The sequence below is a fragment of the Ornithorhynchus anatinus genome, chromosome 15 (genome assembly GCF_004115215.2).
Source record: "Ornithorhynchus anatinus isolate Pmale09 chromosome 15, mOrnAna1.pri.v4, whole genome shotgun sequence".
In the NCBI taxonomy this organism is placed as follows: Eukaryota; Metazoa; Chordata; class Mammalia; order Monotremata; family Ornithorhynchidae; genus Ornithorhynchus; species Ornithorhynchus anatinus.
Window position 1 is genome coordinate 22,713,583 of NC_041742.1, and position 245,609 is coordinate 22,959,191.

At 44.8% G+C, this 245,609-nt stretch overlaps 6 protein-coding genes, 3 long non-coding RNA genes and 3 other non-coding genes across 27 annotated transcripts; 5 read left to right on the top strand and 7 right to left on the bottom strand.

Annotated features, from left to right (window-relative positions):
* Nucleotides 1-1,125: 1,125 nt before the first annotated feature.
* Nucleotides 1,126-34,137, top strand: EGFL6 (EGF like domain multiple 6). Its single transcript, XM_001515219.5, has 12 exons — nt 1,126-1,386; nt 10,869-10,981; nt 12,633-12,725; nt 14,730-14,849; nt 15,374-15,493; nt 16,909-17,043; nt 18,198-18,320; nt 22,640-22,963; nt 25,068-25,148; nt 27,509-27,610; nt 29,174-29,439; nt 31,204-34,137. The coding sequence occupies exons 1-12, from the start codon at nt 1,181-1,183 to the stop codon at nt 31,312-31,314; spliced, it is 1,794 nt and encodes a 597-aa protein (XP_001515269.3). The 5' UTR covers nt 1,126-1,180; the 3' UTR covers nt 31,315-34,137.
* Nucleotides 12,180-39,384, bottom strand: LOC103170851. Its single transcript, XR_005660842.1, has 4 exons — nt 39,344-39,384; nt 36,351-36,480; nt 13,275-13,394; nt 12,180-13,018 (listed from the first exon to the last, which is right to left on the bottom strand). It is a non-coding gene; the product is annotated as an uncharacterized LOC103170851 (long non-coding RNA).
* Nucleotides 39,385-40,125: 741 nt separating this feature from the next.
* Nucleotides 40,126-49,571, top strand: TCEANC (transcription elongation factor A N-terminal and central domain containing). The gene is made up of 2 exons (XM_001515251.4): nt 40,126-40,212; nt 48,329-49,571. Exon 2 carries the CDS (start codon nt 48,331-48,333, stop codon nt 49,408-49,410), a length of 1,080 nt encoding a protein of 359 aa, XP_001515301.1. The 5' UTR covers nt 40,126-40,212; nt 48,329-48,330; the 3' UTR covers nt 49,411-49,571.
* LOC107547947 lies at nt 48,723-61,106 on the bottom strand. The gene is made up of 3 exons (XR_001604380.3): nt 60,998-61,106; nt 54,069-54,164; nt 48,723-48,868 (listed from the first exon to the last, which is right to left on the bottom strand). It is a non-coding gene; the product is annotated as an uncharacterized LOC107547947 (long non-coding RNA).
* On the top strand, nt 60,564-81,566 carry RAB9A (RAB9A, member RAS oncogene family). Of its 2 annotated transcripts, none has more exons than XM_029079866.2 (3): nt 60,564-60,717; nt 79,318-79,345; nt 80,471-81,566. In XM_029079866.2, exon 3 carries the CDS (start codon nt 80,500-80,502, stop codon nt 81,103-81,105), a length of 606 nt encoding a protein of 201 aa, XP_028935699.1. In that variant the 5' UTR covers nt 60,564-60,717; nt 79,318-79,345; nt 80,471-80,499; the 3' UTR covers nt 81,106-81,566. The 2 variants fall into 2 exon arrangements, with proteins under 2 accessions (XP_028935699.1, XP_003431118.1); XM_003431070.4 differs by lacking the exon at nt 60,564-60,717 and adding an exon at nt 66,729-66,810.
* TRAPPC2 (trafficking protein particle complex subunit 2) lies at nt 70,114-89,705 on the bottom strand. Of its 6 annotated transcripts, none has more exons than XM_007670403.4 (6): nt 89,627-89,705; nt 89,518-89,595; nt 87,412-87,523; nt 86,405-86,549; nt 85,501-85,586; nt 84,132-84,613 (listed from the first exon to the last, which is right to left on the bottom strand). In XM_007670403.4, the coding sequence occupies exons 3-6, from the start codon at nt 87,502-87,504 to the stop codon at nt 84,515-84,517; spliced, it is 423 nt and encodes a 140-aa protein (XP_007668593.1). In that variant the 5' UTR covers nt 87,505-87,523; nt 89,518-89,595; nt 89,627-89,705; the 3' UTR covers nt 84,132-84,514. The 6 variants fall into 6 exon arrangements, with proteins under 6 accessions (XP_039770101.1, XP_007668593.1, XP_028935698.1 ...); XM_029079865.2 differs by lacking the exon at nt 89,627-89,705 and adding an exon at nt 89,123-89,173 and having other exon boundaries at nt 89,518-89,589; XM_029079864.2 differs by lacking the exon at nt 89,627-89,705 and adding an exon at nt 89,123-89,173 and having other exon boundaries at nt 89,356-89,519.
* A 1,330-nt stretch (nt 89,706-91,035) lies between these two features.
* On the top strand, nt 91,036-137,702 carry OFD1 (OFD1 centriole and centriolar satellite protein). 5 transcript variants are annotated; one of them, XR_486435.2, is made up of 25 exons: nt 91,036-91,094; nt 98,796-98,894; nt 100,989-101,189; nt 102,164-102,232; nt 102,322-102,352; nt 104,903-105,010; nt 106,823-106,959; nt 107,259-107,432; nt 109,261-109,367; nt 112,413-112,532; nt 113,213-113,286; nt 115,199-115,290; nt 117,212-117,401; nt 118,744-118,874; nt 119,060-119,171; nt 120,863-121,474; nt 122,254-122,401; nt 123,370-123,423; nt 126,273-126,370; nt 128,603-128,740; nt 129,172-129,326; nt 130,197-130,358; nt 130,852-130,937; nt 131,224-131,328; nt 137,397-137,702. XR_486435.2 is itself a non-coding variant. In XM_007670410.3 (24 exons), the coding sequence occupies exons 2-24, from the start codon at nt 98,802-98,804 to the stop codon at nt 131,264-131,266; spliced, it is 3,135 nt and encodes a 1,044-aa protein (XP_007668600.2). In that variant the 5' UTR covers nt 91,036-91,094; nt 98,796-98,801; the 3' UTR covers nt 131,267-131,380. The 5 variants fall into 5 exon arrangements, 4 of the variants coding, with proteins under 4 accessions (XP_007668600.2, XP_007668598.2, XP_007668599.2 ...); XM_007670410.3 differs by lacking the exon at nt 137,397-137,702 and having other exon boundaries at nt 131,224-131,380; XM_007670408.2 differs by lacking the exons at nt 130,852-130,937; nt 131,224-131,328; nt 137,397-137,702 and having other exon boundaries at nt 130,197-130,750.
* LOC114816969 lies at nt 111,510-118,267 on the bottom strand. The gene is made up of 3 exons (XR_003764786.1): nt 118,230-118,267; nt 112,096-112,272; nt 111,510-111,592 (listed from the first exon to the last, which is right to left on the bottom strand). It is a non-coding gene; the product is annotated as an uncharacterized LOC114816969 (long non-coding RNA).
* Nucleotides 120,593-120,730, bottom strand: LOC114817119. The gene has a single exon (XR_003764970.1). It is a non-coding gene; the product is annotated as a small nucleolar RNA SNORA7 (small nucleolar RNA).
* LOC114817121 lies at nt 123,434-123,571 on the bottom strand. Its single transcript, XR_003764971.1, has one exon. It is a non-coding gene; the product is annotated as a small nucleolar RNA SNORA7 (small nucleolar RNA).
* Nucleotides 133,464-233,617, bottom strand: GPM6B (glycoprotein M6B). Of its 6 annotated transcripts, none has more exons than XM_029079778.2 (8): nt 233,457-233,544; nt 154,935-155,054; nt 146,211-146,397; nt 142,833-142,989; nt 140,822-140,993; nt 138,455-138,528; nt 137,937-138,002; nt 133,464-135,348 (listed from the first exon to the last, which is right to left on the bottom strand). In XM_029079778.2, exons 1-8 carry the CDS (start codon nt 233,458-233,460, stop codon nt 135,199-135,201), a joined length of 930 nt encoding a protein of 309 aa, XP_028935611.1. In that variant the 5' UTR covers nt 233,461-233,544; the 3' UTR covers nt 133,464-135,198. The 6 variants fall into 6 exon arrangements, with proteins under 6 accessions (XP_028935611.1, XP_007668596.2, XP_028935614.1 ...); XM_007670406.3 differs by lacking the exon at nt 233,457-233,544 and adding an exon at nt 162,773-163,170; XM_029079779.2 differs by lacking the exons at nt 133,464-135,348; nt 233,457-233,544 and adding exons at nt 135,796-136,976; nt 162,773-163,168.
* Nucleotides 187,915-188,052, top strand: LOC114817103. The gene has a single exon (XR_003764953.1). It is a non-coding gene; the product is annotated as a small nucleolar RNA SNORA7 (small nucleolar RNA).
* Nucleotides 233,618-245,609: the final 11,992 nt, after the last annotated feature.

Consider the following 245,609-nt stretch of genomic DNA (forward strand, 5'->3'; position numbering starts at 1 on the left):
TATTTTGACTGTATTGATGCCTGCCTACTTGTTTTGTTGTCTGTCTCCCCCTTCTAGACTGTGAGCCCGTTGTTGGGGAGGGATTGTCTCTATCTGTTGCCCAATTGTACTTTCCAAGCGCTTAGTTCAATTCTCTGCACCCAGTAAGCACTCAATAAATACGACTGAATGAGTGAATAAGCACTCATCATTACCATTATTATTGCTATTATTATTATTTAGCTGCACTTAGTCCAATGCTCTGCACCCAGTAAGCGCTCAATAAATACGATTGAGTGAATAAGCGCTCACCAAATACCATTATTATTGTTATTATTATTTAGCTGCACTTAATTCAGTGCTCTGCACCCAGTAAGCGCTCAATACATACGACTGAATGAGTGAATAAGCTTGCACCAAATACCATTATTATTGCTATTATTATTATTTAGCTGCACTTAGTCCAATGCACTGCTCCCAGTAAGCCCTCAATACATACGATTGAATGAGTGAATAAGCTTGCACCAAATACCGTTATTACTGTTATTATCATTATTTAGCTGCACATAGTCCAATGCTCTGCACCCAGTAAGCGCTCAATAAATACGATCGAATGAGTGAATAAGCGCTCACCAAATACCATTATTATGGTTATGATTATTATTTAGCTGCACTTAGTCCAATGCACTGCACCCAATAAAGGCTCAAGCAGCGTGGCTCAGTGGAAAGAGCATGGGCTTTGGAGTCAGGGCTCATGAGTTGGAACCCCAGCTCTGCCACGTGTCGGCTGTGTGACTGTGGGCGAGTCACTTCACTTCTCTGTGCCTCAGTTCCCTCATCTGTAAAATGGGGATGAAGACGGTGAGCCCCACGTGGGACAACCTGATTCCCCTGTGTCTACCCCAGCGCTTGGAACAGTGCTCGGCACATAGTAAGCGCTTAACAAATACCAACATTATTATTAGGAGTGAATGAGCTTGCACCAAATACCGTTATTATTGTTATCATTATCATTTAGCTCCTCGTGGGAAGGGACTGCTCCCTGGCAGGGCTTAGTGCAGCGCTCTGCCCAGGGGTTAGCGCTCCCAAACTACGGTGGATGCATATTTAACCCGTTCCTAGGGGGAAGGAAAGGAGAGAGGCCTGAAAGAAGAGGCACTGGAAGGTCCAGCAGGAGGCGGATCCTCGCCCTCCCCCGCCTATGTCACCGGAGCCGGGGGGCGGGCTGGGGGCTGCGGGGGCCTCAGTCTCCACCAAGGACCGGTCCCCAGTGCCAGGCCGCAGCCCCGGGGAGATCCCAGTCGGCCCCGCAGGATCCGCACCCCGCTCCGCCATGGGGCTGGGCCCCCACGCCTCCAGCCTGCGCCTCTGGCTGGGTCTCTGGCTGGCCTTGGGGGCGGCCAGCAGGTGAGTGCCCGGCCGGGGGTCGGGGGGGCAAGACGGGGCTGCCCCACTTGGAGAGACCTCGGGCTGCTGGAGAAGAGCTGGGGCTGCAGGAGTATTATTATTACGCTCGTCCTTACTATGTGCCAAGCCCTCTGACGAGCGCTGGGCTGGACTGATGCCTCTTTACTTGTCCGTCTGGACTCGAAGCCCGGTGTGGGAAGGGATTGTCTCTCTTTTTTTGCCGTACTGTGCTTTCCTAGGGTTTGGTCCCGGGCTCTGCACAGAGTAAAAGCTCAATAAATACATCCAGTAAATTCAGTAGTCTTTATTGAGCGCTTACTATGTGCAGAGCGCTGGACTAAGCGCTTGGAATGGACAGTTCGGCAATAGAGGCAATCCCTAACCATCGACGGGTTTACGGTCTAATCGGGGGAGACAGACCGGCAAACACAAGGCAAGTTAATCACAATAAATAGAATCAAGGGGATGGACACCTCAATTAACAAAATAAATGGGGGAATGAAATAAGTAGGGTAATAATAATAGTAATAATGTTGGTATTTGTTAAGCGCTTACTATGTGCCGAGCACTGTTCTAAGCGCTGGGGTAGACATAGGGGAATCAGGTTGTCCCACGTGGGGCTCACAGTCTTCATCCCCATTTTACAGATGAGGGAACTGAGGCCCAGAGAAGTGAAGTGACTTGCCCCCACAGTCACACAGCCGACAAGTGGCAGAGCTGGGATTCGAACTCATGAGCCCTGACTCCAAAGCCCGTGCTCTTTCCACTGAGCCATGCTGCTCATGTAATAGTGAATGCATGAATGAATACAAGGTAATCTGCTTGGGCACAGTCCCTGTCCCACATGGGGTTCACACCCTTAATCCCCGTTTCATAAGATGAGGTAACGGAGGCACAGAGAAGTTAAGTGACTTGTCCAACGTCACACAGCAAACAAGTGGCAGAGGCTGGATTAGAATCTGCGCCCTCCGAGTCTCAGGGCCATGCTTTTGTCACTAGGCCACGCTGCATCTTGGGTGGTGGTGGTGGGGTATTGTGCAGCAAGCACCCGGCTAAGCGCTAGGAAAGGTACGGTACCATCAGATAGGACCCAATTCATTCATTCAATAGTATTTATTGAGCGCTTACTATGTGCAGAGCACTGTATTGAGGCTCACGGTCAAAGTTGGAAGCAGAACAGATATGGAAATCTGTCCGTTTTGCCATTCAGGAAAACCGAGGACCAGAGAAGTTAAACCACTTGCCCAAGGTCGCACAGCAGGCAAGCCGAGGAGCCGGATTCTATCCCAGGCTTCCTGATTCCTAGTCCCCTGTCTTTCCAGAAACCACACTGCTTCTCTGAATCAATTAATTGTATCTGGGTGCTTACTGTATACAGGGCACGGTCCTAGGCACTTGGAAGAGTAAGATAGAGCAGACGCGTTCCCGGCCCAAGGGAAGTGGACCATCACTGAATTTTCAAAGCAAAAACCAGCATCTGCCTAAGGGTGAATGACTATGGAAGCTTTTCCTAGCTGACTTGGTAAGGATGCTCGGGGTGGGCTCACAGGATAGACAATATACTCACTATTGTTGTAGAAATCCACTTCTGTATGCGTTTGCCCACGACCTCCTGAAACAACCCACCTCCTCCTCCCCCCAACCCCAAAACTGCCTAGGGCTTCAGTTGAATCAATCAGTCAAGACTATTTATTGAGCATCTACTGCATGTGGAGCCCTCTATTAAGCTTGGGAGAGTGCATGAAAGTAAAATCAGGAGTTCCAGTATTAAAGTTCAAATTTAAAATCCATTTCCACATACCTATAAACTTCCATTTGGCTTTTTTTCCCTGCCTTTTTTTTAAAAAAAAGGAGCCGGGGGAGGGTCGGGGGTAAGAATCTGATCCCTTAGGGAAACATCTTGGTCCTAAGAGGGTTTATTTCTTTTTCCTTTTCTGCTTCTGGTTTCCTTATGTTAAACATGCTGCTTGTTGTGTGGGGGAAAGACTTATCCTTCCATTTGTTAAGGTTTTCCAAAGAATGAAAACCAAAAATCAAAAGATTCTTGAATTGTGTGACTGCAGGTCTTGGTTTCCTTTATCTGTTAAAAAGCATTAGCAGAAGCAATTCATCTTTATCTTAAAAACTGGAATTACTTTCATCGAACCAGCAACAAAACCAGGGAGATGCAGAGTGGGTCTCTCAGACGAGATTAACGGAATAACGGAATTATGCAAGACCGAGCCAAGAGAGTTCCAGGGTTTCATTTTCAAAGTGCCTTAAAATTAAGTTAAGAGCCATAAAACCCCCAAATAAACTAGGGAATCCATGGCAAAATCTGCACTGTATTCTCTTCAAGATGTAAAGTGGTTTATTTGTTTAGTATCAGGTTCATGAACTGGTATGTTTATTGTCAGTAAATGGAAATACCCTGTTCCAACACGTTCAGAACTGCCAAGGTTCAGCTTTTCAGGAACTGCACAGGGACAAGGCTTAATAAACTCCAAGCTGGCAGTTACAGAAAGCACATTTGAGTGAAGGCCAGGTGATCTTAGCAGAGTTTTGGTGCGTGTTGGTTATTTCTTGAGGTTTCACGCATTATATTAAAAACTCTTTCCGTGTTCAAGCAGCATCTTATTTCAGAGAAATCCATCCCTACGAATTAGGCAGACTGAAGCAGTGAATTGCTATCATTATAACAAGAGAAGTTGTGTGGTAGTAAGCAAAGGAATTCAAAGTTAACACCAGCTCCTGTCCCAACTTCTGTTGCGTTCTGTTCCAGTTTCGGGAACGGCTAAATTTTAACACAATCTCAAATTCTATGACCTCAAACTTCCATGTAAAAGTCAACACTGAAGGAAAACTTTCTTCATTTTGAAGAAACATATGGAATATATATTAGTAATGGAATTTGAGTGCCCAGTGGGTGTCATCCATTCAATCGTATTTATTGAGCGCTTACTGTGTGCAGAGCACTGTACTAAGCGCTTGTCAGCATGGCTCAGTAGAAAGAGCACAGGCCTGGGAGTCAGAGGACTTAGGTTCTAATCTAAACTCCAGCACTTGCCTGCTGTGTAATCTTGGGCAAGTCCCTTAACTTCTATGTGCCTCTGTTTCCTCCTCCCTAAACTGGGGGTCTGTTACCTTTTCTCCCTCTTACAGTGCAAGCCCCACGTGGGATGGGGACTGTATCTGACCTGCCTGTTGTGTATGTACCCCAGTGCTTAATACAGTGTTTGGCACGTAGTGGGCTTTAATAAATACCATTATTATTACTAAGTTCTTACGAAGATATAACAGAAAGAAGATATATTCTCCACCCACAAGTTGCTTAGGCTATGTTGGGGAAGAGGTTTTTGTTTATGTGTTTTTTTTGTATCTTAAGATCCTTACTGAAGTACCTAAATACTGCCAGATGCATAAGACAACCAATTAGAGACTTGGAAGATGGGGTGGAAACTTGGGGAATCATTCATTCCTCCAAGCGGCACAAGGAAACCCCAAACCTTGGGAACCAGCACTCTATATAAGCCTTGTAACAGATCCCCAGCTTGCAGTCATCCACAAAACCTTTCACAACCTGAGCCCAGATATTTTAATGTATACTTTTTCTGCTTAGTTCTCTGTTGGCCCCGAAGTTTGGCACTATTTAAAAGCTAGCAAAAATTTTCCAACTTCTAAAAACTTTCTTGGCGATTCTAAATATTTTTCTGGGAACTCTACCATAAATTAGCATATTAGGAATCTGAGTAGGATGACCTTTGCAGAAAAGCAAGATAATAAATATACACTGCACCATTTACATAATCCCCGGAATTCACTTTTGTTTCTGTAGTTTCAGAACATTTAGAACCAGCACAGAGGTTTAAGAAGGGTGAGAAGACAATTGATGTTTATTGTCTGTCAGTTGATGGTAAAACTGGGTATTTGTCTAAACTCATAGAAACATTCTATAAGTGTGAAGACAGATTATATTTCTCTGGTGAACTGAGAGCATGGACAACTAATATCAGGGTCATGGGCTTCAAATGGATTCTTTCTCATTCCACCCTCCCTGTTGCACAGTTTCAGTTGAATGTAATCCTTGCAAATACTCAATTCTCCCATAATCTAGGGCTCCATCCCTAACAAATCCTTTGTTAAGGAAAACATGAGTTGTAGTATTTATAAGCGTTACCTCCGTGGCCCAAAGTATAATTGTTCTCTGAACTAATTTTAGAATCACTCTTGACCTTAGACTTTGGCTATCAGCATCATCCTTTCTTGTACATTCAACTTTTACTTATCCTAGCATTGGGCTGGATAGAGTCCCAATTTTTCCTTAGTTTAGCTTCTGCTCTGTGGTGGATTTTCCTGTCACCATCATCCAGGCTTCATGAGCTTGAATCCCATTGATATCCCATATATATCCCATGCCGCTCATCTCCTAGCACTAATTGTCTTTCCCTTTATTCCAGAGTCAAATGGAAATATTCACTCCCACTTACCGTGCTCTTCTTGAACTAAATCAATGGTATTTAGTGAATGCTTTCTAATAATGTTAATATTTTTTAAGCGCTTACTATGTGCCGAGCACTGTTCTAAGCGCTGTGGTAGATATAGGGGAATCAGGTTGTCCCACGTGGGGCTCACAGTCTTAATCCCCATTTTACAGATGAGGGAACTGAGGCACAGAGAAGTTAAGTGACTTGCCCACAGTCACACAGCCAACAAGTGGCAGAGCTGGGATTCGAACTCATGAGCCGACTCCAAAGCCAGTGCTCTTTCCACTGAGCCACGCTGCTTCTGTGTGCTGAGCACTGTATTAAACACTTGGAGAGTATAACGCAAAAGACATGTTTCCCGCCCACAATGAGTTTACATGATCTTTCTTTCTCAGGACCCCTGTACTCCTTTCTCAACCTTTTTTGTATCACTTACTGTGATTTGCCCAGTTGAAAATCAGAGTTTCATTTAAGTGAACTAACTACTTCCTCAAATGCCGTCGGTATGCCATCGAATCGTTTCCAATCCATAGCGATTCCATGGACAAACCCTCTCCAGAACATCCCATCTTCTACCGTAAAATCATTCTGGTAATGAGTATCCATAGAGTTTTCTTGGTAAAGATGTGGAAGTGGTTTACCATTGCCTTCTTCCACAGTGAATTAACTATCCTTCTCAAATACTGTGTAACCAGTTAATTGTCACCCTCCTACTTAAGTTTTTCTTCTCCTCTTTCCATATGACTCTATGTCATCTTTTAGTATATAATGGAATTGCCAGGAGTTCCAAACTAAGGTATTAATTGGGGGAATTGCCGAGGTTGAATAAGTTCCTAAGACACAGCCTGAAACCTTATCTCACGGTTTTAGGAATTAACACTTAAAGCAAACTTCCAGATAGATTTTAGAATTAAGGGAGCTGTTCCAACTGATGAAAGAATCATTGAAACTTTCGAGGGCCCTTTTAATAAATTCATAGCTTTTTTTCAGCATAATATACTGAGATAAAATAGCACTTTCCTGAGCTGAAACCCTACTCTTACCCGCTTCTGGAGGGAGAAGAAACACTTCCCCAAGTGGTAAAATGGAAGCTTAATGAATGAACTAAGATATTGCCTGTCCATGCTTGCTCTGACATAGGAGACCAAGGGCCAGATTGAGGCCCTGGAATTTTGGCTCAAACCAAGTCCAGTGGGAATCCAAGTCAAAATGCATCCATTCATGACCTAGTTAGTGTAGGCATGCAGGTCCTAACCCAACAATGCCCCACAGTGGCTATCGTGGAGTTAAAAGTCAGGGTAGAGCAGGATCGTCAGGATGGCTGTACAGGGCTCCCAGGGGGAGTGGCCCCCAGGCAGCTACCCCCAGTGGTCACTAGTTCAGGCGCTCCTACCCAAAGAATATGCATGAATAATTATGGCATTTTAAGTGCATACGATGTGCAAAGTACTGTACTAAGCGCTACAGTAGATGGAAGGTAGTCAAACTGGACACAGTCACCGTCCCTCAACGGGCTCACAGTCTAAGTAAGGAGGAAGAAAAGGTACTGAATCTGTATTTCGTAGATGAGGAAACTGACATAGAAGAACACGTTCTACTCACCTACCTTGAGGGCATCTTCATAGACTCTATTCCTTGCCCATCATCTTGTCCCAGATGAAATACAATGAACCGGTCACAGACTTTCTCCACCCTCAGAAGGCCGTATGAAGGAAGGCTTTAACTTAGATACTACTGCCTGGAGGAGATGGGACAGAGGGAAGGAGAAGGACAAGACCTCTACTTATGCCTTCGGCAATCCCGGTGACCATCTCAGGGTGAAGGATGAGGAGACTGCGGAATGGAGTTTTTCCCATTCTGCAGTGCCAAAGAACTCATGGTGGAACACTGGGAGCCAGTCGTTTTCTCACTCTTACGAACTGGGGGTGGAAATCTCTAAAATGTAAAGAAGAGGAACTTCTTCCCTTCCTCCCATCCATCTTCTCCTCAGCAGGGCCTTGAGATTGCCCCCGTCAGTCTCTTCCTTCTAGTCAGTCCCACTCCCCAAGAACAGGTTCCCACATTCTTGCTGGGCTTCAGGGGACAGCTCTTTCATCTGTTTTCCCCTCCTTCCCTGCCACCCTGCTCCCAATTCCCAGGCTCGTCACAGGGGAGACTACACCCTGCAAGAATCCATCTCTTTCATGAGGTCTTTTGTGGAGAATGCAAATAGGCTCAGTGGAAATTTAAACAGGGTCAAAAAACAAAAGAATTTTCCAGGCAACAAAAACAATTCAGAATATAGCATTTCCTTGTAATTATTTGTTCCATCCATAATTTTTAAATAATCCAAAAATCAGCCTGAGTGAAAATGAGTGTCTATGTGTGTATATACAGCATCAAAGTATTTTTGTCTTTTTGCAAGTGGACAGTTAGAAATGCGATTTTTTTTCCTCAGTGTGATTTTAATTACCAGGTGATTTTTTGCAGTTCTCTAGCCATTAATGATTTTATTTTAATACTGTGCAAAGTAAATTATGTTCAGGTTCAGTTAAATAAATGTCCAGTTATGGCATTCTGAAGTTAAATCAGTAAAACTCCATCTGCATTTTGCCATTTGAAGCTGTTTCTGAAAACTGGCTGAACCCCTTTAAATAGAAAACATGTTATTTATATGAGAATTCCTATGACTTTCACTCAAGCATGGATTTAATAGACAGCTATCCTTAAGAATATTGTTAGGGAAATGTACTGCACCTGCCTAGCAGGTGGATTTGTACCACCACAGATTTTCCCTTTGCTCTTGCTAGTTTGTAAAGTGGATGAAGTATCCAAAGCAATCCATCATTATTAATGAACTGATTCCCAAGAAACTTTTTTTTTAGTTTTAGTTTTCATTAGCTTGAATTATATGTGAGCAAACTGATTTTGATAGCCACTGTTACGATGTCTTTCATGCCAAAAGAACCCCACGACAGCGTGTGGGGTTTTCTGCTCTCTGGTATAGGGTGCCCATCCTCTTCATTGGGGGGGACAAGGGCCCCCTTACTAAGATTATAGTCATGGATCCTGCTTTTTAAACCACCTTGGATTTCTCAAGTGGTTGCATTTAACTTTTGGGGGGGTTTTGAGTTTGGCACCTTTTATAACTTTTCATAAAAAAAAGCCCTTGGAGAAGCAAATACGATTTCAGATTTACACACTTCACCTCTCCCCTGAAGTATGCCTTTGAAAACCATAAAGCATGGAGGAAAACTATATTTTTTGATGGATGTTTTCCATTGGAGAATAGGGGATTTTCAAAAGATGGTGGTTTTAGTATCTAGTTTCTTTCACTTTGAGTAGCCTCTATACAGAAGTTATTCAATGCCTGTCATAACCATTTATATGAGAAAGACCTGTGCTAAAGTAGTAGGTTTGGCCATCTGCTTAATGGAGCCTGGATACTATCAACCAAGTCTTTACTATAAACATGCAATTACTTTTTTTATCATATTTCAATGGGTTACAATTAGCTTCCTGTGTAATTTCAACTACTCAAAATTTCAAGAGTCCTGTGGGAATCGTTGAATTGCCTCTCTGCATCCGCCAGCTTTCGTTCTGCTGGCATTCAGGCTGCCACTGCAGGATGAAGAATGAAACAATTATCTGCCCTCAGCCATCAGTGAAATTGTTTTCAAACAAAGGTCACATCGGTGGTCAGCTTTCTGTCTAACTGCTTGTAAGAAATTCATTAATACTTGGGGAAATGGTGGGTCTGATTATTTTTCCCCGCTTCTTTGAAGTGCGTTGCATTGTTCACCCGAAGCATAAAGGAACTTCAGAGAAAATAACTAGTCCCTAGAATGGTTATATTCAATGGGTCTTCAGTCCTCTGCTTTCAAAGACCACCCAATTTCAGCAGTTCCCTGCTTCTGATGTCTTAATTAATGACAACATGGATTTTAGATTAAACAAAGTACCAGAGAAAGTTCAAGTATTGGCCCCTGTGATAATTTAAGCAGAACTATTTCATGACTACAAGTTTTTGTTCTTTCTAGGTTAGTATATAATATCATTGTCAATAACTACAGATAATAATGGGAAATTTTCCTTTCCCCTTGCACAAGCAGCATTAGAACCTAGCGGAAAGAGCGTGGTCTTGGGAATTAGAGGACCTGGGTTCTAATTCTGACCCATAGACCGCTGGACTGCTATGTAACCTTGGGAAAGTCACTTCACTTCTCTGTGCCACAATTCCCTGATCTGTAAAATGGTGTTAAGATCCCTGTCCTCCCTCCCCCTTAGACTGTGAACCCAAAATGGGAATTAAGTATCTGTTCTTCCCCTGCTTATACTATGAGCTCCAACCCTCTAGACTGTGAGCTCGTTGTGAGCCGGGATTATCATTCATTGCTGCTGTATTGTACTTTCCCAAGTGCTTAGTACAGTGCTCGGCACACAGTAAGCGCTCAGTAAATACGACTGAATGAATGAATGTGGGACAAGGACTATGTCCGTGATTGTCTTGTATCTATTCCAAGGCTTAGTAAATTACTTGGCATATAATAAGCGCTTAATACATACTAATGTTGTTTCACTAGATGCACAAAGATCTGAATGCTATCAGATGGGGGTGATGATATTATTATAATGATTTACATTAATGCCTGTCTCCCCATCTAGACAGTATCCTCGCTGTGGGCAGGGAATGTGTCTACCAACTCTTGTTATATCGGACTCTCCCAAATGCTTAGTATAGTGCTCTGTACACAGTAAGTGCTCCATAAATACCACTGGTGATGAAGAAAGTCCATGGGATTAGAAAAAAAGGTTAATTTAGGCCACAATCGCAGTACCATTAACTATTAATCTAGAAGTCACTGCATTCAGTGGTACCCTGTCAGCTTCTAAGAGTTGATGCGCTCCCCACAGTGCCCATTGCCAATCAACGACTTACACGCTGAGACATTCTGGCTCATTGAATATGGGCTGGGCATAAACCCTGGATTTGATACATTCCCAGACTTGCTTAGGCTGACTTGGTATTTTGTCCTACAGCTCCAGAGGCCACAGACCACTGACTTTTACAAATCAGCCTGGAGTCTGTCACTACGGTACTACGCTGGAGTGCTGTTTTGGCTGGAGAAAAAACAACAAAGGATACTGTGAAGGTAATCTTGCATAGTCATCACTGATTAGCTTTGGAGATTTTAAAAAATTTAACAGCCCAATAGAACAGAACTTTGCCACTTGTTTTTCCAGCTCTGGGTTCTAACTAAAAATCACTGGAGTCCAGACTTGTAGTTGATGAAATGTATTTAAATATTATCTCCTCCAAAATTTGGCAAACATAGTGAGTCTGGAAATAATGTTACAGAGAGGTCTGTCTTTTTCTAAATTTATCTGTATTCATCTTAATATAAATTAATACTTGGAAAATTTTCAAATGAAGAATGCTTACTAATCATTTTTGATGATTTTCATATCCTAAACTTTTTCTTAAAGAACTGTAGAATTGATAGTATTAATTAAGCACTCTCTATATGCAAAGCACTGTAATAAGCCCGGGAGGAAAATGTACAGAGACAGAAAATTAGACACATTTCCTGGCCCTCAAGGGGCTCACAATCTATGAATATTTAGAGTAAAGATCAAAGTATGTGTAATAAGTGGCAAGAGTAATTAACACATCCAATTATTTCTATTTGAGATTTTTACAACAGTTTATACTTTTGCATCTGCTAAACTCTCTTCCCTGGCCTACCAAACCTGACTTTTATTTCACTCAATGTATGTAGCTACTTTTGCTGTTGGATAGTTCAGTTCTCAGTTATGCCCTAGAACATGTATTAAAAACACTGGGACCCAATTACAGAGTCAGGTAGCGTTCTGCTAATAACTCAAGCTGGTTTGGACTCAGCATACTGCATTATCCATGAAATTATACAGTCCTTATTGGCAGATGACTGATCAAATCAACCCTCCTCCCCTCCCCCCCACCAAACCCTCCAACACACACAAGGACACTTCTCCAAATTTTATTACTTTCTCACCGATTGAAGATGACTAATTCCTCATTATAACACTATTCACCACCCTTACCTGCTAGCGGTGGAGCTGGGAATACGACCCTGCTCTCCCGACTCCCGGGCTTGTGATCTTTCTTGGCGTTCCCGTTGGTAGAGATGATCAGCTGTTCTGGCATCCAGAGTCACTACTTTTGTATATTATGAAGAGGGATGGTGTCTTGAAGCTTAACGTTTGGAAACAATTATAGCAGGTAGGTGGGACAGTTGTCCTGGAATGGCCCAAAAGGGGATGGAGGCTCAAGCCCAGCAACCATCCCAAATGCCCAAAGAAACACAGTGCGATAATACTAAAATGATCATTTTATTTTACTTTAGTACATATTTGGGGTTTAAAGCATAGGCTGACTGCATTTTCTCTTAAATTTAGTACTCTGGCCAAACTAAAGTAAGAGTGAGCACCTAAGAGAGATAATGTGGTAAAAAAAGAGCCCAAATGTTAGCTTTGTGTTCCTGAACAGGTGATACGGACATCAGGCACACGATAAGTTCGTTTTGGCCAGGAAATGTGTCTGCTTATTATTATTGTACTCTCCCAAGTGCTTAGTACAGTGTTTTGCACACAGTAAGCAGTCGGTATATACGACTGAATGATTGAATGGAAACGAACGTGCCTTTTGAGTCATGGGATCAAAGGTTTTGTTGTGCCCTGAGAATATGTTTCATAGTTTTGTCTTAAGACCCACACATTTTCTCCAATTTCACAGAATCTCCATCACGTTTCTTCTCTCAACAGCCATTTGTGAACCTGCGTGTAAGCATGGTGAATGTGTGGGACCCAACAAATGCAAGTGTTTTCCGGGATTTACAGGGAAGGCTTGCCACCAAGGTGTGTATACCCTAGCAAAGGAGAACTTCACTTACAGGACTTGGGGTTCCTGAGATGCTTTGCAAACTGGTTATATACCTGGACTTAGGAACTGAGATCTCTTTTCACCTAGACATCTCCAGCAGAAATGTTCTGAGGGTCAGAGGTAAAATTGAAATGTCTTCTCCATTATCCTTTTCCTTCCCAGATTCCCTCATGAAGCACAGACTCCCAAAGGTCAGGCAGCATTCTGGTTGTCTTGTGTCATAATGTCCTCGCAGGCACTGAAGATGTTAGACTATTTGCTTAAAAATCTGAAAAGAGATTAGGCAGTGATGTAAAAAGCATTTTATGGGGTGGGACCTCTTTGGTTAAAATTTGTGTTCTCTGGCCCAGGATATTTTCTCTAACCTAGAGGCCTTGCTGCGAGTGTTGATAGCATTAAAACAGAAACTGACTCAGATATTCCAGGAAAATAAATATTCAATTCCCTGCCACAGACCCAAGGCATCGTGAAGGGAGGTGAGTAGAGTGTCATTGTATTCACAAGCAAGAACAAAGAGCTGATACCTTGCCAAAGCTGTGTTTTACTGGACTAAAACAGGCTTCTCAGCTTAGGATGGAAAGTCGTGAAAAGTTGTCCTCGGAGAATGTGAAAAAGCAGATTCCTTCATTGCCATTTCTGTGGTCCTAGAAAGATTTTGATATATGGGGGGTTTTTAAGCCTAGGAAAGAGAGATTGCACCGACTTCCTTGAATCAGCAGATTATCTTGTTCCACATGGCCCCTCTGGTTCTTGTGCAGTCAAAATGCAGCTTTAATGGCCATTAATTATGACCAGTTGCAGCTTTCCACAAAAATCCATCCAAAAGTTCCAGGCAGCTCCATGGAACACGGCTCCATTTCCGATGGATGGGACATGTGGGAGGGGTGCTTGGTGCTGGGGATAAAGGGGAGGAGAAAGCTGTTCTGAGGCGCAACCAGCCATGAAATCCCATTCTATAAATCAATTTTATTTATTGAGTGCTCATTCTGTGCAGAGCAGTGTGCTAAACAGTTGTGAGAGCACAGTGAGTTAAACGTGATCCCTGCCCTCCTGGGGCTTGTAATCGAGCAGGGCAGACAGACATGAAAATTAATTACAGATAGGGGGAGTTTAATGACATGTACATAAGTGGGATGGTGGTGGGTGGGTGGGAAGGGTGGGGGGTGGCATGGAATACCTAAGTGCTTAAGGAGTGAGAACTCAAGTGCATAGGTGATGCAGTAGGAAGGGAGCGAGGGTGAAGATCAATCCGTGGTATTTATTGAACACTAGCGTGGCCTAGTGGATAGAGCACGGGCCTGGGAGTCGGAAGGACCTGGGTTCTAATCCCGGTCCTGCCATTTGTCTGCTGTGTGACCTTGGGCAAGTCACTTAACTTCTCTGTGTCTCAGTTACCTCATCTATAAAATGGGGATTCAGACCGTGAGTCCAGTGTGGGACAGGGACCGTGTCCAACCCGATTTGCTTGTACCCACCCCGTCGCTTAGGACAGTGCCTGGCACATAAGTGCTTAACAAATGCCACAATTACTATTAGTGAAGGATGTTGTACTAAGCGCTTGGGAAAGTACAATAACAAAGTACAATACAATGGAGTTGGTAGGCAGGATCCTTGTCCATAAGTCTACGGTGAGGAGAGATGTCAGAGAAAGCTTCCTGAAGATGTGATTTTACTAGGGTTTTGAAAATGGGGAGACCGGTGTTCTGTAGCATATGAAAGAGCAGCAAGTTCCACCATTTTGGCCTCCCGGAAGAAGAGACAAGAGATTTCAGCTCACTGGGGCAAAGATAGACATTTTCTGTGCTCCTTTTCCAGGTTCACCAAGCCAGGTGGCACACTGAATTCCTGACAAGGAGTTTACTTGTTTTCTACCTTCGGGAATGTTATCAGGCAACCTATCACTACATTGTCAAAAAAGAAAAGATATTTCCAGGTTTCCTTCCTTTTTTTTTTTTAAATACCCCAAATGATTTCTGCAGACATGAACGAATGCGGATTGAAGCCACGTCCCTGCGAGCACAGATGTATGAACACCCACGGCAGCTACAAATGCTACTGCCTCAATGGCTACATGCTCCTGCCAGATGGCACTTGTGCAAGTAAGTACATGCAAGAAGTGCAATTCCCTGCTTGGTTGATGCTTTGGCTCTTCCAAGTCAGGAGCTACACCTAGAAGGCATAGGCCAGAGATGGCCAAATGGCTCCTCCAGTTCAGTTGCTGAGTGACTCTTGGGGAAAAGCTAGAAAATGTGCTTTATGATTGATTATTTTGTTGTAGTGGGCCGTGGTGTGTCGCTGGTCTAAACCTGTCGGTGGCATCTCCATCCACGTGGGCTCTCCTGATGCATTTGAGGTTTTGCATAAATACCTTAGCCCGTGCTGGGATGGCAAGTACTTATTACAATGAATTTCACTTAGTGGGTACAATTTCCACTACCAAGCACAGATTTCCTGTGTGAGCTGCCTTTCACGGGCTTATCCGAGTCTCTCGGTTTGGCAGTAATTAAGCTGAGCCGGTCTAAGAGGCGGTACATCAGCCAATTCTTCACAGAGTGGAGCTATTTCTGGAAATATTTTCCAGTGGGAAAATTTTTATGAACCAAATCTGTAATGGCTTTCTCAGACTCTAGAAGCTGTGCCATGTCCAACTGCCAGTATGGCTGTGAAGTCACCAAAGAGGAAGTGCGATGTCTCTGCCCATCAACTGGCCTTCAGCTGGGACCAAATGGAAGGACCTGCCTAGGTAACGGGTGTGCATTCTCCGCCCCTGCATTTCTTTTTCCTTCTCAGTCAATCATTTATTGAGCACTTACTCTGTACAGAGCACCGTACTGAGCTCTTAGAAGAGTACAATATAACACAGTGCTTAGAACAGTCCCTGGCATATAGTAAGCATTTGACAAATACCTTATTATTTTTATTATTAAAGGGGAGGCAGACATCAATATAAATAACAAATTGTGAATCCACGGCCAACAGCACAATCCAAGCATCCTGTTATCCACCTTCCCTGCCCCGTGGGTCCAGCCGTCCAAGGTTCTCAGGCCCCGAAACCTGAACAATCAAAGGGGAAAGGTGACCCTAGCCAGATTCCACCCCACCATGGCCGAGACCCAAATACGGCACCTAGAAATATAAAGGTTCGGTCTGCATAGGGTTATTCTATCTTGTAAAAAAGAATAGAAATGGCTTTTTGGCTTGAAGGTATTTGGGACAAACGTAAATACTCTACTGCACAACCACCTTAAATACACTTCCCGAAATAGCTAGCCCATAGAGATAGAATCTCCTGTGGTCTAGCAAAGCTAAGCAAGCATCCAAAGAGATGGAAGCAGAGGCAGGTTAAGACTGGATATTATGAAATAAGTGATTATGCAAACATAGAGAATTTGCCAGAATCCTCGTAGAGTATCTGTCAAGAGAGGCTTGTTAAATTCATCTGTTAATTTTGAAAGAGCCAGGAACAAGCCTGGGTTGTGAATCTCCCATCCACCTCTAAAGAGTGTGGGAAAATTAATATAATTTACTGAGTGCTTAATGAGTGCAGGCCACTGTAGTGAGCACTTGTGGGGGGATGCTTGAGGTGTAAGAACTATGATTCCTGCACACAAGGAGTTTATAATATAGCAGATCAATCTTAGGATCCATTAATTCTGACATTTTTATTGGTCACATAGATCCTGTGCTCAGGAAGGAACTTCAAGGGACTAAATTGGTTATTTTGGCAGGGAGATTTGAATTCCAGTTCCAGCCCCACCCGAAAGCCAGGTGCAGGATTGTAGAGAACCTCTAATTGTGCCTTCACATCCTATGACTCTGGGATTCAGTAAATTACTATTCCGGGATGCCAAGTGGCATTCAAGAATGAATGCCACCCTCCAGAGTGACCTTACGGAAACCTAGGTCATAACATATTTAGGGTTTGGATGTATCTTAAGAGATAAAATAAGTGCTTAGAACAGTGCCCTGCACACAGTAGGTGCTCAGTAAATACCATTAATTGATAAAATCATCCAGAGACTAAAATAAGGGAGAAAATATTCCAAGGAAACTGCTGACTTGAGTTGCAGGTGGATGAGAGTTGACTTCTACTTGTATTGAGTAGATGTTCCTCAAACAAACCTTTTGATGTCTTTCCTTTATGTTTCCATGAAACAGATATTGATGAGTGCTCCACCGGCAAGGCCATGTGCCCCTTCAACCGAAGATGTGTCAACACATTTGGGAGTTATTACTGCAAATGCCAGATTGGCTATGAATTGAAATACACCAACAGGCGATATGACTGTGTAGGTAAGACTTAGCCTGTAACATTCCTTCCTCCCTTAAATATGAGATTTGTCCATGAGTGCTTTTCTGACAAGCTTCAATAATTTTAGGAGGCAACTGAAGCTATAGTGTAAGATCCTTGCTCCTCAACAGGGAGAAGACTCTATTTAGAAGACAGATAAAAGGTGAGGGAGACAAAATCCTCAGCATATCCTAATGAAAGGTGAGCTTCCTCAAGCAGGTCAAGGAACATATAACCTAAAAGCAATTTCCAGGAATTGACCCTACTTTTTAAAAAGGATGGTTCTAGGTCTTCTGGAGCCCCAAGTGAACCACCAGTTGGCTTGAAAAAGACAACTTCATTAAGCCCAGATAGATCCAGAGACCGACAAAAATACATGAAAATCCACATCATACTCATATGCGAAGACTTCTTTTCCCTTTTCCCTCCACTTCCTTGAAATCAGAAAGCCCTGAAATGATGCAGACCTGAGTTGGAAAGGCTATGCCTTATTTTGTTCATGGTGCTGGCACTGAAAAAATGTAGCTTTAATAATACAGTAGAGGAGGGCTCTGGGGTATGCACCTTCAAAGGGGGAATCTTTCCCTTTTAAGAGCTGATTAGGAAGAGGGAGAACTAGGCCTCCTTTGTAATTAAACCCCAAAGGCTTCAACACTGAAAACAATAGATTATTTAGTATGTGTGGAATTGTAGATGTAAAAACAGATGTGGCTTAGTGGACCTGCAGATAGGCAGAATTCAGGAAGCCTGAGTGTCTTGGAGTTTTTGGCAAGTTGAAACCAGCCTGAGCTCACGTTTAGACTGCTGAGTTCTCCACCATCTGGTATCTCCCGAACAAAGAGCTGTTTAACTTTGAATTCTTCTTGGGTGTAGTAGGACAAGGCCCCTTATTCCTCATTTTGAGTATGCACATACATTGGTGTATACATATCAAAATTAGTATCGAAATTACTATGTGTGAAGCACTGTTCTAAACGCTAGGAGAGGTACTCGATAGTCAGGTCAGACAAAACCTCTGTCCCACACTAGACTCACAGTCTTCAGGGGAGGGAGAATTGGTAATTTAATCCCAGGATCAAATGTTCACGAGGGCAAGGGAGATGCTAAGAGCAGACCTGGTTTCCAATCATTTTCACTGCAATGTTTCTCCTTCTAGACATAAATGAATGTAGTGTGACTACCCAGGAGTGTAGCCTCCATGCTGAGTGTTTGAACACCCAAGGGTCCTTCAAGTGCAAATGTAAACAGGGATACCGAGGCAATGGATTTGAATGTTCTGGTAAGTGACATTTCCTCAGGTCTCTTTAATCTGTGTCTGAAATGAACAGTTATATATTACAGTTGGGACATGGACTCTGTCCAACCTAATTAGCTTGTATCTAGCCCAGCGCTTAGTTCAGTTGCCTGGCACACAGTAAACACCTAACAAATACCATTTAAAAAAACACAAACCTCCAAACATTCTTTCCATCTATCTTTGAGTTGAATTATATCCTCGGTCTTCTAATAGTTCAGAAATACTGTTGCTGGAAAAACCTTATCTTTTGATCACCGGCTTTACTGCTTACACAGCTTTTTGGTTTTAATACCCTCTGAATTAAAGTCAAGATAATTTGGGAAAGCTGATCTCTTCGCTAACGGGGTCATACACTCAAGGTTTGAAAGAATGACTGGCAGAAGTCCACACTTGAGGTGCATATAAGAGTCATAAAAACAAAGATAGGAAAAAATTGGATCAAGTTGTCTTTCAGTCCTGTAATAATTTCTCTTCCAAGAACCTAGAGTTGGTTGGCTATCTTGTTTTTTTAGCCTTAGTCTCTCTTCAATAATATAATGATTCTTCTGCCTGCACTCTGGCAAATGATCCTTCTCTCTTCCAACTTGTGTACGTATCTCTCTGTCTCTCATAAAAATAAATCAGTATTCCAAAGGAAGAACTGAGGTGTAGGGAAATCATGGAGTTTCTCAGGGCACTGAACAGCCAATTTTTCTATGTCTGTCTCCATTACAGTGTAAGCCCTTTGTGGTCAGGCAACATGTCTTATGCTTTTGTTGCACTTCTCAAGTGCTCAGCACAGTGTAATACATTCAGGAGTGTTCAATAAATACCACCACTAATATTACTACCCCCAGTTGTCTCCTTTGTAAATACAGAATAGGGATGTTGAGGAAGAATAGAGGAAGTGTATATGTGGTCAAATTTATGTGGGGCTTTTTACCATTAACCTGTTCAGCTATATTTGCAAGTGGTCCTAGTTGGGGGAGTAGTTAAGGAAGGTCTCTGAGGTGAAATTCTAAGGGAACAATATGGTAGGGGCAGGTTTTCAAAACAGGAATAATATCAAAATACAAATACACTGAGGCTAGAGGTGGGCCGGGGAGAGGTGCCGCAGGAGATCTCCAGCTCGGCCACTTTCCCTACTTTCTGCAGAAGAGCTGGATTTGGGGCCCGGCGGGCACCGTTACTGGGACCACTTCACACGCTCATGGCTCTGAGGCTTCCGACCATTTAAAAGAGACGAGCACCATACCCTGCTCTTCAACATTCCCCCAGATAAAGCCCTATTTTCCTGAGGAAGGGTAGATATAAAAGGGTAGAGAAGCAGCGTGGCTCAGTGGAAAGAGCCTGGGCTTCGGAGTCAGAGGTCATGGGTTCGACTCCCGGCTCTGCCACTTGTCAGCTGTGTGACTGTGGGGAAGTCACTTAACTTCTCTGTGCCTCAGATACCTCATCTGTAAAATGGGGATTAACTGTGAGCCTCACATGAGACAACCTGATGACCTTGTATCTACCCCAGCGTTTAGAACAGTGCTCTGCACATAGTAAGCGCTTAACAAATACCATCATTATTATTATTAAAATCTTCTTAGGAGTCTTAATGCCAAAGTGTTTCCGTGGTTCTCCAAGGGAGAATGGTTCAACGGTACTATTAACTAGTAATGGTATTTACTGAACACCTATGGAGTGAAATGCACTGACCTAAGCACTTGGGAAAGTGCAACTGATACACTCCCTGCCGTACGTTGCTTTCGATCTAATGCGACAACCTGGACAAGCCATATTCTGGCTTGTTCAAGACATTGGGGGGCAACCCTGGACCTGATGCTTTATTTGCATATAGGTTTATCATGCTCCATTTTTCTGTTACCCTAAACCTATCCAGAGGGAAACACGTGCCCCAGGAAACCCAGTTGGGAGTTGGCCAGGCAGAAAATCTAGTAATTCATTCATATTCATGCACACCTTCATCTCCTATTTTGACCACAGCATTCTCTGTGGTCTTTCGGAAGGAGTGAGGCTTCTGACACCAGAGAACAAAGACTAAAAACTAAAAACAGATGTTTACATTACTGAGCTTTCATATCTTTCACTCTCCAGTTATTAAACCCCCTCCTTAAAGTCTGTAGAAAGGAAATTAGTAGGGACTGGTATTCTGCTGTTCATTTGTCTTCCTGTATTCCGAGAGAGGGTCACTGTGAACCATATAGGCCTAATTTTACAGTGGGTCCTTTGTAGCCCGCTCCCTGGAAGAAAGATCTTGAAAACAGTGTATTATATCAAAATTCAAACCTGAAAACTGATTGGCATTCTACCGTAAACACATTATCTCTAGACTATAAACTCATTATGGTCAGGGAAGGTCTCTGCTAATTCTCTGTACACTCCCAAGTGCTTATTACAGTGCTCTGCACATAGTAGGCACTTATTAAATAGGACTGATTGAAAGCAAATGGAAATTTTCTAATTTGTCTTTACTGATTTGTTTCTATCTATAACAAAATTTTAACACAGTGGAATTCAGTGGGACTTCTTCAAGGGTAAATATCTGGAGTATTAAGTGAAGGAAATGCAGATCATTTGTTAATATAGATGGAGACTTCAAAAAGAAAACAACACATTAAACAGGTCCGGCTGCATTTCTCTCTTTGCATAACCAAGAAACATTTGTCATTTTGAAACATTAATCGCTACCCTTTGTAATGTTCCTTTTATGTTCCAAATGTGTGCATCTCATGTGTCTAAATGATATTCTAGACCATAGAGTAGTAAGCTGAGGTCAATAAAAACCTACCCCTGGCTTCTCCAATTTTTAGCCAAGCATGCACAGCTCTTGGTTTAATTTTGAGGGGTTTTTTTTGTTTTTACATTTATGCTTCTTGGTACCTTTTGTAGCTTTAACTGGAAATGTAAATGCTCAAAAATCATGTAAGCAGCCATGAAAATTAGCACTGTCCAAGGCCCAAAGCCTAAAAGAAATCAACGCAGCCCAAACCAACTCTTTGGGTAATTTAATTTGCACTCCTCCACCAATTCCTCAAACTAGCTTCTCCCTGCCTTGCCCCCGCCAAATAAAATAAAATAAACTGCCTTAGTAAAGGTAACTTCATGAGGTTTTGGCTAGGTTGTCAATGTGGGCAGAGGAAGCGCCATCTCTTTGTTTTGTTCTCCCCAAGCATTTAGTTCAGTGCACCGCACTCACTGGATGCTCAGTCAGTACTATTTTTATCACTCCTAAACTTGTGGTTGGTGAGAGCTGTTAGCAACCACAAGTATCCCCATAGCCTAACTGATATAGGGAGGAATAGATGCTCGTGGGAATGACCAGGAGGGAGAGAATGAGGCTGTGGTAGTCATTTGTAGGTGAAACCAAGGACACTTTTTCAGGCAGAAGAGACTGTGCTGTGGAAATATTTCCCAGATCGGAAGCAGAGTTCGCAGGCTCTCTTCTTGTCTGTCCGTCTCCCCCGATTAGACTGTAAGCCCGTCAAACGGCAGGGACTGTCTCTATCTGTTGCCGACTTGTTCATCCCAAGCGCTTAGTACAGTGCTCCGCACATAGTAAGCGCTCAATAAATACTATTGAATGAATACAAAGCTCATCCATGTGAAATCTGCAGGACAATTTTGTAGATATAAGTGGATTCACTAGAATCCTCTTGAGCTAGAAAGACCCTAAATTGTAAGAGTAGAACTTCACCATAACTCCTGAAAACTACTTTTTAATTGCTGTGAATATAATTACTCTGCTCTTTCTATAGAATCAAACAATATTGGAGAGTTTCATTATTTAAAATTTGCAGTAGCTTTCCCCCCAGCCCCAAACTAAGAGCGCAGAACTGTTGAGTTCCGGGGTTTAGCTTACCTATGAACCTAGAGCAAGGACTGTAAAACCACTCAATATTGGTTCCAGAGACCAGATCAGGGAGACATTAAACAGCCATTTGGTTTCAGCTGCGACAGGGCTGACAACAAAACAGAAAAACCTCATTATTTCTCTTGACTTTTTCCTAATCGAGACACATTTGCCCTTCTGGTCAATCAATTGTATGATGAGAATACTCTCCCCAGGACTTAATATAGTGCACCACATAGAGTAAGCACTCAATATTTAATATTTTTGATTGATTGACTGTTGATAGTCACTTCAGTCATTAGCAAGGGTACCAAAACTTGGTTTGGATGTATTTCTGCAGGGAAAAAAATCCTAACATCTTGACAGATCATTATAAAAAAAAGGTTGTGGGTTTTGGTGATTGAAGAAAAGAGGCATCTACTAACTTGGTCATTTTCTTTTTTTTAATAATTGGTTGTTTTAGTTATCCCTGAAAATTCTGTGAAGGAAGTCCTCAGGGTGCCTGGAGTTGTCAAAGATACAATCAAGAAGTTGTTGGCTCACAAGAACAGTGAGAAAAAGAATGAAGAGATCAAGAATGCGATTCCAGAACCACCTAATACACCTGCCCCTAAGGTTCACTTGCAACCATTTGATGATGAAGAGGGACCATTCGTTGATGGGAGTTTTGATGGAAAGGACAAAGAGTCTGAGGAACCTAGAAGAAGAGAAGAGGAGGAAGAAAAAGACCAAGAAGACTTGGAGAACCAAGTAGATCATGAACAGACCCTCAGAGGAGATGTGTTTTGTAAGTACCCTGAGGAGTTTTTTAATTTGGAAAGGCTTTACAGGTACCCACCCTTGCAAGAGAAGCAGAGGGGCAAGAATGGGTACACATAAGAAAGGCAGCCAGTGATTAAACTCCAAAAGAGAAAATCCCTAAAACACTTCTCCCTGCTAAGGGACAGAGTGGCTGCTGTAAAAAAGAGCAAGTTCCCTCCAGTTTCTTCCTTAATGACTGAATTCCTGTGATCCTTCTCCTCCCACAAAGTGAGAAACATTACTTTAGGCTGCTTCTTGCTGCAATAAGTCATTTGGTGAGTAAATAGTTTCAACTGTTGCTTTTCAAGTGTTACTGTTCTGGAGTCATTTTTCAGCATTTTAACCACAGTTGTTCACTGGGGGTCTGTGGTATCTGTGAGAGCAGCCCACTCCAAGCTAGTTCCTAACATTGCCCGTGATACGTTCTTACCGGTTTGTGGCTCGTTCTCTGTGTTCTGCACAAATGCAACAGAAATACAACTTATTTTAAAATCTTAGCCAGCGGAGGGGTTGGGGCTGATTATCCCTAAAGATTGAGCAATGGTTTCAACAGGTTGAAGGCAGTCACAGCAACAAGAGGTAACAAGCCCGTGGCAATTCATCAAAACACACTGCACTTGTCCAGGGGTCCCTTGTACTCTAGCTCAGAAACTGTTCTTGCCTCCAGGGCTCTGGGCACGCGTGCGTGCGTGTTCACGTGCGTGATTTGAAAAAGACATGGATTTGAGAGGCCTTTTCTTTGGACAGCCTCCAACTGAGGATGGAGGTGCACTTAGCTGAGAAAGGAAGGCTTTACAGTAACTGAAGATCCAGAACTACTTGGGTCATTGAGGTACAGGTGGCTTAGACTTCAGAAGAAATGTATGTCCATGGGGATTACGGTGTGAAAGGATTTAGAATGAAGATGAGTTGATATTAGCATCTTGCAAAATAAAGGGCAATAGGGGTGAGGTTTGGGTAGGACTGGAAGAAGGACAAAGGTAAGAGACAGAGGATAGAAATAAAATTCCCAACATTCAGCTCAGTTTATTCTCTTTCAGTCAATAATAATAATTGTAATGACTGTGGTATCTGTTAAGCGCTTACTATCTTCCAGGCACTTTACTAAGCACTGGGGTGGACACAAGCAAATCAGGTTGGACACAGTCCCTGTCCCACAGAGGGCTCACAGTCTTAATCCCCATTTTAGAGATGAGGCAACTGAGGCACAGGAAGTGACGTGACTTGCCCAAGTTCACACAACAGACAAGTGGTGGAGCCGGGATTAGCACCTAGGTCCTTCTGACTCCCCGTCCCTTGCTCTAACCTGTATCTGCCCCAGTGCTTACAGCAGTGCTTGACACATAGTAAGTGCTTAAAAAGGTCCATTCTTATTACTAGGCCATGAGTACTTTTTGCAAAGAGCACTGTGTAAGCTTTTACTAAGCACAAGCACCCTACCCTGCTTGCCTCATCAGCTCTACCCAAATGCAGCCCCACAGGGGACCACACACCTTCCATCGCCATGACAACCATGAACCCGCCACAGCTCCAGAACCCTAATAACTGCCCCAGTTGTCAGGGGTCAAGAGGTAGCACAGCTGGCTCTTTCTGATACCCTTCCTGCTGGCAAAACTCAGTCTGGAAGCCCCACACGTGGGACGGGGACTATGTCCAACCTGATTACCTTGTTAGGTCAGTGCTTGGCACACATATCATTTAGAAAATACTGTTGCCAAACCCATAGGGGCCATAGCACCCGTGGAATAGCTACTTCTGCATCCTATTTAAATTCATGCTACACTCAGTGCTTTGCCTACAGATGATAGATTCTGCTGTTGGTTAGTGAATGGCAGGCAACCCATTTAAAAGCCAGATTCATGCATTACAATTTGTGCTGTTTGGAAGGGAAGTGATGGAAAACACTGACTTTCATTTGATCATCCTATATGATTAGGGAGTGATATTGGTTTATTTTTAAGTTGTTCAGTAAGGAAAACTCATTATGTAATTAGGTGGACAAAATATGAAGTCCATAAAACATGCATCCTCTTTGCAATACATTAAGGAGGGGGTCGGTCTAATCACATGTTTAATTTGACCCGATTTAGTTCCTAAAGTTGAGGAAGCAGCTGCCTTTGGTCCTCTCCTCGTCCAGAGAAAAGAATCGGCATCAAAATCAGTGCCAAGAGGTAACGGATCATTATTTTGCCAACATGCTTTGGTTTTGTCTTTTCATCACACACTAGAATGAGATCATTGTCTGTGGGATACTTAATAGAATGGGGATAATATTTAAATATCAAAGGCGGACTCAGTTAATGCCAAGGATTACAACACATTGAACATATTCTTTCCCCTTCACATCTGAAAAGACCTGCACATTCCTCACTCCCGGGCACAACAGTCCCCTCCAGTTTTTCTCCCTTTCATCAAAGCACGGACCTGTCGGATGGATAGACGAGCTTCCAGATGTGTGGCAGCTGGGCGGTGAGCTGACCACGAATGGAAGCCGCCCGGAACAGGTGGGGCCTGAAAAGCCGAGGAGCACTAGGATAGAGCACGGGCCTGGGAGTCGGAAGGACCTGAGTTCTAATCCTGGCTCCACCTCTTGTCTATGTGACTGGACAAGTCCTCTGACTCCCAAGCTTATGCCCTTTCCACTAGTCTTCTCTAACACTGATCTAGCATTAGTCAGCTACAGGCAAGAACCGAAACCAGATAGATCATGATTCTCTACCTGACCAAAGGCTGGACCCTATTATTTCTTGGAGAAGCAGCGTGGCTCAGTGGAAAGAGCGTGGGCTTTGGAGTCAGGGCTCATGAGTTCGAATCCCAGCTCTGCCACTTGTCGGCTGTGTGACTGTGGGCAAGTCACTTAACTTCTCTGTGCCTCAGTTCCCTCATCTGTAAAATGGGGATGAAGACTGTGAGCCCCACGTGGGACAACCTGATTCCCCTATGTCTACCCCAGCGCTTAGAACAGTGCTCGGCACATAGTAAGTGCTTAACAAATACCAACATTATTATTATTATTATTATTATTATTATTATTCTAAGGCAGTTGATTGTGTCCTACATGGATACAGACTTTTCTTGAGTCCCTCCTAACTTCATGGCATTACAGAAACAATGTTTTCAAGTTCATCCATTTCTTCCTACAAGGTTCTCCAGCATTCACTGTGCTTTCTTACCTCCCTGTCTGCCCTTGCTTCCCACAAGAGCCTTTCTCTTCTCCTGTTCCCCAGCCTGCCTATTCTTCATTGTAACCTCAGTGCTTGGATCACTTTCCCAAACCCATCTAACACACCTTCCCTCTATCTTGGCCAGGTAATTCCTCCAAACTTCTTCTGAGATGCTCGTCTGGAAGATCTGAGGCCACCTGAAGGCCAGCGTTACACTAACGTTTCCAGATCTTGGCAATCTACTTCAACTTTCTTTGCCTTCATGGTGTTTTCCTTTCCTTTTCTTTTGTGTCTTACTTTGGGGCTTTGGCTGAATCAGTAGGGTGGAGTTAATAGGCCAGGGACCTGGTCAGTTAATGAGAAGTTCCAAAAATCAGGTCACACACATGAATTCACACACACCAACTCCTGGAAAACTGGGACCATACCTTTTTGCATTTGAATGCTCAGTGGCCGAATTTCCGTACATAGAATTGCATGGACTGGGGTGCTATTCCAGACCATAATTTTGAGTCAGTTTTACAGTAGGGTGTAGTTATGTGGTTGTAATAATAATAGTAAAATTAGTATTTATTAAGGGCCAAATACAGTGCTTAATGGGGTAGATACAAGATAATCATATCAGGCAACATCTGTGTTCTATACAGGTCTCACCATGTAGGAAGGAGGAAGGATGGGTATTTTTTTTCCCACTTTACAGATGTGAAAACTGAGGTCAGAAAGATGGATGGGTGGAAATCCATAGGCTTTGATGGACAATACAGGGAATGATAGGGAGATAAGGGAGCAAGGGGAGAGTCGGAAGACGAGCAGAACTTCTGGTTCGGCAGAAGGATTAAGCCGGGAAAAGGGACCAAATTTAACTCAGATTGGGAATTGTTTCCCCCCGCCTCATCTCCTCTCACACCACACTCGGAAGACCTTTCTCCATACACCACGTAGAACATCTGGGTTACATCTCCACTACAATATTTTCTCTAGACGTCCAAAAAACGGACTCAGTTCTCAGCGGTGCTTTCAATCAATCACTGGTAGTGAGTGCCTACTGTGTGCAGAGCACTGTACTAAGCGCTTGGGAAAATACCATACAGTGGTAAACAGATGATCCCTCCCCTCAAGGAGCTTACAATCTAATCGGGGAGACAGACATTAAAATATATTACAGATAAGAGAAGCCAGTATAAGGATATGTACCTAAGTGCTGTGAAGGTGATTTGATGCTTCACATGTTGAACATTGGAATCTGTCACGTGGGACCGCGTTACACTCCTGGTATTTTCATTTCAATTACCTACAATTTTTTCGGTGGAAAGCATATTCCTGTTGACTCATCGAATGGAAGTAAAATGCCATTTTCTTCTTAACAGACTTCAACATTTCACTTGACTGCACCTTTGAGCAAGGCATCTGTGACTGGAAACAGGACACAGAAGATGATTTTGACTGGACCCTTGCAGATCGAGATAATGGTAGGTCAGAACAGTCGTAACTGTGGTATTTAATAGCTTACTCTGTGCCAAGCACTGTGCTAAGCAATGAGGTAGATACCAAATAATGAGATCAGACACAGTCTCTATCCCCTCTAGGGCTCACAGTCTAAGGGTGAGACAACAGAAAGCTAAACTTCATTTTATACCTCAGGACAGCGAGACAGAGAGAGTCAAACCTATTGAGTCTTACTGTGTGCAAAGCACTGTACTAAGCGCTTGGGAGAGAAAGTAACAATAAATGGACACATTCCCTGCCCACAATGAGTTTTCAGTCTAGAGGTTACCCAAGGCCCTCGGTGAGATTGGGAGGCTTTTTTGGAATGTAGTTTCCTTAGAACCTTGCTCTGTCTCCTCACCACCAGATGCAAACAAGACACCCAGGGGCTTTACAGTGTCCAGCCAAATTGCGGGATAGATGAAAAGGCTGTGCTTGACTGGAATTGGAGTAACCAAGTGCTTAAGACAGTGCTCTGCACACAGAAAAGGCTCAATAAATACCATCAATTGATTGATTGAGGGGTTGTGCTTGGTTGGCCATCTGGGGCTTTGGCATTTTTCCTTTGTCAGGTGGCAGTGGAAGCGTAAAGTCCTGGGTGTCCTGATAAATCGTAATAAAGTATAATAAAGCGATTATAACCTCTTCTTTCAGGTGGCCAGACGCGGGGCCGGGCGGGTGGAGCCTCTTATTCCCTGCATTTATAGTCTGTGAAATGCTCAGTTCATCCATAGTGTATATTTTCATTACACATTTTGCTTAGAACTCTGGTAGGGAATTTAGGGACATTAGTCCAGCAACACAAATCTATCTGGATAGAATGCCAATGTCAGATGAAACAGTATAGAGAAGCAGCGTGGCTTAGTGGCAAGAGCCCAGCCTTGGGAGTCAGAAGATGTGGGTTCTAATCCCTGCTCTGACACTTGTCTGCTGGTGACCATGAGCAAGCCACTTAACTCCTCTGTGCCTCACTTACTTCATCTGTAAAATGGGGATTAAGACTGTGAGACCCATGTGGGTCAACCCGATTACCTTTCTTCTACCCCAGCACTTAGAACAGTGCTTGGCACATAGCGCTGGACAAATATCCTAATTACTATTATTACTTTTTTGGGTTTTTTAATGGCAATTGTTAAGTATTTGCAATGTGTCAGACTCTATACCAAGCACTGAGCTAGATGCAGGTTAATCTAATTGGACATAGTCTGTGTCCCAAGTGTGCTCACAGTCTTAATCCTCATTTTTCTGATGAGGTAACTGAGGCACAGGCCAGTTAGATGGCTTATCCAAGGTCACACAGCAGACAAGTGGCAGAACTGGAATTCGAACCCATGGCATTCTAAAACTTGAATTTTCCCTATTGTGAAGTTCATCAAGAACACGGTGCCTGCGTTATAGGATAGATGAATGTGCACATCCCCCAGCGTAGCACTGAACGACTCACAGGATGGTCCTTGAGACCTTCCTTGACGGAGACCGTCGGTCCGAGGGTTTTAAAATAATAACAGTTACAGTTAAATACGAAATGAGGTTTTCTTTCCCTCCAGCCAACGGCTATTACATGGCAGTACCGGCGACTGTGGGACACAAGAATGATGTTGGCCGGCTGAAACTTCTCCTTACCAACCTCCAGCCCAAGAGTAGCTTCTGTTTGCTTTTTGACTACCTGCTCGCTGGGGACAGGGTGGGCAGCCTCCGGGTGTTCCTGGAAAGCAGCAACAATGTTCCTGCCTGGGAACAGACGGGCAGCCAAGATGGAAGATGGAGAACTGGAGCAGTGGAACTGCCGCAAGGAATCGATAAAACCCAGAGGGTGAGTGGCACCCCAATAGCATCACCTTCGCGGTCAGTGCCTCAGCTCTGCCTTCAGACCTTTTTCAAACAGTATTTTCTATGTAAATCTGCTTTAGGCCTGTCTCCTCGCTATGGTGCTGCTCGGAAGACACTTTCACATTTGTGTTTCTTAGTCCTTATTTCATCACTACTGAGCTCTCCCTCACCGCACTTCACCCACCTCAAATTTCACACTTTAGAGAATGCTATTCCTCCCCAGCCCCATATGTCTTTTTGGAAAAGAGTAGGTGCTTTCAGCAAATTAAGTTTCTTAGAGCCTTAATTCAAAATAGTTCACATGCTTTTACCATAACTTGTGTTTTCTCTATGTATTTTGTACACATGCAATCTGTAAGTTCCCTTGTAGGCAAGACTCGTGTCCACTAACTCTACTGTGGTATATTCTCCCAAGAGCTTAGTGTAGTGCTGGGCACCCAGGAGTACTGATTTTTTGGGGGGGGGGGATAAAACTCGATTACTATTAGAGAAGCAGCATGGCCTAACGGAAAGAACATTGGCCTGAGAGTCACAGGACTTGGATTCTAATCCTGGCTCCGCCACATACCTGCTGTACACCTAAAGTCATATAACTTCTCCGGGCTTCACTTCCCTCATCTGCAAAATGGGGGGATCAATACCAGTTTTCCCTTCTACTTAAACTGTGAGCCCCATGTGGAACATGATTAACTTGCATCTACCCCAGTGCTTACTGCAGTGCTTAGCACAAAGTGCTTAACAAATAGTATAATTATTATTACTATGACTATTATTTTTTGTCAAGTAAAACCCAGAAGGTCATGGGTTCTAATCCCGGATCCGTCCCTTGTCTATGTGACCTTGGGTAAGTCGTTACCTCATCTGGAAAATGGGGATTAAGGCTGTGAACCCCACTTGGGACAATCTGACTACCTTGTACCTACCCCAGCGTTTAGAACAGTGCTTAGCACTTAACAATTACCATAATTGTTATTATTATTATTAAATATTACTTTTAACTCATAATAATAATAGTAGTTGTATTCATTAAGCTCATAGTACGGGCCAAGCGCTGTGGTAAGCGCTGGTGCAGATGGAAGATAATCGGATGAAAAGGGGTCCCGTCCCACATGAGGCTCAGTCTAAAAGGGAGGGAGAGCATTTTAAGGAATTAAGGCAACATCCTTCTAACAAAAGGAGCCTGTAAGGGTTTAGGATGCTGAATTATCAGATTATCTACATTTGCAAGATGTGGCAATGGGTGAGTAGTATAGCACCAGTTTTCCTTAACTCCATTTCACTCACACACAGCCCTTATGTTATAGAAGAACTGAGTTTGCCAAATGTCCCACATCTCCAAATTTTGATCATTTATAATGGTTCTTGAGCGCTTAGTGTGTGCAGAGGACTCGACTAAGTGCTTGGGAAAGTACATTATAACACAACTGGTAGGCACGTTCCCTGCCCAAAAGGAGCTTACAGGTCTATCCTTTCCTCAGAATGGGATTGTCACCGTTCAGGGTCGTATTGTTCATTCCCAAGCACTTAGTACACTACTCTGCACACGCTAAATGCTTAATAAATAAAATTGAATGGTTGAATGCAGTTTGTCTGGCAGTCAAATAATTAACACGCCCGCCCCACTTTAAAAACCTCCAAATTACCCTGGATCGTGATCTTGATATTCTCTTTGGTAAGTGAATCATGTGGCTTTTTGGCTTGTTTTGAATCTTTTGTTCTAAATGATTTTCCCCTCTCTGTTTGTCAGATCATTTTTGAATCAGAACGTGGCAAGAGCAAAACTGGAGAAATTGGAATAGGTGCTGTCTTTCTCATTTCAGGCTTCTGCCCTGAAGATCTGTTATCCGCGGACATCTGAAATGGATATTTTACTTTTTTGAATGTCTGACTTTATGATAGTACTGTACTGTTTCATTGTGACCTAGACAGCTAGTCACCTTAGAAAATCTTGAACCTAAGACGAATGGAAAAATCAGCATGTTCTAAGGGCATGAACTTACCCTGGTTGAACTTATCCTTTGATACACTCTGTTTTAATTCTTGCTTGTAATATAGTACTATTGCATTTTATCATTCGCATCTCTTTCAACTAGAATGGAAATGACTGTGCTGCTTTCATTATAGGTGATTTATTTTTATAAGCTGTTGCATTTCCATGTTAGAATTTTCCAGTTTACACAGGAACACTAATAAGGATTACTTAAGTGAACTGTTTCAACCCGACGGCTCGTCTTGATATTAGATACTAGATTTTAACTTCCGTGGCTTGTGCTGATTTTGACAGTATGTTTTTACCTTGAAAATCCATCTAAATAATCATTTTGCTGTACCATGATTTAATATTTTTATGTTGTGACTTTACAGTCAGTTATGTCTATGACTGTTTACTCTTAATGGAAAACTTTTTTGAATTCATGGGAATACATCTAATTTCTAGCAAACAAGAGCATAACTGTTTTATCCTCATATAACCCTTATCAAATTAACGCAGGCCTATGTATCTCCAGGTTACGAGAAATCGGAGCAGACTTTAAGGAAATTAAGAAGAAAGCTTCTTAATTGGTTTCTTGCCTGTAAAGGTGATTAACACTCATAATGATTGAAAGGGTACACTCTGAAACATCCAGCTGTAAAGGCCTTCAAAAATGTCCAACTCTCCTGGACATATACGATGTTCCTAGGCCTGGAGGCAGGAGATTGAATCAGTTGACCTTTTGAGGTCCCTTTTTACACTTTGATTCTATGATCTTCTGTAGTTGCCCTTTCTAACTCTCCGGTTAAATTCTGTTCCAGTGAGACCAGCTCTATCCTTTTATTTCTGCAATAACCTTGGCCCAAATGTGTTTATTGTTTTCAACCGTAAAACTACAAGTCCTGAGTTGTTCTGAGTGGTATTACTGAGGTTTTAGTGCGCGCTTAGTGCGCTATTCTACAGAAGTGGTTATTTGCCTGTCAAATTCTCTTGCTGTCAAGTAGTCTGCAGTTTAAAACAACACTTGAAACAAGATGACTGCTTTCATAAGTCATTTTACTCAAGGAATCTGACAAATGGAATTGGATAAGAACTAGAATCATTTCAAACTCAATGCCTTGCCAGTGAAAGATATTAGATTATCAGCCCTGGGGACTGAAGTTTGCTACTCAAAACAAGGTATGACACGGGCAGTGGGAAGAGTGAGACGGTTTATGGGTCTGGAGTGAAAATGTCATGCTTGCAATGGGCCCTGAACTTCAACAAGTCCTAGACAACTACTTCTTTTGCATGTTTACCTCCAACATAGGGAAGCACAGGTGGATGGCCACAAAGATGACTGTGAGTCTCAAGCGGGGACAGGGACTGTGTCCAAAATGATAACTTTCATCTCCCCCAATGCATAGAACAGTGCTTGGCACATAGTATGCCCTTAAAATACCTAATTATCATCATCTATGGACTGGTCCATAGCACGCTTCGCTGAGGGTGAACCTTGGACAGTAAGTTATTAGATCTAGAGATCTCCAATGCTCAACCACTAATCGTAACCTAGGTCCGTCTAAAACAAGAGAGCTGCCGTGTGAACGCAGATATACAGAAAGGGAAGAATAAAACTCTCTGAGAGCAGGACCCAGCTTGACTGTCTTCCTTGAAAATGAGGAGCTGCACGGCTTCAAATGCATTAACAAGGGGTAGGGAAGTGCTCTATCAACACTTTAGTTTAATAATAACAGTTTTTCCTCCTATTCATATACTCTCCATCTTTATCCCTCCATCTGCTCCATGTCCAAATGGAAACAACCTAAGGCCACAAAATGCAACTGTCAAAGAGAATTGCTTTATTCTGGATTTATTATCTGAGCTCTTCTTAATAAATGGCTGACTCCCCATATTCTGTTAGCTCTTCCCTGTGAAAGATGCAAGAGCATAATAATGAAAACAACTGTCAGGTTGCCTGTGGGTCAAAAATCCCTTGCTGATTACAATGGATGTTTTTTAAGTTGTGCTTCACTTTCTCCTTAAAGGACTAATGAGCACTGACCACACTTCAAACAGATCACCCTCCTGGAGAAAACATGAAAGAAGCATTTAAAAAGCAAAAACAGAGGCCCGGTTTCAGTTTCTTATTAGCACACATTTCCCCTGACCTCCTTACAGAGCACAGGGTGCACTCTGACTTGCCATTCAGAATTGTTACCTCTTCTGGCTCCCCCCAAACCACTTTCTTCTAAACTCTTAACTTCATTTATCATTGTTTTAGAGAAAGAGAACAAATGAGGCTTTCATCCTGGTGTTTAAATCCAAAAGTGAATAAATCAAACTGTAAAAATGTTATTGTATATTGTACAAGAATGTGTTCTGGCAGGACTCTATCTCCAGATTATCATCTGTGCCCATAAACCAGGCATTTGTAGGTGACCACGGGTACTGAGGCAGCAAGCTGTTGGATTTTTCCACCGCGAATGACCATTTGCAATACAACAGATGCTTATGTTTTATTAGTGTAATGAAGAAAAAGTAGAAAATTTTACCCAAACTGTTACTGAAAATCATATAGCCATAAGTTTGATTCTCCAATCAGGCACATGCTTTTATAAGTTCGAAAACTCATGACACAATCTTAGACTTTGATTCTTTCTTTTTTTCTTTACCAACCTGCATTGTTCAGCCTCAGTTACCTCATACTTGTTCTCCCTCCTACTTAGATTATGAGCCCTGTGTGGGACAAGAACAGTCTCAACCTGATCGTCTTGCATCTTCTCCAGTGCTTGACAAAGAATAATAATGATGGCATTTGTTAAGCTCTTACTATGGGCCAAGCACTGTTCTAAATGCCGGGGGGAGATATAAGGTTCTACAAGGTTATTAGGCTGTCCCAGGTGGGGTTCACCGTCTTAATCTCCGTTTTCCAGATGAGGCAACTGAGGCACAGAGAACTGAAGTGACTTGCCCAACGTCACATAGCTGACAAGTGGCGAAGCTGGGATTAGAACCCATGACCTTTGACTCCCAAGCCCGGACTCTATCCACTAAGCCACGCTGCTTCTCTAATAGCAACTTAAATACCACAATTATTAAGGCATAAGAGTGAAATGCTATTGTTTTAATGAGATGTTCATCCATCCCCTTGATTCTATTTATTGCTATTGTTTTTGTCCGTCTGTCTCCCCCCGATTAGACCGTGAGCCCGTCAAAGGGCAGGGACTGTCTCTGTTACCGATTTGTCCATTCCAAGCGCTCAGTACAGTGCTCTGGACATAGTCAGCGCTCAATAAATACTATTGAATGAATGAATTTATTGCTATTGTTTTCGTCCGTCTGTCTCCCCCGATTAGACCGTGAGCCCGTCAAAGGGCAGGGACTGTCTCTGTTACCGATTTGTCCATTCCAAGCGCTCAGTACAGTGCTCTGCACATAGTCAGCGCTCAATAAATACTATTGAATGAATGAATTTATTGCTATTGTTCTTGTCTGTCTCCCCCGATTAGACTGGGAGCCCATCAAAGGGCAGGGACTGTCTCTATCTGTTACCCATTTGTCCATTCCAAGCGCTCAGTACAGTGCTCTGCACATAGTCAGCGCTCAATAAATACTATTGAATGAATGAATTTATTGCTATTGTTCTCGTCTGTCTCCCCCGATTAGACTGGGAGCCCATCAAAGGGCAGGGACTGTCTCTATCTGTCACCCATTTGTCCATTCCAAGCGCTCAGTACAGTGCTCTGCACATAGTCAGCGCTCAATAAATACTACTGAATGAATGAATGAAATATGAGAGCATGAGCAGCCCCAGCAGGGATGACGGAGGAGGGCAGAAGCGGCCAGAGTGATAATAATAATAATAATAATGTTGGTATTTGTTAAGCGCTTACTATGTGCAGAGCACCATTCTAAGCGCTGGGGTAATAATAATAATAATAATAATAATAATAATGTTGGTATTTGTTAAGCGCTTACTCTGTGCCGAGCACTGTTCTAAGCGCTGGGGTAGACACAGGGGAATCAGGTTGTCCCAGTGGGGCTCACAGTTTTAATCCCCATTTTACAGCTGAGGTAACTGAGGCACCGAGAAGTTAAGTGACTTGCCCAAAGTCACACAGCTGACCAGCGGCCGAGTCGGGATTCGAACCCATAGACCCAGGGGAATCAGGTTGTCCCACGTGGGGCTCACAGTCTTCATCCCCATTTTACAGCTGAGGGAACGGAGGCCCCAGTGAAGTGACTCGCCCACAGTCCCCCAGCTGACAGGTGGCGGAGCTGGGATTCGAACTCCGGACCGCGGACTCCCAAGCCCGGGCTCTTTCCACTGAGCCACGCTGCTTCTCCGTGTGTTACCGCGGGGGACAAATTGTGGCCGGGTGGAGGGAGCTGCAGGGGGAAGAGCCAGTCAGAGAGGTGGAGGGGAAAGGAGAGGCCCGGGGGGGGAAGAGAAGGGAAAAAGAGAGAGACCAGCTGTCGGAAGCCTGTCTCTACGGCCTCAGCTCCAACCCAAAGGTTCCCACGGACAAGCTTACAACCTAACCCTTCTCTCGCCATATTTATTCAGAAACTCTTGGGACGTGTTCAGGGCAATCTAAAAAAACAACAACCAACCCCCACCACCCCCCCCCACCATCTCTGTTGGCTAAATTCAGAGTCGCATCCACTGCCGATCACCTAATAATAATGTTGGTATTTGTTAAGCGCTTACTATGTGCGGGGCACTGTTCTAAGCGCTGGGGGAGATCCGGGGTCAGCGGGTCGTCCCACGTGAGGCTCGCAGGTAATCCCCATTGGACAGATGAGGTAGCTGAGGCCCGGAGAAGTGAAGCGACCGGCCCGCAGTCCCCCAGCTGACAAGCGGCAGAGCCGGGAGTCGAACCCGTGACCTCGGGCGGGGAAGCCCGGGCTCTTGCCGCTGAGCCACGCGGCGGTCTCACCTGCACAGACCCAAGTCGCTCTTTCTAAAATCTTCCCTCTCAGGCTTTTCCCGCGGGTCTCTTCCCTCTTGGGGCGCGAGGGGAAGGATTCATTGGGCTTCGACAGGCTCTGCGGCCTTATCGGTGCTACCTACAGATAAAGAGTGTAGAATGTCCATGAAGAAATCGAGGGTTTGGGGGGGAAAACCAACCTGCGGTTGCCAGCGGGCCACTGCACCTAGAAAATCGGCCGGGGCCGTCGGAAGGGAAGGGCTGGGAGCCACCTTGCACTCGCCCGCCGGGGTTTCCTCGGCCCAAGCTGGGCCGCTCGCATCTGAGATCGAGGAACGATTAAAAAGGCAAAAATTCCGTTTATTGCTCTGCCCAGAGCAAGCGCTCAGTCAGTGTGGCTCGGCGGCAAGGGCCCGGGCTTGGGAGCCAGAAGTCATGGATTCAAATCCCGGCTCCGCCGCTTGTCGGCCGTGTGACTCTGGGCAAGTCACTTCACTTCTCGGTGCCTCAGTTCCCTCACCTGGAAAATGGGGATGAAGACTATGAGCCCCACGTGGGACAACCTGTTCACCTTGCATCCTCCCCAGCGCTTAGAACAGTGCTTGGCACATAGTAAGCGCTTAACCAATGCCACGTTTTAGAGAAGCAGCGTGGCTCGGTGGAAGGAGCCCGGGCTTGGGAGTCCGAGGTCATGGGTTCGAATCCAGGCTCCCGCCATTTGTCAGCTGGGTGACTTTGGTCAAGTCACTTCATTTCTCTGGGCCTTGTCTGTAAAATGGGGGTGAAGATTGTGAGCCCCACGGGGGACAACCTGATCACCTTGTATCCTTCCCTCCCCCCGCAGGGCTTGGAACAGTGTTTTGCACATAGTGAGCGCTTAACAAATACAAATCCGTTTAGACTGTGAGCCTGTCATTGGGCAGGGATTGTCTCTATGTGTTGCCGAACTGCCGACTCCAAGCGCTTAGTACAGTGCTCTGCACATAGTAATAATAATGTTGGTATTTGTTAAGCGCTTAGTATGTGCTGAGCACCGTTCTGAGCGCTGGAGTAGATCCAGGCTCATCAGCTTGTCCCACCTGAGGCTCACAGTCTTAATCCCCATTTTACAGATGAGGTAACTGAGGCACCGAGAAGTGACTTGCCCAAAGTTACCCAGGTGACAGGTGGCGGGGCCGGGATTAGAACCCGTGACCCCTGACTCCTAAGCCTGTGCTCTTTCCACGGAGCCACGCTGCTTCTCTAAATACTATTGAATGAATGGTCTGCACAGAGTAAGCGCTCAATAAATACGACTGAAGGAATGAATGCTTTGCACAGAGTAAGCGCTCAATAAATACGACTGAAGGAATGACTGGTCTGCACATAGTAAGCGCTCAATAAATACGACTGAAGGAATGAATGCTCTGCCCAGAGTAGGCGCTCAATAAATACGACTGAAGGAATGAATGGTCTGCACAGAGTAAGCGCTCAATAAATACGACTGAAGGAATGAATGCTCTGCACAGAGTAAGCGCTCAATAAATACAATTGAAGGAATGAATGTTCTGTGCAGAGTAAGCGCTCAAATAAATACGATTGAATGAAGGAATGAATGCTCTGCACAGAATAAGTGCTCAATAAATACGACTGAATGAATGCTTTGCACAGGAAAGTGCTCAATAAATACGACTGAATGAATGAATGCTTTGCACAGAGAAAGTGCTCAATAAATATGATTGAAAGAATGCTCTGACATAGTAAGTGCTCAATAAATACGATTGAATGAATGAATGCTCTGCACAAAGTAAGTGCTCAATAAATACGACTGAATGAACGCTCTGCACAAAGTAAGTGCTCAATCAATACAACTGAATGAATGAATGCTCTGCACAGAATAAGTGCTCAAGAAATAGGATTGAAGGAATGCTCTGCACAGAGTATGTGCTCAAGAAATAGGATTGAAGGAATGCTCTGCACAGAGTATGTGCTCAAGAAATACGATTGAAGGAATGCTCTGCACAGAGTAAGTGCTCAAGAAATACGAATGAAGGAATGCTCTGCACAGGGCGAGTGCTCAATCAATACGACTGAATGAATGAATGCTCGGCACAAAGTGCTCAATCAATACAACTGAATGAATGAATGCTCTGCACAGAATAAGTGCTCAATACATAGGATTGAAGGAATGCTCTGCACAGAGTAAGTGCTCAATACATAGGATTGAAGGAATGCTCTGCACAGAGTAAGTGCTCAACAAATATGATTGAAGGAGTGCACGCTCTGCACAAAGTGCTCAATCAATTCAACTGAATGAATGAATGCCCTGCACAGAATAAGTGCTCAATAAATAGGATTGAAGGAATGCTCTGCACAGAGTAAGTGCTCAATAAATATGATTGAAGGAGTGCACGCACTGCACAAAGTGCTCAATCAATTCAACTGAATGAATGAATGCTCTGCACAGAATAAGTGCTCAAGAAATAGGATTGAAGGAATGCTCTGCACAGAGTATGTGCTCAAGAAATACGATTGAAGGAATGCTCTGCACAGAGTAAGTGCTCAAGAAATACGAATGAAGGAATGCTCTGCACAGGGCGAGTGCTCAATCAATACGACTGAATGAATGAATGCTCGGCACAAAGTGCTCAATCAATACAACTGAATGAATGAATGCTCTGCACAGAATAAGTGCTCAATAAATAGGATTGAAGGAATGCTCTGCACAGAGTAAGTGCTCAATAAATATGATTGAAGGAGTGCACGCTCTGCACAAAGTGCTCAATCAATACAACTGAATGAATGAATGCCCTGCACAGAATAAGTGCTCAATAAATAGGATTGAAGGAATGCTCTGCACAGAGCGCGCGTGCTCAATAAATACGACTGAGTGAATTAATGCTCTGCACAGAGTAAGGGCTCAATAAATACGATTGGATGAATGAATGAACAAGTGAATGATTGACAGGCGCAGACCGAGCTCGCAGCGCCCCCTTCTGCCGCTCCTCCGCCATGACACCTACCTATAGCCGTTGGCGGCCCCCGGGGGGGGGGGGGGGGGGGGGAAAGGGGAGGTCACACCACGGGCAGGGCAGTCGTGGGTTGCATCGGGCGCTCCTTACGTTCCCCGCACGGTGCTAAACCCTGAGCTAGACGCTAAGCAACGTTGCACGATGCGCCAGGACCGGCCCGCGGGGCCGAGGGGAGGAGGGCTGAGCAAGGGGAGGAGGGACGTGCCGAGCCGCCATTGCGCCTGCGTGCGGCCGCCCCCGCGCGCCTGCGTGCGGCCGCCCCCGCGCGCCTGCGTGCGGCCGCCCCCGCGCGCCTGCGTGCGGCCGCCACCGGTGCGCCTGCGTGCGGCCGCCATTGCGCCTGCGTGCGGCCGCCATTGCGCCTGCGTGCGGCCGCCATTGCGCCTGCGTGCGGCCGCCCCGCGCGCCTGCGTGCGGCCGCCATTGCGCCTGCGTGCGCCGCCATTGCGCCTGCGTGCGGCCGCCATTGCGCCTGCGTGCGGCCGCCATTGCGCCTGCGTGCGGCCGCCATTGCGCCTGCGTGCGGCCGCCATTGCGCCTGCGTGCGGCCGCCATTGCGCCTGCGTGCGGCCGCCATTGCGCCTGCGTGCGGCCGCCATTGCGCCTGCGTGCGGCCACCGGTGCGCCTGCGTGCGGCCGCCATTGCGCCTGCGTGCGGCCGCCATTGCGCCTGCGTGCGGCCGCCATTGCGCCTGCGTGCGGCCGCCCCCGCGCGCCTGCGTGCGGCCGCCATTGCGCCTGCGTGCGGCCGCCATTGCGCCTGCGTGCGGCCGCCCCCGCGCAGGCGCGTTGGAGGGGGGAGGGCGCCGCCCCTGATTGACTGGGCCGCCGTGACCTTTGACCCCCCCCCCAAGGTCCAGGTGAGAGGGCCTGGTTGGGGGGGCGGGGGCCTTCGGGGGAGCGTACTGGACGCCTCCGCCCGGATGGGAGACCTTGCACCAGTCACTGCCCTGTTGGGGGGGAAATGGGGATGAGAAAAATAATCGTAATGTTTGAGCGCTGACTATGTGCAGAGCGCTGTTCTAAGCGCAATCATAATAATAATAATGTTGGTATTTAAGCGCGGACTGTGCGCAGAACACTGTTCTAAGCGCAATAATAATAATAATAATAATGTTGGTATTTAAGGACTATGTGCAGAGCGCTGCTCTAAGCGCAATAATAATAATAATAATAATGTTGGTATTTAAGGACTATGTGCAGAGCGCTGCTCTAAGCGCAATAATAATAATAATAATAATGTTGGTATTTAAGGACTATGTGCACAGCGCTGCTCTAAGCGCAATAATAATAATAATAATAATGTTGGTATTTAAGGACTATGTGCACAGCGCTGCTCTAAGCGCAATAATAATAATAATAATAATGTTGGTATTTAAGGACTATGTGCACAGCGCTGCTCTAAGCGCAATAATAATAATAATAATAATGTTGGTATTTAAGGACTATGTGCACAGCGCTGCTCTAAGCGCAATAATAATAATAATAATAATGTTGGTATTTAAGGACTATGTGCAGAGCGCTGCTCTAAGCGCAATAATAATAATAATAATAATGTTGGTATTTAAGGACTATGTGCACAGCGCTGCTCTAAGCGCAATAATAATAATAATAATAATGTTGGTATTTAAGGACTATGTGCAGAGCGCTGCTCTAAGCGCAATAATAATAATAATAATAATGTTGGTATTTAAGGACTATGTGCACAGCGCTGCTCTAAGCGCAATAATAATAATAATAATAATGTTGGTATTTAAGGACTATGTGCACAGCGCTGTTCTAAGCGCAATAATAATAATAATAATAATGTTGGTATTTAAGGACTATGTGCACAGCGCTGTTCTAAGCGCAATAATAATAATAATAATGGCATTTGTTAAGCGCTGACTATGCGCAGAACACTGGTCTAAGCGCAATAATAATAATAATGGCATTTGTTAAGCGCTGACTATGTGCAGAGCGCTGTTCTAAGCGCAATAATAATAATAATAATGTTGGGATTTAAGCGCTTACTATGTGCAGAGCGCTGTTCTAAGCGCAATAATAATAATAATGTCGGTATTTAAGCGCTTACTATGTGCAGAGCACTGTTCTAAGCACAATAATAATAATAATGGTATTTGTTAAGCGCTATGTGCAGAGGGCTGTTCTAAGCGCAATAATAATAATAATAATAATAATGGTATTTGTTAAGCGCTATGTGCAGAGCGCTGTTCTAAGCGCAATAATAATAATAATGTTGGTATTTAAGCGCTTACTATGTGCAGATTGCTGTTCTAAGCGCAATAATAATAATAATAATGGTATTTGTTAAGCACTGACTATGTGCAGAGCGCTGTTCGAAGCGCAATAATAATAATAATAATGTTGGTATTTAAGCGCTGACTATGTGCAGAGCACTGTTCTAAGCGCAATAATAATAATGGTATTTGTTAAGCACACACTATGTGCAGAGCACTGTTCTAAGCGCAATAATAATAATAATGTTGGTATTTGTTAAGCGCACACTATGTGCAGAGCACTGTACTAAGCGCAATAATAATAATAATGTTGGTATTTGTTAAGCGCACACTATGTGCAGAGCACTGTACTAAGCGCAATAATAATAATAATGTTGGTATTTGTTAAGCGCACACTATGTGCAGAGCACTGTAGTAAGCATAACAATAATAATACTAATAATAATGGTATTTGTTAAGCGCTATGTGCAGAGCACTGTTCTAAGCACAATAATAATAATATTCATTAATTTAGCAGTGTTTATTGAGCGCTGACTATGTGCAGAGCACTGTCCTAAGCGCTTGGAATGGACAATTCGGCCACAGATAGAGACCATCCCCGCCCCATGACGGGCTCACAGTCTAATCGGGGGAGACAGACGGACAAAAACAATAGCGATAAATAGAATCAAGGGGATGTACATCTCATTAACAAAATACATAGGGTAATAAAAATATATACAAATGCTAATAATGTTGGTATTTGTAAAGCGCTTACTGTGTGCAGAGCACTGTACTAAGCGCTTGGAATGGACAATTCTGAGACAATCTCTGCCCAACAGCGGAGTCACAGTCTATATGGGGGTCTAGATGGTACTAAATAGTCCTCTCCCAAGCACTTAAATGCTGTGTTCAGGACCCAGTGAGCACTCAATAAATACCACTGATTGATATTGGAGGGGACAGGGCCATGGGGGAGTGTCTACGTAATCTATTGTGCTCTCCCAGGTGCTTAATACAGTGCTCTGCACACAGTAAGTGTTCAGTAAATACCACTGATTGAGTAATCCACGGTGTACTTTATAATTTCTTAGAAGGTCTCGGTGTTATGACTGTGTTGGCTCAGGATGAGCAAACCAACAGTTGACATTTAAGTTACCGGGAAAACATTCCACATTCACAAACCACACACACTTTCAAGGAAACGTTCAACAATTGAGCCCTTAACTCTGCGCAGTGCACTGTACTAAGCACTTAGAACATATATACAAATCTTGCAGGACCCCCCGTTTCCTTACCCAAATTCTTGTCCTACCCAAATGCAAGAAAATTATTTTAGCCTTTAAGAGTAAATGACGCGGCCCTAAGAATTTAAATCCACAGTAGCTTCAAATTCTTAAACATTTTTCTTTCATGGACTCCCTTTGCTACAAATTCTGGATTTTTTGTTTTTGGTAAAATCCACTAGGTTGCAGTCTAGAGGGGGTGATAATACATGTGGAAATGAACATATGTGCTTTAGGGCTGAGAGTGGGGTGCATACCAAGTGTTTTTCTTTTCTTTTCTTTCTTTTCACTAGAAGTTTATTGTGCCATGCGGGTGTACTACTTTGCAGGACACTGGCCTTTGCTTTTTACATTACATATCTGTTTTCTTTAGGCTGATACATTTTCAGTGATGTCAGTGGAGCTTGAGCCTAAACTGCTCAGCTGAAAAGCTAGGAATCTGTATTAAGCAGTGGTTTAGGTACGAGAAAAAGACAGGCACCAAAATTAAGATTCTGGAGCCAACAATAGAATACATACAATATCAATTTTTTTTTTAATTATGGGGTTTTTTTTGTTTGTTTCCTGACGCCCTCTTGTGGCACACTGTTAACCAGTTCTTATTAAAATCAGTTTAATCCTCTGCATTGATATTCATTAATATATCAATTGTATTTAATGAGCGCTTACCATGTGCAGAACACTGTACTAAGTGCTTGGAAAGTACAGTTAGGCAACAGATTAGACTGTAAGCCCATCATTGGGCTGGGTTTGTCTCTATCTGTTGCCGAATTGTACATTCCAAGCGCTTAGTACAGTGCTCTGCACATAGTAAGCGCTCAATAAATACTATTGAATGAATGAACAGAGACAATCTCTACCCAACAACAGGAATATGCAAAAAGTCCATTCATCAATCAGTCATATTTATTGAGCATTTACTGTGTGCAAAGCACTTAACTAAGTACCTGGAACAGTACCTGGCACATAATAAGCGCTCAACAAATCCCATAATTATTCCAATATAACAGAGTTGGTAGATATGTCCCCTGCTCAAAATGAGCTTATAGTCTTGTGTTTCTCACATGCTATCTACTCACCCTACTTGCATCTTTTTTTGTCTTCTAAATACTCAGAGAAATAAACTTTACTTAAGGTAGGCAGCAAAACTAATCAATAAATCCCTATAGAGGAAAATGGAGAAAAAACTAAATGGCCAGCTGAGGAATTGATCTTTTTTGGTTCACTGCAGAGAGAAGGCACACACACCTTAGGCAGGGAAAATGGCATCCAATATTGACTCTCCAATTAATATTTCTTTAGTCGTTACAATTTGAGAGCCGTGTTGATAGTTTGATAGCCCAGAAAGGGAAGAAATAAATTAAAAAGTTGGTTGAGGGAGAGCACCGTGAGGGGTTATGAGGCCTCCTGGCATCCTGAACTGGCTGTGTAACTATGGGTGAGGGTGGTGGTCAGAAGCAGAACGGCCTCAGGCTTCCTCACTTCCCTGAAAGAGAGTGACTTGCCTTTGGGCTGTGAGACATTTGCCTGACTTCCCACTGAGAAACTCTGACTCTTCTCAAGGCCTTAGAAGAGTCACAAATCCAGAAAATTAACATTTAAGTGTCAGGAAAGACATTCCTTAAAAACTGGAACAGTTGGCAAGGCAAGCAGAGTAGATTAAGAATGCCTGGATTTTATGTTAGGGAATTTAAAAAAACTAAGATGTTGGGAATTGAACCCAGGAAATCCTCTGAAACGAATCATTCTTAATTCGGAAAGTATTTTGGTTTCTTCTACTGACGTGATGGGGAATGATTTCTCAATAAGTTACTCACAGTAAGATGTCAAGTGGTTAAACGATGACACCCTGAAGTGATTTTTAGAAGGTAACTTGTTTAATCATTTTTTCTTCAGTAAGAACCTATTTCTTCCCAAGCATACCTGGCCTTCAGCGTTAACCGTATCCTCCTCCCGGTGGCCCCAACCCGATCATGGTAGAAGCAGCGTGGCTCAGTGGAAAGAACATGGGCTTTGGAGTCAGGGCTCATGAGTTCGAATCCCAGCTCTGCCACTTGTCAGCTGTGTGACTGTGGGCAAGTCACTTCACTTCTCTGCGCCTCAGTTCCCTCATCTGTAAAATGGGGATTAAGACTGTGAGCCCCACGTGGGACAACCTGATTCCCCTATGTCTACCCCAGCGCTTAGAACAGTGCTTGGCACATAGTAAGCGCTTAACAAATACCAACATTATTATTATTATTATTATTATGGTAAACACGAGCTCATTTCCAAGTCTCAGCAGCAAGAACCAAACTCTTGTCCTACCATTCGTTTTAGAGCATGTACTCTGTAACTGCGTACCTCTCTTAGCCAATAGCCCTAGGCTCAGGTGAGCAAGAAGTTTTCGAGGCCTGCTCACTTTTGAGGTGGGGATGTCCAGCTGGAGCACCACCTCAGGTAGGGACGACCTTGGGGCTCCGTGCTTGTGCACCCCTAGATTATCCTGTTTGTTGCCTCCATCTTCTGCCTTTTTGATTTGGGACCCGCTAAGGGTTGGGGAAGCACTCAGGATTCGGCTAGCCATTCCCACACCCTAAGGGCTGCTTGCTATAAAGAAGAATGCTAAATGCCCCACTTTCTGTGACAGTCAGTCTCCAGCTCAGTCAGTCTGTGGTATTTATTGAGCACTTACCATGTGCAGAGCAATGGAGTCCACACATAGAGATCACTCTGGCACACTCTGGTTATAAACAGGTGACCAATACTTCGTTAAAGGTCTCAGAAGCAACAGTTGTCGTACAGTAAAATCTTCAGTGAGATCCACCCTGTCCCTGATCCGAACTTATTCCTAATTAAAACCCAGCGGCCACCGTACCTTGAGTCCACCGCACTACACTTTTCTTAGTTCCCATGTGGGGATAATAATAATAATAATAATAATGTTGGTATTTGTTAAGCGCTTACTATGTGCAGAGCACTGTTCTAAGCGCTGGGGGAGATACAGGGTCATCAGGTCGTCCCACGTGAGGCTCACAGTTAATCCCCATTTTACAGATGAGGTAACTGAAGCACAGAGAAGTTAAGTGACTCACCCACCGTCACACAGCTGACAAGTGGCAGAGCCGGGAGTCGAACCCATGACCTCTGACTCCGAAGCCCAGCCTCTTTCCACTGAGCCACGCTGCTTCCCCACCCACCCACGGGCCCTTTCCCCGTAGTTAACCTTCCTGACCAAACACCATATCTGATCCCTTTAGATGCAAAACAGGAACTCCACTTCCCACCTAGTTCCCAGGAACTTCCTTCTCTTCTAACACCGACGCTTCCATGTTCTTGTGGCCCTGGGCTTTTCTTGTCTGTTTCCCCCTCCTCCTCGTCCAGGTCGTCCCCTTTAGTTGGTTATGCTCCTGCTGATTTTTTCTGGTGCCTGATAAACATCCCGTGTAAAAGAGCCTCTGGGAGCGGCCATGAAGAGTGAGTTGTTCCTCTGTTCTAGAAACCTTTGGGCCTTTCCCCCTTATCTTTTTGGGTGGCTAGCCAGTTAGATAGGTGGTCAGTGCCAGAACTGGCAGATAAAGGATTCCCAGGTACACTTGATGATACGAGCCTTATGCCGGGCATGCAACATAACACAATGATGTCACCTACAACATTTTGCAGAAGTCCCTCTGCATTTAGAGCTTTTGTCCAAAAGTCCCCTTCACGTTCCTCACCCACTCCCACTCCAGAACCATCGCTTTCCTCCCTCAGGTCCCTCAAGGTGCTGCTTCCGAACCCCGGAACTCGGCTCTTCGGCTTTTTCAGTCTAATTTGGAGCATCGTACATGATTTCATAAAGTAATATTGCACTTACATCTTTCCTGTTAAGATGGAAATCCCGTGTTATAATGGCCTAGCTTAGAACTGGTGTGAAACTCGGAGCTGCCCTAAACCGGTAACCCAGTTTCATTAGAGTATTTGAGCTTAAAACTGCCATGCTTGCAAAGCATTGACCTCATTTTGCATCCTCAAAGTCCAGCTTAACCCTTCCCTCGAGGCTGCAGGGCCATAAATAACCCAGCCACTGCCTGAACAGCTGGCAGGCAGGAAAGGGGAAGTCTTTCTTCAGTCAGACTCTGCTGTTTTCAAACCCAGCCTTGTCATCCTCATCAATCTCTTCCCCAGTGAGCACTTATCAAATACCATAATAATAATAATAATATGTTGCCTCCAGCCAGGTTCTTTAAACAGCTCTGGGTGCAGAGAGCCTAGCAGCCCGTGTTAAAGAAACATGTTGGAAGTCCACCTGGTTTTCTGAGCCCAGAAGCACAAACTGGCTGTTTAGTTTCCCCAGACTGATGATGTGGTGTTACTGTGACAATCCTTCTCCCTATGAGAGGAGTCCCCAGTTCACACCTTAGGCATTAGTGTTTGCCTGACGAGCCAGTGGAGCCAAGCTACCAGAGACTGAACACCTTGTGTCAGAATCTACCTCAGTTTCCCTCCCGGCCCTGCTCAATATAATAACGTTACAGCTCCGAGGAGCCCTGGTTAAATCTCTCCCCACCACCCTCGGCCCCAAATAAACAAGAATGGACACTTCCGAGTGCTAAATTCGGCTACATTTGGTTTGATGCCGCTCTAGCCTCGGCCCAGTTTGGCACAATTTGGGACCCAACCTATTCAAGGCTCTACTAGGAATGAGCCAACCAGAGCCCTGGCCAAGACAGATGGGTTCAGAGCCTATTGGGTCAGTACCAACAATCGCCATTTTGGGAGATTTCAAACAGACTTTTCAATTCTCTCCCACTTTCCGTTTTGGGGGTTTCACCCTCAGGGGCCGCAGCATGGCAGCTGGAGTTCCAACATGCCATTCCTGGTTGTGCTCTCGGCCCGTTGATACCACATCTCTCGAGAACCCCGGGAGCAACTGTATACCCCAAAAGAGAGCCCGAGACTCACTTTGCTTGGTGCTCGGATCTTGAAAGCCAGTGTAGGTATCAGACCAGGACAACTCTTTCCAGGCCCAGATAAAGCCAACTCTGTCCAGTTGTCAGTCAACATCTTGAGACACGTGTCACCATATTGATGCCAACACCATGTGCTTCCTCTTTCCAGACCTACCCTGTGATTGAATGAAAGACGTATCCTTGACCCAGTCCACAGATGTGTAGGAATCAGAGTGGGAAAAAATATCCTTCAAGAGTTAATGCTAAAGTTCTCTCTAATGTCGCTGTGCTCCTGTGAATGAGATCCTATTGAAACTCGAGAACTTGGTTTCAGATCTCTTTTGTTGCAGTTAATCATGTTATGTAACACTTTTTTTTAATAGAAAACACCCTAACTGATTGTGGTTTGTACATAATTGAACAGCGCTAACAACTGGCAAAAAAATAAACAACTAAAAAACCCAAAAAACTTCGGCTCTCACTGTTTTAAAAGAAGTTGTTGACTAACTAGCAGACCTGAGAAAGTGCTAACTATTGTTTTTCCTTTCCTTGGAGCTGCAGAGATGTCTGGCAAGAAGGAAGTGGTAACCAGAGCTTCTCTCCTTGAACAGCTCCTGGCCAGAAAGAAATTTCAAGATCTCGGGGACCACCTTGCTGAACTAGAAACTATGCACATGACCACAGAAATTCTCCAGGAAACCAACGTTATCAAAGTTTTGTATGAGGTTCTCAGAAAGTGCCCTTTAGTGGCTTTTAAGAAGAAAGCCAAATGTTTATTAGCAAAGTGGAAAGCACTTCATAAGAATACCCACCTTCCAACAACAAGCATTTCAAAGTTATTTCCAGAAAGCGGTGATGACGGCACTGCACATTTTGATGTGGTTCAGGAAGAAACTCTGGGGTCCTCACAACAGCGAAGTAAGGATGAAGTGTTAGGCACTGAGAGTTTGAATAATTTGCTGCCTTCCCAAAATGTTCCGGCAGATGTTGAAGGGGTCGTGTCAAAAGTCGGTGAGATTCGAGTTGAAGCTCTGGAACCTCCTAGCGATGATCCTTTCCCCACTGCTGGTGAATCGAGCTGGAGTCAGGATCCTGTGATATCTGTAAGACATAAAGCTGTGGGGCTTCTTCATGGAGCCTTAACTGATTCTTCCTCTGACCAATCAAAAGTTGATCAGGGGCAAAAACTGGCCAGAGAAATTGAAGAACACATTTATGCTTTGTATTCTAAAACTATCAAGAAGTATAAAAATTGCATCAGAAGCAAAGTTTCCAATTTGAGGAACCCAAAAAACGTGCATTTGCAACAAAACCTCTTCTCCGGGAGCCTGACTCCAGAGGCATTTGCTGAAATGACAGTCATGGATATGGCAAGTGACGAACTGAAGCGGCTGAGGGCTTCGTACACAGAAACCTGTGTGCAAGAACATCATCTCCCTCAAGTACCTGAAGGCACCCAGACAAACAAAGTCAAGTGTAGGCGCTGTGAGAAATCTGATTGCAAGGTCACCATGATTTCCAGAGGGACACTCTTCCTTCCAAGTTGGGTGCGAAGGGCAAACCCAGATGAGCAAATGATGACGTACGTCATTTGTAATGAATGTGGGGAACAGTGGTACCACAGCAAATGGGTTTGTTTGTGATAGTGAGCAGATGTTTGGTTAATCGAGTAGAAACACCATTAGTGACCAGCCTGCCGGGTAAAAGAATACAATCTTTACATCATTGCTGAAATCTGCCTTTTCCTCACCATCCAAACTGCTACCAGGTTAATCCAAGCACTTATCCTATCCCACCTTGATAATCAGCCTCCTGTCTCTCCCTACTCCAGTCCATACTTCAGACTGCTGCCCGGATCATTTTTCTACACAAACTGTCAGCCCATGTTTCTCCACTCCTCAAGAACCTCCAGTGGTTGACCTTCCACCTCTGCATCGAACAGAAACTCCTCACTATCGGCTTCAAAGCACTCAATCATCTTGCCCCCACCTACCTCAACTCGCTACTCTCCTAAAACAGCCCAGCCCACGCACTTCGCTCCTCTAAAGCTAACCTACTGCTGAACCTCCATCTCGTCTAACTCGCTGCCGACCACTCACCCACGTCCGGCCTCTGGCCTGGAACGCCCTCCCTCCTCACATCCAACCGACAATTACTCTCCCCACCCCGTCTTCAAAGTCTTATTGAAGGCACAACTCCTCCAAGAGGCCTTCCCTGACTAAGTTCTCTTCCTTTTCTTCCACTCCCTTTTGCGTTGTCCTGACTTGCTCTCTTTATTCATCCCCCTTCCATTCCCACAGCCCTTACGTACTTATCAATAGTGTATTTATTTATACTAACGTCTGTCTCCATCTTTAGACTATAATAGTGAGCAAGGAATGTGTCCGTTATATTGTACTCTCCCAAGTGCTTAATACAGTGCTCTGCACACAGTAAACGTTCAGTACATATGATTGAATCTCAAAAAGAAGCTTTTCCCAGAGCCAGAATCCTTTTTTTGTTTATTGTTTTCTCTGTAAACTTCTTGAAGTCAGGGATCATGTATACTGAATTTTTAGTATCAACCGATAGTATTTACTGAACGCTTACTGTGTGCAGAGCACTTTACTAAGTGTTTGGGAGACAACAGTTCAGTTAGTAGTCATGATTCCTGCCCTCGGGTCTCTTACAGTGTTGTACTCCCCCACATGCTCATTACAGTAGATGTTCAATAAATGATATTATTGATTGATTGATTGCTTGATTTAGGATGTGGCCTAAAACACATTTGCTTAATGCCTCAAATATGTCCTCATCAGCTCCCTTCATCTCTCTTCCCTTTTATAAATCCCCTTTATGGATTCTTCTTATAGAAAAATGCTATTGATTCTTGGCCCGGCTCCTTACCCCCTCATTCTAAGCTCTGATTGAAATGACAGAAGGGTTCAAAAATCAATGTGCACCCTTATAAACTTGCACTAGAATTACTTTACCAGATTAGCAGAGCCCCTTCAGGGATATGAACTACAAAACAACAGGGCTTGAGTTGGTGGCCTAGAAGAATGAAAAGTTAACTGTTCAGACACCAAAGTCCTCTATAAAAAAGAAACCACGGAGGAAGCCTTGAGGGCTCTTGTGTAAGAGAGCAGGGTGTAGTGAGGTGAGAAATACAACCCCAGTTTTTACTGGTCCTCCACTAAAGCCAGTAAAATCAAGTCAGTGCCTGATAAATGTGTGCCTCTATTAATGATCAGTCAGATACGATGCCACTTTTACCCACGCAGAATTCAAGGGACCTACCATTGAATCGGGCATAAGCGCTACTTCTGAACAAAAACGCAGGTCAAGGCTGAAACATAATATTGCCACAACAGTGATCTTCTTTAGATTTTATGTTTCCATCGGATTGTAAACTCCTTCAGAGCCAGTAATGTTGTCTCGCTTCTGTCTAACTCTCCCAGGCACTTAGCTCAGTGCTTCACATTCAAGAATCACTCAATAAATAACTTCGGTTGACTGAGTTCAACTCTGAAGAATAGAGTCACGCTTCTTCCACTGTACTGTGAGCGGGTTGTTGGGGTGGATCAAATCAGTACTTCCTGCAGTTATTCAAAATTACTACCACAAAATCTAAATTATCATAATAATTTAGACTTCCTTTTTGAGAAAAAATATTCTTTCTCTTTGGAGTTGAGTGATATGGGAAATGGTTCGCGATAGATGTGAACAGTGCCGTATTTATACATTTTTAACTTTTGAAAGAAACGCTTTGTTCTTATATAACAGTTAGGGAGCTGGAAATGGAACAGAGGAGAGCTAGTAGTGAGGGCAAGGTCAGTGAGCCAGTGCTTGGGGTTGTGAAAGTCATGTCTAACTCGATTCAAATCTCAGCTTCTCTGTCCACCCTGCCAACAAATGGTATATTGTTCTGGTAACTTGCTGGCCGGGGCAAGAGGGGGAAGGGGGAATGTAAGCAAATGAGGCAATATAGTTAGGCCTAATCAATGTTTCCCCACTGATTCTGAGTGAAGAAGCAGCGTGGCTCAGTGGAAAGAGGCCGGGCTTGGGAATCAGAGGTCATGGGTTCGAATCCCTGCTCTGCCACTTGTCAGCTGTGTGACTGTGGGGAAGTCACTTCACTTCTCTGTGCCTCAGTGACCTCATCTGTAAAATGGGGATTAACTGTGAGCCTCCTGTGGGACAACCTGATTACTCTGTATCTACCCCAGTGCTTAGAACAGTGCTCTGCACATAATAAGCGCTTAATAAATACCAACATTATTAACTTTGACCTGGATACTGCCATCTTTGATATGCCCCATGTGCGGGCTGGCATGCTCCAAAACTTGGGGCTGTACCCATAAATGTACCGTGACATCTGAGATGGCAGAGCCCTTCCCACCACCCTCAAATCTTACAAAATTTCAAAAGTTTCATGTCCCCTTTCACTACAAACTTCTAACTTCCTCTAAAAATGATTTGGGAGTAAAGCTTTTCAGGGTTAATAATAATAATTGTAGTATTTGTTAAGCGTTTACTATGTGCCAAGCACTGCACTAAGCCCTGGGATGGATATAAGCAGCATGTCAGCTGTGTGACTTGGGGCAAGTCACTTAATTTCTCTGTGCCTCATTCACCTCATCTATAAAATGGGGATTAAGACTGTGAGCCCCACGTGGGACAACCTAAAAAACTTGTATCCATCCCAGTGCTTAGAACAGTGCTTGGCACATAGTAAGCGCTTAACAAATACCATCATTATTATTATCATTATTACAAGCACATTAGGTCGGACACAAGGGAATCAGGTTGTCCCACATGGGGCTCACAGTCTCAATCCCCATTTTAAAGATGAGGTAACTGAGGCCCAGAGAAATAAAGTGACTAGCCCAAGGTCACACAGCTGACGTGGTAGAGCTAGGATTAGAACCCATGACCTCTGACTCCCAGGCCTGTGCACTATCTAATATGCCAAGCTGATCTCTTTCTAGAGTTGGAGCCTTTGAAATCACAGAGACTTTTCCCGGTCAGCTATGTGTTGAGAACCCAGGGGAAAAATCCCTACCTCTCCATTTTCTGAAAAAAATAAATAAATAAATGAAGATAAAAATTTTGTGACCTTTTAAGTATGTGCTGGTAAATAAAAAGTGTGTTACTTCTAAAATGTCAAATTTAATATGTGGCTAATCAAAGGGAATTATTGACAGGAAAGCTTGAAGAAGTGCTTTTTTAACATTAGACTTAAATGTTAAATTGTTCACATTCACAGAGGCATTTTTAAATAAAGGTCACTAGGGTGTTCTGACTGGATTAAGCACAAAGGGATTTCTAACTTTAGATATATGATAAAGTTACATTATTGGTGGTAAACCACAAAAGCAACAATATAGCCCAAAGTGAAGTTTGGAAAGCGAGACACTAAAACCAGGCTGTAAGCCCGTCAATGGGCAGGGATTGTCTCTATCTGTTGCCGAATTGTCCATTCCAAGCGCTTAGTACAGTGCTCTGCACGTAGTAAGTGCTCAATAAATACGATTGAATGAATGAATAAAACTGAGTTTAACACTCTCTTAAGTGGTCACCTGTGCAGCAGGAACCCACGACTGAGAATGTAAGTGGGGCTGACTTCTGATGGGAAGGCAACCGCCTCAGGACACTATCCCAGTGGGAGGAGACAACTAAAACTTCACTAAAAGTGCTCAGCCCAAAGAGAAAAGAGGAAACGGCCCCTCTGTGAACAGAATGCTGGGAAGAAGAGAATCATGGTGTTGGGGCAAGGTGGGGTGGGATGCCTAAGAATAGTTGACAATTGTTCTTGGATTTGTACTGTTCATGAATGGAGGCAGAATAACTTCACAGGGGACCTGCACCTTTAAGATCGCCGACTTCTCTTAGATTGGGTCAGGAACTGTGTCTATTCTGATTGGATATGAATTTGCACAATGTTTGGCCCATAATAAAGACTTAACAAGCACTTTTTTATCATCATTATCTCAAGGTCTCACAAAAGTCCGTTGGTTGACTTTCAAGGTGAAATGCGATGTCCATTTCTTTGGGCGCGTTTTTGCCAATTATTCCTATTCTATTTTGCAAGTATTCTTAACATATTATTTTCCCAAGACCTCTGCAGTAAGAAAGCAAATATATAAGAAAAGAAATATGGGGGGAATTTCAAGGATATTGTAAAAGTAGTTACAGAATATCTATGAAATGCCAGATAATAGGTTTGGGAGTTTCCAAAACAGGTCAGAGTATGAATCCAAGTTATCTCTTTGCTACCCACAAAAGTCAAATGTTATAAATAGGAAAGTACCATAAATACCTTTCTGACCCCTCCGGTATTGTCACGTAAACTCTAAGTCATAGGATCGCTTCCCTCTTACAAGTGTGAGCCCGGTACTCATAGAGTTCATTTTTCCTGTGAATATAATGGAAAAGGAGATGTGAGAGAAATGTACTTTTCCCCCACAACAAAATTGGGCTTCTCCCATTGTCTAGACAGGTCCTTCTAGAGAAAACTGTGCCGTTATTTCAAAGGGAAATTACCCTTAATAGAGAGGTTTTATCCTCTCCAGAGGTTTACAGTTCCACTCCACGTCCTTCAGAAAACGAACGACAAAGCCCAGGACTTAAAAGGGCCCGGGAGAGGCAGACTTCAGTGTCCCACCAGAAACTCTCATCTTTGGCAGAGGTGCCACGTTGCCCAGTATCCTACTTCAGCTCCCTGGTTCCCCTTGCAGCTGTCTCGGGTCTCAGAACTCCGAGTCAGGACCTCTGGGAAGATCTCCCTGGCCAGGGAAAAATGGGAATGAGAGCTGAGATCAATTAATCGATTATGTATGGAGTGCCTACTGCGGGCAGAGTACTGTTTGAAGCGCTCAGACAGTTCCGTATAGGTAAAAGATCTCGTCCCTGCCTTCAAATAACTACTCGGGGAGGCAAACAAACCACAGATATGATTGATCCACTGATTATCCTGGTGGATTTGAAGGGGAAGGGAATTCCAGGCATGGACAAGGAGCCAGAACCAAGAGAGGTGAGACCAAGGGACGGTGACCAGATTCACTTAGGCAGAATGTAGAGCGTAGGCTGGCAGGGGAGTGGGTGAAGGGAGCTGATAAATAAATAGGAGGGTGAGAATATTAGAGCAGTAGCTCTAATACTGCTCTTATGAAGCTCATTCTTTTGAATAAAAGAGAAGCAAGAGGATTACTGAAGTGGCAGCAACAGTCTGAAAGGAGATTCTTGGGTTCTGGTGAACCCCTGCACCAGCACAGAAAGGACAAAACCTGGCTCTTTCCCACAGCTTTTTAGGGTTCCTGCTGGCCCAACCTCAGTCCTATCTTCCCTCCCAGTTTTCTGACTCCCCTCTATCTCCACTCCAGAAACCTAGGCCCACTGCGGTAGCGGCTTAGTGGAAACAGCTTCGGTAGTGTTGGCTCAAGGGAAACAGGGACTACTGAGCTTGGGGTTAAAGGACGGAGAGAAAGTCATGCCCTGTACTTTTAGCTCTACACCTCTGAAACCTCAGCCTGAGCACAGGGTCTTAAAAAATCTGTCCCGCTCCGAGGAAACGGTCTTAGCCTGCAAACGAAATGGTGGAGGTGACATCAGAGGAGAGACTCGAAGGAGAAGTTCTGGCCACAGTTACATCCTGCAAAGAAACTCCAACGGGATCTGAGCTCTGACCAGAAGTGAAATTTGGGTGTGTTAGATTTGAAGAGAATGCTGCCCCTTTGCGTTTGTAATGTTGGAATTTCCAGAGCTGGACAGTACCCAAGTCAGCTGCCTGGCTAGTGTCCAAACCAATCTGCTGTTTCAGTGCAATAAAAGTTTCCATGCATGACTTCAGACATAGGGTAGGAGCTTTGTTTCAATCCAGCAGGAAACATACTCCGTTTTAACAGCTTTCTTGGTGGTGGCGGGGATTAGCAGATTGAAAAAGTAACAGTTTGGGCCAAAGCAAACATTTGAAACTCAAAATGGAAATAAACTACAAGGCTCAGTAGCTAGCCTTCCCACATTCTCGGGGCTCGCTCCAGGTTACGTTCTTAGCAACGTCACAGCAAAAATTGTTCGGTCTCGGACCTGGCAACTAGTTTGCAGGTTTCACTTATTTTTCCTCTCCTGTGTGAATTACTTTTCGTTTCTACAGTTAATGATAAAATGAAATAGCTTCTCATATCTCTAGAAAGTGTTCAAAATTAAGCTGCACCTTTGGCCAAATAATAATAATAATAATAATGTTGGTATTTGTTTAGCGCTTACTATGTGCAGAGCACTGTTCTAAGCGCTGGGGTAGATACAGGGTAATCAGGTTGTCCCACGTGAGGCTTACAGTTAAACCCCATTTTACAGATGAGGTAACTGAGGCACAGAGAAGTTAAGTGACTTGCCCACAGTCACACAGCTGACAAGTGACAGAGCCGGGAGTCGAACCCATGACCTCTGAGTCTGAAGCCCAGGCTCTTTCCACGGAGCCACGCTGCTTCCCCAAATTCAATGCTTAGTGCAGTGCTCTGCACACAGTCAATGCTCACCAAATATGATTACTACTCCAAGACAGTATCAGGCCTGGGAGTGGCAACGCAGAGATGGTGGGGGGCTATCACCCCCTTGAGATTAGGATTGAGGGGGGTGAGGCTGCTTGCCCTTTCTTACTGTAAAATAGGTGTTTCCTGTAAACCTGAGCTGCAGCAGTCCTCCAGGACCTGGCTTTCTCCTACCCCGGCTCAATCATCAATGGTATTTACTGAGTGCTTACTATGTGCAGAACGCTGTAAGAAGCACTTGGGAGAGTACAACAGAATTAGCAGACACACTCCCCGCCCACACTAAGCCCCCCTTTTCCTCAGATCCCCCTCCCCATCACCCCGACTCGCTCCCTTTGCTCTACCCCCCGACCCCACAGCACTTGTATGTATATATGTACAGACCTATAATTCTATTATATTAATGCCTATTTACTTGTTTTGATGTGTATATATCAATAATTCTATTTATTTACACTGATGCTTTCGATGCCTGTTTACTTGTTTTGACGTCTGTCTCACCTGTTCTAGACTGTAAGCCCGTTGTGAGCAGGGATTGTCTCTATTGCTGAACTGTACCTCCCAAACTCTGCACACAGTAAGCGCTCAATAAATACGACTGAATGAACGAGTTTACAGTACATCAGGGAACAGACAGTCCGGATCCTGCCCAGTTCCAGCCCCAAGAAGAAATAGATGCTTTGCTAAACCCTAACATTGTGTGTGGCTCCATGTCTCCCTCTCTAGTCCTTGTCTGTCTGCATTCCCCCTCACCCCTGCCCTGCGGGAGTATCTGTGTGTCTGCCTGGCCTTGACAGAGAGAGAGAAACAGAGAGAGTGTCTTTTGTGACAAGTTTCCACCCCTATTCTAACCATCCAACTCCTCCGGTATAAATCAGTAAGGTCTCACATCATATACTGCTTTCCTTTCTTTTCCTGAAAAAGTCCAGTTAATTTGTCCCCGTCCAACTACCCGCACAGTTTGTGTGACACAATCCTCTGAGCTGTCAGAGGCAATCTCTCCATGGCTCTGAGGATGATGCCTGTAAATAATAATTAAAAAGCAGTTCTTCTTGAACATGAGTCATTGATACGGAACCAACATTTTGATTAACCTTAAATTCATTAATGAAAGCATGTCAGGGATGACTATAAGTTCATTAAAGTTGTCCAGGGTGGTCATCAGTCATCTTGGAAATGCTAGGACAGAGGAGTAGCAGAAGTTGAGAGTAGTGGATGAATTCCTATCTTCACGGGCCTTGGACGACAGCACTGTCTCATATTTAGTCGTCCCACTAGCCTTTCTGTACTACTCAGCTATATCCTTGTAATAATATCTGTAGACTTTTCTCTGTTTCAGTTTTAGCTAGCAATGTTTTGAAAATTCACAACCAGATCTATTTTTAAAGTTTAAAGTTTCATTCGGTGGTTATTCATTTTTATCCATTTATGTGCTTTCAAGGTCCAGCTTAACTCGCCTGTGGCCAAGCAATGCGGTAATCAGAATCAGATTATTTAATAGGGTAAAATGTAGCACAAAGCCCATATTGGCCCATCAGGGGCAAGGCTAGCAAGGAATGGTGACTTCAAGTTTCACCTAATTTCCCAGACCTCCAAAACAAAACCTACATGTTCACGTTTAGTACAAAACCCTGATTACACTGTAAGCCCCCGATTAGACCGTAAGCCTGTCAGTGGGCAGGGATTGTCTCTATATGTTGCCGAATTGTCCATTCCAAGCGCTTAGTACAGTGCTCTGCACATAGTAAGTGCTCAATAAATACTATTGAATGAATGAATGAATTCACGTTTTCTCCCGACAACTCTGGATTGGGTTGCTGGGATTTGGGGGTTTGTTTTTTTAAGTATTTGCTAAATATTTCAGAATTCGCTATGTGTTTATTATGTTCCAGACACTGTACTAAGTACTGGTGAAAGGTTCAGAGTCTTAATCCCCATTTTACAGAGGAGATAACTGAGACACAAGGAAGTTACATGACTTGCCCAAGGTCACACGGTAGACGAGTGTCAGAGCCCGGATTAGAACCCAGGTCCTTCTGATTTCCAGGCCTGTGATCTATCCAGACCTTTAGGGAAGTTTTTATCCCCTACAAGTCTATTGCTACTCATTCTGCTCTGGAAATCTAGAACCCTGGGTTCGAGTCCCGGTTCAGGCCTCAGTGGTGAAGGTGGAAGGATCACCAAGGGCCTTCTGTGAAATAGACTCAAAAGAAATACTGCGAAACAGTCAGCCAACGAGGTGGCAAAGCCCTCAGCAGTTACCAAGGAAGCAGCCTCCTGGGTGGTGGCATTTTGGCAGAGCATCGGCTCTATGTTGCCATCACTATGGCTGTAAATGGGTCGCGCTCTTAAACACACACACTCGGAAATGTGGGGTACCCCTGCCCGCTTGCTCTTGCTTATTTCCTCCGTGCTCCAGGACTGAGAGCAAGTGAGTAGTGCTGTGCAGACTATATTCCATTTTTTGATGGTATTTGCTAAGCACTTACTATGTGCCAGGCCCTATACCAGATACTATACCAGCACTTACTATGCGCCAGGTTTAGTCAGGAAAGGCTTCTTTGGAGGAGATGATAATAATAATAACGTTGGTATTTGTTAAGCGCTTACTCTGCGCAGAGCACTGTTTTAAACGCTGGGGTAGACACAGGGTCATCAGGTTGTCCCATGTGAGGCTCACAGTTAATCCCCATTTTACAGATGAGGTCACTGAGGCACAGGGAAGTGAAGTGACTTGCCCACAGTCACACAGCTGACAAGGGGCAGAGCCGGGATTCGAACCCATGACCGCTGACTCCAAAGCCCGTGCTCTTTCCACTGACCCACGCTGCTACTCCAGGGATGTAATTGTAGGAGGGCTTGGAAGGGCAAATTTGTGGTCTACTGGATAAGGGGGAGGGAGCTCTAGGACAAAGGGAAGACGTGGGCGGTGCGAGAGTGGACTGGTATTAGGGGAGCAAAGTCTGCCGGTTAGGCAATTGTAGATCAATGAAGTAAAGTAGGAGGAGATCTGCTTGAGTGCCTTAAAGCTGATGGTAAGGAGTTTCTGTTGGATGCGGAGGTGGATGGGCATCCTTTGGAGGTTTATGAGAAGTGGGGAGATCTGGATAAATGGTTTGTCAGAAAAACGACCTGGGCAATAGAGTGAAGAATGGGCTGGAAAGGAGGGAGACCAGAGGCCCCCTCCTTGGAGAAGCAGCGTGGCTCAGTGGAAAGAGCACGGGCTTTGGAGTCAGGGCTCATGAGTTCGAATCCCAGCTCTGCCACTTGTCGGCTGGGTGACTGTGGGCAAGTCACTTAACTTCTCTGGGCCTCAGTTCCCTCATCTGTAAAATGGGGATGAAAACTGTGAGCCCCACGTGGGACAACCTGATTCCCCTATGTCTACCCCAGCGCTTAGAACAGTGCTCGGCACATAGTAAGCGCTTAACAAATACCAACATTATTATTATTAGAGGCAGGGAGGTCAGGGAGGAGACTGATGGAGTAGTCAAGGGGGGGGGGGGATGTTATAAGTGCTTGGTAGTGGTTTGGAGGAGAGATAAGGGGACGTCCTAGAGAGATCAACACCCAGAAAAGTCCCTGCTGGCACCAGGGTAGCCCTCACAGGCCAGTTCTGAATACTGTGAGGAGCCCTTTTGAGACCCTTCCCCTGAACTCTGGCCTGGGGGAAAATGCAGGACCATTCATCTCCGAGTGGATAAACTGGGCTTAAAAGGACTGGTGAGTTGAGAGGCCTTGTGATGTCAATTTGGGCCAATGAGGCGCAAATGCTCTCAAGTCATTAAGACCCTACCTGCAAAAAGAAGACGGGAGAGCCCGGATAGGCAGAGATACAGGCTGTGAACGTGAAGGGTGTGTGCCTAACAATGAGTGTTATTTATCTTTGACTCCATCATAGCTATCAGCGCTATTTGGTACTCTGGCTCTCTTCCTCTTCCCATATCTTGCTAACTTCTGCCTCCACAAGTGGCTGGAAGGAGGGGTTTTTTGTGGTTTTTTTTTTGGTGTACGTGTAGGAGGATGATTCGGGAAAGCCACCTAAAAGAGGGGCTGGGCTAGGGATAGCTGGGCAGGGATAATTTGCTGAAACTTAATCAGCCTGAGAAGAAGTGACTTCTGGGCTGATGAAGAGCCGGTTTAAGAGGCAGCAAGAGCCCCATAGGTCTTGTGGATCCAGGAAGGGAGGCTTCCAGGTTCACCAGTGACTTCTGCGGCCTGGAGAGGAAAAGGGACCCTTTTAGGAGCCTCACCTTCTTCTCTCCTCGTCTCCGTTTCACAGAGAGTATAACGTCAGCGCCCCTCGGTCAGTCAGTAGTATTTGTTGATGTTTACTGACTGCAAAGGACTATATGAGTCGCTTGGATGAGCTAAACAGCAGAGAGACGTTCATTTTTTCTGCGGGACCAAGTGCTGGGGGTAAGTAGTCAATCGGAGAGAGAATATTCCAGAACATCTACCATGTGTGGTGGTCCCCTGTCTTCTGTGTATATAGCTTAATTATTTTCTCCTCTTTGTAATTTATTTTAAACTCTTGGCTTCTCTGCCAGACTGCCAGTTACTCCCCAAGGGTTTAATATAGTGCTCAACAAACTGAAATGAGAAGCAGCCTGGCCAAACAGAAAGCGACCGAGAACTTGGGCTCTAGAGCCGGTTCTGCCGCTTGCCCGCCGTGTGTGGCCTTAGACAAGTCACTTACCTTCTCCGTGCCTCAGTTTCTTCCACTGCAAATGGTCATTCGGTGACCCCCGACCGCCTTCCTCCTTAGACTCCGAGTCCCACAGGGGGTGTGACTGTGGGCAAGTCACTTCACTTCTCTGGGCCTCAGTTACCTCATCTGTAAAATGGGGATTAACTATGAGCCTCACGTGGGACAACCTGATTACCCTGTATCTCCCCCAGCGCTTAGAACAGTGCTCGGCACATAGTAAGCGCTTAACAAATGCCAACATAATTATTATTATAAGGATTGGGTCTGACCTGACTCGCTTGTATGTCTTAGTCCCGTGCCTGGCATAATGTGAACTTTCACTGGGCCTCGATCTGGCCTGTCTGGCCCCGGACCCCTGGCCCACGTCCTACCCTTTCTCCTCGAATCCTCCAAACAATCACTCTTTCTCCCCTTCCGAAGCCCTACCGTGGAAAGAGCACAGGCTTGGGAGTCAGAGGTCATGGGTTCTAATCCCGGCTCCGCCACTTGTCAGCCGTGTGACTTTGGGCAAGTCACTTCACTGGGCCTCTGTGACCTCATCTGTAAAATGGGGATGAAGACTGTGAGCCCCATGAGGGACAACCTGATCACCTTGTAACCCCCTCAGCGCTTAGAACAGTGCTTTGCACATAGTAAGGTCTTAACAAATACCAACATTAATATTAGAGAAGCAGCGTGGCTCAGTGGAAAGAGCACAGGCTATGGAGCCAGAGGTCATGGGTTCGAATTCCCGCTCTGCCACTTGTCAGCTGTGTGACTGTGGGAGAGTCATTTCACTTCTCTGGGCCTCAGTGACCTCAACTGTAAAATGGGGATTAAGACTGTGAGCCCCATGTGGGACAACCTGATGGCCCCGTATCTCCTCCAGCGCTTAGAACAGTGCTCTGCACATAGTAAGTGCAGCGCTTAGAATGTGCTCTGCACATAGTAAGCGCTTGACAAATACCAACGTTATTATTCTTCTTATTACTTCACTTCTCTGGGCCTCAGTTCCCTCATCTGTAAAATGGGGATTAATAATAATGTTGGTATTTGTTAAGCCCTTAATATGTGCAGAGCACTGTCCTAAGCGCTGGGGGAGATACAGGGTCATCAGGTTAACTGTGAGCCTCACGTGGGACAACTTGATGACTCTGTGTCTCCCTCAGCGCTTAGAAGAGTGCTCTGCACATAGTAAATGCTTGACAAATACCAACATTATTATTTACTTCACTTCTCTGGGCCTCAGTTCCCTCATCTGTAAAATGGGGATTATCTGGGAGCCTCACGTGGGACAACCTGATGACCCTGGACTCATTCATTCAATAGTATTTATTGAGCGCTTACTATGTGCAGAGCACTGTACTAAGCGCTTGGAATGTACAATTCGACAACAGATAGAGACAATCCCTGCCCCATGACGGGCTCATAGTCTAATCGGGGGAGACAGACGACAGAGCAAAACCGAACGAAGCAAAAACAAGACAACATTATCACGATAAATAGAATCAAGGGGATGTACACCTCATTAAGAAAATAAATAGCGTCTCCCTCAGCGCTTAGAACGGTGCTCTGCACATAATCATAATATTGGTATTTGTTATGCACTTACTATAGGCAGAGCATTGTTCTAAGCACTGGGCAGATACAGGGAGATCAGGTTGTCCCATGTGGGGCTCACAGTTTTAATCCCCATTTTCCAGATGAGGTTACTGAGGCCCAGAGAATATTCAATAGTATTTATTGAGCACTTACTATGTGCAGAGCACTGTACTAAGCGCTTGGAATGTACAAATCGGTAACCGATAGAGACGGTCCCTGCCTTCGGATGGGCTTACAGTCTAATCGGGGGAGACGGACAGACAAGAACAATAGCAATAAAGAGAATCAAGGGGATGAACACCTCATTAAAACAATAGCAAATAAATAGAATCAAGGGGATGAACGTCTGATTAAAATAATAGCAATTAATAGAATCAAGGGGTTGAACATCTCATTCAAACAATAGCAATCAATAGAATCAAGGGGATGAACATCCCATTAAAATAATAGCAATCAACAGAATCAAGGGGATGAACATCCCATTAAAATAATAGCAAATAAATAGAATCAAGGGGATGAACATCTCATTCAAACAAAAGCACTCAACAGAATCAAGGGGATGAACATCTCATTCAAACAATAGCAATCAATAGAATCAAGGGGATGAACACCTCATTCAAACAATAGCAATCAATAGAATCAAGGGGATGAACATCTCATTCAAACAACAGCAAATAAATAGAATCAAGGGGATGAACCCCTCATTCAAACAATAGCAATAAATACAATCAAGGGAATGAACATCTCATTCAAACAATAGCAATCAATAGAATCAAGGGGATGAACGTCTGATGAAAATAACAGCAATTAATAGAATCAAGGGGATGAACATCCCATTAAAACAATAGCAATCAATAGAATCAAGGGGATGGACATCTCATTCAAACAATAGCAATCAATAGAATCAAGGGGATGAATATCTCATTAAAACAATATCAAATAAATAGAATCAAGGGGATGTACATCTGATTAAAATAAAAGCCATCAATAGAATCAAGGGGATGGACGTCTCATTAATAAAACCAACAGGGTCCGGAATGACTAAGGTCAGGGAGGAATCCCCATTTCCCAGACGAGGTCACTGAGGCCCGGAGAAGTTCAGTGACTCGGCCAATAATAATAATCATGTTGGTATTTGTTGAGTGCTTACTATGTGCAGAGCACTGTTGCAAGCGCTGAAGTAATAATAATAATAATATTGGTAATAATAATAATGTTGGTATTTGTTAAGTGCTTACCATGTGCAGAGCACTGTTCTAAGCGCTGGGGGAGACACAGGGGAATTTGTGAAGCGCTTACTATGTGCAGAGCACTGTTCCAAGCGCTGAGGTAATAATAATAATATTGGTAATAATAATAATATTGGTACTTGTTAAGCGCTTACCATGTGCAGAGCACTGTTCTAAGCGCTGGGGGAGACACAGGGTTATCAGGTGGTCCCACGTGAGGCTCACATTTAATCCCCATTTTCCAGAGGAGCTCAGTGAGGCCCACAGCTGCCAAGGGGCGGATGTGGGATTCGAACCCAGGACTTTCATCCATCCATTCAATCGTATTTATTGAGCGCTTACTTTGTGCAGAGCACTGTACTGAGCACTTGGAATGGACAAATGGGTAACAGATAAAGTCCCTGCCCTTTGATGGACTTCCAGTCTAATTGGGGGAGACGGACAAGAACAATAGCAATAAATTCATTCATTCAATAGTATCTCTTGAGCGCTTACTATGTGCAGAGCACTGTAGAGAAGCAGCGTGGCTCAGTGGAAAGATCCCGGGCTTGGGAGTCAGAGGTCATGAGTTCAAATCCCGGCTCTGCCACTTGTCAGCTGTGTGACTGTGGGCAAGTCACTTCACTTCTCTGTGCCTCAGTTACCCCATCTGTAAAATGGGGATTAACTGTGAGCCTCACGTGGGACAACCTGATTCCCCTGTATCTACCCCAGCGCTTAGAACAGTGCTCGGCACATAGTAAGCACTTAACAAATACCAACATTATTATTACTGAGCGCTTGGAATGGCCAAATGGGTGACAGATAAAGTCCCTGCCCTTTGATGGGCTTCCAGTCTAATCGGGAAGCAGCGTGGCTCAGTGGAAAGAGCATGGGCTTTGGAGTCAGAGGTCATGAGTTCGAATCCCAGCTCTGCCACTTGTCAGCTTTGTGACTGTGGGCAAATCACTTAACTTCTCTGGGCCTCAGTTCCCTCAACTGTAAAATGGGGATGAAGACTGTGAGCCCCACGTGGGACGACCTGATTCCCCTGTGTCTACCCCAGCGTTTAGAACAGGGCTTGGCACATAGTAAGCGCTTAACAAATACCAACATTATTATTAGCCCGGGTTCTTGGCCCTGAGGCGCTTTGGCCAAGGTCACCGGGCCGAGGGCAGGGGTCGGGCCCGTCCCCGGGGGAGGGGAGGGTTCATTCATTCATTCAATAGTATTTATTGAGCGCTTACTAGGTGCAGAGCACTGTACTGAGCGCTTGGGATGAACAAGTGGGCAACAGATAGAGACAGTCCCTGCCCTTGGACGGGTTTACAGTCTAATCGGGGGGACAGACGAGAACGATGGCAATAAATACAGTCGAGGGGAAGAACATCTCGTAAAAACAGTGGCACCTAAATAGAATCAAGGCGATGTACGTTTCATTAACAAAATCAATAGGGTGATGAAAATATATATATAGTTGAGCAGACGAGTACAGTGCTGAGGGGATGGGAAGGGAGAGGGGGAGGAGCAGAGGGAAAGGGGGAAAAGAGTCGAGGGGGAAGAACATCTCGTAAGAAGCGGTGGCGACTAGATAGAATCGAGGCGATGTACGTTTCATTAACAAAATCAATAGGGTGATGAAAATATATACAGTTGAGCAGACGAGTACAGTGCCGAGGGGATGGGAAGGGAGAGGGGGAGGAGCAGAGGGAAAGGGGGGAAAAGAGTCGAGGGGGAAGAACATCTCGTAAAAGCAATGGCGACTAAATAGAAACAAGGCGATGTACGTTTCATTAACAAAATCAATAGGGTGATGAAAATATATACAGTTGAGCAGACGAGTACAGTGCCGAGGGGATGGGAAGGGAGAGGGGGAGGAGCAGAGGGAAAGGGGGAAAAGAGTCGAGGGGGAAGAACATCTCGCAAGAAGCAGTGGCGACTAGATAGAATCGAGGCGATGTACATTTCATTAACAAAATCAATAGGGTGATGAAAATATATACAGTTGAGCAGACGAGTACAGTGCCGAGGGGATGGGAAGGGAGAGGGGGAGGAGCAGAGGGAAAGGGGGAAAAGAGTCGAGGGGGAAGAACATCTCGTAAGAAGCGGTGGCGACTAGATAGAATCGAGGCGATGTACGTTTCATTAACAAAATCAATAGGGTGATGAAAATATATACAGTTGAGCAGACGAGTACAGTGCCGAGGGGATGGGAAGGGAGAGGGGGAGGAGCAGAGGGAAAGGGGGGAAAAGAGTCGAGGGGGAAGAACATCTCGTAAGAAGCGGTGGCGACTAGATAGAATCGAGGCGATGTACGTTTCATTAACAAAATCAATAGGGTGATGAAAATATATATAGTTGAGCAGACGAGTACAGTGCCGAGGGGATGGGAAGGGAGAGGGGGAGGAGCAGAGGGAAAGGGGGGAAAAGAGTCGAGGGGGAAGAACATCTCGTAAAAGCAATGGCGACTAAATAGAAACAAGGCGATGTACGTTTCATTAACAAAATCAATAGGGTGATGAAAATATATACAGTTGAGCAGACGAGTACAGTGCCGAGGGGATGGGAAGGGAGAGGGGGAGGAGCAGAGGGAAAGGGGGAAAAGAGTCGAGGGGGAAGAACATCTCGCAAGAAGCAGTGGCGACTAGATAGAATCGAGGCGATGTACATTTCATTAACAAAATCAATAGGGTGATGAAAATATATACAGTTGAGCAGACGAGTACAGTGCCGAGGGGATGGGAAGGGAGAGGGGGAGGAGCAGAGGGAAAGGGGGAAAAGAGTCGAGGGGGAAGAACATCTCGCAAGAAGCAGTGGCGACTAGATAGAATCGAGGCGATGTACGTTTCATTAACAAAATCAATAGGGTTGGGCCTGAGCGCTTGGCGCAGGGTTGGGGGGGCCGGTCCTGCCCAGGCCCGGGGTCACATGCGCCTCTCCCTCCCCGCCCCCGCCGCCATGTTGTCTCCTCCTCCTCCTCCGTCGGGACCGGCCGTGGGGCCCCGGGTCGAGGTGAGCGGACGAGGGAGGCGTCATGCCAATCCTCCCCCCTAGGCCGAAGCGCTCACTACGTGCCAGGCGCCGGCCCGGGCCCTGGGGAGGCGGGGGCCACCTGGTCGGGGGGACGGGGGGGGGGGGGTCCCCTCGTCTTCAGGCCCCCTGGACTGAGCCGCGGGGAAGTGGGTTAGGATGCTGGGGTTTCCTACGCTTACTAGGGGCCGAGCACTGGCCTAAGCGCTGCGAGAGAGAGCGGGTCATCAGGTGGGCCCACGCGGGGCTGCCAGGCCTTGGACCGAGGGGGAAACTGAGGCCCGGGGAAGCCCCAGGCAATCAGGTTGCCCCACGCGGGCTGCCAGTCCTCAGCCCCCTTTGACAGAGGGGGAAACTGAGGCCCGGGGAAGCCCCAGGCAATCAGGTTGTCCCACGGGGGGCTGCCAGTCCTCAGCCCCCTTTGACAGAGGGGGAAACTGAGGCCCGGGGAAGCCCCAGGCAATCAGATTGTCCCCCGGGGGGGGGGGTGCCAGTCCTCAGCCCCCTTTGACAGAGGGGGAAACTGAGGCCCGGGGAAGCCCCAGGCAATCAGGTTGTCCCACGCGGGGCTGCCCGTCCTCAGCCCCCTTTGACAGAGGGGGAAACTGAGGCCCGGGGAAGCCCCAGGCAATCAGGTTGCCCCACGCGGGCTGCCAGTCCTCAGCCCCCTTTGACAGAGGGGGAAACTGAGGCCCGGGGAAGCCCCAGGCAATCAGGTTGTCCCACGGGGGGCTGCCAGTCCTCAGCCCCCTTTGACAGAGGGGGAAACTGAGGCCCGGGGAAGCCCCAGGCAATCAGATTGTCCCACGGGGGGGGGGGTGCCAGTCCTCAGCCCCCTTTGACAGAGGGGGAAACTGAGGCCCGGGGAAGCCCCAGGCAATCAGGTTGTCCCACGGGGGGCTGCCCGTCCTCATCCCCCTTTGACAGAGGGGGGAACTGAGGCCCGGGGAAGCCCCAGGCAATCAGGTTGTCCCACGGGGGGCTGCCAGTCCTCATTTCCCTTTGACAGAGGGGAACTGAGGCCCGGGGAAGTGCATTATAATGCTGGGATTTCTTAAGCGCTTACTATGTGCCAAGTACTGTTCTAAGTGCTGGTGGAGATCCAAGGCAATCAGGTTGTCCCACACGGGGCTGCCAGTCCTCAACCCCTTTGACAGAGGGGAAACTGAGTTCCGGGGAAGCCCAAGGCAATCAGGTTGTCCCACGGGGGGCTGCCAGTCCTCATCCCCCTTTGACAGAGGGGGAAACTGAGGCCCGGGGAAGCCCAAGGCAATCAGGTTGTCCCACGCGGGGCTGCCCGTCCTCATCCCCCTTTGACAGAGGGGGAACTGAGGCCCGGGGAAGTGCATTATAATGCTGGGGTTTCTTATGCGCTTACTATGGGCCGAGCACTGTCCTAAGCGCTGCGAGAGATAGCACGTCATCAGGTTGTCCCACGCGGGGCTGCCATTCTTCAGCCCCCTTTGACAGAGGGGGAACTGAGGCCCGGGGAAGTGCATTATAATGATGGGCTTTCTTATGCGCTTACTATGGGCCGAGAGCTGTAATAAGCGCTGGTGGAGATCCAAGGCAATCAGGTTGTCCCACGTGGGGCTGCCAGTCCTTTGACAGAGGGGGAAACTGAGGCCCGGGAAGCCCAAGGCAATCAGGTTGTCCCACCGGGGGCTGCCAGTCCTCATTTCCCTTTGACAGAGGGGGAAACTGAGGCCCGGGGAAGCCCAGGGCAATCAGGTTGTCCCACGGGGGGCTGCCAGTCCTCATTTCCCTTTGACAGAGGGGAACTGAGGCCCGGGGAAGTGCATTATAATGCTGGGATTTCTTAAGTGCTTACTATGTGCCAAGAACTGTTCTAACTGCTGGCGGAGATCCAAGGCAATCAGGTTGTCCCACGCGGGGCTGCCAGTCCTCATCCCCCTTGACCGAGGGGGAAACTGAGGCCTGGGGAAGCCCAAGGCAATCAGGTTGTCCCACGTGGGACTGCCAGTCGGGGCTGCCAGTCCTCATCACCCTTTGACAGGGGGGAACTGAGGCCCGGGGAACTGCATTATAATGCTGGGATTTCTTAAGCGCGTACCATGGGCCAAGCACTGTCCTAAGCGCTGGGGGAGATCCAAGGCAATCACGTCCCACGCGGGGCTCCCAATCTTCATCCCCCTTTGACAGAGGGGGCAACTGAGGCCTGGGGAAGTGCATTATAATGCTGGGATTTCTTAAGCGCTTACTATGTGCCGAGCACTGTTCTAAGCGCTGGGGGAGATCCAAAGCAATCACGTTGTCCAGAGAAGTGCATAATAATGCTGGTACTTCTTAAGCACTTACTATGTGCCAAGCACTGTACTAAGCGCTGGGGGAGATCGCAGGCAATCACACGTTGTCCCTAAGGGCTCCCAGTCTTCATCCCCCTTTGACAGATGGGGGAACTGAGGCCCAGAGATGTGCATAATAATGCTGGTACTTCTCAAGCGCTTACCATGGGCCGAGGACTGTCCTAAGCACTGCGACAGATAGTCATCAGGTTGTCTCACGCGGGGCTGCCAGAGTTCGAATCCCAGCTCTGCCACTTGTCGGCTGTGTGACTGTGGGCAAGTCACTTAACTTCTCTGTGCCTCAGTTCCCTCATCTGTAAAATGGGGATTAAGACTGTGAGCCCCACGTGGGACAACCCGATTCCCCTGTGTCTACCCCAGCGCTTAGAACAGTGCTCGGCACATAGTAAGCGCTTAATAAATACCAACATTATTATTATTATTCATCCCCCTCTGACAGATGGGGGAACTGAGTCCCAGAGAAGTGCATAAAAATTCTAGTATTTCTTAAGCGCTTACCATGGCCCGAGCACTGTCCTAAGCGCTGCGATAGGTCATCAGGTTGTCTCACGTGGGGCTCCCAGTCTTCATCCCCCTTTGACAGATGGGGGAATTGAGGTCCAGAGAAGTGAAGTGACTTGCCATGGTCACACAAGTGGCGGAGGCGGGATTAGAACCCATGACCTCTGACTCCCCAGCCCGGGCTCTTTCCAGTGAGCCACGCAGCGGGGTGGACCTGCTCGGAGGGGGCTCCCATTTTACCGCCCCCATTTTTATATTTGGGGGGGAGACCCCGATTGTCCCCCCAGGGCTGTCTGGGGTCGGTCGGGGCAGGAAGCCACCTCTAAGCTTCGGAGCAAGCGCTTCGTCCAGTGCTCTGCACACAGTAAGCGCTCCATAAATACGATTGGGTGAACCTACCTCTAGCATAGTTAACCATCTGGGCAGGGAGGCCTCTTAACTTTTTAAAATCATGTTGGGGGGCAGGGGGTGGAATGGTCGACAGGCGATTTAAATCCCTCCCCAGCAGCGGAAAAAGGAAAAACAAAAAGCAAACAGTGTGGCGACAGATCCCGTGATCACGACAGACCATGTTTCTTTTAGGGAGCAACTTCTTCACCGAGTTTCCTCTTTGGCATGTGATCGCCGCTTCCCGGGGCTCTGGATGAATCCTGATAAGAAAAATCCCTAGATTAATCCCTAATCCTCGCATTTGCCATCTCCTTAGAGGACCTCCCGGGAAATCCGGGTGCCTCTAAGAGGAGGAGGGGTCACCAAACGCAGAACGTGTTTCTTAGCCGAGGTGGTTTATCATCGCCCTGTGCTGTACCGGGCATTTCCACTTGGTAAGGTTAAGTTGTGGGTGAGACAATTCCTGCTTGGGCGAACTCGATGCCTTTTAGGTTGTTTTCTTTTTAAATGGCCTTTAGATGGTGTTCTCGAAATCGGAACCTTTCCTTTCATTCTCCCCAAATTTCAAAGTCCAAGAATATTGGCCCCACTGGGCTTTGTATTTATTTTTTCTGGGTACACCTGCTCCAGTCCAAGAAACCCTCTCTTGCCCTTGCCTTGCCTCTGTTATAAAACGTAAGCCTTTGATGACCTGTTCACCTTAAAAAGCCTTGTGATTTGGGAACACAGCAGTGGGATTTGAGGTGGTTTTTTTTTTTAAAAAGTAATTTCTTGAGTTTCACAGTACTTCAGGGAAGAAAAAGGTTTGGATGAGAATAGTTTCTTTTTCTATCTGCCTGCATACTGCGAATCTCTCCTTCTGCACACTAAGCTTCCACTCCCAAAATTATTGGTTTAGCACCCTTTGACGTGGCGCTGACGTGGTGCAATCAGTGGTATTGACTGAGCATTGACTGTGTGCAGAGGAGTGTACTGAGCGCTTGGGAGAGGGCATTCCCTGCTCATAAGACAGCCTAGAAGAGCAGAGGGGTAGAAATTTAGTAACCTTGGAGCGGTCGCAGTGAAATTTTAGAGGCGGTGTTGGCAGTTGATAGGTGGGCCAAAGCTGCTGAAAAGTCGCTCCAGCAAGATGCGAAGTCGTGAGAACAAATTTAGCTACCGGAGATGGGGAGGAAAAGATGGTCTAAGTGATGTGGAATGTGGCAATCGAGGAGATAGTGAAAGAAGTTAAACATAACTTGCAGATTGTGAGAGGGAGATATCCATTAAGATTTGAGGAAGTTGGTGACTTTACGGAAGAGCAGCTTTGAGAAGCAGCGTGGCCTGGTGGATGGAGCACGGGCCTGGGAGGCAGAAGGACCTGGGTTCCAGTTTCTGCTCTGCCACTTGTCTGCTGTGTGACCTTAGGCAAGTCACTTAACTTCTCTGTCTCAGCTACCTCATCTGTAAAGTGGGGATTAAGACTGTGAGGCCCATTTGGGATAGGGATTCTGTCCACCGTCATTAATTTGTATCTGCCCCAGTGCTTAGTTCAGTGTCTGACATGGAGTAAGCATTTAACAAGTACCATTAAAAAAAACTGTGTTGTCAGAGAGCTCAACCTAAGGCATCCACAGTAAAGTAAGCAATAACCCTAAAATTAGAGAAGCAGCGTGGCTAGAGAAGCAGCGTGGCTCAGTGGAAAGAGCCCAGACGTGGGAATCAGAGGTCATGGGTTCGAGTCCCTGCTCTGCCACTTGTCAGCTGTGTGACGGTAGGCAAGTCACTTAACTTCTCTGTGCCTCAGTTCCCTCATCTGTAAAATGGGGATTAACTGAGAGCCTCCTGTGGGACAACCTGATTCCCCTGTGTCTACCCCAGCGCTTAGAACAGTGCTCTGCACATAGTAAGCGCTTAACAAATACCAACATTATTACTATTATTAACATCCCTCTCATTTCTCCTCTCCCTGTAGAGGCTTGGTTATGTAAAATATTTTGTGGTTGTTAGGGTGTCTTTTCGAAATGTTAACGAACAGCACTCTTAGCAAGCAACTTCTAGAGTTTCTGGGCCCAGTAGGGAATTAGTAGATGGGGCTGTTGGAGAAAGAGGAAGAGGTAAAATTGACCAGGGTTGGGGGTCTCAAGAGGAAGGAGAATGCTTATCTGGTACCTGTAGGACACTTTTTTAAAAAATTGAATCAACCCTAACTCACCACATCATATAACATATCTAGCCACTCAAAGACTGTGGAAAGGAAGAGATTGAGTATCTGCTGAAAGCACCGACTGTTGCTTACAAATCCCTAATTTAGATTTAATGATAATAGTAAGGATCGGTTTACTCAAGTGAAGGCTGCCTACTGATCATGGACTTCTTTATTGCAGTTTTGGTTTTAGCTGGTCATGCCCTCTGTAAACAAGTAGGATAGGTCCCCTTACTGTTTCTTGATTTTATTTTAGTTTTTAAACTGCAGATAAATTTAGTCTAATGATTTTGCAGAGGCAGTGGTGGAAAGCCAGGATGTGCTGGCAGAGGGTGGCAGTGATGACCCCATGGGGGTGGCAGGTGTCGGGTTGGGAATTCAAGGTGAGAGGTGGAGGTGAAGTTGCCTTACCAGGATTTCCACTCGAGCAGTAACATATCATTTTAAATTATGAGGGACATTTGGGCGGTACCTAAGGTTGAGATAGATAGGAGATCAAAGCAGACATCCTAGAGAGTCCAAATGGGTCTGTTTGTTGGCAGTCTCATACATGGGGCAATTTGTTTCCAGTTTGTTTACCTGTTGGGCAATGGCTAGGGTATTGCAGGGAGTTGGTGTTTAGCTGTGACACCATTAAAAAAACAAAAAACCACACGTGACATACTGAAAAACATGGCTTGATTACAAAGCTGGAGTTTAAATTGGATATTTACTTGGAATCACCTATTAAGGGTGAATTGCAAAGCTAAAAAAAAATGAACAACACTTTTTTCTTGAAATTCCAAAGGACAAAAAATAGTGATGTCAATTTAATCAGGTTTCTTTGGTTAAAGTATTCATTAAAAAGATTATTTTATGGGGGGGAATAGGGACGGGCCATTAACTATCCCAAAGAACATGCTTGTTTGTTTAGTTCTACTCTGTAAAATAAAACAGATTTTTTCTCTTTTGCTAGTTAATGGGTTGCTTTTGAAGTCTGAGCAATTAAGGGTTGGCAGTGTGTGTACGGAGTCTGCGATGAAAATTCCAAATAAAAATGTCCAGGATCTCCCGAAATGCCCTCTAGAAGATAACAGAGCTCTGCCGAAAATAATGTGGGTTAACCTGGGGTGCTTGAGAAATCCATCTGGGCAGCAGGCAGGTGGCTTGGTGTCCAAATGGTAGCAAATGGCTTTTGGCGTTCTCCCCAGGAAGAAGCAGGGTGTGGGTAGGGGACTGTGACTCAAAACTGTGGCATGTCTCCTGGGGACATTGGTGGGCAGGGTGGATCCCAGAAAACAAGCTGGATAAATACATAGGTGTTTACTGTCAGAGGTTCTAGCGGCAAACACCTTGTGGGCAGGCGACATGCCTACCAATTCTGCTGCATTGTACTCACTCCAACTCTCGCGTGCTTACCATAGTGCTCTGCACACTGTAAACACTCAGTAAATACCACTGACTGATCACTGTAAACGAAACACCCAGTGCATTTTTTATGTGCATTGTAGGAGCTCAGATTGTTTTATCATAAAATCTGCTCCTTCATTTTTTCTACCTCACGTCAACTGGGGTGTCTGATCGCCATTCCCCAGTTGTGCAATGAGAGTGAAGAAAGAAACCAACGTGTTAGCTAGACTCTGACCCTGGAGAGGACTACATTTTTAGACCTTCTTCAGAACTATCCATCCTTTTAAAAATCTCCAGGGAAGGAAAGTCCACACCCTCCGTGGATACTCTATTATTGCAGTGGCAAGCCTTGTAGTCATTTGTTTTAGAAGGTCTTGGCTCTACTAAATTCCTCCTAGTACAGATTTTGTTCTTTTCCTTTTATCCTGGTCCGAGTAGATGCAGAAAAACCACCACCATTCATTCAATCTCAGGAACCTCTGCTCCAAACTAAACCTTAGCCTTTTCGCCTGGAATTTTTTTTCCTCTGTCTTTTTTTTTTTTAATGTTTTGGGGGCCATTTTTGTGATTCTTCATGTTATCATTTCGTTATAGTGCTCAAAACTGAACATGATAGGCTTGAGCTGTTTATCAAAACCATGATCAAATATATTAGATGAAAAGGGAAGACAAAGCTAAATTTGAAACAATTCCACCAAATCTCCGAAATCCCAAGATGCAAGGGTGTAACACAATTCCAAGAGGCGAGAATTGCTCACTCTAAAGAGTGTTCATTATATCTGGAGATATCCACATGGTGATGGGGAATGAGGGAGACTCAATTTCTTTTCTTTTTAAGGATTTACCATTTATACAGTACTCTGAATTCTATCATATGGTTTTACAGATGAGGCAGCTGAGGAACAGAGACCTTAAGAGACAGAGAGCAGAATTTAAGAGACAGAGAGCAGAACTGATTCTAGAAAAATTCCAGATCCATACACTTTCCAAGAGGCATACTAATTTTCAGAATTCTGCCAGTTATCTGAATTTGTATTACTCTGCCCATGTCACTTAAACTTTAAAGTTTGTGCTTGCCCAATTTATCCTTTTTTAAAATCTTTTCAGCACTGTATCTTCCCAATATGATGACTTTGACAAGTTTGGTGAATACACTCATTCATCACTTAAAGACTAGTAGAATGTTTAGTACCAATTAAAAACATGTCCTACCTCTCCCCTAATTGGGCCTCCCAGTTTTCCAAATAGTGTAGTTTCCTTACAAATCTATTCGCTTCTCCATTAATGCCTTTAGTGGGGTATCTCAGAATTGTGTCCTACACTGCTTAGTTTGGGGTTTTTGGTCACCTCTCTTTTGCAGAATACTCCCTTGAATACTTCTGCATGCTTTTATGTAGCATTAGTGTTTAGATTAAGCTTCACAAGTTGTATCTAGAGTAGGAGAAATAATGATGTTTATTATGGCATTTGTTAAGCACTTACTATGGGCCAAGCACTCTTTTAAGTGCTGGAGTAAATGCAAGTTAATCAGATTGGATACAGTCCATGTCCTACCTAGGGCTCACAGTTTAAGTAGGAGGAAGAACAGGCATTGAATTCTCATTTTATAGATGGGGAATCTGAGGCACAGAGAAGTGACTGACTTGCCCAGGGTCACACAGCAGGCAAATGGCAGAGCAGAGATTAGAACCCAGGTCCTCTGACTTCCAGGCCCATGCCTTTTCCATGAGGCCAAACTGCTCCTGGTGGAAAAAAGGTCATTCTGGACCAGTGTTCTACCTCCTACTTTTTTAGGTTCATATGGAACTACACTGTTATAAATGTATGCATGTATATATTACTACCATTAAAATATTTATGAACTAAAACGATGGGGATTAAAGTTTTTCACAGGCATAATGCCTCTTTATTGCAGACACTTGCTGATTGGATTTGACAGGTCAGCCGGACTGCGACTCTCTTGGCAGATTTCATTGACCTTTTCCTTGAGCAGCCACTTCCTCTCTTCCCAGTCCCTTTTATTGAAAGACATTTTGAAGAATGAAAGCAGGACACAGAGGGACCAGAGATTGCCAGAACAGGGAAAGGCAAGAGAGGAACTTTGAGGGCCAAATAAAAGAAGGAAAGGGGAGGAAGTGAGAGGCAATAATAATAATGTTGGTATTTGTTAAGCGCTTACTATGTGCAGAGCACTGTTGTAAGCGCTGGGGGAGATACAGGGTAGTCAGGTTGTTCCTGGGAGGAGACTAGGGGGAAAGGAGTAAGAGAGACAGAAAGAGGGGTAAATAAGGCAGGTAAACAAGGAATACAAGAGGCAGAGGGGAATAAGGGACAAAGTATAGGAGGAGGAGAATGACATAGCAACACTGGAACAGCGAGGAGTAGAGAAGTACAGGAAGAGACCAAGAAGAAGAGGTCCCGAACAAAGACTAGGTACATACACTAATCTAGAATTTTATCAGTGCACCATTTTAGGATTAGTTTTTCTGGACTTTTTTCCCCCCTCCCTCAGTGAAAAAAGCTCTGGATGGGGAGTTGAGAAACTTGTTTTGGTTTTTTTTACTGCTGATTGACGTACCAAGGTAATTAATTGCCCTTGGGTCTGCCTCCTCAATCTGTTAAGTGGAAATAGTAATAACTGATGTCCAACTCATGGGGAGGCTGATAATTAATGATGATGTGTAAAAAAGATGCTAATTCATTGGAAGAGAGTATCAGGTGCAGAATTTAATTGGAAATGTTAGTCCCAGTATAAGTTTCAGAAACTGCCATGCTGAGGGGGTCACAGAAGGCTGCTTCAGATCGGTGGTGCCTATAGGGATATTTTACAAAATACACACATCCTGGCAGCTATTGAGCTTGCTGGAGCAATTGAGGATTTTGCTGCAATTCCTCTTTGCCAGCAGGTTGGATCTTGCAAGCCAAGCTAATTTCCCTTGCAATCAGCGCTGTTTTAAAAATGGTATCTGGGCACCAGACGTTGCATGGATAAAGAGCTTTGCGAGCACCAATTTTGCTGCCTTTAGGAAAAACAAGTTGGGTACAAAAAACAGCCTTAAATACCTGAGGCGAGGAAAAGAAGTGAAATACTAGGGAAGGAGAAAAGCAGTTTAAAATCACGGCAGGAAAGAGTACAGTTGGGAAGAGAAAAGTGAGTTGTGGAACGGAAAAAAAGTAGGGTGGGGAAAGAGAATGCTACATGTGGAAAAACAGAAAATACTGGTTCTGATAGTTATGGTTCTGAGGTAGTCTAAAGTAGTCACAAATCTCTTGGCTTGAAAGGGAAATTACTAGGCTTTGAAGTTTGGATTCGGCCCTACCTTGGGATTTTTATTTTAAGGCTTTATTTAAAGTGTAATTTGGCTTTCAGGAGTGAAAAAGACTTCGGGATGGAGAACCTTCCTGAATTGACTTCAGTGTCAGTGGTTAGCACAGAGCCACCTGCACACTCGGGTTTTGCTGAGGCCGAGGGCGTGAAGATCAAGTAGGTGGGCAGGGGTCCAGCTCACTGCAAAATGCACATAAGAATTTTTTAATTTATCAAGACGCTATCTCTGCCCACAAGGAGGTTAGATTTTAGAGAGGGAGACACGCATAGAGGCTTTCACCTGCTGCTTGTTTCACACACTCCCTGTTTGTTGCACTGAGGTTTGGGGATCCTATTTGTGGTGGGGAGGTAGAAATGGGAATAATAATAGTTCGTCTGAACCATTCAAATCACTTTGCCAAGTACTAGAGGTGGAAAAGGTACCACATGGAAAGTGAGGAACCTGGTCTGGTCTATATGTTCACCACTGATAGTACTGGTAATATTTTGGCAATGTTGTGCCTCCTAACTGGGGAGGAGCTTGAGGGAGGTGGACAAGCATATAAATACCGATGATTGAGGTCACTGCTGTCCGGTCCCATGTCCTTCGTAATACCCCTGGAGCCAAGACCCAGGCAGACGGGGGAGAATAGCACAAGAAGCAGCAGCCCGGCCGATGCTTATGCCTTGCTAGGTTGGCATGCCTAGCGGAGGAGTTCCCTCTGTCACCTTGGTGCACGTAATTAGGCCGGGGCTGCCAAGACCCGGCTCTACACAGGATGAAACCCTGGAGTGACCCGCTGCTTTCCAGTCTGGAAGAGTGGGGCTTTGAAGAGTTCCTAGACCAGGAAGCCACCATTTGAGGATTTTTCAGCCCTGATTGGATCTTGGCAGAGGTCTGCATCGGGCCCTTGTTTGCAGTAAGAAATCACCACATATTATGTTTGGAAAGTGCTGCTTAGCCACTTTCCTGGCCAGAAGATAAAACAGCTGCCTCCCCCTCCTGCTGACTTCGCTCAGATTTTCGGAAGCACTTGAGTATCTTTCCATTTTCCTGTAAATTACATCCTGATCTGCCATGTGGAAGCATGGCAGCTGTAATGTCCGGCGGCTGCCTGAAGTATAATAGAGCACTGTCCTGTACAGCCACACTTCTGATTCATTTCTGTCCATGACTGTGTAGGTGTGTCCCAGGTCACAGGGTGCAGCTCTGCATCCATCGGTCTTTAATAACGTCAGGAAATGGGCAGAGTCAGGTACTCCAGGTTGTTGGTTTTTTTTTTGGTTTTGGGGTTTTTTTTGGGTGGACTAATACTGAGAACTTGGAAGATGAATCACCTGTTTTCAGATCAAATATGATTCGTATGATGTATATAAATCAAGTAAGTAAATTCCTATGATTTGTGAGCCCGTTATTGGGCAGGGATTGTCTCTGTTGCCAAACTGTACGTTCCAAGCGCTTAGTACAGTGCTCTGCACATAGTGCTCAATAAATACTATTGAATGAGTATAACTCCTTTATTCTCAAGGAAAAATAATGGAGTCTTTAGATTACCCTTCAGGTAATTTCGACATTACTTCTGCATTTAAGGGATGGAAAAAATTCACTTTAGGGATAAAAAGGATGAAAAAAACATTCCAGTTAAAATTCTATTCTTCAGGATCATTTGAGAGAAGCCTTATGAAAAAAACAACCAGGACTAGAACAGTCTGGTGGCTCACCCAGATGTAACCTAAATTACAGGAAGGAATTTAATGAGGATGCTGATGAAGTATGCTTAAATGAAAAGTGATGGTAATTGAACATCAAGGGAATGATTTATCAGAGAGATAAAACACTGGAATAGGTTACCAAGGGAAGTTTGCAGTCTCCATTCATGGTAAATTTTTAAGGTAAGAAGAGACACTTGTCTGGCTTGGATGTTTCTTTATCCTGCTAAGGGGCAGGGAACTTTTTTAGGATTCATCCAGGTCCAGTGTCTTTTGGGAATGATTTTCTTAGGGCATGACTCCTAGTCTTCAGAAACAGAAAGTCGATTATCAATAGTGGACAAGCCACTGAACAATTAATCAGTGGTATTTACTGAGCTCAGAGCACTGAACTCGGGAAGCATCAACCAAAGTCATACTTTCTTTTAAGCCAGCATGCCTTTAGCTGGTGTTGGGGAAGCTGGCCTGGGGGTCTGGCGGACATGGAATATCAGGGAAAGGGTTTAAGATTCAGATTTGTAGCCGCAAGGGCAGGAAGGCACATGAATGATCGCAGAAAGCTGAATGAGATGTCGGTGTTTCACTTACTCTTAATAAATGTGGCTACTGTATATTTTGGTATATCACACTGTAAAACACTGTTTAAAAAAATCACATTTTGTCTGTTTTCCCCTCTGTAGATGGTCGTGTTTATCCTGAACAATTAAGGTAAGATTTCTGGTTGTATATTTTTCTTTACATTTCCTGCTCATGTCATTTATGAAAATCTTTTATCGTTCAAATTGTGAGGCAGGGAGAAATACTGCCCAAAGCTTTTTTTTATATAAGAAAGAGATATAACAATGCACTTGTTCTAAGAAAGGGTAAACGTAAATGTGATTGTAGAACACCAAAACTTTAGGCCAAACATCTTTACTGATGTCTGGTTCAGTTTGCATTGAGAGCCAGTTAGCAGGACTATGAAGTCGCAGTTGAAATCATGGTTCTTTCTTAGGGACTTATCAGAAGAATTAAATACCTCAATACACACATTTGGATAGATTTAAACAATTAAGAATTTGATAATAGAATGTGAGTTCATTCCCGGTTAGAATAGATGGGAAATCAGTACATGTTTTTGTGAACAGCGGCCAAAGGCCTGTCTTAAATTTTATGCGGCAAGTCTTATGCTTTTGTTGCGACATTCATGCAGTAACTTATTTCTAGTAAATTCTGTAATATATTTAGCTGATTATTACCTAGTAACTTATTAATTTGGGAATAGAATGTCCTTTGGGGTTGAGTGCCATAAATTAATAATAGGTGGAAAATAGATCCTAGGAGAAAAGGCTGGAAGGGATTGGAGTTGCTTTAACTCAAAGAGATGGTTTAGGCGACGTATAACTTAAGTTAAAGGAAGGAATTTAAGGAGGAGGATGCTGATGAAGTATGATTAAATGAAAAATGATGGTAATTGAACCTAAAGAGAATTATCAGAGAGATAAAACACCGGAATAGGTCACCAAGGGAAGTGTGCAGTCTCCACCCATGGTAATTTTTAAGGTAAGAAGAGACACTAGTCTGGCTTGGATGGTTCTTTTTCCTGCTTAGAGGCAGGGAACTTTTTAAGGATTCATCCAGGTCCAATGTCTTTTGGGGATGATTTTATAGTGTGTGACTCCTAGTCTTCAGAAGCAGAAGGTCGGTTATTAATTGTGGCTAAGAAGTAACAATACTCACCGTAAACAGTCGGGCTATCTTCTTCAGAGTTCTGAATACAGAGGTATAGAAAGATTTAAGTTGTTCATTTAAGAAAAGATTGGAACCTGACTTGCATTTTCTTTTTTTAAACAGGAGCCTTCAAAGTCAAGCGGAAATCAGCAATGGCTGGAAAATCATCACTCTTTAAAGTGATACTCCTAGGAGATGGTGGAGTTGGGAAGAGTTCTCTTATGAACAGATATGTCACTAACAAATTCGATACCCAGCTGTTCCACACAATAGGTGTGGAATTTTTAAATAAAGACTTGGAAGTGGATGGACATTTCGTAACCATGCAGATATGGGACACGGCAGGTCAGGAACGATTCAGGAGCCTGCGGACACCCTTTTATAGAGGATCTGACTGTTGCCTCCTTACTTTCAGTGTGGATGACTCTCAGAGCTTCCAAAACCTGGGCAACTGGAAGAAAGAATTCATTTACTATGCTGATGTCAAAGAACCTGACAGCTTTCCCTTTGTGATTTTGGGTAACAAGATCGACATCAATGAAAGGCAAGTGTCAACGGAAGAAGCTCAGGCCTGGTGCAGGGACAATGGCAATTATCCTTACTTCGAAACCAGTGCCAAGGATGCCACTAACGTGGCGGCAGCCTTTGAAGAAGCCGTTCGAAGAGTGCTCGCTACTGAAGACCGATCGGATCACTTTATTCAAACAGATACGGTCAATCTTCACCGAAAGCCCAAGCCTAGTTCATCCTGTTGTTGACCGTCCAAACTTTTGTCCAAACAATTCTAACCGACTCATCCAAAAAACTGAAAAGTGAGGCAGGAAGAAATACCTGGCATGAAGGAGGCACAGCAAATCCCCTTCTAATAATAGTAAAACTAATATATTGCTGCTTCCTTTAGGGAAGAAAAGCATCCATTCACTGAGTATGAGTAACCTAAGGTGCATTTTACACTTAGAAAAGTGTCTAACAGCGCATCTTTAATTTAAATGTGTAACTTGCAGAGATAACGAATCACAAATAAAATACTTTAGTGGTAATTAAAAGGAAAACTTGAATGTTCTAGAAGCACTACTTTGGGTTGTCTTTTTCTTGGAATTTAAATGGAGAACAAATTTTTATATGTATATATATTTTTATGAAAATAGCATTCCATCTCTTCACTGAACGTCCACTTCATTAAGCACTAGTGATAGGAATTAAAAATTTAAATCTAACAGTCTCTTGTATTGAGTGATGCTTCATGATACAGAACATGGTTTTACCGTTCCTACTGCTTGCTCTTCATTCTACAGGCTGCTGGGTTTGGGGTGATTTAGGTTGAAAAACAATCAATATTTGAAAAGACTCTTTAGATTTGCTGCATTGTGGAATGGGCTTTTTAAGGCTAACAAAGTACAATGTGTAGTCTTAAATTTGGGGAAGTTTTTAATGCACCTTATCAGTGCACGTTTACCACAGCTATACTTTTAGTTGCCCTTATGGATTCTTACAGAAAACTTCATCTCTGGAGAAAATCCAAGTGACATTACAGTCTCCATTCTTCACAAAAGAGTTTACCAAATCTTGGAATAGAGTAACAGTTCTTCTACACGTTTTTACTTAAATTTCACTTGCCTTCTCTAGTTTCACTTACACAGCCTACCATCTGGCAGTCACACTACTAACAGCCTTCAAGAGGATCAAATTGAATGATCTGTTATGCTTGGCACTCACAGAATAGAGGCAGTGTTTCACCAGGTGGTGTCTGATGTCTTTGGGGGATAATTAGGTGCAAACTTCAGTTGTAAGTAACCTCAAATGACCATGGCCCTCACACACTGCCTTTTCTTATTTTACCTGGATTAAATTATGTGGATCTTAGATCTAATGAAAGCAGGGTCACATCTTAAGGGAACCGGTGGCCCGAGGGATTTAGTATGTTTTAAATTCATCTTTAAAACCCTAGGCAGGGGAAGGCTGGTGGAATATAGCAGCACATTCAGTATAGTCTCTCATCTACCTGCATGGCTGTAGCAGGGCAAGTTTAAGGCAAACAAATAGAAAATATTATAGCCACTTCTTGACTTTTTTTTGACTTAGATTTGACTATCGAGATGCTGATACTGAGATTTAAACATCCTAGAACTTATTTATAATTTTTGAAAACTGAACAGAATTCTCCTGTTAGTCTTCCTTCTGAAAGACTCAGCAATAGCTGTCACCCATACTTCAGTGATATTACAGTATCAAAATTGGGCTTTTGTCAGCAATTTATATTCTACAGTCATTACTGTTATATATTTATTGTACAGTCATTAATGTTTATGAAAACTACAGTGTTTCTCTTCTGGAAGCCTGGGCAATTTGTGTAGTTGACTTGGTTAATATGAACCCAACCTTTAAAACTACAGATTAGCATAAATCTCCACTCGACTGAACTGCATAGGGTTAGTGTCAAAGTAGTGGTACTCACTGCAGCTGGGGAGTTTGTAAAATGCAAAGTCAAAACCTTGAAACCCAAACTAATTGGACAAAATCAGACTGCAATTTCCCTCTGAGTAGTAGGAACTCATCTCTCCTTCTCCTCCTCTTCTGTCCTCAAAGCCTATTCAATTCACTGTAGAAACGTTAAAAATATCCTTTGGGCATCTTTTAAGAGTAGCTATCCTAGAGGAGAAGACCCCCTGGAGCAGTCAGTGAAGTGGTCTTCAAAGGCAGCCTCCTTAACCCACTATTTGCTCAGTCTAGTTACAACTGGGCCAAAAAGCTAAGGCACTGATGAAAAAGGTATAGGGAAAATAACAAAGGACAAAGAATGCAGCCCAAGTGGTCCAAAGGAAGACTACTGTGCCATCCTTGTTTCATTCATCGTAAGTTATCCAAGGTGGAAATGAAAAGTTGTTATTCTTTCACAAGGTATTTTTAACCACAGAATAGCAGTTTTTACAACCCCTTATTTTTCGATTTCTAGCACAAGTGAAATGGTTTTACAGTTTATTGGGCTATGAATTGCACCACAGTACGATCTTTGAGATTAAATTTCTTGACTTGCTTGGATAAACATGCTGTTTATAAGCCCTGTTTAGAAAACAATCCCAAATCAATTTAAGGTTGTATGGCCAACAATATCCTCATTAGCTTTTGCTCTCTATTATTGTGTAAAACACCAATTGTATCAGTTCCAAGTTTGTTTTTGATCACAATAACCACCCCAGACTTCTGGCATGTTAGACTTAGTTAAGACATTACGGAACCCACCTTAGAACAATGAACCCCTTAAGTTTTAAAACAAGAAATATGATCTTCTTGTACAATAACGCAGCTCTACCCACCTATTCCATAAGTCACTTAACTACCAAAAGTGAATGCAATTACACTGAAACTCCTGATTGTTTTCTGACTAATGGAATAAATCCCACCATAGAGGCTCAAACCAAGAAACCTTTAGTTTCTTGTGGAAACTAAAGAGACAAGCATCAAAGACCCAGAAATGTAATACATCTTTTTGAACTTAATGATCATCACAAACCAAAATATGCTTAAGGCCCAACAGCTCATTCTTAACATAAGTGTTCTATGTGGAACACGTATGTCACATTAGAAAGGGAGATAATGGAATTTAGGAATCTCGAGTCGAAGTTAAAAAACAAAGGTGATAGACAATTGATCTCCCACTCCCTGGTCTCAGCAATAATTTTTTCTTGTAAAGTTGTTGGCCAAGCTTTTCCTGCATTAAGTAATCTATCTTTTCCCAATGGCTTCACCTTCTGGGCTAGGCAACATATTTAAAAAAAACCAAACAAAATGTTAACTACATTTTATTTTTCATTAGAGAAACAATATTTTCAATTGTCCTATACATTTCTCTCAATCCAATTTATCAAACTGGGTCCCACATCAAAAACCCCAAACCTGAAAATCTGGGGTCAAACTAGACAGATACACGACAATCTGTACAATAAAAGAAACACTCAATGGTACTCGATAAATATAGGCCTTTAGAAATATATTCTTCACAAGCAGGAGTTGATGTGACTTTTCTGCCAGCAGAAAAAAAAAACGACAGCCCACTTTTTAAAGAGATAGAAAGCTCTTTTTTTTCCTAGAATGTATTTACTGTGATAGTGGAACAGATACGAGGCTATTGAGTCAATTACAATGCACACATCAAGAAGTCTTCTGGAATCAGCTTAAAAGATGTTTCTTCCCAAGAAACTGGACTTTTCTATCAAATGCACTTGATCGAATTGGAGAATTCGGTTCATAGAATGGATTCATTGCAAACTGAAGGAGGAAGACAGACCAGAAGCATTACCAAGAATATCCTCACTAAAGATCACAGATCTTATATAAATGAATAAAACCACAGACTACCAGGCAAGGCCTCAGTTCAGGCAGTGATAACTCTTCAGTGTGTTATCAGAAACATTCTGAAGTCTAACTAGATGCTTTCCTTTCAGTACGCGTGTTCCTATGGCTCCCTTCTTGTGGAAACTAAAGAGACAAGCATCAAAGACCCAGAAATGTAATACATCTTTTTGAACTTAATGATCATCACAAAAGCAATTCTGAAGCTGTTGACCAAAATGCCTGCAACCCACCAACAATCCTAAGGTTAATACTTAAAGGCAAAGATATAATCAACCAGTTTCCTAGGCAAAAGAGATTTAAATATTATATAGTAGCACACAATTGGAAGAAAGCGATAGTACTGAGTAGAACAGTTTAAATGCTACAAATTTTTTACTTTCTAGTAGCCTAATGATTTCATTCTACCTCTGTACTTACAAACTAAAGATATTCCTGCCTCACAGGAACCTAACGAGACGCTGATTCATGTTTAAGATTATAAACTCCTCTCCCCAGAAGCTACAAAAATAGCCAGTGTTATTTTTAAAAATGGTCTAAATTTCTGCCCATACAATGTTTTCAACCTATATGACCCTTAAGGTGTTGTGTTCCGTCTACTAACTACTCAGGAATTCAACTACTATTATTTTCCTCAAAAGTCAATGACAAAATGTGCTTCTTGGAAATATGGATCAAATACTTCTTTCGCATTTACAACTTTTCACTTTGCATGATCCCTGCCCCAGTCATGCTTGCATTCTTCCTCCCTTTACACAAAATATGTCGACATCCCAAACTTATGTTGTAAAAAAACAACATACCTTGATATATAAATCATAAACATCACTGAAGAAGTTTTTTATTCCATCTTCTTGCCTTACATCATGAAGCATAATGAATCTCATATGTGAAACAAATTAAGGAAACCATTTTTTAACCTAGCTAATCAAAGTATATTGATGATATGAAGCCAACTCTTGAAATCAATTTCCTGAATCTTAAAAACCATTAGATATTTTCAGACTACCATCTTTGTAAAATGTTCACTGTTAGAAACTTTCAGTTAAACAATTTGATACGTTTTCTGTAAGTAGTCCTATAATTTGAAAATAAGGAAAACGGAAATGTACCCTCTACAATTTATGTAATCTTTTGTGTCCAGAAGTGACCCATGCCATTTCTGACATTTAAATAAATATTCCCATAGCAAACCTTAAAACTAAACACAATTTTTTATTGTGTTTACATTTTTATTGTGTTGTTACTACCATTACTTTCTGAACCCACTAGTCAGTGAGCCGAACTAAAACTTACATTTCCTAACTCTGTTTCTAGATCTTCAAGAGTTTAACAAATCTGTATTTTTAAAGCTGTATTTTATTCGGAAAGTTAGAGAGAATTTCTTCAGTTTACAAGAACAACTTTGTACAATCCTGAACAAGTGTCCTAGCATTATGATCTCCAACTAAATATCACCCCTCTCTGAAAATGCTGTATTACCTACTACTTAAGCTGCTGTTTCAGAATAATGCTGGGTAAACTTCAGGGATCTGCTATTTCTTCTTTACTACTACTTTTCCTAAAACTATGATTTAACTGTGCTCTGGCCTCCATTCTGGCAAGTGAGGTTGAAAGTAGAGAAGCCCTCCTTTTCAACCTTTTTTTTTAAAAAAAAAAAAAAATCACTAAAATGGGAGGAGAGGGGGGAAGGCGCGAAAAGGATATGACCTGCAGTAACAAAAGCGGAAACAAACCACTCGTTGAATTTGTCCACCGTTTTCAGGTACATGTTGTTAGACAACCACATATTTTCATCTACAAGGTCAAGGGCAGCATGTGCTATGAACTGATTCAAATGACGGTGATCATCCTGGTTAAAAAAAATACAAAAGACAGTAGGCTGAATAAAAAAATGCGTATTGTGCTCTTTGGCCCTAAGTATGCACAAAAATGCTATAGAGAGCTCTAGTTTCTTAATTTTAGAACGACTTGTCTCTGCCGAAAAAAGGAATAATAGAGACAGAGAAATATCTGTAGCGATGCTTTTAAATAAGAAGAGATGCTGAGGGAAGGATGGAGGGAAAAGAAAAGGGCAGGGCTCTGCTTATGTTTGTTTCCTGCTGCTTTCTATTTGTGCTCAGTTCCCAGGACAGTGTTGTTATTGGGAGGGCTGGAGAGTTACCTTCTTCCAAATGAAAATTTAAAACTAGGATATTAGACCTACGGAGTAATGAATAAGTAACTCCCAGATTATCTCTAGTCATGCCTCAGTGGGTGAAGGTAAATACCCAACTCATTTCCCTTTGCGAACCCATTTTGACCTGAAATGTGGCCTAGTGGGCTTTCATTATATTTGCCAAGGCAGCCGATGACACCCCTCAAATAGTAAACTACAAGGTTTAGGACAACGTGATGGCATTTGAAAGCTATAGAGAAGCTTTCTGAGAAGCAGCGTGGCTCGGTGGAAAGAGGCCGGGCTTGGGAGTCAGAGGTCATGGGTTCGAATCCCCGCTCTGCCACTTGGCAGCTGGGTGACTGTGGGCGAGTCACTTCACTTCTCTGGGCCTCAGTTCCCTCATCTGTAAAATGGGGATTAAATGTGAGCCTTCTGTGGGACAACCTGATTACCCTGTATCTACCCCAGTGCTTAGAACAGTGCTCTGCACATCGTAAGGGCTTAATACCAACATTATTATTATTATTGAAAATAATCTGTATGCACACATACACACCTTGGATTCCACTTTCCCAGCAGGCAAAAATTCCATTTCAAAAACTGGATTATCATGGTGACCAACAATCACAAAATAGAAACTTCCCGACATGCTCTGCAAAATATGGCTCCTAATTAAATGAGAGAACATTTCCAGAAATATATTTTAGAGATGGAAAAACAAAATTTGACACTATCCCTTGATGAAAACTAAGCCATTTGGGGGGGGGGGGGGGCGGGGGAGATTTTAAATTCCATTCCTTGAATGGACTGTGTCCTGGGCTGAAAAACATCTATTTAACAGAAACATCAGCTCCTGGGGGGTAAGGAGAGAGGCAGCGTGGCTCAGTGGAAAGAGCCCGGGCTTGGGAGTCAGAGGTCATAGGTTCGAATCCTGACTCTAATAATGTTGGTATTTGTTAAGCGCTTACTATGTGCCGAGCACTGTTCTAAGCGCTGGGGTAGACATAGGGAATCAGGTTGTCCCACGTGGGGCTCACAGTCTTAATCCCCATTTTACAGATGAGGGAACTGAGGCCCAGAGAAGTGAAGTGACTTGCCCACAGTCACACAGCCGACAAGTGGCAGAGCTGGGATTCGAACTCATGAGCCCTGACTCCAAAGCCCGTGCTCTTTCCACTGAGCCACGCTGCCTCTCTCCTTACCCCCCAGGAGCTGATGTTTCTGTTAAATAGATGTTTTTCAGCCCAGGACACAGTCCATTCAAGGAAGCTGCTTGTCAGCTGGGTGACTGTGGGCAAGTCACTTCACTTCTCTGGGGCTTAGTGACCTCATCTGTAAAATGGGGGTGAAGACTGTGAGCCCCACCTGGGACAACCTGATGACCCTGTATCTCCCCCAGCGCTTAGAACAGTGCTCTGCACATAGGAAGCGCTTAACAAATACCAACATTATTATTATTATTTCTTGTTTGGCTTTGCTGTCCCCCCGTTTAGAGTGTGAGCCCGTTGTTGGGCAAGAACTGTCTGCTGCAGAATTGCCCATTCCCAGTGCTTAGACCAGTGCTCTGCACATAGTAAGCACTCAATAAATACGATTGAATGAATGAATACTCAGCACTCCATAAATAGGACTGAATGAATGACTAACCTGAGTGCTGAATGATGACGCTGTCTCTCCCCCAGCGCTTAGTACAGTGCTCTGCACACAGTAAGCACTCAATAAATACGATTGAATGAATGAATACTTAGTACTCCATAAATAGGACTGAATGAATGACTAACCTGAGTGCTGAATGATGACGCTGTCTCTCCCCCAGCGCTTAGTACAGTGCTCTGCACATAGTAAGCACTTAATATTGAATTAATTCATTCACTATTAATTCATTCACTATTGAATGAATACTCAGCACTCCATAAATAGGACTGAATGAATGACTAACCTGAATGCTGAATGATGACCCTGTCTCTCCCCCAGCGCTTAGTACAGTGCTCTGCACATGGTAAGCACTTAATATTGAATTAAATCATTCACTATTAATTAATTCATTCACTATTGAATGAATACTCAGCACTCCATAAGTAGGACTGAATGAATGACTAAACTGAATGCTGAATGATGACCCTGTCTCTCCCCCAGCGCTGAGTACAGTGCTCTGCACATAGTAAGCACTTAATATTGAATTAATTCATTCACTATTAATTAATTCTTTCATTCACTATTGAATGAATGCTCAGTACTCCATAAATAGGACTGAATGAATGACTAACCTGAATGCTGAATGATGACGCTGTCTCTCCCCCAGCGCTTAGTACAGTGCTCTGCAGACAGTAAGCACTCAATAAATACGATTGAATGAATGAATACTTAGTACTCCATAAATAGGACTGAATGAATGACTAACCTGAATGCTGATGACCCTGCCTCTCCCCCAGCGCTTAGTACAGTGCTCTGCACATAGTAAGCGCTTAACAAATAACAACATTATTATAATTAACCTTACCCTGGGCAGGGGGGTGGCCCAGATGAACTGTCCACGTCCCTTTCTTCTTTAGGACGGGGGAAGGGCCTGCTTTACCTCCTCCAAGCGCTTAGCACAGTGCCCTGCACGTAGTAAGCGCTTAATAAATAAAGGGGCGGGGTGATGGAGGCCGCTGTCACTCACCCGGCCGAACGGACGCCGCTCTCGCGAGAACACGACGGCCTCCTCTCGCGAGAACACGACGGCTTCCTCTCGCGAGACCTGTGTGGAGGAGGAGGTGGCTGGCACTCACCCGGCCGGACACCACTCTCGCGAGACTAGGACGGCTTTTTCTCGCGAGACGTGTGGGAGGGGGGCAGAAAGGAGACCGTGGTCTCCCGGCCAAACGGACACTGCTCTCGCGAGAACAGGACGGCTTTTTCTCGCGAGACGTGGGGGGGGGAAGGGGAGACAGCTGTCACCCAGCCGAACGGCCACCTCTCTCGCGAGAACAGGATGGCTTTTTCTCGCGAGATGTGTTGGGGGGGAAAAGGGAAAAGAGGAGAATGCTGTCACCCGATCGAACGGCCACCGCTCTCGCGAGAACAGGGCGGCTGTTTCTCGCGAGACGGGGGGGAGAGGAGACGGCTGTCACCCAGCCAAACAGCCACCAATCTCGCGAGAATAGGACGGCCTTTTCTCACGAGACGTGTTGAGGGGGGTAACGAGGAGCCCGCTGTCACCCGACCGAACGGCCATCGCTCTCGCGAGAACAGGGCGGCTTTTTCTCGCGAGATGTGGGGGGGGGGAGAGAAGAAAGTCTCTATCATCCGACCGCTCTCGCGAGCATGGGACGGCTTTTTCTCGCGAGCTGTGGAGGAGAGGGGGAGAACGTCTGTCACCCGACCGCTCTCGCGAGAATAGGACGGCTTTTTCTCGCGAGATGGGGGAGGGGGGAGAAAGTCCGTCACCCGATTGCTCTCGCGAGAACAGGACGGCTTTTTCTCGCGAAACTCGTGTGGAGGAGGAGGTGGCTGTCACTCACCCGGCCGGACACCACTCTCGCGAGACTAGGACGGCTTTTTCTCGCGAGACGTGCTGGGGGGGAAAAGAGGAGAGCGCTGTCACCCGATCGAACGGCCACCGCTCTCGCGAGAACAGGGCGGCTTTTTCTCGCGAGATGTGGGGGGGGGGGAGAAAGTCTCTATCATCCGACCGCTCTCGCGAGCATAGGACGGCTTTTTCTCGCGAGCTGTGGAGGGGAGGGGGAGAAAGTCTGTCACCCGACCGCTCTCGCGAGAATAGGACGGCTTTTTCTCGCGAGATGGGGAGGGGAGGGGGAGAAAGTCCGTCACCCGATTGCTCTCGCGAGAATAGGACGGCTTTTTCTCGCGAGATGGGGGGGGGAGAAAGTCCATCACCCGATTGCTCTCGCGAGAACAGGGCGGCTTTTTCTCGCGAGCTGTGGGGGGGGGGGGAGAAAGTCCGTCACCCGATTGCTCTCGCGAGAACAGGGCGGCTTTTTCTCGCGAGATGGGGGGAGAGAAAGTCCGTCACCCGATTGCTCTCGCGAGAACAGGACGGCTTTTTCTCGCGAGACCGGATGGGGGGCGGAGAGAAGGAGACTGCAGTCACCCGGCCGCAAGGCCACCGCTCTCGCGAGACCAGGCCGGCTTTCCCTCGCGAGACTGGGGGGGGGGGCGACGTGCGCCTGCGCGCGGGGGGCTTAACGGCCGTCGGAAGGGTCGCGAGGAGGGCGGAAGTGAAGCCGGGGCCGCGAGGTACCGATCTGCCTCCATCTTTTCTCTCCTCATCGTCCGTCCGTCCGTCGGTCCGTCGGTGGGCGGGCCTCAGGGGCCGGGGGAGGGAGCCGCGGGGGAGGCCGGGGTCGTGGGTTCGAATCCCGCCCCTTGGCAGCTGGGCCACCGTGGGCGAGTCACTGCCCGGGGCCTCAGTGAGCCCGTCTGGGAAATGGGGATGAAGCCTGGGAGCCCCACGGGGGCACCACCTGATGACCTTCCATCTCTCCCAGCGCTTAGCCCAGTGTTGTGCCCATAGTAAGCGCTCAGCACACGCCATCATTATTATTATATTATTATTCTTTGGGCCTCAGTGACCTCATCTGTGCAATGGGGGTGAAAATTGGGAGCCCCACGGGGGACCATCACATCACCTTCGATCTCTCCCAGCGCTTAGCACAGTGTTGTGCCCATAGTAAGCGCTCAGCACACGCCATCATTATTATTATATTATTATTCTTTGGGCCTCAGTGACCTCATCTGTGCAATGGGGGTGAAAATTGGGAGCCCCACGGGGGACCATCACATCACCTATCTCTCCCAGCGCCTGGCACAGTGTTGTGCACATAGTAAGCGCTCCGCCCACGCCATCATTTTTATTATTATTCTTTGGGCCTCAGTGACCTCATCTGTGCAATGGGGGTGAAAATGGGGAACCCCCACGGGCGACCGCCTCATCGCCTTCTATCTCTCCCAGGGCTTAGCACAGTGTTGTGCCCATAGTAAGCGCTCCACACACGCCATCATGATTTTGATTATTCTCTGGGCCTCAGTGACCTCATCTGGAAAATGGGGGTGAAAATTGGGAGCCCCACGGGGGACCATCACATCACCTTCGATCTCTCCCAGCGCTTAGCACAGTGTTGTGCACATAGTAAGCGCTCCGCCCACGCCATCATTTTTATTATTCTTTGGGCCTCAGTGACCTCATCTGTGCAATGGGGGTGAAAATGGGGAACCCCCACGGGCGACCGCCTCATCGCCTTCTATCTCTCCCAGCGCTTAGCACAATGTTGTGCACATAGTAAGCGCTCCACACACGCCATCATTTTTATTATATTATTATTCTTTGGGCCTCAGTGACCCCATCTGGAAAATGGGGATTAAAATGGGGAGCCCCGCGGGGGACCGCCTCATCGCCTTCTATCTATCCCAGCGCTTAGCACAGTGCTTAGCACATAGTAAGCACTCAACACATGCCATCATGATTACTATTTGATTATTCTCAGGACCTCAGTGACCCCATCTGGAAAATGGGGATGAAGACTGGGAGCCCCACGGGGGACCGCCTCATCACCGTCTATCTCTCCCAGCACTTAGCACAGTGTTGTGCACATAGTAAGCGCTCAATACATGCCATCATTATTACTATTATTCTCTGGGCCTCAGTGACCCCATCTGGATAATGGGGATGAAGACTGGGAGCCCCACGGGGGAACAACATGATGACCTTCTATCCCAGCGCTTAATAATAATAATGTTGGTATTTGTTAAGCGCTTACACTGTTCTAAGCGCTGGGGTAGACAGAGGGGAATCAGGTTGTCCCACGTGGGGCTCACAGTCTTAATCCCCATTTTACAGATGAGGGAACTGAGGCACAGAGAAGTGAAGTGACTTGCCCAAAGTCGCACAGCTGACAAGTGGCAAAGCCGGGATGAAAATCCATGACCTCTGACTATTCCACCACTGCAACTATAATAATAATGTTGGTATTTGTTAAGCGCTTACTATGTGCCGAGCACTGTTCTAAGCGCTGGGGTAGACACAGGGGAATCAGGTTGTCCCTCGTGGGGCTCACAGTCTTCATCCCCATTTTACAGATGAGGGAACTGAGGCACAGAGAAGTGAAGTGACTTGCCCACAGTCACCCAGCCGACCAGTGGCAGAGCTGGGATTCGAACTCATGAGCCCTGACTCCAAAGCCCGTGCTCTTTCCACTGAGCCAAGCGCTTAGGACAGTGTTGTGCACATAGTCAGCGCTCAACACATGCCATCATTATTATTATTATTATATTATTATTCTTTGGGCCTCAGTGACCCCATCTGGAAAATGGGGATGAAAACTGGGAGCCCCACGGGGGACCGCCTCATCGCCTTCTATCTATCCCAGCGTTTAGCACAGTGCTTTGCACATAGTAAGCGCTCAACACATGCCATCATGATTACTATTTGATTATTCTCAGGGCCTCAGTGACCCCATCTGGAAAATGGGGATGAAGCCTGGGAGCCCCACGGGGGACCGCCTCATCGCCTTCTATCTCTCCCAGCGCCTCGCACAGTGCTGTACACATAGTAAGCGCTCAACACCCGCCATCGTCCTGATGATTTGATGATTCTCTGGGCCTCAGTGACCCCCATCTGGAAAATGGGGCTGAAAACTGGGAGCCCCACGGGCGACCGCCTCATCGCCTTCTATCTCTCCCAGCGCTTAGGACAGTGTTGTGCACATAGCGTTCAACACATGCCATCACTATTACGTTATTCTCTGGGCCTCAGTGACCCCATCTGGATAATGGGGGTGAAGACCGGGTGCCCCACGGGGGGACAACATGATGACCTTCTATCTATCCCAGGGCGGAGCCCAGTGCTTTGCACATAGTAAGCGCTCAACACACGCCATCACCCTGATGATTTGATGATTCTCCGGGCCTCAGTGACCTCATCTGTGAAATGGGGCTGAAGACCGGGAGCCCCACGGGGGGGGGGGGGGGGGGGCCGCCTCCGCCTTGTGTCCTCCCCAGCGCTTAGCACAGTGCTTCGCGCATAGCACTCAACACATGCCATCATCATTCTTCTTCTTCTTCTTCTTTGGGCCTCAGTGACCTCATCTGTGAAATGGGGATGAAAAGCGGGAGCCCCACGGGGGACCGTCACATCACCTTGTATCCATCCCAGGGCGTAGCACAGTGCTTTGCACATAGTAAGCGTTCAGCACATGCCATCGTGATTATTATTTTATTATTCTCTGGACCTCAGTGACCCCATCTGGAAAATGGGGCTGAAGACTGGGAGCCCCAGGGGGGGACCACCTGATGACCCCGAATCTCCCCCAGCGCTTGGAACAGTGCTTCGCACATAGTAGGCGCTGAACAAATACCACCATCATTATTATTAAGAGAAGCGGCAGAAAGAGCCGGGGCTTGGGAGTCAAGAGGTCATGGGTTCGAATCCCGGCGCTGCCCCTAGTCAGCTGGGTGACTGTGGGCAAGTGACTTCTCTGGGCCTCAGTTCCCTCATCTGTAAAATGGGGATGAAGACTGGGAGCCCCACGGGGGACCACCTGATGACCCGGTATCTCCCCCAGCGCTTAGAACAGTGCACGTAGTAAGCGCTTAACAAATACCAACATTAATTAACAATGCGTGGCACATAGTAAGTGCTTAACTTCTCGGGGCCTCAGTGACCTCAGCTGTAAAATGGGGATGAAGACTGGGAGCCCCACGTGGGACAACCTGATTCCCCTGGGTCTCCCGCAGCGCTTAGAACAGGGCTCGGCCCATAGTAAGCGCTTAACAAATACCAACATTATTATTATTATTATTATCTTTATTACATAGCACGCTAGGGCGGATCCAAGCAAATGGGGTTGGACACCGTCCCCCGCCCCCCGCAGCCCCACAGGGGGCTCACGGTCTTAACCCCCATTTTACAGAGGAGGGAACTGAGGCCCAGAGACTCGCCCGAGGTCACACAGCAGACAAGGGGCGGAGCCCGGGATTAGGACCCTCAACCTCCGACTCCGAAGCCCCTGCTCTTGTCATTAATAATAATAATAATAATGATGATGATGCTATCTGTTAAGCGCCATGTGCCAAACACTGTTCTAAGCACTGGGGTAGATAGAAGCAGCGAGCCTCAGTGGAAAGAGCAAGGGCTTTGGAGTCAGAGGTCATGGGTTCGAATCCCAGCTCTGCCACCTGTCGGCTGGGTGACTGTGGGCAAGTCACTTCACTGGGCCTCAGTGACCTCAGCTGTAAAATGGGGATTAAGACTGGGAGCCCCACGTGGGACAACCTGATTCCCCTGTGTCTACCCCAGCGCTTAGAACGGCGCTCTGCCCATAGTAAGCGCTTAACAAATACCAACATTATTAGAAGGCAATCAGGGTGTCCCACGTAGGGCTCATAGTCTCCATCCCCATATTACAGATGGAGTAACTGAGGCACAGAATAATAATAATGGCATATGTTAAGCGCTTACTATGGGCCGAGCACTGTTCTAAGCGCTGGGGAAGATAGAAGGTCATCAGGTTGTCCCACGTAGGGCTCATAGTCTCCATCCCCATATTACAGATGGAGTAACTGAGGCACAGAGTAACAACAATAATGGTATGTGTTAAGCGCTTACTATGTGCCAAGTGCTGGGGAAGATAGAAGGTCATGAGGTTGTGCCACGTAGGACTCATAGTCTCCATCCCCATATTACAGATGGAGTAACTGAGGCACGGAATAATAATAATAATGGTATGTGTTAAGCGCTTACTATGTGCCGAGCACTGTTCTAAGCGCTGGGGAAGATAGAAGGTCATCAGGTTGTCCCACGTAGGCCTCGTAGTCTCCATCCCCATATTACAGATGGAGTAACTGAGGCACAGAATAACAATAATAATGGCATGTGTTAAGCGCTTACTATGTGCCAAGCATTGTTCTAAGCGCTGGGGTAGATACCTGGTAATCAGGTTGTCCCGCGGGGGGCTCGCAGTTGATCCCCATTTGACAGATGAGGTCACTGAGGCCCAGAGAAGTGAAGTGACGTGCCCACGGTCACACAGCTGACAGGTGGCGGAGCCGGGATTCGAACCCATGAGCTCTGACTCCCCAGCCCGGGCTCTTGCCACTGAGCCACGCTGCTTCTCAGAGAAGTGAAGTGACTTGCCCAAGGTCACGCAGCCTACAAGTAATAATAATGTTGGTATTTGTTAAGCGCTTACTTTGCGCCGAGCACTGTTCGAAGCGCCGGGGTAGACACGGGAATCAGGTTGTCCCACGTGGGGCTCGCAGTCTTCACCCCCATTTTACAGATGAGGTAACTGAGGCACCGAGAAGTTAAGTGACTTGCCCAAAGTCTCACAGCTGACAACTGGCCGAGCTTGGAGTCAGAATTAGAACCCACCACCTCTGACTCCCAAGCCCGGGCTCTTGTCACTAGGCCATGCTGGGCCTGATTTTTCGAGGCTGTGGTTCACTTCGCTTCTCTGTGCCTCAGTGGCCTCATCTGTAAAATGGGGATGAAGATTGTGAGCCTCACGTGGGACAACCTGATGACCCTGGATCTACCCCAGCGCTTAAAACAGTGCTCTGCACATAGTAAGCGCTTAACAAATACCAACGTTATTATTATTATTATTATTATTATTAATATAACAATAGCAATTGTGGTATTTAAGTGCTTACTAAGCTCCGGGGTGGATACAAGCAAATCGGTTTGGACACAGTCTCCGTCCCAGATGGGGCTCACACTTTCAATCCCCATTTTACAGATGAGGGAACTGAGGCCCAGATAATGCTAATGCTATTTGTTAAGCGCTTACCATGTGCCAAGCACTCGTCTAAGCGCTGGGGTAGATACAAGGTCCATCGGGTTGTCCCAGGCGGGGGCTCACAGTCAAAATCCCCATTTTCCCGATGAGGTAACTGAAGGCACAGACAAGTTCGGCGACTTATCCAAGGTCACACCGCAGAGAGGTGGCGGAGCGGCGTTTAGAACCCATCACAGTCAAAATCCCCATTTTCCAGATGAGGTAACTGAAGGCACAGACAAGTTCGGTGACTTTCCCAAGGTGGCGGAGCGGCGACTAGAACCCATCACAGTCAAAATCCCCATTTTCCAGATGAGGTAACTGAAGGCACAGACAAGTTAAGTGACTTTCCCGAGGTCACGGAGCGGCGATTAGAACCCATCAAAGTCAATATCCCCATTTTCCAGATGCGGTAACTGAAGGCACAGACAAGTTCGGTGACTTACCCGAGGTCACGGAGCGGCGATTAGAACCCATCAAAGTCAATATCCCCATTTTCCAGATGAGGTAACTGAAGGCACAGACAAGTTCGGTGACTTACCCAAGGTGGCGGAGCGGCGATTAGAACCCATCACAGGCAAAATCCCCATTTTCCAGATGAGGCAACTGAAGGCACAGACAAGTTCGGTGACTTACCCAAGGTCACACAGCAGAGAGGTGGCGAAGCGGCGATTAGAACCCATCACAGTCAAAATCCCCATTTTCCAGATGAGGTAACTGAAGGCACAGACAAGTTAAGTGACTTTCCCGAGGTCACGGAGCGGCGATTAGAACCCATCAAAGTCAATATCCCCATTTTCCAGATGAGGTAACTGAAGGCACAGACAGGTTCGGTGACTTACCCAAGGTGGCGGAGCGGCGATTAGAACCCATCACAGGCAAAATCCCCATTTTCCAGATGAGACAACTGAAGGCACAGACAAGTTCGGTGACTTACCCAAGGTCACACAGCAGAGAGGTGGCGAAGCGGCGATTAGAACCCATCACAGTCAAAATCCCCATTTTCCAGATGAGGTAACTGAAGGCACAGACAAGTTCGGTGACTTACCCAAGGTGGCGGAGCGGCGATTAGAACCCATCACAGGCAAAATCCCCATTTTCCAGATGAGGTAACTGAAGGCACAGACAAGTTCGGTGACTTTCCCAAGGTCACGGAGCGGCGATTAGAACCCATCAAAGTCAATATCCCCATTTTCCAGATGAGGTAACTGAAGGCACAGACAAGTTCGGTGACTTACCCAAGGTCGCGGAGCGGCGATTAGAACCCATCAAAGTCAATATCCCCATTTTCCAGATGAGGTAACTGAAGGCACAGACAAGCGACTTATCCAAGGTCACACAGCAGAGAGGTGGCGGAGCGGCGATTAGAACCCATCACCGTCAAAATCCGCATTTTCCAGATGAGGCAACTGAAGGCACAGACAAGTTCGGGGGGTGGAGCGGCGATTAGAACCCACAACCTTCTGCCCCCCGGGCCCCCGCGAAGCGCCAAGTGATGGGTGGAACCGTTGCTGCTGTGGCGAGGAGCCGCCGTGACCCCTCCAAGACCTGGGAAACGCCTCGGCCCCCGCGGGTCGGGGAGTTGGTTGTGAAAGCCCGTCAACGGGCGGGGACTCTGGCCAATTTGTAAAAAATAATACTAATGTTGGTATTTGTTAAGCGCTGACTGTGTGCCGAGCACTGTTCTAAGCGCTGGGGGAGATACGGGGTCATCACATTGTCCCACGTGGGGCTCACCGTCTTCATCCCCGTTTTACAGATGCGGTCACTGAGGCCCAGAGCAGGGAAGTGACTTGCCCACCGTCACCCAGCTGGCAAGGGGCAGAGCCGGGATTCGAACCCACGAGCTCCGACGCCCAAGCCCGGGCTCTTGCCACTGAGCCCCGCTGCTTCTTTTAGCACAGTGCTCCGCACCCAGTAAGCGCTCAGTAAATACTACTGAATGAAATCCTGGCGGTAGCGTGATGGCTTTTAATGATGTGGGTATTCGTTAGGCGCCTAACTCTGTGCAGAGCACTGTTCTGAGCGCTGGGGGAGACCCGGGCTCATCAGGTTGTCCCACATGGGGCTCGCGGTTAACCCCCATTTTACAGATGAGGTCACTGAGGCCCAGAGAAGTGACTCGCCCACGGTTTTTCATTAACCGCCGCGTCTCCCGTTTCAGGCGACGATGTCCTCGGAATCGGAAGCCATGTCTCCGGATGAGCTGCGCAAAAGGCTTTACCGGACTTTTAAGGATCGCGGTATTTTGGACACCCTCAAGGTACCTCTGCCGAAACATCCGTTCACCGCAATGAGCGTGATAATAGTAATTAATAATAATAATGGTGGTATCTCTCGGGCTCTGACTGTGGCCCAAGCACTGTGGTGCAAGATGGCCGGTACTGATAATGATAATGTTGGAATTGGTTAAGCGCTTACTATGTGCAGAGCACTGTCGTAAGCGCTGGGGGAGATACAGGGTCATCAGCTTGTCCCACTTGAGGCTCACAGTTAAAGCCCCATTTTACAGATGAGGGAAGTGAGAAAAGTGACTTGCCCACCGTCAGCTGACGAGTGGCAGAGCGGGGATTCGAGCCCAGGACCTCTGGCTCCCAAGCCCGGGCTCTGTCCGTTGAGAAGCAGCGTGGCTCAGTGGAAAGAGCCCGGGCTTGGGAGCCAGAGGTCAGGGGTTCGAATCCCCGCTCTGCCACCTGTCAGCTGGGTGACGGTGGGCAAGTCACTTCTCTGTGCCTCAGTTCCCTCATCTGTAAAATGGGGATTAACTGCGAGCCTCACGTGGGACAACCCGATGACCCTGTATCTCCCCCAGCGCTCAGAACGGTGCTCGGCACATAGTAAGCGCTTAACAAATGCCAACATTATTATTATTATTATTATTATTATAGCGTAAGTAGAGATATAACACGTACCACCGTGTTTTAAAAACGACGCAAAAAATCGGCCTTTTAAATTGGTACTGTAGAAGGGAGGAATTGGAATATTATAAATGCGGTTCCGTTCGTGGGGGTCGTATGTGATTTGGGGGTACACCGTGGGTGAAAGCTTTAACGCAGATTCCTAGCTTCGGGGGGGAGCTTTTAACTTTTGACAGCTGTCAACTGCTTCGGCTATCCACGGACATTCCTTCGGCCGTATTTATCGAGCCCGTGCTGTGTGCCGGGCACTGTCCTGAGCGCTCGGGAGAGCACAATCCAACAATAAAGAGACACGTTCCCTCCCCACAACGAGCTTCCAGTATATCGGAATACTCTACTTTGCCGCTGCCCTGGATCCAGCACCCAAATCCCCCCATTTTCAATCTTTTACCGCGAGAGTAGGTCATGGCGGACCCCCCCCGGGGAGAGCCCCACCGCGGAAGGAAATAATCATAGAATAATGATTAGTGGAAGCCACAGAAAAGATGCAAACAATCATACGCGGTCCCAGATAAAAAAACAATGATAGAATTTATGGGTGCTCTAAAATAAATAGAGCCAATAGAGAGTTTTCCGGTATTTCCCTCCAGCAAGAGGACTCGCCGAATAGCAAGGAGTCTCGGGATATGGAAAAAGCTTATTCATTTTTGTTTTGCACTCTTTTGAGCCGTTTGAAAATTCTGACGTGTTGAGTTTTTCCGCAGCGTTGTTTATCTTTACCTCTGGAGAAGCAGCGTGGCTCCGGGGAAAGAGCACGGGCTTAGGACTCAGAGGTCATGGGTTCTAATCCCGGCTCCGTCAGCTGTGTGACTTTGGGCAAGTCACTTAACTTCTCGGTGCCTCAGTTCCCTCATCTGTAAAATGGGGATTAAAACCGTGAGCCTCACGTGGGACAACCTGATGACCCTGTATCTACCCCAGCGCTTAGAACAGGGCTTGGCACATAGTAAGCGCTTAACAAATACTAACATTATTATTATTATTATTATTATCTTTCCTTTCTGAACAGCCTGAGGCCAGGGACCTTGGCATTTTCTTCACCTATCAAATCTCTTTTGTGCTTTGCTCAGGATCGATGAGACTGTGAGCCCGTCATTGGGCAGGGATTGTCTCTATCTGTTGCCGAATTGGACATTCCAAGTGCTCTGCACATAGTAAGCGCTCAATAAATACTAATGAATGAATGATTGGGGCCCAATAGGTGCCTCTAATGATTATGGTGATGGTATAATAATAAAAATAATAATGTTGGCATCTGTTAAGCGCTTACTACGTGCAGGCATGAGACAGAGGGAAGGTCTGTTCCCTCTTCTTTCAGGAGGGTGCACGTGTTGCACGGAGAGAGCGGAGCTAACTTAGCCTACTTAAAATGAAGTATTTCTTTCCAAAGAAAACCCTTTTTCCTACGCCTTTTCTTAGGCCAGTCTCTTTTGACCTAGACCCAGCTCCGAAACCAGCTGATACATGAATTGATGCATCCTGTTTTAAATGGAGAGCTTCAACCCAAGTCCATTCCAGTCGAAGGGAGCTCACTGCTAATCGGAGCCTCCAACAGCTTGGTGGCAGATCACCTCCGCAGATGCGGCTATGAATATTCCCTGTCGGTTTTCTTCCCTGAGAGTGGTTTGGAGAAGGAAAAGGTAAGCTGATTTAGCCGCTTGTCCCTAAAACAGGGCTGCTTCATTCCTCGCCTCACCCTTCCGTCAACCCCGAGAGATGTCTTACGGAGTGATCTAATTTAGATGAGGGAATAATAGAAAGTTGCTCATCTGAACTGATTCGATCAGAACACCAAATTAGTTTGGTGCAGATACCTGAACTTTGGGCTATCTGTAGCACAGTTTTGTTTATTCAAGATTTTTTTTTTATCCAATCACCTCCAGGTACCTCAGGTAATAATAATAATAATGTTGGTATCTGTTAAACGCTTACTATGTGCAGAGCACTGTTCTAAGCTCTGGGGTAGATACAGGGTCATCGGGTTGTCCCACATGGGGCTCACAGGCTTCATCCCCATTTTACAGATGAGGTCACTGAGGCCCAGAGAAGTTAAATGACTTGCCCACAGTCACCCAGCTGACAAGTGGCAGAGCCGGCATTCGAACCCATGACCTCTAACTCCCAAGCCCGGGCTCTTTCCACTGAGTTGCGGTCATAGGAGTTCGTATGATTGATAGTTCAAGGTCATTTAATGGACAGCTCTCCTGTTATTTGTATCCCTACCTAATACCAATAAACATGCTATTTATTGGTATTTTGTGAAAATAAGAACTAAGTAGAAACCGTAAAATTGCCTTCAGAAATTTCTATCTATACCACTTTTACATATGAATACTATTTTTCTAGGGTTCATCTATTTGCTCACCATTTTTCATAGTTGATCTCTTGAAAAAATATTGGACAACTGTAAGCACCATTATTAGGGAAAAGTTACGCCCATTTAAACTTTGGCCTTGGTCAAGTCTACATCTTTCTGTTTAATACTGAATGAAAGGTTTTCAACTTGACAGTGGTTCATTAGCATCGTATATGCAGTTAAAATCTTTTTTTTTTTTCCTAATTGGACTCAAATACTGTAAAATTGTAATTTGTTTTCCAATGGTTGTTCTTAAAGGTATTCACTATGCAAGATCTTCTGCAGTTGATTAAAATCAACCCCAAATCCAGTCTCTACAAATCACTGGTATAGTTGTTTTAGATTTTAAAAGTCTTAATTCGCTTACCCCTCAAGTTTGAATTATTGAATGATGCAAAATTTCTTTCTCTTTTCAGACTTCGGGTGTTCAAAAAGAGAACCACAAAGGTAGGTCTCCCCTCTTCCCTTAACGCTTGCAAGCATGATGTCTGCATGATTCCTTTTCTGGAAGCATTAAGGTACCAGATTTGCTGGTTTGTTGTTGTTTTTTTCTGATGATCTGAATCCCTGTTTTCATTTTTTATGAACAATCCACTGAGCATTTATTCTGTTTTACACAGTTCGTATTTTCAGTGGTTCTGAAGAGCTTATAGCTTTTTTCCCAAGTTTTAGGTTTTTCGATATCTTTTTGGTACCACTGCACAAGAAGGTTAAAAACTTACTAATAGGGCAGACAGGAAAAATTCAAGAACAAGACGTATTAAATTGAACAGTTCAGGCGTGAACAGATTAAAACGTTATGAGTTGATTGAGCGCTTATGGCACGTAGAGCATTGTACTAAGCACTTGGAAGAGTCCAGTACAGTAGTTGTGGAGAACTTGCCTGTCTAAAGCAGCGTGACTCAGTGGAAAGAGCCCGGGCTTGGGAGTCAGAGGTCATGGGTTCGAATCCCGGCTCTGCCACCTGTCAGCTGTGTGACTGTGGGCAAGTCACTTCACTTCTCTGGGCCTCAGTTCCCTCATCTGTAAAATGGGGATGAAGACTGGGAGCCTCTCGTGGGACAACCTGATTCCCCTGTGTCTCCCCCAGCGCTTAGAACAGTGCTCTGCACATAGGAAGCGCTTAACAAATACCAACATTATTATTATTAAAGGAGGTGATAGGCTACCGGGGGAAACATTCATTGAAATAAATTCCAGATAGGTAAGTGGCAGGTCACTTAACTTCTCTGTGCCTCAGTTACCTCATCTGTAAAATGGGGATTAACTGTGAGCCTCACGTGGGACGACCTGATGACCCTGTATCTACCCCAGCGCTTAGAACAGTGCTCTGCACACAGCAAGCGCTTAACAAATGCCAAAACTATTATTAAAAGGATAAGTGCTGTGGGCTGAGATTATGTTATGAATGGTGCTTTGCTCCATATTACTGCGATAAACTGTCCGTTTTCCCAACTTTGGGAAGAAGGCCTTCTTCCCAGCTTCCGTTCCTGCAGGCAAGATGACGGGGTGACTTGCTCTCGAGCCGTCCTGCCGTGGACCATGAAACATGAATCCACCGTTCACGCTCACATGTTTGCCTCTGGCTCCTAGCCTCCTCTCCAGGCTGACCAACTTTGCAGCCTCTGAGCACCTCGGCAAGGGATCTCACTAACATCTCTCCACCTCCCCTCCCGTCTTGCACCCAAACTGTTTTCCTCTCCCTGTCCTAAAGCTCCCGGCACCTCGGAAGGCTTGGGAACAAAGCGGGCCCGACAAGGACGCCTCTTACTGTTACTTCTGGTCTTGTTCTTTAAGGGCAAGAGCCTTTGCGTGCGACCCTGGAGTCGGGGAGAATAGCTTTGAATGCCACTGTGCTTTAAATCCTGATTCTAGAAAGAATTTTTGGTGTGGTTTTTTTTGGATCATATAGACCAAAAAACCCCTCCACTTATTCACAGAACAGCGGGATTGAGTCCTGGGAATTGTGCCCAGTGAAACTTCAGAGACAGACCCTTTTTAAAGTGGTAAACTTCCTCTCCAGTTTTAAGACGTAGATATTTCCAGTGCTTGGGATTTTGAACAACACGTCTAGGTTTCTCTAATGGTGACTCAGGGCCCATGAAGGTCAAAACCCTTACTTGGGCCCCTAAAAGCCAGGGTCACGGCTGCTGTAACGACTAGGATTTGAATGCCCACTTAAATGACTGTCCGGTAAATATTCCTAATTTAAGGTCTGTCTCGATTTTGTACTCCATAGCCAGATTTTGTACTCCGTAGTCACCCCTATACTGCTGATCTTATCACTTGATCTCAGCTCCCTTTTTGCTGCCTCCATGATGCCAGAGAGTTTCCTTACAGGAGGTTGTAACAGAAAGCAGGGGCGGGCGAGTTGGTTAGCAACAGAGAAATGAGTCGCACTCAGCAGATATCCCTGCCGTAAGGTTCTTGTCTGTTGTACCTATTGTTGCTTCCCGGGAAACCAAAGAGTTGGACTGGAAGGGACCGAGAGTGATCAGGATCAGGACTTTGATCACAGCACAAAGTCGGTTTTGGCGAAAAAAAGTTTGCTCCCCGGCATCTCCTGATGACTTGGTGAAGACTTCCTTATGTTTTCCTTAATATGAGGTTTTGCAACTTCAATATCTAGATTTGGGTATTGTTAAATTTTGGATTGGCACTGGGAGTCCAGGATCCTACATTAATGATTCGACTACCAACTAGATGCGCCTTGGATAACCGGGGCATGACCACGTTTGATTTTCAAAGACCACGCCCAAAAGAAGTCCTGCAGGTTTTCAAAGACCACACCCAAAAGAAGTCCTGGAGGTTCACTGTGAACCCAGGGCAGTTTAAAATTCCAGTTCTGTTCATGAAGATATGAGGAGGGGTCAGTAAGCACCATCCTCTATGCTGTGGAACCAGTGCAAATTATCTGAAAATGTTTTTCTTTTTGTGTACCAAAGAGGTTTTAATTCTTGATAATGGTTATAATAATATGTACGTTGTATCTTTCAGGGTTTCTCATGCAGATTTTAATGGAGTTGGCCGAATACCACCTGTCCAAGGAAAGTTGCAGTACTGGGACCCAAACAAACGCAACCTCACTTTATGGGGAATCTCTTGGTAGGATTTCCCTTTATAATAATGTTGGTATTTGTTAAGCGCTTACTATGCGCAGAGCACTGTTCTAAGCGCTGGGGTAGATACAGGGGAAATCAGGTTGTCCCACGTGAGACTCACAGTTGATCCCCATTTTACAGATGAGGGAACTGAGGCCCAGAGAAGTGAAGTGACTCGCCCACAGTCACACAGCTGACAAGTGGCAGAGCCGGGCTTCGAACCCATGAACTCTGACTCCCAAGCCCGGGCTCTTTCCACTGAGCCACGCTGCTTCTCTATGTAAGCTAGCGTTTGTGAAGGTGCCTTTTTCAGATGGCTGTGGGGAAATGAGATCTTCCTGAGAGAGGAATCAATCAAAAAATCAACGGTATATATTGAGTGCTTACTGTGGGCAGAGCACTGTACTAGGTGCTTGGGAGGGAACAATACAACAGAATTAGCAGATAAGTTCCCTGCCTGGAAGAGCTTAAAGATTTGCATTTTAATTCACCCTGATTGTGTTGACCTCCTGACCTAAGGGGACTCTGCACAATTTGAATGGATATGGTTTCTATAAGATCCCAGCTCTGGAAGGAATCTCAAGAGGGTGTTTAATCCAGCTTTCTATCTTTAGGCATGACTAGCAGTGTGGATACACAGAGCTTTAGGAACGTTCTGTGAAGCAGCTGTAAGCCCGTCAAACGGCAGGGACTGTCTCTATCTGTTGCCGACTTGTTCATTCCAAGCGCTTAGTACAGTGCTCTGCACATAGTAAGCGCTCAATAAATACTTTTGAATGAATGAATGAATGAAAGTATAGCTCCCCGTGGGAATAAATTTCATTATTGTATTTCCAAGATCAAAAACGTTGATGATAGCACTATAGGTAATTTTTTAAGTGATTTATATATCCACGATTGCCAAAATGTGTTTTCACCATGAATTGGGGCTAAAACGCAGGTAAGGAATTAGGGAACATTCATCTGACAATGCACGCTTTTTTGATGACAGCACAAAATTGATTTTGGTGAAAAATGTTTGCCCCTGTTCCTGAGCTGGTGACATGGTGAAGGCTTCTGTGTGTTTTCCTTAATGCAAGGTTTTGCAATTTCAAGATCCAGATTTGGATACTGTTAAATTTTGGACTGGCACTGGGAGTCCAGTATCCTAAATACAAGTTATGTATTGCCAAGAGTTCCAACAGGTAGCTGTGATGGATCAAATGCTCATTTGCATTATATGCCTATACCAGAAAGGAATGATGTTATCAAAAAATGTGCTGTGCAAATCTTGTTCTGTGTATACCATGTAAATAAAAGATAGAATCTGAAAGGTTTTAAATTTTTGAAATTTAAACCTGACTTTTACTGAAATTTTAAGAAGAAAAAGCTTGATTTTATAGTTTGATTTAACTTGATTTCATAGTTGCTCCCTGAATTATGAATTTTTATTCAGAAAAATCCTTATTTAGTCATATTCGGCTCTAGGGGACTCCAATTACTATTATTTTTTCATCATTCTTTAGTCAGCAGTTATTTTTCTATTGGTGCAATTCACTTTTTGTTCTTAAATATACTACTTTACAACCATCCCACTTGAATGTCATTTCATCCCACTCCCTCCTATTTAGATTGTGAGCCCCAAATGAGACAGGGACTGTGTCTGCTTTAATGATCTTATATCTATTCCAGTGCTTTCCACATAGGAACTTAACAAATACTACCATTATTATTATTAATCTTACCGGAGCTTGTTCAGATGGTAGCTGTTTGGGTGGAGAGGAAGGGGTGTATCCAGAAGATGTTTGTAGGATGATGATATAACCTTTCTTCATAGCTGAGAAGCTCCAGCTCATTGATGAACAATTTGCAGATATTTATCCCCAGCGTCATAAAGCAGAATCTTTGGAAGCAAAGCTCGCTGAATACAAGAAAGGAATAGAAGAGCAACTTCAAACAGAAATGTCTCAAAAGGTCAGGTCTTGGTGTTCAGTAAAAATAAGAAATGTTTTTGCCTATGTTTGACTCTAAAGTATCCAGAAGTTTTAATTGACATTTTGAACCTGTCCTGTGAAATAATTTCTGTTCAGTTGATCATAATTACCCATTGTTAATATAATTGGCAGTTTCCTGTATAGTGGCCTCTTGAAAAGTAAAATACCTGAAGAGTGTTCTAAAAAAATATGAAATCTAACCACTGAAAAAGGACTTGTTAATGTTCCTAGGGTGTTTTAGTGCAATATATATTAAAAATTTAATTTTGTATATGACAGTTGAATCATTTTAAAGAAGTTGAAATAGCTAAAATTAGAATGGAAGAAAAGAGGAGGTCTCAGAAAGAAATATCCCAATTGCGTCACGAATTCGAGAAGACACACCAAGCAAAATCAGAAGCCCTACTGTCTCGGGAAAAGAATGCTATTGAAAGACTTCAAAAACATCAAGAGGTGATGTTGAAATTTTAAAGCAGATGAAATAATTGAATTATTAGCCAAAATATATGAGCTCTTAGATACTTTTTGAGCTTCAAGGTCACTTACTGAAATCCCACTTGGGTCATTATTATTCCTGATATTTAATGATTACCGTGTTTAAAGCACTGTTGTCAGTCCCGGGTTGGTTTCAAGAAAGTCAGCGAGACCCAATTCCGGGCCCCCAGGTGCCCTCAGATCCATTTGGGACAGGATAGATCCACAGAGCAAAAGAACAGTCTAGCAAACAGAGTGAAAAACGAGGTAAAACTCAATGTTGGAGAGTCAGGCTTGGCCCCAGTTTGGGGCAGGAGAGGAAAGCCTGGTCCAGGGAGCAAGTGACGTATTCAGTACAACTTCCATTGTCCCGGTGGAATGAAGAAAACAGAAAATGCAACACATTTTGTGCAGTTCCTAATAGTATACTCAGAGGAGACTCAAAAAGCCTTGTCAGCGTGGCTCAGTGGAAAGAGTCAGATATCATGGGTTCAAATTCCGGCTCTGCCACTTGTCAGCTGTCTGACTCTGGGCAAGTCACTTAGCTTCTCTGTGCCTCAGTTCCCTCATCTGTAAAATGGGGATTAAGACTGTGAGCCTCACGTGGGACAACGTGATTAGCCTGTATCTCGCCCAGCGCTTAGAACAGTGGTCTCCACATAGTAAGCGCTTAACAAATACCAACATTATTATTATTATTATTATTGTCGTAATAGAAAGTTTGTCATGGAGCCATCTGGCTTGATCCTAAAGCCTGGAGGCCAATCTGGGTGTAGTTCAGCTTAGGAGGAGTGATGATCCAAACGAAGGTTTCCCCACACTGACTAAATACTTTCCATGCTTTTGGAAGGCTCTTGAAAACTCTTTGAGATTGCTCCCAGGTTAAAATAAATGACTTGTAAAAATGAAGTTTAAAAATTAGGTTGCATGTTCTTACGAGGATCTTGTATTTAATCTGTGCCATTATGTATGTTTAGATCTTGAGGCCTAGTATAGAAGGGAAGATATTTTGTACGTTGTTTACTCTGCAACATAGAGAGTAATCTTGTGTCAATCGAAAAAATGTTGTGAGTAAACAGTTCTTTTGTGGGTTTCCTAACCGATTGTAAGACTCCCTTGAACAAAAGAAACATCAAGATAAGGCAAAGGGAATAAATTTAAGCCCCCCTCCTAGAATGTAAGCTCACTTATTACCCTGTCACCCTATTTATTTTGTTAATGAGATGTACAGCACCTTGATTCTATTTATTGCTATTGTTTTAATGAGATGTTCATCCCCTTCATTCTATTTATTGCTCTTGTTTTTGTCTGTCCGTCTCCCCCGATTAGACTGTGAACCCGTCAATGGGCAGGGACTGTCTCGATCTGTTGCTGATTTGTACATTCCAAGTGCTTAGTACAGTGCTCTGCACATAGTAAGCGCTCAATAAATACTACTGAATGAATGAATGTCTGTGTGCAGGGAACCTGTTGATAATTCTGTTGTTTTGTACTAGCACAGTGCTCTGCACATAGTAAGCACTTAATAAATATTATTGATTGATGGGACCAACTGCTGTGCAGTTCAGATAGTTCAGTAAAACCGCTGGTAGGAAAGACTGACTGTTCAGGTTGTACAAACAATTTCTATCAAGCTCATCCCAGGGAAACAGAGTCCAGATATTTGGAATGAGGTCTCTTTGACACAACAATTTGTAAACTTACAGTTTTTGAAAAGTTGCCGGTTATATATATTCTGAGTCTTGGAAATAATCTGTCCCACTCTGATTCATGTCAAATTGACGAGAATGCACTTTTTCTCATGCAGATTGAAGCGAAAGAAGTTTATGCACAAAGGCAGGATCTTCTGAAAGATATTGAAATAGTTAGAGGCAGAGAAGCAGAACTGAAGCAAAGAATCGAAGCTTTTGAATTGTGAGTAATGAGTATGAATCACTGCATTTTGGGAATTCAGAAATATTACTTGTGAGATTTTTCAAGTGACTGAGAATGTAAAAATGTTTTTATTAATGATGAGGTGTTTTATATATCTTTTAAGAGTTATCATGCAAGATGTATTTTATTCTTTTTTCTGGTACCAGTTAAAAGAACAAAAAAGGGATTTCTGCTTAGAATATTAGGACTCAGAACTGAACAGTATAATTATTTCAAGCTTTATAAACCATCTAATAAGAGTTCTCCAGCACTATATGAAAAACCATATTTATAAATTTAATGTGAGTTGTGCATTATATATTTTTAAACTTAAACATTTTAAAATTTAGTACAGGTTAATCTTGTGACTCGGGGCAGACTTGTTTCTCGTGGCCTATAGAAGAATATTAGGTATTTTACATGCGAAGAACAGTTCAATTCAGTGTGAATCTGTATATTTAGCAGTTTCCACAGGGCAATGCAGAAGGGAGTGGGAGAAGAGGAAAGTGGGGTTTAGTCAGGGAAGGCTTCCTGGAGGAGATGTGCCTTCAACGAGGATTTGAAGAGGCGGCAGAGCGTAACTGTCTGTCGGATTTGAGGACGGACATCCTCAAAGAGTCACGTTGTCAGAAGACCGTTACCCTAGCAGTGTTTTAGCCAAATCCACAAGTTAAAACAGACCCTATGGCAGAACTGAGTGTAGTTAAAAAATAACTAGATGAAATTTTCATTCAACTTCTAATTTAACTGAGATGTACAAACCCAGTTAAAATGAAATTCCCCTAAAACGATTAAATCCATCAAATATTTTTCCTCCTTTTCAAGCCCGTTTTCATTTCTCAAAAGTAGAGAAGGAAGGTGAGGAGTTGGGTGGGAGGGGAAGATTAGTCCTTTTCGGCTCAAATTCATGTTTAAAATCAATCTATTTATTAAGCAATTTACTGTGTGCAGAGAACACTAAACACTTGGATTTTGTTTTGAATTCTTTCAGGGTTTTGAGTCACAGGGATAATACAGAAGTATGGATATTTAAAAAAGTAATTTTATTCAGTAGCTTCCAACTTTTTCCCCTCAAAATATTCTTTTCTTTTTTTTAATTTTTACCAGAACTGATATTAAATAGCAAGATGAGTTTTTGAATTTATCTTTTCTGGCCCCTCCCTGGTACAAGTCTTATAAAAGACCAGCAGTTATGGTCAACAGCAGAGAGAAGGAGGGGAAAGGAGAAGCATGGGTACAGATTTCAGGGTTTTGAGTCACAGGGATAATACAGAAGTATGGATATTTAAAAAAGTAATTTTATTCAGTAGCTTCCAACTCTTTCCCCTCAAAATATTCTTTTCTTTTTTTTAATTTTTACCAGAACTGATATTAAATAGCAAGATGAGTTTTTGAATTTATCTTTTCTGGTCCCTCCCTGGTACAAGTCTTATAAAAGACCAGCAGTTATGGTCAACAGCAGAGAGAAGGAGGGGAAAGGAGAAGCATGGGGTACAGATAAGTTGCCCCCAGATATTTGAGAGTTGGCTGTATCATCAGCAACTTCACTGGGCTTTTTAATTTGCAGAAGAGCAATTTATCATTTATAATATCTGCAGATTTGCCACGAGAGGGCGCTTAATAAGAAAAAGCTTTAAATTTTATGTTGCCTGAAACTCTGAAAATAACTTCTGTTTTACACTACTTTTCACTGTGAAGTGGTTCAAGGCTGCAGGCCTAATTCTTCACGTGCAGGGATAACGTAGTTAATTTAATCCTTCTATTCTAATAATTAGCCTGCTTTGTAATTATTGGTATGAGTGTTTTTCAGGGTTTTTTTTGTTTCATGAGGCTGGAATAGATTTTAAATATAATTCTCATAATGTCAAATGGAATCTTCTTTCTTAATACCCTTCCAAGGGTTTTCTTTTCATTTTCCTTAGCTTCCCTCCTTTCTTTCCTCATTTTTCCTCAATGTTTTTCTACCCTTTAATTTTTTCCCCCCTCCCATTCAATCCTCCCTCTATCCCCGCTCCTCTCTCTCTCATTCTTCCCCCACCTTTTCTCTCTCTTCCCCTATATCAGCCCCTCTCTCCTCTCTAACTAGACTTCTGTAGTCCATGGGAGGCATAGTAAAGGTAAGAGAAAAGATCCTACCTGTTGCCGTACCTTCAGGGAGAGGAAGGGAGACAGTGACGGCTTTTCCCTGCCCCTATCTTCCAGAGTGGTGGGCTCCTGAGTAACTTCTGTAGCAAAAGCAATTTGTCTCTGTTGAACCTTGTCAGAACTGACATCAGAGGTAACAACATTTCCCTTCCACGTATATAAAAGTACAGATGTATATTTTAGGTGGCGCTCCAAGATTATCGGAGCTGAGGAAAAAAGAACAGGAGCAGGACACGTCCCACACATGGGACTAGGGAAATGGAGACAAATACACGTTTGTGGCCAGGAGGTGGACTCACAGTTGGTGCAAATGCATACAAAGGAGGCCAGGGAGATGGGTGCACACAGGAATAAAAGGCCATCCGAGGAAAATGATCAGGGCACGGCAGATATCACGTTCCTGGTTCGAGACTGGGACCAGATGGGGGTCCAGAGAACCCGTTCCCCACTGAACCTCAGGCTGGCCCAGAGTCCCGTCATGGCCCCAGCTTCTGGTTGGCCCTCTTCGAAGGGGAGGACCCTCAGCCCACAGAGACACCGACTGCCTCTGAGGCAGCAACTAGATTAAAAGAGCACAACTCACCTGCCAGTATTCCTCATGGCTTGACTCAGACATAAACGGGGCTAAGTTGGAGCTGCTTTCCCATCTTCTGCGTTCCTTCTGTCTTCCAGTTGGTGGGACCAAGTGATCTTCTACGTGTGCTAGGCTGGGCAGCATCATTAAACCAGTTTTCCCTTTCCTATTGCCAGGATGGACTGCCTGGTGGGCAAAAATGAATAATTATATAGTTATATTCTCAAGCTTAAATTCTCACTTTTTCGCTCGCCTTAACTTTTTCATATAAAATGAAAAAAAGCATTATTTTTCTTATGTATTTCTTGCATTTTTCATTATTTCAGGGCCCAAAGACTGCAAGAAGAGAAAAATAAAAGTGTGGATGATGCCCTTCGGCGACGGGAGCTGAGTGTAAAGAACATTGAGGACACGTATGAGCAAAAGCTCAAAAATGAACTCCTGAAGTAATTTCTGTTTTTCATAATTTCACATAAGGAAATCAGTTTGTCCACATCAAATGAAGTGGAGTTTGAGGAACTAGGTAGAGCCTTTGGTTTTTGACAGGACTCATAACTTCAGTCTTTTTGACCTCTTCCTATATTTGGTCAATGGATTGAAATGGCTTTCAGTACTTTGGGCATCAAAGAAAATAGACTGGGGCAATCATTTGAAGAGCGAAAGATTGCAGTGTGAGCAGTGACATCTAGCATTCATGCAGATGAAGTATTTTAAAAGTTTTTGAAATGGTGGCAATTTGGGATTTCCCCAGCGATACCTGATTGCAAGGCCAGTCACTGTGGTCCACAGCCTTTGGCAGTTACTGGGTAGTGGGAGGAGGGAAGTGGGTTAAACATGCATCATTCTCCTCCCCCTTCCTTGTCACCCCACATACACACATCGTATAATGAAGACCATCTTGTAGGCAGAGAACTACGGGCGAGTGCGTCTTTCCTGTTCTGGAATCTTTCAAGATCCAGGTAGCCAGCAATAAATCCAACACCCCAAATGCTCTTAATACCAGCCTTGGGGCATTTCACGGACCTCAGACAAATGCTGTCATGCTGTTATCTGAGATCTAATGCCCTCTTACGTAGAGAAATGATAAAAGTGGTTACATTTGTGGGGTGTGTGTTTTTTTTTTCAGATATCAACTTGAACTGAAAGAGGAGTATACGATCAGATCTAATAGGATTACTGAAGAAGAGAGAAAGAATAAAGGTGACCTTTTTATTCTGCTCCAAAGTACTTTGGTTATTTGAATAGATTTATTTAATCCTCTGGGCAGGGATCAGGTTAATTCTGATTTTGTGCAGTGGGAGTGGAACCTATGAAATATTCATAAGTTTTTGTACTCTCCCTCATATATTTTAATGTCTGTCTCTCTCTTTATAAGGTAAATTCTTTGTGGGCAAGGATCATACCAACCAACTCTATGGTAGAGAAGCAGCGTGGCTCAGTGGAAAGAGCCCGGGCTTGGGAGTCACAGGTCTTGGGTTCGAATCCCGGCTCTGCCGCTTGCCAGCTGTGTGACTTTGGGCAAGTCACTTAACTTCTCTGTGCCTCAGTTCCCTCATCTGTAAAATGGGGATTAAAACTGTGAGCCCCAAGTGGGACAACCTGATGACCTTGTATCCCTCCAGCGCTTAGAACAGTGCTTTGCACATAGTAAGCGCTTAACAAATACCAACATTATTAATGGTACTTTTCCAAGCACTTAGTAGAGTGCTGAACACAGTATAGTCACAGTAAATATCTCTGACTGATTCTCAGCTTCCTGCCGACTCTTTCATTCATTCAGTGGTATTTACTGAACGCTTAATGTGGGCAGAGCACTGTACTAAGCGCTTGACTCTTGATCCTCCATCTGGAGGGGAAAGAATGAGATTACCTACTGCTTCCAGCAGGAATCTGCTCTTTGTCCTATTCCTGATTTGTGATCCCAGTTGCTAACCTCCACCGATTAGACTGTAAACTCGTCAATGGGCAGGGATTGTGTCTCTATCTGTTGCCAAATTGTTCATTCCAAGCGCTTAGTACAGTGCTCTGCACATAGTAAGGGCTCAATAAATACTATTGAGTGAATGAATGAATAATCTGCAGTCATTGGCCCTGTAACAATCCCCTCCTTTCTTGTGGGTGATGGATATGAGTGTCTTCATGGGTGACTGGTGACATTTTTTGTTGAGAATGCTGACTGATTGGTCTCCTATGTGGACGTGTTAACCTGCCCTACACTCAGTCCCCCTCCCCGTCTTTCCTTTCCGTCTTTTCTTCCTCTTTCCTTCTTTCTTTCCTTTCTCTCCTCTCCTCTCTTGCTCCCCTACCCTGTTACCTAGCCATACAGTAGATAAATGAAATAGACAAAGCCATTTTCCATCTGATAGTTTATACAAGGGCTCAGAGGAACAACAGGTTTGATCCTTGGTATAAATAGCATATTGTCTAGTTTATATTCAGGCATTTAGTCTAAACGTAAAGGCCATGTTTGCTTTCAGGAAATTGCTGTTGATCAGAATTTGAAATTTCTGGGGAGGAACTGAGAAAATCCACAATGACTGCAGGGAATGATTCAGGTCTGAGTGTTTTCAGGAACTCCTCTCTTACCACTAGATCCTTGACTTTCTAGTCTCCTGAGAGAGCTGAAAGCTTAGGTTTTCTTGATCTTGTGACTAGAGAGCCAGGGATCCAATCAGAAGTACCAACTTTTCATTGAGTGTGGGGGCCCCAAAAAGGATTTTAGGGGAATAGGAGAACTGAGAAGGAGAAGTTTTCAAAGACCTAAATGACCAGAAAGCCACAATTTGGGTCTTGGGTTTAATCCCTATTTGGAAACTCAGTCTTATCGGAGATCTGGGATGAGTAAGGCTCAGTTTGAAAGCTGGCAGGCCAAAAATGTCACTAGGTTTCAGGGAGGTATAGATAAATTCATGGACAAAAAAAAATCCTTCTGGGATTCTAGAAAAAGGTACCATGATCCAGTTCTAAATCTAAGGTGACAACTTTCCCACTTTCTCTAAGCATCCCGTTGGCAGTGTCAAACAGAGAAAACCGATGCGATGCGGGAAATCACTGGCTTGACTCAGAAATGGCTTACTTCACTGAATGTGGTGTTTTTTTGTCTTCCTTCTAGAAAGAGCCATGCATTTGCATGAGGAGACTCTTGCTTTCAATTCCAAGAAGGAAGATCTCAGGCAAGCTATTGCTCATGCCAGTGAGCTCAAGGTAATTTTGAAGCTAAAAATGAAGTGAGAAAATTTTGAAGACCCGCAATTCTTTGTAGTTTTCCTAAGAGATGGAGGGAAAAGGGAACCATAAAAGAGAGTAGTTATATATCAGACCCCCAGAAGGGGTTGACCCAACTCAGCCATGTTCGGAATCCTACTCTCTAAACCAGCAGGGTCAACCTGGGAAGACAGCACTTTGGCTACGGCTTCCTCTTGGAGCCTGATCTGAGTCACGGCTACACCTTCCCTCACTTCCCTCTAGACTCCAAACTCCTTGAGGGCAGTGAACCTGTCTGCCAACTCTGTTGTATTATAATGTTAATCACATTAAGCCCTTACTGTGTTCTGAGTCGCTAGGGGAGCCACTTCACAGGTGGGAATTAGATAGAGTCTCTGTCCCTCAGGGAGCTCACGGTCTGAGTGCTACTCCCCCAAGTGCTTAGTCCAGTGCTGTGCACATATTACATAGTAAGTACCATTGAATGACTGACGGATCGAGTGTGCATTTGGATCGCTGCCCTTGTAAGCCTGTACCACCGATCCGGGTCTTCCGTAATGTCCCTGAACAGACGGTGATGAGAGGGCAGTGGATCCCCGGGTTGCTTCGGAGCATCAGTGAGTCAGATTGGATGAGGTGAAAGTAGGTCATAAAGGGTTGTGTAAGGGGGCAGTCCACTGGCCTGGACAGTAGTGTGGCAGTTGAAGCCAGAAGGAGGTACGCTCGCCAGGATGCACTGGCCTGCTGCCCTGTAGGTTTGCCAATAATAACTGCAGTATTTGTTGAGCACTTTTTTTTTATGGTATGCGTTAAGCGTGTAAAATGTGGCAGGCACTGTTCTAAGCGCTGGGGTAGATACGTGCTGGTCAGGTTGGACACAGTCCCTATCTCGCATAGGACTCACAGTCTTAATCCTCATTTTACAGATGAGGTATCTGAAGCACAGAGAAGTTGTGACTTGCCCAAGGTCACACAGCAGACAAGTAGCGCAGCCGGGATTAGAACCCAGGTCCTTCTGACCCCCAGGCCCGTGGTCCATCCACTGGGCCACGCTGCTTCTCTAAGCACTTACTATGGGCTAAACACTGTACTAAGCATGAAAGTAGATAAAATGAAATAAAATATCAGACACCGGTCTCTGTCCCACACAGGAAGGGAGAACGGGTATTTAATCCTTCTTTTACAGATGAGGCAACTGAGGAGCAGACACATTCAGGTCACACAACAGGGTAGGGTGGAGCTGGGATTAGAATCCAGGTCCTGACTCCTGGGCCTGAGTTCTTTCCACTAGGCCATGCCAGTACAGTTTAAAACTTCACTCAGCTAACGGATCAAATTTCCCAGTATTTGATTAAGTTGGGGTGTAGATAAAAGAGAAAGCAATGCCTCCTCACTCTTATCTCCCATGTCAGCCAGAAACCGCTGGTGTAAAATTATTGTGGAGTATTTGTCTTGTTCCCCTGAAGTGATCTTGAGATCTGACCAGTGCATTATAGCTCATTATACATGTGCCATGTTTGCCAGTTGGGGGGTTTTCTTCTGTGAAATTTCAACTTGAAGGCAGTGGGATCCTTCAGTTGAGGTCTTTCATTAGAAATCCTTTTCCTTCTGCTGCAACTCATTCTCTGAAATATATCAGCAGGTAATACTCTCATCCAGGTCTCGAAATTCAGACGGGACCCATTTAAGCCTAAAAGGGTGAAACTAGGGAACCGAGGCTGGTAAGGGTAATTTCTCCCTCCTCATTTGGTAAGAATGAGTTTTCCCTTCTTCACACTATCAGATTTGCCCCGGATCATTTTGATGCTTGTTGATATTGAGATGACCTTATTAATCAGGAGGAGCTACTGTCTAAGTTTATGATAAATACCCGGCCACAACTTTATGGTACCTATTATCTAACGTGCTTATTTGTCTTCAGCTGGAATTGGATTCTGTTAAGGCCCAAGTTTTGGTGTTGACAAAGCAGAATCACTTACTAACTGAAAAACTAAGGGAGACTACTGACTATCCACTTTTAAAAGAGGAGAAACTGGAGTTTCAGATGCAAAATAAATTACTTAAACAACAACTTGAAGAGATTCGAAATGAAAATCTGCATCTTCAAAACAGTTAGTATGAAACAATCTCGTACCGTTCTTTTGGATGCCCAGCACAGGGTTCCCATTTAATCTCTATCTTTTAAAAAGGATTTTGTAACAGTTAAAGTGCAAAGTACATATTTTCAGTGTAATTTTTCAATGCAGGGTTCTGCTGCTGCTTTCTGTTTGCCTTTGACCGTGGTTTTAAAATACATAATGTATAAATATTCATAGAGAGCTGCAAATTGAAATGAGTCGGGAAGTATTGCTCTGGGGACTCGTGAAGATAGGTGACTTCTCAGTACCTCAGTTACTTCATCTATAAAATGGGGATTTAATCCTTCCCTCTCTGACTTCAATTGTGAGCTCTGTGTGGGGCTGGGAATGTGCCCAACTTGATTATCTTGTATCTATCCCATTGCTTAGAACAGTGCTTGACGTACACAAAATGCATAAGAAATTCCATAGAAGAAAAGTTTCTTTGTGTCGGTGCACTGTCAATCTTTAATGGTCAGTGTGAAACCAGTAATAATAATAATAATAATAATGTTGGTATTTGTTAAGCACTTATTATGTGCAGAGCACTGTTCTAAGTGCTGGGGTAGATACAGAGTAATCAGTTTGTCCCACGTGAGGCTCACAGTTAATCCCCATTTTACAGATGAGGTAATTGAGGCACAGAGAAGTGAAGTGACTTGCCCACAGTCACACAGCTGACAAGTGGCAGAGCTGGGAGTCTCTGACTCCGAAGCCCAGGCTCTTTCCACTGAGCCACGCTGCTTCCCCCTATGTGAGGAGATGGTAAAGGAAATTTTCTACTTAAGTCCCTAATAATAATAATGATATTTAAGTACTTACTGTGTGCCACACTGTAATAAGTGCCGGGGCGGATTCAAGCGAAGTTGGACACAGTCCCTGTCGCACGTGGGGCTCATGTCTGGTCTTATGCTGTCGAGTCGTCTCCGACCTAGAGTGACACCAAGGACACATCTCTCCCAGAACGCCCCACCTCCACCTGCCATCGTTTTGGTAGTGTATCCATGGAGTTTTCTTGGTAAAAATACGGAAGTGGTTTACCATCGCCTCCTTCCGCACAGTAAAATTGAGTCTCCGCCCTCGACTCTCTCCCGTGCTGCTGCTGCCCAGCACAGGGGAGTCTTGACTTGTAGCAGGTTGCCTTCCGCTTGCTAGCCACTGGCCAAGCTAGGAATGGAGTGGGTAGGCTCTGCTTGACTCTGCCTCCCGTAGTCAAGACTGGTAGAGAACTGGAAACTCTCCAGGTGTGACCCGGAGAGGGTCATGTGGGGCTCACAGGTCTAAAATAAGAAAATTCCAATACCGTTAGTATTGATGAAAATTCTTTTTGTGGTAGGATTAACTCAGCCATCAGCTGAGCATGTGGCCTTACAAGCAGAATTAAAGAGAGCAGAAAATGCTAGAAAACTTGAACAGAAGGAATTTGAAACCCGAAAACAAGTTCTGGAAAAACAGCTACAAAATGAGGTGACTTAGCCTTTCTTTTCTTAATTAGTGACAGATCTTTGGAGGCGCGCAAACCTCTCGATCAAGTGATTTCACTTGTTTTAAAACGATAGAGAAGAATTACTCAGTGACTGGGGATGTGGTGTATGTGTGGCAGTACACACACAAACTTATACCTACATAATATTATGCTAACCTTTTTTCAGGTTGAGCATTGTGCACAGCTGAAGATCGAATTATTAGACTCTGAAACATCTTTACGGAGGATAAATATGCAGGTTGAAGACTTGAAAATGCAACTGAGGCAAACACAAACAGGTTTGAAGAAGTTTTAAAGATTTCTAAAGGTTATCATTGTGGTCTTAAGTGTATTTAATTGAAATATTGCCTAATCTTTACTGGGCCAAATTCTGGAAGGAGCCAAGTAAAACTTGTTTCCTAGACGAAATGCCCTACCGTATTTGGGGAATGCCCAATTATGTGTATTAATGTTTTCTTTTTAAACCCAGGAACGAGTATATTCTCTTGTAGAGGGGGCTCAAATTTGGTATTATGGGAGTTGGAAATCAATTTGATAATTTAAAGATTGTTTAATTATAAATCAGTGGATTTTTATTAAGCGCCTACTGTATGCAGAATGCTGTTCTAAGAACTTGGGACAATACAGTTCAATAGATCTGGAATACATGATCCCTATCCCCCAGGTGCTTACAATAGAAAAGCCTAGAATTTTACCACAAGATCCACCAGAAAATGTTGGTTTTTTTAGTATATATGTTAGCTGCTAATCCTCATGCTAGATCTAATCTCATCTGGAGAAGATTTTCAGTTCTGTGTTTTATTTCAATATATTTGTGTCTAGGTAAATTCGTGCCTTTGTTCTTTTATTAAACTGAATGAGCAATGCATACTTGACTAAAACTTCTGACAGCCTGCGAGTTCCTTTTGATTCTTTCAATTGCTGTCTTTTGATTCTGTTGTACTCTTCCAAATGCGTAGCACAGTGCCCTATCCACATGAGGAATTCAATAAATATCGATTGATTGATGGTTTCAGAGTTACTCTGCTCAAAAAGTAAGGAGTGAAGCTGGTGATGGTGACATGTTGAAAAGAAGGCACAAAATGTGTGCTGGCAAAGAAAATTGGGATAGTGCTTTTATCACGCTGCTCTCCCCTTTCTTCAAAGGAGCATTTAGTGATTGAGAAGTCAGGTGCCCTTGGGTGGGATGTATGTATTCCTTATGTTTTTGTGTTTGTTCAGAGCCATATCTGCAGCTATAATCAGTACTCAGATGTTACTTGATAATGATAAACAGCTCATAGGTGCAGGGCAGAGGACTTGGATGACTTACCTGTAGCTCAGGCTTAGGTTTCCTACATACTTTGTCAGTAGATGAACAATGGCTTTACCAAAGTGGTCAATATGTTGTCTAATATTCTGACTTAACCGAATGAGAAAAATACCGATTGAACTTTTTTCAAGTCACTTACCACTGGCTACAGATGTCCTATTCAGTCTTGTCTCACGCTGTCGAGTCGTCTCCGACCCCTAGCGACGCCACGGACCCATCTCTCCCAGAACGCCCCACCTCCATCTGCCGTCGTTCTGGGTAGTGGTTCCATAGAGTTCTCTCGGTAAAAATACGGAAGTGGTTTACCATCGCCTCCTTCCGCGCAGTAAAACTGACCTCTGCCCTCGACTCTCCTATGCCACTGTGGCCCAGCACGGGGGAGTCTTGACTTGTAGCAGGTTGCTTTCCACTCGCTAGCCACTGCCCAAGCTAGGAATGGAATGGGAATGTCTCCGCTTGACTCTGCCTCTCCTAGTCAAGACTGGTAGAGTACTGGAAACTCACCAGGTGAGACCCTGAGAGGGTCCCTATTCAGTACTATTCACGTTTTCAAATTGCGTAAATATGGATTCTCAGAAAAGGACACGTTTTTGCCCTTAACAGGTTTCGTGTCATTTTTTTTTTCTTGTATTCATTCTTTTTCTCTTTGTTCCACAGCTCTAGAGAATGAAGTATATCGCAACCCAAAGCCCTCTGTGGTCGATCGCTCGGTAACTGACTTTACACGTGACAAGATCGTACCTCATGATATTTATACAGATGGCGACGATCTCTTGAAGAATCGACTTCTGTCTGGTCCTGTTGTTCAGGAAGATGGTGTTCCCAGAACCAGGTATTTCTCCCGTACCAGGACTGAAAGCAGTTCCCCCGATTCTGACCTTGAGTTTGTGGCTAATACCAAGGCCCGGGTAAAGGAACTAGAGAAAGAGGCAGCGTTTTTGGAAGAAGCCTATAGAAATTACCAACAAAGAGTTACTCAGGCTTCAGTTGTCAGCATTCTACCAGCTAAGACTCAAGTCCCTTCACTTTTACCAGAGTCACTCAGGAGTGTGCCCTTGAACTTTCAAGAAAGAACTGTGTTCGTCGACAATAAATTTGTCTCAGAGCAGCTGGCTCACAGCGGCTTGAATGATATTGGAAGTGCCAAACATGCTTCACTGACAGGAAACCTAACTCCTCAACAAAGGAGAGTTTCTTCTCCCAGACGCCTTTCTTCCACTCCACTCCCAAAAGCAAGGAGAAGCCTCGCTAACCAGATGTTTTTAGAAGGTAAGCCCCTTTCTCACTATAATCTTCTGTGCCTGTAAGATACTAGGTAATAGGGAAGTCTACATAACCTCTCTTCTCTCTAGAAATGACGGCAAACCTGGCAGCACTTGATAGCCACAGCCTTTTGAAAGAGTAGGTCTTGGTTGGAGTCTGTTTTACTGTCCTCAACTTAAGCCATTTGGCTTAATTCGAGTGAGAGCAAAATGGAACACTGCACTGTAACACCGGTACAGAAATGATTTCAGTAGGGTTAAAACTGCAGTTCTGCTTCTGCTCTTTGTAGAAATGGATGTGTGGTTTGCAGTTAATATCCCTAGCTTGAAAAAATATCATTTTAGCTCAATTCCTCTTCTGCGATCTGTTAATCAGTTTTGTTGTTTGTTCCTAGAAGAAACAACTTAACAGCCCATGCTACGTTCCAAGTTGGTCAGGGGCCGGGACAGCTTTTTACAAGGTTACCCTGAGCATGAGGTCGCCTCTCTTGGAGTCAGAATTTTGGATAGGATGGCCCATAAATCATACTCAGTATTGGCTTTTCTAATGTACATGTGATACAAGTTTCTGGGTGTTTTATTCCCTTTTTACTCTTTCTAAAATATAAAAAAAACCTTCAGCCTAAGGTTCACTCTAGTAGGATCTGAAAAAATTTCAAAATGTTTCTCCCCTAGGGATGTGCAGTGTTTTAGTCCTATGTTCCTAAGTATCCTTCTGAGGCAATAGATGATCTCAAAGTGAAAGAGAGAGAGTGTTTGAGCTTACATTGTGTTATCCTCTTGCAGGTAACGGCGGATCCTATGTTGCCACTCCTCATCCCAGCCCTGGCCAACCCCCCTCTCCCATTCCAAGAGCAGCTCATCTTTCTTCTGCCACTTCAGCTCCCAGTCTCTCGCTGCCTTCTGGACCAGTCAGCCAGGAGCAGAAATTGGGGTAAAGTAATATCATTTTGTTTTCCCTTTTGGCTTCACTTAAATCTCATTTTACTTAAAAAATTTTGAGCCTTGAGTTAGGTTTTTCAGTGCATAGCGGTCGAGCAGTAATTGCTTTCAACCTTCTATAAATTGATTTGCATTATGAGTAGATCTTGGTAAAACTTGTAAATTAGTTCCCATCTTATTTTTTTGAACTTAAGCTTTTTGAGTCAGGAAAATATACTGAACATATTAATAGGCATTACCAAAAATGGCACCTTTCTCAAAGACAAAAGCCATTAGCAGGAATTTGAAGTTAGCTGAGGAAAAAAAAAACCTTTTCAAAGTAATTTTCTCCCACTGTCTCCATATTTCATTTATTATGAGCACATTTGTGGGAGTGATATTTTTTCCCCAAAGAGCTATAGTTAAGGACTAGGATTGATTTTTTTTTTTTTTTAAGATTCATCCAATTTCTTCTCTCCCCAAGTCAGTTTTTTAAAAACTTGTATTCGTAGAATTTTCACTACCAAAATGGACTTGGAGTTTAAATCAATTCTAATTATGTCACAGGCCACTAGGCTTGATTCTTTTTAATGAGTGTTCTTCATTGCTATTAATAACTTAGACACATTATTAAACACTGTGGTAAATACTACATAATAAGATCAGGCTCAGTCCTGTTCAATACCACTCCATTTGTAACTTTTTTTTTTCTTTCAAGTCCATCAGTCAATTGTATACATCCAGTACCTGTGTGCAGAGCACAGCTCTTGGGAGAGTACAATGTAGTAGACAGAATTCTTGCCTTGAAGATAATTGTTGTTGTCTTATGCTGTCTAGTTGTGTCCTACCCATAGCAACGCTATGGACACATCTCTTGTCCAACGCCCCACCTTCATCTGCAGTCCCTCTGGTAGCGTATCCATAGAGTTTTCTTGATAAAAAAAATACCCAGGTGGTTTACCATTGCCTCTTTCTGCGCAGTAAACCTGAGTCTCCACCCTCGACTGTCTCCCGTGCCGCTGCTGCCCAGCACAGGTGAGTTTTGACTTGTAGCAGATCGCCCGCCACTCTCTAGCCACAGACCAAGCTAGGAATGGAATGGGTTGGCCTCTGCTTGACTCTTCCTCCCGCAGTGGAGACTGGTAGAGTAATGGAAACTCTCCAGGTGCGACCCTGAGAAGTGAACAGTTATTACAATAAGAAAATAAAACAGTTGGAAGGCAGTATCCTGTGAGTCCTCACTGGTCCACGCCAGAGTCTTAGCTGCAACTGCTGCCTCCATGGCAGTAGCATAAGCTGGTGGGGGCACAGGGTGCCCTCCGAGGGCCAGCCCCAGAGCATCCTCTTGTCCAAGGTAGCTCTGAAAGGCTTTCTTAAATCTGCATCCACCTCTCAGTGTAATTACGGCTGTCATTATTTCCACCGATTTGAAAACAAGAGTCTTCTTTCTGCTATTAAACTCCAAAGTCATTCATTTTTATTTTGACCTTTATCCACATAAGCACAGTTTATGTAGGAAGCCGCAGATATCTCTGATTCGACCTAGGGATCCAAATCCCATTGATATCCATGCAAATTCAATACACAGAGGTTACAGGAGTTGGTCTTTAATCAACCAGTCATATTTATTGAGCACTTACTATGTGCAGAGCACAGTACTAAGCGCTTGGGAGAGTACAGTACAACAATTAGCAGACACATTCCCTGCCCATAACAAGCTTACAGTCTAGAGGGAGAGAAAGACATTAATATGAAAAAATAAATTAACTTCGTGCTTTGCTTATTCCATAATTGTACATCATTTATTTCAAAATTTTACTAACCTCTGTGCTACTAGCTTTTACTGGAGTTATGCTTAGTTGTTCACATAGTTAATTAGGATCACAGAACATAAATTTAGTCTGTCCAGATTCCTTTCTTAGCAAGCTGAATACCTAGTGATTTTAATCTTTTTGCAACAATTACTATTTTATGGACCCATACTTAATGAAAATTCTCATTTGAACATTGCTTTTGAGAATCATTTGAATGTCCAAAAAATGTCTCCCCGTGGAGGAAGCTGTCATCACTTGTTTACCCTACAGTTCCCCTTGGAATGTGAGATTGAAAACATTAATCTTATTAGTACTGGTATTTGCTACTGCAAAGCTTAGGACCAAGCACTTGGGGCGATTACATCAATTCAATGAAGACACAGTCTCAGGCCTCGAGTCTAAGCGGAGGAGGCTAGAAACATGGAACGATAATAGTATGATCGCAACAAGAAAAAAAATCGGCTAAAATTCAAAAAACTAAAAATATCAACCGTTCCAAATGTGCCGATGTTCAGCACGAGGTTGTTAAGGAACACCTAACCACAGGGGGAGAAGTCTGTCATGGGCAGCTGCCTGCCACAATCTCTGTTGGCAGAGATTCTGCCCGTTGGCTTCTTCTGCCTGCTGTTCTGTGTGGCAACAGATCTTTCTAGTTTGGGGCAAGGAATCAAATCCCTCCAGAGAACTCTGGGTCCCAGGCTTCGGGGGCCTTGCCCCTTCCAGAGAGCTGGGGGGAAGAGGGAAGCAAAAAGGTGCAAAGAGGGACTGGGCCCAGTGTACTTCGAAGGGTGGTGAAGCAGCTGCAGCAGTCCACTCAAGTCCCACTCTGGAGAGTGGAGATTGCGGGTAGCGGGGAGGGAGGGGTTAATGGCAGAGCTCCCTCTTAAACACCGCCCCCCCCCCCCCCCCCAGATCTTCAGAAAGCTAAGCAGGTAGTAAATACCACCAGGTAATATTTGGAAATAGATCACAGTTTCATTTTAGTTGAGGCTTTAAATGGTAAAATGTTATAATTGATGCTCTTTCGTAGATGTAAAAATCACATTTTCTTCTTCATTAAGTCATTTGTAAATTATTTAACCTGACTTATAAAAATGACTTAATGATCAAAACTTCATGGTAGCTGAATGGATTTTGGGGGGGCCGGGTATTTTATTTCTTAACTTTATGCCATTAATGCCTGACTTAGGGTGGTAACAGACATTTTTGTCATTAGAGGCGAAAGAGTAGATTGTACAGATTTGTGCTAAAATTTTCTTACAGTGCTCCTTAATTCCATGGTATATCTTCAATGGGCCTAGTATCAGACTTTTTCATCTGATAATCCAAAAGAAGTCCTTTCTGGGGAAGAAAAAAAATCTGCCACAAAGCAGGTCGACTACAGTGTTACATTACCAGACCGACCGCAGAACCAATAAAAAGAATTACCAGACCTCCCTCCTGCCTTGTAGCCATTGCACTTCTTGCCTCATTTTCAAGACAAAGGGGGCTTGGCGACACGTCTCCCCGATGGTCTTGACAGCGGTCGGTTGAACTGGTGACGTCAAGGCTGGTGGTCCATTGTGTGTGCTTTCTCTTGGAGGCTTCTTGCCTGGCCAGGAAGTCCACACTACTGCTTGCTGTCCAGGGGAACTGGTAGCGTGGCTCTTCCTTCTAGAGCCAGTCTGGACGTCGGAGGCTTCCTGAGGCAACAGTGGGTTGGGGACAGGTGGGAAAGGGCCAAGAGGCTGTCCATCGGAGCAACGTATTGATGCGAGAATTCTTGGGGCAGGCTCAGAGAAGGGAAAGTTGTGGGGACCCAACCGACATTAATTTGACATTGGATTTCAGTTCTGAATGGCAGTGAAGCATCCACACACATTTTTATTGGAAATTCCCATTGGCTAGCGGAGACTTGAAAATTTAATGGGCTTGTAAAGCATTATCACCAGCTCAGAGGATCCTGCATCATATCGTGCCTTTTTAGGTATTAAACGATACAGCGCTTTGCATATTGTGAATCCTGTATAAATATCACTAATACTACTCTGATTCAACTTTTTATCATGGACCCGTATTCCTTCTTTCCAGTCTCTCTCGAAAGCCAGTCGAGCAAGACACAACTGAATTTTCCAAACCAGAGATGCTAGGATTTGAAGACCTTAAGGACCCTGAATCTTCTCTTGAATGTAAGTGTTTAACGTAACTTTTCTAAGAGTAATTGGTAATTATTTTAATAATAGAAAATTTAGATCACCTGATGTTTGTTTAGCCAGATCTCCTACAGTAAAGCATGGAACAAATACCTTCTAAGACATCTCTATCTGGGGACAAAATTAAGGCTTTATTGTGTGTAAGGCACATAATCACCTATTCCCTACACTGCTTACCCACTCTCTGCTCCTGCTCTACTCCAGCTCACATGCTTTGTTTCGGACAAGCTCACCGTGCCCTGTTCTTGCCTCTCCTGCCACTAACTCTTGCTCCCCCTCCCCGTCTGGCTGGAGCTCACTTGCTCCATGTTCAGGAATCACACCTCCTCCAGGAGGCCTTCCTTAATTCATCTCTCATCTCCCCCGATCTTATTCACTGCATCTGCCACTTCAGAACTTTTTGCCACCTAAGAACCTGGGCAATCATGTATTAATTTCTCTTGAGGGCAGGGATCCTATCTACTAACTCTGTTGCCCTCTCCCAAGTGCTTAGTACAGTGCTCTGTACACAGCATGCCCAATAAATACTCTAGATTGAGGAACATTCTCTTATCTTTTTCTTCTGAAGCTGTCTGATCAGATGGTAAAATATGTTCCAACCCTTACCGTTTAGTCTGGTTTCTCACCTTCTAAAAAGATTTCTGCATTTTAGCACTAGATCAGAAAACCGGTGGTAAAATAGACAGTAGCTAAAGCAAAGAAGGAAGATTATCAGTGTTCAATAAAATGTACGTGCTTCTACATGCCATTTCCAAGTTCTGGGCTGGGCATACCGTAACTTTTCATTCATGTCTGTCTCCCCCTCTAGACTGTAAGCTCGTTTTAGTCCGGGAACGCATCTGCTACTTCTGTTGTATTGTGGTTTCTCAAGTGCTTAGTACAGTGCTCTGCCCATAGTAAATGCTCAATAAGTAAGCTTGAATTTAAGTTTAATTAAGCAGTTAATGTTATGAAGAAAAAAACCTGATTTAGGAGATCCACTGTTTTACCTCTGCAGCTTTCAAGTGTGATCAGATTCATTTCCTTAATCTACAGAAATGACTAATTAAACCTCCATTTTCCTTCTTGGCCGGTGCCATAGCCCTTAAAAGACTTACTTCCCTTCTGCAGCTTATAAATTGCATTTTCCAATCCAGGCAAGAAAAAGGGAGGGCAAAAAGAGCATATCACAATCTGTCAACGGTAGAGAAATATCAGGAAAGCATATAGATGGCAAGAGAGAAAAAGAATCTCTCGTTAAGTGTTTTCAGAAGTAAACCAGCGCACTTATCACCTTAACAGTTGAAACATTTCGGTCAGTTTAGACCAGGCCTCTTGACCCCGAGTCACATCCTCCTGAGCATAGTAGCTCTGATTGGTGGAGGTGGTACCATCCGAGAAGGGGGTGAGATCCTAGGGATGAAATGTGACAACCGGATTGACTCTTCGGGCTGCTGCCTTCCCTTACCTCTATTAATGACTCTCAATGGCCTACCTGCCACCCTGATTTTTGGGGTGCTGTCATCTGCATATGGGACTGTGGCCTGTACATCTTTCCTCCACTTCTTCCTTGTGCCGATTGGTCTGATGAGTGACAAAATTGCATTGATTAGTTTGTCAGTGTTTAAACAGCGTCACTTTAGGCCAACTTTTTCCTACTGTCTGCTGTACAACTTCCAGTGTTGGTCTTCCTAGTAGTGATAGTATTTACTAAGTGCAGAGTACTGTATGAAGCGCTGGGAAAGAATATACAGGTGGGAATTAGACACGGTTATTTTGCTTCTAGTAAAGAAAACACATACAGAAAGTATGAAAAAGTAATTGACATGTTGAAACTTTTCTTACTCCCTGTAGAGGAGCATATTTAAATATTGCATTGTGTTAAATTCGTGGTTTCTTCCATCAGCGCGTTGATGGAGAATCCGTGTAAATTTGCGTTTTAAGTGTGTCTTATGGTGGACATGTCGGATGTTTGTGAAGAGAATTCATTTCTCAATGATGAGAAGATCTTGAGAAATAAATATGTGGGCAAAAAAATTGCATTCAAAGGCAGCCAACCTTGTAATTATGAGTGAAGTGGAGTGTTGTCTTTATGAATGTGCATTTTAGGGGTGGGGGGGCAGAGAGAGGCTGCTTAATGAATATGCTGGCTTCAGTTTAATGAAGACTGGCTATTCCCACACTGTTATAATTAGGGAATAGTGAAGCAATTGTTCACACTTCTTCTAGTTGAAGGGAATATTCCAAAGCAACTAGAAATGGATGTGTTAGATCCAGATGGAGATACCGCCAGTGGGAACCATGTCACAGCAGCAACCCCAGTGCAGCAAGGCATAATGGAACGCTTCCTTCACCAACAAGACCCAGGTATTGGGGGGGAAAAATAAGTTTTATGTTGATTCTGGATGGAAAATGATCTAGAATCTTTTGAGACAGCCATTACTTTATTCTGCACGATTTTATTTTCAGAGACCTACTTTAAGGCTTGAGTAATGTCAGTTTTCACACCGTTACTGACTGTACCACTGGGGTAATTTTTGTTTTTTGATTTAAATTCTGCCCATATTAGTTGGGGACCAATTATCCGAGACCTTTGTTGCTTCTTTTTCCTCCTTTCTGCTCCCTATTCTCTAATGTTCTTTCTACAGAGGAGCAGGAAAGGATCATAGAAATGAAACTCAAATGTAGCTATTGGCTACCTGGCAGCAGTTCTGGGGAGAGTTTTTTGAGATGTTGTTCATCATTAGTTCACTTCCCAGGAACTGACTACTGATTATTTTTTTCTCCTTTTTATTAAGAAGTGATCCATCAGAACCAGTTGGAAGAACAGAATGAAGAGAAGGAAAAGAAGTGGGAAATGGAACGGAGAGAAAGAGAAGAAAGAAGGCAGCGAGAAAGGCAGGAAGCTTTTGAGAGGGAACAAAGAGAACTAGAAAAGCTGGAGCAAGAAATGGTATTTGATGCCTTATTCTAGTAGAATGAACTCCCTCTTAGAGGGTAATTTCAGTAGCGAGACAGGTCGGGGTCACTTGCCCCTTCCGCCCTGGTGCTAGCCATAATGTTCCGTCCCTCCCTGGCAGCTGAGGGTCTGTTTCCAGGAAGGAGCTGAGGTGCCAGTGACACGGCCCCGGCCTTTTGCCGCTTCACCTTTCTGCCTCCTGCCACGCTGGTCTGAACAGCAGGCAAACGATGTGAAGTCAGCCAGTGCGGTAGACCCTTAGAGAAGAATCTGTAAGAACACATAGCTGAGGCCAAACCTCGTACAGAGCCCAGAGAAAAATCACTACCCGATCTCTCTGGGTTTGTGGCAAATAAACTCTTACCCTGTGATGGCTCGGGTCACGTGATGGGCTCCTCCATCGTTGTGGATGGGGGATTCCAGCCTTTGTCCGTACTAGTGCTGTCCCTGTCAATCACAGAAATCAGATGGGAGGGCCACCCCAGTCCATTTCCACTCACAGTTTAAATGAACACTGCCTGCGTTTTCTCTCCGTTGATCTTTCGTATATTTAGTACTGGAGTTGGTTGCAGCCTTGATTGGCATTACCACCCCCACTGTGGGATTAAAAAAAATTCATAGCCCAAGTCCAGAGATAGGCAGGAGGCAACAAGAAATCACTCATTTTACCCAAGTTGTTTTACCTTGTCTGAATCTCTCCTTGATCCCAAAGCTTACAACTGAGTTATTTCTCAAGTCATCTCTTGAAAATCCGTCATAACACGGGCTACTCTTCTGCCTGATTTCCAGCTTTTATGGTTTCAGACAGTTCTGAATGGCGGGGGGTAGTGCTTGATCCTATGTTTCGGCTTGTCTGTTTTACAGAAGTTAAATGAAGAAGCATTACAGGTCGAAGAGCAAAAGGAAAGAGAGGGGGAAGAGTTAGTCGACATCACTGAAACTGAAGGGAGACCAGCAGAAGTAAATCCTTTAGAAAAATACATGAAAATAATCCAGCAGAGCAGAGAAAGAGGTTTAGCAGAGAAGGTGAGGACGATTTTTAGGGGAGTAACTGAATATGCTGGCAGAACACGCGGTGCAGAGTTGCACTCGGGCCTGTTAGAAAATAATGGGGAGGAGGAAGTAAGGGTATCTCGTGATCAAGGTGCGACTGGTCAGACTTTTTTATATTTAAGATGGCCTTACTTATTCCTCAGTTATTTACCGGTAGCTTCCTAAGGCGTCATTTTCCAGCATAAGTTTTAGTGACAACCTGTTCAGTCGCTGGCTTATTCAGTGAGCTCACCAAGGAAATAATTAATTATGAGCAGATTTCTTACTGGAAGCATTCTACAGTCACAAGGGCTTCATTTAAGTGCTTGCGATTGATTGAAATCAGAAAATACTGCACAACCTCACTCTGCATTGGCACATTCCAAAGGGGTAAACCTTTCAAATATTTAAATTTGTTATGGTAAGAGTCAATCTGCCATTTAGTAATATTTGAAAAATCTCAACTGCAAAATTTTTCTTGGTGCAGGTCTCGCACACACCCCAGAACTCAAAAAAGGAAGTGGAAGAAACATCCATCATGGAGACTTTGTTGTCTAATGAAAATGATGCAAGGTAAGGCCTCAAGACAAGCACTGCATTTTATTTAACCAATACCAGTATTAAATGAAAAGCTTTCCCTTTGGATGTCCAATAGAGCATCTGTTTCAGGTACCTGATGTTTAAAAATGTTCATAAAGTGTGGGGTTTTGGGGGGGATTAGGGGTTCCTTTTCCTATTGCCTGGAGGTCGTTGAAAAGAAAAACACCCCCTAAAATGTAAACTTAATTCCCTGGCCTAATTAGTTGCTTTTTCTGAAATAACCCCTGCCTGGGTTTAATCCCCATCTCTCTCCATCTAGCATTGCCGGCTTTTCTCACGAAGAACCCGATGATTTCTGGTGATGGGACTTGCTCCTGCCCAGGCTCCTGCTGCCTTGAAAACCACTTCATATCGATTGACCCGAGTAAGTCAGACTATTTAATAAAGATGTTTTCGTGCAGTTTCTGCGTCACTTATGTATTGGTTTGCAACTTCAATATTAGGAGACCTCCCTTCTGTAAATATAGCAGTGCTAGCACAAAATCTTTAGGGACCTCAGCCTCCCAAACTGTAATTTCGAAGCTATTATTCAGTCTTTTCAGGGGTACTGTTTGCTTTCATTTGAAAATCAGTGAACTTCCATCCCCGTTGTACATTTACCCCATCTAGCAAAAAAGTAAGCAGTCCTAAACAGTGTCCTTCTTAACACAGACTTCTCCGCTGGGCTGCCTGCTCTGCTCCCTAACCATCTGCTGTGCTCAACACTGCCATATACCATCTGCCTGGCTTGACATTAATTGCAAGTCCAAAGACTGGCTCAGACCTGTCACTGGCCCCAATTCATACTGCGATACAAGCAAAAGTGTGAGACTTTTTTTTTTCTTTAAACAATATCACCGAAAGTTGGATGCTTCATACCATAATTTGGCCAGGCCTCCCTCCCCCAGCAATGTAATAGTGAAACATTTCATTATTATAAGCCATGAGAGCAGGTGAGACTATCTAGCTCTGACCAGCCGCCTTCCCGGCCCTTTCAAATGCCGATTCGGATTAACCTCAGTGGGTTTTTTGAGGGCGGTGGGAGGGATTTTTTGAAGAGACTTCCAATTCATTGCACCCCTTTCCAGATAGGAATAGGTAATAATTAATAATAAAAAGTATAGTACTTGTTAAGCGCTGTGTGCCAAGCAGTGTTCTAAGCACCAGAGGAGATACATACAAGTTCATCAGGTTGGACACAGTCCTGGTCCCACATGGGACTCACGCTCTTAATCCCCATTTTACGGATGAGGTAACTGAGGCTCAGAGAAATTAAGTGACTTGCCCAAGGTCACACAGCAGACGTAGCAGAGCCAGCATTAGAACTCGGGTCCTTCTAAATCCCAGGCCCGTGCTCTGCCCACTACGCCACGCTGCTTGCAATCATCATCTTGATATGAAGAAATCCAAATATTTACCTGGAACTTCAAGAGGACAAGTTAATCCTTTCTCCCAGAGCATGTCAGAACACTAGGAAAAGGGATTTTCTTTTTCCTGTTTGACTTGCATGAAGGTGAAGACTGCGTGAAATCATCGTGCCCTTCCTGTCTTAACCATCTCTGAATTTGGCAATATTATCTCTGCCCATCATTTAAGATGGCAATGGCAGTTATTTGATTTAGTATTTTTAAATCAGTCTTCCTTGATAAATGTCATACTTATTTTAAAAAGGTAACTGGTTTTTTTTTTTTTTTTTTAAAAAAAGACAGATCTAAGCTATCTCCTACACTAAATTTTAGAAATTTGCACTACAAACTGAAGGTGGGAATATGGTCAAGAATGGATTAAAAATTTGTTCTGGAGGGTTAGGAATTAGCAGAGACCCTCTAGACACTAAGCTTGTTGTGGGCAGGGAATGTGACTGCCAACTCTGTTGTACTGTCGTCTCCCAAGCGCTTAGTAAAGTGCTCTGCACATAGTAAGTGCTCAATAAATACCACTGATGGATTGATTTTTAAAAAAGGCCTCACAAGTAATTTAGCCTCGTCCCCCCCATCATCAGTAAAAGTTTCCCAAGTAATCAGTAAGAGTAAAAATTGTAAAAAGGTACTGTCCTGGATGAAGTTGCCATTGCATCTATGGCTACAAATTATCACCAGTTAAAAGTGGGAGGTGTGTAGCCCTAAAGGAGACACAGAAGGAAGTGTTCAGGCAGGAACTTTAGTTCAAATAACTCACCAAATCTGTGGCGGTCCTTGGAATAAAGCAGCCCTGCTGCCAATTTAGCTCTTTTGCCTGGTTTGGGTGACCTAGGCTGCTCTGCATGACAAAATGTCAGTTTAAAAAAAAAAATAAACTATAATAGTTCACTTCCCAACTGGGAAGAAGCCAGAGGAATATGGCTCCAGCAGAACTTCTCTAATTCCCAACCACCCTCCTATTGATTATAGCACTGTTACTTTAAAATAGCCGGCCAAAGGCAAAACTAAAGAAGCTCTGCTTCTGTGTGCTCAGAAGCCAAGTGAACACAAACCAGCACTCTAGCCACTAGACATTTTTCAAGTAAGCATACGCAAAATGTTGGCTCTTATCTACAAATATTTATTGTAACACTTGAAGAGAACTACAGGAAGCCCTTGGCACTCATAGAAAATATTGATTCACTGTTAGGTTACAAAAATTTGTACATAGCAAAATTTTTAATGCTCTTTACATAAAAAATATTAAGACTAAAACAAAACTTGAAAACTCCCAGAAACAGCTACATAGAATTAGAAAAGAATTAGGCTTTAAGACACTGCCTCCCAAACCCTCGTCGGAGAACACTGGACTATGTAACAGCACCTGCACTGCTGTAAAAAATATGGAATATCTAAATCTCCTTCATGCAACAGGAAAACAAACACTAGGCTATTCCATCACACCTGTTTTCCCCCTCCCCCTCCCCCTATTTAAAAATAGTCAAATTAGGTATTTTAGGCATTTAATCGGAAAAAAGGATTCAAACGGAACGCGATACCTGAAACGTATGCTTCTAAGTACATTTTTGCTTCGTTTCATTTGAATGCATTTCCACACGTACGCGTCTCAATATCCAGGAAACAGTCAAACCACAAGTCTTCAACTCTTAACATGGATATACACGGCTAACTTTATATTAGGTAGAGTCTTTTCGAAAGCACTGATGAGGTACCCAAACGGTGAGATCATTTTTTAAAGAACAACACAAAGTTTACCATCACTAATACCAAATAGATATAATCACTTAATGTTTCTGGAAAACAATGATTCAGAAGGGGGGGGGGGGGGGTTTTGATGGAAACGGCTTCCGCCGTAGTAACTTCTTGTCAAAAAAAAACAACCCTTACATTTCAGGGAATAACTGATAATCGTCTACGTGAAAATAAATACTGCTTCAATTTCGATATCATGTTCTAAACTGGCCGGAGGTCTGTGGGCTAGTGACCGATAGTTTGTGGGGAAACTGCAAGTTCGCTATCCAGACCCTTTCATAAGGATTGGATTGTGATCATTTTAACAAGGTAACACGTTTTAAGGTAGGAATGAAATACCGTGGAGTCATGGTCTTCTGCTGCTATAGAAATGCTGAGACACTGAAAGGAAATAAAACTTAAGGCAAAGCTGACACCGTTTCCCGCCCCGCCCCCCAAGAAAGAAGACCATGACCAGTGGCACCATTTCATTACATCTGCTGATTTAGAAAATAGATTCTGCGGGGCTCAGCTTATTCCAATAGTAAGTACGGTAGAATAATGGCTCACCTCGGCATTAGCTTAGAGCTGCCTCTGATTGATCCAGAGAATTCACCTGGCCCAGGCTGGGGCCGGTTGGGACATCAGACGGCTCTTGACACACTGAAACTCACTATCAGCTGTTAGAAATCGGACTTGCCCGACACCCCTTGCTTGTGGATTTGTATTCAGAGCTTTTGTTAAAAGGACAGGTGGGAATAGCTACCACACAACCGCCGCTTCGCTGGAGGGACTTCCGTCCCAACGGGATCAGAGGCCATCCAGGTCGAACGCGGTCAATCCCCCGCTCTCAAAGGATAAGAGATCATTTGGACAAAGTGTTGCCTTTTTAAAATGGCTACGGTTTCCCTCTGTTATCTGGTCTAAAGGATAAAAGATTTACCCACGGGAAGGTTTTCCTAGAAACACGTCCCAGGAGTCGGAGAGGGAAGCTCTTCTACTCCTGGGTTAGTTGGGTGAACAGACATCCGTACTGCAGAGCAGCCGTTTGATGATCGGTCAGAGCTACGGATTCTCTTGTTGCGAATGGCTCTGGCCCACATTTATGTGTAAGAATTGAGTTGCTCTTTTGACCGAGTCTGGATATCCTGAAGTTCCTGTTCTTCTTTTGCTTTGATCTCCTGGTAGGCCTGCATTTTGCTGGCATCCTTTAAGTAAGCCCAGTTAGAAGACAGTATCATGAGGAAGTGGATCTGCAAGAGAAGGGTGAGCATGATGGCGAGTGAGCATGTCAAGAGGAAAAGCAAGCTGCTAGTCAGGTTAATAGCTGTCTTAAAAAAAGAAAAAAAGAGCCGGAAAGTTATTCTACGTTAATAAGCCGCCTGCAGCTAAGAATCAGAGGAGCAGTTCCTAGAATTTCAAGCATGCTTTTCTTTTAGTTTCCTTAATGTTAAAAAGCTGAAGAGAGAGTTAGTATGCAAAAATAATTCAGGAAAAGCATCCGGCAGAACAATTAGCAAAAAAGCCCCTCCCCCAAAGTGTCTAGATTTCTGTAATTTTTTTTTTTTTGGTAATTCGTTGGTTAATTTAAATCACTGCAGAAGGTCATGGATGATTCATTTAGTTTGTGTCTGACTTTTAAAACAGGTGTAGTGCAAAAACATTTCTCACAGGCAGATAACAAATCCCCCCAAAAAGCCTAAAGTTGTAAATGATGTTTATTTTGTGAAAATAATGAAAAAAGCTACAGTTTAACATGAAAAAATTAAATAATGAAATGTGAAAATCAAAATTAAGAACTATAAGCAAAGCATGCAGTCTCTGGGTTAACATTTTAGCGACAACTTTTGTAACTATATTTCTAACTTCCATTCTCTCATCTGAGAGCAAATGCTTGAGCCCAGAGTAGTACAGTTGATGGAGGAAAGAACAATTCTGCCTCCGGTTCCTTTTCATCGTATTTCGTTCAAAAAGTCTCCGTCTGAACACTTACTTCCCTGGGTTTGATTTTCAACATCTTTTAGCTGTTCAGGCCTATCTGCTCAATTTCTCCTCCTGGCAAAGTAATCGGTACATTCTGAGAAACTGGCTACTGAGAAATCAGTTACTACCGCACCAGAAAAAAAAAAATACAATTCTTAAATGCTTGAGTTATCAAAGTGGGGAGTCCCAAAAGGAAAATGATTGTTTTGCACAAAAGAGTAGAAATATAAATTCCTTGTTCCAGGGCATATTTTTGGCAAGTATTCGGGAAACTTTTTATTAGTCACGGACCATAGGATCTAAATGTCTGCAAAGGAACCGTAAAATTGATTTTAAGTTTTTTAAAATGTATCTGTAAAAATCTCGAGAGGATATAAAGAATACGTTTTGGGATTGAGGCCGTTCTCTTCCGTCCCATTTTTAAGCCATTGTGTTCAACTGGCTTTGCTATCAGTTAACAAGCAAAGAAAAAAAAGGGGATGATGCCAAACATTCAGATATTCCAGTCCTTAGTTTACAGATTATTCTTAGGAAATAACAGGTGTTAAAAGGAAGAAAATCTAATCTTCCAAGGCAGCTGACCTAATATTAGTAAATAACTGAATCCTCACGGAAAGATAGCCAGATCTCACCACTTGTAGTTCATATACAGTAAGTCACTTGATTACTCTGCTACGCTAAAGGAGGCTTACTGAAGCTATTTACAGATTACTATAACGAGACTCCAAAAAGCTAGACTCCGCTTTAGTCTAGGGTGTCAGTGGTAATTCAAGGTACACAGTGCAGCTCTCTAAAGCCTGTACTGGGCTAATGCGTTTTAGAATTTAGTGCAGCAATCTTCCCGACTCTTAAACTTCAAAACGGCATAGTTATATGTAGTAGCCATCATGTAGATCAGCTGGTGGAAGAGAACAAAATACAGGACGGTAAGATCAGAGGCGGCTGACAGCTGAAGCCTTTGACATTTCTTTCAAGCTCATTTACTCTTCCCCTTCTTCCCCTATGTGACCGAAGCCCAGATCCTTCCTAGTAAAATAAGGAGCGGGATCTGTGGTGGTCCAAGAACCTACGGTCTATTTCAAATCAGATACCACTGCCCGTTCCAATCCATCAAGCGACACCGCCGTCGGGGCCTCGGTCAAAGCCCCGCGTTACGGTCCTGGCCCCGCTGGGGCCGTAAAAATACCGAGAGGAGCCTCGGGTGTTTCTTAACAAGGGTGTTGCAACTTTGAGTTAGGAAAGGCTGGACCGGCAATGCCCTGAAAAAGGACGTGGCCCATTTACTGTCTTCTCTCTCTCTCTCTCCCTAATCTTCTAGAAACAGCCCATTTCACAGCAACCGGCCCCTCTCCACCTCCGCTGCCTGAGCTTTTCCCAGCCGGGAGCAGCAGCCACCTACCCAGAAGACCCCAAGACTGCGGGCCGGGACCCTTCGAGGGGGCAGGGCCCAAGGGTGAAATCTGGGGCCCGGCTCGTTTCCGATACTCAGCGGCGGCCCTTCTCCCCATTCGTCGTCCCTGCCGAAAAGTGAACCAACTCGAGTCCCTCCTCCTTACTGGCCGCAGAAACCTAAAATTGAGTGAGCCCGTTTAGAGCTGCAAATATAAAGGCCACAGCACTTGAAGCATATGTTTGCCTGTTTCCTCCCAGATTGTCCTCATCAGGAAACCCACACACAGAGCCAAGATGGGCGATTAATACTCCAAGCCACAGCGTGGAGCAACTTCCCACAGTGGAAGCTTTCCTTTTTTTTTTTTTTCTCTTTTCCCACGAGATGCTATAAGCTGAGAAGAAAACGTGGTGGTTTTTTCTTGGCGGTGGGGTAAGCAAGGTGGGGGAGTCAGAGACCACTACTCACCAGTGCAATGACAGTGGCCCCCGCTCCGGCACAGGCCACGATGAACAGGTGATAGGACATGTAGAACTAGAAGAGAACAGCACAGGGAGATACCAGGTGTGATCCAGGACTTGACATGCTGGGGAAAAGGCCCCCAGGGAAGGCAAGGCTTATTTTCCTTCCAAGTTCCCGTTTCCTGGTTCCCACGGGATGCATCCACCGGCCGTTGTCCTGAGACCCGTCGTCAACATCTGTCTCCCCCTCCAGACTCAAGCTCGTGGGACGTGTCTACCAACGCCATTGAACTGTACTTTCCCAAGTGCTTGGAACAGTGCTCTGCACACAGTAAGCGCTCAGTAAATACCACTGATTGAGTAGTTCCATTCTCTCTGGCGAGCTTGGACATGAGACTCAACTGCCTCCAACCGCTCCTGGGAGAAGTTCTACCAACACCTAGTCCTTTTATCTGGCTCATTTTCTCCCTCTCTGGCTCCCGCCCCACCCCTGCCGAAGCCCACAGTTGGAAAGAGCAGATGTACCTCATTAGTGTTGCAGATGCTCTCTAGAGTTGAGCCACAAGCCCTTCCCGGGGAAGCGTTCCAAGGAATGATACCTGCAACAATAGAGCCCAGCCGTAGGACATTTAGAGCAAACCGCAAAACCTAATCATTTCTATATCCTCCTCCAGCCGGAGAACGACAACAACAGTGTCCCTGCCATTTTGAATATATATATATATATATATATATATATATATATAATGCCTTCTTTCAAGGAAAGCCACATTTTGGAGGTATATTTTGACTCTTCTTCCAGCTGCCTTCTGGACAACCTTTACGCTAAGGTCAGCCCTTTACCGTAAGCCATCGATCGCCTACTGGAGCCGAGGGGCCTTTTTAATAAGGCATTGGCAATGACATTCCTTTCCCACGTCTATTAATTACTTCTGAAAAGCAAAATCTTCAAACAGAAGTAATTTGGCAGTAGAGACTGCAGCTCAAACATTTGCCTTAAAATACACAGAAAACCCTAAACCAATGGAGGGCTACGATCTCGAAGCTTTTAGGGCAGACCCTGTACCCAGTACTGAAAAAGCAAAGAAAGACCGCAACTGGGACTATTAAATTGATCTGCCATAACTCTCCTCTTGGTACAGGTTTTTACACCCTACGCAGGCTTTTATTTTTAAGCGTGCTTGAAACCTCCCCACCCACTCCCGAGAGGATGCTAGGAGCTGAAACATTTCTGCAAGGTAGGGAGGGGGAGGAAGGCCACATCTTGGTTACATTTTAAGACTGCAACAGTGTGAGATGCTGCCGCTACCCCCTCCCCGCCCCCTCCCCCCACAGATTCATTTTCAAAACGATGTCTCCAAATGTCAGCCAATGCCAAAAAGTACTGCCAAAAGTGATATTTCTGACATGGAAAAAATTTACATTAAAGCCACTTGGCATATCAGAACCAAGATTCGCCGGTCCTGGAAACCTTCCCAGCCTTCCCTTCTGAGAGGAAATATCCAGGGACTAAAATCAGCCCCAGTAGGGAAGGGGGGGGGGGGGGGGGGGGAGGTTCCCAGATGGTCACTCCAAGGTTTGAGAAGAGGCAGGTTTTGTCCCTTGGGATCCCTGAGGTCTTAATCCAGCCCTGATTGACATCAATCCCATTTTAAATTTGGGAAAATCAGCTTGGACTCGTGGCTACTTCACTTTTCACCTGTGTTGGAGAGGGGTTGGAGGGCCTTTGGAAGAAGAGCGGCGAGGAGCGGGCTTCACAAGAAACAGAAGCGCCATAACGTTTGGGGGAGCGCTACAGGAAAAACAACTTGCTGTGATGGATTGATTTTCCTGTCTGCGTCCTGCTCGTTCATGATTTCTCGCCATCTGAGACTACGGGTCCCCACCCGCTGAGCCACCCTGGGTCACTGGTTGGGGCACTGGGAGGGGTTTGCGGGACCAGGCTCGTTTTCAGAATAATCTGCAAGCTCATCCACTTGACCGTGAAAGCCACGGCCATGGCTGGCCGGCACTGAGACCTGGTCCCTGAAGGAGGTGGTGGGAACGCTGAGAGGCAACGAGGCTCAGTGGAAAGAGCACGGGCTTTGGAGTCAGAGGTCATGGGTTCAAATCCCAGCTCGGCCACATGTCAGCTGTGTGACTTTGGCCAAGTCACTTCACTTCCCGGTGCCTCAGTTACCTCATCTGTAAAATGGGGATTAAGTCTGTGAGCCCCACGTGGGGACAACCTGATTCCCTTGTGTCTACCCCAGCGCTTAGAACGGTGCTCGGCACATAGTAAGCGCTTAACAAATGCCAACATTATTAATGCTGTTGCGGGGGGCCCTGGAGCTTTGAAAAGTTGATCTGCCTACACCGACTGTGCTCCGAGGAACCGGCAAAATGCTCAGCACTTACTACTAGTACTACTAATAATAATCATTATGGTATTTGTAAGTACCTAGTATGTGCCAGGCACTGTATTAAGCGCTGGGGTGGACACGAGCAAATCGGGTTGTACACAGTCCCTGTCCCACGTTTGGGCTCACAGTCTCGATCTCCATTTGACACATGAGGGAACTGAGGCACAGAGAAGTGACTTGCCCGAGGTCACTCAGCAGGCAAGGGGCGGAGCTGGGATTAGAACCCATGACCTTCCGACTCCCTTCCGACTCCCAGGCCCCTACTCTCTCACTTGCTTCTCAACAATGACTCCAGCAAGAGCCAGGAGTAGGAAATGGACCGAAAGAACACCTGCTCCCAGCACTGGCTTTTCTCTTGGGTCGGCCCCGGCCCCGGGCCGGCCAACAGCTCGGCCACTGGTCCCCGACGTTGCTTCTCGAGGCCTCCCCTTCCATCTGTCTGCCCTCGAGCCCACGTGAGGGAAGAGGTTCGCTGCGACTCGGTACGTACCGTACTGCCTGATGTCCACGCAGATCTGGTCGCCGGAAGCCGTCACGTTTGTCTGGAGGGATTTGATGACTTCGCACGATGACCATATGTTATAGAACATGAAGACGGGCACAGCGGAGAAACCAAACACGCCCAGCCAGGCCACTCCGAGCACATAGGTGAGGAAAACAAACTGAGCGGGAAAAGACACATTCAAATCTCAAACGCCATCCCTAAATCGAGGGAGGCCCTGGGGCCTACCGTCACAACCGTCCGTTTTACACCAGCTAAACGAAGAAGGTTAGTAGAGGGGCCTCTGAAGTAAAAAACCTCTTCTTCCCTTGAGTATTTAGGGTTAGTCATTGTCCTGTTTATTGCCAGCTGGGTCACAGAGAGGTTTTTCCTCATTAACCCTATCCAACATTGAGGAACTGCACTGTACAAGTCCTGCTCCGTATCAGAAACCGAGATTCCAGTGGTCATTTCCTGTGGGGGGGTTTTCCATTTCTTCAATTTCATCTTGTGAGTTGTTTTGGAAAGTAAAATCTTCAAAAGGCCTTGTGAATGTTGTTTGTTTTTTTTTTAATGGTGTTAGGTGCTTACTATGTGGCAGGCACTGTACTGAGCACTGGGGAAGACACTAGTTAATCAGGTTGGACACTGTCCATTTCTGACAAAGGGCTCATAGTATTATTAATCCCCATTTTACAGTTGCGGTAACTGAGCGCAGAGAGGTGAAGTGATTCGCCCAAGGTCACAAAGCAGACAGGGGGCAGAACCAGGATGAGAACCCCAGGTCCTTCCGTCTCCCAGGCCTGGGCTCTATCCACGAGGCCACACTGCTTTTCTAAGGTGTAAGCTATCTAAGGTATATTTGCAAGAGGTAGTTATTCTAAACTCTAAAAGATGGTGGGGTGCTTGAAAAAGTAAAAATAATCCCCTCCCTCACATTCAATATAAATACTTATTTCCTTTTAGCCTTGCTCCATCTTTAAAATTCAGAGCAGCTTTGGAAGCAAGCAGCCCCTGACAAAAAGAAAAAAAAAAACTCCTCACCGTGCACCCCCGCTTTCCCGGGGGCGATTTCACAGAGAACAGAATCATATTGCTTCACATTTTTTCATAACCTTCAGCCTTGACTACCACTTTTCAGAGAGCTTTGAAAAGCTGCCTCAAAAACATTGCTGTATTTATATTCCAAATGTACGCCTCCAGAGAGCATGTGGGCGAAGACTATGAATTCTTTTAGTGTAACTTTAGGACTGCCATTTTCCAAGAGAAGGGAATGAGGGCAAAAGCCTTATGATTAGAACTTTCAGTCATGGCCCAACTGTGCTGTTACATAATTAAGAAAGTTGGAATAGGGGAGAGGGTTTAGACGAAGGAAACCTGAAACTGCTCTCTGGTCCATTTAAGGAAGTCTACATTTTAGTTTGCTCACATTTCACACAAGATAATCATTCATCACTTTAAAGAAATCTGCAATGAGCCACACACCCCGTACCGCTTTTCATTTGCCCAGGGTTTACCCCATACCCTGCCTGAAGGAGAGTCATGTACCCTAGTTTGTTGGATTTCTTTTTTTTTTTTTTTAATTTTTAATTCTTAGTGTCTCTTCAATAACAGTGATTTTTTTGGAGAGGATGGGAGGGACACGAGGGCAAAGCCTCACCTCCTGTTGGTCTGGGAACTTAGAGGTTTAACTCTGAGCCACAACCACCTCTCACAACTTGTAGAATCAGCCTCTCCAGAAGCCCTCTGTCTCCGAGATGTTCTCGGTAAATTTAATGCTTCCGAGATGTTCTCGGTAAATTTAATGCTTCCAGGTTCAACGCTCGGCTAAAGAGCAAGTGCATACATATTCCGCTGAGGGGTCGGGGTGGGGAGGGCTCCCCCGTTTGAAGCTTGTGAGCGAGAAATTTGCTGTAATAGTCTTAGGCATTAAAATGACATCGGGAGAGGCTGGCTCCATTATCAGGGACCGGGCAGTGTGAAGCGGAGCAAAAGGTTCCCGGGACAGAACTGGACTCACCATTCCACTGATGCAGCGGCCGCAGGCGGTCGTCTTAAACTCACCATGCAGTTCCTTCACGGCGCTTGTGGTATAAAAGCCTTCCGCCAACAGAATTATCCCGTACAAGAAAAAAAAGGATGCAATTCCGTAGATAACATACTGCATCAGCTGTATTCTACAAATAAAAAATAAAAGGAAGTGAAAACTTGCATTCAAATTTGCAATAAAGAAACCCCACCTTAAGGTCAGATTATTTATTTAAAAGCCATCTTCTCAGTCTAGTCCTTGAAAGGAACAAGTGAGAAATCGAAGGGATCCCGAGAGTTCCTCTTCTGTCAATAAATACTATCTATTCAGGACTGCTGTGTACACAACACTGCTTTTACATCGTCCGCCTCCCCCAGTGGATCGCAGGCTCCTTGAGAGCGGCGATAGTGTCTCTCAACTCTACTTTATCGTCCTCCCCTGGGCGCTTAGTACAATACTCTGCACACAGTAAGCGCTCAGTGAATGCCTTGGAATAATAATAACGTTGGTATTTGTTAAGCACTTACTATGTGCAGAGCACTGTTCTAAGCACTGGGGTAGATACAAGGTGATCCGGTTGTCCCACGTGGGGCTCACAGTCTTCGCCCCCATTTGACAGATGAGGTAACTGAGGCTCAGAGTAGTTAAGTGACTTGCCCACGGTCACACAGCTGCCAAGTGGCAGAGCCGGGATTCGAACCTATGACCTCTGACTCCCAAGCCCGGGCTCTTTCCACCGAGCCACGTGATTAAGGAGCTTACGCTCTAGTTAGGGAAAGAGCCACTACGGTCATTACAGACTGGAGGGAGAAGCGGTGGAAAAGCAACGCGTACAAAGATACGAGGAGAAATAGTGAGGGCGAGAGTGCCGGGATGGTAGGAGGGAGGATGCGACCTGGAAGAAGAAAAGGTGATGGGGAGGATCTCATGGAGGAGGGGGAGCGTTTCAGAAGGGTTTTTAAGATAAGAAGGGTTGGGGTCTGGAAAGCTGGAAGAGGGAGGGACCTCTTGGCAGGATGCGAGAGGTGAGCAAGGCACAGTGAGTGCTGTTAGCAGCTGCGGTGTTTGTTCCACTTTGGCCACGGTGAGGACCTTGGGCCAAAGGATGTGGTTTGGGTTGGTCAAAACCCATTTTATCGGTAAATCAGCGGGCTCCAGACCTACCTCAGATCCAAAGGGGTACCGTCGACAAAGCCCACGGTCCCCGAGCTCCCTCGGTTTTAGACCGCCATCACTGGAGAGAAAGATTACCGGCTTCTTGGGTCTCTGCCAAAACCGATAACCTGAACCACAGAAAAACCCCTCAAGTGCAAGGCCCCGTGGAATGGGCTCGAAAGCTCCCGGAGGTCCCCAGTAAGGTCTACGAAGTCTACTGTGAGCTACCAAGTGCTTAGTATAATGCTCTGCACAACGTAGGCAGGCAAAATACCGCTCATTGAAAAAATCTCTTTCTTAGCAGCTCTGGCCTAAAGGACCGAATGAGACTCCAGGACTCCAAGGGGAAAAGAATCTGAAAGGAAAGACGACGAAGGGAAGGAGGAAGGAAGGTGTCACAGGGGTCATGAAATCTTTAGATGCGATTGCAAGACAATTCCATCTTACAAAAACCGATATGCCGAAATCATCTCATCAGCAACCGCTGTACCCTTCTTGTGGACACCAGCGGTTTCCCCCCAGTTACTCTGGCCGGGTTCTGGGAGTTGGAACCTTTGACCAAACTGTGATTCTTTACATACGGCTTTTGGTCTGTTAACTTTTATCTGTGAAAATGGGAATTTTTTTAAAAATACTTGTTAAGCACTTACTACGTGGCAGACACCGTACTATGCGCTGAGATAGATTCAAGCTACTGAGGTCGCCTGTCCCAGATGGGGCTCCCAGTCTTAATCCCTATTTTGCAGATGAGGTAACTGACGCAAGGAGTTCATTCATTCATTCATTAGTACTAATTGAGCGCTTGCTATGTGCAGAGCACCGTACTAAGCGCTTGAAATGTCCAAATCGGTAACAGGTAGAGACAGTCCCTGCCCTCTGACGGGCTTACGGTCTAATCGGGGGAGACGGACAGACGAGAACAATGGCAATAAATAGAATCAAGGGGAAGAACATCTCATTAAAGCAATAGCAAATAAATAAATGGCTTGGCCAAGGTCTAACAGCAGAAAAGTGGCAGAGCCGATATTAGAACCCCGGTACCTCTGACTCCCAGGACCGTGCTCTATCCATTGGGCCACACTGCTTCTCTATCATTAAATCCTACTCTCTCCTCCTTAGACTATGAGCCCCTTGTGGGACAGGGACTGTATCCAACCTGATTATCTTGTATTTACCCAGTGCTTAGTACAGTGCTGGGCACACACTAAGTGCTTAACAAATACCATAATGATAATCATTATTATTACTTTTGATAGGTGGAAGTCCTCAAATACTTTTCCGACTAATGGAAGCTACCCTAACTCACTTCCCTTGGTTTTCGGTTTGGCTTAATAAAATACATTCTTTATAAACCAGCAATGGTTTCTAATCACGGGGACCGAAAAAGACTGTCACCCAGCCAACTCGCCCTAACCCTCCCCTGGGCCCAATTGTGGTAGGGGGGAGAGGAAGGGGATATTCTCCCTGAGCTATAATAATTGTGGAATCTGTTCATAATAATGTTGGTATTTCTTAAGCGCTTACTCTGTGCAGAGCACTGTTCTAAGCGCTGGGGGAGATACAGGGTCATCAGGTTATCCCATATGAGGCTCACAGTTAATCCCCATTTTACAGATGAGGTAACTGAGGCACAGAGAAGTGAAGTGACTTGCCCACAGTCACACAGCTGCCAAGTGGCAGAGCCGGGATTCAAACCCATGATGTCTGACTCCCAAGCCCGGGCTCTTGCCCCTGAGCCATGCTGCTTCTTATTATGTGCCAAAACACTGTACTGAGCGCTAGGGTAGATAAAATGCAATCAGATCGGACCCAGTCCCAGTCCCTCATGGGGGTTCCAGTCCACGGGTAAGGGATCCCCATTTTACAGCTGAGGAAACTGACTCAGAGAAGTCAAGTGACTTGCACTAGGTCACACCTCAGGCAAGCGGTGTCAGGGTCGGGATTAGAACCCAGGCCTCAGGACTCCCGGGCCCGGGCTGTCGCCAATTAGGTCAGGCTGTTAGGGGTGGCCCTCTCTAGTCGACGTGGTCGCTTTGGCTAGTTCTCGGTTCCACCGGGTGGTCATCCGCATCCCGCTTTTGACTCCCTTCCCTCCCGTCGAACCTCTCTCCCCACAATACGGAAAGCTGAAACTCATCCTGTCCACTGTGAGGTGACGGCGGGGCCGCGGGGCGGGAGAGGGGCCGAGGCGGGGGAGAGGGGACCAACGCTTACACCTCGCTCAGCAGGGCGTGGTCACTGCTGTTGGTGGAAAAGTGCTGTTCCAGGATGGACACCGTCCCGGTGAGCGCCACGTGTCCGCAGCCGCAGAACAGCGCGACCCCCGAGAAGCAGAGGATCGTTGCCACCAGCGAAGCATAAGGAACTCCTCCCAGGCACTTGATGCAGCATTCGAAGCAACCTGAGCGGAGGAAAGATAAAACAGAGGCAACGTGATTGAACAGAACAGCAAATGACTCTTAGGGAGTGTGTGTGTGTGTCTATTGGGTGGGGGGGGGGGGGGGAGCACATTCATTCTGCTTCTCTAACATTGAATGGAATTGGCTTTGCTTGTTATCAACCGGCAAAACTTTGGCGGAAAACCTCCGATGCAACTGAAGAATCACCCCTGCGACCCAGTTCACAGTCCTAACCTCCCCCAACTCTTATCCCGCGGCATAAGGAGTAGAAGGCTCAGATCCTTGGGACGATCCAAAAGGGGCAGTGATGAGGCAGCAGCGTTTGCCATAAATGGGAACCGAGGAAAGTTCCCAATCCCAAACTACTCCTGTTTCGGTCTTTCCCCCGAGCCTTTGCCCTTATGGAGAATCAAATGCCGCTGTTCCCTTCTTGTCATGCACGGTAATGAGAAGCAGCGTGGTTTAATGGAAAGAGCCCAGGCTTGGGAGTCAGAAGTCATGGGTTCTAATCTCCGGCTCCACCACTTGTCAGCTGCGTGACTTTGGGTAGGTCACTTCACCTCTCTGTGCCTCAGTTACCTCATCTGAAAAATGGGGATTAAGACTATAAGCCCCAAGTGGGACAGTTTGATAACCTTGTTACCTATCCCAGTGCTTAGAACGGTGCTCGGCACATAGTAAGCGCTTAACGGATACCATTATTATTATGAATATTAATCATTTTCAGAAAACCAATAGATATTTTTGTTCCTTAAAGTAAATGGGCTCAGTCTCTAACAGATACATTCAGGTTAACGAAAAAAATTCCCTCAACTGGTTCATGATTAGGCTCTCATTTGACAGTTATTGGATCTATTTTATTTATACTTTCCTCATTTGGAGGCATGGAACCCAAGTCACGCAAATGGAGGAAAATACTGAAAGTGGGAAAGAAAAACAGCTTTAAAGACATAATGGGGAAAAAAAACTGAGAAGGAGCATGACCGAGGGGAAAGAGCTAGGGCCCGGGAGTCACAGGACCTCGGGGGTTCTAATCTCAGCTCTACCACGTGCCTGCTCTGAGGCTTTGGGTAAGTCTCTTCCTCAGTCACCTCATCTCTAAAATGGGGATTAAGACTGAGAGACAGGGACTGGGTCCAACTTGATTATCTATTATCTACTCCAGCAGTTAATTTAGTGCCTGGCATTTAGTACGCCCTTAACAAATACCAAAAAAAACAACAACAAAAACCCCAACCCAAAGCAAACAAATAAAAAAAACCCACCATGAGAACTTGCTAAGTGAACTAAAATGAAACCCTTTTCAAATCGGGGAGAAAAGCTCCCACAAGAATCCAACACCCATCTGAAGTAAATCTCCATTAAAGATGCTCAAATTGCCAGGGGCTGACAAAGTTCCTGAAAGGTCCTGACAGAACCGGTCTCGGGGTTTCCATTCATTTAGTATTTATTGTGTGCCAAGCACTGCGTTCGGGATGGTCACAGTCGCTGGCCCCCAAAGGGCTCACAATCTAAGAAGGGCTTGGGGAGAAATTGTTACTTCCCAATTAAATATTCATTTCCTTCCCGTAGGAGTTAAGTGCCAGGAGAACGAAAGCATAAAGCACGGTAACTCTTCAGTGGGCCTGACCGCCCCTGCCCCCACCATCTGTTTAGAGTCTCCAGACCTTTAAGTAAATGGATTCTCCAGCAACTCAAGCTTAACTACATTATGACGTTTAAGAGCAATCAATGCCAATTCATTACTTGGGAGCAAAGGCATTTCGCCAGCTCAATGTCCCCGGTGCCTGGGAGTCATACAGGCGATGGAAAATCCACTCCGAGCATACGTGCTTCGTGTCTCCACTTTTCTGACTTGGCTCTCTCCAACTCAAACTCTAAAACCTCCCCTCCTAGAAATGCCAAATCGGAGGAGTTGGAGCTGAACCTCTAGAGAGGGGCAGATCCTTTTTGCCTCACGGTGAATGTCGCTTGCAAGTTCCAGGTAACAATAAGGAGCAAGTCCCAGGAACCATTCCAGGAGCCTTTTCAGATTTGCCCATCGGGCTTATCATCTGACCATCTTGCTTACTCCATGACCGTCACGTTTAGCATATGCAATGAGCCTGGAGAAAAGCAGTCCATGAAATGCACACGGTCTGAACCCGGAAGCTGGTGAGGCTGGTTCAAAACCAGATCTAAGACAGTACGATCCTAAACTTGGTTCAGGTGAGGAGGCAAACGGCCAGAGGTGAAGGTCGGGGGTGGGAAGGGGCCTGAGGATCCGGCTTTTGGCGGAGGGGCAGGGAGCCGAGCACAGAAACCCTAAGGCTCCGGTGCGGTTGCCACCGTCACTCCTCAACAGGTGGGGGTTTCCAGCACAACCGGTCTCTCTTCTGCAGTCCCCAAAGGGCTACTTTGGGCCTGGAGGTGGTGGAGAGAATGATGGATTGAAGCGTCCATGCCCCGTGTCCCGTCCCTATCTTGACTCCTCCCCTCTCTCTCCCCATCCCTTTGGCTAGAAGCTCCTTGTCGGCAGAGAACGTGTCTACTAACTCTACTGTATTCTCCCAGGTGCTTAGTACAGTGCTCTAAAACAATAGGTGCTCAATAGCTACCAGGGATTGACTGATTGACCCTCATTCTATCCCCACTTAACACAGATGTGTAAAAAGCTCCAAATTTTGGAGGACTTTTTACCTCCCTTTTCTTCCTCTCTAGCTCTGCCGGCCGTCCTCTTCTTCACTGCCCCACTCCTGCCAAACCAACCGGCTTCAGGGCCAGCCTGGCTCCTAATCCTGGCACTCCTTCCCTGTTTCCTCCCCGCCATCCATGCTTTGATGTTCACGGGAGGCAGAGCCGGGAAACCTCAGTGCTAGAGAACCCGTCGGATTCTGCGTTCCTTTCGCGGCACCGGGAGATCACTCGGCCGTAACTCCAAGTCCGGTTCCTTAGGGACTTCTCTGAAGGAAACAGCTGAGTGTCAGTCACCGACCCCTTAGAGTGATCATCCTCGGCCCAGTCCTCGCTCTGTTGCCATTTCAACCCCGCCTTTGGTCCCGGCGGGTCCCGGTGTTGGGCTCCTTTCAAAGCGAACATCAAAGCTGCTCTCCCGGGCAGCAGGCAAGTGGGTTTGGAAGGAAGATGCTACTGAACAACAGTAAGTTCTCCCCCGAGCAAAGCTAAAGGTCACTTCCAAATTTGGATCTCCGTACGGTAGACGGGACACCCCATGCCGTGGGCCTAGCTGGTCAACCGGCAGGGAAGACCGAGGACCCGGGAATTCTCCAGGATCACTCAGACCTATCACACCCTCTCAGCAGCCGCTCCTCCTCCCGCATTTTGAAACTCCTGCCAATGCTTTCAAGTCCCGGCCTCGGCGGGGTCTCCTGGCCGTGGGCGGCACAAGTAAGAGAACCCGTTTCAATGCCTGCCAACAGCCGCAATTGGTTTAAGCTTGGGGCAGGGAAAGTTGATGGGAAAAGGCTGCTGGACACTTGACCGCCCCCTCGGGCTCAGATCCGTGGCAACGGGGAAACGGCATTTCTCCCGGCGAGCGGTCCCAAGCCGGGTCGTCCGGCCTCTAAAATTCCCCTACATCCTGGCCGTGCCCGCCCCAGGCTGGAAGGAGGACCAGTAGAGTCTATTAGCTCCACGGTGCTCTCCCAGGTGCTCTGAACAGTGTGTGCTGCACCGAGCTAGTGCTCAATGAAAACCACTGAGAGATGAACACATCCACAGGTAGGTTTCAGCTCTCCTCAGTGCTTTCCTCAGCCACGAACCTCAGGCTGCAGGCGGAACATTCCCAGGCTTCACCAAACCAAAAGGTAAAACATGAACTGGATAATTAAACTGGAATTTCCTCCTGAAAGCTGTAAAGTCAATGCCTGGGCTTCCGGCTCATTGTTAGACCGATTCTTAACAACTCCAAAAACATGAGCGAATTTTGTCGTGCTAAAATTACACAAAATATTCAGCCAACCAACCTCTGTATGAAAGAGTAGCCGTTCTTTGATTTATCCAAATACTGCAGAGGCAGCTACATTTAAACCACACTTAAAAAAAAAAATAAAGCACAATGCATCTAGCTCTTAGTAGTATTCATTTGGTCCAAAGCATCCCTAGAACCTTTTGTACACAACAGGCAGAATAAAAACATTTTTTGTCCTTGGGCTTGTGGACTTAAGTTGCCATGGAAACGAGTTAATAACAGCCCAGTGATGTGCCCAAAGCTTCCTATGTTTCTGGCTACAGATTTAAACGCACCCTTAGAAGTAGGGCCAGCTAAAACAAGGGTGCAGATTATTCCCTGGGGAATGAATGCTACTAGCCACACACACAAATACATCCTCCCTCCCCCCGCCCCTCAACTTCCCTGCCCAAGCTCACAGCCTCCCTTTCCTCAACCGGCGCCACCCCCCATCCCTTCCCCCCTCCTCCCCACGACCCACCCGCCACCATGGCCTGAATATTTCAAACAGGGAAGGAACAGGGTAAAGAGAAGGAACAGGAAGACAGCCAATCACAAAGCAGAAGAACGGATTAAAAATACACTTTAACAAGTCGCTCACTGTCGATAATACTTTACATGGAGATGACCTGGGGGATGTCTGTCTTCCCCAGAGAGAGCAGAGCTACCCCTCACCTATGCCACCGTCTGCCCTCTTCACGTGACTTGTCCCCAAAGCCTCGCCTATGATGAACCCACGGCAACGAGGAGCACTTGGGCCTACAGCAAAGAGTCCAGGCTTGGAAATCAGAGGACCTGGGTTCCAATCCTGGTTCCACCACTTGCCTGCTGGGTGACCTTGGCCAAGTCACTTAAATGATCTGTGCCTCCGTTTCCGCACCCAGAAAAGGGGGACTCAATATCTGTTCTCACTCCTACCCAGACTGTGAGCCTCAGGTGGGACAGGGACTGGGTCTGACCTCATTATCTTGTATCTACTCTAGTTCTTGGCACATAGTGAGCGCTTAACAAATAACACTGCTATTATTATGATTATTATCAGAGCAAGTCTGCAAGATGGCCATTACAGCTCCAATCTCTCTCCAAGACACAAGGAGTCAGGGAAGAGAGAGAACCTGTTGCTTCTATCTATAGTAGGAAAACAGGGTTTGAAAAGAGGGCCTATTTGGATTTGAATCGTAAATCAAAGATATTTACTGAACATTTACTGTGTGCAGACCAATGTACTGAGTGCTTGGGAGAGTTCAATAGAGGGGGGAAGACATGCATACAAATAAATAAATTATGGACATGTACACAAGTGCTGTGGAGCTGAGGGTGGGTGACCATCAAGTGCTTAGAGGGTACAGAGCGAAATGTACAGCTGACACACATGGGACAGGGAGTAGAAAGCAGAGTGTCAGTCAGGGGAGACCTCTTGGAGGAGACGGGACTTAAATTAGGCTTTGTAGATGGGAAGAGTGGTGGTCTGTCTTAGACGAAGGGGGAGGAAGTTCCAGGGCAAGGGGTTAGCGGCGAGATAGATGAGACACGAGGTACAGTGAGCCGGTTGGCATTAGAGGAACCAAGTGGGTGGGTTGGGTTGTAGTAAGAAACTGACTCTGCCACAAAGTCCACGTAAATACCAAAACGTGTCTCTGCAGATGGGTTTAAAGGCCTAAAGTCACCAAGAAATGGTAAGAAGAGGTGAGAGGGTATTGTGTGACAGCCAGGCCCGGCACAGAACCCCAGACAAAAGCTAGCAGATCCCTTTTGAAAACCCAGGGAGGTCCCAGAAACCGTCACCAAGGGCCGGAAACAGAACCCAGGCTCCCTATGGACCCAGGCTCCCCATATCCTTGGATGTGGGATCGAAGCTAGCATTTACACATTTTGACCGTGGCTAACAAACATAAAACATCTCAACCATTTCAAAAGGAACGTACCTCAAAAAGAAATAAACACATGACCAGAGGAGAGAGAAACTGTTGGTCTTTGAAACAGCTGTGATAAACGTACCAGCATTGGAGGGAATTAGACCACATCAAAAGAAAACTGGGAACGGTCCGTAGACCTCCTATCCTCTAAGCTTTTTTCCCTTCAAAGGGAAATAATTCATGGCACCGGAGAGACCCGGGCACGCTTTACCCGGAGTAACGTATCGTCCAGATAATAGGTCGATCATACCATTAACACGGCCACTTGAACTACCGTTGAGCTTTACAGCATCTGTAGAGCTTAGAAGGCAAAACAGTGTGGCAGTTTTAAAAACCCAGAGCCCGAATGTCGCAGGGCCCATGTTTCCTCTCTGGGAATGGGTCTGGCACTTTGGGGGAAGCTCCAACGCTCTATCCCACCTCCAGTTCCCTTTGGCACGCTGCGGTAGCCCCCGGCCATGTGGCGCCGTACTGGATGGCCCGGTCTCTCTGATGGTCTGAATGTATTCCTCTACCTCCCAAACTGCCCAATTCACATCATAACAGGAAGGCAACAGGCACCCGTGGAAGGTGGGACTGTATGTAATCCCTTTGCTTCACACACAAACAGCACAGCTCTTGCTGCTCTAAATAATGCGAGGATTTATCTTCCTTCGCCCAATGAACTAGCAGAGAAGGAGACAGAAGGCGGTGAACGTGGTGGCAGGGGGAGACCAGAGGCTCTGAAAAATCCAATTCCACCTACTGTCCACTCGTGAAAAAGAAGAGTTAAAAACCACCTCCCCCTAAAATTGCATTTTTCAAAGAATTTTAAATCTACCAAATATTCTAATAAAAACAATGAGCTTTTTCAATCCCACAACTTAAATATATTGCATTATTACGGCAGGTAGTGTCCAAGGGAAGGAATTCGTATGGGCAGGAAATCAGGGGGAAGTCCAGCGAGAGGACATCGTCACACCCGAAACAGCAGCTAGGGACACGGAGACCTGCTGGAGTCAGCCTCTGCCCAGCAATTACCTCTAGTTCGTCAATTAAAGTGACAAAACCCCGGAAATCAGTGCCAGCGCTCTGTCATATCAAGGTCTCCCCCCGCCCCCATTTAAGGAATCCCAGGAAAGAAGCTGCTCCCCAGACAAGGGAATCAGGCAGCTGCCCCCGGCTGTTTCATTCGGGTTTGGGCATTACGGATCGGAATACAGCGCATGAGGAGTCCGGTGGTTTTGGCGGAGGCAGGATGGTAGAGAGTCGGGGGTGACTATTCTGCCAAAAGTTCTGCTCTGAGTTAAAAACCTTTTAGGGTGCTAAATCAGTTCTCCCAGCTTCCTTCCTTCACTCCTCTCCCACTAGGGCTCAGCCCACACTCTTCCTTAACACCAACCTACTCAGGATATCTCGCTCTCCCTCCCCCTTTACATCTGACAGGCTACTTACTCTCCTCCTCTTCAAAACCCTACTAAAGGGACTAATTATCTCATCTCCCCATCCTATTTCCCTCCCTACTGCCACTTCCACACTTCCCTATCACCTATGCATTAGAATACTCACCCCTTAAGCATTTAGCTCCCCATAACCCTCCTGTTCCCACGGTACTTCTGTACATAACTTTAAACTGCGTTGCTTCCCCCTACCTGGAATTTATTGTAGATGTGTGCCTCTCCAGCTTGACCGTATATGCGCCAATGTACAGGGATCGTGTCTACCTAATGTGCTGTATTCCCCCAAACACTGAACACCACGCTTTACGCAGAGTAGGCTCCTGATAAATGTCATTGGTTGACTAAGCACCATTACTCACGCCAGGTGGCATTTACTTAATTTTTAATGGTATTTGTTAAGGGCTTACTATGTGCCAAGCACTGTACTAAGCGCTGGGGTAGACACCACAAGCTCATCAGTTTGACACAGTCCATGTCCCACATGGGGCTCACAGTCTTAATCTCCATTTTACAGATGAGGTACTTGAGGAACGGAGAAGTGACATGCCCAAGATCACCCAGCAGACAAGTGGCAGAGCCGGGCTTTGAACCCAGGTCCTTCGGACTCCCAGGCCCATGTTCTATCGACTGGGCCACGCTGCTTCTCTAATTCGGAGCTCTGCCCAACCTGATTATCTTGTACCTACCCCAGCCCTTGGCACAATGCTTGGGACATCATAAATGCTTAGCAAATGTCACAATTATTATTATTCTTGTTTCCTTCTTGAATCCGGAGTAACCATCCCTCTCTTTCTCTCTCTCTCTCAATGGACTGTCATCAGTACAAGATAAAATTGGTTTTTTTCCAAAACAAAGCAGGCTCTCAAAATGGATCGGGATGAAGAAGCAGTGGTTGGCAGGAGGATCCAAGAGACGGTCTGTGTAATCCCATGTATCTAGACTGTTTTCTGAGCTCAGGTCAGTTAGCCCCCGAGCCCCTGTGACTGGATGGCCCAGCCTGGGAAACTTGGGGGGACGGAACACCACGGGTTCACTTGCGAAACGGCGGGCCGGGGAGTCAGCAGGGTTACCGAACAACGCCCCCGAGCACAGTGTGGGGAAGGAAGGAGACCCCACCTCTGACGATCCGTAAGTAACGTCTAAGGGATGAAGCACAACAGGAGGTAAAACAGAAGCATTAGAGCAAATCGGTTACTCAGGCTTCTATTCAGAAATCGCCCCCACAACTTATTTACCTGTTGTTCCCAAAGGACTAACACTGCCTCTCAATGCTGGCCCATGTTGGTAGTGGTGTGGCCTTGAGGTCCGGTACATCCAGTGATACCTGCCAATTTCCATTTCTCCTCTGGTGATCACTGCCAATTTCAGGTGAGAAAAAGTCAGTGTCCCCAGCAATGACTTCTGCTTAGTATATTCATTTGCTTATTTTAAAATGAAAGTGAAGCATCCTGAACAAAAGGGCTCATGTCTCATATCTGAGCTTTAGTCCATGTATAACAACCAAAAGGGAAAGAACAAAAAGAAATCACCTGATACAGATGTTCCCATTCTACTGTCCAGACCCCACTGCTGAGGCAATTATCAGTGCTTACATCTCCTTCTACGCTCTTGTATTAAAGTAAATAAATATCCCAGGCTTTTGCAAACAGTGATCATTAAAATTCTCTTTCCAATCTTTCCTCTCTTCCTCCCCCTTCCATTTCTGGCAGACACTCGCTCTGGGACAAATATGTGGCTTCTCACAATAATGTTTTCTTTTCTGCTTTATTTTTAAAATCTCTAAAGCCAACAGACCCAGATAATTATTGGCAGCTGTGGACTCAGAGTTGCACAAAGATCTGCCTGCTGAAAAGACTCAAGGTTCTCTCCATCGGGAAGGAAATAAGGAAATTATAGTTTTGCTTTCCCAGGACCCCGATGTCAGTGGCCGATCCCCTCGCAGACTTGAAGCGATCCGTAAACTGGGAGCACATAAAACTTCACCCGTCTCTGACGTTAGGAGGTAGAAGCGGGAGGGGGTGTCTGCTGATTAGTTTCCCCTGGCGATAATAATAATGATGTTTGTTAAATGCTTATAATATGCCAGGAACTGTGTTAAGCGCTGGGTTGGATACAAGCCAATTGGGCTCGACACAGTCCTTGTCCCCCGAGGGGCTCGGTCTCGATCCCCATTTTACAGATGAGGTAACTGAGGCCCGGCGAAGTGGAGTGACTTGCCGAAGGACACACAGCAGACAAGTAGCGGAGTGGGGATCAGAACCCATGACCTAACTCCCAGGCCCGTGCTCTAGCCACTACACCACGCTGCTTCTCTGTAAACCCCCGGTTCTGGGTTCCAGGGAGCTTCACTTGGACCATGTGGTCTAACACTGTGTTGCCAAGCCGCTGCCAACGGAAGCATAGAATCGGCGGAGACTTTTTATCTACCCCAACGCTTAGTACAGTCCTCGACTCAAAATAAGCGCTTAATACCATTATTACGATAATTATGATCACTATTACCATTGGGCCAGAGTTAGGGCGGCGGGGTTGCGAATTGTCCGTGAACTCCCAGACGGTCTGTAAAAATAGGCTAAAAGCTGGTAAAGTCCGGGCAAACATTTTGCAGCAGCAGGGGGCCTCCGGGTGTTGGGGGGGGGGGGGGCGGCAAAAGCAGCAACAGAGGGTTCAGCTGCACGTGTTGCGACCCGCGAGCGATCCGGGGCGGGCGGGAGGCTCTGGAGGGATGCAAGAGGGGAGAGACGAGGGGGTGCGGGGTTGGGGCTGAGCAGCAGGGAGTGCTGACGTGCCATTAAGGGGAGACAGAGCTGTGAACGGGCACGGCAACCCTTGCGCCCAGTGTCACGCCCAGGAGCGGCACATCCCATCCGTCCTGGACCCAGACAGAGGGTCAAAGTGATTCTCATTTCCGGCACGTCGCCCCGGGGCAGGGATGGGAAGTTGGCTCAGCGGCTCCATGCTGGAGCCCCGAGGCAACGGGCCGCGACTGGGGTGGCTGCAGAGAGCCATAATAAAAAATAATAATAATTCTGGCATTTGCTATGCACTTACTACGTGCCAGGCACTGTACTAAGCACTGGGGTGGATACAAGCAAATCTGGTTGGACGCGGTTCCTGTCCCAGGTGGAGCTCACAGTCAATTCCCCTTTGACGGATCAGGAAACTGAGGCCCAGAGAAGTGAAGTGACTTGCCCAAGGTCACCCAGCATATAAATGGCAGATCCGGATTAGAACCCATGGCCTTCTGACTCCCAGGCCACGGCTCTAGCCGCTATGTCAGGCTGCTTCTCACGAAGCAGCGCTAGTTGTTCACAACCCATCGGGCCCTCGAGTTCCCCATTCCGTGGAGGGGCTGAGAGGAGAGCTGAGGTTCTAGTAGCAGTGGGACCTAGTGGAAAAAACCCAGGCCTGGGACTCAAAGGACCTGAGTTCTAATCCCAGCTCCACCACTTGCCTGCTATGTGACCTTGGGCAAGTCACTGATTTTTCTGTGCCTCAGTTTCCTCATCTGTAAAATGGGGATTCAATATCTATCCTCCCTCCTCAGACTGTGAACCCCATGTTGGGAAAGGGGTGGTGGCCGACTATGGCCTAGTGAATAGATCATGGGCTTGGCAATCAGAAGGTCATGAGTTCTAATCCCAGCTCCACCACTTGTCCGTCGGGTGATGTTGGGCAAGTCACCTCACTTCTCTGGGCCTCAGCTCCCTCATCTGTAAAATGGGAATCAAGACTGTGAGCCCTATGAGGGAGTGGGATTGTGTCCAACCCGATTTGCTTGTACACACCCCAGCGCTTAGTACAGTACCTGGCACAGAGTAAGCACTTAAATACCATAATAATTATTATTATCACCTCATCTTGATAATGAGAGTTAAGGGCCACGCAGCTGGCTGCTCTTGGCTCCTCGTTGGGGCCAACCTTTTAGGTAAGTGTGGTAGCAGCCCAGTGCATCCTGAGGAAGTTGCAAGTACGTCTTGGAGTCCCACTGTGCCACAAGCATGGAAGGACAGCAAACTGATTCTTCCAGAACCATCCTATTTACTAGATACCATCTTGGTCGGCTAAGAGAGAAATCCGTGGCTCGATACCCTCCAGAAATTGCCCAGGCTTCCTGCACTCTGTGAGAGAGCTCACTCTTCACTCTGGTATTACCTATTGCTGTTTTAATGTGTCACTATGTGAAGGAAACTCCTGTTCCAGTTCGGATCACACAACACTCTCCACATGGGATTTGCTCAAAGAACGACGCACATCCCTTAGCGACTTTGAGCCAAAGCCATTCTATAAAAGAGGGCGTTTTACTGCCGAAGCCATCGTCAGCTCTTCCACCTGTTCGCAGACACAGCCGGAGGAAGGGAACACTCTTTTTCTCATTCTGCCTAAACTACCAAGTAGACGTGTTGAACAGTGGAGAATGGGGAACTATGGAGCCTAGAAAATTAGAGACCTAGAATTTTCTACTCCGGTCAAATAAAGGAAGAAAAAACAATGCTGAACGCTTGAAAGAAGGCAGAAATATTCCCCAAGGGAATGGAATAACTGTGGTAGCCTGGGACATTTAAGGTGAAGGGAGTGGGGCTAAGTAAATGAAGGTTGTACCAATTGGCATAGGCCAGCTTTTCCACCTCAGATTTCAACGCAGAGCCGTGAAACCAAGCCAGCTCATACCCACCACATATGCCCACCACCATCTGGTACCCTGTCCCACTCGCTCATGGGGGCTCCATATGTCCCATCTTCCGGTGGTCACCTTGGCTAAGCACCACAGATGAAGTCTTGCAGTGACAAAGTAGGATTTTACTCCTTTCTTCCGTTCACCTCTCCCCAGTCTTAATTAAGCATATAAATTCTGAAAGCTGGATAAAATAGCAAATATGAGGCAAAGTGGAAGATGAATTGTGGACAGGCCCTCCAAAAATAAAAACCTGAATCAAAGGGCAGAAGTCTATATTCACAGCTTGGTTTTTTCACAAGTGGAGCAAATGGCATTAACTCTTTAAATTCCCTATTTAAAAGGCCATATTTGTAGTATGTGGGGGGAGGGAGGAAGTGGGCTATTTGTTAAGCGCTTAGTATGTGCCAGGCACTGTATTAAGTGTTGGGGTAGAGAGAAGATAACCAGATTGGACACAGTCCCTTGTCCCACATAGGGCTCACCATCTTAAATATGAGGGACCTGAGACACAGAGAAGTTAAGTGATTTGCCCAAGGTCACACAGCAGGCAAGTGGTGGAGGATTAGAACCCTGGTCCTCTGACTCCCAGAATCAGGCTCTTTCTAGTTGGCCATGCTTCTTTTGAGTGTGCTGCTCCCATATTTTACCTTTCTATGGCTATAAAAATCCATCTGGTGCCTGTCCCCTATATTAACAACTCTTAGAAACTTCCATCTTGTATCATTTTATGTCCTAATACCACAAAACTACCTTAGGGTTTGCCTTTTCCACATTAAGTACACACCACCATACTCCCTAACAATTCCATATGTTTTACAATTATTTACTTCAAAACCCTGTTTAAATCAATGAAAAATGGGCACCTCTCCTCTTTATTAACAAAGCCTCATGAGTTCCTTCTTTTACTGATGAAAAGTAGCTTCTCCTATTCCTATTGATTGCATTTCAGTGAATCAGTGGTCCCTCGATCCTTGTGGTTTGATTTAATGTCACTCCTACAAGAGAGAAACAGTCACACATGCAGTGATGTGCCATTTCTCACTACAGTGCTCTGCACATAGTAAGTGCTCAATAAATACTATTGAATGAATTGAATCAATTTCTCAGCCCCAACTTTGGACTCTCCCACAACACTCCGAATAAAAATATCTGAACCCAGTATCTATTTTGGTTTTGTCCATTTTGATGATGCCTGCCATCTAAGCTACATGAACTTAATGAAAAAAAAATACATACCCCAGCACTTGAGGATTATTAGTTGGCCTGGGTGATGTTTAGTTTTTGACTGTAAAAGTGGCAGCAGCCATTTTGGGGGGAGGGATTGAGGGGGCAGTGGGGAGTCTTTGTGAGGAACTATGAACTTCACAGGAATACTAGGAATCCTGTTGAAGTTGGGTTGGGGGAGGACTCAGGAGGAGGAAGTGGAAGTGTTAGGAAGAGGAGGTGGAGAAGGAAGAGGAGGAGGGGAAAAGAGGGCGTGAAGGGGAGGGAGGAGGGAAAAAAGAGGAAGAGGAGGTGGGTGAGGAAAAGGAGGGGGAGGAGGTTGGAGGAGGTAGAAGAGAAAGGGAAGAGGTGGTAGAGGAGGAGGGGGATGAGGTGGGAGAAGAAGAGGGAAGGAGGAGGTAGAGGAAGAGAGGAAGTAGGGGAAGGAGGAAGAAGAGAAGAGGAAGGAGGAAGAAGAAGAGGGAAAGGAAAAGGTGGAACAGGAGGGGAAGAAGGAAGAGGAGGAGGAAGAGGAAATGGGAAAAGGAGTCACTCACCTGATGTCATCCTGACAGGAAAAAAAAAGTATTTATTCTTGAATATGGCTTGTAATCTCTGTGCTGGCCATCAAAAATTACTCCTTGGGGGTCTACTCTGTGGGGGGGGGGGGGGCGGTGAGGGCATTGGTCGAGAGCAAGAATGTGTCATCCAAGTCAACACAGTCACTAACCAGGAGGAAATGGCCAGCGAAAAGGAGGAACCACCAAGCAGGAGAATGGATGCTTATGGACAAGATTTAAAGGATTATATTGGGTAATCACTCCCCACCGGAAAAAAGAAAAAAAAAAGAGTGGTTTATCTGTTGAAGAATTAGAACAATGCATGCTCTGTGTGCAACTGTCTCCCATCTTTAGAAAACTTCATTAACCTTTAACCTCAGAAAGAAGCAACATAAGCATGCATTCCTCTTGCAACCCAGTTTGTGAGAGAATGTGAATGGTACGTATATACCAAATTTAAATACTCGAAAATGAAAATATTTAGTTTCTCTTAAAATGTTCTACAGATCAAGTAAGATTTGGCTCCGGGCAGTTGGCATATAAACATGTTCATCTGACTGGAGATAAATTACCAGAACATTGTCCAGTTCACTATTTATGGTGACTGCACCGTGATCACTACTGCCATTGTTAGGGACCAGAGACTTACGTGCCCTCTTTCATGTATTTAAGCATGAAATATAATGCCTGCAGATACACTTTTGTCCTTCTCCATTTTGCAGTGGTTGCAGTGGACACATCCAGAATTTCAACAATGCTTCAAACACCCAGCGTGCTTATCACTGAGGCAAATATCGGACAAAACTTTATTAAGTTAGTTAAGCTTCTCCATGGGGAGAAAAACAAGACTATTCTGCTTCTACACTTTACTTTCAAAACTCTTCATTATGTAAATCCACAGGAGCACTACACTTACATCAGTCCTCATTTTCCAGGACAGGTGGTCAGAGAAAAGGCTTCAGTTTGTGGCAAGTGCTATGACTGCACGAAATCAAACTTCCGAGCATTTAGCAATGACCAAAATTGCTACCATAATGGGGAAAAGAAATTTTCAAATACGTTAAAATTATGAGACCAATGCATTGTCTTTAACCTGTCCCAAACCACCTTGATTTTGATTATGTACATACCTCCTGTCAAAAATGCATGCAGATTAATGGCTTTCGGTTGCATTAGTGAATAGCTCTACGCTCCCTATTTGCAACGGGAAAATTACACAAGAACAGATTAGCTTCTAAATGCAATCCATGTTTTCCATCTTCCCCACCTCTTCTCCCTGTTCTCCTCTCCCACTGCCCGGCAGAGAGTTTAACAGGGCTGGCTCCTTCAGAGCCGTTTTGGTGCATGTGGCAGGGATGCTATCTGCATGATAAAGTCCTGGTCCTGCAGTCCTGCAGCAGTGAGTTTTAAAGTCTGATCTCCATTTGGCAACATTGGAAATACAGGGACCCTAATGGTTCATTTGCATCCATGAATGATCTGGTGCCAGGTTTCACTGTTTCAATGCTGAAGTTTCTTTTGATTTATGGAGGAAAATAAAGGGCTAAACTGTCCGCTTTGATGGAGTTTTTTTGGCTTTGTTTGGTAAAAATAATGATGCAACAATTGTGATGAATTTATTCTGGACAAGGGAAATTCTGAAATGGCAAATTGAAATCTATGCCCTCTCGCCAGGACCATATGGGCTGATAAATAATTCATATTACTGGCTGGGGCCTAAAGACGGCCATTGTCTAGCTACCGTCAGGAGGCCGTTAACAGGATAAATAACCTGCACGGGATTTCTTTTCTACCAGAGATTTATCACTTCTAGGAATTATTGGTGTTACTCATCTTCCACGATCCACCACTCCACAAACGATACATTTTGCTGCGGCCGGTCAAAGGCTATAACCTAACGGTTCTTGTGCATTTGAATCTATCCTGGGCCCACTAAACTTCTCTGTCAGGTCACCTGTAGCCCACAGATTGATTAAATCTCTTTGCTCCCTGCCATTTTCGCACGTTGAAATCATTAGCTGACCACAGCTCTCAACTGTCCCCCAGCCCCCATCGAAGCGGCATATATGATGGATGCCCAAAATGGTCCATTGTACCATATGCCCCTTTCTTTAAAAGCCAAACCCACCAAGCATCGAGGGATGAAATATCCAAATGGCCCGAAGAGACAAAGGAAATCATCCCCTCACTCCCTGGCTTGCCCTTCGCCAAAGGTACCGCTGAACATCAGCAGAGAATCACATGCAATCCCATCACCAACCCTGCGAAGATGTTGGTCCCCAGCCTACTTAAGAGCTGTGCTGTGCCTAGACAGCTTTCTTTTTTTAATAGATAATTCTTCCTCAACCTATTTACCCAATGTGATAATCTAGGGGAGCAGCACACCCTCTCTGCAAAACACCGTTACCCGACTGTGACGCATGCAGGTTGGGAGAAAACAAGAATACGGAGGGAAAGGACCGCTGCCCTATTAATTTGCCTCCAGACCAATGTGAAAGGTCTCCAGACAGCTGGAAGATGCAGAAACAATTGTTGAAGAGCTGCTCTAAAAGGCAGACCCAAACGACCCCTACCCCTTTTAAGCGCCCTGGGTGAAAAGATTTAAACAGGCTATTGTTAGAGTCCGGAATACCTTTTTTCTCTTGGCTTTGTTCTGGGTTTTCTTCTGCTGCAGTTTCCATGGCTGTCTTCATACCATCCACCAAAAATGCCTTCCCCAACTTCCCTCCCCCCCCAAGCGAACCCTCACACCCCCCGCCCCCCTTTCTTTCTGACTCTCTTCTTTACAGCTGCGGTGATTGAGCAGCTCGGCGCGTCGCTACAGTAGGTTACAGTCCTTTCCGAGATGCCCAAGTCTTGTCAGCTTCGATTTCACTCTGCTCACTGGTCCATAGAGACGCCTGCCGCGGGACCCAGTCGTACGTCATAGAGGATCCCAGCTATAAAATAGCCCTCGGGCTCTGATTGTGTTTGGAGTTTCTTCCCATCCCAGCTACATTCAAAGGGGCTTCCTCACCACCCTTTCCCCACCACCCCCCTCGCTCCCCTTTCTTCTGTTCCCAGCTCGCTCCCGACCTCCCCTCCTTTCTCCTCTCCAAAGCCTCCCAATGAATGTTAATCAATTCTCCGGGTGAAGAATAGATTTGTGACATCAGAAGAGGGAAAGTGTATGAGAATGAAAAGAGGTACCCCCTCCCCTGCTTGCTGCATGACTCAGCTATGAAGCTCGCCCCGCTCAAACACGGTCTCTAAGGAGTGCGTATGTCACCGCACAATCACAACGCTCACTTTCCCATGGGACCCGGTTATTGTCCTGCTCGTTTTGATTTATTCCCTGTGCCCTCTGCTCTGGCAGAGCACAGCGGCAGGATTGCCCATCACCTCCGCTTTCTCTGGGCAGGGATCGTGTTGACCAGCTCTGTTGTATTGTACTTTCCTAAGTGATTAGTACAATGATCTGCATGCAGGAAGCATTCCATAACTGCCATCGATTGTCAAGTAATAATAACAATAATAATGATGATATATTTTAAGCACTTACCATGTGCCAGGCACTGTACTAACCACTGGGATAGAAACAAGAAAACCAGGTTGGACAGGGTCCCTGTCCCACACAGGGCTCACAGTCTTAATCCCCGTTTTGCAGATGAGGGAACTGAGGCCCAGAAGTCAAGTGACTTGTCCAAGGCCACAAAGCAGACAAGTGACTGAGCAGGAATTAGAACCCACAACCTTTTGACTCCTAGGCCTGTGCTCTATCCACTATGCCATCCTGCTTCTCTCACACATGTGCTCTCTTCACACAGTGTGTGGACTGAAGAGAGTTGCACATTTTAATAATGACGACGATGATGGCACTAGTTAAACACTATCCTAAGCACTGGGGAAGACACATACCAAGCAGGTTGGACACAGTCTCCGTCCCCCATGGGGCTCACACAATCTTAGTTCCAGACTAAATCCCCCTTTTGCTCAGCTCCCCCTCTCTTCCATGTCACCTTGACTTGTTCCCTTTACCCTTCACAGCACTTATGTGTATATATATATATATATATAAACAAGTAAGCATATATATACGTATATATATATGCTTACTTGTTTTGATGTATATTTATAATTCCATTTATACTGATGCCTGTTTACTTGTTTTATTGTCTGTCTCCCCCCTCTAGACTGTAAACCTGGTGTAGGCAGTTATTGTCTCTACTGCTGAATTGTACTTCCCAAGTGCTTAGTAGAGTGCTCTGCGCACAGTAAGCACTCAATATATATAATTGAATGAATGAACAAATCCTCATTTTACAGATGAGGTAACTGGCACAGAGAAGTTAAGTGACTTGACCAAGGTCACACAGCAGACAAGCAGCGGAGCCAGGGTTAGAATCATGGTCCTGCTGACTCACAGGCCTGTGAGAATTTACAATATCCCATTAAAAAAGTATTTAACCGTGTCAGTTGCTGGTGGCCATTCCCTTCAACCATCCCTTTGTGCAAGCAATTGGCAGCCTGGGTTCTTTTCCTGAGAGAAAACGAGGAGGATGAACCAGAACACAAGCGAGGCCTAGTGGACAAAGCCTGGGCCTGGGAGTTAGAGGACCTGTGTTCTAATACCAGTTTTACCACTTCTCTGCTGTGTGACCTTGGAGTTGTCACATTACTTCTCTGTTCCAGAGTTTTCTCATCTGTTAAATGGGGATTCAATATTTATTCTCCCTTCTACTTAGGCTGTGAGCCCCATATGGGACAGAGATGTTGTCCAACTTGTATCTATCCCAGCACTTAGAAGAGTGTCTGACATAAAATGCACTTAATGAATACCATAAAAACCCAACACACAACTTTAGTGAATGAATAGGTGGACTCAAATGACATCTTTATGATGCCCACCATCAGAGGGTGGGTAGTCCATCTATCTATCGGTCGTACTCATTAAGTGCCTACTGTGGCAGGAGAGAACGCTGTACTAAGCACTTGGCAACATTCAACGGTCTAAGACACAGAATTTACGGCTTAATGGAGGACTGGCAGATCCAAGAAATTCACAAGATACCTACTGATAAATTCATCGATGGTATTTACTGAACGTCTCCTGTGTGCTAAGAGCACTGTGCTAAGAACTTGGCAGCATACAAGTATTTATTGAGCCTTTATTCTATCCACAGTACCACAGAGTGAAGAGACACGATCACCATCCTCAAGGAACTTTATCTGATGAGGAAGGCACGCTAAAATAAGATTATAGATAGGAAGAGGGAAAATGGATCTGTAGATGAGCAAGTGCTTAAGAATTGGGGTGTGTACGATGACATGCACAGAAATGCTACAGATGGATGTGAGTAGGCAAATGTGTAATTGGTGCTTAGGTGGTAATTCTGAGAACATAAACAGGGGAAAAAAGAAAATTAACCAGACAAGGCTTACTTGAGGAGATGAGACGTCAAAAGGGCTTTGAAGATGAGGAAAGCTGCGGTCTGACTTATTTGAAAAGGGAGGGAGTGAGCAGGGATCAGAGGTGGGATAGACACAGTGTGCTTTAATATAAAATAATATGATGGTATTTATTAAGGATTTCCTCTGTACCAAGCATTGGGGTAAACACAGGATAATTAGTTCAGACAGTGCCCCTGTCCTACATGGGCCTCACAGTCTAAAAGCGAGGGAGATCAAGTATTTGATCTCCATCTTACAGATGAGGAAACAAAGCCCTAGAGAGGCTGTACTTGCCCAAGGTCACACAGCAGACAAGTGAGGAAGCTAGAACAAGAACTCGGGTCTCTTGATGCCTAATCTCAGGCTCTTGACACTAGGCCACTGACTTGTGCTTCTCAAAATTGGAAAATATTCAGAGAAAATAAGGGTGCACTTGCAGGTAAATCAGTGTTCCCAGAGAGTTTCCATGAAGATATATTTACAAAGAAAGCGAGAGAGAGAGAAAAAAAACAGGCTGGACCCTCTAGACTGAAGCACTCTGTGGGTAGGGATCACGGCTACCAACTCTATTGTATCATCTTCTCTCATATGCTTAATACAGTGCTCTGCACATAAGTGCTCAGTAAATACCTCCGATTGATCATTAGGGGCAAAGAAAAACAGCAAAGAGCAAGAGTCAGCAAGGTGTATTTTAAAAATCTGTAAACGTTCCATGCATTTCCTTTAGTTATTATTAGTCTAATCCTAAAGAGACGTAGACACAGCAAAATGTCCTCGAGAACCACTAAACTGTGTAATTATATGGATGATCCTTGTTCATTGCCCTGTATGAACTAGTTTACAAACCGCACCCTGTTAAAGAATAATGTAGGAAACAAACTTCATGGGCAGAATTGTGAGCAAGTATCCAGTATTTTCACAAATGGAGCTCTTACTTTCCCTAGGGTCCACGAAGAGCTTCCTGAGGAAAGTAAGAACTGCAAAAACAAAACAAAAAAAAGAGAGAAACAGAGAGAGGGTGACCATTCAATCGTATTTATTGAACACTTACTGTGCGCAGAGCACTAAACTAAGCACTTGGGAAGTGCAATTCAGCGACAAATAGAGACAATCCCTGATCACAACAGGCTCACAGTCTAGAAGAAGGGTGGAATTTCGGGGTGTAAATACTTCAAGGACACATGAAGATAATGCGTCATTAAGCATCTTCCCGTCATCGGCAAACACTGTACCGTTTTTACCCAAATTGCTGAAGCAAGGAGGAAGCTTTAGTGTGTCTCCCCCAGGTGGAAGAGGAAGAAGAGGCTGATGGAGAATGAATGGCTATTGTGGAAAATATCGGGGCTTATTTCCTCTCATTCGAACCTTTGCCAGCCTCTGCCAAGATCCCAGTTGGTTGGAGGCTACTCTTCTCTCTGCCCTGTGGGTGAGGGGGAAACCCTCTGCAGGGGGGCTCAGAGCCCCACCCTCAAGGATAATTTCCTGTAACTACTGTGTGTCTTTTTGGGGAAGCAAGTCAATCCACCCTGTACCATGATATAGTTAGGCCTACAGCAGGGAAAGATGGGTCAGATAGGATCAGTAGATCATGACATAATCTAGGAACGAATGGACAATTTTGCATCTAACAGCCATTTATCAAAACTTGCCGATGATAGCAACGCAAGTTTCGTCTAGCAACTCTTCTTCCTACAGTTGGCCAACAACCATAATAATAACTGTGGCACTCGCCAGGCGCTTACTTTCTGCAAAGCCCTGTACTAGGAACTGGGGTAGATCCAATATAAACAGGTTGGACACAGCCCCCATCCCACATGGGGCTCCCCGTCTAAGTTGGAGGGAGAACAGGTATCGAATCCTCATTGTACAGCTGAGAAAAATGAGGCACAGAGAAGTTAGATGAATAGTCCCAAGTCACACAGCAGGTAGGTGAGTGGCAGAGCTGGGATTAGAACCCAGATCCTCTGACTCCTAGGTTCAGGCTCTTTCAACTAGGCTATGCTGCCTCTCCAGCCATTTGGGGCTTTATTCTGTTATTATTTAGCCCTAGCATGGCCCACATGAAAGCTTTCGATGGTGATCCATGAAAATATTCTTCATCCAGACGATCACCAAGAAGCACAAACACAACAGCTCAAGCTTTGGTCAATCAATGGAATCCGGACCACAGAGATCATGTCCTCTAACGCTACCGTACTCGCCCAAGCGCTTAGTACAGTCCTCTGCAGACAGGAGGCGCTCAGTATATATTATTGATTGGCTTACTGATGGAAAACCTCTCTTTGAAAGAATAACTGGTAATCCCTCCCCACCCCCAACCCAGGAGATGTTATCGGCATTTTGCTTGCCAGTCCTTCATTGCAGTTCTATGGGTTTTACCCCGTTAGTAAAACAAGGAGCATTCAAAGAGCATTTTAAGCCCTTTTCCCACTCCTCCCTGGTATAAAGGTATAAATCACAAGCAACACGGCTGATCCAATTAATTATCATCCTCTCTGCGGGTTCGGTTTCCTCATTAAGAGCCATCAATGGTCTCTATTCCGAGGGCTCCCAATTAACTCGTCTCCTCGGGACATCCTAGGGCAATTGAATAGTGGTTGCTCTTTGTTGAGCTTTGAACAGTACCTATTGACATCCCGGTCATGTACCAACCAAAAGTCCCTTCTGCAACTCACCAAGTGGCTGCGGATGACACCGCTGGCCACACAACGGGGACGCCCAAGTTCTCTCCCGCTTGTCCCAAGGAGATGGCAGAACACAAGGCCAGAGGGCACTGGGGAGCCCTAGAGTTACTACAACAGAGCAGAGTAACCTACTTCTTCATAACCCCAACCCCATGCTTCCCGTTTTAAATGAGAACTCAGTTCCTCTCGCCTCCAGGAAGCCTCTCCTGGTTAGATCCACCTTGTTGCCAAGCTACTAGCCTTTCTTTCTTGTTTTACTCTTCCTCCACAACACAGAGTGATCATTCTGATTTTGTGTGAGCACATAGTGGTTGAACAGGTCTCTGGCCCACTGGAAACCTGTTTTCCCTGAAAGTGGCGGTGGTGCGTTTGAGTTTGTTTCCTGAGTGAGTGTGTTCTCAAACGTGTGCACAACTGAGCTGCTTGCAGGCCAGGATCTGAAATACAGGTGCCTTGTTCTGGGCACTAAGTAGTGTACTGTGTGCTTTACATCTGATTTGCAGTGGCTTTAACGCACGGACAGATGCACTACATTTCTGTTACCTTGTCTGTTAAAATACAAGACCTTAAGGGCAGAAGAGTGCAAAATCTTTCCCTCAAGCACTCAGTATAATGCGATCCATGGTACGTATTGAGTACCAACTGTGTAGGGAGCACTGTAGTAACCAGATTGAGAGGACACCATCCCTGCCTTGGAAGACATACACTTTAAAAATGGGAGATAGGCAGGTGTTAATTATTTACCAACTGAGGGAACAGGAGGAAGAATAAGGATCTAACAGCAGGAGTACAAAAAGTTGAATGCCCATTTGAATATATATATATATGTATGTGTGTGTGTGTGTGTGTGCGTGTACTGAGGGTGGATATGAAACACATGAATGAAAGGATGGCTTTTGGGTTGATGTAACGTGGTACTGGTCATTAACTGGGGATGGCTTCTTGAAGGGATGTGATTTTAGGAAAGCTCGAAGATGGGGAGAGCTGTGGTTTGGCAGATTCGGAAGAGGAGAGGTCCAGGCAGGGTTGGTTCCGTCAGGTGACCTTGGGAGTAGTGAAGAATGTAAACTAGTGAGCAGTAGAAATAGAGCCAATATGCAAGAGGGAGAAACCTGGTGGACAGTTTTGAAAGAATACATCTGAAGGTGAGAAGCAAGAACTAGTTGGCTGGTGGACCTAAGCTAGAAAATCCAAATTCAGGCTAGATCCCACTGTGCCTGAATCTGGAGAATTAGTCCCTGCCTCAGGGAGATGGGTCAAGCATTCAATCAAGCAAGTCTGAGGGTTTCCATTCTCAAAGTCTAGCTCTGCCAAAATCTCTTTTCTTTGGGGCATGTTGTTTCAGCTGGGATGCCTCCCACCCTCATTTGGAGAAGACGCCGCTTAACTCAGAGTCAGAGTCGATGTGAAGATTAACGAGTTATTGTTGTTGCAGCCCCGGGAGCTTTGTATCAAGGTGCCTCTGGCTCCAGGGTCCTGCCCTCAGAATGGTTTGACTCCAAAACCCAGGCTTATGTTTGTTCAGTGTCTGTGACCCTCAACCTGCACAACATTAATCATCCAGCAACATGCCGGAGGAAATGGCTTTTTCCATGATTTCCAAGTTCTGCCTCTATCAGTCAGGGACCTCACCTGAACTCTACATGCTAAGATACAAGAACTATTACTGGACCTATTTTGAATCTATATCTTAGTACATATCGAATAAAGGTTAAGATTATGCTTTATATGTGGTTAATTATACCTAAAACATTTTATAAATGCTCTATTAGGGTAAGACGACAGAGGGGCCAAGGAGAAAGAAGAGGAGGAGGAACAGAGCGAAGAGGAAGAGGCAAAGAGAAAGAAGGGAAGAGACAGGAGGAAGAAGAGAAGATGGAGGGGATGGAGAGTGAAGAGGAAGAAAATACATACGAGGAAAGGCCTCTGAGACAACAGCTGCAAAGGCTCTTCATGTTGGGATCGAGTCCCAGGGGTGACTGAAGACATTACCATCATCATCACATCAGCTGTCGGTCTCCACAAACACCAATTACGGGAGAGCAATCTGTTTGGAAATGTCCCAGGTTCATCTGCCTCAGCCGCCCTGACTTACTTCAGTCTGGAAATCTTCCCCTTTTCTCCCATGTGCTGACAAAACCTTCCTAGTGAGTGAAGGGAGAGAACTGGCCCTTGCTTCATTTTGTAGCCTGGGGAGAGCAGTGAGCATTCTGACACATCTCTCTCCACATCCAAACACTGACCAGGTTCTCAGTTCCCAAAGGAAAGTTAATTGTGGAGCTTCCCTTTGCTGAGGTGTGCAGCCTCCCCAACCCAACTATTGTCTCTACTGTATTAATCGATGGTATTTAAGGAGTGCTTACTTTGTGCGGAGAACTCCACTAAGTGCTCATTTACTGTCCCAAGCACTTAATACACTTGCTCAGCAAGTACCACTGACGATGAAATGGTGCCATCTGGGGAGCCCAGAAGCCACCCACACTCTGGCCACAGGCGGGCATTGCTAACGCCCCATTTTCCACTCTTCCACTTGACTGCTTGCATTGGTTGAGGGCGGTGGCTTCTATACAAGCAAAAGCCCAGTTCTTGCTCCGAGGCTCTGCTACACTGAGCTATTTCATCAGACCAAGCATAAATGAGCTGGAGATCCCAGAGCTTCAGAGAAATGCCAAGTCCCTTTGAGGCAGAGAGATAGCCAGGCCTTCCCGGGGGGCCTCCCGGCCACCAGGCACAGCCCCCATTCATGGCCAAAGGGAAGCTGTGGCGGAGGCAGTAGAGGTGAGGAGAGAACTGAACCAAACCAAACTGGGCTGCCCCTGTTTTGGGTAAGCCATGAGGGAGGGCACCGCTCCATTCCTGCCACCCCCAGCAGATGGCTGGGATTTGGAGGAGGAAGGCTTCCTTCTGCAGGAGACGGGGGTCCTCTTCCCAACCGCGGGGCCTAGCCAAGCCAGACATCAACCTGGATGGCCACGGCTACCCAGCGACGGAGCCGGGGCCAGCAATCGGCAGGGAAAGACCGACTGGGGACGAGGTTGAACCTCTCGGCTCATATGAGGCCAGTCCAGCCTTCTGTCACCAAGAGCAGGTGAGGGTCGAGTAGCACAGAGGGACTTACATGCTCAAACAACTGGGGACAATTTGCGATGCTGGACTGCTCTGTGATGAACCACCGCTCCACTTTCTGGATTCCAAGTAACCAAAATAAGTAGAAAAAACTAGCTGACTTCTGTGAAACACGCATGAGATTTTAACATTTCTTTCCATCTGTCTTTTCCTCTCCTTCCCCCGTCCACTGCTGCCTCCGTGTTTCCTCCTTGTCATTCCATAGTCCTCTGTTCCCCTCTGTTGTCCTAGCTCAAACCCTTCCTGTTGTACTTTTTCCTCAGCTTCTCCCTCTCCCTCCTCTGTTCTTTTCTTGTCCTTTTCTTCCCAACTGTCTTATGTTTCTCTGTCCCCCATCTTCTCCTCTCTCCTTTTCCTCTCCTCTCCATCCCGGTGGCTGCAGGGGAGTGAGGGGAAGTTTGGGTCTTTTTTCTGATTCTGGGATGAGAACATCCCGGGACCAGGAGGAGGATCCTGCTTGCTCTAGATACCCTCTCTCTCCACCTCTAGATCGTAAGGTCATTGTAGGCGGGGACGATGTCTACCAACTCTGTAGTCTGAACTCTTTCAAGTGCTCTGCACACAGTAAGTGCTCAGTAAATATCACTGATGATGATGATCCTCCCCACCAACTCCCCCAAATCATGCTGGTTTCACAGCCCTGGGAAAATTCAATGGGAAATGGAGCTTTCCCATTATCCACGCACACGTGCCTGGGTGGATGAACTCTGTTAGGAGACCTCTATTATCATGGCCCTGAAGGTGGGGCCAGCAGCCATGGCAGTTTGACTCCCAAGCTGCCCCAGGTCCAGCTCCTAGTAGTACATGACAAACAGCAGAGGCTCAGAAAGAGTCTAGCAAGAAGCGGAACACCAAATCTGGCCTTTGAGCATCTACCAACTTAGTTGAAATAATCAAGTCAGGAATATCTCCGGTTGCGAGGCTGGTGGAGTACGGTAGCGGAAAGCCAAGCATTACAGAATACGGGCCAAGATGGGGCTGTGGTGGTAGTCACTGATACATTTCAAATTAGGATCTCAATGGAATCAAACTATTGACGGCACTTACCAAGTTGCTGTTTGTTTCTCCCAGATGGGCATTCCTCTTTAATACCTGTTCCCCCTTCCACTTAGAATCTGAACCACATGTAGGAGATGGACTGTGACCAACCTCATTATCCTGAATTTATCCCAGCGCTTAGTATGGCGTCTGTTACATAGGAAGTGCTTAACTGATTAAGTTATTAGTAATAACTGTGGTATTTATTAAGTGCTTACTATATGCCAGACACTGTACTAAACACTGGGGTAGATACAAGATCATGGGGTTGGACACAGTCCTTGTCTCACAGAGGGGTCCCAGACTAAATTGCTATTTTACAGATGAGGTAACTGAGGCCCAGAGAAGTCAAGTGACTTTGCCCAGAGTCACACAGCAGACAGGTGGCTGAGCCAGGATGAGAACCCAGGTTCTTCTGACTCCCAGGCCTCTACTCTATCCATTAGGCCACACTGCTGTTATTATTATTATTATTATTAGAGATCGGAAACTCCTTCTAGACTTTTTTGGGCAGGGAACAAGTCTAACTCTGTGGTGTAGTACTCTCCCTACTGCTTAGTATAGTGCTCTGCACAGTAAGGGCTCAATAAATACCACTCATTGACTGATGGGTTGTTTATTTTGGGGCTGGCCAAGGATGCCGAAGCCCTGGATTAAAGTCCCTAAGATCATTTCCCCTCCCCAATGACTGAATCATGTTGAAGTGTAGAGAAGCCCAAAATGGGGAAGCAGAGGGCATGAACCCCACTTTGGTCTGTTTCCAATGGTCAAAGAAGAAGAGTCAGCTTCATAGGCCCCAGCTCATCTCTGGGCAACCAGCCGGTGCCATCTTCACGGGGGACTGGATGCTGCTGGGCCATTCATCCTGGCTTTCAATGCCTAGCGCTCAGCAGCAGGCTCTCCCAATACCCTGTTCCATCCTGTTCCCCTTTATCATCATTCATATCTTAACTATGACATGAGGAAAAAAAAGACTCTGATGGGAAATGGGCTTTGAATTAGCATAGTTCCCCCTTCACACAATAGAGGCTTTTAAGCCTCTGCATTTTGAAGGCTGGAAAAAAAAAAAAAAAAAAGAGCGGGGGTGGGAGTAGAGCAAAGCTGTTTTTAGCAGCAGCAAGGTCTAAAATTTAATTATCTGCCCATCTTTAAGTGCTCTCACTTTTCCGAAGCAGAGCATGAAATTCATGAAGGCAAGCAAAGTATTCATTTGGTCAATGCAAAATGACAAGGTCCCTCTCAACAAGGATAAGAGCAGTTATGGTCCTTGGGTTTTTTTCCCCCCCTTTAAACCCAATCCCTTCCTCCAGTCTACTTTCAGACTGCATCTTTGTTCTTTCTACTGTGCCCACTACAGAAACCAAGGGCTACTTTGCCTTGTGGCACAATATTGTTACCAAATCCCTGCGGTTTCAACTCCCATCTCTATCCAATGATTCCCAAATCTAGCTTTCCAGCGACCTCTCTCCTCCTCTGTCCTTTTCTGTACTGTTGCATTTCCTCCTGCCTTCGAGACAACTCTGCTTGGAAGTCCCACCGACACCTCAAATTCAGCAAGTCCAAAATAGAATGCCTCACCTTCCCACCCAAGTTCTGTCTTCCCCTTCATTTTCCCATCACTGTAAGCTACACCTCCATCCTCCCCATCTCATAAGCCCATAATCTTGGCACTATCCTCAACTCAGCTCTCTCGACCAACCCACATATTCAATCTGTCACCAAATCCTGTTGTTTCTGCCTTCACAGCATCTCTAGAATCCACAATTTTCACTCCGTCCAAACTGCGACCACGCTGATCCAAGCATTTATCCTACCTCACCTTCAATCAATAGCATTTAAGGACGGCTTACGGTGTGCAGAATACTCTAGTAAGCACTTAGGAGAGTACAATAAAACCGAGTTGGTAAGCACTTTCCCAGCCCACAAGTAGCTTACCATCTAGAGGGGGAGACAGTAAAATCAATTATGACTACATACAGAAGTACTTTGTCTCGTCTCTCCCCTCTCCAGTCCATCTTTCACTCTCCTGCTTCAATCATTTTTCTGAAAGACCATTCAGGCCGTATCTCTCCACTCCTCAAAACTATCCATTGGTCGCCCATCCAGCTCTGCATCAAACAGATGCTACTTACCACTGGCTTTATGGGACCCAATCAGCTCTCTCCTCAGTGGAAAGAGTCCAGGCTTGGGAGTCAGAGGTCATGGGTTCGAATCCCAGCTCTGCCACTTGGCAGCTATGTGACTGTGGGCAAGTCACTTCACTTCTCTGGGCGTCAATTACCTCATCTGTAAAATGGGGATTAAGACTGTGAGCCTCACGTGGGACAACTTGATTACCTTGTATCTACCCCAGAGCTTAGAACAGTGCTCTGCACTTAGTAAGCTCTTAACAAGTACCAACATTGTTATTATTATTCCTAGCTAACCTCACTGGCACGCTTGACACAAGAGATGGGCTGATGGAAAAGGGCTTAGTACAGTTCTCTGCGCCCAGTAAGCAGTCAATACATACAACTGACTGACTGAATTAACTCATCTCCCTGCACCGGAGAAACTACACCAAGCCAAAAATAGTCACTGGCAACACGAAACTAAATCTCACCCAATTCTGAATAACACGCTGTCCAAAGATGCAATAAACAAATGAAAAAAACAGAAATTTGAGTCAAGATAGCGCAACTCCTAGGAAGCTTTGGAGTGTGGAGGTCAACTTGCCAAATCGCTCTACAGACCTACAGTATTTTCACTCTGAGGACTTGAAATCTCAACCCACCACAAATAAGGCAGCAAGTCCTTCAGAAATTGTACCATAATCACTTACAAGCCCCACTCACTAAGTAGGGATAAGCCACGATCACAAATGACAAAGTCTCTGGAGAGAAAAGTCTGCATAATAGCATTAAAGCTACATCCACCTCAATGTGTGGGTGATGTGAGGAGAATGAGTGGTAGAAGGATGTCCAAATGGCTTTTGTACAGAGCGCTGAAAAGGGGCAACCGAAAGCAAGGAAGATCGAGGGTCCCTACCAAAGATCCATCAGAAAAAATGACTCAGACAATGGGGCGATGAAGCTGAGAACTGGCAAGTGGGACAGAAGGACCAGCGTAGAACATTGCAATCTAGAAAGCAGAAGTTCTGAGAAGTTAGACAACAAGAGAAAGGCAAGAGAAAAGATGCCAGGCACCAAAAACAACAAAATATGACACAGTCAAGGAGGTCTGTGCCGACAACAAAGCGGTACATCTTCTCGCCTGCTCGTGCAACTGACTGACTGACTGACTCATAAGTCTTGGCAGTGGAGCCATCAGATTTCCGGGCTTTACCACTTATGATTCTGGCTGCAAAGGTATTTTCTCAGGGAGTTGAAATGAAAGCCAGCTCTGTGTTCGTTGGTAGCAGAGCCACCTCCTGGCTCATATTCTTTTCACAATCCCTGCTCTTCCCTCAGGGGTGTATATTGGAAAAATCGTGTGGATTATAGTCGTGCTAGATTAAAAAAAAACAAACCTTCAAAAGGTGGAGATCAGGTCTAGCTACCTTTACTTCTGTCCTCTTCCAAGAGCTTAGTACAGTGCTCTGCACTTAGTAAGCACTTAGCATAGGGCTCTGCACACAGTAGATTACGAACTCTCAGAGAGCAGGGATCAATTCTACTTGTTTTCTCTCCCAAGCAGTTAGTAGAGTAGGTGTCCAATAAATACAACTAGAGTGGAAAGCGCTGCATTGGATAGAGTTAGAGCCTTCCACTCCAGCAGAGGGAGCCCAGATGTTACAACCTTTTCGCTTCTGGAAGGAGAGTTTTGACGGGTCGTGAAGCCCTACTTTTAGCAACCCTGACGGGTTTGATCTATGATTCAGCCGTTCACAATTGTCAAAGATTTGTTTCATGCCCATTCGCACCACAGCAGTAGAGAGAGCGGTTCACAGATTCTTCGTTTCAATTCCACTTGGAAAAGTAAGGGCATAGCACAACTCATTGAGGTGCACCTAAGTTAAAATCCTTAGATCCATAGCAGAAGAGGTATATTTCACACAGCTCCTTGGGACTAAAACAGTAATTACCAGTTCTTTCACCACCATTGTTTTGTGTCTGGATTGAGAAGCAGCCAAAGGGGTTCCCTGTTGAAGCTTCGACCCACTGCTCGTTGCGCTATGTAAATAATAATTACAAGCCTTTTGAGGTTGTAGGGGTTTTCCCTGCAGCAGCCCTTGGATATGTCACTCTCGGGTGTTTAAGAACCCTGTCCTGCAAAGATTTTCAAAAATTCAAAAGCTTATGTTTTCAACTTGCACACCACCTGAAAGACAAAAAAAACAACAACAAAAAACCACCCTCAACAAACCCAAACCACATCCTTAATGGACATGTGGTAGCAGTGGGAGATCCTTAACAAGCAGGTCTGAAATGCTCTGACACAACAACCTGCAGGTTCTATGATACCATGTGGCCATAGGTAGTGGGGAAGGCACTGGTGCAAACCATTATTTTTGAACACCCCACAACGGAGAGTTTTTGAAAAAAAAAAAAAGAAAAAAAACCCCCAATCATCTGCCCTACATTTACAGTAAAACTCAATTCTACATTTACTCATGAAATCTTCTTATGAAGTTTCCTATCCTCAAGAAAACTAGTGTTCTCTCTTTCCAAAATTGCAATGTAGCCCTTGTCCAACACCCTTCTTAAAAATTCTACTGACATGATCATTTTTATCCCACTTACATTTTCATATAGCTTGAATGCATGTATTGTGTACCGCCTCTGCTTCTCCTAGGCTACAATGACCCCGGTCTCCATTTTAACAGAAAATGTAGTGTTAGCAAACCCTTTCGCTGCTAAAATGAAAGTAGATTAGGGCTCTTATCGGAAATGCCGATTATACCTTGATATGAGCAATTTCTAAGATGGGACTTTTCGGTAAAATGAAATAATCCTCCAAATTGCAGGTTCTACTGCATTTTAATATAGGTTCACTTCTTTAAATAATTTCTTCAATTTTTGAATCACATTATAGGTTTTTCTCTTCTCATTGGCCTTGCTCTATTTACACTTTGTCCGTAAAGGATAAGGAGTTCCCAATCTACTTTCAAATAATAAACAAATTTCATATCATGACTGATAAATATATCACTAAGTGTGTTGCCGAAATGTCCCCTATAAAACTATCAACACTTTTATATTGGGCTGATAAAACAGGGATTAAAATTGTTCAGCGTCTCCTAAAATCAGGAAGTTAAGGAACATCTCACATCTTAACTGTGAGGACAAAAAAGCTTCTTTCACAAAAGGGTAGCAGTGTAATCTAGTGGAAAGAGCACAAACGTGAGTCAGAAGACCTGGGTTAATAATGTTAATAATAATGTTGGTATTTGTTAAGCGCTTACTATGTGCCGAGCACTGTTCTAAGCGCTGGGGTAGACACAGGGGAATCAGGTTGTCCCACGTGGGGCTCACAGTCTTAATCCCCATTTTACAGATGAGGGAACCGAGGCGCAGAGAAGTGAAGTGACTTGCCCACAGTCACACAGCCGACAAGTGGCAGAGCTGGGATTTGAACTCATGAGCCCTGACTCCAAAGCCCGTGCTCTTTGCACTGAGCCACGGGTTCTAATCCCAGCTCTACCACATGACTGTGTGACGTGGATTAAGGCATAATTTCTCTATGCCTCAGTTACCCCATCTGTAAAATGGGGTTTGAGTCTGTGTGCAACTTAATTATCTTGTATCTACCCCAGCGCTCTTAGTACAGTGCCTGGCACATAGTATAAACACCATTAAAAAAAAGAGTAGCATTTCAGAGAGTTGTAAAAAAGTCACTTGGGTAACATTCCCTGGATAAACCGAGCCTCAGAATCCTGTGTTGAAAAGTCCTGGCATATATATATATATATCTTTCCATCTCTTCCTCCGAAGAAATGAAATGTGACATGGAGAAAAAGCGGGAAAATATGGACCACATTATGTAACTGACTTTACATACATCTACCTTTTTCTACACTACATCCACTAAAAGACTGAGAAAACAAATTTGGGACTAATAAACTTGAGCAAATGTGCCCAAGTACTGGAAGTACCAGTTCAAGCCACTCCCCTTTTCCTTGTAGTCATAACAGGGAACATTTTGGTAAATCCTCCATCAGTGCCTATGGTTTCTCGGAGAAGTTGATAGTTGGGAAGATGTGTGTCAATTCAATGCAAAAGAATTCAGTGCTGATCAATATTATTTTCTACTTTACTTAGTAGTAAAGATCTCCAGGAAGTATACTGAGATATTTCTGAGAAAGTGTTGCTTTCTCCCCAGTACAACACCTGGAGAAGTTGGAAACACAAACTGGAAAGCCAAAGAAAAAGCATTTCAAACCAGGCAACTACTACAAGGCTAAAAATAGTTCTGTTTTAAAATGACGATCTCTTCTGAAGACATTTGATGCTCCATTATAAATAGAAATTTGGACTGTAAGCAGATAACATCTACTAACTCTGTTTTATTGTTATATTATACTCTCCTAAGCACTGCTTAATGCTCAATACTCAATGCTCTGCACAAGTGCTAAATTAATACACTGATTGATAGGTGTTTTTCCCAAACTTCCCAATTTACCGTAAAAATTAATACAAAATATATTAGCACTCAAAAACAACCATAAAGAAGAAGCAAGGGCTTAGAAAAGCATCACTTATGCTGAAAACCTACCAACACATAAAAACAGAGCACATGTTCAGTGACTGAGGAAGACACCATGGCATTCTAATCCCAGCTCTGCCACTTGTCTGCTGTGTGATCATGGGCAAATCACTTGACTTCTCTGTTACCTCCTCTGTAAAATGGGGATTAAGACTGTTAGCCCCATGGGGGCCATTGACTGTGTCCATCCTGATTATCTTGTATCTCTCCAGGGCTTAGTTCTGTGCCTGGCACCAAGTAGCGCATAATACCATAAAACAATTAAAATTCAGGCTATTAAAAATAGCAACATTGATGGGCTATTTGCAGAGCTCTGGAAACGTGGAGGGGATACCATGATAACACACACAGGTGTGCAGAATGCAGAGAAGATGTCACAGACCCTCAGGGATGCCAACCTTAGCACCATCTCCAAGAAGGTGAAAGATCAGGCTGTGACAACGGTCGTGGCCTCTCCTTGCTCTCCATTACTGGCAAGGTTTTGCCGATGTCGTCTTGGACTGGGTACTAAAGGATACCATTAATCAAACGCTACTGGAATCACTATCTAGCTACAGAGAGCTGCAAGAGACATGATCTTTGCAGAGGAGGAGAGGATCTCTCTCCTAGCTTTCTGCTACTGCCCTCCAAATGATGGAGTAAGTTGAAGTGTGAAGAGTGGGTGTCTCACTGTCTCAGTGACTCTTTCCCTTTCCAGACGCCTGTTCCCACCTCATCTTAGACCTCCCTGCCTCCTGTCTCTCTCTACTGCAGTCCATACTTCACTTTGTGTCTGGATACTTTTTCTTTCTCTACTTCAGTCCATACCTTTATTGACTGGATTATTTTTCTTAAAAAAAAAAAAAGTTCAGTTGACACCTCCCAACTCCTCAAGAACCTCCAACGGTTGCCCATCCACCTCCAACTCCTCACCTTTGACTTTAAAGCACTCAGTCATCTCCCTCACTCATCCCCTACTACAATCCAACTTATACGCTCTGCTCCACTAACACCAACCTACTCACTGAACCTCAATCTCATCAATCTTGCTGCCATACTCTTGCCCATGTCTTCCCAACCTGGTACTCCCAACCCCCTTCATATCCAACATGCCAGCACTCGTCCCTATATTTGAAACCCTCTTAAAAATCATACTTCCTATAAGAGGCTTTCCCAGACTATTTTCTTTCCTTCTCCATTGCCTACTCACTTGGATAATAATAATGATGATGATAGTATTTGTTAAGCACTTACTATGTGCCAAGCACTGTTCTAAGCGCTGGGATAGACAGATGGTTAACAGGTTGTCCCACGTGGGGTTCATAGTCCTAATCCCCATTTTAGGGATGAGGTAACTGAGGCCCAGAGAAGTTAAGTGACTTGCCCAGTCACATAGGTGACAAGGGGCTAAACCGGGATTAGCACTCACCAGCACTGACTCTCAACCCCGTGCTCTTTCCACCAAGCCTGAGAAAAGGATCTGTACCCTTTTAAGCACTTGATATTTACCTTATCCTTGGCTCCACAGCACTTAGGTATACATCTTTATACTCTTTTCCCCCAGTTATAATTTATTTTAATGTTTGTCCTCCACCTCTAGACTGTAAGCTCTTTGTGGGCAGAAATTGTGTCTCCTGATGCTATTGTACTCTCCCAAGCCTACAGTGCTCTGCAGTCAGTATGCTTTCAATAGATACCATTGACTGAATACCCCACTGTCCCTGTCCCACAGGAGACCCAATCATTAGAACTTTAACTCCAAGCAACATTTATTTCTCCCCTTCTTTCTCCCACACCTCTCTCACTTTCTTTCCTTCCTACTCTTTGCCCTCCTTCCCAACTCCTTTCCCTTCATTCTGAGGCCCTTCCCTCTTCACCCTCCCCACCTCCTCTGCTCCATGAACTGCACTCCTTCCTCAAGGGGACAGCTGGAATAGTCTTGGAGGTCTCCTGAGTTCCTATAAGGATGAGAGGAAGTGGGAGTGGGGCAAGAGAGGAGCCTTGGACCTTCGCTGGACCTTATCTCACTGCGATCACAGAAACCTGGACCCCTGGGCTGGGAACGCCCTGGGGATGAAGAAGGTTTGCAGGACTGGGAAAAAGAATTGGTACGTTCTAAACAAACAGAAGGAACCACTTTTTCACCTAGTAGGTGCCTGGCATCTGGAATTTGTGGCCCCATTAAATGTGTGGGCTGAAAATATCCCTTCCAGAAGGGCATTTAACCGTAAGAAGTCCACAATGTAATATTAAATGAAAATATTAGGGACCTTTAAAGTTACATCTCTAGTCAAGAAGAAGATGGATGCATTCTCCATACATTTTTTGTTGTCACTTTTGGAATCAGAATATTGGGCTAGATGGACCACCAGACTGAAGAAAGTAATGACATTGCTTAAAGCTGTCTGAGCCCAGCACACTAATGCCACACATTGACTGCCCAAGTCCCTGCCACCCACATTTCCCTTTCTCAGAGCATCACCATCCATCTCAGCTGGGCTTAGCACCCCCCCCCCTTCCTACCCCTCAACTGCTGAGGTCTCCCTTTCCCCTGCCTCCCGCTTTCAGCTTGGCACCTGCCTTTCTCCACTCTCAACCCCCTCCCCTCCAGACTGCAGGAAAGCGCCTTGCTCACTCTTCCCCTCCCAAGCTGCCTCTTACATTGATGCTGGCCCGTGGCCCAGGAGGAATTCGGGGAGAGTGATGGTATCAAAAACCTGGGGCAGGTTTTCCCATTCACCTCTAGTTGGTAATTCTTCTACCATCGGCCAAACAAACTGCAGTGAGATCTCACCAACATTGTTTTAACTTCTTGCCTGCGATATCTGCGATATTAACGTGCCTTTCCTATTCATCCTTAAGAGGGTTTTCTCTGCAGCAGCCAACTGCGGAGAAGAGTAAAACAGATTTTACCCAGTGGGCCTCTCAGAAATGACAGATGGCCTCCCTGTTGCATGGAGACAAGATGACCAGGAAAAGCGAGAATTGAAACAGCAAACCCTCCACTTATTTAAGGAAAATCCTTTTTCTGTCATTCTTGAGGAAAACGACAAAGACGTTTCACTCAAAAGTAAATTCTGTTTTCTTCTTCAAAGCACCTATGGATCTTACAGACAGATCTGGAGAAATTCAAAACTCTCCCCCCCCCTTTGTCCAAATTCCTTGGGCAGATTTGATCTCTGGATATAGGATCGTAAATACATTCCAAGATCCTAGCCGCCTGAGGCAACCCATCAGTTAAGTCCTCTGTTCAGTTCAGATGGTTGAAATCTCCCTGCCTGGTAGGCATGTGGGAGGAAAAAAAAGGGGGAGAATACTGGTAAAATCTGTTATAATGAAACTAAGAACTCACTGGGGTGGGGTTGGGAGACACAGACAAGATGGTAAACCTGTGATTTCCCTCCTGAAAATGGACTTTCCATCAATCAATCAGTGGTATTTATTGAGCACTTATTGAGTGCAGAGAGTACTGTGTTTGAAATGCTAAGACCTGCTTCCTGCACCCAAAGGGCTTACAGTTTAGAGGATTTCCATCACCAAAGAATCCAGCACTGCTTCTCCGCTGCCTCACACTGCCCACTGAGGAGACCACTGGGGCAGGATGTGAGGGTTTGTTGGGACGGAGAGCCCGAGGCCACACCGCCATCGGCTGGCCCCACCTGCCCAGCCTCGAAAACCACAGGGAAGGGTGCCAAGACAGGGCGAACTGGACGCAGCAAAGTACCACATGGGACAATCCAGCTCAAACCCTGCGACTGATCAGGGGAAGAACAACCAGTGACCCTGTGGCCCGGGGGTGGGGACAAGCCATTAGCTTTCAATCATGACACTTTGAATCCAGTCCATTTGGGATTGCTTTAAGGCACTGAAGTTGGGAGACTTGAGAAGCAGTAGGAAGTTGGCCAGGTCATTACCAAAGTTCATTTTAGTGAGTGAGTTATCTTAATGGTAATTATTTTCATGAGATTTTACCTGTAATTCAGTATCTAAACCAATCTCCTTCCTTTTGCAATATATGACTTCTTTACCCCAACTCCAAAGGAAAAGGACCAAGGATCCTCTTGCTCACTCTCTCCTAGGATCTTTCATGAGAAGATAAATAGGCAAGTTAGACAGGAAGATTTCTCCTCACTAGTAGACCCTTTAGAGTGGGAATCGGGGGATGACTAACAGGAACTCCAGGAAGGTCTTTAACTGGGGGTCTGGTCCCGTTGACATAGACAGTTGAGCTTGTTATCGCAAGATCAGACAGCAGGCCAAATTATAGCATTTCATTACGGCTGTTAAGATGTAAAGTAGGTCACTCTGGAAACAGCTTCAGTGAACCACCTCAACTCACACTTTGCAGAAATATGTTTGTCTCAAGACCACCTCAAAAATACGACGAGGGAGGCACAAATGTCAGGACAAATTTTACTCTAGAAGAAAATGATAGCATAAAACCCCAAGCCATTCTGAATAAGGATCTGTGGTGTCTGAACCATGTTCTGGAAACTGATCTGCTTTGAATCTGAAAGGAGCATATGGAATTCCACAATGTTCTGCAGACAGAAAACCTTCACGAAGAACTTGGGGAAAAATAACTGTCTATTATGAGTTATTAGAGGGAAAGGTTAGGTATATTTGAGGGAAAGGTTAGGGTGCCAAAGGATTAAGAAAGGTGGGTCCAGGATGGGTCATTAGAGTGAAAGTTAGGGATGTTAGGTAATACATCCACAACTGGAACAATGAATATCAAGGACAGCAAGTATCACAAGATTCATCCAACACTGTTGGAGAGAGAACCTTGGTCTGGATGGCCTGACAAATTCCCAATACGCCAAATTGTATCAACCCAAAAGCCACCTGTAGTACTTACATATTTACTTAGAACCACCCAGAGCCCTGATGAACATATGAATCACCAATTGTAATCAATCAATGGTATTTACTGAGCTCTTTCTTTGAGTAGAGTGCTGTACTAAGTGCTTGGAAGAGTAAAATATCAACGGTTGGGGTAGACATATTCCCAGGTCACATGGAGCTTACAGCTTTAAGGGGGAGACAGACAATACAGTAATGTCTGTAATAAATTGTATATTCAACTATTTTCCTGATTTCACTGCTTGCAAATATTTTTAGGGCTGTCTCTGCCACTACAATGTAACGTGGGCGGTGATCCTTGTTTTCTCTAAAGCATTTATTACACTGGCTTGACTCAGAAGACAGTAAATACCATTTCTACTGCCACCACTTATTTAACCCAATAAGATGCAGCTATGTTAGGTTCTCATCTTTAATTGATCAAAAAAGTATTGTAAGGGAGAATACTGCAGCACTTAACTACCCTAGTATGTGAAATACAACTACTTCTTTCATAAGGTGAAGTAAATATAACTGAAAACTGGAATATAATTTCAAGGGGACAAAATAAAATGGAGACAGCTTAACATGCACGTGAAGAGAGACCACATGCCCTTTTATCTTAAATCTAAAGCAACAGGGAGCAAATTACCTTCTAGAACTCTGGTAAGAATACTATCCAAGTAGAATGGACTTTTCTCCATCATGAAATCAAGAAAGGAATTGCTTCAGTTTCCTCATCTGTAAAATGGGGATGAGATGCCTGTTCTCCCTCCCTCTAGGACTGTGAGCCCCATGTGGGACTGATACGTAGGACCTGATTTTATATTATATCTATCGGAGCACGTCGCTCACAGTAACTGCTTATCAAATACCAGTTATTATTACATTATTACTATTCAGTCGGCCTCTCTTTAATACTGTGGGATAAATTCGATTTACGCAGATAAGTATACCTAGATAAGATAAATCTACAGTCTACAGAAAGCTCCTTGTGGGCAGGGAAAAAACCTACCAACTCTATAATACTGTACTCTCTCAAAAGCTTAGTACAGTGCTCTGTGCCCAGTAAGCACTCAATAAATACGATTGTTAAAAACTTTTAAAGAAAGCCAGAAGATGCTAGCATGTCTTAGCTAGTTATTAGAAACAGTGGGGATGTGTGTTTTTGGAAGGGTGGTGGGGAGGGGGGGTTATTGTTGATTTAAACTTTAGGTTGCAGTTGTATGTTTTGATTGGTCAGCTGCCTTGAATCACTGTACACAGCCTCTCTTGAACTATTGCGACTTGCCAGCTGGAGCTGCAGGAATGTGTGTCTGGCATTACCAAATCATTTTCAAACAAGTTTACTAGCTTTTTATCTGCTTCCCCCAAATGACCCTTTTTCTTTTCCTGCAGAACTGGGCAGAGCTAAAAGGCAACTGGGAATGATGGCTGGTTTTATATTTCAGTAGAAGACGGCAGCACAAGTCAGTGAGGAAAGGGAAGATGGGAACAGTGGGGAGAGATCGTTCCCATTCTTTATGAAACTGCAGAGTTCTCTAAATGAACACAACAATGTGGAAACACTAACTCAGAAAACTGAGGTCATGGATGGACAGAGAAACTCAAACAGGAGAAACATCACCTTATTCTTTCCCTAGTGATTCACAAACATGAATGAATACACATAATGATACTCGTACTAGATGTAATTCTTTACAAAGATTGCAAGAACATAGAGAATACTATTAAAGAAGTTTTTGCAGGTACGTTACAAAATCTATTCTGTCTCTGTTGCACTGCTTGTTTTGGTTTTCATTATTATGATCATTATGGCTATTGTTAATAATCATTATAATAATAATAATACTTATTAAGCACTTACTACATGCTAAGCACTGTATTAAGTACTGGAGTAGATATACAATAATTAAGTCAGAAGACCTTCTCCCACAGTGGCTCAGAGTTTATTGGGGAGGGAGAACAGACATTTAATCCTCAATGCCATCATCTGTAAAATGGGAAACACAGACTCAATCAATCCAGTCATATTTATTGAGTGCTTACTATGTACAGAGTACTGTACCAAGCACTTGAGAGAGTACCATATAACAGACATTCCCTGCCCACAACAAGCATAATAATAACAGTAATAATAATGTTGGCATTTGTTAAGTGCTTACTATGTGCAGAGCACTGTTCTAAGCGCTGGAGGAGATACAGGGTAATCAGGTTGTCCCATGTGAGGCTCACAGTTAATCCCCATTTTACACATGAGGTAACAGACACAGAGAAGCAAAGTGACTTGCCCACAGTCACACAGCTGACAAGTGGCAGAGCTGGGATTTAAACCCATGACCTCTGATTCCAAGCCCGGGCTCTTTCCACTGAGCCACGTTGCTTCTCTACAGTCTTCTCTAAAGCTTACAGTCAAGAGGGGGAGAAAGACATTAATATAAATACATTACAGATATAGACATAAGTGCTGTGGGTCTGGAAGGGGAGCATGAATAAAGGGAGCAGGTCAGGGTGACACAGAAGGAAGTGGAAGAAAAAGAAAAGAAGGCTTAGTCAGAGAAGGCCTCTTGGAGGAGATGGGACTTCAATAAGACTTTGAAGGAGGAGAGACTAATTGCTTGTCGGTTATGAAGAAGGAGGGTGTTCCAGGCCAGAGGTGGGATGTGGGTGAGAGATCAGCGGTGAGATAGATGAGGTCGAGGTACAGTGAGTAGATAGGCATTACATGAGCCAAGTGTGCAAAGTGACTTGCCCAAAGTCAGAGGGTAGGCAAATGGGAGTTAGGATCTGTACCTGGTCCTTTGTCTTCCAGGGCCTTGCTCCTTCTACTGGGCTATGCTACTTCTCATTTTTGAATGCCATTTTGTGGAATGAAAATTTTAATAAGCTGAGTTTTCTGGAATCTCTAAGATCTGTGAAATGAGCATTTTATGTTAGCTAATTCTGTGGAAAATGTTGCCAGTAAATTATCTGTGACCTGGAAGAAATGATGGGAAAGGTCTTTAGAAATGTATGCTCTCCGCAGATTGCTTGGAAATCACTAACGCAATATTGAAAGAATGCCAGGCTGCTGTTGTGAAGAAGAGTAGATTTCTGCCAAATGCCCTGCTCCTCTAACTGTTAGGCCCCTCTCAACAGTTTTTTTTTTAAATGGTATTTACTAAGCGCCAGTCACTGCATTAAGTGCTTGGATAGATACCAGCTAATCAAGTTGGACAAAGTCCCTGTCCAACATAGGGCTCACAGTCTTAATCCCCATTTTACAGCAAAGGGATTACAGCACAGAGAGGTTAAGTGACTTGCCCAAGGATGCACAGCAGTTAAGTGGCAGAGATAAGATTAGAACCCAGGTCAGTGTGACTCCAAGGCCCATGCTCTATCCAATAGGCCACACTGCTTCTCCAAGGAGAAGAAAAATTGTTAAATGTTACCATGCATTTTTATTACTCAGTTCATTTTTGTATGAATCACTACAAATAGAGAAATGGGGAGAGGTAAGGGTTAGCAATAACAAAGTGTGAACACAGGCATAGTTTAAAGTTTGTAAAAAATGCCTTACTGGAAACCCTCCTGGATTTTTCCCTTTCTCTCTCACGGAATTTTACTAAATATTGTTCAATTTTTATTTTAAATCTTGAAAAAATTATCCCGCAGCAAAGTCTCAAATTAAGAACCAAGCCCATCCCAATAGGAATGGCAAACACCATTAAATATGCTCTACTATCCAAAAAGAGAAAAAGGAAATAATAATAATTGTGGAACTTGTTAATCACTTAATATGTACTAAGCACTGTGGTACATTTAAAGATGATCACGGCAGCCCAGTCCCTGTCCCGCGTAGGCCTCACAGTCTAAGGTGGAGGGAGAACAGGTATTGAAACGCCAATTTACAGGTGAGGAAACTGAAGCCCAGATATGTTAAGTGACTTGTCCAAGATCGCACAGAAATGAACTGGCAAACCTGGATTAGAACCCAGGTCCTCTGACTCTGTCCCTCTCAGGGTCGCACCTGGAGAGTTTCCAGTCCTCTACCAGTCTCAACTACGGGAGAGAGAGTCAAGCAGAGGCCTGTCCATTCCATTCCTAGCTTGGCCAGTGGCTAGCAAGTGGAAGGCCATCTGCTACAAGTCAAACTCACCTATGCTGGGCAGCAGCAGCACGGGAGAGAGTCGAGGACGGAGACTCGAGTTTACTGCACGGAAGGAGGCAATGGTAAACCACTTCCGTATTTTTACCAAGAAAACCCTATGGATCCACTACCAGAATGATTGCAGATGGACAGCGGGACGTTCTGGGAGACGTGTCCGTGGTTTCACTGTGGATCAGAAACAACTCGATGGCAATAAAGACCCCTGACTCCCAGGCCTGCGTTGTATTTATTAAGCAACACTCCTCCTCCTTATGTCCTGAGGTCTCATTTTCTTAAAAAGGAAAATTTACTTCAGCACTGCTTTTTCTGTTGCCACATTTTTTAGCTGGCATCTCCTAAAAAATAAAACATTAATCTGGGAGGCCCAAGGTTATGGTGCATTCTAAATTGAGCCAGACTACCCACAACTGGAAATTTTACCCAAGGACACCAGCGACCAAATCTGCAGCAAAATCCCCAAACAGTGACAAAAAATAAATAAATAAAATGATTTAGAAGTCCCACAATGCCAGTTGTAAGACTTTTTCCTCACCGGCTGCTACCCTGGCTTCATTAGGCGGCACAGACTCTTTTTGCTGCTGATGAATGGAGCTTTGAGCCCTTTTTTCTGGTTACCTTCAGTCTCAAAGCTGATGGACCATTTCAACCATTGGGAAACTAACTTTCTGTAATGATTTCAGTGGCTTTCAGAAGCCCCGGATGTGTAGTTATTGAAAGAAAAAAGAATAGAAGAATCTGGCACCAAGGCAGAGAATTTTGTTCCCTTTCTGTCCTGTCCCTTTCCTTTCTCATTCTTTTCATTCAAGAAAAGATCCTATTTCCACAACTAGAATGTTTCAACATTTTACCCAATTCTTTTTACTACTCTAGTTCCCCTGCAGTAAAGAATTGGTAAAAAGGAGGAGACATATGCTAAAGCAGGTAGATTCAGGAAAAAAGCAGTGAGAGAGGAGGGTTTAGGAGACAAAGTGGCATGGCTACTTGATTGCAAAAATGTTGGCATTCTCTCTCACTAGCCTCCTCGGCTACCTATTTCCCCTCCACATTTAGCAGCAATTCCAGGCCATGAGCTTTGAGAGTGTCCAATAGCTTTCTTGCATATCTGCTCGCTTCATGAACTATTCCCAGGTCACGCTCAATACTCCTCCCTAGATCTTCTCTCTGTCCCATTCTCGGCTCCCCTGCACCTGTTCCATTGCTCAAATCCTTCCTCCTTCCCCTTCAAAGCCATTAGGCCACAGTGCTCTCTAGTTTCAAAATCCTTCTAAAAATCCTACCTCTTCCAATAAGTTTTCCCTGATTAAGTCCCTAAACTCAAGTCCCAGCAACCCATCAGCCACTTCTAGAATTTCCATATGCAATTATTTATACCCTCCCCCTGCACTTATTCACATAAGCATTTTCAACTGTACAGTCGATTGATTTTGATTACCCTATTTGTAAATATTTTACTGTCAGTCTCCTCTTCAGAGTGGAAGACCCTGGAGGACAGTGAATGCGTACTGTGTTTCTGTTGTATTTTCTCGGGCATTAATATAGCATATTACATCCACTGGATGCTCAATAAATACCTTTACTATTATTACCACATCTCTACCTAACTTCCCAGTCTTCCTGAAATCCTACCTCCTCATGAAAGCATTCTTCAACTAAATCCCAGTAGTCTATGTCATCTAATCATTACTTATGTAACCACCTACATACTCTAGTTATTTGTTCACTTATTTATTCCTTTATCCATCTTTCCTAAGACATGCTTCTCCAGTTGAATCTGCAGTCTTCCTCCTCCTCGTCTCCCAGGTTGTTGTAAATAACTTGTATCTGGGTGTTTTTCCTATGAGATGATAAACTCCTGGAGAGCAAAGCATTTTATGCTTCCTGTATTTTACTCAAAGGCTAGTACTGTGCTCAACATCCAGTACGTGCTCAATAAACAGTATTAATAAATGAATACTAAATGACCCTAAATGGTCATAAACATTAAAAGCATTTGAAATCAAAGTGACTCTTAGAAAGCTGAGAGGATAAAACCATTTTCAAAGGCAGAATTTGTAATTGGAATAACTGGGAAGTGCAAGAATCGTGACTTCACATCAAGCCTAAATAAACCACTGGAGTCCAACGGCACTTCCCAACTTCACCTCCACAAGCAGAAGAAACAATACGGCTACACAAAGGCCCTGTCCCATTAGGCTCCCAAAGAAGCCAAACCTCCTCAACCCAATCAATGAATAGTAACCACTGAGTGTAGAGCACAGTACATAGTGGAGAATAAAAGAGAGGCAGAAGATCCAAATTCCTGTCCTCAGGGAGCATTCAACTGAGGTGACAAACAAAAGAATGCAAAAATAGAACTACCACTCAAATAGTAGAGTATGAAATTTGATGAGCTTCCGAGGGATTTGATCAGTTGGGTTCTCTCTCTCTTCTAAGCTCCCTGACATAAGAAACTGTGTCTAATTACTGCCTGGGTATTATCTCCCAGTGCTTAGTACAGTGCTGTGCTCACAGTAATTGCTTAATAATATTAATAATGTTGGTATTGTTAAGCGCTTACTATGTGCAGGGCACTGTTCTAAGCACTGGGGTAAATACAAAGTAATCAGGTTGTCCGACGTGAGGCTCACAGTCTTCATCCCCATTTTACAGATGAGGTAACTGAGGCTCAGAGAAGTTAAGTGACTTGCCCACAGTCACACAGCTGCCAAGTGACAGAGCCAGGATTCCAACCCATGACCTCTGACTCCCAAGCCTGTGGCCTTTCCACGGAGCCACGCTGCTTCCCTATTACTACTCCTCTTTCCACTATATTCCTATACTACTACTCCTCCTTCCACTATACCATGCTGTAGAGCAGAAGGGGCAGGAGGGCCATGGTCACGTGCCTGCACAAGGACATAATTCCCTGCCCTTTAAGGAAGTAATGCTAAGAAGTGGGAAAGAAAAAAACACACCCTTTTTCCCAGACAAATCCAGTTGAGTTAGAAAGGACGAACTCTTACAGAGTTTGAGTTACATAATAGTTTTCCTTTATCCATTTGGGTCAAGTGAGGGAAAATTCCATGGCAAAGATTAAGCCTTCGCCTGCTTCTGCGGAAAGGATTCGGTTTCCCTCAAGTTTGGCAGTGACATTCTTGGCCAGCTCACATCCATCCTTTCTCATACTTGTAAAGCGGAGCAATTCATTGCAAGCGCTGTTCCAGAATTCTGTGATTGATTTGCACATACCACAAAAATTTTTGCCCTTTCTGGGACCAGATAATTTTTTTTATTTTACTCCTGATGAAATTCTCAAGTGATTACTCATAAGATTGTAGGACACGAGTTGCTAGCTCCCTCAAACTGGGTCACGCTGCACTAAAGACTCCACTGCGCGCACTCTATACCATGTGTACCTAAAGACTGTCCTTCCCTACACTGCTGTATTTGCTATTGGCTGTTCAAAACCCCTGGAACCAGTTATGTGATGAAGGCTTTTACTTTCAACAACAATCTGCCTTGGCTCCTGGACCAAATCAACCAGGGATGCAACTATTCCATGGAGAGAAAATGGAGGAATTTAGGAACTCTACCTAGGGATTGAAGCAGACCACCCAGTAAAGGGAGAGATGGGAAAAGACAGCAGGTAAAGGCTCCTGAAAATACTATTGTCCATAGGAATAAAATCCTTAATGGAATCCAAGACTTTTTCACATTCGAGTTCTATATTTCATCAAATCCTCTTTCCATGTCCCATTCCCGATTCTTCCCTTTGCTTTCTACCATAACTTTCCCCATAGAAGGGCCTCCTGCTCATTGGCAAGCCAATAATTGAATGCTCAATTGATACTGCTGTTGCTACTATTACTGTGGCTCTTAAATTGGTGGGGATAATGTCTTCTAACTCTACTGAACTCACCAGAGCACTCCAAACAGTGCTCTGCATAGACCCAGGGCTCAATAAATATCGCTAATTGACTGGGATTACCGGGAGCATTAGGTGGAGTTAAAAGACCCAGATGGAAGTCTGTGCACTCTTGATGACATCTGTGCCTACCAAAACAAGTTTTCACGATCAGTATTTATTTCCCCCCGGATGCGTGGGTCCTGAATTCAGGTGTTTTGGGCTCAATAACATGATACTTATGATTTATGTAAAGAAAGGCTCACCAACTGGACTACCTCAGTACTAAAAATTGGAAATAAAAGCTGCTTCCACACATTCTCGGCCTCTTCTCGCCCTACTGAGGAAAGAACTGCTGTAACTGTCGCCTTGCTTCTGGCCACTAAGGATTCCTGCTCCTGTCTTTTTAATGGTATTTGTTAAGTGCTTACTACGAACCAAGCACTGAACTAACCACTAGGGTAGATACAAGCTAATCAGGTTGGATACAGTCCATGTCCCACATGGGCTCACACTCTTAATCCCCATTTTACAGATAGGGTAACTAAGGCCCAAAAAAGTTACATGACTTGCCCAAGGTCACACAGCAGACAAGTGGCATAGCCAGGATTAGAACCCAGGTCCTACTGACTTCCAGGCCCATGCTCTATCCACTAGGCCACTCTGTTTAAGTTGTGTTTTTAATGTTTCATCACTCCTGTGGTATCTCTCTCCAATCCCTTCACCTCTCAAACTTTTAGACCGAGAGAGAGACAGCGATCTTGTTTAATTCCCACCTGTGTATTTTCTCCCAGTACTTAGTACAGTGCTCTGCATACACTAAGCACTTAATGAATTCTTAGAAAAAATATTTTTAGTTTTTACATGTGCAATTGTTGCCTGATTTGCTATACAAAAGAAAGAGTAAAAATGTGAAAACCATGATCAGGACAGATGTTCAGACAAACAGACTAAATGTAATTTAAGTGCAAAACTGGACTTGGGTAAAGGATGTTAAATAATAATAATAATGTTGGTATTTGTTAAGCGCTTACTATGTGCAGAGCACTGTTCTAAGCGCTGGGGTAGACATAGGGGAATCAGGTTGTCCCACGTGGGGCTCACAGTCTTTATCCCCATTTTACAGATGAGGGAACTGAGGCACGGAGAAGTTAAGTGACTTGCCCACAGTCACACAGCCTGACAAGTGGCAGAGCCGGGGTTCGAACCCATGACCTCTGACTCCAAAGCCCGGGCTCTTTCCACTGAGTCACGCTGCTTCGCCTACTCACACACCCTCCCCTGAACCGTCCCTGACTAAGCCCCTTATTCTCCCACCCGTCCTCCCTTTTGCAACAACTCTTGATGGAATGGCCAACAACAAAATCCAGGAAAGAAACTTGGAGATGAAATCCATTCACCTGACTAGCCTCACTTAGGAGTGAGATGGTAGATGGGCTAAACACTCCTACTACTTACTTCTCTCAAGAAGCATAGGAGGGCTTAAACAAAGCAGCGTGGCTCAATGGAAAGAGCCCAGGCTTGGGAGTCAGAGGTCATGGATTCGAATCCCAGCTCTGCCACTTGTCAGCTGTGTGACTGTAGGCAAGTCACTTAACTTCTCTCTGCCTCCGTTACCTCATCTGTAAAATGGGGAATAAAACTGTGAGCCCCACGTAGGACAACCTGATTCCCTTGTGTCTACCCCAGCGCTTAGAACAGTCCTCTGCACATAGTAAGCGCTTAAATACCAACATTATTATTATTTACCTGAGTGATTTCCTAATAATAATAATAATGTTGGTATTTGTTAAGCGCTATGTGCCGAGCACTGTTCTAAGCGCTGGGGTAGACATAGGGAAATCAGGTTGTCCCACGTGGGGCTCACAGTCTTAATCCCCATTTTACAGATGAGGGAACTGAGGCACGGAGAAGTTAAGTGACTTGCCCACAGTCACACAGCCGACAAGTGGCAGAGCTGGGATTCGAACTCATGAGCCCTGACTCCAAAGCCCGTGCTCTTTCCACTGAGCCACGCTGCTTCTCCAACCTCCTTCTCCTACCACAGCCCAGCCCACACACATTGCTTCTCTAATGCCAACCAACTCACCGTACTTTGGTCTCGTCACCGACCCCTTGCCCACATCCTCCCTCTGGCCTGGAACTTCTCGAAGCCCCTTGGTATAAGAAAGACCAGCACTCCCGCAACCTTCAAAGCCTTATTAAAATCGTATCTCCACCATGAAGCCTCCCTGACTAAAACAAAGCCCTCATTTCCCCTACTCCCGCTCTCTTCTGTATTGCCTGTGAACTTGGATCTGTAGCCTTTAAGCACTTGATACTCACTCCATCCTCAATTCCACAGCACTTATGTAGCCATAATTTATTTTTATGTCCGTCTCCCCAGCTGGAAGGTCAGCTTTTTCCCGGGCAGGGAACGAATCTTCCAACTCTCTTGTGTTCTTCCAAGCACTTAGTACAGTGCTCTGCACAAAATAAGGCTTCAATAAATACCACTGATTGATTAAAATGAAGACTGCAATTCAGCCAATAGTAGAGAGGTACTTAAGTTCACTTCTCCCTTTTATCCATACTTCCCTAGTGCACTAGTTTCAAGCTTCTCTATTTAAGTGACAATTCAGCAACTCCTTGTAGAGCCCTCTTAAAATTCAAACAATGATGAGCTCCAGAAAGCTGATGGAAATGATTAGACTCTTCAATCACATAACACCATCACTTCCTCACAAAGTCATTTTTATCTTATTTTCTTTTACAGAGAAGCACCACAAGAATACCTAACAATCCTGTCACACAATAAAACACATTATAAGTCCAACTGCCAATTTTTTTAGCACAGGGGATATAATGACTAGTGCTTTTATACAAATAATTGAATTAAATAAGACTCCAAGCAAATTAAAAATCTGATGCAATCTTGTTTCTACGAATAGAATCTATCGTTCATTTTGAAAAGAATAGTCACTTCCCTTCGGTGTCAAAAATGTGTTCTAAATAAGATTGTAATAAGACTATATGGTAAGAATATAATTAGAATATAAAATAAGAATATAAATGATTGGTATAAGGGCTGGGAAAATGTCTTCTACTTCTTCTATGCCTGGTACAACAGTGGGAGTTGAAATTTTCTTCTAAAATGTAGGCCAGGAAAAGAACCATTCTCTAAGAATGGAAAGTCAGCAGATCAAATCACAGGATGAGCTTCTGGCAAGTCTGCTCCTACAACCATGGAGGAGGCTGTTTGGCCTGCTAGAAAGAGCACAAGCCTGGGAGTCATGAGCCATGGGTTCTAGTCCTGGCTCTACCACTTGCCTGCTGTGTGACCATGGGCAGTTCACTTCACTTCTCTGTGGCTCAATTTCCCTCCTCTGTAAAATGGGGAGAAATTTACTTTCCTCCCTCTCCCTAGACTATGAGTCCCAGATGGCACAATGATTGTGTCTGATCTGATTGCCTTGTATCTACCCCAGCACTTAAATCTAACAATTGTTCTTGCATCTAATTAATGATTAATTTAACCAAATCAGTGCTTTAGGCAAATAACTTGAAATCTCCCTAAGATTTGCAAGCAGCCAGGAGAAATTCAGAATAAGAATGGCTTTTTCCTTTTTCTTTTTTTTTTAAATGGTATTTGTTAAGCACTTACTATGTGCCAAGCACCCTTCTAAGAGCTAGGGAAGATAAAGTTACTCAGGTCAGACAGTCTCCATCCCACACAGGGCTCACAGTTTAAATAGGAGGGACAAGAGCTATATCATCTCCATTTTACAGTTGAGGAAACTGAGGCATAGAGAATTCAAGTGACTTACCCAAGGTCATACAGCAGACAAGTGGCAGAGCCAGGATTAGAACCCAGGTCCTCTGACTCCCAGGCCCATGCTTTAACTACTAGGTCATGCTGCTTCTCAAACAAAAACAAAGAATTGTCCCACAGTTGTACACATGGTCTTTTCAGTGCACACTGGCAGGTGAATGCTCATTTATTCAAGAGTATTTATTGAGCGCTTACTATGTGCAGAGCACTGTACTAAGTGCTTGGAATGTACAAATTTATGTAGTTCTTTCATCTCAGTGTATATGCAGTCAATTTTAAAGGGAATATTTTGTCTTCAAATCAGTCTTCACTCAGTCTCGGCTTCCCTTACGTAAAGCCATTCATAAAAAAAGAGCTACAAAACATGGAACGGCTATAAATTTGTCAGGCAAAAGATGAATCGTTCTCAGGGCCTTGACAATGCCAGTCCACGGAGTTATTCCACAATCTGGAGGCCGGCTTCTGTCAGTTATACCGTAACATTTTGGCAAATCTGACCACTGCAGCCAAAGCCTCCTCCCAGGATATAATTGCTCATTTCCCCTGAGGCGGGGAGTTCTCACTGCACTATACAGTTCACCTGCAGTGAATTGTAAGGGTTTCTACAGCGGTTATGACTCCTGAGGCCCAAACAGCTTTTGAGACCTCAAGGGGCAGGTACTCCGAACTCAAGTGAAGATCCCCATCTAGGAAAAGAGTTTGGCATTAGAGACTTAGCATTTTCCATCCCGGAGGAAACCAGGCACTTCCATAACAAAAACGCATCATTTCCCAACCATTTCCCTAACTAGAACCAGCTACGGACTCCTGTGTGCTCAAGGATGATGGTGATGGGCTTTGTTCTTAAAAGGTTGGCAGACTGCAAACCATAAAGTTCTTATACTGCAGAAGCAGCGGGACCTAGCTGAAACGGCATGGACTTGGGAGTTAGAGGACCTGGGTTTTCATCTCCGCTCTGCCACTTGCCTGCTGTGTGACCTTGGTACACTGTGCTTCTGTTGCCGCATCTGGAAAATGGAGATTAAATACCCGCTCTCCCTCCTACTCAGACTGTGAGCCCCAAGTGGGACAGGGACTGTGTCCCACCTGATTATCTTAGATGTATTCCAGCACTTAGTCCAGTGCTCGGCACATAAAGCGCTTAATAGATATCATAACCATCCTCATCAGAATACAGTTGGATTCCAGGCTCGGCTCAAGTTCTCAAAGCAATGGCAATGCCCAGTGTTCACATCTATTTACACATCCCCTGAATGAATTTGTGTTACATATACGTCTCTATATATTTTTGATGGCAACCCATGGTGCTAGGGAGACTTCTTTCCTTCTCTGGCTTTTGGAAGCAGAAGGCAGGCATTGAACTAGTCACATGATTTTGAACTGAGCTAATATTTGGCCGAAAAAACTGTCCTCTTGAGCCATTCTTATAGTCTTTGTTCCAGCGATCTGCACACACTGAACCATTGTGCCCTACGGAGGCTCTCAGGGATGGCAAACAGGAAGCACATTCTTTTCTAGGAAAGAAAAAGATGTAACTTTTCACTTTCTTTTGCTACAAACGAGGCGATTATCCTTTTCCATTTGGTCACTGCGGTTTTTCTTTGTCGATGGTCTTAGCCAAAAGTGAAATTAAAATAACGTTGCTTGCCCCACTTTTTCCAAGGCACTTCTTGAAAGAAGAATCATAACACGCCTCTCAATTTAAAACATGTCCTTCTGGCGGAGAACCCCCCTAGAACTTTGCACTAGGGAAGCCCCAGGAAGACAGTTCATATGTGCCCTGAACCCCCAGAGGAACTTTAATGGGAGCCTGGGCACCCTTGCCCTTAGAGGCATGCAAACGCTGCTTCCCTTAGGCTGCCGGAATCTTTCATCCCAGAGAGGGCACAGAGCCATAAAACTGCGTCTTTTGCGCATGTGCAATGGCCCTCCACTCCCTTCCCCAAGCCGGAAAAGGATGCACAGAACGGCCAGAGTTAAGACCCACTAGTGCACGGTCCAGTTCAGTCCGTCCACTGGTCCCCCTTCACTTAAGTCCAAAGACACAAATCTCTGCTTGCGTCCTTCTGTCTTGCTGCCAATGGAGAGATGAGGACAGGAGAGAGGAAGAAGTCACTCAACCTGAGGTCTTGGGATCCTTATGTGCCTCTTCAAGCTTTCTGTTCACACTCAGAACATGACCGAGCCACTGCTCTATGTAATGACTTTTCCACCAAATACCAAGTGCAACCCTCACAATTCCCAGCCCTTCTTCCCCAGTGGTCGAATTCTATTCTTCACACCCACCTACCGATGAGGTTATTACATCAGGTGGCACTGTACTCCCCAAGTGTATAGTCCAGTGTTCTGCACATAAGTTTAAGTTATATACCATTGATTGATTGATTGGAACTGACAGAACCTCTAGGTCTCCCCATATTTAACGGCTGTCACCAAGTCAGCAAAAAGAACATAGATACGTTCCTTTCTTAGAATTCACCATGCTTGTGTCTTGTGACTGCATCTGCTCACCTCCTAAAAGAAAATATTTCATAAAAGTGACACTTTAAAGAAAAATTCTAACAGACAACAGGATGCTAGAGAGAACAGTATGATGTCTCCCTAGTGGCCACCCTAAAGGTTATGGGTGTTCATTCATTCATTCAATTGTATTTATTGAGCGCTTACTGTGTGCAGAGCACTGTACTAAGCATTTGGAAAGTACAATACATCCATAAAGGGAAACAATTTCTAACAGCTCTAACTTTTCTCATATCCCTAAGATTATGGGTCACTCATTATCTAACACTTTATTCCTTCTTCTCCCATCACTACTCCTTTAAGTTGTTCTAATTAGCTATTAATGCTCCCAAACCTCCTCTCTCCTCTGTAGCTTTACAACATGACTGCCCCTTCTCCTCCTCCACAACACTGCTGCCCCTGTTCATATTCTGGGGACTCCTTTCACCTAGTTAGCTAAAACCAGACAGTTTAACGTCAATATCTTCACATTATATATTAATTAGAAGTGACTGGGTGAGTAAAGGGCCACTGTAGCTGTATTTTAAAACCATAACTGGCTAGGGAGGCATTTTGCATATTTCACAGATGCTACTAGAAAAAAAAAATTCCATCATGAAAAAAGAAGAAAGTCCAGGGAGGGAGTAAGTTCTTGCCCAATCTTTCCATTTCTCCCGCACTCCGAGGTAACTGAGGTGAAAGCACTTCAGAAAATGAAAGCATTGTACTACAAATGCATGGTATTATTCCATTGACTGCCTGTTATATAGTGGAGAAAAGAGAAAACTTGTTTCAATATTTCCAACTAATTGGCTTGGTAGGATAGGAAAACTGCAGTGCCCAGGCTGGAGAATGCTCGCAGATAGCCTGTCTCCAGGAAAAGGTGAAGTGTTTTTCCAGGATCAACAAGTGAGCAAGCAGAAAACTTTCCCTTTCCTCCTTAATGGAAAAAGCACTATCTCCTAAACGCTTGAAATTGCCATCACTGTGGAAGTCGGAAAACAAAGGCACTTTATCTTTGTAACAGAGTCCATGCCCCAACATGAAAACACAAGAAAACCTTAAAGCACTTAACTTCTCTGTGCTTCAGTTACCTCATCTGTAAAATAGGGATTAACTGTGAGTCTCACATGGGACAGTCTGATTACCCTGTATCTACCCCAGTGCTTAGAACAGTGTTCTGCACATAATAAGCGCATAATATCAACAATTCTATTATTATTAGGCTGCCTCTAAGCACTCATCAGTTGTTCATCTGCACTGTCTTTCAGATAAAATTCCAAAAAGCCTGGAACTTGTAACTCAGATAGGATTGCTTCTCTCATCGCCCCACCAAGCGAGTGACTAACATGGAAATGTGTGGCCATGTTGCAGTTTTCTCTAAGTTCAACCATCCCCAAAGAAGTACAGTTCAGTGCTGTACTTTCAGTGCAGGCTCAATGACTACTGGATGACTGACTGGTCTCTGATTTGAAGCTTATTTTTGGCACTGAGGAAAATTGACCAAACCAAATTTAAATTGAATTCAAGACAAAACCAACCCAAACTTATCTGGCTCAATTATGGGAAGGGAGAGCTAATGGAAGACAGGAAGGAGAGCAGGGAACACTGTAGCAAGAGGTTAAATGGTAGGCTGTAGATGGCAGATAGAGCATTACTGTACCCCTGACACAAACAAACAAAACAGAATAAAAGCTTGCCAATCACCACACAATGAATTCGCATCTGACTGCCAAACTAGAAGTCACAAGACAATGGCCAATTTAAGCTACCCCCAGTTGACAATGTAGCCTTTTAAACTTCTAGAAGCAGAACTTTTGGCCTGTAATAGACTGTAAATCTCTCTTCATAAGCTCGCTGTACTTTCCAGCTTAAGTTATATATAAGCAACACTTGATTTCAAGACTAAAAAATATGAGCATTTTGCCCCCTGAGCATATCCTCTTAAACAATAAGGATCAATAGTGAATTCAATTGGAAAATTATTCTTTTACTTATAATTGGGACGTCTGATCTAAATTTCTATTTTTAACTAATGGAGAAAGGAGCTTTGTTAGTTGAACACTGACTCACCAGGAGTCACTGAGCGAGGCTTCTTTCACTTAATATAGTTTGCGGCTACTCCAGGCTCTTACAATTCTAAAATGAGATGCCAAGTAATGGAATTCATGATCCGTATGTATGTGTGTGTATATGTGTGGTGCGCGCACACATACACAAGCACCAGCTTGGACTGTCCAGCATCTCAAAGTAATGTGGTCCCACTGTAATCTATACACTAGTGAGAACATTGGTCTGAGGGAGGCGGGCCAGCCACCTCAACAGCCGAAGGGAAAAGCTCTGCAAACTTCATTTGCAGCAGGGCTGATGACCTCCTTGGGCATGGCCGGGAAAATGTAGGACGCCAGGTCACTGGGAGGGCTTCCAGGGTCAGGGGTTTCAAATCGTCTATTTCATGGCAGAAAATGAAAATAGCCACCTTGTGACCTCTTTCCCTCTCTTCCTGTTCCCCTCATCTTTCCCTCTCTATTTCATGGCAGAAAATGAAAATAGCCACCTTGTGACCTCTTGCCCTCTCTTCCTGTTCCCCTCATCTTTCCCTCTCTTTCCTTCTCATACTATTTTCCCCAGCATCCCCCTATTCTGCTCATCTTCCTCAGTTCTCTCTCCTTCCCTCCAGTGTTCCTCTTCTCTCTCCCTTCCCCTGTCATTTTGGGTTAGGCATTTTTTCATTCCTTCATGACTTTCCCAGATCTGGAGAAATGAAGGGAGGGGAAAATATTTGAGTCTTTGGTGAGCTAGAGAGGGGGATGTTACTTGAGATTGGCATTTAAATTGAAGTTACTCGCATTTGGATCTCAGATCTGGGACCTCACCTCTTCAGGGTGGGCATAAGGAGGAGAAAGTGGGAAAGGCACAATTTTGCCAACCACTAGATAAAAATGGAAGTGAAAGATCACCGTTCCTCACTAGTGAGGTCACACACCGTGAGGCAGAGATATCAAACTAAATCTTTCTGCATCTCTTCAAGAAAGCTTTTAAATGAGATGCCACCATTGCCAGAATGAGAGATGAGATGATGGGAATGTGGTAAAGTCAGGATGCGATGTTTCTTGCCTGGCAGAAGGAACTTCCATCTAAATCATTGAAAGCGTCTTTAAAAATCTCACGTCCTGATTGTCGAGGCTGAGAGAGCCGTGTGAGCTGGCAGTTCTGAGATTTTCATTCTGTTAAATCATCTCAAGAAAAATCTTCTGATAAATCAACCTGTTATCCTTGGTGAAGGGATGAGTGCATAAAATAATAATTGAGGTATTTGTTAAACACTAAATGTTGGGGTGGATACAAGCAAAGGAGGTTGGACACAAAGCTATTATAGACCCTTCATTCATTCATTCAATAGTATTTATTGAGCGCTTACTATGTGCAGAGCACTGTACTAAGCGCTTGGGATGAACAGGTCGGCAACAGATAGAGACAGTCCCTGCCGTTTGACGGGCTTACAGTCTAATCGGGGGAGACGGACAGACAAGAACAATGGCACTAAACAGCGTCAAGGGGAAGAACATCTCGTAAAAACCGATGGCAACTAAATAGAATCAAGGCGATGTACAATTCATTAACAAGATAAATAGGGTAACGAAAATATATACAGTTGAGCGGACGAGTACAGTGCTGTGGGGATGGGAAGGGAGAGGTGGAGGAGCAGAGGGAAAAGGGGAAAATGAGGCTTTAGCTGCGGAGAGGTAAAGGGGGGATGGCAGAGGGAGTAGAGGGGGAAGAGGAGCTCAATCTGGGAAGGCCTCTTGGAGGAGGTGATTTTTAAGTAAGGTTTTGAAGAGGGAAAGAGAATCAGTTTGGCGGAGGTGAGGAGGGAGGGCGTTCCAGGACCGCGGGAGGACGTGACCCAGGGGTCGACGGCGGGATAGGCGAGACCGAGGGACGGCGAGGAGGTGGGCGGCGGAGGAGCGGAGCGTGCGGGGTGGGCGGTAGAAAGAGAGAAGGGAGGAGAGGTAGGAAGGGGCAAGGTGATGGAGAGCCTTGAAGCCTAGAGTGAGGAGTTTTTGTTTGGAGCGGAGGTCGATAGGCAACCACTGGAGTTGTTTAAGAAGGGGAGTGACATGCCCAGATCGTTTCTGCAGGAAGATGAGCCGGGCAGCGGAGTGAAGAATAGACCGGAGCGGGGCGAGAGAGGAGGAAGGGAGGTCAGAGAGAAGGCTGACACAGTAGTCTAGCCGGGATATAACGAGAACCCGATTATAACGATAACCTGGAGACCCAGGTCTCCAGCGTTTACAATAGGGCCTGGCACACAGTAAGTACTTAACAAATACTATAATTATTATTGTTAGTTCACAGGGATTGCATTTTTGCAGGAACCAAAGTTATGGAAAACTCAAGTAGCAATCAGTCATTGCCATTTATTGAGCACTTCCTGCGCACAAAGCTCTGTACTAAGTGCTTAGTGCCATGCTTGCACAGAGTAAAGTGTTCAATAAATGCAACTGAATGAATGCACTAAGCACTTGGGAGAGTACAAGACAACAGAGTTGGTAGGCATGATCCCTGCCCATAAGGACCTTACAGACTCATGCAACACCATGGCGGCAGGTACCATTATTTATATAATACAAACCAGCTTCCTGGTAAACTTCCACTTCTGTACCTTCTACCAGTTCTTTGTAATTGGGGGTGTGATTATTTCTCGACCATCATATTCCAAAAATCAGAATGAATCAGGTGACACGCATTGAACATATGCATTCTGAGGTACTCAGTAAATACTAATCACTATTAGAATCATTACAAATAATGATAATTATAATAATGATTAGGGTGGTAGTCCTGCTCAGCAAATGAGATGAGGTATTACCCACTCACTAATCTATTAAAGGAACTGTTTAGAGGTATAAGTGTAATGAACTGTCACATTTCTATTCAAGCTTCTTAACACCAGATAACTAGTTTGCAAAATTCCTCACTAACCAATTATCATAAAAACTCCAAATACACACACACACACACACACACACACCCCACCTTCTGGCATGGTTACTGTCCAAAACTTAACTTCACTATGCATTGAAGTTAAATTTTGGACAATAACCATGTTAGTGGAAAAACTGTATAGGTTTTAAGATATGGTGAAATGTGTGACAACTATCAATCATTATCTTTTGGAAAATAATGTGTATTCTTTAAAATCAACCATTAGACAAGCAGACAAACTTCAGTGACATACAGGTCCATAAATAGTACTGTGTGAACATGGAAGCCAACATACACTATCTCTCCTTAAAATATGACAATGTTGCTTTCTTGGGTACAAAAGTAATAGTAAGGTCAGAAAACACTGAAAAAATCACTTTGGATCCTTGGTCCTCATAGGATATCTGCTTAATAATAATAATAATAATGTTGGTATTTGTTAAGCGCTTACTATGTGCCAAGCACTGTTCTAAGCGCTGGGGGAGATACAGGGTCATCAGGTTGTCCCACGTGAGGCTCACAATTAATCCTCATTTTACAGATGAGGGAACTGAGGCCTAGAGAAGTGAAGTGACTTGCCCACAGTCACACAGCTGACAAGTGGCAGAGCTGGGATTCGAACTCATGACCTCTGACTCCGAAGCCCAGGCTCTTTCCACGGAGCCACGCTGCTTCCCTAATGCTTATGTCATTCTACAACTTGGGCATCACTTTGAAAACAAACCATCCACTCATAATGCTTGCCTGATAATAATAATAATTACTATGGCAAATGTTAAGTGCTTACCATGTGCCAAGCACTGCACTCAGCACCAAGGTAGATACAAGACACTGGTGAAAGATTTCATTAATGCTCTGCACATAAGGGCTCAATAAATATGACTGAATGAATTAAAACAAAGTAACCAACAAAGCAGATATATAGTTATATAGTTTTTAAACGTAAACATGATGCTAAAAGAGTTCAGAGTTAACAATAAGCTTCTTAATAATCAGATTTGGTATTTTTCCACAGCAAAGCAATGGACACAATGACATACGCAGGTCGAATCTTTTGTAATTAGTGCAGTTAACTGTCAACTAAAACTTGTCACATTAAGCAGTTTGATTTCCTTAGGAGCATTAAACATGGGCCAAGGCAAACTGTTTTCATTTTCCCAGCAGGAAGACTCCTTAAGCCATTCTTAGTGTGAGCCTAATGTGCATTGTACAATGAGCAAAATGATTTAAATGAAATACTGTATGCAGATACCATCTGGATGAAGCTAATTAAATGCTCCAAATAAGAAATCTTTTGTGGATAGAGGAAGAATAGAGGGGAAAGTTAGAGATGCTAGAAGGTACATCTCTAACCTTGCAAATGGATGTCAATCAATCAATCAATGGTATATATTGAGCACTGTTGTGCAGAGTACTATACAAGCGTTTGGGAGAGTACAAAAGAGTTTGCAGACAGAGAGCATGAGTCTGGCCCAGAAGAGTGTTTCTTATGTTAACACGTAGACATTTTATTTAGTCTGCTAAATTAAATCTGGCAAGACACCCTTGGCTTTAAGAAAACAAAAATTACATCCTCCGTTGATGCTGCATCATCTTTTTAAGATCTCTCAGAGTAGTTCCAAATTTTATGAATGAATGAATGAATGAAATGGCCCCTTATTTTTTTTTTTAGCTAGAGGTACAAACTGTGGGGCTTAGTTCTCATGAAATACGAAGGAGAGATGAAATGACTTTCATGAGCCGTTGGCTTACTTGCAATATGCTTCTGTCAGAGGAAATCAGACATGGAAAGTCAGACCAAGCCCACAATACGTTCAAATAAAATAGGTCAGAGTTTGGGAAATGAGCAGAATTTTTCACCAGCATGTGGATGGATGCCTTATATCAGAAACACGGAAAGACTGTGGGTAGAACTAGAGCAATCAGTGGCTGTAGAATTATATGGCTTCCATTGGGTGATAGCTAGTTTGGTGGGTATATTAGTGGAAAAATAAAGAAAACAGTATGCAGTGTAGATGCGTCAGCCATCATAAAACAATTTGTGCTTTGAAATGGAAAAAACAACAACTGCATTAGTATCCAGTGCATTTAGATTCTGTTTTTGAAAACATTTTCTTCAGTAGATGCCCTCTGATGTTGAGGGTTGATGTTGCTGAGAGCTCACTACTAGTGAAATTGGTATACATAAGCTACTGTTACAATGGGAACCAGGACACTGTATCCTAGCATTCTCCAAACTGCCCCAACATACTTGCAGTTAATCACAAAGTTAAAGCATTTTAAAAATTCCATAGTGCTGCTTTTGGGGGAGCTGCATGCCAAATGGCCCTACTATACAATGAAGAAATACAACATATCATTTACACACCAAATGGACTAGTGGAAAGAGCTCATAACAGAGTCAGGTGATCCAGGTTCAAGTGCCAGCACTGCTACTGGCCTACAGTGACCTCGGGTCTCAGTTTCCTCATCTGCAAAATTGGGATAATATAGATTGTGAGTCGCAAGGGTGAGTCCCAAGGGTGACAGGAACTAAGTCCCATCTCATACCTTGTATCTACCCCACTTTTTAGCACAAAGTGCCTAAAAAATGCCATGATTAGAAGAGAAAATTAAAACAAATATTACCCAGCCATGCATGAGCAAATCCTCCTGGGTATTTGCAAATTAGCAGTATTTATAAGAGACAATGATATATAATCTCTGCACACTCTCATAACATGACCGATGGCTGAAGGAAGATCTCAGGCTGAAAAGCTGCTCCAAAAACCCTAACCAAGAGAAGGGGCCTAACCATCTAAACCAGTAGTTTCAATTCTTCTAACATGGGGGTAGGTTCCTGATCCACCAGAAGCACCCAACATTTAAGGAAAGTTTTCATTTTATTCTGCTCCAGAATGCTTCATTTATTTGAATAGATTTATTTAATCCTCTGCACAGGGATAACATTAATTCTGATTTTGAACAGTGGGAATGGAACCTGCCAAATATTCATTAGTATTTCCCCTATTCCTATTTTAATGTGTGTCTAATCCTGGAGCTGGAATTAGAGGCCAGGTTCTTCTGGCACATCCTCTATCCACTTTGGCTTAAAACAGTGCTTGGCACATAGCAAGTGCTTAACAAATACCAACATAATTATTTTTAGAGCAAGCCACGTTTAAGAAATACAGCCCAGCCCCATCAGAGAAGCAGTGTGACCCGATAGGTACAGCACAGACCCAGGAATCAGAAGGATTTGGGTTCTAATTCCAGCTCCACCACTTGTCTGCTGTGTGACCTTGGGCAAGTCATTTCTCTGTGCCACAGTTATTTCATCTATAAAATGGGGATTTAAAACGGTGAGCCCCATGTGGGACAGGGAATTTATCCAACCTGATTAGCTTCTATCTACCCCAGTGCTTTATACAGTGTCTGGCACAAAGTAAGCTCTTAAAAAATACCATCAAAAAAACCCATCTAGGCTCCCATTTACTGTTTCCAAAAAAGCTGAAGATCGTTCTTAAAGACCAACCTCCCCTCAAGACATTTTATAAAATGACTTGTATGTTAGATTTATGTAATTCTCCCTGGGAATGAGAATGACTGATTAACACCTTCAGGAGTGCCCATTAGGCCCTAAAATGACGAAAGAGACAAAAAAGGGCTGTCAGGAATCCTAGGCCATTTTCTTTTAGCACTCCAAGGGACCATCTTAAAATGCTGTGACTCACAATGCAACACCACTTTTCTGCCCAGCTGCAAGTTGTAGTCAAGAATCAGGAAGTATTTCCTAAGTTTGTTCCAGAAATACCCACATGTGTTCACTCACACATCACTCTCAGCTTCATGACAAGGGCAGACTAACAAGCCAAGCATTACATATAAATAGGTGGAAATACAACGTCTTTCCCTTATTATCCTACAGTAAAAGAAGATAAAACAAAACACTGTAGACCATTAAATCAAAATCAACATCATTTTCTACTCAACAGTTGGTTTCCTTCAGCTTGCCTCTGGGCAATTATGCTCTCCTCATTTTCCTGGATGTGGAGTTACTAGAAGAAAACAAAAGCCAATCCAATGATTTTCTTAAGAACCCATAAATCAGGAGCATGGATACTTTCTAATTGAGGTTGCTCCAGTGACTTGGCTAAATAGTTTCAGTTCCAAGTTCTGTAGCCTCCCCACAAACTAAGCAGGAACATTTGCTACCTGTAAGCCTTTGATGATGCTGTGGAATAAGGCTGCTCATCTTTAGAAGAAGCACCATGCTGTTGTACATAAAGAAGATGATAGAAAAGCTCAAAATGCAAAGTTGCCTTGGTAAATTTTGGAAGAGGGTAGAAAGGGCAGTCTCCAGAGGTATTGGTAAATCTTGGAAGAGGGTAGAAAGGAGCAGTCTCCAGAGGTATTGGTAAATCTTGGAAGAGGGTAGAAAGGAGCAGTCTCCAGAGGTATTGGTAAATCTTGGAAGAGGGTAGAAAGGAGCAGTCTCCAGAAGTAGTAAATAATACTAATAAGGGCATTCTTTAAGCACTTACTATGTGCCAAGCATTACTGCTATTGTTTTTGTCTCTCTGTCTCCACCGATTAGACTGTAAGCCCGTCAATGGGCCGGGCTTGTCTCTATCTGTTGCCGAATTGTACATTCCAAGTGCTTAATACAGTGCTCTGCACATAGTAAGCGCTCAATAAATACTACTGAATGAATGAATGAGATATAAGATCATCAGGATGGACACAGTCACTGTACCTCACTGGGTTCACGGTTTAAGTAGCAGGGAAGAGAGACAAAAACATCAGTTATAACAAAAGACCATCTTTATGTGCACACGGTGTGAAATGTGTTGTGGGTCAGGTAGGGGGTCTTTCCAGCCACAGCCAAGTAGCTAGGATATCATAGCCAGTTACACCAGCTTCTAAAACAAATGACTACAACTTCTTGGGCTCAATTCCACTAGAAGATCAATCCTGGGTGAAAGGAAGCTGAAGCCTTGAGTCCAGCTCTATTAGCAACTCATTTGCTCCAGATCACCCTGCTATTGATGCCATTAGTCCCAAACTGATAGGGTACAAGTTGTCCTGTTCCTGATCAGGGCTTCTCTAGTGACATTTGTGCTCATCAGGAGTTCAAACTTGCTCTACAGAAACCTGGTTTCCAAGGCTGAGGAGAAGCAGGCTGATCCTAGGCTTCCCCTGGGGCATTCCCAGACTCATAGGCCTAGCTAAAGTAAGATGATGGAGAGGGAGAAGGGGTGAGGGTCAATGGAGAAAGAACAGAATTGATCTGGTCTGACCAGGCTGTCAGACTGTCAAGCGCTTACTACAGTGCTCTGCCCACAGTAAGCGCTCAATAAACACGATTAAATAAATGAATGAATGAGCTCTTTGTGGGCAGGGAATGCGCCTATCAATTCTGTTGCACTGCACTCTCCCAAGCACTTTTTACAGTAAACACTCAGTAAACATGACTGATTGAGACAGGCCAAGATTCAAGTTCTGCACGTAGCCTCTCTGCCAGCATTCTCACGCCGGCCTAGTTGGGACTGAAACCAGTGGACTGGGCTGTTCCTTGAAGGGTGTCTAGGCTGCCACTCTCAGCTTCCTGTGGTGCAACACTACAACAGACGATCCCTGAACCATCCTCAGGGTCAAGATAAGAATGATGGTATTTATTAAGCATCAAGCTAAGAGCTGGGGGAGATCCTAGAAAACCAGACCGGACACAGCTCCTATTCCACCTGGGGCTCATAATCCCAGAGGTAGGGAGTGTAAGTTTCTTTGTGCCATTTTACAGCCGAGGTCCAAGGTTGCCCAGCAGTCCAGTGGTGCAGCCGGGACCAGAACCTGAGTTCTCACTCTCCGACTCATGGTTTTTACGCTAGACCAGAATGTCTCTCATAGCAATGTGCAAGACCTGAGAATAGAATAGGAAAATAATCTCTCCAACCCTCAATTGGTCAAACTCACAGGATCGCCTTCATTTTCAACAGAACCAAGTAAAACAATTTTTTTATGAAGTGTTTTTGCAGAGGGGTTTACAGGAGGGGGATAGACGGAAGGGGATTCTTTACACCGGTTTTCTTGATTCACTTTATCTTGTGGAGGAGAAGCTCCCAGTAACTAGTAACTCTAGGATGTCTTCTGTTAAACACTTTTCCCAATTCTGACCCACCAAGTTTGGAACTACTATATTGTTGTTGATGGGCTTTTGTTTGCTCCCAAATTCCAAACTATTTGAAAACAGAAAGACACACAAGACAATCTGTCTCCAGCTATGTGGTTGAGAGAAGAATATTGTCATTATATCCTCGCGCGAATCAAGACTCTTTGTTTTTCTCACTTTGCTACCAAGCCTGCCTCATGAAATAAGAGCCTACATCTTAAACTAAGAATACAAACATTTAAACAGGCCATTAGAAAAAGTGACAAGGAAGTGAGAGAGGAAAAGAGTCCTTTGCTCTTGCACGTATGCCGGCTCAATTCTTCCCACCTGGTTGAGAAGAACGGACATAGGTTTGTGCCTTCCTGTGCTCTCCTGAACACAGACCAGAAAGAATGCTGCTAGAAGGACTTATTCAATTCATTCAATAGCATTTACTGAGCACTTACTGTGTGCAAAGCACTCCCAAACTGTGTTGCCCTGATGTGGGGGAGCAGAGGGTCCTAGTGCAATCAACCTTCCTGAATAGCTGCAAGAGGACTGAAGCTCACTGTGGCCAGGCAATGTGTCTATTTATTGTTATATTTTATTGTCCCAAGTGCTTAATATAGTGCTTTACACACATTAACTCAATAAATATGACTTAATGAATGAAAAGAAACACTGGCAACTATACAGCTGGAAGCTTTATTCATGTCTTCCCTAAGGAGAGATAAAACCTGCAGTACAGTTTGAAGTGGGGAGGGTAACTCTCTCCTTTATTTTGCGTTGTCATCTTGAAATGCTGACGTGGTCATTTACTATTCCTCCCAAGTTCACTTTTGTTGTGCCTCCTTTCTCCTCTCCTGTCCAGACTCCTGCCTCACACTCCTTCTGTCTAGAATCCACCAGACATAGCTCGTCTCATCTTTTCAAGGTCCTCCTGAAAGCCCACCTCTTCCAGGAGGCTTTTCCTGACTAATTTTTCTTAGCCCTAGGTCACATCCTCTCTACAGTCAACTCAGCACTTTTAGAACTACTCAACACTTGTCAACTCACAACCAACTGTTGCACGTGAATACAAATCATTTTTCATACTCCATTTGAGCACTTTCTCCTCCTATTTATAAGCTACAGTTACACTCTAAGTTCCTTGTGGGCAGAAACTGTAGTCTACCTCTATTGTTTCCTCCCCAAAATTTAGCACTATGCTCTGCACAGAGTAGACGCCCAGGAAATGCCACTGATTGACACACTGGATTTCCACTATTGCTCTGTGTCAATTATAACCCCCATTTAAAATGGGGAGGTGTTTGATCTGGCTATATTTTATCTACCCCAGTGCTTAGTACATAATGCCTGACAAATGTAACCAATTATCACTACTGCCTCAGAGTGTATCATACTCAAAGAGGAAACTTAGCTCATTCACATTCTTCATCAATACGATCAATATTATTATGGATGACACGTACTGACTGTGGAGAGCATTATATTAGACCCTGAGGAAAACAGAACAGAAGGAAAAACAAGTTTGCAGTCTTATGGGGTTATAAAATATTCTACAGGTAGAAGAATAAGAGCCTAAAGTGATTCTTAAAAAGGCAGCTAAATAAAGTACCCATAACTGCTAAAGTGTTTAGTGGAGTATCAAGACCAGGAAGGTGGTGATTAAGGAGGGATTCCTCACGTTTTTCCTCTTCCAACGCCATAATGGAAAATTTATCTGAGAAAAGAGCTACCTGTAAAATGTATGGAATGTATTTGCTGCACCCTAATCTTGTCAGCCCACCTAGCTGTAACCCCTATCTTTAGCTTCTCATCTGTGAGGTTTTTCTGTTGGACATATATTGTCCAGTGTTCTACAGCTTGAAATAATACAATCTAAGATTCTCTCCTCTTGCTGATCCTTGTTGAGCAAGTTTGAATATAAAGTTCAATATTCAGATCTCAGCAACTGGTGTGTTTCTGAAGGTCTTACTCTGAACTCAATTATGCCATAGTTGACAAGTGAATTACAGCCTGTAAAATCATTTTAATTACTCAAAAATAAGAAACATTCCAGAAAAACTTTAAATAAAAGGAAGATAAGTGTGAGGTCATTTCTGAGAATGAAGTCTTCCTTTTCTTTAAAATTTAAACAGCTGCTATGGAAGAATTGTTTTCCTTCATCTCTTTTCATTTTGTTTTCTTTCTAGTCACTGCTTTTGTTTTTTGTTCGCACACCCCTTTCCACCACTCCTCCCCCAGCCAGTTACAAAGTTGGGTCGGGGCGTTGGGAGGGTAGTGTGCTGAGGCACAAAGCAGCATTTGTTAAAATTGGAATAAATCTGGGCTAATAGCCAAATTTAATTCTAAAGACCCCTGTTAGTGGTCCAGTTCTAAAATGGAATATGGCCCTAGACTATCTGTTTCTAGGACACCATGTCTCTAACAAAGGGAGAGCAAAAGAACTTAATTTAGTTTCAGGGACCACTGTACTTTAAAGCTTTCAGACATGATAAAAGCAAAGCTTAACCGCTTCGCATAGAGAGATTGTAAGGAGGGAAGTAGAAAATAGAAGGTTGGGAATCACAGGGATACCCCACACTTGGAGGAAGTGTGCCACTCTAGAATTGTCTATTTCCATTCTAAAACTCCAAGCTCATTGTGGGCAGGGAATATTTATTTGCTGTACTTTCCCAAGGGCCTAGTACAGTTCTCTGCACCCACTACGTGCTCAATAAATATGATTGACTGACATTCTTCTTGTCACTTCTGTCTTCTGAAAAACTCAAATAAGGATCCCCATCTCCTTGGAAACAGAATGTATCCAGTCATTTTACATAGTCTTCAGCAATAATGTCCAGCTTAACAAACAGTCATTCGCTGGGTGGTGGCTGGGCGATGGGAAGTGTCTGTACCCTGCACTCGCTAAAAGTCCCTAGCAACTGCCACACTTTTAGGAAAAACAGCTACAAATAGGTCTGACTTCAGAGCTGCCCAGAAAAGCTGAATTTGAAAAGCGACTAAATGCACTAAAACATATTAAAATCGAAATCCTTTGAATTTTCTCCACGTGGCATTTAGGGAAAACAAATGGAAAACAGGCTCCTATTAAATAATCAAAGTCAGCATCAGTGGATATTTGCTGAGCATCCAATTAAAACTCAAAAAGTAGCGGTATTGATTGAGCACCCACTTAGTGCAATGTAATGAACTGGGCATTTGGGAAAAAGAGATTAAAGAAGTGACCTACCCACAAGGGGCTCACACTGTAAAGGGAAAGATAAACCTAAAAATATTTACAGCCGGAGTGGTCAAACAATTGAGTATTCATATACTCAGGAGTGCTAAGGATGAGCACAAATGATTCACACACTCTAGACCTGGCCAAATAAATTATATGGCTTAGGGTTCTGGGATATTAATTGGGGAAGGCTTGTTGTGGGAGGTAAAATTTTAGGAGGGTTTCAAATGTGGGGAGAGTTACGGTCTTTTTAGAACAAAACGATATGGAACTTCTTGAAAACAAACTCCTATAAGTGGTCATAATGCACAATGTGATTAAAAGACTGGATTTAAACAAAGAAGGATTTACCAAAGAGCTCCAACTTTGCTTACCAATCTTACATACAAAGCCTCTTTGGAAACCAGATAGATAGGATGAACTTATAGATGGGTTTGGGTATATTCCTGATGGGAAATATGCCAGAACAGGGTATAACAATTGGGGAGAGGATTAAAGGAGCTTCTTCTCCCCATCCCATGTCCCATTTAATCCATTAATCAATCAACGGTATTTATTGAGTGCTTACTATGTGCAGGGCACTATACTGTACTTGGGAGAGTCCAATACAGCAGAGTCAGCAGACGTTCCCTGGCCACAAGGAGTTCCTCCGCGACTTCTCAGGGCAGATAGCAATCTTTTCCAGTAGCACTCTGCTTGGTAGAATGTGAAGGCCAATACAATTTTTCCACTAGAAACCCGGTGGTGGTAGGCATCTCCACCCCTCCCAGCTTTTCCATCACTTTTTAACCTGACATCAAAAAGCATGTGAGAAGCAGCGTGGCTCAGTGGAAAGAGCACGGGCTTTGGAGTCAGAGGTCATGAGTTCGAATCCCAGCTCTGCCACTTGTCTGCTGTGTGATCTTGGGCAAGTCACTTCACTTCTCTGTGCCTCAGTTACCTCATCTGTAAAATGGGGATGAAGACTGTGAGCCCCACGTGGGACAACCTGATTCCCCTGTGTCTACCCCAGCGCTTAGAACAGTGCTCTGCACATAGTAAGCGCTTAACAAATACCAACATTATTATTATTATTATTATGTCAGGTCCTTCAAAGCAGCGCAGAGACTTATCCAAGATCCTGTAGAGAATCTGAAACAGAGTCAAGATCAGATTCGGAAACACATCTACCATCTCATTTTTCATTTCCAGCCCCCCTACTCTGCCAACATCTAGGGATTCTGCCATTTCTCCAACTTAACTAATTCAGGAAGTAATATGGGCTGACCTGGCTGGGAATACAATAAAGCCATTAGTTGGTACTGCTGTATTGAACCCGTATGAACTCAGAACACTTTGGGTACCAAAGTCAATTAAAAAGCTCCTATGCTTGAATGAAAAAAATAAATATCAGTTTAGCCCTCTGGGACTGTCTGACCCAGTACACTCATTACTAATTATTCTGCTGTTGTTGTAAGGTTTATACACTAAACTGCTGAGAAAATAACTCTGCAGTCAATTTTATAAAGCCTAATTACCAGGAGACGTTCCAAATAATTTCCTGTTTTTAAGCTGAAGGAACAAGGTTCATTTATGCCCGTTAAAGTGTCCTTTACACAGATTAACTATCAATTCAAAAGGATTACACTAGGTTAGGAATTTCACAAGCCAGAAATGGAGTCTTTGAAGGAAAAATAGAAAGGAGCATAGCATTTTCCAATTCAACTTAAAAGCAAGGTGGCTTAGTGGAAAGAGCATGGGCTTGGGAGTCACAAGATGTGGGTTCTAATCCCCGCTCTGCCACTTGTCTGCTTTGTGACCTTGGACAAGCTACTTCATTACTCTGTGCCTCAGTTACCTCATCTGTAAAATGGGGATTAAGACTGTGAGCCCCACATGGGACAACCTGATCACCTTGCATCCCCACCCCCCTGGTGCTTAGAACAGTGCTTCACACATAGTAAGAGCTTAACAAATACCATCAAAATGATAATAATAACAATAATAATAAGACTATGAGCCCCATGTGGTACAACCTGATTACGTTGTATCTACCCCAGTGTTTAGAATAGTGGTTGGCACATGCTAAGTGCTTGGCACATAGTAAGCGCTTAACAAATACCATCATTATAATTATTAAAAGCTTTGGCAAAGTGACTCAAAAAAGTTATTTCTTCATGAATTTCCCCATTTAAAATGCAACTTTCCCTCCCCCACTGGCTCCCAGGTTTGTTTCTTAAACGTATTCTCCATGTTTCTTCTTGGATTTAATATTAGCACACTACATATCACTGAGAAAGTACCTTAATTGGTGTTGCATTTTATCCTCAAGAGGAAATAATGTCTAATGACACATTTTAAGTGCCTATATATCTTTGGTTGAAAAAGGATAAGTATTTACTGTTAATTGTAAAGGATTCAGGGCTCTCTCAGAGGCATACTTGTAACTGGAAGTGTTTATTGTGAGTAGTCACCACTCACTGAATAATAATCATCAATTTCTCAAGTACAGTGGGAAGTCAGGAAATCTTAAAATAGATTCTATTAAATGAGCTGCATTTTGTTTTCCTTCTGGAGCATCATTATTAAACTGGGGGTGGAATTTTGTCTCAGGTTCCAGAGCCCAAGTTTTAAATATAGCTGCAAGTTGATATAATGATTTCATATTATGCTGTGTTTCTCGACTTCCATTCCCAAATCAGTTGCTAAAAAGAGGTGGGCGAGTGGAATTTATAAAAGCAAATAATGCACATTTCATCTTTTTCCCCCTCATTTTCTCTAGTCTTAATTTCAGAAAATTTTGAACCTTTTGTCTTAACAGTTTTAAAATTAATTTGTAGTCTTCATGGGCCACAAGTCCTATTGGGCCTCACTAGCTTCTCATCACTGCATAAGAGGACAAATGGAAAAACGCAGTGTTCGACTCTCTATCAGGTTGAAAAATTCGCATTAGGATTCCCCAGATTTATCTTTTACTTTTTTGTATATTTTTCTAGAAGTTGAACATTCAGCTTCAAGGACCCTTGTAGAGGCGGGACAATCTCTTGGGCCCACAAATTTATAATTACGGTCTTTACCAAGTGTTTCCTATATACCAAACAGTGTGGTAGATAGAGGATAATGACATGGGGCTCAGTCCCACAAGGGACTCGGTCTGCGAGGTGGTGAGAGCAGGAATTTTGTCCCCATTATTCATTCAATAGTATTTATTGAGCGCTTACTATGTGCAGCGCACTGTACTAAGCGCTTGGAATGTACAATTCGCTAACAGAGAGAGTCCCTGCCCTTTGACGGGCTTACAGTCTAATCGAAAAAAATAATTTTGGTATTTGTTAAGCGCTGGGGTAGGTACAGGGTATTCAGGTTGTCCCATGTGAGGCTCGCAGTCTTCATCCCCATTTTACAGATGAGGTCACTGAGGCCCAGAGAAGTGAAATGACTTACCCACAGTCACACAGCTGACAAGTGGCAGAGCCGGGATTCAAACCCATGACCTCAGACTCCCAAGCCCGGGCTCTTTCCAGTGAGCCACGCTGCTTCTCATTAGCAGACTATTAGTTGTGAGGAGATGAGGCAGTCACATCCCTTCGGTACTTTGCCTCACTAAATCCCTCCAGAAAAGGGGGTGACCCAAAAGAGATGAAATTGTCCTACAGGGTGCATAATAAACTCCAGTGTGTAGATAGGACCGTTTTTAAAAGAACCTTTAAGATAGCCCTTCTAAAGAATTCTGAAAGAGGAACAGAAACGCAGCACCGGGCTTTAATGTAATCGCTTTACTCTTAAGAACTTAAAGGTATTGTCATCCATTATACAGATGGGGGTCTGAGTCCCTGGGAAGCTAAGTGATTAGCCAGGCAAATAGCTCGCTGAGGCAATGAGCTCCCTCAAATCAAGAGCGAAGACCCAGACTGCAGAGCTCTTTTTCCTGAAGAGACTATGTGAATACTGACTTAGCATTCTGGCTGTCATAGAAACATTAAGTCTAAAAGAGTTGGATTGCACTCTATTTTAATGACTGGATCACCTTGCAACTCTGCTATCCCAGCTCTAAAATGAATATTAAAAATGCCCTCTTCCCCTTTATGTTCAAAAGAGTTCTAACCCAAATACTTCAGGGCTCCAAGGAGAATAAAAATACTTGCGGAATTTATTGTTTATGAGGTAGCAAGAACTACATAAAAGCACTAAGGTCTGTACAAGATAATCAGGTCAGAGAGTCTGTCCTAGATGGAGCTCACAGTCTAAGTAGGAGGAAACTGAAGTTCCGAGAAGTTAAATAACTTGGCGGAAGTCACCCAGGAGTCTCTCTCTCTAGACTCGTTATGGGCAAGAAACGTGTCGGCTAACTGTTGTACTGTACTCTCCCAAGTGCTTAGTACAGTGTTCTGCACCTCGTCAGTTCTCAATAAATACGATTGATTGAAGTGGTAGAGCTGGAATTAGAACCCAGGTCCGCTGACTCCCAAGCCCATGGTCTCTCCTCTAGATCACGCTTATCTCTAGGGCACTCCATCAATCAGAAGTATTGATTGGGCACCTAGTCTGTGTAGAACACCGTACTGTGCACTTGGGGACTAGAGAAGCATGGCGTAGTGGACAAAGCCTGGGCCTGGGAATCACAAGGTCATGGGTTCTAATCCCGGCTCTGCCGCTTGTCTGCTGTGTGACCTTGGGCAAGTCAATTTACTTCTTTGGGCCTCAGTTACCTCATCTGGAAAAATGGGGAATAAGACTGTGAGCCCCACGTGGGACAACCTGACTAGCTTGTACCTAACCCAGCGCTTAGAACAGTACTTGGCACATAGCTTAACAAATATAATTATTATTACTATTATTATAAAAATTAGAAGACAACCCCTGCCCTCAAGGGGCTTTCACTGTTTAAAAGCGAAAAGGGATTTTCAAATAACGATATTTGGATTGAACTTTTTCAAGCTGGTTCTCAGTCATTTGAAACATACTAAGAGAAGAAATCTGTCACAAATATTTCTTCATCTCTTTAAAAGCTTTCTCAGTTTTAGATGATCTTTCCATACTTCTGGAGGGTAGTGGGTGGGTGGTGGGGGTGGCAAGGAGAGTAAAAGAAGGAGGACAACATGCAGGGTAGATGAGGGATGGAGGCTTGAATGATTCATTCGGGTTGGCTCTGAAATATGAACTTTCTCTTTTTTCCTCCTCCTCTCTTTTTTTTCTTTAATTATCAAGGGAACTTTATGGAATTGAGAAAAGATAAATGTGAATATAAGGACTATCAACCATCCGTCAATGAATGATTTTCATGATGTGGAAATGGTTAAAGGCAATATTACAAAAGCAGGTTAGTTTGAGAACTTCAAACCTGGGCAAAGACAAAACCCTCCAAATATTTTCCTAAAGTTTAAAAAACAAAGTTGAAATGGGCCTGTCAAGGACATTTAGTTCCCATGACAACCTTTCATATAGGACATGGAACCCTAAAGGCATCAAGTCCTTGGCTCTGATGGATAAATTAGACTCATTTCCTAGAACCTGTCATTTGTTACAATAAATTACATACCAAGGTACAAAAACCATATTAAGAATCTCGAAGGGATTAATGTATAGTCAAATAGATGTATCAAATATTTATACAGTATGAACAAACTGACTAATATGTATATTTATGCACTATGAGTAAGCTAATACAAATAAGTTTGACAGCAAAATCAAACTTATCCCTGTTCTTTTGAAGCCAGATAAACTCAGCACCAAAGCATAACTCATCCTTAGGTCACAACATATAAATGAACCTATACTTTACAGTCATATCAAATAGAATATACTGCACTTTACGGACATGGGACTTCTTTTTACACAACCACAAAAATATATTATAGACTCTCACCTATTTTCTAACTTTTATTGTGGTATCTACTATAACATAACTTTGGCCTTGCTATAAGCAAACGTCACAGACTTCAGTAATACACAAAAGAAAAAGCATTCAAAACATTAATATTGGTCAATTCTTTTTTTAAATGACATTTGTTAAGTGTTTGTGTGCCAGGCACTTTTCTAGGCACTAGGGTGGGTGCAAGGTAATCATGTTGGACCCAGTCCATGTCTCCCATGGGGCTCACAGTCACAGAGGACTTAGGCAAGACCTCTTGCAGGAGATGTACCTTCAGTAAGACTTTGTGGCAGGGGAGAGTCACTGTCTGTCAGCTATGAATAGGGCGGTTGTTCCAGGCCAGAGGCAGGATGTGGGCAAGAGGTTGGTGGCGAAACAGACAAAATTGAGGTACAATGAGTAGTTTGGCATTAGAGGAGCCAAGCGTGGGCTGGATTGTAGTACGAGAGTAAGCGAGGTGAGATAGGAGGGAGCAAGATCATTGAGTTCTTCAAAGCCGATGATAAGGAGTTTCTGTTTGATGCGGAAGGTGGATGGGCAACCACTGGAGGTTCTTGAGAAGTGGGGAAAGCATGGCCTGAATTTTTTTGTAGGAAAATGATCTAGGTAGCAGAGTGAAGTATGGACTGGAGTGAGAAGAAACAGGAGGCAGGGAGGTCAGCAATCAGTACTGGCACAGTAATCAAGGCGTGATACTTTCTCAAATTGCATTCTTATTTCATCAACACCATGTGCAGTTACATGGAAAAAGTACAGAATAAATGAATGTATAAGAGAGTTATATGAGAAAGCTTAGGAGAAAGTTTTAAATGAGAGCAATAGCGGAACAAAATTGAATGGTATTCTAAAATTTAAGGAAAATAATAACTAAGTAAATCAAATGTCATGAACTTTCCCATTTACAATCATTTACAATCATGAGACAAGCTTGCTTTTGTATTAGGAAAACTACCCCTACAAACCAAGAAGTTGGAGCCATGTATGAACGGACTACCAAAGAGTACAGAGCATACATTCTAATACATACACCTTTAATAGTAGTAATGTTTACTGAGAGGTTACTGGAGTGCAGTGCATCTAACTAAGCACTTGGGAAATACAGACAGAGAAGGGACACATTTCCTGCCCACAAGAGTTTACACTTCAACAAGGGAGAGAGAATTCTTGCACCAAGGAAATTGAAAAAGTAGAGCCATAAAAGTGTTTGAGTGGCCAAGAATTGATTCAGCTCAAGAAAAGAAATCTACTTAGAGTATTTTGCATGCAAATGATGGATGTTATTGACATTTGCTCATTCTCACTTAAAGTACTGAAAATCCAGTCAGGAAGAAAAAGACTTGCAAAAAGGTTGAGTTGAATTTTGTGTGCATTCTTGTAGAGCAATGCGTTTCCACATTCAACTTTCTCCATGTCCTAACCAAAGAACTCAACTATCCATAAGTAACATCGAAAAGGAAAAAAAAGAGTATTTAGAGCCCTCTTATCCTTCGTAATTTCCAGAGATTCTGAAGATACCAGAACCATTGATTGACAGTTTCTTTGTGCAAGAATAAAAATAATTACTTCTGATCCAGTCTGGATATTCCAACATCCCTCATAAAAATTCTTAGAACACTTCCTTTAGTGGCTGTTGAATTTTAGTGCCAGCAGCGTTTTCAGAACCTAATTTTGGCATTTGGCATTAGATGGAGAATTCTACAAGACAAAGGTACCTCTGATCCTATTTTGGCCAGAGCCTTTCCACTCTGGCCCTAAAACATAACTCAAGAAGGATTCCTCAAACTCTTTCTGCCCTCTCATTTTGAGACTCAATCAGTTAAGCTGATGCCCAGGGAGTCTTTAGTCTCGACACCTGTCTGGCCCAGAAGAGTTGGCAAGGCAAGAGGAGCAGTTGCAAAACACTTCCATGTCCACAAGATGGAACTCTAAACTCCCACAACAATAATTGTGGCATTTGTTGAGTGTTACAAGTCAAGCACTGTACTAAGCGCTGAGGTAGAAACAAGATAGTCAGGTTGGACACAGTCCCTGTCCCACATGGGGTCTCCCAGTCTCAGGAGGCCTACCTTGCCGGTGTCCAACTACTATCCAATCTGCATCCTTGGCTCAATTATCACCAACTTTCTCACCGTACCTCCATCTCATCTTTCTGGCCAAACTCCATCGGGCTTAGAACTCCTTCCCCCCTCAAATCCAACAGGTACCTCTCGCCCCATCTTCAAACCTCTTCTAAAATCACATCTTTTCCAAAAGGCCTTTCCTCACTAAGCCATCTCTTCCATGTCTAAGCCCTCCCTTCCGTGTCCCTTCTGCAATTGGCCCCGTTCCCCTTAAAATCGCCCAGTACTTCTGTACGTATCCGCCTGGAATTAATTTTAATGTCTGTCTCCCTTCTAGTCTGTACATTCATTGTGGCCTGGTATCATCTACACCTACTCTTCCAGGTGCTTAATACAGTGCTCTGCCCACACAAAGCAATCGATAAACATCATTGATGAGACAAAAGGCACTGAATCCCCATTCTATATATGAACAAATTGGGGAAGAAAAGCTCAGTGACTTGCCCACGGTCACAAAGCAAGTAAGAATCGACACTGGGATTAGAACTCAGGCCCTCTGACTTTCAGGCCCGAGGTCTTTTCACCAGGCTCTTTCCACTAGAAATTTCAGCTTCTTCAAGAACCCCAAGATGCTGAAATCTTGCTAGAATACAGAAACCAAAGTAATAATAATAATAATGTTGGTATTTGTTAAGTGCTTACTATGTGCAGAGCACTGTTCTAAGCGCTGGGGTAGATACAGGGTAATCAGGTTGTCCCACGTGAGGCTCACAGTTAATCCCCATTTTACAGATGAGGTAACAGACACAGAGAAGTTAAGTGACTTGCCCACAGTCACACAGCTGACAAGTGGCAGAGCCCTGAATCCTGAAAAGACAAGGTAAAGATTACCTTTCTGCTCCTTTTCATCTAAATGACTTGCAAAGGTGTAGATATTATTAAAGCCAATAAAAATATTATGAAGAGTAGCCCTATGGAAGGGTCATTTCAGACAGACGTAACAAATAAAAACAGGTTTACCAGAAGATAATTCAGGAAACCCTATTTTTGTCTGCTGTGGCACATAAGCTCTAAAGTTATGGAAAATTACTTAGAACAAGAATATTTTTGTGTCCTGATAAATAACATAGGCCAAATGCAAGATGCACTGATCTCTCCTCTGAGAGACTTGTGAACTCCCCACCAGAATAAATGAATTTCTTACTACAATTTCAGGTCAAATTATTAATCATTATCATGTCATGATATGGAAGGCAACTATAGACAAGGTTCTAATTAAGCGTGTCTATAAATATACTTAGATGCAAAGGAACATGAGCTAATCAAGAATCAATCTTAAAAGTTTCTGTTTTCTCTTTCAGCATTATCTAAAGCAGAAGAAATGCCAAGATGGAATAACCTCATTTTCTCCATCCTACTATAAAAATCTTGGCTGCATTTTCCTGATGTATTTGTTAAACCTAACTTTTTCCTTCCTCCCTAGACCAAGAGCATATGTCATACTCTTTAGACTTTTTCCAAGATGAAACTGGAAATGAGTACCATTGATTGAAAAGCTTGCCGCCATTAACTGAAATGCCCCTTTTGAAAAACTGGTTTATTCTCTTGAATGACTACCCGTTTTGCAAATGTATAATGAAAGCTTCACACACAGCTCTTTGACTTGGACCTTTCAAGACAATTATGTTAGCACATTCTGAAAGAAGACCAGGCATCTGATTTAATAATGTTGGTAATAATGTTGGTATTTGTTAAGCGCTTACTATGTGCCGAGCACTGTTCTAAGCGCTGGGGTAGACATAGGGGAATCAGGTTGTCCCTCGTGGGGCTCACAGTCTTAATCCCCATTTTACAGATGAGGGAACTGAGGCACAGAGAAGTTAAGTGACTTGCCCACAGTCACACAGCCGACAAGTGGCAGAGCTGGGATTCGAACTCATGAGCCCTGACTCCAAAGCCCATGCTCTTTCCACTGAGCCACGCTGCTTCCAAATGCACCTTATTTACTTCCACAACATAGTATTCTTCAGTTGAAAGAATTACCTCAGTGCAAGTATAAAGGACAATACATCCAATATAGCCTGAGGAAAGTGTACCCTACATGGCACAGGCATATAAGCAGTGTGGCTTAGTGGGCAGGGCACGGGCCTGGGAGTCAGAAGGATATGGATGGATATAGACTGTCCTCTGGCATGCAACATCTCTGTGCATTAAAAGGGGAGCTTTCTTTTTTTGCCATCATTATGCACTAATAGCATATTTCGAGGAAATTTTGAAAAGGACTTGCAAGCAACATATAAAACTGAACCAATTTAATTTCCTCTAAATGTAAGTGGATTTAGTTTTCTTTCAAGAAAGGAAAGTTTAAATGTAGGATTCTTGAAGTGGGAATAGTTATGCAAATACAGGGCATTGCTCTTTGGGGAGATTCAATGGATGTCTCCACACTGAACAGAACTTTCCATTTGGAGGAAGAAAAAAAATTCAACCTGCAAGTTTCTGAGGACAAATGGCTTCAGCCTCATTTTCAATGCAACAAATAGCAAATTGCCAAGGCGATTTCCAACAGTTTATGCAGATCAGTTTGATGGTCTAAAACCAGTTTTCTTCCTTGGTGCACACTTGATTGATGCCAGGGTTTGCCTGACAGCTTCGGTGGAGATGCTACTTCTTTCGAATCTGATCTCATTTCTCACCTACGCACTCTTCATCCAGGATCTCATTACTCTTCCCAACCCCTTAGGGGTCCTGACACCACACCAGAACAAGTTGCTCATTCAGAAAAAGTGGATTAAATCAACAGTAGGCAGAGGTTGAAAATAAAACAACTCTTCCTTCGCTGCTTGGTTCCTACATACGGGACTGTCAATCTGAAGGGCAGCAGCAGGGTAAAGGGATGGGGAGGCGAAAAAAGCTGAAACGCAACCTTTAACTCACGCAGAGGGTTGATACCACAGTACCCGGGGTGGCACTAGGTAGGATCAGTGGTAAAGGGGGCTCAAAAACCATGCCGTTTGCTTTTACAAAACGATCCTTCGCATGCGTTTGTGGGCGTTGAAGATGGCTTCTGCCCTAGAAAGATTTGGGTCCAAAATGGAGATGGTCCTTGGAATCATCTTCTCGGGCAGCTGCAAGTCTGGCCAGAGTCAAGTGCGTGAGATAGAGGGTGGATTACAAAGGACACTAGGATGGGCCAGTGGGTTTCCCTGCTACGGCCAGCTGACCAGCCAGCCACCCAGAATGTCCCTGGGGTTCTCTGCTGCCCAAGGATTCCGACTTTGACCTGCCTGCCCAAAGACATTTGTCCTAACCTCCTACCTCCAGATCACCTTACAGGCAACTGTTAAGGTAACGGTAACTCTTCATCAAAAGAAAATGCATTGCTTTAGAGTCTAGTGCTCTGAATCCCAATTCATTACTATGGAAACTGTCAGGATATGCTAAATAAGAAAACTAAAATCGTTCGACTTGACAAAAATAAATTTAATTACCGCATCGCTTTTTAAAATTCATCTTAAGTGCTTTCGCTTTGGCCTTTCCATTTTAGCGCATTCTTAACTAGAGTCATTTAAAGAAACCGATGATTAAGCCCAAGTTGTCTCTAAAGCCCACCATTGCCTAATCCTTTTCACCACGACATTGTGAAACACCACATGCCTCAACAAAAAGAGGTGACATGGCACACATACAAAATAGCAGATTTTCTGGGAGTCCCCATCTCTCCTCCCGATTTGTCCATCCCTTTTTAGACTCGAACTACTTATCAAATTTTCTGGGATAAATACCCACCTCCAGGGAGGACAAAATTAACTGTATTTAAAAAAGAAATTTCGAGAGAAAAAGAAGCTCTTCCTCTCCCACATCCATCCTGGACACATGGAAGACACAGGCGGAAGCATTATCTCAGAGCGGGGCAGACCAAACCTCGAGTAAATTTGCCCTTGGGATTTTGTCAGGGAATACTGGATTACAGGTGAGGAACCAATTCTACACTTGGCACAACCACTCAGGTAATTTAGGTCATTGATAAGTGTAAAGAATCACCAGTCTCCTAACTCCCCAAGGATTAGCGCATGTAGTGAAGAAGAGGCAAATGATTTTTGCATGTACACTATAAAACAAAAATAATAATAATAATTGGGGTATTTGATAAGCATTTACTATACGCCGGGTACTACAATAAACTCGGGGATAGATACGGGACCATAAGTTTGGACACAGTTTCCGTTCCACACGGGGCTCTGAGTCTAAAGAGGAAGGAGAGTAGGTATTTAATCCCCATTTCACAGATGAGGAAACTCAAGCAGAGAGAAGTGATTTAGTGCATAAGAAACACCTGTCTATCACTAGGGTTCGTGAAACAACCACCTGGATTCCTCATATAGCAATGGACTCTCCATCCGTAGGGGTGCCCAGAGCCAGGAGGGGCACCCACCTATTTGGGAGGACTCCACAGGCCACCACTGCTGTGACCAGGTGTGCCTGGTCCCCAACTCTGCAATGCCCAAAGTGGTGATGGCAGCTGAGCAGCCACATTAATTCATTTATTCAATAGTATTTATTGAGCGCTTACTATGTGCAGAGCACTTTACTAAGCGCTTGCAATGTACAAAAGAGACAGTCCCAGCCATTTGACGGGCTTACAGTCTAATCGGGGGAGACAGACAAGAACAATGGCAATAAATACAATCTAGCGGAAGAACATCTCATTAAAACAATAGCAAATAAATAGAATCAAGATCACAACCAACCACAACATCAGCAACCACAACATCCCCAAGGAAGTGAGGTTTTGGATCCCTTCTCCAATTATTTCTCGGACAATCATTTCCTTTCAACTATCCACTTCTTTACCTCTTCATCCCCATATCCATCTTCTATTTGTAATTATTTTATGGCTCTCTGCCGCACTAGGTTATAAAATCTTTGAGGATAGAGATCACATCACATTATTTATTGCTATCGTTCTTGTCTATTATTTTTGTCTGTCCGTCTCCCCCGATTAGACTGTAAGCTCGTCAAAAGGCAGGGACTGTCTCTATCTGTTACCGATTTGTCCATTCCAAGCGCTTAGTACAGTGCTCTGCACAGAGTAAGCGCTCAATAAATACTATTGAATGAATTATTCCAAGTGCTTAATACAGTGCTCTGCACTCCATAGGTGCTCAATGAATCCTGTTTATTGACTGATAACTTTGTCACTGGCCACATCCTTCTTTGGTACAAAGCACTGTATTGAGTGCTAGGGAATGGTCTAAAGATACTAATTTAGACAGCTCCCAATCTAAATGGGTAGTGGAGGGCAAGCACACTGCGAAAAACGTCACAACAAAAAAAAGGTAATTGATAAAAAACAACTAGTAAAGCAGCAGTCCATCACTGATGTGAGTGGGCTAGTCTCCTAGCGGCTTTGGGCATCGGCATCCTTGATTTAAGCAGTCACACCCTTGCCAGAAATCTAAATCTTAAACCTTGCACCTGCAAGAAGGGGCTTCTCTCCCACGAGGGTGGGTGGAGAGAGAAGGTGGAGGAGCCGCAGTCTCAAATCTCATCCTACAGATCCCAGGAAACTGCAGCCCACTCCTCTATAGTCTTAGAAACAATGCCTATCTTTTGGATAACATTTTCAGGGACTATGAATTCCAGAAACCTTAACAGCAAACCAAGTCCCACCATAAGGCCTTCACTAGGCCCCTTGCTGGTTAGGAGGCAATGGTGGAGGGTGATTGGGGAATATGAAAAAGGGGGAGAAGAGACCCTGATCTAAACCTTCATTTGATGCATCAGTTTCCGGGCTCTGGTTTTGTTTCAGTCTTTCCAAGGGGAACAGGGTGGGCAAGGTGACTTAGGCTTGTCCTTAGGATTCAAGGGTGAATTTGAAATTAGAAAACCCAGACCCTTCCTGTCATTAGGAAATTCACATCACACATGCTCCCAGACTAAGGGGAAGACATTTCACATTGGCAGAGACTCCGGGACCCTGGAGCTGCACCCAACCAAGCTTTTAATGAGCAGTACTAATCAGATTTTATAATATTGTACAACACAAAAGATCTTAAATCCCTTCTAGAAAAAAAAAAATAGGAAGGGAGAGAGACTTCTTTTCTTTTGGGATTTGTCTCCAGCTGTTTCAAAGAAGAGAGCACAGTTTTACAGCACTGGAGCGGACCACAAATAACCAAAACCACAGCACAAACCCATCTTCATTCAGATACCACACAATGGTCGTTACTATGCCAAGTGGAAATACATTCCTAAACCACCCTTTGAGACCAGGGCAAAGCAGGATCTCTCAGTGTAAAATAAATGGAATTTAGGCTGCTCTTTACCTCTTCAAAATGCTCCTGCCTTTACTGAAATGCATATGCCCTTCTCCACTGCCCCTCCTCTACTTTTTCCTCTTAGAAGGCAAAACAGCTGAGTATCATGACAGAGGCCAAATTACTTGTAATTAAAGCGTCCCACTCAGCTCCCAAAATACGCAGACCTGAAATATATCAATACAAGTTCAGTTCTGAGACTCCTCCATCTATACCCACTCTCTTAGAGAACTCATGCGCTCCCATAGCTTCAACTACCACCTCTATGCGGACGATTCCCAAATCTCCATTTCCAATCCTCACCTCCTCTGCGGTCTCACATTTCCTCTTGCCTTCCAGACATCTCTACTTGGCTGTCCTCCTGTCACCTCAAGCTTAACAGGTTCAAAACAGAACTCCTTGTCTTGCCACCCAAACCCTGTCCTCCCCCTGACTTTCCCATCACTGCAGACTGCACCACCATCCTTCCTGTCTCACAAGCCCCTAACGTTGGTGTTATCCTGACTCCTCTCTCTCATTCCACCCACAGATTCAACCCACCAATAAATCCTGTAGGTCCCACCTTCACAACATGGCTAAAATTCTCCCTTTCCTCTCCATCCAAACTGCGACGTTAATACCATCACTCATCCTATCCCACCTGGATAACTACATCGGCAAGTCAGGGCGAAATGCAGAGGGCAAGACGGACAAGATCGAGGCGCAGGGAGAAGGTTAGCACTAGAAGGGCAAAGTGTCCAGGCTGGGTGGTGGAAGAAGAGAAACGAGATGAGGCAGGAGGGGAAAGGTGGTGGAGTGCTTTATTAATAATAATAATAATGTTATTTAAGCACTTACTATGCGCAGAGCACTGTTCTAAGCGCTGGGATAGATACAGGGTAATCAGGTTGTCCCACGTGAGGCTCACAGTTCATCCCCTTTTTACAAATGAGGTAACTGAGGCCCAGAGAAGTGACTTGCCCACAGTCACACAGCTGCCAAGTGGCAGAGCTGGGATTCGAACCCATGACCTCTGACTCCCAAGCCCGGGCTCTTTCCACTGAGCCACGCTGCTTCTCTAAATTGTAATGATCAAAGCAAGCACTTTACTAAAGGAAACTAAAAAGTACAATCACATTTTAAAGGCTCTAGCCTCAACCTGAAGGTAACAATATAGCGTGGCTCGTTTCATCATTGTATTTGCAGATGTAATAGTTCAATATGGTTAGAGGAATAAACACCAAGATTAAGGTCAGGTCCAAAATCTTTCTGCATCCAATCCACCCAAACAAAATATTTATCAATTTATACTTTCACTAATTAAACACATCTGGAGAAATAAATGTACTGTTTTATCACGCATTTTCCAACATTTAACCAAAGGAATTTAGTTTGTTTCCTTTCTGGCACAGAGCAACTTTTGTGTCCTCCCTCAAATTAATACTAAGGACGCTGCCAAATCAGTTTAGTACAGCGAATTAACATAAACATAGTTCATTTCTATAAGCAGCGATGCTCACGCTGTGACGGTGCTAAAGGTAACTTGACAGACTCCTTGGGGAACTCTTCTAGTTTCTGAATTGAGCATTGCCTCAGATTTTGGGAAGAAGCTTTTTATTTTTACCAGAACAGGACCAGATGTTAACTTGACTTTCAATTACTGAACTGCCTTATAAATCCTCCTGATGTCAATAGTCCATGTCTCTATGTCTTTGGTATTTTATTCGTTCAGCAGTTGTATGCGACTTCGAAACATCTCATTCAACTAGCACAAGGGCACATTTCCTCTGCCTCTATCTCATCTGTTATAAAAATGAAGAGTAGATTTAAGATTAAACCATTGGTATGCAAATGGAGGAAACTACCTGCAGGATATACACGTCATGGCTCAGGATTCTCCGAGGGCCTTTACTTCTTCTACCCATTTTTTTTTTTTTTACCTTTTCAAGTGTATGTTCCTTTGAAGCCTTAACTCCAAATTGGCCTTCCGCTTCTCATTTTAGGCCCAACGTGTATAAAACTGGGCAATCAGGACTGTTTCAGCCCTTCACACCACCCTTCTTCCCTTGCACTTCAATTTCCCCGCTCCTGATTTCTAACCGCAGCCCAACGAGTGAGTGGGAAGGGCCCGTTTGAATTTTTTCTTTCTTTCTTTCTTTCTTTCTTTCTTTCTTTCTTTCTTTCTTTCTTTCTTTCTTTCTTTCTTTCTTTTTTTCTTTCTTTCTCCGTGGGGCTTTAAAACCGTCCCGCAGAAAAACCCAAATGGCTTTTGTGGCCATTGTGGTTAGAAAGCCAAACCCACTCAAGACCAGCTGGGGAGAAAGATGAGTGCCAGGTCATTATTTATATAGCAATATATTTTTTTTCCCCCCTTTAAACACCCGGCATGTGTTAAGAGATATTCCGCTGAGTGGCCGGTTTTAGCTCTTTAGGAAATAACAAGATGAACCTTCCACCAGGCTTAATTCACCCGTTTCCAGGATCTGGATTTGCACCCTGTACAGCTGGAGTGCATTAGCCTGATGACTGCCACCCTTTCCAACTTGATTAACTCCCTCTTTTTCCCCCCCTCCTCTCTCAGTAAGTGCTCAATAAATACGATTGAATGAATGCTTAATTAGGGAAAATAATCATGGTATTTATTAAGCGCTTACTATGTGCTAAGCACTGTTCTAAGCGCAGGGAGGGGGGGAGATTCAAGGTCATCAGGTTGGCCCCCGTGGGACTCCCAGTCTTCACCCCCATTTTCCAGATGAGGGAACTGAGGCCCGGAGAAGTGAAGCAAAGTGAAGCGGCGGGGGCGGGATTAGAACCCAGGTCTTCTGACTTCCAGGCCTGTGCTCTTTCCAGCCCTTAGAACAGTGCTCTGCACATAGTAAGCGCTTAACCAATGCCAACATTATTATTATTAACAGCGTGGCTTAGTGGGAGGAGCCCGGGCTTGGGAGTCAGAGGACACGGATTCTAATCCCCACTCTTTCACTTATCTGCTGTGTGACCTCGGGCAAGTCGCTTAACCTCTCTGGGCCTCACTTACCTCATCTGTAAAATGGGGATTAAAACTGTGAGCCCCACGTGGGGCCACCTGACTACCTCATATCCACCCCAGCGCTTAAAACAGTGCTCGGCATATAGTAAGTGCTTAATAAATACCATAATAATCATTATTAACAAATACCATAATTATTATTTATTAGAGAAGCAGCGTGGCTCAGTGGAAAGAGCACGGGCTTTGGAGTCAGGGCTCATGAGTTCGAATCCCAGCTCTGCCACTTGTCGGCTGTGTGACTGTGGGCGAGTCACTTCACTTCTCGGTGCCTCAGTTCCCTCATCTGTAAAATGGGGATGAAGACTGTGAGCCCCACGTGGGACAACCTGATTCCCCTACGTCTACCCCAGCGCTTAGAACAGTGCTCGGCACATAGTAAGCGCTTAACAAATACCAACATTATTATTATTATTTCTAGTACGACAATAAAAGAGTGGGAAAATACAACAGAACAATCAAGAGAGACAATCTCTGCCCACAACGAGCTTCCAGGTCTAGAGGGCGGGGGGGCACAGACATCAATGAGAGGCATCAGGCATGAATATAAATAAAATTGCAGATAAATAAATATATATACACACACATATACAAGCCAACTTGTTCTGCGGTCTGTCTCCCCCTTTTAGACTGTGAGCCCGTTGTTGGGCAGGGATTGCCTCTCTCTGCTGTCGAGTTGTACACTCCAAGCGCTTAGTACAGTGCTCTGCACACAGTAAGCGCTCAATAAATACACTTCAATGAATGAATAATAATCACGGTACTTCCTACGCGCTTACTATGTGCCAAACGCTGTTCTAAGCGCTGGGAAGACGGTCATCAGGTGGTCCCACGTGGGGCTCCCAGTCTCCATCCCCATTTTCCAGATGGGGGAATCGAGGCCCAGAGACTAGAGATATATATAGTTTGGGGTTCGTTAAGCGCTTACCATGTGTTAAGCACTGTTCTAAGCGCTGGGGAGATAGAAAGTGATGAGGTTGTTCCCCGTGGGGCTCCCAGTTTTCACCCCCATTTTCCAGAAGAGGGAACTGAGGCCCAGAAAATCGAAATACATAGCATTTGGCATTTGTTAAGCACTTACTATGTGCCAAGCACGGTTCTAAGCGCGGGGCAGATACAAGGTAATGAGGTTGTGCCCCGTGGGGTCCCAGTCTTCACCCCCATTTTCCAGATGAGGTCACTGAGGCCCAGGGAATCGAAATACATAGAATTTGGCATTTGTTAAGCACTTACTATGTGCCAAGCACAGTTCTAAGCGCGGGGCAGATACAAGGTCATGAGGTTGTGCCCCGTGGGGTCCCAGTCTTCACCCCATTTTCCAGAAGAGGGAACTGAGGCCCAGAGAATAGATATATATATATACTTTAGCATTTGTTAAGCGCTATGTGCCAAGCACCGTTCTAAGCGCTGAGCAGATAGAAGGAGATGAGGTGGCTCCCCGTGGGCTTCCCAGTCTTCACCCCCATTTTCCAGATGAGGTCACTGAGGCCCAGGGAATCGAAATACATAGAATTTGGCATTCGTTAAGCACTTACTATGTGCCAAGCACAGTTCTAAGCGCGGGGCAGATACAAGGTCATGAGGTTGTGCCCCGTGGGGTCCCAGTCTTCACCCCATTTTCCAGAAGAGGGAACTGAGGCCCAGAGAATAGATATATATATATATATATACTTTAGCATTTGTTAAGCGCTTACTATGTGCCAAGCACCGTTCTAAGCGCTGGGCAGATACAACGAGATGAGGTGGCCCCCCATTGGGCTCCCAGTCTTCACCCCCATTTTCCAGATGAGGTCACTGAGGCCCAGGGAATCGAAATACATAGAATTTGGCATTTGTTAAGCACTTACTATGTGCCAAGCACTGTTCTAAGCGCTGAGCAGATACAAGGAGATGAGGCGGTCCCCCGTGGGCCTCCCAGTTTTCATGTCCATTTTCCAGATGGGGTCACTGAGGCCCAGAGAAGCGACGGGATCCGCCCAAAGTCCCCCAGCTGCTAAGTGGAGGGGGCAGGATCAGAACCCACGACCTCTGACTCCCACACCCGAGTTCATTCACTCGTTCCTTCCTTCCTTCCTTCCTTCCTTCATTCATCCACTCACTCATTCATCCATTCATTCATCCACTCACTCATTCATCCATTCATTCATCCACTCACTCATTCATCCATTCATTCATCCACTCACTCATTCATCCATTCATTCATCCACTCACTCATTCATCCATTCATTCATCCACTCACTCATTCATCCATTCATTCATCCACTCACTCATTCATCCATTCATTCATCCACTCACTCATTCATCCATTCATTCATCCACTCACTCATTCATCCATTCATTCATCCACTCACTCTTTCATCCATTCATTCATCCACTCACTCTTTCATCCATTCATTCATCCACTCACTCTTTCATCCATTCATTCATCCACTCACTCTTTCATCCATTCATTCATCCACTCACTCTTTCATCCATTCATTCATCCACTCACTCTTTCATCCATTCATTCACCCACTCACTCTTTCATCCATTCATTCATCCACTCACTCTTTCATCCATTCATTCATCCACTCACTCTTTCATCCATTCATTCATCCACTCACTCATTCCATCCATTCATTCATCCACTCACTCTTTCATCCATTCATTCATCCACTCACTCTTTCATCCACTCATTCATCCACTCACTCTTTCATCCACTCATTCACTCACTCTTTCATCCACTCACTTTTTCATTCATTCATCCACTCACTTTTTCATTCATTCATCCACTCACTCTTTCATTCATTCATTCATCCACTCACTCTTTCATCCATTCATTCATCCACTCACTCTTTCATCCATTCATTCATCCACTCACTCTTTCATCCATTCATTCATCCACTCACTCATTCCATCCATTCATTCATCCACTCACTCTTTCATCCATTCATTCATCCACTCACTCTTTCATCCACTCATTCATCCACTCACTCTTTCATCCACTCATTCACTCACTCTTTCATCCACTCACTTTTTCATTCATTCATCCACTCACTTTTTCATTCATTCATCCACTCACTCTTTCATTCATTCATTCATCCACTCACTCTTTCATTCATTCATTCATCCACTCACTCTTTCATTCATTCATCCACTCACTCATTCATTCATCCACTCACTCATTCATTCATCCATCCACTCCCTCTTTCCTTCCTTCATTCATCCACTCCCTCTTTCCTTCATCCACTCATTCCTTCCTTCCCTCCCTCATTCCTTCCTTCACTCAGGCACTATTCATTCATTCATTCATGCCTCCTTCATTCATCCATCATTCCTTCCACCTGACTGAGCGCCGACTCTGTGCTGAGCACCGCCCTAAGCGCCGGGAATGGACGCTTCGCCGCCCCCCCCCACCCCACCCCACCCCCAGGGAGGCCATCGGTGGCCAAGCCCGAGCCGGCGGTCTTTCCAGCCGCTGGTCCGAAGTGAGGGGAGGAGAGAGCCCTGCGATAAGCGCTGGGCGGGGGGGGGGGGGGGGGAGGGGGCAGAGCGGGGCTTCCCCGCCAGGGGGCGCTGCGGCGCGGGGGGGTGGGGGGCGTCACACACTCACCCATGGCTGCGGGAGCCGAGCCGGGCCGGAGCCCGGGGACCAGGCAAAGCCGAAGGGGTTCGGGCGGGTTCGGGCGGGCTCGGGCGGGCTCGGGCCGCTCCGTCCGGCGGCTGAGGCTCGGCGGGTCGGGGGCTCCGCGGCGCACGTGCCCGGCCGGGGGGCGGGGCGGGGCTGCCAGCGGGGCCCGGAGCGGCTTGGGCGGGGCCTATAAGAGGAGGGGAGGAGATTGGGGGCGGGGCCTGGATGGGGCGTAGCCTATGAGAGGAGGGGAAGGCGGCTGGGGGGCGGGGCCTGGATGGGGGCGGGGCCTATAGGAGGAGGGGAAGGCGGTGGGGGGCGGGGCTTGGGTAGGGTGGGGCCTATAGGAGGAGGGGAAGTCGGCTGGGGGCGGGGCCTGGATGGGGAGGGGCCTATAGGAGGAGGGGAAGGCGGATGGGGGCGGGGCCTGGATGGGGCGGGGCCTATAAGGAGGAGGGGAAGGCGGCTGGGGGCGGGGCCTGGATGGGGCGGGGCCTATAAGGAGGAGGGGAAGGCGGCTGGGGGCGGGGCCTGGATGGGGGCGGGGCCTATAGGAGGAGGGGAAGGCGGTGGGGGGCGGGGCCTGGATGGGGGCGGGGCCTATGATGAGGGAGAGGCGGTTGGGCGCGGGGCCTGGATGGGGAGGGGCCTATAGGAGGACGGGGAGGTGATTGGGGGCGGGGCCTGACGGGGGCGGGGCCTATAGGAGGAGGGGAAGGCGGTTGGGGGCGGGGCTTGGGTAGGGTGGGGCCTATAGGAGGAGGGGAAGGCGGATGGGGGCGGGGCCTGGATGGGGGCGGGGCCTATAAGGAGGAGGACAAGATGTCTGGGGGAGGGGCCTGGCTGGGGGCGGGGCCTATAAGAGGAGGGGAGGCCGGTTGGGGGCGGGGCCTGGTTGGGGAGGGGCCTATAGGAGGAGGGGAAGGCGGCTGGGGGCGGGGCCTGGATGGGGGCGGGGCCTATAGGAGGAGGGGAAGGTGGATGGGGGCGGGGCTTGGATGGGGCGGGACCTATAAGAGGAGGGGAATGTGATTGGGGGCGTGACCTGGCTGGGGGCGGGGCCTATAGGGAGGAGGACAAGCTGTCTGGGGGAGGGGCCTGGCTGAGGGCGGGGCCTATAAGAGGAGGGGAGGCCGGTTGGGGGCGGGGCCTGGTTGGGGCGTGACCAATGAGAGGAGGGGAAGCCGGTCGGGGGCGTGGCCTGGCCGGGGGCGTGGCCTATAAACGGAGCGGGAGACCAATTGGGGGCGTGGCCTGATGGGGGGGGGCGGGCGTCCTGCGCCTGCGCGCGGAGGGCGGGGCGCTGGCTGCTGTGCCTCGTGGGGAGCGCGTGCTTCCCCGGGGCGGTTGAGGTCCCGGTGACGTCAGAGGCCCCGAGGGCGCTCAGTACAGTCCCCCTCCTGCGCTCCTCTGGCAGGCCAGGTAAGGCACTCCCTGCTGGGCCTCCACTGCCCTCTTTGGAAAAAGGAGGCGAAGCGTTTGGCTTCTGCCCCAGGTAATAACAATAACAATAATAATAATAATAAGGTTGGTATTTGTGAAGCGCCTACTATGTGCACAGCACTGTTCTAAGCGCTGGGGGAGATAGTAAATAAAAATAAATAAATGGTGGTATTAAGCGTCTACTATGTGCACAGCACCGTTCTAAGCGCTGGGGGAGATAGTAAATAAAAATAAATAAATGTTGGTATTAAGCATCTACTATGTGCACAGCACTGTTCTAAGCGCTGGGGGAGATAGTAAATATAAATAAATGGTGGTATTTGTGAAGCACCTACTAGGTGCACAGCACTGTTCTAAGCCCTGGGGGAGATAGTAAATAAAAATAAATAAATGTTGGTATTAAGCGTCTACTATGTGCACGGCACTGTTCTAAGCGCTGGGGGAGATAGTAAATATAAATAAATGGTGGTATTTGTGAAGCACCTACTAGGTGCACAGCACTGTTCTAAGCGCTGGGGGAGATAGTAAATAAAAATAAATAAATGGTGGTATTTGTGAAGCTCTTCCTATGTGCACAGCACTGTTCTAAGCGCTGGGGCAGATAGTAAATAAAAATAAATAAATGTTGGTATTTGTGAAGCGCCTACTATGTGCAGAGCACTGTTCTAAGCGCTGGGGCAGATAGTTAATAAAAATAAATAAATGTTGGTATTTGTGAAGCGCCTGCTATGTGCAGAGCACTGTTCTAGGCGCTGGGGCAGATAGTAAATAAAAATAAATGTTGATATTTGTTAAGCGCCTGCTATGTGCAGAGCACTGTTCTAAGCGCTGGGGGAGACACAGGGGAATCAGGTGGTCCCACTGTGGGGCTCACAGTCTTCATCCCTATTTTACAGTTGAGGTAACTGAGGCACACAGAAGTGAAGTGACTTGCCCACAGTCACACAGCTGACAAGGGGCAGAGCTGGGATTCGAACTCGTGACCTCTGACTCCCAAGCCCATGCTCTGTCCACTGAGCCACGCTGATTTATTGAGCGCTTACTGGGTGCAGAGCACTGTACTAAGCGCTGGGAATGGACAAATCGGCAACAGATACCGGCTCACAGTCTAATCGGACTTTTCCTCCGCTCCCCGTCGCCCCGACTCGCTCCCTTTGCCCCGACCCCCTCCCCGCCCCACGGCCCTTGTGATTATATGTACATATTTATAATTATAATCTATTTTTATTAATGATGCGTACAGATCTATAATTCTATTTATAATGACGCTACTGCTGCCCGTTGACTGGTTTTGAGGTCTGTCTCTCCCCTTCTGGACTGTGGGCCCGTTGTGGGCAGGGATTGCCTCTCTTTGATGCTGAATTGTACTTTCCAAGCGCAACGTGGCTCAGGGGAAAGAGCGCGGGCTGGGCAGTCAGAGGTCGTGGGTTCGAATCCCGGCCCCCCGCCACTTGCCAGCTGGGTGACGGTGGGCGAGTCACTTCACTTCTCTGGGCCTCAGTGACCTCATCTGTCGAATGGGGATGAAGACCGGGAGCCTCCCGTGGGACAACCGGATGACCCTGGATCTCCCCCAGCGCTTAGAGCAGTGCTCGGCACATAGTAAGCGCTTCACAAATACCAACATTATTACTGATCCAGTCCTCTGCACACAGTAAGCGCTCAGTATAGTGGAATGAATGAATGAATCAGGGGCCCAGAAGTGAATTCTTGGTGTACCCTTCATTTCCCTGAAGGAATGAAGTTGGCTCCTGGTTTACCTGCTCCCACCCCACCCTGGATTCAGGCACCTCCTTTTTCGGGTTCCTACCCCATTGTCGTCTGCTGGGAATCCCAGGTTTTGGGTTGCAGTTTGTCGGGTGTGTTGCGTGATTGGGTGTCCTATAAATAATGACAATGGAATAGCGAAACTTAGAGGTGCACTGCCCCATCCGCATTTTAAAGCGATTAAAAAAAGGGGCAGCTTGAGCGTGGAAAGAAGGGGGTTAGGAAAGAAAGCGCTGAACTGTATTGGATTAGGCAAGATTTCAGCAGAAGTAGAATGAGACAAAGGCCGATATCTTGAGTACCCGAAGGGCGACGTTTGGACTCGGTGGTTGGCCGAGCGTCTTATTTAAACAAGTCCCATGGGAACAGCTGTTACATCCTGGACGTTTTTTTTTTTTTTTCTTTTTAACTTTCTTTTTCCTCCGATAACAATTGAAAAGTAGAGCAAGAGAACTGGACCCTGGGTTTCTTCTTTCTTTAAAGGGGCATTACTTATGGAATTGTGCAGGAAACTGATTATTGCCACGCGGTGTGGCCTAGTGGAAAGACCGCTGGTGGGGGAATCGGGGGACTTGGGTTCCAATCTCAGCTCTTCCACTTGCCTGCTCCGTGACCTTGGGCCAGCCACTTAACTGCACCGTTTCCTCATCTGTGAAATGGGAAACCCATACTTGTTCTCCCTCCTACTTAGATTTGGGAGCCCCACAAGGAACAGGGACTGTCTCTCATATGTATGCGCTGTATCCGCCCTCCCATTTAATACAGTTTTTGGCACGTAGTCAGCGATTAGCAAATGTAATAATTATTATCGTTAGCGATTGTTCTTGAAAGACATAGGATGCTGGAGGGAGAAAAATGGAGACTGTCCTGCAGCAGGGTTTCTCTATGTGATGAAGGAAATTGAGCTCTTTTACACACTGTTTTTGGAAGACAGCTGTTTGGTTTTTTCTGCATCCTGTGAGACTGGTGATAACATAATAGAAGGGAAAGTTCCGTGTGCGACTACTTTTCACTGAGATGGTATTTTGCATTTCAACAAGGGGCAGACTTATTTGCACTGGGGACTATGGGTCACTTTTCAGGCACACACACAGTCATAGGTGAGTTTCACCATCAGATGTCTTTTTCAAGTGTATATATACATTGTTTCATTTGAATATATGCTAGCCCTTCCTGTGTCAAAATGAAAAAAATAGACCATTTTGTCCACTGTCAATATCATTTCCTAGAAGTCTTGAATTATTTTTCACTCATGAGAAGAATGGGCAACAGCTGTCCAAATATTGGAGCTATTCAACCCACAGTGGGGTTTCAAAGTAAGGTTACTCTGAAATCTGTTGAAAGTGAGGTGCTAGCAGAACTGAGCTCAGACTTTTTATAGTCTCAATATAATAATAATAAGGTTGGTATTTGTTAGGCGCTTACTATGTGCAGAGCACTGTTCTAAGCGCTGGGCTAGATACAGGGTAATCAGGTTGTCCCACTGTGAGGCTCACAGTCTTAATCCCCATTTTACAGATGAGGGAACTGAGGCACAGAGAAGTGAAGTGACTTGCCCACAGTCACACAGCTGACAAGTGGCAGAGGGGGGAATCGAACCCATGACCTCTGACTCGCAAGCCCAGGCTCTTTCCACTGAGCCACGCTGCTTCTCTGTGGAATTAGAGAGAAGAAACGGATGTTTTAGTTTGGGGTTTTTTTTTGACCCAAGGTGGAAACATTTACTTGAATTTCAAAATGCATTACCTTTTCAGAAGAGAGCAGAGATACGAAATGGAGCAGCACGATGCCACGTGCTGAAATATCGTCTGAGCCAGCCAGACTTCCCAGGCAGTTAGTACAGTGGGAAGCAGCGTGGCTCAGTGGAAAGAGCCCGGGCTTGGGAGTCAGAGGTCATGGGTTCGACTTCCAGCTCTGCCACTTGTCAGCTGTGTGACTGTGGGCAAGTCCCTTCACTTCTCTGCGTCTCAGTTACCTCACCTGTAAAATGGGGATTAAGACTGTGAGCCTCACGTGGGACAACCTGATGACCCAGCGCTTAGAACAGTGCCCTGCACATAGTAAGCGCTTAGCAAATACCAACATTATTCTTACGGTGTTCTGCACACAGTTGGTTAATATTCAAGAAATCACGGCCTCTCCCTTGAAAGTGTTGTCGAACTGCACATTTGCTTTAGCACATCTGGCCACGTCTTCTCTCTGAGCTGCTTTTACCGTATTGTGACTGCTGGCATCTCCAGTAGGCGCGTGGAAAGGTGCTTCTTCCCCGATGCCGTGGAGCAGAGAAAGGATCAAACTCTGGGTTTGGCCAGTTGGTGCGTCTGAGGTGGCAGGGATGCAGGCATCAGCCGCTGGGTGCATCCACCTCTTCTCCACGCAAGATGCCTTGTGAACTCCTTAAGGGCAGGGACCTTGTCTACCGCGTGCTTAGTAAAGTGTCCTGCAAACAAGAAGTGCTCAATAAATGCCACTGATTGATTAACGGAGGCCTGGGAGTCACAGGCCTGGACGTCAGAGGACCCCAGTTCTAATTCTGGTTCTGCCTCTTGTCTGCTGGGCGACCTCGGGCGAGAGACTGAACTTTTCCGTGCCTCAGTTTCCTCATCTCTGAAATAGGGATTCAATCCCTCTTTTTCTGGTATTCCAGTATTTATGGTATGTCAGGCATATTACTTAGCACCGGGTTTAATCATCAGGCTGGACACGGTCTCTGTCCCACATAGGGAAACAGGGTTCCCAGTCTTAATCCCCATTTTACAGATGAGGTACCCGAAGTACAGAGAAGTTGAGTGATTTACCCAAGGCCACCCAGCAAGCAGGTGGTGGAGCTGGGATTAGAACCCAGGTCATCTGACTCTCAGGCCCGTGCCCGGTCCGATAACCCACGCCGTTCTCCCTTCTACTTCGACTGTGAGCCCTTTGGGGGGTAAGGACCGTGTCCAACCAGACCAATTTGTATCTACCCCGGTGCTTAAAATACTGCTTGATAAATACTGCTTAAAATACTGCTTGTGAGTGCCTAACAGATATCAGTAATAATAGTAAGGGACTGTGTCAGACCTGATTGTCTGGTACCTAACCCACTGTTTAGAACAGTGCTTGGCACATACTTAGCGCTTAACAAAAGCCACAATTATTAGTAATTTCTGTTGTTATTCTTCCACCCCTGTCAGTGGAGGAAGGGGCACATAGAGACATAGGGGCCGTGCTTTTCCCCTCCCATCAGTTTGCATCCACGCTCCTCCAGCTAAGCATGCTAGGAGGAAGAAGAGGGGGCTTAATCGGGGCCATGCATTTAGCACAAGAATACCTTCATAGGGTTCGTTCCTTTATCTATTTATTCCTTTATCTATTTATATCTACCTATCAAAAAGCCCGACAAAGGAATGTCAGACTTGAGTGCATTTCTTTTCTTCAGGGTCAGGCCGATTCCTTGAAAGTAGATAAGGGGGAAGCTCCTGGAGGGTTTGCCTCTTTCTGACTTCTTTTAAGCCTGATGTGATTTATTTTCAGACCTGGACCTTGGCCCTCTTACTACTGGTTTTAAATAGCTTAAACACAGGTCAGGAGGATTCCTGAAAGTGACACCATATCTTAGACCTCGCCGCCTGCCAGAGCCCACCGCGGTTCCCACAGACACTTAATAAAGCCCTTACTGTGTGCCAGGCACTGTACTAAACACTGGGATGGATATAAGCAAATTAGGTTGGACACAGCCCCTAGCCTACATGGGGCTCACAGTTTCAATCCCCATTTTACAGATGAGGTAACTGAGGCACAGAGAAGTGAAGCGACTTGCCCAAGGCCCCACAGCAGACAAGTGGCTGAGCCGGGATTAGAACCCATGACCTTCTGACTGTCAGGCCCATGCTTTATCCACTAGGCCATGAGATACTTGGCAGGTTGCCAGCCCATATTGGGTGGTACTGGCATAGTTAATCAACCAGTCGTATTTGAGTGCTTATTGCGTGCAGAGCACTGTACTAAGCACTTGGGAGAGTACGGTATAGCGGAGTTGTTAGACTCAGCTCTCAAGGCCAACTCCTCTCTACCAGAAGTAATTTTCCGGCCTCGCCAATGTATTTCCACTACGTAACGTAGTGGAAAGAGCACTAAATGGGGAGTGATGAGACCTGCGTTCTAGGTCCAGTTCTGCCACTGGCCTTCTGTGACCGTGGCCCAGTCATTTACCCTCTCTGGACCTCCGTTTTCCCCTCTGTGAAATGGGACTAGGATAAATAAGAAGGCCCAGGTGGGCCGGGAGACGGTGTCCAATCCGATAGCCTTGTTATCTACCCCAGTGATGAAACTGTAATAAGCACTTAATAAATGCCATAACGGATTATTTGTGAGCACTTGGCCCTTCAGGTTTCTGGGAAGTTGAAAAGGCAGGGCTGGCTAGCTGGCTACCCGACTCTGGTAGTAGTAAACTTTCAGCTTCGCCCCTTCTAATAGGAGGTAGGGTGGTCCAAAGGGAAGAGCACGGCTCCACAAATCAAGAGACCTGGGCTGTAATCCCAGCTCTGCCCCAGTCCTGCTGTGTGACCCTTTGCAAGTCTCGGGTCCCAGCTTCCCCCTCTGTAAAATGGGCATAATGATATCTGCTTCTCCGTACCTCCCAGGGAGGTTGTGAAGATAAAATGAAACGACTGGTGTGAAAACGCTCTGGAGAATCAGAGTTCTACTCAAAGATAAAAATTCACGTTGGGGTGAGGAGGGACGATGCTTCCTTTAGTCACCACCAAAAATCAGGGCCTAAGAGTACAACGTGGGAAGCTCCTTAGCAGAAGCTGTATCGGTCAGTCAGTCGATGAGTGGTATTTAAGCGCTTACTCTGTGCAGAGCGCTGTATTGAGGATCTGGGAGAATACAGTACAATTGGTAGACACAATCTCTGCCTATAAGGAGCTTGCATTCTAGAGGAGAAGCAATACGGTGGGAAGGGGGAGGAGAAGAGGATGGAGCCTGATCTCTTCCCCACTCATAAATTCCTTCCCAAGAGGAAGTGAACGCATGGAGTCTTCTCGGCTGTAGAGGATCTAGGGGGTCCAACCCAGCCATAAGGGGCATTTTACCTCACTGGCCTCAGCCTCTAGTCATCAGGGAGTTGGGAGAGAGAAGGGAAGGAAGCAATGTGGCCTAGGGGATAGAGCACGGGCCTGGTGTCAGAAGAACTTGGGTTCTAAACCCTGCTCGGCCACCCGTCTGCTGTGTGACTTGGGGCAAGTCACCTAACTTTTAACCTCATGTGTAAAATGGAGATTAAGACTGTGAGCCCCATGTGGGACATGGACTGTGTCCAACCTGATTAGCTTGTATCCACCCCAGCACTTAGTGTCTGACACATAGTAAGCACCTAACAAGTGCCGTTAAAAAAAAAAAAAAAAAGTTCCAGAAAGCAGCATCTGCTAAGACCTTGTGGGGCCCTTCCTTTCAAGAACTGGTTCTCATGGTCTTTTGTGCGGGGAGTTAAAGCCGGTGACCTTTCCGATGGTTTGAACTCACCAGTTCAGCGCAGGAGAAGGCCGTGCCGCGACCACCCTCCCTTGTCGGCGTCTCTCACCTGCTTTCACAGGAGACTCCTGTACCCTCTGGGCTCCAGCTGTTGCGTACAAAGCTAGACCAGACTTCATATCAGAGGCTGATAAAAAGCCTCTGCCGAGGCAAGGAACTGACAGGCCACCCTTGCTTACAGTGCATTGGTTAAAAGATTTAAATCTGCACTGCAGATAATTGGCTCGGGTCATTTTTAATCCACGGATAAAATATTCCCCAGTCCTCCACACACCCACCAGTATCACAGTGATAACGCAAGCATCTTAGAAAAAAAAAAATACCCCTGAGTGGAAAACCTGTCAGTCTGCCTGCAGAGTGAATGGAGAAACCTCACTGGTTGCTGCAATAAAGAATCCCTTTGTAAAAGCAAGTCCCCTGCCCTCCTGACTCTACATCAGACCCCTGCCCAGCTAAGCCCCGCTACAGGGCTCTCCCTTAGTCTCACTCCCCAGAGCCTGCTAACTCTTGAACAAATGGAGGACGGGGTGATGGCCAGGACAGCAGCTGCTAAATGAAATCTTTTCCCCCCTGCTACCCTACTGCAGCTGCTTTAATAAGTGCTCCTGTCGCCGTAGAAACCCCTCAGCACAGATCTTCAAACAACTGCTGAACCAATGCAGGTTCTCTCCAGTGGTAAAAGGAGGAAGGAAAAGCCCTCACCCTCATCACCGTTATCCCACAGGACCCTAAATCCAGGGCAGGAAGGTTTCTTCCCTGAAGCCTTATGACCTTGGGATTGGAAAATCAGTAGGAGCTAAGGATTAACCCTCTTTCCTTCTCTGAATTTCTGGGCCAGATATAAAAAATCTGGTTCAGATCAGCGTAACACCAGAAGGTAAACAGTGGGCCGATGGACCTTGAAACTTTGCTTTTTCATGTTATTCCTTGAGTGTCACAGGTTGTTAAAAATCCAGGACTTCTTTCAAGTCAGAATGTAAGTTTCATTACCTTTGAGTTTTAAAAATTCAGGTTCAATTAATTTGGGGTTCAAATGAATTTAAACAAAAAAAAACTTCCGAGGGGAATGGCAGAGAAACAACTTTCTATCCTTGAACAAGTCGTATATCCAGGGACAGTTTAAGAGATAAAAATAAATAACAGTTACTTGAGAACCATCCATTCCAATCGCATTCCCATCAGGAATGCCTGCACCGTCACAGTGAAAAAACTGTTAGTTTTAGTGATTACCATTTCCAAAGCAGTGACAGGGGCATAAAATATATATTTTTTCCCCATCGAACAGCATGCTCCCTTTTCTCCAGCGGATACCCCAGGATCACTCTCATGTTTTGGAAATAGTGATTTTGTGAGACAGTTTATCCATCAATCGAGCAATCAGTTGTATTTATGGAGCACTTATTGTCTGCAGAGCACTGTACCAAGTATTTGGGGAGTACAGTATAATAGAGTTGGTAGGCACATTTTCTGTCCACGTGAGCTTACAGTCTAGATGGGGATACAGACATTAATATAAGTAAATAAATTATGAATATGTACCTAAACGCCGTGGAGCTGAGGGAGGGGTGAATAAGGGTGCAAATCCGATCGCCAGGCAAAACAAAACATCAAGTAAAATGGCCATCGGGACTTAAATTCCCCAATCAACCTTCTTTCCCTGTAGTTGTCACAATGTTCACGCGCTACAAGGAATGTAAGTTTTGGAATCAGTCTGTCACTCAATCATCACAGAAGCACTGTGGCTTAGTGGAAAGAGCCTGGGCTTTGGACTCAGAGGTCATGGGTTCTAATCCTGGCTCCGCCACTTGTCTACTGTGTGGCCTGGGGCAAGCTATTTTACTGCGCCTCCCTTACCTCGTCTGTAAAATGAGGATCAAGACTCTGAGCCCCACGTGGAACAACCTGTTTACCGGGAATCTACCCCGATGTTCAGAATAGTTCCTGGCACATAGTGCTTAACAAATACAATCATTATAATTATTATTATTAATCACCTCTTGTTTGCAGAGGACTGTAGTAAGCACTTGGGAGAGTACAATAGGGGCCCTGCCTAATTCTTATGTATGTCTTTTTCAGGGGTTTGTATGTTGCTTTGGTAGTTGCTTACTGAGTACTATCACAGTCTATTGGATAGAGTTCTAAATATATACTTTGCATTTTTATTCCAAAATGCCAAAGGATTTAAGGTATGCTCATCCTCACAGGAATCTGAATAAACTTCCAAGAAGGCAGAAAGGAAGCATGTGAGGTTGTTGCCACAGCTCCTCTGTTAGAAACCCCAGCAGCAGCAAAAACCATATTCATTTTCACACTTGGTACTTGGCTTCTACCTCATAGCAGTTGTCTTCTTTTTACTTCCTAAATCGTACTCATAGTCCCTAACTGTTCTCAATCTGGGTTTCTTTTCTTCTCCTCCTCCTCATTCTCCTCCTCCAAGCTTTTTCTGCTTTCTTTCATCCCCCGATTCCCGGGAGCTGTGGACTGTGTGTACTTGCTCCATATGGCAGGTTTTTCCTTTCCACATCTTCATGCTTTAATGTCATCCAACTGAAATGGCTTGTTATTGTTTAGTAAGACATCCTTGATTTCTTCCTTTCTCCATTTTTAAGGTGAAACTACTACTTTGAGTTGACTCTTTATCCCCCTTTTACACCCCTAAGAGCTATAAAAGATGCGTTCCCGCTTATTTTGGTTCACTTCCAGCACTGCCCAGAGGAAAAGGACCAATCCTCCCATGTGCAGGGGTGTTGCTACTTCTCATGGCTTAATGGAACGAACATAGGCCTGGGAATCAGAGAACCTGTATTCGAATCTTCGCGCTGCCCCTTGCCTGCTGTGTGGCTTTGGGCAAGTCACTGAACTTCCTCTAGACCGTAAGCTCATTATTAATTTTGTTGTATTGTACTCTTCGAAGTGCTCAGTATAGTACTCTGCACATAATAAGCGCTCAAGTAGAACTGTTGATTGATTCTTTGTGCCTCAGTTTCCTCAGCTGTAAATTAGGGCTTAAATACCTGTTGTCATTTCTATTGGACTGTGAACCCCTGCACCGTGAGCCCCGTGCGGGACAAGAACTGTGTCTGACGTCTCACGTCTTCCCTAGTACTTGGCACGTAGGAACAGCTTAACAATTACCTATTACTCTTTTAGTGTTTTTTAATCCCACTTGATTCCTAGGTCCCGTTTTAGCATATTCTAGGGAGGAGAGAGGCGTATCTGAAGAAGAGAATGTAGCAATGGTTTTGCTGGCAAGTGGCAGAATCCTCTACATTTTCCTGGATCATTTACATTTTGCTCAAGGAGTACCGCTTTTCTTTTTCTTCCCTCATGGCTGCTGTGTTCCTCAAGTAGGGTGCTTGTGGCATAAGGGACCTTCTACTTTGCTTTCATACCCAGTGGCTTTTGTGCACT

What these genes read in the sequence shown, in the direction of transcription:
- EGFL6 (XM_001515219.5), top strand. Translation starts at nt 1,181, where the DNA reads ATGTCACCGGAGCCGGGGGGCGGGCTGGGGGCTGCGGGGGCCTCAGTC. An exon ending in CCTTGCAGATCGAGATAATG is followed by an intron (nt 27,611 to 29,173) that starts GTAGGTCAGAAC and finishes CTTTCCCTCCAG; the next exon opens with CCAACGGCTATTACATGGCA. An exon ending in GAATCGATAAAACCCAGAGG is followed by an intron (nt 29,440 to 31,203) that starts GTGAGTGGCACC and finishes TCTGTTTGTCAG; the next exon opens with ATCATTTTTGAATCAGAACG.
- TCEANC (XM_001515251.4), top strand. Translation starts at nt 48,331, where the DNA reads ATGTCTGGCAAGAAGGAAGTGGTAACCAGAGCTTCTCTCCTTGAACAG.
- RAB9A (XM_029079866.2), top strand. Translation starts at nt 80,500, where the DNA reads ATGGCTGGAAAATCATCACTCTTTAAAGTGATACTCCTAGGAGATGGT.
- TRAPPC2 (XM_007670403.4), bottom strand. Translation starts at nt 87,504, where the DNA reads ATGTCGGGAAGTTTCTATTTTGTGATTGTTGGTCACCATGATAATCCA. An exon ending in CTGGGAAAGTGGAATCCAAG is followed by an intron (nt 86,550 to 87,411) that starts GTGTGTATGTGT and finishes TTTTTTAACCAG; the next exon opens with GATGATCACCGTCATTTGAA. An exon ending in TTTATGATTTATATATCAAG is followed by an intron (nt 84,614 to 85,500) that starts GTATGTTGTTTT and finishes TTCCTCCTTCAG; the next exon opens with TTTGCAATGAATCCATTCTA.
- OFD1 (XM_007670408.2), top strand. Translation starts at nt 98,802, where the DNA reads ATGTCCTCGGAATCGGAAGCCATGTCTCCGGATGAGCTGCGCAAAAGG. An exon ending in ACTGAGGCAAACACAAACAG is followed by an intron (nt 119,172 to 120,862) that starts GTTTGAAGAAGT and finishes TTTGTTCCACAG; the next exon opens with CTCTAGAGAATGAAGTATAT. An exon ending in CCTTCACCAACAAGACCCAG is followed by an intron (nt 128,741 to 129,171) that starts GTATTGGGGGGG and finishes CTTTTTATTAAG; the next exon opens with AAGTGATCCATCAGAACCAG.
- GPM6B (XM_007670406.3), bottom strand. Translation starts at nt 162,833, where the DNA reads ATGAAGACAGCCATGGAAACTGCAGCAGAAGAAAACCCAGAACAAAGC. An exon ending in GCCGCTGCATCAGTGGAATG is followed by an intron (nt 140,994 to 142,832) that starts GTGAGTCCAGTT and finishes TTTCCCGCTCAG; the next exon opens with TTTGTTTTCCTCACCTATGT. An exon ending in GCATCTGCAACACTAATGAG is followed by an intron (nt 138,003 to 138,454) that starts GTACATCTGCTC and finishes GTTCTCTTCTAG; the next exon opens with TTCTACATGTCCTATCACCT.